At 45.2% G+C, this 275,305-nt stretch overlaps 3 protein-coding genes and 1 long non-coding RNA gene across 4 annotated transcripts; 1 reads left to right on the top strand and 3 right to left on the bottom strand.

Annotated features, from left to right (window-relative positions):
* Positions 1-40,036: 40,036 nt before the first annotated feature.
* LOC116979884 lies at positions 40,037-58,969 on the bottom strand. Its single transcript, XR_004413797.1, has 3 exons — positions 58,836-58,969; positions 57,526-57,528; positions 40,037-40,056 (listed from the first exon to the last, which is right to left on the bottom strand). It is a non-coding gene; the product is annotated as an uncharacterized LOC116979884 (long non-coding RNA).
* A 249-nt stretch (positions 58,970-59,218) lies between these two features.
* arhgef26 (Rho guanine nucleotide exchange factor 26) lies at positions 59,219-135,760 on the top strand. Its single transcript, XM_033031802.1, has 15 exons — positions 59,219-59,657; positions 62,619-63,436; positions 68,616-68,664; positions 74,719-74,885; positions 83,257-83,313; positions 85,816-85,976; positions 106,352-106,504; positions 108,615-108,744; positions 109,506-109,580; positions 110,693-110,782; positions 115,391-115,545; positions 124,015-124,224; positions 130,767-130,837; positions 131,507-131,611; positions 134,349-135,760. The coding sequence occupies exons 2-15, from the start codon at positions 62,744-62,746 to the stop codon at positions 134,489-134,491; spliced, it is 2,259 nt and encodes a 752-aa protein (XP_032887693.1). The 5' UTR covers positions 59,219-59,657; positions 62,619-62,743; the 3' UTR covers positions 134,492-135,760.
* A 14,449-nt stretch (positions 135,761-150,209) lies between these two features.
* dhx36 (DEAH-box helicase 36) lies at positions 150,210-211,074 on the bottom strand. Its single transcript, XM_033031801.1, has 25 exons — positions 210,892-211,074; positions 205,360-205,487; positions 202,335-202,533; positions 199,654-199,692; positions 196,675-196,845; positions 194,736-194,815; positions 188,733-188,807; positions 188,408-188,574; positions 185,034-185,115; positions 183,929-184,072; positions 183,311-183,416; positions 180,658-180,745; positions 173,741-173,796; positions 171,321-171,385; positions 163,755-163,898; positions 161,883-162,000; positions 161,224-161,322; positions 160,041-160,214; positions 158,473-158,559; positions 157,415-157,498; positions 156,579-156,678; positions 155,676-155,766; positions 154,726-154,846; positions 153,972-154,124; positions 150,210-150,971 (listed from the first exon to the last, which is right to left on the bottom strand). The coding sequence occupies exons 2-25, from the start codon at positions 205,470-205,472 to the stop codon at positions 150,798-150,800; spliced, it is 2,730 nt and encodes a 909-aa protein (XP_032887692.1). The 5' UTR covers positions 205,473-205,487; positions 210,892-211,074; the 3' UTR covers positions 150,210-150,797.
* A 5,957-nt stretch (positions 211,075-217,031) lies between these two features.
* Positions 217,032-240,948, bottom strand: gpr149 (G protein-coupled receptor 149). Its single transcript, XM_033031800.1, has 4 exons — positions 240,064-240,948; positions 237,283-237,475; positions 220,414-220,802; positions 217,032-217,658 (listed from the first exon to the last, which is right to left on the bottom strand). Exons 1-4 carry the CDS (start codon positions 240,925-240,927, stop codon positions 217,086-217,088), a joined length of 2,019 nt encoding a protein of 672 aa, XP_032887691.1. The 5' UTR covers positions 240,928-240,948; the 3' UTR covers positions 217,032-217,085.
* Positions 240,949-275,305: the final 34,357 nt, after the last annotated feature.

Raw genomic sequence — 275,305 nt, 5'->3', positions numbered from 1 at the left:
CCCCCCCTCTCTCTCACCCTCCAGTGATTAGCTCAAAAGAAGGCAGTTTAATCACCAGTGCAGAATCTCATTGAATGGAGCATGTACGCAGCCCACTTTCTGAGAAGCTCGTACGTCAGAAATAAGAACAGAAATAGCTGGCTCTAACATTCCTTATGAAGACTGATCTGATCACTCTGAACCTCTGAAGAAGGGTCCCGACCCCGAAACATCACCTATCCACGTTCTCCAGAGATGCTGCCTGAGCCGCTACATTACTCCAGCACTTTGTGTCTTCTTTTGTAAACCAGCATCTGCAGTTCCTTCTTTCCACTTTCCAAAATTCTTGCCTGACAACCAATACTCTTCCACCAATTGACATCCATTCCCGATCTCACCAAATTATTTAGATTTTGTTGTAACTTTGATTGAAAGATGAAACTTGGAAACAGGCCCTTCGGCCCATCTTGTTAAGTCAATTAAAATGCTGGAAACAGCCAGCAGCAAGTGTAGGGGGAAAAAAACACAGTTAAGGTGGATTACCTAACATCAGAACTATTAACTGGGGTTAAGGGGAGAAGGCAGGAGAATGGGGTTAGGCGGCAGATGGAGAGAGATCAGCTATGAATGAATGGCAGAGTAGACTTGATGGGTCAAATGGCTTAAATTCTACTTCCATCACTTATGACCTAATAAATAAAGCAGGAAAGGCCAATGATGATATCTGCTGGTCTCAACATGCCTTTAGTTTAGTTTAATGTAGTTTAGTTTAGTTTAGTTTATTGTCACATGTACCAAGGTGCAGTGAAAAGCCATTTGTTGTGTGCTATCCAGTCAGTGGAAAGACAAAACATGATTAGAATCGAGCCATCCACAGTATACAGATACAGGATAAAGGGAATAACGTTTAATGCAAGATAAAGACCAGTAAAGTGCGATTAAAGATAGTCTGAGGGTCCGAGGCAGATAATAGGTCTGTACCATTCACTAGTTGTTAATAGGATGGTGGAGTTGCCTGATAACAGCTGGGAAGAAACTGTACCTGAATCTGGCGGTGTGTGCTTTCACACTTCTGTACCTCTTGCCTGATGGGAGAGGGGAGAAGAGGGAGTGACCGGGGGTGAGACTCAATCTTGGTTATGCTGGTGGCCTTGCCGAGACAGCGTGAGTCAGTGGAAGGGAGGTTGGGTTATGTGTAGGTCTGGGCTGCATCCACAATTCTCTGCAATTTCATGTTGTCTCCGATGGAGTTGTTCCTGGACTCAATTATGTATTTACTGACGTATTTCAGTAAAGTGTCAACCAGAACAAGTGAGCTGATTTGAGATGTTTAAAATTCTCTGACTCATTGTTCAATGCATGGGATGAGTCACAGAGACAGCGTGCCTGAGAGAGAGGTGCAGAAAATAATCCGAGCAGTACACCTAACACATGACTGGAAAAGCAAATACTCTATCTGTTCCAGGGAATGAACCATTATGACACAAAGTGCTACAGTAACTCAACGGGTCAGGCAGCATATCTGGGGAACATACCACACAAAGAAGCCTTTCACACAAAGGGTGGAGGATGTATGGAATGAGCTGCCAGAGGAGGTAGTTGAAACAGGAACAATCCCAATGCTTAAGGAACAGTTAGGCCGGTACATGGATTGGAGGTATATGGGCCAAATGCAGGCAGGTGGGACTAGTGTAGCAAGGACATGTTGGCCGATGTGGGCAAGTTGGGCCGAAGGGTCTGTTTCCACACTGTATGGCTCTATGATTCTATAACCTGGTTAGGTAACTACATAATCCTCCCCCTCACCCTGCTTCCCCCATATAACCCCCCACACATACCTTTCCCCCCTCTTTCCCCAGTGCCTCACCTGGACTTGCGCCTATTTGTGTCCTCCCCTCCTCCCTCCTCCCCCCTCCCCCCTCCCCCCTCCCCTCCTAGTTACATCCCTTTCTCTAGCTTTACAATTCACAACTTGTTTTCTCCTTTTGTCTCATCTTTGCCTATCTTTTCAACTCTGGCCTTTGTCTAACCATCTCCTAATCAAATCACCTTCCTCATCTGTGTCAGCCTATTACCTGGCAGGTTTTGCCATGCCCCTAAAGCACACAGAGTGCTGGAGTAACTCTGCGGGTCAGGCAGCATCTCTGGAGCACATGGATAGGGTTGGGTGTTTGTAGGATTGAGAGAAAGCTGGAAAAGGGGATAGGGGGGGGGGTCATAGGCAAATGATTAGAACAATGGCCAGAGATAAGAGCAGAAGGTATGTAACAGGTTTGCTGCAGATTGTGAAGCCAGAGAAAGTAACGGGAAAAGGGGGGGAGAGGAATGGAGAGAAGAAATAGGTGGGAGTCCAGATGGGTGTAGGTGGGAGGGGGGGGAGAAGTAAGATGGGATGCGGGCGAAATGGGGGCATTAGTTAGAGGTCAGTTTTTACATTTTTAAATAATCGCTAGTGTGTAGGGAGTGGATGAGAAAGTGGGATAACATAGAACGAGTGTGAATGGGTTGACTCAGTGGGCCAAAGGGCCTGTTGCCATGCTGCATCTCTGAGTACTAGGTGGGTACGCATGGTGCTGGAGTAAGTCAGCGGGTCGGGCAGCATCGCTGGAGAGATATGAGGGATATTTATCAGTTTAGTTCAGTTTAGAGATACAGCTTGGAAACAGACCCTTCGGCCCGCCGAATCCATGCCGACCAACGATCACCTGGACATTAGTTCTATTTTACGCACAAGGGGGAATTTTCCGAACCCAATTAACCGATAAACCTGCACGTCTTTGGGGTGTGGGAGGAAAGCAGAGCACCTGGAGAAAACCTACACGGTCACGGGGAGAACGTACAAACTCAGTACATGCAGCACCCGTGGTCAGGGTTGAACACAGGTAGGTATCTGGTGCTGTGAGGCAGCAACTCTACCGCTGCGCCACTGTGCCGCCTGTATTCATATACATCCCATTGCTATCCATAGGACCTCCTGTGCACAAATTGGCTGTCCTCGAACAACTGCATATCATTGACTGTGAACCGTTTCTAAAGTGGCGACAGCATTTTGAGGCAGCACAGTGGGACGGCGGTGGAGTTGTGGCATTACAGCACCAGAGACCTGGGTTCAATCCTGACAATGGGTACTGTCTGTACTGAGTTTTTACCTTCTTCCTGTGACGGCGTGGGTTTTCTCCAGGTTCTCCGGTTTCCTCCCATATTCCGAAGACGTACAGGTTTGTGCATTAATTGGTTTCGGTAAAATCGTCGCAAGTGTGTGTAGGATAGTACTAGTGTATGGGGTGATCACTGGTCAGCACGGCCTTGGTGGGCCGAAGGGCCTGTCTCCATGCTGTGTCTCTTAAGTCTAAAGTCAAAAGCGCAATTTTTTCCATTCCAAATTTCATCATTCACAATAAATATATCTCTTGCTGATAGCTACACTTGCAGCGTGAGTAAATGCCTTTAAACATATTTTAAGACTTTGTTGGAGGTCGCAGTAACACAAATCTGGCTGCTGAACAGAAGATTTGTCAGCCGAGTACTTTCTAATATTAGCATGCATTCAGAACAGGATCAGTCCCTTACTGGGAAAAAATATTTCAATCACTTACACTGAAGGAAGAAACAGCCTCGACTTCAGATAATCACGTGTATTAAAATCTACCCATGGGTGACAGATATATCATTTGCATAACAATTGGAAAGAAATTTGGATGCAATTTCACCTTGGCAACAGACATGTCTATTGCAAAAATAAAGTGTAAGTTTGGAAGCTTTGCTAATTGAGGGTTTGCAGTGGAAAAGGGGGTTGGCTTATAAATGAATTATTGGCACTGCAGAAATAAAGCACTGCAGATGTTGGTTAACAGACAAATGGACACAAAGTGCTGGAGTAACTCAGAGCATCTCTGGAAAACATCAATGGGTGACGTTTCGGGCTTTGACCCTTCTTCATACAGTTTAGTTTGGTTTGGTTTGGTTTGGTTTAGTTTAGTTTAGAGATACAGCAGGGAAACAGGCCTTTTGGCCCACCGAGTCTATCCCAACCAGCGATCTCCCGTACACTAGTTTTATCCTAAGCACAATTTGCAGAAGCCAATAAACCTGCACGTCTTTGGAGTATGGGAGGAAACCGGAGCACCTGGAGGAAACCCACGTGGTCACAGGGAGAACTAACAAACTCCGTACAGACAACACCCATAGTCAGGATCGAACCTGGGACTCTGGCACTGTGAGGCAGCAACTGCGTCACTGTGCTGTCCTGCTACTGATTGCATGGGGGGAGAAGAGAACTAGAACAAGGGAGGGGTAGGACAAAGCGTACTAGGTAATAGGTCGACACAGGTGAGAGGAGGGAGGGGGTTGACAGTCAGATGGTTGGAACAAAGCTCAGAGATAAGAACAACAGGTGTGACCCAGTTTGAAGAGTTGCGATTGTGAAGTTAGGGGGAGGAAAGTAGAAGGGTGGGGGGAGGGGGGTAGAGGTGAGAAATAGCTGGGAGTCCAGGTGGGGCACAGGAGAGGGAGCAGGGGGATGAGGGGTTGGGTGTGGGAAGAAAGGGGAGAGTGCTGCCTGACCCGCCGAGTTACCCCAGCACTCATGTCCTCATGTAGACACGCTTCATGGTTAGCATGGGCGAGTTGGGCTGAAGGGCCTGTTTCTCTGTCATACGAGTCAGACTATGACTATATTTCCCAGAGTGCACTTAGGTCTCAGAATTATTTTGGCTGGTTATCCAGTCAAAGTTGATTTGGGGACTATTTAGGAAAGTAAATAGGTGGTAGCAAATCCAATTTAATGGTTGACTATCGATCAGAATGCCTGCGGCAGCTAAATGTGACATGAGTATAAAGATTGAAAACACAAACAGGGAATGGATGAAAAATGGCTGCGTTTATTGGGCATTGATTTTTTTTTTAGTGTGCATATTAAAGTGAGGATGGAAATGAAAGGGCAAAGCATGAAGGGTGTGGATTGATGGAACACCATGCCAGAATGTGAGTAAACATTCTCTCAGTGCACACTTAATGTGTGCATTGTTTACCGACTCATAGAGCCATAAAGTCACACAGCATGGAAACAGATTCTTCGGCCCAACTTGCCTATGCGGACCAATATGCCCCATCTACAAGACTCCTACCTGCCTGCATTAGGCCCATGTTCCATATTATCCATGTACCTGTGTAAATGTTTCTAAAATGTCACGATAGTACCTGCCTCAACTACCTCTTCCGGCAGCTCATTCCACACACCCATCACATTTTGTGTAAAAAAGTTACCCCTCAGGTTCTTATTAAATCTTTTCCCCTTCACATTAAACCAAAGTCCTCTTGGTCCTCAATTCATCTACTCTGGGCAAAAGACACTGTGTATTTACCCGATCGTTTGTTCCTCTCATGATTTTATACACGTCTCTGTGATCACCACTCATCCTCCTGCGCTTCAAGGACTAGAGTCCTAGCCTGCTCCCGGCATATAGGTCAGGCCCTCGAGTCCGGGCAGCATCCTTGTAAATCTTTGCTGCACCCTTTTCCAGCTTGACCACATCTCTCCAATAAACATGGTGACCAAACCCGAACACAATACCCTAAATGTGGTCTCATCAACATCTTACATAACTGCAAAAATGACCTCCCAATGTCTCTACACAATATTCCGACTAATTAATGTGAATGGAGAAACCTGCAGATGCTTTTGTTTACCAAAAACAGACACAAGTGTTGGAGTAACTGAGCGGGTCAGGCAGCATCTCTGGAGAACATGGATAGGTGACTTTTCGGGGCTGAAGAATGGTCCCAACCTGGATGCACCGGATTTGTAAGTTAATTGGCTTCTGTAAATTGCCCCTAGTGTAGAGGGAGTGGATGAGAAAGTGGGATAACATTGAGCCAGTGTGAATAGGTGATTTATGCTCAGTGTGGACTCGATGGGCCGAAGGGCCTGCTCCCAAGCTGTGTCTCTAGGCTAAACCAAACTAACCTATCTATGGGTATGGGGATTGTATTTCTTACCTATCCCTGGGTCCCCTAGGAAGTTGTAGTGGTGAACCACCTTCTCCAACCACTTTTGTTGGAATGAAACTCTATGACATAGACCCCATGTCATTGAGAGGACAGCGATATATTTCCAACATGGGAACAGTGATCAACTTGGGAGGAGAACTGCGGTGTGGTGTTCATATGCGCCTTCTTCCCTTGTCCTTCTAGATTGTAGAGGTCAAGTAATTGGGAGATCCTACAGAACTTGCTCTGGTGTAAGAATGTTTTATACTTATGGCCCTGTCCCACGGTACGAGTTCATTCCAAGAGCTCTCCCGAGTTAAAAAAAAATCAAACTCGTGGTAAGCACGGAGAATGAACGTAGCGGGTATGTCAGAGCTCGGGGACGTCTCTTAGCGGCTCGTAACGCTAACGGCAGGTACTCGGGAAGACTCGCTAATGGCAGGTAAGCACGGGAAGACTCGTGAAGATTTTTCAACATGTTGGAAAATGTCCACGAGAGCCCCGAGTGCCGACGAGCGGCCATTACCGTAAATCTCCGAGTTCGAATCAGGGCAAACTCGGGAGAACTCTTGGAATGAACTCGTACCGTGGGACAGGGCCATTGGGCTTTTTTTTGTGTACATCAAAGGCAGATTCCCCCACATCTTCCCATATTGAGTTCCACTGGTTTATCCCAGTCATTTGGTCATGAGGTCTTAAGCCAAAGGAGCAGTATTTGGCTATTACACCCATCGAGTCTGCTGCACCATTCAATCATGGCTGATCTATGTTTCCCTCTCAACGCCATTCTCCTGCCTTCTCCCCGTAATCTTTGACACCCTCAATGCTCATACTGTTCGTTTGTAAACTACCCAAGCAGAATATGAGCTGCTGTTCCTCCAGTTTATGTAATCTTTGATACCCTTATTAATCAAGAACCTTTCAATTTCCCCTTTAAAAAATACCCAATAACTTGGCCTCCACTGCCATCTGTGGCAATGGATTCCACAGATTCACCACCCTCTGGCTACTTCCTAATCTCCATTCTAAAGGTACGTCCTTTTATTCTGAAGCTGTGGCCTCTGGTGCTACACTCTCCCATCACTGGAAATACCCTTTCCACATCCACTCTATACGGGCCTTTCATAATTTGGCCAGTCTCAATGAGATCCCCCTCATGAAAGCACTGGATGATGATGATGATGATGATACTTTATTATCACATGGTCCTAGGTACAGTGAGATGATTTGTTTTTGCATGGTGATGGCCAGTCACTAACGACGATGGCAGGTGGCAAGTCTCAATTCTGGTGAGTTCTGACCTGGCACACGGGTCCAATTCGTGGACCGCACACCCGAGGGCAGTGGGGGCAGATGAAGGTCATCGCTGACGGGTTCTGGGAAGCAGCTTTCCTCCTCTCCCTGGCTTTGGTAAGTTGCTCTAGGCGGCGCTCCTCAAAGCTGCTGGCTGCTGTTCGCACGGCTGCGCGCCAGTGTGTTCTGTGGCTGGCGCAGGCTTCCAGTTGCTTGGGGCGCAAGATCACAAGAGTGGAGATGGTCCTTGGTGCAATCTTTGTACCTCTTCCTGGGAGGCCCACGGTTCCTTTGTCCCTAGGGCAGCATGCGGTACAAGACCTGTAGAGGCAGGCGGGTTTCATTCATCCTGATGACGTGCCCAGTCCATCGGTGCAGAATGTACTTTTGTATACAAAGTACACGAAAGGGTCGCCACAAAGGCGCCCACAAAGTTACAAAAAGCACCCACGTAAGGCCACTCCACCCATCACACCTGTACTAACGCATTGTAAAAGTAATTCATTTATTCCGTTCATACTTAAACCATTGTAATATTAGTCAGAACAGTTCTCTCTTCCCTTGACCTCCAGGATGCTGTAGCTGGTTTAATGGGTTCCCCATCACTGACTGCGCAAGGAAAGGTCGATGAAGCTGAAAGGAAACATTTTGGTCCATTGAAACTCTGGCAGAGATTGTTCGAACTCAACAAACAGCTAAGGATAGATCTGCGCCGTCGAAAATCTGGACACACCAGCAGAGATAGCATCTGCTGCAGTGCAAATATGCACAGCAGCCAAACCTCATCAATGACAGGTTGACTGAGGCAGAACCAGTACATGCCCAGATTCGTGAGAGCAGGGTGTTTAATTTCAATCTGGGCTGCCTGCATCAGAGCTGGGATGACTCACAGTGCGACAGTCTGTGTGCGTCGGTGTTTGTGCTTTAAGGAGCAGTACAGCATAGGAACAGGCCCTTCGGCCCACAATGTCGGTGCCAAACATGATGCGAAGATAAACTAATCTCCTCTGCCTGCACGTGATCCATAATGCCCCTGTCCCACTTAGGAAACCTGAACGGAAACCTCTGGAGACTTTGCTCCCCACCCAAGGTTTCCGTGCGGTTCCCGGAGGTTGCAGGTGGTTGCCGGAGGTTGCAGGTAGTGGAAGTAGGTAGGGAGGCTGACAAAAACCTCCGGGAACCGCACGGAAACCTGGGGTGGGGAGCAAAGTCTCCAGAGGCTTCCGTTTCGGTTTCCTAAGTGGGACAGGGGCATTAACCCTCCAATCCCTCCATATCCAAAAACCTCTCAAACGCCACTATGGTGTCCCTGAAGAACTGGGAACTCACCCGAAGGTCCTGAAGATTTGTCAGACCGCTGTAGAGGAGGAAGCGGCTGGAGACATCAAATGCAAGGAGTAGACCAGTAGGAGGGTGATCTGGGCTAATATCTCCAGCGCCTTCAAGGTCAGTTGCAGGAGGCTCCCCCGGGACACTAAGGTGGACGGGTGAGGAGAGGAGAGGGACGTCGGTTCGTTGGCCAATCTGACCAAGTGCAGCGGAGGGTTGAGCTGCAGGAGCCTGGGGCTCTCCTGGATCTAGAACTGCTCCAGTGGGCCGAGCGTGGGGGCGGACCGGACTTTAGACTTTGGGAAATGGCGCCACAACATGGAGGTGTCTGCATGCGTAAATGTGCAAAAAGAATTTCACTCTGCAGTTGCAGATGTGATAAATAAAACACCATTGAACCATTGAGGATCTGCCTCCGTCACTTGTCTTGACACATGTTCCAGGCACCCACCACACTCTGAATAACTTGCCCCGCACATCTACTTTAAACATTGCCCCTCTCATCTTAAAGCTTTGCCCTCTACGATTTGACAATTCAGCCCTGGAAAGAAAATGGTTTAGGTTGTCTACCCTTTCTAAGCCCCTCATCATTTTATATATACAGTGGCTTGCAAAAGTATTCGGCCCCCCTGAGTCAATACTTTGTAGAACCACCTTTTCCTTCTCAACCTCTAATACTCCAGAGAAAACAATCCAGATCTGTCTAACCACTCCTTATAGGTAATTCCCTCCAATCGAGGCAACTTTCTAATAAACCTCTTCAGCACTCTTTCCAAAGCTTCCATATCCTTCCTATATTGCGATCAGAACTACACACAATACTCCAAATGCGCCTGACCAAAGTCTGATAGAGCTGCATCATGTCTTCCTGGCTCTTATATTCAATGCCCTAGCAATGAAGGCAAGCATATCAAACACGTTTTTTACCACCCTAACTACCTGTGCTGCCACCTTCAGTGAGCTATGGACTCCAAGATCCCTCTGCACATCAATGCTGCTAAGGGTCTTGTCATTAGCTGTATACTCTCCACTTATGTCCAAGAGTGCAGTGTTGTGCAGTGATTTCTACCACGTCACAATGGCGCATTCATACAGCGCCAGAGACCCATATTCGATACTGACCTCAGGTGCTGTCTGTGGAGCAGAGTCAGGGGATATGGAGAGAAGGCAGGAACGGGGTACTGATTGTGGATGATCAGCCATGATCATATTGAATGACGGTGCTGGCTCGAAGGGCCGAATGGCCAACTCCTGCACCTATTGTCTATTGTCTATTGTTTGTACGTTCTCCCTGACCACGCGGGTTTTCTCTGGGTGCTCTAGTTTCTTCCCCCGTTCAAAAGATGTGCAGGTTTGTAGGTTAATTAGCTTTAGTAATTTGCCCCTGGTGTGTAGGATGTGAAATTGGCATAGCATAGAACTAGTGTATGGGTGATCTATAGTCACCACGGACCCAGTGGGCTACTGTTTCCATGCTGTATCTCTAGTTTGACAACATCTCCCTCTTCATTGTCAGCTGTTAAGAGTCGACGTTGTTTAATTGTCATATGTACCTAGCATAATAGAATTCTTACTTGTAGGAGGGTGGCATAGTGACGCAGTGGTAGAGCTGCTGCCTTACAGTGCCAGAGACCCAGGTTCAATCCTGACTATGGGAACTGTCTGTACAGAGTTTATATATTGTCCCTGTGACTGCGTGAGTACATTAATTGATTTCTGATAATAGCCCCTGGTGTGTAGGATGTAAAAGTGGGATAACATAGAACTAGCATAGTTGATCAATGGTCGGTGTGGACTCGGTGGGCCAAAGGGCCTGTTTCCACGCCACATCTCCAAAATAAACTAAAACACTCCATATCCCTCCTCACTGTCAGCTGTTAAGTGTCAAGGGTATTAAATGGCTGTATGTACGGACAATAGAACAATGACATTCTTGCTTGCAGCAGCATAACAGGCCTGAATGGATACAAGTTATGTTTAAAACTTTCAATCATATCATCCCTCGACCTTCTCAATCCCAGGAGTCACAAACCTGCAGATGAAGCATCTGCTACAGTGTGGACATGCACAGCAGCAAACGCATCTCAGCAGTGCATAAACTGGGCATGTTGGATTCTGAGGCAGACCTTATGGAGCATGAGTTTTATTTTAAGTTTGTTGTGGGCTGGCCTGAAGGTCATTCTGCTCTGTGACTGACACACATCTAGGCATCCGTCTTCCAGGAGAGATGGTGCAAGCAGATACGATCACAATGTTTTTGAGGCATTTAGACAGACACATAAGCAAGGGTGCTGCCCGATTCACCTCTACCACATTGTGGATATTGAACTTTGTCTCTGGAACTGGTTCATTGTAAATGAGAACTATACATTACTATGCTGAGAACTATATTCTGCACTCTGTATCTTCCCCTTTGCTCTAACTATTGTACTTCAGTTTGACTTGATTGTATTTACGTATGGCATATTTGACTTGTTTGGACCCAGGATAAAAGGAGATTACAAACAGTGGTGGACTCCATCACGAGTACTGATCTCCCCACCATCGAAGTGATCTATAGGAGACGCTGACTCAGAAAAGGTGGCCAATATCATCTAAGAACCACACCACACTGGCCGCGCTCTCATTTTACTCCTATCATTTGCAAATAGGTACAGGAGTCTGAAAAACCTGAACATCAGTTTCAAGACTAGTTTCATCCCAACAACCATCAGATTCTTGAACACTACACAACACTAATCTCAATGATGAACTATGGACTTATTTCTTCTTCTTCTTGTGTAATAGAATCATAAAGTCATGGAGTGAAACAGCATGGAAACAGGATCTTCAGCCTAATTTGCCTACACCGGCCAACATGTCCCAGCTATACTAGTCCCACCTGCCCGCATTTGGTCCATATCCCACCATGTGTGTATTGTGTTTGCAGGCCTGTTATGCTTTTACAAGTAAGAATTTCATTGTTCCATTGATGGTACATATGATAATTAAACACTTGACTCTAGACTTTTGAAATGAGAGACTTGGATTTAGCTCAGAAGGGACTGAACTCTTGTGAATAAAAATAATATTTGTGTAAATGGGTGCGCTATGGTCAGCATGGACTTGATAAGTGGAAGAAGGACACAAAGTGCTGGAGTACCTCACCAGGGGTTATGGGGCGAAGGGAGAAGAGTGGGGTTAAGAGGGAACTTGATGGGTTAATGGTCCAATTCTGTTCCTATAATTTAAGAACATGAGCAGATCAAGCAGCATCTCTGGCGAACATGGATAGGCGACATTTCGGATTGGGACCCATCTTCAGACTTAAGAAGGGTCTCGACCTGAAACATCACCTACTCATTTTCTCCAGATGCTGCCTGACCTACTGAGTTACTCCAGCACTTTGTTCCTTTTGTCTATTCACCATCATCTGCAGTTCTTTGTTTCTACTACATGATGGGTCGAAGGGTTGTTTTTGTGCTGTGTGGCACTAATACCACAACAGTAAAAGCTGCCCTCAGCACTGCAGTTCTCAGAGATGGGCATCGGGCCAATATCCTTCTGGCACGGAGATACTTATTGTGCTCCAGAGAAAGAAACGGTAAGCGTTTCTTTAAGGGAGAGTGGCCAGCAGACTTTGAACACTTGTGCATGCATTTGTGCTATTGATCGAAACACAAAGAAAGTTTTCTGGTGAGTTTTGTCGAGATGGTAGGAGTCATCGAGTCAGATTGCACAGAAACATGCCTTCCCGCCCAATGTTCATGCCAACATGCCCCATCTACACTCGTCCCGCCTGCCAGTATTTGGCCCATGTCCCTCTAAACCTGTCCTATCCATGAGCCTGTCGAAATGTTTCTTAAACAATATGATAGTACATGCCTCAACTACCTCCGTTGTCAGCTTGTTTCATTTACCTGCCACTCTGTGAAAAAGTTGCCCCTCAGGTTCCTATTAAACCGTTCCCCTATCACCTTAAACCTATGTCCTCCGGTTCCTGATTCCCCTACTCTGGGTATAAGACACTGTACATTCACCCTATCTATTCCCCTAATGGCATACACCTCTGTAAGATCACCCCTCAATCACCTGCGCTCCAAGGAGTTAAGTCCTAGCCTGCCCAACCTCTCCCTAGAGCTCAGGCCCTCGAGTTCTGGCAACATCCAGCAGGCAAAACCTCTCTGCACTCTTTCCAGCTTAACAACATCCTTCCTACGGCAAGGTGACTTGTAGGGAATACTCCAAATGCGGCCTCCCCATCATCTTGTACAACTGTAACATAACATCTTAGCATGGTGGAGCTTCAAGCTGAACAACTGTGAAGTCTGTGAGTCTCGTCATCGACAGTGTAAGTCCTGCCAACATGTGTTACTTCCTGTGTATCCTCTCCCTATGCCAGACTGTCCACTAACAGGGAATTTGATTTGATAGCTTCCCCATTCATTCAATTCAATTAAACCTTAAAATTAGATAGCATTAACAACAGGGGGAATCCCGTCTGAAACAAACAGTAATGGATGAAGCTAGGTAATGGGATTGCCTCTGAACAGCCTCTGTAAATGCCACAAAAAGGTCATAAGACTTCACCGTCACATTCCTTGTAGATTGTAAAGTTTGTGTCGGTCTACCTTCTGTTTCTTGTCTTCTGTCTTTAGTTTAGCTTATTATCGTCTTGTGTACCGGGAAAAGCGTTTTGTTGCGTGCTATCCAGTCAGCGGAAAGGCGATACCTAGTTACAATCAAGCCGCCCACTGTGTATAGATACAGGCTGAAGGGAATAACATTTATTGCAAGATAATGTCCAATAAAGTCCGATTAATGATAGTTCTTGGGAACATCATGGGCATCTGTGACCACCCTGTCTAGCTGCGACACCCCTTTCAGGGAATTATGTACCTGCAGAATGTCGCAGCGGTAGAGCTGCTGCTACATATATTTCCTCTGGGTGCTCTGGTTCCTCCCACACTTCAAAGACGTGCAGGTTTGTAGATTAATTACCCTCTGTAAAATGACCCTAGTGTGTAGGATAGAACCAGTATACGGGTGATCGATGGTCAGCGTGGACTCGATGGGCCTAAGGGCCTACTTCAGCGCTGGTCTCCACTCAACGGCCAATCAAACCCACCTCAATACTTTTTGTCTCCTGTTTGCCTTTGTCCATCCATCTGCCAAACAACCCCCCTCACCTGTATCCACCTATCACTTGCCTGGGTTTGCCCCACACCCACCTCTCTTTTCCATCTTTCCTTCCACTACAATCAATTGTGGTTTAGTTTAGTTTTGAGTTACAGTATGGAAACAGGCCCTTCGACCCACCGAGTCCATGCCAACCAGCAAGCACCCCGTGCACTACTTCTATCCTCCACTAGGGACAATTCACAGAAGACATGGTTTAGTTTGGTTTCATGCCTATGGCATGTAGGGCAGCAACGAAGGTCCTCCACTCCTGTCTGTTCTGGGCTAGCTTCTGGACACTACCCCAGGTCAGGTCCATTGTTTTCATTTCCTCCTCTACAGTTCGACGCCAGGTGGTTTTGGGTCTCCCTCTTTTCCTTTTCCCTTCCGGTGTCCAATGCAGGGCTATTCTTGGGATGCTGTCTGGTTCTCTTCTCAGTATATGGACAATCCAGTTCCAGCACCTTTTCATGATGATGGCTTATGTTTGGCATTTAGAACTTCCACCTTCCTGCCAGTGGCTTCCTATCGGCTTTCACCATTGACATTCATCCTAGCATCATGAGATAGCCCTGGAAGTCCATCACGCCCAGTAGTGTTGATTCCTTCAGCTGCTGTTTCCGTAACATATTTGTTTCACGAGACAGGTTTGTTAGCCCTGTGCTCAACCTCCAAACTGGAGGACCAGTGGATCGCTCTTCGTCTCGCCTCTACCCTTCCACCTGCCCAGCATGGGTGACCCTAACAGGAGACGAATCTCCACACAGGCAGCACCCACAGTCAGGATCAAAGCCGGATCTCTGGCACTGTGAGGCAACAGCAACTCTACCATTGTGCCACTGTGCCGCCCTGGAATCTGAAGAAGGGTCCCAATTGGAAATGTCATCTGCCCATTTCCCACAACAGATGCTGGCTGACCCGCTGAGTTGCTCCAGCACTTTGCGTTTTGCTCAAGATTCCAGCATCTGCAGTTCCTTGTGTCTGCAATCATCTCCATTTGGGCTGGGGCTTTTGAGGTTACAGCCCAACACACTAAAGTGTTTACTGATCAAGGTTCACAGGTTGTTGATATTTTATAGATTAGCATTAGCAGAGAACAGTGTTACAGAATCCAGCCAGGGATCATTCCACAAAGCATGCTGCTGTTATACAGATGCGCGCTTGTTTGCGGGAGAGTAATTATGGAATCCCAGTAAGTGCATGTATTATACATAAATATAGATTCTTTTTAAATTAAATTTTACCCTTGGGTTTGACGAAGAAGTTTTGCGTTTAAAAGATATACTTTGAATTAGTAAGGAGAGGCTTTTGAAAGGGTTGACAGAAGCTCAATGACTCTCTGAATATTTAACGGCCTGTTAAATCTCCTTAATCTTTCAGATGTGAGACTACATGGGTAGGGATTAGATAAGTTTAATTTTAAGGTCCAGCCTAATTAATAACTATCTGCAGAAAAATGAATTTCAGCATCTAGTGTTGATTGCCTCGGGCTGATTGTCATTTTTCTTACAGTGGGGAATAATTTGTCCGGATTCTTGTTCCAACGGTAGGGAATATGTTGTTCCATGTCTGAACCAGAGGGCAGTATTGACTGGGCAACACCAATACTTCTATACCAAGCATACAGATATACTACAGTGCGGCATCGAAGAGGGGAAGACAACAACAAGGCTGAGATTAACGATGGCAGGCAACACAGTGGCGCAGCGGTAGAGTTGCTGCCTTAACAGCGCCAGAGACCCAAGTTCGATCCTGACTACAGGTGCTGTCTGCGCGGAGTGTTAAGGCTGAAGACGGACTTTTACGAAGAAAACATTCCTTGTATCCCTCTTGTTATCACACCTTCCCCAGCCAACAATGGGCCATAATGGACTTCACCCTTCCTGAGCTCATCTGTTGCCGGCCAAGATTTGTTCTGGCCATTTCTCCCCTCGAGTTTCTTCCCTCACCTTTACTTTCAGTCTGAAGAAGGGTTCCAACCGGAAACGTCACCTACTACTTTTCTCCTGAGATGCTGCCTGACCAGCTGTGTTACTCCAGCATTTTGTGTCTATCTTTGGAAGGCAGATTCGTCTTGGTGGCAAAAAAGTCTAGACTCACCCATGCTGTGCAGTGCTGAGGGCCCACTTAAATGTCAATTGCACTCTTCCACACAAGACATTATACACTCTGGCCATCTACCCTCATAGGTGGAATGAGTCTCATGACAGTCTTTCAATAAAACAATTACATCCGAGCACAAGGAGGTTGGAGTTTAATCATCAGCCATATTCAGTTTAGTTTACTGTCATGTATACCTAGATGATATGAAATTCTTTCTTCACCTGAATCTCACAGAGTAAACTGTATACATACAGTAATGAGAAATACAGCTATAAATACAATGATGAATTCAAAACAGCAGAATGGCTTTGATTGAAAGATACAGCATGGAAACAGTCCATTCTGCCCACCGAGTCTGCATCATACATCGATCACCCGTTCACACTAATTCTACATTATCCCCCTTTCTCATCCACTCCCTACACATTAGGGGTTAATTACAGCGACCAATTAACCAACAAACCCGCACGTCTTTAGGAAACCAGAGCACCCGGAGAAAAACTTAAGCAGTCGCAGGAAGAACATGTAAATTCCACACAGAAAGCACCTGAGGTCGGGATTGACACTGGGTCTCTGGCGCTGTGAGGCAGCGGTTCTAGCAATGCAAAGGTTGTGGTGTAGTCTAAGCTATCGAAGTACAATAATGACATAACTGAATGGGAATGAATGGGCTGAGCCAGGACTTGAGGGGCCTGAGCAAAAGGAAGAAGTTGGGCAAGGAAATGGAGGTATGAAAATGCTGAAACAATGATCGAAGGTAGACAAAAGTGCTGGAGAAACTCAGCGGGTGCGGCAGTATCTATGAAGTGAAGAAAATAGGCAACGTTTCGGGCCGAAACCCTTCTTCAGACTGATGTAGGGTGGGGAAAAAAAAGGAGAAAGGAAGAGGAGGAGCCCGAGGGCTGAGGAAGAGCTGAGAAGGGGAGGAGACAGCAAGGGCTACCGGAAATTGGAGAAGTCAATGTTTATGCCGCTAGGGTGCAAACTGCCCAAGCGGAATATGAGGTGCTGCTCCTCCAATTTCCAGTGGTACTCGTTCTGGCCATGGAAGAGGCCCAGGACAGAAAGGTCGGATTCGGAATGGGAGGGGGAATTGAAGTGCTGAGCCACCGGGAGGTCAGGTTGGTTAATGCGGAGCGAGCGGAGATGTTCAGCGAAACGATCGCCAAGCCTACGCTTGGTCTCACCGATGTAGATCAGCTGACATCTAGAGCAGCATATGCAATAGGTGAGGTTGGAGGAGATGCAGGTGAACCTCTGTCGCACCTGAAACGACTGCTTGGGTCCTTGAAATTGCCTCCACTGATAGTTTTCCTATCTCCAGATCTCGCCCACTCCCTCGACTTTCAGTCTGAAGAAGGATCCCGACCTGAAATGTCACCCATCTTTTTTCTCCAGAGATGCTGCCTGACTCATTGAGTTACTTCAGCACTTTGTGTCTATCTATAGTCTTTCTGCTGACCGGATAGCTTGCAACCAAAAAGCCTTTTGCTGTACCTCGGTAAACGTGGCAATAATAAACTAAACCAAACTAAACCTGCAGAGTAGGGTCTGAGACCACCACCCCAACACCTAAATCCCACTCGCATCTCCATGCTCAACCCCTAGATGTATTTTTTCAGCTCTCTGGAAGTAATGAGTCAGGTTTCTAAATAGCAACGAGACTAAATTAAAATAACTCTCTGACGTAGAAACAAGTCCCAGTTCCATCCTTTTACATTTCCGCAGTCGGTACTGGTGGGCGCTTCTGACACAAGAAGTAGAGCCAAGCATTTATTCCACAGCAGTGTACCATGCTCAGGGTAGGATAATTTAAAAGGCGTTACACAATGTTGTTTGCATATATTATCAAAGCAACAGAATGTAGATTGTGGGTTGATCACCCACACTGTATTGCTCATCACTAACACCATCTTTCTGATCCATCACTCAACAGAATCTAAAGAAGGGTCCCGACCCGAAACATCACCTATCCGCATGATCCCCTTTCCCACTACTACTCCCCACTCCCCACCCCCTGCCTCCCCTGTGTCCTGCCTCTCCTCTCTACCTGCTTTCATAAGTTTGTAAGTTATAGGTGCAGAATTAGGCCATTCGGCCCATCTGGTCTACTCTGCCATTCAACCATGGGTGATCTATCTTTACATCTCAGCCCCATCCTCCTGCCTTCTCCCTATAACCCTTAACACCCTTACTAATGAAGAATCTGTCACTCTCCGCTATCTTCCCCACCGCCCCACCCCCCCCCCCCCTACAATCAACCTGAAGAAGGGTCACGATTTGAAATGCCATCTATCCATGTTCTCCCCTTATTCCCCCCCCCCCCCCCTCACCTGTGCCCCACCTGGACGCACACCTATTTCTCCCCCCCACATCCCTTCCTTTGGCTTCACAAATCGCAACTCTTCGATCTGTCTATCTCACATCCTCTGGTTTTAACACTGGCCTTTGTTCCAATTATGTGTCTGTCAAAAATTCCCCTTGCCTGTGCCCACCTATTACCTGCCACGATTTGTCCTGCCTCTCCTCACCTCTCCCCCAGCTTTCTTACTCCTCCCCCCTACAATCAGTCTGATGAAGGGTCCCGACCTGAAACGTCACTTGTCCATGTTCTCCAGAGATGCTGCCTGACCCACTGAGTCGCTCCAGCACATTGTGTCCATTCTCCAGCGAGAGATGGCGGTAGAGTTGCTGCCTTGCAGCGCCAGAGACACGGTTCTATCCTGACTACTGCCGCTCTCTGTACAGGGTTTGTACGTTCTCCCCATGACCTGCGTTGGTTTTCTCCAGGAGCTCCGGTTTCCTCCTACACGCTGAAGACATACAGGTTTGTAGGCTAATTGGCTTGATAAAATTGTAACTTGTCCCTAGTATGTGTAGGTTAGTGTTAGTGTGCAGGGGTCGTTGGTCGGCACGGACTTGGTCGGCCGAAGGGCCTGTTTCCACGCTGTATCACTAAACTAAACTAAAAAGCTGCTGCCTGACACGTTGAGTTACTCCGACACTTTGCGTATTTCTATTCAATTGAGCCATCAGGTTGAAAGTCGGTGGCCCCGGAATCAACTCTTGCACTAGTCAACTGGCAGCTCCAGTCGGGTAGGAGGGACACTCAGTGAGTGTGGTGTTCACCCCTTTCTCAGAGTGACCTTTTTTCACCAGGGGTGCCTGGTGCAGAGAGTGAGAGAGACAATCAGAATTTACATCGAACTTGACCTAGGTGATCTCCCAGTTAACAAACATTTTAACTCGCCTCCCCATTCCCACAGTGACCTTTCTGTCCTGGGCCTCCTCCACTGTGAGAGTGAGGCCAAACGCAAATTTGGGGAACAGAACCTCATATTTCGCTTGGGCAGCTTACAACCCAGCTCGAATTTCTCAAATTTCAAGTAACCCTAGCATTCCCTCTCTCTCCATCCCTCCCTCACCCAAGTCGTCTTGTTAGTTTCACTGTTCATATCCCTTCGTTATCACCCCCTCTACAGCCAGCAATGGACCATTATGTACTCCATCTTTCCTTGGTCATCTAGCTTCCCTCTCCCCCGACTCGCAGTCTGAAGAAGGATCTCGACCTGAAACATTACCTATTCCTTTCCTCCAGAGATGCTGCCTGACCCACTGAGTTACTCCGGAACTTTGTCTCTATCTTCAGAGTAAACCTGCATCAGCTGTTCCTTCCAACACATTTACGCTGCCAATTGGGATAAAAGAATTTGTACATTCGCAAACTCATCACTGAGTTTCTGGAGAGGCATAATAATTGAGTTTCGCCTTCATATTTTGACAGTAATGGATTTCGTGATTAATGGATAAAAAAATCCTACACTAATCTGTTTGTATTATTAGCTAGCAGCATAACAGAGCCAATCAGAAACTGATTTTAACAAATAGTACTCAGCAGAGGCACAGAGTGAATCATTGGCAAAGAGATGCAGTTTGAACGTATTTAGAAGTCATAAACATGAAGTGGTTTATCCTTCCATAAAACCAGATAAATGCTCACTGTACAACTTAATCTAAACCATTGGAAGTTTGCATTGTATAAACAAGGAATTATAGATGCTGGTTAATACACAAAAGGACACAAAATCATAGCATGGTTTGGGAATAGCTTCATCTAAGACCACAAGAAATTGCAGAGAGTTGTGGACGTAGCCCAGATCGTCACGCAAACCATCCTCCCTTCCATGGACTGAATCAACACTTCATGCTCCTCGGCAAGGCCGCCAGTACAATCAAGGACCGATCTCACCCCGGTCACTCCCTCTTCCCCCCTCTCCCTTGGGTGGCACAGTGGAAGAGTAGCTGCCTTACAGCGCCAGAGACCCGGGTTCGATCCTGCCTACGGGTGCTGTCTGTATGGAGTTTATACATTCTCCCTGTGACCTGCGTGGTTTTTCTCCAAGATCTTCAGTTTCTGTAAATTAGCTCTAGTGTGTCGGATAGAACTAGTTTATCGACTGAAGGGTCTGGTTCCACATTGTATCTCTTTTTTTGTTGTTGTTTATTTTATTAGAAGCTAGTACAATACAAAACAATACAGTGGGACCTAATTTTAGGTGCCAACTATGTCATAACGTAATTATACATTCTATGTACAACCTCTAGTTTTATGTTTTTGAAAATGAAATAAGAAAGACAAGAAGAAGGGGGGGAAAAAAAAAAAAAAAATTGGAGAAGAGAAAAAGAGGAAAACTAGATAGTAGAAAATAGAAAAATGTGAAGTGTGTGTATAAGAAAAGAAAAAGTGGAAAGTAGAAATAGGAGAAAAAGACCCTTAAAAGAGAAATTTTCAGATCTTTATTCGGAGATGTAGATCTATCCACGACCTGACCTGAAATCAGTAATCTTTACAGTACCGCTGCATCACATGATTCCAAAAAGTCGATAAAAGGGGACCAACTCCTTAAGAATTGGTCATATTTATCTATTAGTCGGAGTCTCATTTCTTCAAGGCGTGCTATGTCCATCATATTCCTAATCCACATTTTAACAGTTGGAATAGCTGTATTTTTCCAAAATTTAAGTATCAATTTCTTTCCAATTATTAACCCATAATTGTATCTCTAAAGCAAGAGGAGCAGAAATTTGAAAATGCATAACTTCAGATTCAGAAACAGTTTTGTGCCAGCTGTTATCAGAGAGAGAGAGAGAAGTCCTGACCTCCCATCTACTCATGGGAGACCGTTAAACTATCTTTAATAGGACTTTACGAGCACAAAATGTAGTACCCTTTATCAATACATTGTGGACGGGTTGATTATAATCATGTATAGTCCTTTCTTTGACTACATGGCATGCAACAAAAGCTTACCACTGTACCTCAGTACATATAACGTAATAATAAATGAACCTAATCTCAGCAGGTCCTGCAGTATTTCTGGAGAACATGGATAGGTGACGTTTCAAGTCAAGACCCTTCTTCAGACAGTTCATAGGGCTTTTTATCCAGTGTATGAAGGTATGGTGGGATAAATGATTAACTCTGTTTTATTCCTGCAGCAATATATCTCCTTTAATGTAGCTTCATCTTGGTGCAGTTTGCACAGAGCTGTTTCCCCAGCCCACAGATCAGCTGGTGTGTGTTAGCAGTCATGTAGAAACGTACTTCCAACATCAAATGACTCACAGATTTGACATCAGCTAACTTCAGGGATTCATTTTATCACGCACGTTGTCCACGTGTTAAAATGCTCAACTGGAGTAAGATCAACTTTGGAGGTATGAGAGAAGGTCGCACTCAAGTTGACTGGAGCAGGTTATTTGAGGGGAATGGAACATCGGCCAAGTGGGATGTTTTTAAAAGTGTACTGAAGAAAGCTCAAGGTGTGTACGTTCCCATTAGAGTGAAGGGCAAAGCAGGCAAACCTAAGGAAGCTTGTCTGATGAGGGAAATTGAGACGTTAGTCAAAAATAAGAAAGATGCATGGGACAGGTATAGGCAGCTGGGATCAAGTGCATCCCTGGAGGAGTTTTGGGAATAAGGAGTAAACTAAAAAAGGAAAGTAAATTAAAGAAGGGCAAAAAGGGGCCAGGAGATAGCTCTGGCAGGTAGCATTAAGGACAATCCCAAAATATTTTATAAATACATAAGGGGGAAAAGGGTAATGAGAGAGAGCATGGGACCTCTCAGGAATCAAAGCAGTCACCTCTGTGTGGAACCACAGGAGATGGGCAATGTACTAAATGAGAATTCCTCCTCTGTATTGACCGAGGAGAAAGACAGTAGGACAGAAGAAATTGGAGCAGTTACTAGAATTGACTTGAGAACAGACAGGGTTACCGTCGAAGAAGTACTGAAGGTGCTGTTGTGTTTGAAGGTAGACAAATCTCCAGGACCGGATCAGATATATCCAAGGACATTGCGGGAAACAAGAGTGGAAATTGCTGGAGGCCTGGTTGAAATTTACGAGTGGTCCTTAAATACAGGAGAGGTATCGGAAGACTGGAGGGTGGCAAATGTTGTGCCTCTTTTCAAGAAGGGCTGCAGGGAAAATGCTGGCAACTGTAGGTTTAAAATCTGTGGATGGTATGTTACTGGAGAGTATTCTGAGGGATAGGTTATACATGCATTTGGATGGGCAAGGGCCGACCAAAAAGGTTAATGAGGGCAGAGCTGTAGATGTTGTATACATGGACTTTAGTAAGGTGTTCGACAAGGTACCGCATGGTAGGCTGTTCTGGAAGATTAGATTGCATGGGATCCAAGTAGAGATAGCTGAATGGATGGCAAATTAGCTCCATGGAAAGAAGCAGAGGGTGATGGTGGGAGGTTGCTTCTCGGATTGAAGGCCTGTGACTAGTGGTGTGCCTCAGGGTTCGGTTCTGGGCCCGTTACTGTTTGTCATCTACATCAATGATTTGGATGAGAACATACAGGGCAAGATTAGCAAGTTTGCTGATGATACAAAAGTGAGTGGTTTTGAAGATAATGAAGATGGTTGTGAAAGATTGTAGCAGGATCTGGATCGATTAGCCAGATGGGCGGAGGAATGGTTGATGGAATTTAATACTGAGAAGTGTGAGGTGTTGGATTTTGGGACATCGAACAAGGGCAGGACCTACACAGTAAATATTAGGCCTCTGGGTAGTGTTGTAGAGCAGAGGGATCTAAGAGTACGGGTGCATGGTTCCTTGATGGTCGAGTCATAGGTCGTCATCAGGATTAAATTCCATCTGCTATTGACTCATCCAATTTACCAGTTGGCCTATATCATTCTATAGACAAAGGCTAAGGGGCAGCACATTGGCGCAGTGGTAGAGTTGTTGCCTTACAGCGCCAGAGACCCGGGTTCAATCCTGACTATGGGTGCTCATCTGTACGGCAATGGGACTAATTTAGTTGGGACATCTTGGTCGGCATGGAGGGGTTGGGATGAAGGGCCTCTTTCCATGCAGTATGACTATAATTAATGTTCTCCTTCCATTACATATGCTTTTAAATTGAGATTGGGAGTGTAGTGGGACATATTAGCATTGTTGCTGTTTATTAATGGCATATTAACTCTCAAAACTCCTGCGAGACCTTAATATCCTATAATGAGTAGTTATTACGAATGAGATTGTTTTCAGGGACAGTTGCACATGTATCTTCTTTCATCTTTCTAAAATTAGGAGAGCCAATATAAATCAAATGGTTAAAAATTAAAATTTAGCAGTTTTCAATAATTTAGACTTTCTGATATTGAGACGCATAGTTATTTTATAATATTTGCGGTATATAGTGGTGGCAGAGTTGCTATCTTACAGCGCCAGAGACACGGGTTTGATCCTGACTCTGGGTGCTGTCTGTACAGAGTTTGTACGTTCTCCCGGTGACCGCTTGGGTTTACCCTGGGTGCTCCGGTTTCCTCCCACACTCCACAAAGACATGTAGGTTTGTAGGCTAATTGGCTCCTGTAAAAATAGTAAATTATCCCCAGTGTGTAGGATAGTGCTAGTGTACTATTGTTGGTCGGTGCGGATTTGTGGGCCGAAGGGCCAGTTTTCCCGCTGTATCTCTAAACTAAACCAAACCAAACTAAAATGATCCTTATTATTATTCAAAACTGTCCTAATTTGCATGGGGAATCTCCTCCAAAGGATAGCAGTACAAGGCTAATGCAGTACTTCCCAAACCAATGATTTGGAAAATCATCCTTTTCAATAACACATGCATTTCCATCCAGTCTTTTTTTAGTTTTTTAACCATATGGCGAATATATCAGTTGCCTTTGGTTTTGTCATCGCCCCTGTTGCTTGCTCTCATTAGTGTGAACAGCAGGAAGTGAATGACACAGTCTACCAGCTGAGCACTGTACGTTAACCCTCTCACTGACTCCACCTGTAACATCCGACATTGTGGATCAAATCAGTCAGTGAACCGGGCAGACCTTGTGAACACTTGCCGCACCTTTCCCTGCTGTCTGCCTCAGACACAACGCCATCTATTTCCACCTTCACATTTTCAATTAACCCCCAGCATTCAGTCTATTCGATTCACATGGCATGGAAACAGTCCCTTCGGCCCAACTCGTCCATGCTTGCCAAGGTGCCCCTCTAAGCTAGCCCCGAGTCATAGTGTCATCAGGAGTAGTACTGCTTAAAGAGTGCTCAGCATTTTGAAACCGGATGTACACAGTGAGAAAGCTGACAGTCAAGTTTGCTTCTGCTTGGTGTTGAGAGCCTGTCAAGATGGACAGTAAATTAGGTCACGCATGAGTATACTCTAGGTATAGAGAGTCAGAGTCATACAGCACGGAAACAGGTCCTTCGGCCCAACCCATCCATGCTAACCAAGATTGAAGCTAGTCCCTTTTCCCCACATTAGTCATAGTCATGGAGTCATACAGCACAAAACAGGCCCTTCGGCCCAATATATCCATGCCGACCAAGAGGCCCCATCTAAGCTAGTCCCATTTGCCCGCATTTGGCCCATATCCCTCTAAACCTCTGAAGAAGGGTTTCGGCCCGAAACGTTGCCTATCTCCTTCGCTCCATAGATGCTGCTGCACCCGCTGAGTTTCTCCAGCATTTTTGTGTACCTTCGATTTTTCAGCATCTGCAGTTCCCTCTTTAACACTCCCTCTAAACCTTTCTATCAATGTACCTGTCCAACTGTCTTTTAAATGGTGTTATAGAACCTGTCTCAACTACCTCCTCTGTCAGCTCATTCCACAAACCTATCACCCTCTGAGTGAAAAGGATGCCGCTCAGGTTCCTTACGGAGTCATCGAGTCACAGTGTCATATAGCATTGAAGCAGGCCCTTCAGCCCAACTTGCCCATGCAAACCAAGATGCCCCCTCTACACTTGTCCCACTTGCCCACATTTGATCCATATCCCTCTAACTCTATCTTATCCATGAACCTGTCCAACCGTCTCTTAAATGTTGTTATCTTGGCATCTAGGTATAGAGTCTCTTAAATATTGTATCTGCCACAACTACCTCCTCTGGCAGCCCAGCCCGTTCCATATACTCAACATCCTCTGTGTGAAAAAGTTGCCCCTCAAGTTCCTATTAAATCTTTCCCTTTCCACATTAAATTGCTGTGCCTTCATCCCATCTATTCCCCTCATGATTTTATACACCTCTATAAGACCACCCCTCAGTTTTCTGCGCTCTAAGGAATAAAGTCCTCGCCTGCCCAATCTCTCCCTATAGTTTATGCCCCTCGAGTCCGGGCAACATCCTCGTATTTCTTCTTTGCACTCTTTCCAGCTTAACGACATTAATGAAGAGAACTCCAGAGTTAATAACTTACTGCAGATGGCTGGGAGAATTTATTGTTCATCCCTTGAGAAAGCCATGATGAGCCACTTTCTTAAACAATTGCAACCTTTCTGGTGGCAGGGGTTGGGGTGGGGGGGGAAACTGCGCTCACTAAAATTTCTTGAAGTCTACAGAATCAACAGTCAACACCTGTGCCAAATACATAGAGTCATACAGTATGAAAACAGGCCCCTCAGCCCACCAAGCCCACACCGATCTGCACTGTTGGTGTGACAGGGTAGATAGGCAAGCGTAGTTACAAGTGTAGTTAAGCGCCTTGAGTATTAGAAAGGCGCTATATAAATCCCATCCATTATTATTATTATAGTCAGGACCTTTTTCCAAAAGTGGAAATGTCAAAGACTAGAGGAAGTAGATTCAAGATAAGAGGGAAAACTTTTAATGGAGATCTGTGGGGTCTTTTTTTTTTACACAGAGAGTGGTGGGTGCCTGCACCAGAATTCATCTCAACACCAACTAGACAGCGGTCTTGACCTACTATCTACCTCATTGGAGATCTTTAATCGGGCATTACCTGATTTTACCTCCGACTAAACCGTATTCCCTTTACCACAATGCCAGGGGTGGTAGTGCAAGCAGATATGATGTTTTTTTTAGTTTTCTTTATTATTGTCACATGTACCAAGGCACAGTGTACCTTGTAGCTGATCCCCTCTAATTCAGGCAGCATTCTGGGAAAGAACATAGAACAGTAAAGCCCAGAAAAAGGCTCTTCGGCCCACAATGTTCCTGCCGAACAAGATGCCAAGATAAACTAATCTCAACAGGCTGCCACCTAATACATATCCCTGCATTGCCATATATTTTATTCAAGATACCAGCATCCGCAGTTTCTTATTTCTCTCTTAGAATGGCATATTGGAATTTATTTGTAACTTGTAACTTATTTTTAGAAGGGAACTCAGTTTAATTGTCCGAATTGAACTGGAACTGACCTTGGGTGACGGAGAGATTCCACATCGCCAGATGACTTAATGGCACAGTGGCGCAATGGTGGAGTTGCTGCTTTACAATGCCTGAGACCCGGGTTCGACCCTGACTACAGGTGCTGTCTGTATGGAGTTTGTACATTCTCCCCGTGACCGCGTGGATGTTCCCCAGGTGCTCCAGATCCTCCCCACAATCCAAAGACATACAGGTTTGTAGGTTAATTTGGCCTTGGTAATAATTGTAAATTGTCCCTAGTGTGTAGGATAGTGCTCGTGTACGGGGATCACTGGTCAGCATGGACTCGGTGGGCCGAAGACCTGTTTCCGCACTGCATCTCTAAACTAAACTTCAGATATCATATCCATGGTCCTAAACCCAGGACACATCCTTCAAGGTTTTCCAACTATTATGTTGACTCTTGTTAAACACTCTTGACCCTTGTAACTTCACTATCCATCGGACAGATGTTAAACTGTTCGGCAAAAGATAAAATTCAAGTAAAACTGTTCAAGTAGATTTAAATAATTACAAATAAAAATTATTTTTAAAAACTAAATATAAATAAATGTAAACAAAACACCTCAAACTGTTAGGAAATAATTAGAGCACAATCTGTCTCATTGCCACATTAAAAATAATTGGCCACTATAAATTGCCGACAAACTGGAGGTGACTGGTAGACATAGTTGCATATGAGGTTTAGGTTTATTATTATCACATGTACTGAGGTACAGTGAAAAACTTTGTTTTGCATCCAAATCCAATCATGTTCATCATTTCATAAGTCGTAGGAGCAGAATTGGGCCCTTCAGCCCATCAAGTATACTGCACCATTAATCATATCTTTTCCTCTCAACCACATTCACTTGCCTTCCCCTCGTAACCTTTAGCACCCTTACTAATCAAGGGCCTTTTATTCCTCACTTTAAAAATATCCATTGACTTGGCCTCCACAGCGGTCTATGGCAATGAATTCCTCAGATTTACCACCCTCTGACTAAAGAAATTCCCCTTTGTCTCTTTTCTAAAGGTACGTTCTTTTATTCCGAGGCTTTGCCCTCTGGTCCGAGACTCTTCCACGAATGGAAAAATCCTCTACACACCCACACATCAAATCAGATAATACATAAATATAATCAAGCCAAACTCAAATGCAATAGGTAGAGCAAAGGGGGAGATACAGAGTGTAGAATATAGTTCTCAGCATTGTAGCGCAACAGTTTAGTTTAGAGATACAGCGCGGAAACATGCCCTTCAGCCCACCGATTCCGCACCGACCAGCAATCCCCCACGTTAACGCTGCCCTCCACACACCAGGGACAATTTTACATGTTACGTTTATACCAAGCCAACTAACCTACAAACCTGTACGTCTTTGGGGTTTGGGAGGAAACCGAAGATCTCGGAGAAAACCCACGCAGGTGGGTCAGTCCGCTACAACCAAAAGCCCTTATATACAGGTCTGTTAAAACGAGGGTTTACTGTAAAGACTTTATTTCAAGTGTGTCTTGACTTATAAACATAAACAGGGTTCATAATGCTGAAGATACATTATTATTGAGCTTAATTTTAATGACTTCATTATTAGTTTAATTGGATATGTTTCACATGGGCAGTAATATTAATAGCTGCAATTAACTTTGTGAGAAAATACAATTTAGCAATAATAACAGACAATTTGTGCTTCAGCAACAACAACCTACCTCCATAAAGTCCCTTCACTGTAACAAATTGTCCCAAGGCACTTTGCAAGTGTTATCGAACAATATTTTACACCAAACTACATTAAGAATTGTCAGGTTTAATGACCGAGTCTTTGGTCGGAGGCGTAGATCTGGAAAGCAGAAGAAAAGGGATATTTTTGGGAAAGGAAACCCTGAGCTAAGGATTTAGGCAGCAGTAGATGATGGCGGCACGGTGGCGGAGGGGGTAGAGCCGCTAGTTCGATCCTTAGTATGGGTGCTGTCTGTGTGGAGTTTGCACGTTCTGCTGTGGCTGCATCGGCTTCCTCTGGGTGCTCCGGTTTCCTTCCACATCCAAAAGAAGTGCAAGTTTGTTGGTAAAAGTGCCCCTAATATATAGGAAGTGGATAAAAAAATTGGGATAGCATAGAACCAGTGTGAGCAGATGATCAATGGTTGACGTGAACTCAATGGGCTGAAGGATGTATCGCTAAAATAAATCAGGAAGAATGGAAGAGGCCAGGAGGAATTCTAATTTCCAGTCTTATAGCTGGAATAAATCCTGCAGCGCCCGTTACTGATAGTTTGGGCTCAGTGGGTTCAGTGTGGAGCTGGTAGAGCTGCTGCCTCAGAGCGCCAGTGTCCTGGGTACAATCCTGACCTCGGGTACTGTCTCAGTGGAGTTTGCACGGTCTCTCAGTGACCGCGTGGGTTTACTGTGGGCGTTCCAGCTTCCTGGCACATTCCAAAGATGCACTGGTCATTGTAAATTGTAGGTGAGTAGTGAGTAGGTGGGAGGTAGAAGCTGGGAAGAGTTGATCGGAATGTGGAGACTATAAAATGAGATTAAATTCAGATTAGTGTGTGTAAATGCTTAATGTTCTTTGATTTAGTAGGAAGAAGCCCATGTGAGATTATAACTTAATCGTCTATAAAACTCCAGCATTTTCTTTGGTCTATGGAACAATTTGTGTTTAGTTTAGTTTAGCTTAGTTTAGTTTAGAGATACAGATGGGATCCAGGCCCTTCGGCCCACTGAATCCACGCCGACCAGTAATCCCCGTACACTAGCACTATCCTACACTAGGGAAAATGTTCAATATTACCAAGCCAATTAACTTACGTCTTTGGAGTATGGGAGGAAACCGGAGCACCCGGGGAAAACACACACAGGTCATGGGGAGAACGTACAAACTCCATACATGCAGTACCCGTAATCCGAATCGAACCCGGGTCCCTGGCGCTGTAAGGCAGCAACTCTACCGCTGCGCCACCGTGCTGCCCTTATCCTAATCCTAACATCCATCTTCAACATCTGCAAGGAATTAGTGCAATCCTTGTCGAACTGGAGGCTTTGGCCTTTACAAGATCACTGTGGTGATTCAAGGGTTCTGTATCAGATATCTCATTAATGGAGATTACCTTTCATGTAATGAATTTTAAATTTGCCTCAGTCAGGATGAGCTGCCTGATTAAAATACATTAATACATCTCATTCCTACAGTGCTTCTGTAAAATTGTAAATTGTCCTTAGTGTGTAGGGCAGTGCTACAAAGCGCCAGCTCTCAGCAGAATCTCATCAAAACGAAAGCCATGTGGGAATCTGACATGGAAAAAATGAAGAGTTGACTCCATTCAATAAAGTTCAATGATGCGGGAGAAATTAATAATTTTCTTCCTGTGGATGGCACAGCGGCAAGGCAGGTAGTACAACTGTCTCAAAGCACCAGAGATCCTGGTTCAATCCTGACCTCCGATGCTGTCATGGAACATAGAACATCAAATATAGTACAGTACAGAGAAAACTATCCAACTCCTTAGACTTTTAGACTTTTAGAGTTACAGCACGATAACAGGCCCTTCGGCACACTGAGTCGGCTCCAATCAGCGATCGCCCCAAAAACTAGCACTGCCCAACACACTAGGGACAATTTACAATTTTACTGAAGCCAATTATCCTGCAAACCTATACTTTTTTGGAGTGTGGGAGGAAACCGGAACACCCAGAGAAAACCCTTGTAGCCACAGGGAGAACGTACCAACTCTGTACAGACAGCACCCATAGACAGGATCCAACCCGGGTCTCTGGTGCCGTGAGGCAGCAACTCTACCGCTGCACCACTGTGCTTTATCTATGCGCCACTGTGCTTTATCTCAAAAGTCCAAAGTCTAAAGATGCTACCTGACCCGCTGAGTCACTCCAGCACTTTGTGGCTTGTATAATAATAATAATAATAATAATAATAATAATAATAATAATAATAATAATAATAATAATGATAATAATAATAATAATAATAAACTTTATTATGGACTCAAGGTCCAGACAAGGGGCAACATTACAAAAAAATGCATTGCATATCAAATATCATAAATATATATAAAATCATGGTATATCACATAAAAACATCATAATTTATATTTAACAAAAACCCACAATACTTAAGTTAAAAATCCAGATTAAAAGATGATCAATGTCCTACAACGAGACAACGATACCAGTGTCTCCACAGCTGGGATTCGTAGCGTGTAGTGCTAACCCTTATGTTTGTCAAGGCCACAATAAGCACATTTTTAGAGTCATTTATCCTGCAAATGAATTTATACATGTGGTGTCTTAGGATAGCTTCTAAAGTACTGACTCCTGCAGCCACAAACATATTACTGGCACTACACCATCTAGGTTTCCTTTGCAGTGTTCTCATGGCATCGTTATATGCCACCTTTAGTCTCTGCATACTTGCCTTTAAATAGTTCGACCACAGGTGCGCAGTGTAGAGGGGTGTGCAGTATGCTCTAAATAGCGACATCTTCACCACATCTGCACACGCACCAAATTTACGCAAGAGGATATTTGCCTGTACATACAGCATGCGCCGTTGCCTATAAATATCCTCATCATCTGTCATTTGTTCTGTAATAATATGCCCTAGATATTTTACCTTATTACAGACACTAAGATTGTTGTCAGACAATTTAAAAACAGGATATTTTAGGCATTTATCCTCTTTGGTTCTACAGACCATAACAGCACTCTTACTAGCATTATATTTAATGTCATGTTGCACACCATACACGGAACGTATAGTAAACCAGCATCTGCAGTTCCTTGTAGCCTCTGTGTAACAGCAGCATTGCAGTGATGACCAGATAATCTGTTTAAGAATAACTATTAGCAAGGACATTAAGCCCTGCTCTTCCTCAGAATGGTCCCACGACCATCTGGAATTGCGGGCAAGGAGCTCAATGGGAAAGATGTGGCTTCCGAGAGTGCTGCGCTCCCTAGGTAATGCACCACAGGGTCAGCCGGGAGTCCATGAAATGGTTTATCCTGCAGTTACCGAGAGAAAAGATGAGTGGGAGGCAACGGGGGAGGAGGGTCCCGATAAAAGAACGAGGGATGACAATGGAGGACAAACAAAACAACTTGTTCTTCTATTCAGCGTGCAAGCAGCAGGGCTCTGGGGCATAGCACAACAAAACCCCAATGTGATATTAATATCAGGTCGGAGGTCCCACATGTGTTTGGGATATTTAATGGCTGTCTGGGCTGCTTAATTGATTTGACAGATTGTCAAGCCAAGCTCACGTTACACCAGGGACCTTGGGGTTAGTCCAGCTCCAGCCTCGCTCTGTTAGCCCTGCACTGTGCATTGTTTGCATTGTACATTGTAAAGAATGGAATGTCAAGGATTCGCTACAGTTGGAGCACGTGCCTGGTACCCATAGACACTGGAGACTTTAGAGACACAGTGCAGAAACAGGCCCTTCAGCCCACCGTGCGATCACCCCATACACTAGCATTATCCTACACACTAGGTGCAATCTAAACGCCACTAAAACATCTAAACGCCACTCAGACATTGCCATTGTATCTGCTTCCACCACTTCTCATGGCAGCACGTTCCAAGCGCCCACCATCCTCTGAGTAAAAGACTTGCCTCGCAAACATCCTTTAAACATTCCCCCTCTCACCTTTCAAATATATGTCCTTAGGTCTTTCGAGATACAGAGCAGTAACACGACCTTTGGGTCACCAAGTCCGCGCGGACCAGCAATCCCCATACACTAGCACTATCCTACACATTAGGGACGATTTGCAATATTTACCAAAGCCAATTTACTTGCAAATCCGCACGTTTTGAGTGAAAACCGGAGTAACCGGAGAAAACCCACCCGGTCACAGGGAGAACGTACAAACCTTGTACAGACAGCACCTGTAGTCAGGATCGAACCCGGGTCTCTGGAGCTATGAGGCAGCAACTCTACCATTGTGCCACTGTGCTGCCCTTATCCTAATCCTAACATCAAACTCGAACATCACCAAGGGATTAGTGCAAACCTCCAGATAGGAGGCAGATAGGATTGTGGCATTTAAGAGGCATACAGGTATGCAGGGAATGGAGGGATATGGATTGTGCAGCAGGGATTAGTTTATCTTGGCTTCACGTTTGGCACAGACGTTGTGGGTGCTGACACCTTTGTAAACCTTCTCTGAACTCTCTCCATCTTATTGACATTCTTCCTATAGAAGGGTGACCATAATTGATCCCAGTCATCCAAATATAGCCTCACCAACATCTTGTACAACTGTAACATAATGCCCAGCTTCTATACTCAATACCCTGACCGATGAAAGCCAATGTACTAAAGTCTTCTTGACCACCCTATCAAGTTGTGAAGCCACTTTTAAGGAATAATGTACCTGCACTCCTAGATCCCTCTGCTTTACAACACTTCCCAGGATTCTGCCATTCACTGTGAAGGTCCTGCCCTGGTTTGGCTTCCCAAAAGTGCAACTCCTCGCACATATCTGCACCATGGCCATTCCTGAGCCGAGGAGTTGTCGTCACAGCCTGGTTTGAGAACAGCTCCATCTAAGACCGCAAAAGATTGCAGCGAGTTGTGGCTGCAGCCCTGACCATCACGCAAACCAAGCATCCTTCCGTTGACTCCATCTACACTTAATGCTGCCTCGGCAAGGCCACCAGAATAATCAGGAACCAGTCTTACCCCGGTTACTTTAGTTTAGTTTAGTTTGAACTTGGAAGTTTGAAAATACATATCTCCAGATTCAGGGACAGTTTCTTCCCAGCAGTTATCAGGCAACTGACCCATTCTTTCCCCAGCTAGAGAGGGGTCCTGACTTCACATCTACCTCAATGGACTATCTGCAATTGGACTTTATCATGCACTGAACGTTATTGCCTTGATCCTGTATCTGTACACTGTGGACCGCTTGATTATAATCACCTATAGTCTTTTCACTGACTGGATAGCACACAACAAGAAGCTTTTCATTGTACCTCGGTACACGTGACAACAATAATAATAAACTAAACTGGAGATAGACACAAAATGCTGGAGTAACTCAGTGGGTCAGGCAGCATCTCTGGAGAAAAGGAAGAGGTGATGTTTCAGATCAGAACCCTTCTTCAGACTCTGAGTCTGAAGAAGGGCTCCGACACGAAAAGTCACCTATTCCTTTTCTCCAAAGATGCCACCGGACCTTCTGAGTTACTCCAGTACTTTGTGTCTATCTTCGGTATAATCAGCATCTGCAGTTCCTTCCTATACAGTTTGTAAACTAAACCGGAGAAGGGTGCCAGGTGTGTTTAAAGGGAACGTGGGTGCGGGATGTGGGACAGGGGTGCAGTTTGTTTTAAGGGAGTGAGGGGTCAGATAGGTGTGTGTTTTAAGGGAGACTGTGGGCAAGTATTGCAGGTAGGTGTGTGTGTTTAAGGGAGAGTGTGGGCAGGTAGGTGTGTGTTTTAAGGGAGAGTGTGGGGATGGGGTACCAGTGAGATTAGTAATCGATAAGAATGTGGAGTAAACAAGTGGGTTGGGATAGGACCGGTGAGAACATGTGCGGCTGATGGTGATGGTGGTGATCTCAGCGCGCCGGGGGGGGGAGGGGGGGAGGGCTATTTCCACGTCGTGCCTCCTTCTGACTCGGCGGCTGTGGAAGATCGGCAGCTGCAGTCTGACTGAGAGTCTGCAAGCTGCTCGAAACCTTGCCCTCGGGTCAAAAAATCATAGATCACGGCCGGCTGGATTCAGTCTGTCACAGCTCACGTTACCAGAGAGTGTGGTACAGGGCATTCCCTCAGCCACGGAGTTACACCCAGGGAAGGAGCCTCATCGGATGGCATCCCAATGTGCTTTAATACAAGAGTGTAACTTTACTCGATCCCGGTGCAGAGTTGTTGGCCAAGAATTCAAAGGAATCTAAAGACACTTAGCAATTATTTTGAGAGGACTAGAACATAAAACACAGGACTGTAATGCTGAGGCCCTGGTCAGACTGCATTTGGAGTATTACGACCCATTTGGGGATTTATACTCGAGGAGGGATGAGCTGGCGTTGGAGAGAGTCCGGAGGAGGTTTGCGGGAATAATCCCGCCAATGATTGGGTTAATGTACGTTGAGCGTTTGACAGCTCTGGACAGGAGTTTAGAAGGATGAGGGGAGGACTTAATTGATACTTACCGAATAGTGTAAGGCCTGGATAGAGTGGACGTGGAGAGGACATTTCCACTAGTGGGAGAGTCTAGAATCACAGGGCACAGCCTCAGAATAAAAGGACGCACCTTTAGATAGATGAGGAGGAACTTCTTCAGTCAGAGGGTGGTGAATCTGTGGAATTCATTGCCGCAGACGGCTGTGGATGCCAAGTCATTGGGTTTTTTTAAAGCAGAGATTGACAGGTTCTTGATTAGTAAGCCTGTCGAAGATTACGGGGAGACGGCAGGAGAACGGGGTTGAGAGGATGAGATAAATGAGCCATGAATGAATGATAGAGTAGATGGGCCGAATGGCCCAATTCTGCTCATATGTCTTATGAACATATGGCACTCCCTGACTTACGCAATAGGCAATTTACATAAACTCAAACTTACATAAACATTTCTGTACCAAGTCCCCAGTGCAATCACAGCCAGTTTGCAATTTCTACAATATTTTTTGATCAGTTAAGTTTACATTGAATACAAGCCGTCAATGCCGGTGGTGTTGACCCAGAAGTCTGTGCACCACAGAAAGTGCCCCAACGGAGAAAGACAGTAATTCTGACACTTAAAATCTGTCTTACGCAAGGGTTCATGGAACATGACCATTACGTAAGTCTGTATAGGAGGGGCTGACTCAAAAAGGCAGCCAGCATTTTCAAGGCCCCACACCACCCTGGCCACACTCTCATTTCATTCCTACCTTCGGGAAGAAGCAACAGGAGTCTGAAAACTGTGACCTCCAGATTCAAGATTTGTCACTGATAGCTTCTTCCCAACAGCTATCAGTCCTTTGAACGCTACAAACGCTGGCACAGTGACCCAGCTGGTAGAGCCGCTGCCTCACAGCGCCAGAGTCCTGGGTTCGATCCTCACCCCGGGTGCTGTGTGTGTGGAGTTTGCACGTTCTCCCTGTACCATGTCAGTTTCCTCTGGGTGCTCTGGTTTCCTCCCACATTCCAAAGGGTTTGTAGGTTACTTGATCCATGTAAATTGCCCCCAGTGTGTAGGGAATGGATGAGAAAGTGGGATCACGTGGAACTAGTGAGAAAGGATGATCGATGGTCGGCATGGACTCAGAGGGCCGAAGGGCCTATTTAGCAAATATTTAGCAAAAATATTGTTTTCTTTGATTTAATGAAATGCTTTTTAATTATGATATCTATTATTGTGTTTACAGACCTGTTAAGCTACTGCAAGTAATACTTTTATTGTTCCCTTTTCACTACGTATGACAATTAGACACTGTTGACGACTCTCTCTTGAAGAAGGTCAGAATGGGAATCTGCAAGAAACTGACAGAATGGAAGTAGTCACCACTCTTTGTTAAGTGGAGGCACAAGGAACAGCAGATGCTGGAATCCTAAGGAAAATACAGAGTGCTGGAGGAACTCAGCGGGTCAGGCAGCATCTGTGGGGGGGAATGGATAGACGTTGATGCGGTTTGGGACCCTCCTTCAGTCTGTGTGTGGAGTAGCTGGAGAAAGTTGGACAAGATAGATGGGAACAGGACCAAGCCTGCAAGTGCTAGGTGGATACAGGGTGGGGGGAGAGTAATTGGCAACAATTTAGGTTGGCGGATTCCTATTCTCTCCTTATCTGACGCAATGCCTCTTCCCTTTTCCAGCTTTCTTTTCCAGCCCTACAATCAGTCTGAAGAAGGGTCCCGACCCAAAACATCACCCATCCACGCTCTCCAGAGATACTGCCTGACCCCCTGAGTCACTCCAGCACTTTGTGTTCTTTTCTGCTTTTTTGGCAATTTTGTTTGTGAAAGTTTCTTGCAAACAAATGGATTTCTGTGTTTATAATGCAATGGGTGTAAAATGCAAAGCACGTACTTACCCAGGCCACTCCAACATCACCTCCCAAACCCCTACTAAATCTACCACCAGGAAGGGCAATGGGAAACTGGTGTGAGCGAACAAAGATAGCAAAAGACAAACTGCTGGAAGAACTCAGCGGGCCAGGCAGCATCTGTGGAAGGAAATGAACAGATGGTGTTTTGTGTCGGGACCCATCTTAAGGTGCATGGTGGCTTAACTGGTAGAGTATAGTTTAGCTCAAAGATACAGCATATAGGCCCTTCAGCCCATCGAGTCCGTCCTTTAAAGACTTTCAGTCTGAAGAAGGATTCCGACCCGAAACATCACCTATTATTTTTCTCCAGAGATGCTGCCTGACCCGCTGAGTTACTCTAGCATTTTGTGTCAATCTTCAGCTTAAACCAGCATCTGCAGTTCCTTCCTACACATATTTGAAGATTTGATTGATTGGTTGATCGATTGATCAAACGGAATAGGCACCACAATCGACCTGGATAAGTGGGACTGAAATGACCCGTTTCTGTACTGAAAAATTCTAAGATTCTGCGATTCAAAATGATGTGTTGGATACTTTTTATGCAAGAAATTAAGGAATTATTCCCTCTAAGTGTCTTAGAATCATACAGCATAGAAAGAGGCCCTTCATCACAACATGCCGACTATCTTATTGATGCTTCTACCGTATAAATCAAACCAAGTGCAATTATTTCCCTGATGTTGTTACCATGGAAAATCTGACGACAAAGTGGAGGAAGGTGAGAGGGGAAGGGAGAGAAAATCAGCCTAGCGCCTTTGACAGCCTGGAATCTTAGTCACACTAATTTATTTTTAATTCTTGGAGGTTTCATAACAGGTCTCTTCTGGCAGAGCACTTCCCACTAGAAGTGTGGTACCACCAGGGGCGTCGCACAATTGGCAGCCCTGCCAACAGTCTGTCTGCATTTTTGTTTGTCTTTTTTTTCTATTTTTAGTGCGTGGTAAAAGTTTGTGTAAATGTTCTCCGGTTTGTTTCATGTGGGGGTAGAGGGAGGGGGTCGGGAGAAACTTGTTTTTTTCAGTTTCTTACCTTGCCAGCGATGTTTTCCGGGTCGCATCTCCGGCCGATCTGCGGCCTACCATCGATGGAGCTAGAGGCCTCCTCGGACTGACTTGAGCCCCCCCCCCCCCCGGGGCATGGACTAGTCGGGAGCTCCAACGATGCAGCGGCTCGACTAGCCCCAACACGGGGTCCGATCGCCAGAGCAGGGGAGCTGACATCCCCCTGATGCAGGAGCTGATCGCCCCGATGCGGAGGGCCCAAATGCTGCCGGCTACGAGAGTCAAGATCGTTCCGTCAACGGAGGGCTCGAGGCCCCGACCGCAGGAGAGCATAGAAGTGAAGAGATTTGAACTTTTTTTCGCCTTACATCATAGTGAGGAATGTAGAGGAGTCACTGTGGTGGATGTTTATGTTAAAATGTATTTCTACTTGTATGACTGACTTGGCAAATGAAATTCCTCGTATGTTCCAAAACATCGCTAATATTATTGTGATATTGTGATTGTATAGGCTTTATGTTTATGTTTAGTTTAGAGATACAAATTAGAAACAGGCCCTTCGCCCCACCAAGTCCATGCTAACAATTGTTCGCCCGTTCACACAAGTTCTATGTTATCCCACTTTCTCATCCGCTCCCTGCACACTTGGGGACATTTATCGAGGGCCAATTAACTTACAAATCCACACACCTTTGGGATGTGGGTGGAAACCGGAGGACATCCACGCTATCACAGGGAGAAGGTGCAAACTCGAGGGGAGGATTGAACCCAGGTCTTTGGAGCTATAAGGCAGCAACTCTACCAGCTGCCCCACCATGCCACCTACAAATCTGGGTCTGGAAGTCAACAAGAAATGTGTAGGAAAGAACTTGCACATTCTCCAGCCTCATCTACTGCATCCGTTGTCTTCGGTGTAGATGCCTATAAAATCAGCGAGACCAAGCGCAGACTGGGCGATCGTTTCACTAAACACCTTCACTCAGACAGCCTTGGCCTTCGCAATCTCCTGGTTGCCAAATATTTTAATTCCCCTTCCCATTCCCATACTGACCTTTCTGTCCTGGGCCTCCTCCACTGTCACAGTGAGGCCACATGCAAATTGGAGGAACAGCACTTCATATAGTATTTTGCTTGGGCGGCTTACAACCCAGCGGTATGAATATTGATTTATCTCATTTTAAATAATCCTTGCATTCCCACTCTCCATCCCTCCCCCACCCTAGTTGTCCCACTAGTCTCACTGTTCATACCCCCTCATTATCACCTCTTCCACAACCAACAATAGACCATTGTGGGCTCCATCTTTCCTTGATCATCCTTGCTGGCCTTGATTTTTTCTTTCCATACATTCCATTCTTTTTTCCTTTGCACATCCTCATATCTCCAGTTTCCCTCTCCCTTGACTCTCAGTCTGAAGAAGGGTCTTGACCCAAAACGACACCTATTCCTTTTCTTCAGAGATGCTGCCTGACCCGTTGGGTTACTCCAGCTTATTGTGGCTTTCTTTGTGTCTTTCTTGTGTCTAACAAGAAATGTTCTGCCATCAGATTGACTGCCCTTCCGTCTAAAGGCGATAACACTGAGGGAGAGAATGGGAGGAAAGGGGCAAAATAGATAACAAAGCTATAAATAAACATTCAATTTATAGTGCTGTGTAAGTATGGAAAATATCCGTCTCTCAACAGCCCCATTGAATTTGAGAGGCTGAAATTGGAAAGGAAGCTGGAATCTGACAACTCAATAATAATAACTTCCTCCATATTGTTCTGATTGTTTTCAATTCCACAGGAATGATGTGTGTAATCTGGCCCACAAACTGTAGACACAGGATAAGTTCATAGGTTCTAGGAGTAGAATTAGGCCATTCAGCCCATTGGGTCTATTCCGCCATTCAATCATGTCTGATCTATCTTTCCCTCTCAACCCCACTTTCCTGCCATCTCCCCGTATCCGTTGACACCCTAACTCATCAAGAGCCTTGCACTAATTGTTATTCCCGTTATTCCCTCTATCATGCATCTATACACAGTGGATGGCTTAATTGTCATCATGTATTGTCTTTCCGCTGACTGGTTAGCACGCAACGAAAGCTTTTCATTGTACCTGGGTACATGTGACAATAAACTAAACTAACTAACTAAATTCACCCGTAATAGAAGAAGAATTAGGCCATTTGGTCCATCAAGTCTACTCTGCCATTCAATCATGGTTGATCTATATTTCCCTCTTAAACCCATTCTCCTGCCTTCTCCCCATTAACCCTGACACTCTTACTGATCTAGAATCTGTCAATCTCCGCTTTAAAAATATCCATTGACTTGGCCTCCACAGCCTTCTGTGGCAATGGATTCCACAGATTCGCTACCCTCTGGCTCAAGAAATTCCTCCTCATCTCCTTTCTAAAAGGTACATCCTTATATTCTGAAGCTGTGCTTTCTGGTCCTAGACTCTCCCACTTGAGGAAACATCCCCTGCACATCCATTCTTACCAGGCCTTTCACTATTCGGTAAGTTTCTTGAGGTCCTGTCCCTCATCCTTCTAAACTCCAGCGAGTACAGGCCCAGGGCCATCATACGGAGACAATAGGGTGTCGGAATGTGGAGAGAAAGGCAGACAAAGCCAACTCTGCCATCTAGAGGTGATACTGAGTAGTGGTCATCGCCAAGCCTGACACTGAAGGAATCATAAACACAAGGAAATGCAGATACTACAAAACAAAAGGCACAAAATACTGGAGTAGCTCAGCTGGTTTAGCAGCATCTCAGGAGGCTACACTTTGGGATCCAAACATATACTGGCACCATCCCTTAACCTTTAACTCTTTCTCCGCTACATCAATACCACCAAATCGATCAAAAAGGCGCAGCAGCGCCTTTACTTTCTGAGGAGGCTTAAGAAAGCTCACCTGTCCCCCCAGATCCTGTCCAACTTCTACCGCTGTACCATCGAAAGCATCCTGACCACCTGCTTCACGGTATGGTACAGCAGCTTCACCGCAGCTGACAGGAAGGCACTGCAACGGGTGGTGAAAACCGCTCAGCACATCATCGGTGCCCCGCTCCCTGCCATGGATGCCCTCCACCGCACACAGTGTCTGAGACGGGCCGGGAAAATCATTAAGGACCCCTCCCACCCTAACCATGGACTGTTTGCCCTCCTCCCATCAGGGAGGCGAGGCAGTACAGGAGCCTCAGGTCTCGCACAAGCAGGCTGAGGAACAGCTTTTTCAACAACACCATTACACTGCTGAATTCAGAGTCCCATCGCTAGCTATCTTTAGACTCTCCCAATTGTATACAGTTATTTGCCTATGTACCAGTTTTAATTCATCCACAATCCACACATTGTTAACCAGTATTTTTAATTTTTATTGTATGCTTATTTTGTATTTTTATTTTTACTTCTACTATCTTGCACTATGACTATGACCAGACGCTAAACTGCATTTCGTTGTACCTATACTCGTATTTGTGCAATGACAATAAAGTTGAATTGAATTGAATCGATAACTGCATCAGGGCTACCTCCTTACAGAACTCGTTGATTTTATTAAATTTGCCACTAACTTCCACCCTGCCCTCAAATTCACTTGTCCTATCACTAACACTTGTCTTTCCCCTTTCTTGATCTCTCTGGCCCCGTCACAGGAGAAAGACAATCGACTGGATCAAGGGGTATGGGGAGAAAGCATAAACGAGGTACTGATTTTCGATGATCAGCCATGTTCATATTGAATGGTGGTGTTGGCTTGAAGGGCCAAATGGCTTACTCCTGCATCTATTTTTTACTAGACTAAGTGGGACCCGTTGGGTCCCAGCATCACACAGGAGGGCTGGTCATCCAACACAATATTCCACCTCTCCACCAATTCTAATTTTGGTGGCCAGTTAGGGGGGGGGGCTTTCTGGAGCGCTAGTATGGGTGTTGTGGGCTGAAGGGACTGGTTTCCAGAGAGCTAGTATGCAAATTGTGCGCCAAATGGATTCTTGGGCTGGCGTCTCAGTCAATCAAGCCTGTTGTGCTGGCAACTCACTCACTCACAGCTGGTGGGCTGGTAGTTGACTCACGGCTAATCCTTGAAATTCTATTTCAAGCAGGGTATAAGGCCACCAAATTCAAGTGCAGTTTCTTACCACTTCTAGCAGGGTGCAAGGCCACCAAATTCAAGTGCAGTTTCATACCTGGGGAGGGGGAAACTGCCTTTCAGGGTCCCTACCTGGTCGGAGAGGCAGCTTTTCTCCGGGCTGCAGCTTCGACCCGTCCTCGCGGCCTACCAGCGGGCCTGGAGCGGCGGTTCCTGTCGCGGACCGCCCAGAACCTCGGCTTCGGCGGCGGCACAGCGCTGGAGCGCTATCGTGGAGCGGGCGATGCCTTGCCTGGGTCGCCGCGCTGGAGCTCCGGTGAGCTGAGACCACCGGGTAAAACATCGTGGAGCTGCGGGACTGTGGAGCGGCCAGCTGCGGGCGGCGGCACCGAACTTTGCACCGGGAGCCTGGGATCTCGCGACGAGATCGCCAGTTGTGGAGCTCCAACCGGTGCGGCCTTGTCGGCTTCGGAAGCCGCGGCCTCCAGTACGGAGGCGGCCGTTCCAGGGTTCCCATGCCGCTGTGAGGACTCTCCCGACGCCGGTGCACCACCACCGGCGAGAACGGCCAGGAACATCGGGCCTCCGTAGAGGCAACTGTGGAGGCCTCAATATGCCCGACTATGGGTGAACTGGGGTTGGGGACTGGACTTTGTGCCTTCCCTCATGGTGGGAGCCATTATGGGGGGATGTTCTTTGTGTTTAAGACTCTCATTGGTGTTATGCCTGTATTCTTTCTTTTTTTGTGTGCTGCAAAATGGCAAAAAGCATTTCACTTCATTACACCTCGGTGTATGTGAATGTGACCAATAAAATACCTTTGATACCTTTGATACCTTTGATACCATTGGAAGTAGGGTGCAAAGCCACTAAAGACAGCGAGTCGTGACCTCTCCCTCCTCCATCTTGCAGAGACTGAGCCACACCCACATTTCCGGGTTTTATAACCCCTCCCCCCCCCCACCGGAAAAGGTTTGGCTTTCATGGAGTGATTCACAGGAGAGAGATTCTCAACATTTAAAAAAAAACTAATAACACTTTTATTTTTCATTGATGGGAAGAATTCCCTGCATCAGCGGAGGGGGACTGAGGGGGACTGAGTAAGATGGCCAAAAATCACAGCCGTAAGTGGCAGCGTTTTATCTAAAATCAATATACAGTGCAAACAGGAAGTAAGTGCATTTACAGTAGTGCCTTTTAACTTCGCCAAAGCACCTAAGCCACCATTTGCAGTAAGTAGTGCATTTCAACTTCATGCCACAATTTGCAGTAAGTGGTGCCTTTCAACTTCAAGCCAATGCACCCAAGCCACCATTTGCAGTAAGTAGTGCCTTTCAACTTCAAAGCTCCCAAGCCACCATTTGCAGTAAGTGGCGCCTTTCAACTTCAAGCCAATGCACCCACGCCCCCATTTGCAGTAAGTAATGCATTTTAACTTCAAGCCATTGCACCCAAGCCACCATCTGCAGTAAGAAGTGCCTTTCAACTTCAAGCCACACCCAAGCCATCATTTGCAGTAAGTAGTGCCTTTCAACTTCAAGCCAAAGCAACCAAGCCACCATTTGCAGTAAGTAGTGCCTTTCAACTTCATGCCACCATTTGCAGTAAATGGTGTCTTTCAACTTCAAGCCACACCCAAGCTACCATTTGCAGTAAGTAGTGCCTTTCAACTTCAAGCCACACCCAAGCCACACCCAAGCTACCATTTGCAGTAAGTGGTGTCTATCAACTTCAAGCCACACCCAAGCTACCATTTGCAGTAAGTAGTGCCTTTCAACTTCAAGCCAAAGCAACCAAGCCACCATTTGCAGTAATAGTGCCTTTCAACTTCAAGCCAAAGCTCCCAAGCCACCATTTGCAGTAAGCAGTGCTTTCAACTTCAAGCCAAAGCACCCAAGCCTCCATTTGCAGTAAGTAGTGCCTTTCAACTTCATGCCACCATTTGCAGTTAGTGCTTTCAACTTCAAGCCAATGCACCCACGCCCCCCATTTGTAGTAAGTAGTGTCTTTCAACTTCAAGCCAAAGCAACCAAGCCACCATTTGCAGTAAGTGGTGTCTTTCAACTTCAAGCCACACCCAAGCCACACCCAAGCCACCATTTGCAGTAAGTAGTGCCTTTCAACTTCATGCCACCATTTGCAGTAAGTGGTGTCTTTCAACTTCAAGCCACACCCAAGCCACACCCAAGCCATCATTTGCAGTAAGTAGTGCCTTTCAACTTCACGCCACACCCAAGCCACCATTAGCAGTAAGAGGTGCCTTTCAACTTCAAGTCAAAGCTCCAAAGCCACCATTTGCAGTAAGTAGTGCCTTTCAACTTCATACCATCATTTGCAGTGCCTTTCAACTTAATGCCAAAGCACCCAAGCTACAATTTGCAGTAAGTAATGCCTTTCAACTTAATGCCAAAGCACCCAAGCCACCATTTGCAGTAAGTAGTGCCTTTCAACTTAATGCCAAAGCACCCGCCACAATTTGCAGTAAGTAGTGCCTTTCAACTTCAAGCCAATGCACCCACGCCCCCATTTGCAGTAAGTAATGTATTTTAACTTCAAGCCATTGCACCCAAGCCACCATTTGCAGTAAGTAGTGCCTTTCAACTTCAAGCCACACCCAAGCCATCATTTGCAGTAAGTAGTGCCTTTCAACTTCAAGTCAAAGCTCCCAAGCCACCATTTGCAGTAAGTAGTGCCTTTCAACTTCAAGCCAAAGCAACCAAGCCACCATTTGCTGTAATAGTGTATTTCAACTTCAAGCCAAAGCAACCAAGCCACCATTTGCAGTAATAGTGCCTTTCAACTTCAAGCCAAAGCTCCCAAGCCACCATTTGCAGTAAGTAGTGCCTTTCAACTTCATGCTACCATTTGCAGTAAGTAGTGCCTTTCAATTTCAAGACACACCCAAGCCAAGCCAACCAGGGGGGGGGGGGCTTTCTGGAGCGCTAGTATGAACCATTTTAGAACCAATAGATATTTTTTTGCAAGCTTTAGAACCAATAGACTTTTTTGCAAGCTTTAGAACCAATAGACTTTTTTTGCAAGCTTTAGAACCAATAGAGACACATTTTGCAAGCTTTAGAACCAATAGACATTTTTTGCAAGCTTTAGAACCAATAGACACTTTTTTTGCAAGATTTAGAACCAATAGACACTTTTTTTGCAAGATTTAGAACTAATAGAGACACATTTTGCAAGCTTTAGAACCAATAGAGACACATTTTGCAAGCTTTAGAACCAATAGACACATTTTGCAAGCTTTAGAACCAATAGACATTTGCAAGCTTTAGAACCAATAGACATTTTTTTGCAAGCTTTAGAACCAATAGACATTTTTTTGCAGGCTTTAGAACCAATAGACATTTTTTTGCAAGCTTTAGAACTAATAGACATTTTTTGCAAGCTTTAGAACCAATAGACATTTTTTGCAAGCTTTAGAACCAATAGACATTTTTTGCAAGCTTTAGAACCAATAGACATTTTTTGCAAGCTTTAGAACCAATAGAGACACTTTTTGCAAGCTTTAGAACCAATAGACATTTTTTTGCAAGCTTTAGAACCAATAGACACATTCTGCAAGCATTTTAGAACCACTAAGGGCATTTACATTTGAGTAGACATGTGTTCAGTGTTATTCACAGCTCAGAGAAACGTGACCCTCTGCCTTCCTCCAGCTTGCAGACACTGATTGAGGCACACCACTTCCTGGTTTTATAGTCCCTCCCCCCTGCCGCCAGCGGGGGCAGCAGAGAGAATGGGGAATTTTGTAAAAACATTAGTATCTCTGTCATTTTTAATCGACGGTAAAAATCCTCGGCACACATGTGGAGGAGGGGGGGATCTGAGCAAGGTGGCCAAAAATGACGGCCGTAGGTGGCGGCATTCTCTCGGAAATCGCAGCACAGATCGCCAAAACCGGTCAAGAACAGAGTTTTAGTAATATAGATGTTTCTATGTTACTGATGTGGGTCTGAAATAAGGTCCCAACCTGAAACATCGCCTATCCATGTCCTCCAGAGATGCTGCTTGACCTGCTGAGTTACTCCATGACTCTATTTTTTTTTCTGATGGGACTATATTCTCCAGTAAAACACAAAGTGCTGGAGGAACCCAGTGGGTCAGGCAGCATCTGTGGTGGGAATGGACAGGTGACGTTTCGGGTCGGGACCCTTCTTCAGACTAACTGTAATTAGAATGAAAGGTAGACTCATAAGGAGGAATAATGGTAAAAAAGAGAGGTGGGGGTGGGACAAAGCCTGGCAAGTTATAATTGGATGCAGGTGAAGGGGACACAAAATGCTGGAGTAACTCTCTGATGAAAAAGAACGGGTTACATTTCGAGTTAGGACCCTTTTTCAGACTGAAGATGGAGTCCGAAGAAAGGTCCAGACCCGGAACGTCACCCATCCTTTCTCACCAGAGATGATGCCTGTTACTCCAGCACTTTTTGTCTATCTTTGGTATAAATCAGCATCTGCAGTTCGTTGTTTCTTCAGGTGAGGGGGGAAGGTTCATTGGCAGATGGGTGGAGTAAGTGAGAAGGAGACAAGGGGGCATCGGATAAGAAGATAAGAGGATTGAATCTGACACCTTTTTTTCCCTCTTGTGGTAGAACACAAAGTGCTGGATTAAGTGCATTACACATCATCTCCGGAAAACATGGATCGGCAACATTTAAAGTTGGGACAATTTTTAAGTTGGCCACCCTTTTGTCTCCTTTTGTGATGGGAGAAAAAAAACTTTGGATCAATAAAGTCACGACGTTAATTGTCATATGAACTAACAATGGAACGATATTTTTTGGTATGTAAACGCACCTATATACACAGAGATAATATATAATACACAAAATTCAACAAATTAATAGATTAATATAGGAATAGTGAAAATGAGTGTTTGTTGTTTGGGGTGGAATCGTAGGGATAGAAACATAGAGAATTGGTGCAGGAATAGGCCATTCAGCCCTTCGAGCCAGAACCGCCATTCAATATGATCATGGCTGATCATCCAAAATCCCGTTCCTGCTTTTTCCCCATATCCCTTGATTCCAATGAAGAGCTCGCTTCCATGTTGCACCTTTCTATGACCAGAGGGTGGTGGGGATATGGCACGAGCTGGAAAGGAGATGAGGAGGTATTTCTTTGGTCAGAGGGTGATGATGAATGTGTGGAATTCATTGCTACAGACGGCTGTGGGGGCCAAGTCATTGCTAAAACAGAGATTGCTAGGTTCTGGATTAGTAAGGGCATCAAAGGTTATGGGGAGAAGGCAAGAGAATGGGGTTAAGAGGGAAAGATAGATCACCACAATTGAATGGCAGAGTAGACCAGATCGGCCGAATGACTTAATTCTGCTCCTATGACTTATGAGCTGCCAGAAGAGGTAGTTGAGGCAAGTAGTATAACAACAGTTAAAAGACATCTGGGCAGGTACATGGATAGAGGGATGTGAGCCAACCGCAGGCAGGTGGTCAAGTGTAGCTGTGTGCAAGTAGTTTGTACTTTCTCCCTGTGAGTTTTCTCTGGGTGCTCCTGTTCCGCTACTCAAAGACGTACAGGTTTGTAGAATAATTGTATTGTAAATTGTCCCTAGTGTGCAGGATAGTGTTAGTGCTAGTCGGCGTGGACTCGGTGCACCGAAGGGCCCGTTTCCATGCCGTATCTCTAAAGTAAAAGTAAACGAAAGTACATTTATTTGGTTTCTTTTGCATTCTCATTACTCAAGTGTGTATCAACTCCCAACATTTGTTTTGATTAACACTGGTGCATTTCATGATAATCTGTTTAAAATGTTTTCATTCATTCAATTAATGTCCTGGGTAGATTAATGGCTAGATTCACATAGATTCACACTATCAATACAAACTAGGGGCAATTTTTTTGTTACATTTTCCAAGCCAATTTTCCTACATACCTGTACGTCTTTGGAGTGTGGGAGGAAACTAAAGATCTCGGAGAAAACCCATGCGGTCATGGAGAGAACGTGCAAACTCTGTACAGACTTTTGTCCTCCATCACAGTGAGGAGGTGCCTGGTGAACTCACTGTGGTGGATGTTAAATTTGTGTTTATTGTGTGTTTTTGTTATTTTTATTATATGTATGACTGCAAGGCATGAAAGGTCTGAATGACAATAAAGGATACTTTGACTTTGACTTGACAGCACCCGTAGTCAGGATCGAACCTAGGTCTCCGGCGTTGCAAGCGCTGTTAGGCAGCAACTCGACCGCTGCACCACCGTGTCGCCCGAAGGTCCTTCGGCATAAAAGCTTTTCATTGTACCTCGGCACACGTGACAATAAACTAAATAAATCTAAATTAATAGGCCAGAGATGAAAAGACCGAAGGTGTCAGGCAAAAGTATTGAAGAATTGTAAATTGTGAAGCTATAGGAAGGGATGTAGGTGGAGTGGAGGGGAGAAATAGGTGAGAGTCCAGGTGGGACACAGGGGCGGGGGGAAGGGGCGCGTGGGGGAGAAAGGGAAGGGGGGAAGCAGCAACCCAATGTGGATCACACATGCAGGCAGAATGGATTAGTTTAATTTAGTATTTTGTCTGGCATATGCATCGTGGGCTGAAGGGCCTGTTCCAGTGCTGTACTGTTCCATAATAATAATAATAATAACTTTATTTATAAAGCACTTTAAACAACTGCAGTTGCCACAAAGTGCTGTACATGAGAACTCATGAACAAAAAGCTATTACAAACAATTAAAAACCATTAAAAACCGTAAAACGAAGGACTATAAAAAACACACTAAAAATTAAAAGACATTAAAAGCACTAAAAACAGGAGCAATGCCTCAGCCAGTGTCGAAAGCCAAAGAATAAAAATGTGTTTTTAGGGAGGATTTGAAGATGGACAGTGAGGGGGCCTGTCTGATGTGCAGCGGCAAGGTGTTCCAGAGTGCCGGAGCAGCAACAGAAAAGGCTCTATCCCCTCTGAGCTTCCGCTTAGACCTTGGTACCTCAAGGAGCAGCTGATCAGCTGACCTGAGGCACCGGGCAGGAGCATATAGGTGGAGCAGCTCAGAGAGGTAAGGCGGGTAAGGCGGGTACTTCGCTAACACTGTGGCTGTGCCTTCACCAGCCGCTCAAGAGGATGGTTTACCACCACTTTCCCAAAGCCGATTAATTCCTTCTTTTCTCTTGGGAAATAAGTTCTGACCGTCTCCTCTATCTATGCCTCTCATAATCTTAGAAACATAGAAACATAGAAAATATGTGCAGGAGAAGACCATTTGGGAGCCAGCACCACCATTCAATATGATCATGGCTGATCATCCAGAATCAGTACCCCGTTCCTACTTTCTCCACATATCCCTTGATTCCTTTAGCCCTAAGAGCTATATCTAACTCTTGAAAACATCCAGTGAATTGGCCTCCACAGTCTACTGTGGCAGAGAATTCAGTGGAGACCAATTCATTGGATGTATTCAAGAGAGAGTTACATATACACGTAGCTCTTATATACTTCTATCAGCTCTCTCCGCAACCTCCAGCATTCCAGAGAAAACGATCCACGTCTGTCCAACCTCTCCCTGGGAGAGGTTGGACAGACGTGGACCGTTTTCTCTGGAATGCCGGAGGTTGCGGAGAGAGCTGATAGAGGTATATAAGAGAACTTATATACTTATCATGAACTACAGGAACTTGTCAGGAACTGCAGTGCTCACTGTTGAGATAATCAAAGGATATTCTTTATTTTGTTCATATATCTGTGCCAGTAGCACTCATATAGCATATAGCAGTTGGGAACTTGCACTGATTAATAAACACCCTTGGCAGGGTGTACATTGAGATTCCAGTTGTCAAATTCCTTGCACTCCTTCAACCACTGGAGTAACTCAGTGGGTCAGGCAGCATCTCTGGAGAACATGGATAGGTGATATTTTGGGTCTAGATGCTTCACCAGCAGTTGATTGTACTCACCGTGACGGAAGGTCACAATTTGTCATGCTTTGTTTTGTTCTTGACTAAGTAACTTTTAAATCTTGGCATTGTCAAGTAATGAGCTCCTGACAAATGGTTTTGTGTTAATTTTAAATGTGACCCATGAGGCTTTCAGAGATAAATTCCTCCGCACATCCCAGACCTGGATCAAAGTGAAGCTTCCCTGAAGTGTCGGGAAGGTAATAAAATTGGCATCAACACCTTCCATATTTGGAGAGGAGATTAAAAACAGCTTCAAGAGTCAACAGTGTTTAATTGTGTAGGAAGGAACTGCAGATGTGACCTTATAGATAGGCACACAAATCTGGAGTAACTCAGCAGGTCAGGCAGCATCTCTGGTGAAAAGGAATAGATTACATTTCAGTCTGAAGAAAGGCCTCAACCTGAAACGTCACCTATTCCTTTTCTCCAGAGATGCTGCCTGACCCACTGAGCTACTCCTGATGTTTTTGTTAACTCAGTGTTTAATTCTTCTTCCCAAGCTCTTTCTTCCCAATAACCCTTTCTGGCTTAAGTCCTCCCTCCACCACCTCCAGTTTAAATTCCATTTGGAATATTTTGGAGGACCAAGAAACCAAGAACCAAGAACCAAGAATTATCATGTCTAGTATAATTGTGGATGCAGCCCAGCCCAACATGCAACCCAGCCTCACTACCGTTGACTCCATCTACACCACACTACCTCAGTGGGCCACCGGCATAATCACAGAGGAATCTCCCGCTTCAGGGCCTGTCGCACTTTGTGATTTTTTCGGCGACTGCGAGCATCCGTAGTGGCCCTAAAAACCGTCAAGCTGTACAACATACACGCTGACGTATGCAGTCCTGCGGGTGAAGTCCGGTTAGGGTTAGGGTCAGGGTCAGGGTCAGGGTCAGGGTTAGGTCAGGGTCAGGGTTAGTCTCTTCCCAACTGTTTCTTCCCAACTGTTATCGGGCAACTGAACCATCCTCTCACCAACTAGAGAGCAGTCATGACCTTCCTCATTAGAGACCCTCAGACTATCTTTAATCAGACTTTAACGCACTAAATATTAATCTTTTTATCCTGTATCTGTACACTGTGGAAGGCTTAATTATAATCATGTATAGTCTTTCCGCTGACTGGATGGCATTACAGAAAAGATTTTCACTGTACCTCGGTACACGTGATAATAAACTAAAATAAAATAAACTCATATGTATCGTCAATAGAACAATAACATTATTAGCAGTGACACAACAAGCCTGTAAACATGGTACACATAGACAACATAGTAAACAAACACAAAATTAATTGGTTTAGTTTATTGTAGCAAGGTACAGTGAAAACCTTTTACTGCGTGCTAAACAGTCAGTGGAAAGACAATACGTGATTACAATCGAGCCATTCATGTGTACTGATACATGATAAGGGAGTAACGTTTAGTGCAAGATAAAGTCGGTAAAGTCCGATCAAAGATAGACCGAGTGTCCCCATTGAAGTAGATAGTAGTTCAGGAAATACCTCAATATTAGTGCCGAAAGCCTGAAACCCTTAGTGCAACCAAGATAGTTTGGGGTTCTTGCTTCTGAAAGAGCCCTGCATTTAGGTCAAGAGCCCTTATCAACAAATCAATGTAGCATTAAGCATTTAACAATATAATTGAAGGTTGGAAAAGTTATGCTGAAGAGGAGCAACAGTCAAGAAGGCACACCAATACCACACCAATACCAAGCCATTTAGCCCTCAAACCTGTATGCCTTTGGAGTGTGGGAGGAAACCTGAGGCCCAGGAGGAAACCCACACAAGTCACGGGGAGAACGTACAAACTCCTTACAGACAGCACCCGTATTCAGATTCAAACCGGATCTCTGGCGCTGTGAGGCAAGAACTCTACCGCTGCGCAACCATGCCGCCCTCTGATTGACTGCGGAAAGATACAGTGATGAAACAAGCCCTCTGGGAGGTCCAATATCCACTATATGCACAGTAAGCTCCCACACTTAGTAATTTAGTATAGAGACGCAGCACGGAAACAGGCCCATCGGCCCACCAAGTCCATGCCGACCAGCGACCACCCGTTCACATTAATTCTATGTTATCCCACTTTCTTATCCACTCCCGACACAATTTACAGTGGGCCAATTAACCCACAAACCTGCACCTCTTTGGGATGTGGGGGGGAAACAGGAGCACCCGGGGGAAACCCACACGGTCACAGGGAGAACGTGCAAACTCCACACAGACAGCACCCAAGGTCACGATTGAACATAAGAAAGTCACCAAGAAATCCATTGTGGAATTAGGGCAGCCAGTGACGCGAGTTCGATCCTGACTATGGGTGCTGTATGTAATGAGTTTGTACATTCTCCCTGTGACCACATGGGGTTTTCCCCCCGAGTGCTCTGGTATCCTCCCACACTCCAAAAAGACATGCAGCTTTTTAGGTTAATTAGCTTCGGTAAAATTGTAAATTGTTCCTAGTGTGTAGGATAGTGTTTGTACACAGAGTCGGCGCGGACTCAGTGGGTGGAAGAGCCTGTTTCTGCATGGTATCTCGAACATCTAAAGAATTCAGAGGTAGCCTCTTTTCCCAAAACTATTAGGAATATTGAACCCGACCCCTCAGGGAGTGGTTGAGACGAAGAAAGAGGATGCTTGTTTCTCTAAAATGATCTAATCTTGCTTCTCACTGTGGAGGTTGCAATTAATCTCCAGTCCACAAGATGGCGCCTTGGTTGATTCTGCCCATTGAGCAATTAACTGGTGTTTACAATGTTTTGGCCAGATGAAAACCAAACATGTAACTGCCGCCAAGTTCATTAAATGCCAAACATTTCAAACATATACAATGGAATTGGGCCCACTTAACATAAGTTTAAAGTGAGGTACAGAAGTGTTAAAATGCACACCTCCAGATTCAGGGACAGTTTCTTCCCATCTGTTATATCAGACAACTGAACCACCCTCTCACCAACTGGAGAGCTGTCCTGTCCTCCCATCTACCTCATTGGAGACCAAAGTACTATCTTTAACCAGACTTTACTGGACTTTATCTAGCACTAAAGAATATTCCTTTAATCATGAATTATTTTAAAAGGATATTGGGATGAGGATAGGTGATTGTCAGTGGGATATTTGTTATACTGATTGTATTGGGAAGGGTGATTATAGGGTGATGGGTTGTATATATGACTAAGATACTGTATAGTATATGAGGGTTTTTTCTTTTCTTTTTTCTATTTTCTCTCTTTCTTGTATGGCTTTGTAAATATTTGATTAGTGTATAAATGTAAATAATTTGTTGTACATATAGCTGCTGGTGTACATATGGTGTACATATAGCTGCTAAATTTGTATAAGATAATTATAAGCAGTTGAATAAGGGGTGGGAATTAATAAGCTTTGGCTTCTTCCTGCTCCTTTTTGGACACATACGATTTCATTTATTTATGGATATTGTTTATGACACTTTATGGGTATTCTTGTTTTGTTTTTTGTGTTCTGTTTCACACTTGCTTTTTATTCTTTTGTTCTGTTCGAAATAAACTTCAGTTAATTGAAAAAATAAATAAAAAATCTATCTGTACACTGTTGACGGCTTTATTATAATCATGTACAGTCTTTTTGCTGTCTGGATAGCACGCAGCAAACAATCTTGTCACTGTACCTCGGTACACGTAACAATAAACTAAACTAAACCTGAGGGCAAGGTCTTAGGGTGAGAGGGGAAAAGATGTAATAGGAACCTAAAAGTATTCCAGAAGAACTGCTGGAGGAGGTAGTTGAGGCAGGTACAACATTTGAAAGACATTTGGACAGGAACATGGATATAAAGGTTTAGAGGGATATTAACCAAATGCAGGCAAGTGGGACTGGTATAGATGGAGCATCTTGCTTAGTATGGGCAAAGTTGGACCGGTGGGTTGGTGCTGTATGACTATGGTTCCTTGCAGTGAATGGTGGGCAGATTACTGGGAGCAAGAGAAATACTTGTAGTCTATTGGCATCTTTGGAGTGCCCAGAATGACTCCCCGCCAATGAAATACAGTTGTGGTTGTCATGTAGGAGACATGACAGCCAATTAGAATGCAGGAAGCTTCTACAAAATGACAATGTGATTGAATTGATTGATTGAAGGATACAGCTTGGAAACAGGCCCTTCGGCCCACAGAGCCCATGCTGACCAGCGATCACCCGTTCACACTAGTTCTATGTTATCCCACTTTCTCATCCACTCCCTACACACTAGGGGCAATTTACAGAGGCCAATTAACCTACAAACCCAAATGGACTTGGGATGTGTGAAAAAGCTGGAACACCCAGTGGAAACCCACTGAGATAAAGTTCAAACTCCTTACATAGAGCACTAATTGTGCAGTTTGCACGTTCTCCCTATTAGCACAGGGCCAATTTGCCTCCTGTGCCTGGTACACAATAAACGCCTGACTATCTCCCTGCAACATGGAGCAAGACCATTCAGCCCATCAAGTCTATGTTGCCCCTCAGTGCAATGCCATTCTTCCATCTACTTCCTTGCTATAGGGTCCCTTGCATGTCCATATCTCAGACAACCAGAGCAGCCAATCGCTGGGAAAAGGACACAAAGCGCTGGAGTAACTCAGCGGTCAGGAAGCATCTCTATGGGACATGGTTAGGTGACATTGCAGGTCTTTATTTTAGGTTCAGTTAAGAGATACAACACAGAAGAAATCCCTTTGGCCCACCGAGTCCACACCGACCAGCAATCCCCGTACACTAACACTACCCTGACCCTCTGAGTTACTCCAGCACTTTGTGTCCATTGTGTAAACCGGCATCTTCAGTTCCTTGCTTCTACAATGGGTTAAGAAGTTGCCATGACACAGATAGCACGATTGGTCGGGATTTAATTTGGGACATGGGGGGTATAAGGCAGCAGCTGAATCTGTTGTACCAACATGCCTAGTGCCACAGTGGTAGAGTTGCTCCCTTACAGCGTCAGAGACCCGGGTTCGATCCTCACTACGGGTGCTGACTGATTCCTGGGATGTCAGGACTTTCATATGAAGAAAGACTGGATAGACTCGGTTTGTACTCGCTAGAATTTAGAAGATTGAGGGGGGATCTTATAGAAACTTACAAAATTCTTAAGTGGTTGGACAGGCTAGATGCAGGAAGATTGTTCCCGATGTTGGGGAAGTCCAGAACAAGGGGTCACAGTTTAAGGATAAGGGGGAAATCTTTTAGGACCGAGATGAGGAAAACATTTTTCACACAGAGAGTGGTGAATCTCTGGAACTATCTGCCACAGAAGGTAGTTGAGGCCAGTTCATTGGCTATATTTAAGAGGGAGTTAGATGTGGCCCTTGTGGCTAAAGGGATCAGGGGGTATGGAGAGAAGGCAGGTACAGGATACTGAGTTGGATGATCAGCCATGATCATATTGAATGGCGGTGCAGGCTCGAAGGGCCGAATGGCCTACTCCTGCACCTATTTTCTATGTTTCTATGTTTTTGTACGTTCTCCCAGTGCCTGCGTGGGTTTCCTCCAAGTGTTCCAGTTTCCTGCTACATCCCAAAGACGTGCAGGTATGTAGGTTACTTTGCCACCATAAATTGCTCCTCGTGTGTAGGATAGAACTAATGTATGGTTATTGTTTCGGAAACAATATGGTTATTGTTGGTTGGTGTTGACTCGGTGGGCTGAAGGGCTGTCTTTCTAAATGAAACTAAACTAAACCAGGTCTCTGACACTGTAGGGCAGCAACTCTACTGCTGCGCCAGTGTGCTGGGACATGTTGGGATTGTGAAAGGTGTACACAGCATTGCTCTTTTCACTCTTCCTTGTATCTCCCTCTGTAGATGTCCCTGTGATTGTTGCTTCTCTGTTGGATTTAGAGCCTATTTACTCACGGCTCATTGCAAACTTGGAGGGCGGAGGGAGTTTGTACGTTTTGGCAGAAGTCGGCCTCATCTCCCAACCAATGCAGCAACTGCAATCTTCCAGTGTGCAGGAATCTTTGTCAAATTCCAGGGATTCCGGAGGGATGGGAGTGGGGGTATTTGCCAGCAACTCTCAGGAGGCATGTTACAGACTCCAGCTGTTGTTGACTTCGACTTCCAAAGAATTACGTAGAACTCTCGAATCCCAGCACAATTTCCAATTCCAATCCCACACTCCTATTTTCCAGAAGAACATTCCTTACAACATAATTAACGGGAAAGGAAATTGTGGACTGGAGGATTTGTTCCTGTGATGTACTAATTCTATATTCTATGTTAAAACAGAATATTCCAGATTTCAACACCCCCCAGGTATAAAACTATTTCTCAAACCCCCTCTAAAGGTCATTCTCACTACCTTAAACTTAACTTATGCCTTTGGGGTGGGAGATTGCAACCTTCACGTGGTCCACCCTGTTTCAACGAATGCAATCATCCTGGCGTGCACAAACAGAAGATCAAACAGAACCAGTTGTCTTACAACTTTAGGCTGTGCACGCCATACGCAAGAAGAAGAAGAAGAAGAAGAAGAAGAAGAACTTATGCCCTCCAGTTTTAAATATCTCCCTTAATCTCTGTGTCCTATCTATGCCCCTCATCATTTTACATGTCATAACCAGTTCTTCCCAACCCAGGCTGTCTAGTATTTAGGGGCGGCACAGTAGCGCAGCGGTAGAGTTGCTACCTTACAGTGCCAGAGACTCGGATTCCATCTTGTATTCACGGAGTTAGTACATTCTTTCTGTGACCACGTGGGTTTTCTCCTGGTGCTCCGGTTCCCTCCCACGTTCCAAAGATGTGCAGGTTTGTAGGTTAATTGGTGTCTGTAAGTTGTCCCTAGTGTGTAGGCTAGAATTAGTGCCAGGGTGATCGCTAGTGGGTGCGGACTCAGTGGGCTGAAGACCCTGTTTTCGCATTGTATCTCTAAATAAAAACAGTACAGAACAAGACCTTTAGCCCACAATGTCAGTGCCGAACATGATGCCAAAGTAATCTAATCCCATTTGCCATTTGCCTCCAGATGGTCCATATCGTCTATCCGCTGTATGTTGATGTGTTGTCTTAATGCCTCTAAATGCCTCCACCACCATCCCTGGCAGCATGTTCCAGACACCCTTCTTCAGACTGAAAGTAGAGGGGAGGGAACTAGAGGTAAGATAAGCTCAGAACAAAGCAGGGCCGGCAACAGATGACCAAGGAAGGGTGGAGTCCATAATGGCCCACTGTTGGCTGGGGAAGAGGTGATAATGAGGGGATACAGGGATGCGAACAGTGGAGCCAGTAAGATGACCTGGGTGCAGGGGGAGAAAGGCAATGCAGGGGTTAGGAAATTAGAGAAATCGTTACTCATGCTGCTGGGTTGTAAGCTGCCCAAGCGAAATAGGATGTGCTGTTCCTCCAATTTGCGTGTGGCCTCACTCTGACAGCGGAGAAGGCCCAGGACAGAAAGCTATGGGAATGGGAAGGGGAGTTAAAATGTTTAGCAACTGTAGATCATGTAGGCCTTGGCGTAGGACAAGGTAAAACGTCACCCATCCTTTTCCTCCAGAGATGCTGCCTGACCCGCTGAGTTACTCCAGCACTTGTGTCCATCTTCAGTATAAACCAGTGTCTGCAGTTCCTTTCCACAGATTCAAGAATGTGCTGGAAGCCTCTTTAAAAACAAATCCCCACTGACTCCTGTGAACCTCTGGTTCAAAGTCCGCTCAAAGTGGAGAAGGGGGAGGTATGGAGAATCTCAGAGATACAGAAGGAAACAATTAGCAGGGAACGGAGAGGGTCATGGATAGGAAAGGTTTAGAGGGAAATGGGTCAAATTGTTCCAGCTGAGGAGGCCCCTGAGCCATCATGGGCAAGTTGGGCCAAAGGGCCTGTTTCCATGCTGGATAACTCTCCATGAATGAGAGAGAGCACATCACTGACTATACCAATTAAGTACATCTTGCACCAACTGTGGAAGAGTCTACAGTTCCCCTAAGACACCCTGTGCGTAGGGGAGAGGGTCGGGCTCAAGGTGTCCTGGTTGGGTTGCTCCAGTCCTGGCCAAGCTGGCCATCCGCGAGTCACGGCACCAGGCGGAAGAGGGCTCTGCCTAAACTGGCTGCCTGCCCCTTTTCCGGGGTTACGTCTGCACCCGGGTGGTTATAGAGAGGGACCATGCGCTGTCCATGGCGTCCTGGGGGATTTCTGGAAACCCCTGGGCACCGCAGGGGGTGGAATGCGTCCTTAATAAGGATGGGGAAATAGTTGTTTAATGGTATATTTGATATTGACGGATATTTATTATGGGGGTGGGTTTTGTTTTGAATTATTTCGTATTGTACATATTATTGTAAATAATTTAATACATTATTTTTGGTAATGAAATAAATAAATAAATAGATAAATTAAAATAAAATAATGGCACTGCAGATACAGCCACTGCCTCACAACGTTAGAGACATGGGTTCAATCCTGACTGAGGGTGCTGTCTGTGTGAAGTTGGCATGTTCATTCTGTGCCTCTGTGGGTTTTCGCTGGGTGTTCCGGTTTCCTCCCACATCTCAAAGAACATGCAGGGTTTGAAGGCTAATTAGCCCTTTGTAAAATTGCCCCTAGTGTGTGGGAAATGGGATAACACAGAACTAATGCAAACGGGAGTTTGATGCGTGGCAGGGACTCGATGGGTCAAAGGGCCGTTTCCATGCTGTCTCTAAACTAAACTAGTCAGTCTCCAGAGTATTAATTGTTTGACATCCATAGGTTATAAGTCATAGGGGCTGAAGTAGACCATTTGCTCCATCAAGTCTATTCTGCCATTCAATCATGGCTGATCCATCTTTCCCTCTTAACCCCATTCTCCTGCCTTCTAGTGGAATCAAGGGATATGGGGTGAAGGCAGGCACGGGTCATTGATTGGGGACAATCAGCCATGATCGAAGGGCCGAATGGCCCCCTCCTGCACCTATGTTTCTATGTTTCTCCTCACAACCCCTGACACCCTTACTAATCAAGAATCTCCGCCTTAAAAATACCCAATGGCCGTCTGTGGCAATGAATTCCACAGATTCCCCACCCTCGGACTAAAGAAATTCCTCCCATCACCTTTCTAAAGGTATGTCATTTTATTCTGAGGCTATGGACTCTGGTACCTACTCTCCCATGAGTGGAAACATCCTCTCCACATCCACTCTATCCAGGCCTTTCACTATTCGGTAAGTTTCAATAAGGCCCACCCCTCATCCTTCTAGACTCCAGCCCGTCAAACGTTCATCATACATTAACCCATTCATCCTCTGGATCATTTTCGTAAATGTCCTCTGGACCCTCTCCAACGCCGGCACATCCTTCCTCAGATATGAGGTCCAAATTGCTCACAATACTCCAAATGCCATCTGACCAGTGCCTTGTAAAGCCTCAGCCTTATACCCCTGCCTTTACACTCTAGTCCTCTTGAAATAAATGCTAGCATTGAATTTGCCTTACTTACTACCGATTCAACTTGCAAATGGACCTTCTGGAAATCCTGCACCAGCACTCCCAAGTCAGGGAGCCTGAACCGGTGTCTTTTATAAATCCCAGCCCAGAGAACCAATTTCAAGACAAGTCCACGGTGGGGCGCCACGCCTCAGCTAAAGTTGTTTTTTGTTTGGACTTTGCTTTAGTAAAGAGAGACTTCCAAAGTTCACAAACTGACAAGAATAGTCGGTCGGGCAGTTGCGGTGGAGAGAGAGAAAGAGAGTGAAACGGGCGTTTCTTGCCTGTGCCCGGGAGGTGAAGGTGATTTAAAAAAAAAATTTTTGCAAAGGCATCACGTTGAACTTGGATTACCAATTCATTCTCCCCTCCAAAACCCTGACGCCCCGGTACATTCACCCGGCGTGGGACGCGTGGGACGCGCCGGACTTTCCCATCTGTGGCGCAAGGGAACACAGTTGGAGCTGGTACGAGAAAAAGAGAGGACGATAGTGTTTTGGACGAAGAAAGGACTGCCTTCTTCCAAATCAAGCACCCCGCCGCCAAAGCAAGGGATTATTACAATGGGAAGCGGCGCCAGTGTTCTTCAGAGCTGACCTGAATCGTTCCAAAGCAGATTTAAAGGTAATTTTCTATTTTACTCTGACTGCAAAGGGCAAAACAACATTAAGCTTCTTTCTTTCTTTCTTAGTTTCTGTCTCAAAACCCAGATTACTGATTCCCCTCGTTCCAAAATTCCTCAAATGCTCAGATGTGAAGTTAGTGGGAGAAAGTTTCTTTGGTAACAGCTAACTTTTGCTGCCGCGTTTTCGCGTCTGTTTCCACGCTGTTAATTCCAAACTCTAATTTGTCCCTTTTTCCCCCTCTCTCCTGCAAGTTCTGTGTTTTGACACTGGTTACAGAATGTGCCAGTGCCCAATGTTTGTTCGGTTGGTCTGACACCCACTCGTTTGTCTGACAGATGTTATCTGAAACATTTGTGGCGCTTCTAATGGAGTGGAGCGAAGGGACGAATTTAACCCGTCGGCGCCTGCCACAAACCCCCCCCCATCCTCCTCTCACATTGTGAGGGAGATTAGGCTGCGTAGACGAAACTATGCACGGTTTCCAAGCTCCCAGTTATCGGAAGTTCAAGGATACAGCAAACAGCGGAAAACAGAATGTCCTATTTCGTGGAAGTTGGGGAAAGTTGTCTGATAGTGGAAGTGAACTTAACCTCAAGTCTTGCCAAGAAGCGGCTCATAGCACCATCTAAGCACGTCCCATTTATAGCCATAGTCACACGGCGTGGTAAAACAGGCCATTCGGCCCGACTTACTCACGCTGGCCAACATGTTCCATCAACACTAGTCACACCTGCCAGCGATTGGCCCATATCCTTCCAAACCTGTCCTATTTATGTACCTGTCTAAATATTTCTTAAACATTGCGATAGTATGTGCCTCGACTACCTCCACCGGTTGCCCCCTGAGAGCAGCACAGTGGCACAGCGGTAGTGTTGGTGCCTTACAGTGCCCGAGACCCAGGTTCGATCCTGACTACCGGTGCAGTACAGAGATTGGATGTTCTTCCCGTTACCATGTGGATTTCCTCCAGGTGCTCCAGTTACCTCCCACATCCCAAATATGTGTGCGTTTGTAGGTTGATTGGCTTTGGGAAAAATTGTAAATTGTGTTTGCGGGCAAACTAAATAGTTTGTGGGCAAACTAAACAAAAATAAAGGTTCATTTTCGCCATAAATCTATGCCCACTAGTTCTTGATTCCCCTACTCTGTGTAAAAGACTGGGCATTCACCCTATACATCCGCTTCATGATTTTATACACCTCTATAAGATCACTGTTCAGCCTTCTATGCTCCAAGAAATAAAGTCCTAGCCAGCCAAATATCTCCCTACATCTCAGGCTCCGAAGTCTTCGCAACATATATTGTAAATCATCTCTGTACCCTTTCCAGCTTCATGGTATCTTTGCAATGAGGTGATTTTACCAATTTTACCAATTTTACCAATAAACCTGCATGTATGTGTGATGTGGGAGGAAACCGGAGCACCTGGAGGAAACCCACATGATCACGAAAAGAACGTGCAAACTCCACAAAGACCGAGGTCAGGATCGAACCCGGATCTCTGTCGTCGTGAGGCAGCAGCTCTACCATCTGCGCCACTGTGCCACTCCAGTGGCACTGCGAGATTGCCATTCTTTAGTTTTAGGCTTAAACCAGGCATACTGGTTCAACTACCAGGCATACTGGTTTAAACTGGGAGGCACAGTGGCGCAGCAGTAGAGCTGCTGCCTTACAGTGTCAGAGGCTTGGGTTCAATCCTGGCTACAGGTGCTGTCTGTACGGAGTTTGTACGTTCTCCCTGTGATTGCGTGGGTTTTCCCTGTGTTCCGACTTCCACCCAGATTCCAAAGACGTGTAGGTTTGGAGATTAATTGGCTTCAGTAGAGATTGTAAATTGTCCCTAGTACGTAGGATAGTGCTGGTGTACGGGGTCATCGCAGGTCGGCGCGGACTCGAAGGGTCTGTTTCCGTGCTGTATCTCTAAAATCTAACGTACTCTGTGCAGATTGAATTTGAAAGAAACTCATCAACTAATTTAATAAGCCAAACACTTAAACTCCCCCTCCCATGCTGACCTTTCTGTCCTGAGCCTCCCCCGCTGTCAGAGTGAGGCCAAGCGCAGAATTGTTGTCGTACTAGTTTTGCTGTCATCCTGTAGAGTTTCACTGCCTGTATAACTCGTTATCACCTCCTCCACAGCCAACAATGGACATTGTGGGCTCCACCTTTCCTAGATCATCGTTGCTTTTTGCACATCTTTCATTAATTTGTTTTGTGTACCGTCTATATCTCACAGTTCCCGTTCCCCCGACTCTCAATCTGTAGAAGGGTCTCAACCCGAAATGTCATCTATTCCTTTTCTCCGGAGGTGCCTGACCCACTGAGTTACTCCAGCTTGTTGTGTTTATCTTCTATTTTGTTTGTTCTGCTGAATGACCTACTGGCTGCAAGAATAGATTCTAGTTGGGAGTAATTAGCATTCATTTAAAGAATATGTTGTTAGGCTGGAGAGAGTGCAGAGAAGATTTACGAGGATGTTGCCATGACTCGAGGCCTGAGCGAGAGGGAGAGGTTGAGCAGGCTAGGACTTTATTCCTTGGGGTGCAGGAGGATGAGAGGTGATCTTATAGAGGTGTACAAAATCATGCGAGGAATAGATCTGGTAAATGCAGTCTTTTACCAAGAGTAGGGTAATCAAGAACCAGAGGCCATCGGTTTACGGTGAGAGGGATAAATATTAAATAGAAACCTGAGGGGCAACTTTTTTACACAAATGATTATGGGTGTATGGAACGAGCAACCGGAGGAGGTAGTTGAGGCAGGTACTATCATAATATTTAAGAGACATTTGGACAGGTGGATGGATAGGACAGATTTAGAGGGATATGAGCCAAATACAGGCAGGTGGAAGTCGTGTAGATGGGGCACCTTGGTTGGTATGGGCAAATTGGTCAAAAGGTCCTGATTCCACACTGTATAACCCTATGACTCAATGACTCATTCTTCTGTTGTTGGACAGGACATCCCCTCTTGGTCCACACCAGACTCCGGACTCCCCTCCATGACGCCGGCAATGAGTTATTGTTGACGGAGCTTTGTGAACCAGGCTGTATACCACCTCTGTCAAACCGATGTGTAACCTCGATGGCCCCGATGGATCAGGAGAGTGAGGTTGATTTGTCCAATCTTGCCATAACTCCGCTGTGGAGGAAGAGACGGACGACCTCCAAATCGCCCAACACCGGCTCCTTCAATCAACGGACCAGGGTAAGGCCGGCTTCCTCCCAGATTGATGGAGTGCTAGTGACGGACTTCCCTGTGGAAGGTAGCATGACTGCTCCAAACCCCAGTAACGGGATCGTGGTGTCTTCTCCCAAGGGTCGGGTCCTGTTGCAGAGGCAACCCTCCACCCAGTCTCTTCCTGCCCCCGACAAGCCACATTATCTCCTCAGCACCAACAGTGCCGTGTCGCTGAAGAATGGTACCCAGCAGATCATCCCCAAAGACTTGGCGTCGGGAATCAGGGTGAAGAACCTTCACCAGAACAGCCAGTTGCGGCCGTTTGGTGGCAGGAACCGGAGAGTGCAGAGTATGCTGGAGACGCCCAGCGCCCCTCTCGTGCCCAGAGCGCATGCGGACGGGGATATGGACCCAGAGCCGGACAGCCCCGGGCAGCTCCGACGAGGGCTGAGGTCCACTTCGTACCGAAGGGCGGTGGTCAGCGGCGTTCAATTCGACAACACAACCAACGTGAAGCCAAGTAGCCGGAGGTCCCAACCCAACCTCAAAACCGTGGTTGAAGACAAGGAGAAATTCTCCACCCTGGCCAGAGTAAAGGTAATTTTTAATTGATCACTCATTTTAATTAATCTACTCCGCTATTCAATCATGAATAATCTATCTTTCCCTCTCAACCCCATTCTCCTGCCTTCTCCCCATAACCTTTGACACCCTTACTAATCAAGAACATGTCGATCTCCGCTTTAAAAATACCCAATGACTTGGCCTCCACCGCTGTCTGTGGCAATGAATTCCATAGATTCACCACCCTCTGGCTAAAGAAATTCCTCCTCGTCTCCATTCTGAAGGTACGTCCTTTTATTCTGAGGCTGTGCCCTCTTGTCCTAGACTCTCCCACTAGTGGAAACATCCTCGCCACATCCGCTCTATCTCAGCTTTTCATTATTCGGTTTCAATGAGATAGCCCCTCATCCTTCTAAACTCCAGCGATTACAAGCCCAGAACTGTCAAACACTCCTAGATAGTGAAATATAATAACAAGGAACTGCAGATGCTGCTTTATACCAAAGAAAGACACAAAATGCTGGAGTAACTCACTAGGCCTGGAGAACATGGATAGGTAACATTTCGGGTCGAAACCCTTCAGACTATTTGTGGTGGGGCTGGAAACAAATCTGGAAGAGGGGAGGAACAGAACAGAGCATGGCCAGTGACAGGTGAACACAACCTAAATAGTGACTGCTTTAAAAAAAAGACAAAGTGCTGGAGTAACTCGGCGAGTCGGGCAGCATCCTTGGAGAACATGTGTGGATGACGTTCCATATCGGGACCTTTCTTCAGACTGATAGTTTGTGGGGGGTGGTGGAACTGGAAGAGAAGTGGGGGCAGGACAAAGTCTGACAAGTGATGTGGATAAACGTTACAACAAAAGATGCAAAGTGCTGAAGTAACTCGGCGGGTCGGGCAGCATCTCTGGAGAACATAGCGAGGTGATGTTCTGAGTCGGGTCCCTTCTTCAGACAGATGGAGGAGGACAGAGCAAGGTCGGTAATATGTGAACGCAGGCCAGGAGGTTTTCCAATAGGCAGATTTGTTTCCTCCCACACTCCAAAGACGTGCAGGTTTGTAAATTAATTGTAAAAGTTGTGCCTAGTGTGTAGGATAGTGCTAGTGTACGGGGTGATCGCCAATGGTGCAGACCCGGTGGGCTGGTTTCCACACTGTATCTCTAAAGTCTAAAGTCGACAATCCTTTGTGAAGCCAGCATCCCCCAAACTCCTAGACATAGACAATTTATGGTGTAGTTGGAATTGTAACAGGCAGTATGAGCATATTCAAGCCTCATCCCGTCTCTCTGACCTCTCCAATGAGGTCCCTACTCAATCAGTGATATTGAGATTGGTGCCAGTTTTCTTACTAATGAGATTCATTGCCATGAACCTGCTGGCCGATGTAGTTCTCTGCCTCAGGGCGCCAGAGAACTGGGTTTGTTCCTGATCTCGGGTGCTGTCTGTGTTGAGTTTGCATGTTCTCCCTGCGACCACGAGGATTTCCTCCGGGTGCTCTGGTTTCCACCCACATCCCAAAGACGTGATGATTTCTCAGTTAATTGGGCCTCTGTAAATTGCCCCTAGTGTGTAAGGAGTTGATGTTAAAGTGGGATAACATCGAACTTGTGTGAATAGATGATCGATGGTTGGCGTGGGCTAAAGGGCCTGTTCCCATGCTGTATCTTTCAATCAATGAATTAAGAATAGAGTATGTACTTGAAATTATAGGATGCAGCGAGGTGTATCTGTATTCACCGAGAGGAGGACATTGAGGACAGTGACATTGATATGGGGTAAACTAAGATGCTGGGACACATTGAGATCAAAAGGGAAGTGAGTTTAGTTTAGTTTATTGTCACTTGTACTGAGTCCAGTCAGCGGAAAGACAATATATGATTACAATCGAGCCATTTACAGAGTACAGATACTGGATAAAGGAAATAATGTTTAGTGCAAGGTTAAGTCCGATTAAAGATAGTCCGAGGGTCTCCAATGATGTAGATGTTAGGTCAAGATCGCTCTCTAGTTGTTGACGGGATGGTTCAGTTGGCTGATGACAGCTAGGAAGAAACTGTTACTGTTTCCACTCAAACCCTTTCAGCAAATGGATATTCTGGAACTGGGAGATCAGGCAACATAACATTTAACATAAAAAAGTCAGTTCAGTCAATAATTCCTTTTGTGGGAATCTGCTATGTACAAGAAAAAACAGAAAATGCGGTAAACACTCAGCAGGTCGGCAGCATCTGCGGAAACAAAAACAGTTACCATTTCAGGACTGGAACGCTCTGTTTGATCTACTGGTCTGAATCAGCATCCCAAACCTGAAGCTGCTATTTCTCTTCCCACAGACACTGCCTGACCTGCTGAGAGTTTTTAGTTTTAGAGAAAAGTTCATCAATTCATGTTATAGGAGCAGAATTACATCTTTCAATCCATCAAGTCAACTTTTCCATTCAATCATTGCTGATCTATCTTTCCCTCCCAACCCCATTCTCAACAACATGGAAACAGGCCATTCACCCCACCTACTCCACACCTACCATCGATCACTCGTTCACACTGATACTGTGTCATCCCACTTTCTCATCCACTCCTTACACACCAGGGGCAATTTACAGAGGGCCAATTAACCTACAAACTCACACGCCTTTGAGATGTGGGAGGAAACTGGAGCACCCGTAGAAAGCACACGCGATCATTGTGAGAACGTGCAAACTCCATATACACAGCAGCTGAGGTCAGGGTTGAACCTGGGTCTCTGGCTCAGCAGCTGTACCAACTGTGCCTCTGGCCACCATGACATTTTCTGCTTTTATTTCAGATTTTCAACACCTGCATGTTCTTTTTTCATTTTCATTTACTGTGCAGAAATTAGCTTCCATATTTTAGAACCTGGTTAGCAATGTGTTCACTTGAAAAATGATTTTGTTTGCCGTAAAGCTCTGTAACTTATCCTGCAAGCACAGGGTATTTAGTGTCTCTGTCGTACTCTACACAATGACTGCATTTTCTGCCTTGGCTGCATATCCCTTGACTGCCCAAGCAATGAAGAATACATCACACTCCACCTGACCTGCAAGCTTGTCATTGTGCATTGAGAATTGAAGTAAAAATGTGTTTCCACGCTAACCCTATTACTCAACGCATCTTAAAAGAAGCCGATTTCTTTCAGAATGTCTTTTTTTTTTTTTGCAAGTATATTGTTTCTTTAATGTGCTCCTGGGTACCAGTTAAATGGGAAGCCTGCTGTATTTATTACAAGTTTAAGGCTCCCAGTAAACTGGCACTGTCCCCATCACCCACAAACCTACTTCTCTGGCACTTCGCCCAGCTGAGTCTTTAAACCCTGCTGGGTTGAATGAAGGCACTCTGTGAGACAACGCAGCTTTGCAGAATCCTCCCCGACTCCCCACTCACTGCCAAGACTATCCCTTGCCTTTTGCGTGGGAACCCCTCGATTTTTGACATGTTTTCGGCGTGGTCCCTTGCAGTGGCGCATCGCTTGGGGCAACCTATTGCAGTCAAAGGGAATAGAATTGATCTTTCTCGATTCCCGATAGGAGTTTAGTTTAGTGGTGTTTAGGTTAGTGGCATCTAGGTTAGTGGAGTTTAGGTTAGTGGCCAAACGTTTAAGAAGGAACTGCAGATGCTGAAAAATCTAAGGTAGACAAAAATGCTGGAGAAACTCAGCGGGTGAGGCAGCATCTATGTAGCGAAGGAAATAGGCAACGTTTCGCATTTAGTTTAGTGGTGGTTAGGTTAGTGGCGTTTAGGTTAATGGTTACAACGCCAGAGATCTGGATTTGATCCTGACTACGGGTGCTGTCTGTACGGACTTTGTACGGTTTCCCGGTGACCGCGTGGGTTTTCCCCGGGTGCCCCGGTTTCCTCCCACATTCCAAAGACGTACAGGTTAGTAGGTTAATTGGCTTTGGTAAAAATGTTGAATTGTCCCTGGTGTTACATAGTGCTAGTGTACGGGGTGATTGCTGGTTGTCGCAGACTCGGTGGGCCGAAGGGCCTGTTTCTGCACTGTATCTCTAAAATCTAAAGTCTAGTTTGGTTTAGTTTAGTCGTGTATACTGAGGTACAGTGAAAAGCTTTTTGTTGCGTGCAATGCAGTCAGACGGAAAGACTATACATGATTACAATCGAGCCGTCCACAGTGTACAGATACAGGATAAAGGGAATAATGTATAGTGCAGGGTAAAGTCCCATAAAAGACCAATTAAATGCAACAGCAACAACAATAAATATAAAAGGACACAAAGTGCCGGAGTAACTCAGCGGGTCAGGCAGCATCTCAAGGGAACATGGATAGGTGACGTTTTGGGTCGGGACCTTTCTTCAGAACAGTCGGTCTGTGTAAACCAGCATCCGCAGTTCCTGTTTTGACTAATAAATATAAAACAAATTATCAGTTATTCTAAGTAAACTAGACCACAATAGTGCAAAAATTAAAGTTACCAAAGTGGTGCATTGTATAACACTGTCGTTTTGTACTGATGGGGTCAGGTCTGTCACTGTATATCACTGGGGTTTAGTACTGGGGACACAGATCTATCATGTACGAAGGTCGTGTAGATCTGGCAAGTGGAACAGTGAAGGGCGCAGCCTAAACTATGGTATTTTGTCTCTTTAAAACAAAGCGCATGTTCTCTGAGTGGCCCTGGAAGGAGCCTGGATCGTAAAACGTTTGAGTGTTTGACAGCAGTGGGCCTGTACTCGCTGGAGTTTAGAAGGATGAGAGGGAACACCATTTAAACTGATCAAATAGTGAAAGGCCTGGATAGAGTGGATGTGGAGAAGATGTTTCCCATCGTGGGAGAGTCTCAGACCAGAGGGCACAGGCACAGAATAAAAGGATGTACCTTTCGAAAGGAGAAGATGAGGAATTTCTTCAGTCAGAGGGTGGTGAATCTGTGGAATTCATTGCCACAGATGGGGGCCATGTCGATTGATATTTTTAAGGTGGAGATTGATAGATTCTTGATCAGTAACGGTGTCAGAAGTTATGGGGAGAAGGCAGGAGAATGGGGTTGAGAGGGAAAGGTAGCGGTCTCTGGCACTGTAAGGCAGCCATTCTACCGATGCACCATATCCTCTTTACTCATTTCCTGATCACTCCTTTGGTTCCTCTGCAGGAGAGGCTCACATCGGTATATCTGCGATCCCGAAAACTAACCATCCTTTATCTATCTCTCTTTTTTCCCTGTGGATAGGAACAGGAGAAGAAGCAGATGCCGACACAGGGACCGTTTGATGGAGAAGGTAATCTCTCTCTTTGTGTGTCTGACTATCGGGTCATGTTGCATTACGGTAGGGATGGAGGCAAGCTTAGTTTATGGCTGAGAACAGAGTGAATGCTGACTGCTCACACTGGTACTATACCTACTAGGCTGACGCACAACTGGGGGAGGGCCGCACTGTCAGCACAGTGACGCAGAGGTAGAGTTGCCTTACAGAGACCCCGGTTCGATCCTCACTACAGGTGCTGTTTGTGTGGAGTTTTACGTTCTCCCCGTGACCACAAGGGTTTTCTCCGGGTGCTTCTGTTTCCACACTCCAAAGACGTACTGGTTTGTAGGTTAATTGGCTTCGGTAACTCTGGCCTTGCCCTTGATGCCCACGTGGCGAAAAAATAAATAGAACATGCTTCAAATTTAAGCCTGGCAGAAAATGTTGTTAAGCAACAGGATGAAGGTTTATAGTGTCAAGGTACAATGGAGGTGTACATTGTCTACAGACACTGAATGGCATGAAAGACATGAGTTCTATGTTACCTGAGCACCTTTGTGCTTGCAGGGAGGGTGTTTCTATGGGATTAACACTGGCTTCCAAAGGATGACAAAGGAATTTTATTTGGACAAAAGGCTACTAAAAGAGGCACAGTTTCAAAATGTAATGGCATTATCATCTATTGTAAGCAAAGTGGAAAATCAGGCTCTTGTTTATTTTGGCGGAAGTGACCTCTTTAAAGGAGGCATCTTTAGTCTCCCTGTTACATTTGATAACCATGTCACTGTAACCTGTGTCCCATCCAAGAATCAGGTCCACTATGTAGCAAAATCTCCTCGAGGTATGCCTACTTTGAAGAAGTTCTCTTCCTCTCATCGCTAGGAGCTCTGCAAGACTCTCTCTCCCTGCTCTCCCGCTGCGATTCCTACTGCTCCACGACCATGTTTTAACCCAGAGTTTAACCACAGCCATAGAGAACAGAATCATACAGCATGGAAACAGGACCTTCAGCCCAGATTGCCAAAACCGACCAACATCTTCCATCTAGATTTGTCGCACCTGCCTGCGTTTGGACCACATTCCTCTAAACCTGTCCTATCCATGCACCTGTCCAAATGTTTCTTAAACATTGCGATGGTACTGCCTCAACTACCTCCTCCGGCAGCTCGTTCCAGACACTCCCCACCTTTTGTGTAAAAAAAACAAAGTAACTCCTCGGATTGGTGTTAAATCTTTCTCCCCTCACCGTAAACCTACGTACTCTGGTTCACAATTCAGTTTATTTAGTTTAGAGATAGAGGGCAGAAACGGGCCCTTCAATGGGCCCACCAAGTCCGCACCGACTAGCGATCCCCGCACATTAACACAACCCTACACACATTCGGGACAATTATATTACATTTTATACCAAGCCAATTAACCTACAAACCTGTACGTCTTTGGAGTGTGGGAGGAAACCGAAGATCTCGGAGAAAACACACACAGGTCACGGGGAGAACGTACAAACTCCGTACAGACAAGCACCTGTAGTCAGGATCGAACCCTGGTCTCTGGCGCTGTAAGACAACAACTCTACCACTGAGCTACTATACTGCCTGGGCAAGAGACTCTGTGCATTTACCCTATCTATTCCTCTCATGATGTTGTACACTTCTATAAGATCGCTCCTCACCCTCGTGCACAGTGCTAGCCTGCTCAACCACTCCCTATAGCTCAGGCCCTTGAAAAACACAACCACGTGTGTTTTCTCAGCGCTTGCCTCCACCGCCATCTTGCGATGAATGTTGAATTCTCTCATTTCAAATATCTTCTCTTACATTCCCCTCCCCCGCCTTGCCCCCTTCCTCCACCCTAGTTGTTTAACCAGTTCAGCAGTTCTCCACATTGCATCTACACCTTCCCAAGGCAACAATGGTGCCTACCAAGGCTCCACCCTGGCCAAGGTCATTTGGTGCCGGCCCTAATTTGGTCTTGGTCTTGCTCTGGTCTTGCCTCCAGATCCGTCTTCACCCACACCCCCTACATTGTCTGCAGAAGGATCCCAACCCGAAACGTCACCTATCCATGTTCTCCAGAGATTCTGCCTGAACCGTTGTGTTACTCCAGCACTTTGTGTCTACCAGGTACACAATGTTCCCTTCTGTAAAAGTACACAAGAGAATGGTTAACCAGTGATGGTTAGGTGATATGTGGGCACTGGGCACGCCTCCAGTATTGGCAGCAAACATCAATTCATTTGTTATCGGTTTATCAGTGCTAGTTTTATAGCTTCCTCTTACAGTGACATCCTTTGTTACCAGATGACGTTTTCAATTCATTTAATCATAAAACCTAGATCAGTGCAGCCTAAGAAACTTAATGGGTTTCTGCCCATGATGTCTGTGCTGCACATGATGCCAAGTTAAAGTCATCTCCTCTGACTACAGGTGATCCATATCCTTCCATTCCTTGCATATCCACGTACCTATCTCAACGCCATTATTGTATCTGCCTCCACCACCACCCCTGGCAGTGAGTTCCAGGCACCCACCACCCTCTGTGCGTAGTAATAAATGAAAATAGATACATATATGGATAAATAAATAGGCAAATAGATGCATAAGTAAATCGATGAATAAATGAGTGAATGGATAGATGAATGAATCGATACAAGCAATTGCCCCGCACATCATAGAGTCATCCAGCACAGAAACAAACCCAACGCCCAACCTGCCCATGCCAAACAAATTGCCCCATCTACACTAGTCCCACCTTGGCCCATATCCCTTTAAACTTTTCTTATCAATGTACCCGCCCAAATGTTTTTTTAAAGTTGTTGTAGTACCTCCAACAACTACCTCCTCTGGCAGCTCGTGGCATATACCGACCACCCTCTGTATGAAAAAATTACGCCTCAGATTTCCCTCTCATTCACTCTATCTATTTCCCTTGTGATTTTCTACACCTCTATCAGATCACTCCTCATCCTCTTGTGCTCCCAGGAATAAAGTCTTAGGCTGCCCGATCTCTCCCTACAGTTCAGACCCTCAAAACCTGGCAATATTCTCGTAAAATCTTCTCTATACTCTTCCGGCTTACGCTAAGGCTCAAGACAAGTCAAGTTTATTGCCATCTGTACAGGTATGGTGAGGTACAGGTACAATGAATATCGTGCTTGCAGCAGCATCACAGGCACACAGACTCAGACCACATACCACAACATAAATTGTACATATATTCTACCAGACAGTGAAAAGAAAAGCACCCTCCAAGAAACAAGACATCAGTGCCGAAACATAATTGGAAAACAATCCCACGTAGTGCAAGAGGTGGTACATTGTGTTCCGTTGCCGATGTAGGATTAGGGTTGTGCAGGTTGGTTCAAGAACTTGATGGTTTTAGCAACGTAGGAACAATGCTGATTTATTCCAAAGATAGACACAAATTGCTGGAGTAACTCAGCGGGTCAGACAGCATCTCTGGAGGAAATGCATGGATGACGTTTCAGGTCGGAACCCTTCTCGAGAAGGGTTGTATTTTATATATAGTATTATCTGATCTGGATAGCATGCTTTTTGCTGCAGCTTTGTACATGTGCTGGAATAACTCAGCTGGTCAGGCAGAATCTCTGAAGAAAAAGGATGGGTGGCGAGTTGGGCCGGGACCCTTCCTCAGACTGTCTGGCTCTGCGCATTGCAACTGAACCAAGAAAACAAATCTCTGGAGTGTCAAATAAATGATGTCTTGCAGAATTTCCTGGGAACTTCTTTGCTAATTAGCTGCAAATGGATTGGAAATAGGGAGGGGTAGCGATGTGGAAGAAAGAAAACCTGCTACAACAGCGAAAATCTGGTTGATGAAGTCTTTTTCCATCGCTAAATAGAAATGGAAAGATTGGCATTAACCAAGTAAGGGAAGAGTGGTGGGGGTGTGGGAGATTGTGTGAAGTGCTGACGTGATGAATATATTCAGTTAAAGCTGGCAGCTTTGACCAGAGAAATTTCTGAAGTGTTGCCATGGTGCTAAACAGGGATGTAATGCTGAGGCTTTATACAGCATTTGGAGTATTGTGCGCCGTTTTGGGCCCCATATGTGAGGAAGGATGTGTTGCCGTTGGATAGGATCCAGAGGAGGTTTACGAGAATGATCTCAGGAATGATTGGGTTAACATATGATGAGCATTTGACGGCACTGGGCCTGTACTCGCTGGAGTTGCGAAGGATGAGGGGGGCTCCTCATTGAAACTCACCGAATAGTGAAAGGCCTTGATAGAGTGGATGTGGAGAGGGCGTTTCCACCAGTGGGAGAGTCTAGGACCAGAGGCCACAGCCTCAGAATAAAGGAGATGAGGAGGAATAGGCCAAAGTCAGCATGGCTTTGTGAAGGGGAGGTCTTGCTTGACAAATTTGCTGGAATTCTTTTAAGAAGTAAATAGCAGGTCAGACAAAGAAGAGTCAGTAGATGTTTACTTAGATTTTCAGAAAGCCTTTGATAAGGTGCCACACATTAGGCTGCTTAGGAAGATGAGAGCCCATCGCATCAAAGGGCAGATACTAGCATGGATAGCAAGTTGGCTGGATGGCAGAAGACAAAGAGATGGCAATAAAGGGAGCTTTTTCTGGTAGGCTGTCAGTGACTAGTGGCGTTCCGCAAGTGTTGGTGCTGGGGCCGCTACGCTTCATGTTGTAAATTAATGATTTGGATGAGGGGATTGAAGGCTTTGTGGCAAAGTTTGCGGATGATATGAAAAAAGATGGTGGGGAGGTAGTGTAGAGAAAGCAGGGTCTCTGCAGAAGAACTTGGGCAGGTTCGGAGAGTGGGCAGAGAAGTGGCAGATGGAATATAGTGTAGCAAAGTGTGGAGTCGTGAGTTTTCGCAATAGGAATAAAGGCATAAACTATTTTCTAAATGGGGTGTGAATCCAGAAAACGGGACTTTGGAGTGCTGGTGCAGGATTCCCATAAAGTTAATCTGCAAGTGGAATCGGTAGTAAAGAAAGCAAACTTAATGATAGCATTTATTTCAAGAGGGCTTGTATACGAAAACAGGGATGTAATGTTGAGGCCCTATAAGGTGCTGCTAAGGCTGCATTTGGAATATTGTGGGCAATTTTGGGCACCATATCTGAGGAAGGATGTGCTGGCTCTGGAGAGGGTCCAGAGGAGGTTTACAAAAATGTATATTAAGTTAACCTATGATGAGAATTTGTCGGCAATGCATTCCAGGAACCCACCTCTCTGTGTGAAAAAACCTGCCCCGCACATCTCCACTAAATTTCCCCCTCTCGCCTTATAGCTATGCACTCTAGTGTTGGACATTTCTAACCTGTGAGAAAGGTTCTGTCTATGTCTCTCATCCTTTCTTTACTCTATCATGTCTCCTCTCCACCTCTGACATTCCAGAGAAAACAATCCATCTTTATAAAACCTCTTCATGTAGCTGAAACACTCTAACACAAGCAGCATTCTGGTAAATGTTGTTTGGGTCAGAATGCCTGTATTTGGCTCATTTCCCTCTAAATCTTTCCTATCCATGTAGCTATCTACGTGTATTTTAAATGCTATTGCAGTACCTGCCTTAACTACCGCCACTGGCAGCTCGTTCCGTATACCCATCACCCTCTTGTTCTCATCAAATCCTGATGTTGGAGCATCTCAAAGAGAGAGTGAGGCAGATTGGGACCAAAGATGGGAGAGGCATCATTATCAGAACTTCCAGTTTATCTGATTTATGGAATCAACTCTGCCGGGTGCGTGCTGTGCAGCGATCACCCCGTACACTAACACTATCCTACACACTAGGGACAATTTACAGAAGCCAATGAATGTACAAACCTGTATGTCTTTTGAGTGTGGGAGGAATCCAGAGCACCTGGAAGAAAAACCACACAGTCACTGGGAGAATGTACAACTTACAGCACCCGTGGTCGGGATTGAACCCGGGTCTCTGGCCCTGTAAGTCAGCTACTCTAGTGCTGCGCCACTGTGGCCCCCAATTGGTCTATTGGGGGGTGTTTGCTGCAATGTATATCTATGAATTCCTGCGCTTGTTAAATGTGCAGTAGAAATGCATGCCTTTGTGTTCTAAATGCTGTTGATTTAATTGCAGGAAATGCAGTTCTTTATCAAAACTATAAGGAGAAGGCGCTGACTCTGAATAATGGGGATTCGGATGAAGACTCGGATCAAAGTGGACAGTCGGAGGAGCAGAGGTCGGAGGAGAAGATTGTGGTGCAGTTCAGACCTATTCGCTGCTCCTGGAGCCAACTATCTGTGGTAGGTGAACTAACCTAGCTCGACAGTTACGCATGTTTGGGTGTTTGTGTCGCTGTGCTTGGAATAGAGTCATTGAGCAATGCAGTGCGGAAACAGGCCCTTCGGCCCACCGAGTCCATGCTGACCACTGATCACCCCTTACACTAGCACTATCCTACATACGAGGAACAATTTACAATTTTACAGATGTCAATTAGCCTCCAAACCTGCACGTCTTTGAAGTATGGCATGAAACCAGAGCACCCAGAGAAAACCCACACGGTCAAAGGGAGAATATACAAACTTCACACAGACAGCACCCGCGGTCAGGATTGAACCCGGGTCTCTGGCACTGTGAGGCAGCAGTGTGCCACTCTGCCTACAAAGAGTGACAGCACGGAAACAGGCCCTTTGGCTCACTGAGTGTATGCTTGCACTAATCCAACACAAGGATATCTGAAGAAGAGTCCCCGCCTGAAACGTCACCTGTCCATGTTTTCCAGAGATGCTGCCTGGCCTGTTAAGTTACTCCAGCACTTTATGCCTACTTTTGTAACTATTGTAAAACAACATCTACACTTCCTTGTGTCTACATGGGTACCCTGGTACCGAAGGCAAATGGCATGCTCACTTTCATCGATTGGGGCATTGCATATAAGAATCAGGAGGTCATTACGCAGTTCTCTAAAATGTTGGTTAGGCTGCATTTGTAGTTTTGCGTGCAGTTCTAGAAACATTTGGAGGCTTTGGAGAGGCTGCAGCGGAGGTCTGCTTGAATCCTGCCTGGATTAGGGGTATTATTAGGTTTGGACAAACTCTCATCGTTTTCTCTGGAACGTCAGGAGATTGAGAGGAGACGTACAAAATGGTGTGAGACATAGATGGCTTTGAGAGTACAAAGCTTTCTCTGGGTTGAAATGTCAGAGACTAGAGGGCACAGCTTTAAGGTGAGAGGGGCAAATTTGAAGATTGTTCGAGGCAATGTTTTTAGACGGAAAGGTTGATGGTGAAGGTAGATATGATAGTGAATTTAAGGCTTTTAAATACGCACTGGCAGCTCGTTCCGTATACCCATCACCCTCTTGTTCTCATCAAATCCTGATATTGGAGCACAAGGATACACAGGGAATGGTGCGATATGAGTCACATACATGCAAGCAGATGAGATTAGTTTAACCTAACATTATGTTCAACACAGACACTGTAGGCTGTAGTGCCTGTTCTTGTTCTATGCTCTACCACAAATTCCATTGTTATTCTCCCCACATCCACATCCTCTACTCCTTGCCCACATTCTAGAAGCAATTTACAGAAGCCAATTAATCTACCGATATGCACATCTTGGGGATGTGGGAGGAAACCAGAACACCCAGAGGAAATCCAAGTGGATGTTTTTTGACCCTCTGAGTTACTCCAGCACTGTGTCCTTTTCTTTATCCGGATAACATGTTCTCCAGAGATGCTGCCTGACCTGCTGAGCTACTCCAGCAATTGGCGTCTTTTTTTTGTTTGTAAACTGGCATCTGCAGTTCCTTGCGTCTGGACTGTAACAATACTCCAGTTGTCATCGCTGTTACTGACTCTGGCTTGTTAACGAAGTTTAATTACTTGAATCTAAATGTTCCCAGCTGCAATTTGAACTTGTGTCTCTACGTCATTGATCCAGATCTCTAGCTGTTAACTAAACCACCACGCTGGTGTAACCCATTACGCCAGGACGCATATCAATTGAAGGAACTTGATTTAAAAGACAAAACCGTTTCTGTGTCCCGTCTCCCCCCCCCTCCCCGGTTCTTGGCTGGGAATTGGCAGCCGTATGTTAGAGGGCTTTGTGGTCGTTGTGAAAACGGGGAGGAGGTGAGCTGTGTGGAATCGCAGAGTGATCCGTCACATAGGATACACGACAGAGATCGAGCAAGGACTGAACCGAAACAAAGGTCCTAAGGTCCTTCAAGACATTTTCTAGCTTGTTAAACCAGTAGCCTGCGTGACTGTATGGATATATTCATGCAGTGCACAAATCAGCAGTGGAATGCTAATGGAATGAAGTAACAGGCAGCCACTCTCTCTCTCTCCATGTTAAATACGCTTGGAAGAGACCAGAGAATTCTTGGCGAGCGTACAGGCTGGTCGGCAGGGAGAGTCCGGGGCAATCGTTTATATTGTATTTAATCCGGCCAGCCCTGGATTTTCTGAAGGGCCGCGTGGAGGTCAGAGGTTAGGCCTCTTTTCATCCGTCTCTGCGAACAGGAGACTGGGAGGCCGATAAAACAGTGGTGCGGTCGAGTCTCCCGTGCGTTTGTGTGTGGACCAGAGTTTGCCGAGGGAGAGGCAGCGACGGAGGCAGTATCACTCGCCCCTCTGTCCCCATGCGTCTTCTGAGTGTGACTTGCCCCTGTTAGACAAGCTGCCTGTCAGTTCCACCGCAGTTCAGAATGAGGGCCGCAAGGAAGGTAAGGACTTTTTAAAGATCATCTTGATATTTCTGTTGGGAGTCACATTTCTGCTTGCAAGTTGAATCAGCAGTAAAGGGGCTGTCCCACTGCGGCGACCTAATCTGCGAGTTTAGAAGAGTTTGCCCTCGACTTAAACTCGCAGCATGGTCGACACGTGGTCCTAGGAGGTCCTATGAGGTCACTGGAACTCTCCTTCATACTCGAGGGAAGTTCCCGCCTACTCGCTGCCTCAGCTAGGTTGCAGAAAATCTTTCAGCATGTTGAAAATTTTTCCGCGAGTAAAAATTGGTCGGCATGGTTCTTTTGAACTCGTAGTGCAGTGGAGTGGGGTCGCTATTTAGCTACAGGCAGTCGAGGGCAGCCGAAGGCAATCTCCTTCGCTGACCGGGCATTTTAATTGGCTCATTGGAGTTTTCAGGACCAAGGAAAACCAACCGGTCGGTAAAATGCCTGCTAAACTTTATTCTGGCTTCTTAAAAGTGTCTCCACCCCTTCTCCCCCCTTCTCTCCCCTTCTTTCCCCTTCTCTCCCCTTCTCTCCCCTTCTCTCCCCTTCTCTCCCCCCCCCGTGCTCTCTAAAGGACTTATACTGTGCAGCCGTCGTTTACCTTTCTGTTCATCGCGGGTGTGAATTTCAGACAACGCTCCCCCGCTTTCCCTGGCCCCTGCCTTTGCGATGTGTGTGTGTGTGTGTGTGTGTGTCTGTGTGTGTCTGTGTGTGTGTGTGTGTGTGCGCGGTCGGTCGATCCAGCTCGGGGTTTCATCGCTGACGGTCGATCCAGTTCGAGGTTTTTCAGGCGAGTGCCCTCGAGCTTGAAGGTCGCAGACAGTTGCTGAAAGGTCACGTCGGTGGGACAGGCCCTTAAGGAAGGCAAATACAATGCATTTTTTCGAGAGGAATAGAATATGAAAACAGGGATGTAATGCTGAGGCTTAATAAAGCACTGGCCAGTCCACATTTAGAGTATTGTGAGCAGTTTTGTGCCCCATATCTGAGGAAGGATGTGTTGGCATCGGAGTGGGCCCAGAGGAGGTTTAACAAGAATGATCGCAGAAATGATGAGTGTTTGATGACACTGGGCCTGGACTCGCTGGAGTTTAGAAGGATGAGGGGGCACCTCATTGAAACTTGCAGAATAGTGAAAGGCCTGGATAGAGTGGATGTGGGGAGGATGTTTCCACTAGTGCGAGAGTGTCTAGTACCGAAAGCCATAGCCTCAAAATAAAAGGACGTACCTTCAGAAAGGAGATGAGGAGGAATTTATTTAGGCAGAGGGTGGTGAATCTGTGGAATTCATTGCCACAGACGGCTGTGCATGACGTCAATGGATATTTTTCCAGGCAGAGATCGACAGATTCTTGATTAGTAAGGTTGTCAGGGGTGATGCGGAGAAGGAAAGAGAATGGGGTTGAGAGGGAAAGATAGATCAGCCATGTTGAATGGCGGAGTAGACTAGATGGGCCGACTGGCCTAATTCTGCTCCTTTAACTTATTAGTACACGGATAATATTAGTAGGCAAGTGAATTAACTTTGGGGGCAGGATGGGAAAGGGTCAGTCAGTCCTTCCGCGATTCAGTAGAAATAAAAGTCACCTCATTAATCACCTTCACAAACTGCCGTGATGGGCTGTGTGGGACTCTGAATGGGAGACAGCACAAAGAGATTCAGGCAGGTTAAAGCTGACCCAACAACCTTCTTTGCAAAAAGAAAAATGACAACATCTCTGGAGGAGAGGGATGGGTGATGTTTCAGGTCGGGACCCTTCTTCAGACCCTTCCTTTCCCCCCCTCTCTTCCCTGTGCCCCACCTGGATTCACACCCATTTCTCTCTTTCCCCTTCCCTAAGCTAACCTGTAAACGGAAAGACAACACGTGATTGCAATTGAGCCATCCACCGTGTATAAATACACGATAAAGGGAATAACGTGAATAATGTTTCGTTGTTTTGTTTAGTTTACCGCTGACTCCCCGCCCCCCTGCCCCACTTCCCAGTGCCTCATCAGAATACGCACCCCTTTCTCCCCTTCCCCCTCCTCGCATCCCTTTCCACCTATATTCCTTCCTCTGGCTTCACATTTCACGCCTCAGACTGATACGAAATTGGCGTGTAAGAGAAGTGTTGACTACCGGTGCAGTCTGTATTGTGTTTGTACGTTCTCCCCGTGACCACGTGGGTTTTCTCCAGGCGCTCTGATTTCCTCCCACACCCTAATGATGTACGGATTTATAGGTTAATTGGCTTTGGTACATACAAGAGGCTTTTAGAAAGGTGCATGGATGTGCTGGGAGTGGAGGGGTATTGATCATGTGACCAAGGTTCCTTGTGCCCCCTCTATTTGCACACCCCATTTCTCCCACAATCCCACTCTGCCTTTCCCCCCTCCCCCCACCTACCCCCACCCCCACCCCCACCCGTCTCCTTCCACCTCCACCCCTTCCTTCATCTTCACATCTTTTCTCTCCTGATCTCTATCTCACTGCCCTTTGCCTCTACATCTCTGGCCTCTGTTCAACCCTCAGCCAATGAAAACTCCTCTCATCTGTATCCGCTGAGCGCTTGCCAGGCTTTGCCCCACCCCTCTTCCAGCTGCCTCCACCCCACCCCCACCACAATCAGTCTGATGAAGGGTTCATTCATTCATCATTGGTGAAAACATTAGCGACGCAGTGGTGCTGGTTTCCAATGGGAACGGTGACGGACGCACCACACATCTCTGTCCTCCAGTTCCTGCGGACTTCCGCCGCTGGAAGTATAGGATTTTGGTGTGTGTGTGCTTTATCATCATTCCTTACAATGCTATGTACGACAGTGATCGCAACTTCTACTGAAGTGTGGATGGCCGTTGGCTCGCTAGAAGTTCATACGCCCTTTGAAGGGTCCCAACCTAATACGTCACCTATCCATGTTCTCCTGAGATCCTGAGTTACTGCAACACTTTGTGTAGCTTTGTTTCCCGTTGAGACCCTTCTTTAGAGTCAAAAGAAGGGTCTCGACCCGAAATGTCACCTATCCATGTTCTTTAGGGATGCTGCCTCACCTGCTGAGTTGCTCCAACACTTTGCATCCTTAAGGTTTAGCGGGAACTGGACCGAGCACGGGCAGGTGGGACTAGCGTTGATGGGGCATCTTGGTTGGCATGGGCAAGTTGGGCCGAAGGGCCTGTTTCCGTGCTGTGTGACTCTAAACCATTTTCTGCCGGTATCGAGACGCTTGGCCGGCTCCTGAGGAGATTTTCCACGGTCCAGGAGTTGCATCTGCCCCAGAGAATCAACAACAGTGCCGTGGGTTTGATTGGGAAGAATGCCTGGAATGCTGATAATATGTCGCACACTGCAACCGTAAACAGCAGAGCGGCAGTCAGTCTGTGCACTCCCAAACGTATCTGCACTTCATCAATGATAGTTTATTGAATGATTCAATTATCATGGAGGCAGAGTGGTAGAGTTGCTGACACGATGACTCTATTTCTGGGGCTTCGTCTGAGTTGAGTGCCAGAGACCCGGGTTTGATCCTGACTACTGGGTGCTGCCCGTACGGACTTTGAACGTTCTCCCCGTGACCGTATTATTTTTCTCCGGGTGCTCCGGTTTCCTCCCACACTCCTCAAACTAACACGTTGGTTGGTTAATTGGCTTTGGTAAAGATTGTAAATTGTCCCTAGTGTGTAGATAGTGCTAATGTATGGGGATAGCTGATCAGCGTGGACTCAATGGGCCAAAAGGCACTGTGTCTCTAAATTCTAAAAAAAAGATAAATGATATCTTATTGTCATATGTACCTAGGTAGTGTAAAATTCTTTGCTTTGCATACAATCTGGTAAAATCATACTATAGATAAGCACAATCACAGATAAGTATAAAAGTGTAACTTGTGTAGTGTAATAGTAAACTTCACCGAGGCAGAACACAAAGAGTCGTCGCATTTCTGGCCCCCACAAAATTATTAAGGGAACAGAGTCCGATATTGGCATTAAATGCCCGTAGTCCTGGCGGCACCGATCCCCTTCTCTGTCCACCGCCATCTTGAAAACAGCCCTTTGACAAACATCCGCTGCCATCGCCGACTCCCTCCACAACCGTTCCCGGTCTTCGGGGTCGATCGGGAGAATCCAGGAGGGTCTCTGGTGCTGCGAGCCGGCACCTCCACTGAGCCACCCTGCATTGGGATCTTGCTGAAAACAGATTAGATGGAATGCGGATTATATTCTCCATTCAACCAACCTCTACGAATCAAAAATGCCTCAGCAGATTTTTCTTCTCCAAGTTTGACGACACCTCATACATTGATGACACGAAAACCTGTGGAGATGAAGGTTTCGATATAAATATAAATTGTTGCTTAATTTGGTCATCTCAGCACTGCCCTCACTTTAATGTTGCTGCTCCATGTAATCCCTGCAAATTCCAGAACATTGTGAAACAGCAGGAGCAAAGTTCCAGGATTTTTCCCATTCATAGCCGTGCAAGGTTGCCCCCAACTGCAGATGCTACCAAAGATAGACACAAAGTGCTGGAATAACTCAGCGGGTCAGGCAGCATCTCTGGGGAAAAAGGATGGGTGACATGTCGGGTCAGGACCCTTCTTCAGACTGGGATTCCGGGCATAGCAACTGAATCGATGCGGGACCTTTGACCCCTGATCTGTAACCTAAGGAACCGAATATTAAGAATGGAACCCATGCACCTCTCTGCTCACTGAGTATCTATTAGGAATGAGCTTTGGCCGGTGTCAAACCAATGTCCAACTGTGTCATAGTAAAAAAAAGACGAAGCTCCAGAAATAGAGTCATCATGTCATACAGCACAGAATCAGGCCCTTCAGCCCTACTTGTTCATGCCGGCCAAGATGCCTCATCTATGCTAGTCCTTCCTTTAGTTTAGACTTTAGAGAATCAGGCGCTTCGGCCCACCGAGTTCGTGCCAACCTGCGATCATCCTGTACACTAGCACTATCCATAGCTAGGGACAATTTACAATCTTACAGAGACCAAGTAACCTACAACCTGTACGCTATTGGAGTGTGTGAGCAAACCGCAGCACCCAGAGAAAACCCACGCGGTCACAGGGAGAGCGTAAAACTTCATACAGACAGCACCCGTAGTCAGGATCGAACCCTGTCTTAGTCACTATAAGGCAGTAGCTCTACCACTGAGTCAGTGTGCTGCCCTTTAGTTTAATTTATTGTCATGTACACCAAGGTACAGTGAAAAGTTGTTTTTTATTGCGCAGTCAGCGGAAAGATTGTACACGATTACAATCAAGCCGTCCACAGTGTACTGATACAGATAAAGGGTATAACGTTTAGTGTAAGATCAAGTCCGATAAAGAGGTACAGAAGTGTGAAAACGCACACCTCCAGATTTAGGGACAGTTTCTTCCCAGCTGTTATCAGGCAACTGAGCCATCCTATCACCAACTAGAGAGCAGTCCTGACCTACCTGATTGGAGACCTTCAGACTATCTTTCGTCAAACTTTACTGGACTTTATCTTGCACTAAACATTATTCCCTTTATCCTGTATCTGAACTCTGTGGACTCTTTGATTGTAATCATGTTTAGTCTTTCCACAGACTGGATAGCATGCAACAAAAAAGCTTTTCAGGGTACTTCGGTACATGCGACAGTCCTAAACAAAACTAAATTAACCCTCATCTGCACAGATTAACCCTCATCTGCACAGTGTACCAACTATGATCCATGTTATAGATTAATGTAGAAAATTTAAGAAAAGCTACTTTTGTAACTTTGTTGGTGCCAAAATATGGCATCTCTCATGTACTGCCTAGGTAAGATTTGCTGTATGATTTTACCGGGTTGTGTGCAAAACAAAGCATTTCATTACCTAGGTACAGGGAACAATAAAGAATCATTGAATTGAATTTTGTTCACAAGGATGTAATGTTTGGAAATAATCTATGTGTCATTTTTCTTTCAGGTGAGGAAGAGTGGGATTTTACAGTCAATCAGCCAAGAGGAGAGGAAGAGACAGGAGGTACGAATCAGTCTTTGTTCAATAGTTGACTTCCAGATGGAGCATTGTGTCAATAGTGAGCACAATATAATACATTTTAAGGAGATAATGGTGGAGGTGGCATGGTGGTGCAGTGCTAGAGATGCTGCCTCATAGTGTTAGAGACCCGGGTTCGATCCTGACCTGGTCTGTGTGGAGTTGGTACATTCTCCCCGTGACCACGAGGGTTTTCTCCGGGTGCTCCAGTTTCCTCCCACACTCCAAAGAAGTACAGGTTTGTAGGTTAATTGGCTTCTGTGAATTGCCCCTGGTGTGCAGGATGCGCAAGTGGGATAACATCGAACTAGTGTGAATGTGACTCGGTAGGCCAAAGGCCTCTTTCCACGCTGTATCACAAAACTAACTAAACTAAAGGGTCATGAAAAAAAACCAGATTTTAAGGATTTGGGATTAAAACGGGAAGATAAAATGGCAATAATAACAATTTAAAGCAGCAATTTTAAATGGTAGAAACAAGGAACTGCAGATGCTGGATTACCAAGGAAAGACACAAAGTGCTTGAGTAATTCAACAGATCAGGCAGTCTCGCCCAAAACGTCACCTATCCATGTTCTCCAGAGATTATGCGTGACCTGCTGAATTATTCCAGCACTTTGCGTCTATCCAATTTTAAATTGTGTTCAACAAAGTGCAGGAATACTTTAAGAAGGAAAGAACCAATGTAATGGTCTTGAAGCCCCAAGGAGGTATACAAGAAATAAGGATAGGAAGAAACTCCATATGCCGGTTTCGACAAAAGATACACACAAAGTGCTGGAGTAACTCAGTAGGTCAGGCAGCATCTCTGGAGAAATGGAACAGGGGACGTTTCGGGTCAGAATGAGCCTGAAGAAGGGTTCTGACCTGGAATGTCACCTATTCCTTTTCTCCAGAGATGTTGACTGACCTGCTGAGTTCTTCTAGCACTTCAATTAAGTTTGGAGACACAGCGCGGAAACAAGCCCTTCAGCCCACCTAGTCTGCGCCAACCAGCGATCACCCTGCACTATTCTACACAGGAGAGACAATTTATAATTTTTACCAAAGCCAATTAACCTACAAACCTGTGCGTCTTGGGAGCGTGGGAGGAAACCAGATAAGAATGTTGAATAAATATCTGCATTTCGAGCTATTGCCATCTATGGATAATAAGGATCACTTTAATTCATATTGGAGTTTTATTACCATTTTTATGATACGAACCATTTATTAAACCAGAATCCTCTCCCTGCTGGCTACAGTTTTCTGTGGCTATAATGGTTTATGGTCTGAGCCAGCATTATGTAGGCTACAGTTATAAAGGGAAAAATCTTTCAATTGAAGATTCACTGTCTCCACAAGCTCTCTTTCCTCTCCACCCTTGTGAACAAGTAAATCAATTATTCTTTTTTTAGTTTAGTTTAGAGATACAGCGCAGAAACAGACCCTTCGGCCCACCAAGTCTGCACTGACCAGCGATCCCCGCACATTAACACTATCCGACACATACTAGGGACAATAAACCAAGCCAATTTACCTACATACCTGTATGTCTTTGGAGTGTGGGAGGAAACCGAAGATACTCGGAAAAAACCCAAGGGGATAATGTACAAACTCTGTACAAACAGCACTCGTAGTGGGAATGGAACCCGGGTCTCTAGCGATGCAAGCGCTGTAAGGCAACAACTCTACCGCTGCGCCACCGTGCTTTAAATTTTTTTATCTGAATTTAGTATTCATTATTCATTAATGGGCAGCACAGAGGTACAGCGGTAGAGTTGATGCCCTACAGCGCCAAAGACCAGGATAGATCCTGATTACAGGTGTTGTTCTCTGGATCCCTCCCACGCTCCAGACGTGCAGCTTTGTGGATTAATTGGCGTTGGTATAAAGGCATTGTAAAATTGTTCCTAGTGTGTAAGGATAGTGCTTGTGTGCGGTGGTCGCTGGTCGGCGCGGACTCGGTGGGCCGAAGAGCCTGTTGCCGCGCTGTTTCTCGAAACTAAACTAACCCGAAACGTCGCCTATTCCTTCGCTCCATAGATGCTGTCTCACCCGCTGAGTCTCTCCAGCATTTTTGTCTACCTTAAATAAGTCATGTCCTTACTCCTCTCCCCCACTCCTGTCAGGCAGACGATACAGAAGCTTGAAAGCGCGCACCAACATACTCAGGAACAGCTTCTTCCCCTCTGTTATCAGGTTTGAGTGGTCCTTCCATGTGCTAGGGTACTGTCTGATTTGCCTCTACCCCATTGTGGATATTGGACTTTGTCCATGGAACTGCTGTGCTACAATGCTGAGAACTATATTCTGCATTCTGTATCTTCCCCTTTAATCTACATATCGTACTTGATTGTATTTATGTTTGACATTATCTGATCTGATTGGATTGCATGCAAAACAAAGCTTCACACTGTACCTTGGTACATGCGGCAATAATAAACCTGAACCAATCCTGTTCCTACCTTCCTCTCTCTGAGCAGTCAACGCGTTCTGTATCCACAGGCCATTTTTGAGGTGATATCGTCCGAACACTCTTACATGCTGAGCCTGGAGATCCTCATTCGAATGTTTAAGAATTCCGAAGCCTTGAACATGACCATGACCAAAACCGAGAGGCACCATCTGTTCTCCAACATCATTGACGTGCACAGATCCAGCAGCCAGTGAGTCACCCGATCCAAGGTCCCCTTTGCTCATTGTCTTTTCTTTGGTTCCTACCTGACCCACGTGGAACGAGTCTCTGTGGATCTTCCATGGTGTTGGGATCGTTGGTGAAATGCAATGGCAATATTTATAGGAAAACCGAGACTGGGTCAGTATGGAATACGCACAAAAACAAATTGAGGTAAAAGTGGACAGGAGGTTAAAAAAAAAAGACTGGAGCTAACAACAGTTCAACGTCATTTTATTTTTACATCAGAAGTATAGGGATGTAATGCTAAGGTTTTATAAGGCACTGGTCAGAACGCATTTAGGATGTTGTGAGTAGTGATAGGCCCTATAACTGAGGAGGGATGTGCTGACGTTGGAGAGGTTCCAGAGGAGGTTTACGAGAATGATCCCAGGAATGATTGGGTTAACATATGATGAGCGTTTGACGCCACTGGGCCTGTACTCGCTGGAAGTTTAGAAGAATGAGGGGCGACCTCTTGAATCTTACAGATAGTGAAAAGCCTGAATATAGTGGATGCAGGGAGAAAGTTTCCACTGGTGAGAGAGTATATGAACAGAGGACACAGCCTCAGAATAAAAGGACGTACCTTTAAAATGGATATGAAGGGAAATGTCTTTAGCCAAAGGGTGGTGAATCTGTGGAATTAATTGCCACAGACGGCTGTGGAGGCCAAGTCATTGGGTATTTTTAAAGAGGAGATTGACAGGCTCTTGATTAGTAAAGGTGTCAGGGGTTATGGGAAAAAGGCAGGTGAATGGGGTTGGGAAGGAAAGATGGATCAGCCATGATTGAATGGCGGAGTAGACGTGATGGGCTGAATAGCCTAATTCTGCTCCTATGACTTATGTACTTATTAATTTGTACATCTGTACTTTAGTACTCTGAACATTCCTTAATGCTGTGATGTGTGGTGGTCATTACAATTGCTGTGCAGAGCTGTCTGCTTCTGACAATGGTTGGTTGCATTTACATTCATATGACATTTCTGTTACACTAAATGTCCCGTATTACAATTATGAAAGGCAAAGCGAGGGTTGCCAGCCAAACCCTTTCTCTTAGATTAGATTAGATTAGATTAGATAGCCTTTATTGTCATTCAGACCGAAGTCTGAACGAAATTGCAGCAGTCAAACATACAATACAATACAATAAAAAACAACAATAAACACATATTAACATCCACCACAGTGAGTCCACCCAACATCTCCTCACTGTGATGGAGGCAAAAGTCTTAGGGCTGCAGTCTCTTCCCTCCTCTTCTCCCTCTGCGCTGAGGCGATACCCCACAAGGCGATGTTAAAAACTGTCCCGCGGCTCAATCACCGCGCCCCGGGGGTGGTCGAAGCTGCCGCCCACCAGTCCTGCTGACGCAGCCGCTGGCCTGGACTCAGGCCACCACCGCCAGAACACCATAGGATATTAGGATGGAAACATCAAATATGAGGAACCATAGGTTTAAGGTGAGAGGGACAAAGTTTAAAAGGGACGTGCAAGGCACGTGGGAGAGTCTAGGACCAGAGGCCTCAGAATAAAAGGACATACCTTTAGAAAAGGGATGAGGAATTTCTTTAGCCAGAGGGTGGTGAATCTGTGGGAATCATTGCCTACTTCCATGCTGTACCTCTAAAATCATTAACAATTAGAGAAATGTGTGGGAAGGAACTGCAGATGCTGGTTTAAACCAAAGATCAACAAGAAAAGCTGGAGTAAGTCAGCAGTACAGCATTGCTGGAGAGAAGGAATGGGTGGTGTTTCGGGTCGAGACCCTCCTTCAGAATCTTTCGGGTGAAACCTTTCTTGATCTCTCAAAGGGTTGTAGAGATGGTGTAGGTCACAGGAATAGTTTTAATATTCCTGAATGCTGCCTGTTGATTATTTTGTGTGTTGTTTGATTGACTGATTAGTTAAAAGAAACAAATAAACAGATTCTTCAGCCAACCGAGTCCACAATCACAAAGATGTACAGGTGTGTAAGGATGTTCCACCCTGTATCTCTAAACTAAAGTGGGATAACATAGAACTAGTGTGAACGGGTGATCGGTGGTCAGCATGGATTCGATGGGCCGAAGGGCTTGTTTCCATGTTGTACTTCTAAACTAGACAAAACCCTCGATAGAAGATACAATGAACTGCAGATGCTAGTTCAAGAAAAAGGACACAAAATGCTGGAGTAACTCAGTGGGTCAGGCAGCAACTTAGGAGAATGTGAAGAGATGACGTTTCCGGTCGGGACCCTTCAAACCTCAGCTTATTTTTGCCAGGAGATACAGCTTTTTTTGCCAGGAGATTTGCCCTTTTTCTTTTGTTAAATAGTTTCTGACTTCATAGTTGAACTGGCCAATTCCAGTTTTGTTCCTCTACCCACTCCCTCAACAGAAGCAATAACTTCTCTATAACGACTTTATTGCGTTCCATGGTAATCTGGCTCTGAATGGACTTTATCACCTCCTGCAGTAATTTGTAGACATTCCCATTACAAAGCATTCTATTATTCTCAATCGTGTGATTTAAATTCATTGACAATCGTGCCCCTCTGTAGCAGAGTCGACAAACACCCTTTTCTAATCATTAACATGATGTAGCCTTCACTCTGTACCTTTTGCCCATTTATCTTGGCAACCATCTGAAATTCAACCTGAATCCTTGTAGTTTTAGAATCACACAGCCTGGGAAAAAGGCCCTTCAGCCCAACTTGCCTCTACTGACCAAAATGCCCCATCTACATTAGTCCCACCTGTCTGCGTTTGGTCCATATCCCTCTTTTGCTGGAGGAACTCTGTGGGTCAGGCAGTATCTTAGAGTTATAGAGTCATATACTGTAGCGTGATCTTCAGCCCAACTTGTCCATGCTGACTGACATGCACTAGTCTCACCTGCCAGCATTTGGCCCATATTCCTCTAGTCAAGTCAAGAGTGTTTTATTATAGACAATAGACAATAGGTGCAGGAGTAGGCCATTTGGCCCTTCGAGCCAGCACCGCCATTCAATGGCTGATCATCCCCAATCAGTACCCCGTTCCTGCCTTCTCCCCATATCCCCTGACTCCGCTATTATTAAGAATTATATTATAATATAAGCTATTATAATATGTCCCAGATAGAACAATGAAATTCTTACTTGCTGCAACACAACAGAATATGTAATCATAATAAATAATATAACAAAAAACTCAGGAAAAAAAAGAACAAACAATAACAGTGCAATAATAATAATAATAAGTCTATTGTAGTTCATAGCTTATGAGGTTGTAGTGTTTAATAGCCTGATGGCTGTAGGGAAGAAGCTGTCCCTGAACCTGGACGTTACAGTTCTCAGGCTCCTGTACCTTCTTCCCGATGGCAGTGGTGTGATGAATGTGTGGCCAGGATGGTGTGGGTCTTTGATGATGTTGACTGCCTTTTTGAGTTTGCCTTTACAATAAATCTCTTCGATGGTGGGGAGGTCAGAACCGGTGATGGACTGGGCAGTGTTTACAACTTTTTGCAGTCTTTTCCACTCCTGGGTGTTCAAGTTGCCGAACCAGGCCACGATGCAACCAGTCAATATGCTCTCTACCGTGCACCTGTAGAAGTTTAAGAGAATCCTCTATGACACACCGAATCTCCGTAATCTTCTCAGGAAGTAGAGGTGCGGATGTGCTTTCTTTATGATTGCATCAGTGTGCTGGGTCCAGGAAAGATCGTCGGAAATATGCTTGCCTAGGAATTTGAGGTTTTTGACTCTCTCCACCATCGTCCCATTGATGTAAATGGACCTATCCTATCCATGTTCCTGTCTAAATGTCTCTTAAACTTTGCGATAGTATTTGACAGAACAACCTCCTCCAGCACCCCGTTCCATATACCCACCACCCTTTGTGTAAAATAAGTTGCCCCTCTTGTTCCCCCCTCACCTTATACCAATGTCCTCTTGTTCTCGATTTACTCTGGGTAAAAGACTGGTGAGAAAGGAATTGTCGAGGTTTCAAGTCAAGACCGTGCATCTGGATAGAGAAGAGAGGAAATTTACATTCGTCACATTTTTTTTGTGTCCCCCATCATCAACTGTTCTCATCAAGATTCTACCCCTCAGCTGAGTACTAGAAGCAATTAGTTTAAAGACTCTGGAATTTCATCCCCTATCTATCTGCCTCTCCATCAATCTGTCCTCCTAAATAATCTTCATAGAGTCGAACAACACGGAACCAACTTGTCCATGCTGACCAAGGTGCCCCAATTAAACTAGTTCCATTTGGCCCATATCCCTCTGAACATTTTCTGCTCGTGTCCCTGTCCAAATATCTGTTAAATGTTGTGCCTGTACCATCGTTAACTGTCCTCTCCAGCCAGAGCCGTCAACAAGCTTTTGAACAACTGCCCAAATGTGTCTTGTTAGTTTACTATGTTAAAGGTACAACACAAATTGTTGTTGTGTTTGATTTAACAGTTTGTTCTATAATCAGGGCAGCCTGACCCAATTATCAAAACAGCGGGGGTTACTGTAGAGCAGTGTGACTCTAACAATAGTAGCTAATGACTGGTCTCACCCAGGGCAGAGGACAGATCCTTCTCTATTCTTGCTATCATAGAAACATAGAAAATAGGTGCAGGAGTAGGCCATTCGGCCCTTCGAGCCTGCACCGCCATTCAATATGATCATGGCTGATCATCCAACTCAGTATCCTGTACCTGCCCAGTATCCATACCCCCTGATCCCTTTAGCCACAAGGGCCACATCTAACTCCCTCTTAAATATAGCCAATTAACTGGCCTCAACTACCTTCTGTGGCAGAGAGTTCCAGAGATTCACCACTCTCTGTGTGAAAAATGTTTTTCTCATCTCGGTCCTAAAGGATTTTCCCTTTATCCTTAAACTGTGACCCCTTGTCCTGGACTTCCCCAACATCGGGAACAATCTTCCTGCATCTAGCCTGTCCAACCCCTAACTATCGATTCTCACTATTGAGGGGGTACAGCATAGGTTCACCAGGTTAATTCCCTGGATGGTGGACTGACATATGATGAAAGAATGGACCGACTGGGCTCAAATTCACTGGAATTTCGAAGGATGAGAGGGAATTTTATCGAAACATGTAAAATTGTGAAGGGATTGGATGCAGGAAACATGTTCCTGATGTTGGGGGAGATCAGGCCCAGGTGTCACAGTTTAAGAATAAGGAGTAGGCCATTTAGGACTGAGATGAGGAAAAACATTTTCACCCAAAGAGTTGTGAATCTGGAATTCTCTGCCACAGAATGCAGTTTAAGCCAATTCACTGGATATATTCAAGAGATAGTTAGATATAGCTCTTAGGGCTAAAGGAATCAAGGGATATAGGGTGAAAGCAGGAACGGGGTACTGATTTTGAAAGATCAGCCAATGGCAGTGTTGGCTCGAAGGGCTGAATGGCCTACTCCTGCACCTACTTTCTATGCTTCGATCCCATTTAAAGAGCCTGCTCATAAAGACATACAGCACGGAAACAACTCATCCATGCCGAACAAGATGCCCCATCTACACTAGTCCCACCTGCCCGCATCTAACCCACCTACCTCTTAGCTTTCTCATCCATGTACCTGTCCAAATGTCTTTTAAATGTTGTTATTTGTATTTGCCTCAACTACTTGGGTGGCACAGTGGCACAGCGGTACAGCTGCTGCCTTATAGCACCAGAGACACAGGTTCCATCCTGACTACGGGCACTGTCCGTACGGATTTGTACATTCTCCCTGTGATCACGTGGGTTTTCTCCAGATGCTCGGGTTCCCTCCCACATTCCAAGTGCAGGATGTAGGTTAATTGGTTTCGGTAAATTCCCCCTAGTGTAGGATGTGAAATTGTGGTAACATGAAACTAGTATATCGGTGATACTTGGTGGTGGGTGTGAGCTCGGCGGGCCAGAGGGCCTGTTTCCTAAACTAAACTACTTCCTCTGGCAGTTGTCCCCGTAAACCCACCAGCCTCTATGTGAAAGTAAAACAGACACAAAATGCTGGAGTAACTCAACGAGTCGGGCAGCATCTCTGGAGAACAGGGATAGGTCACGTTTTGGATCCGGAAAAAACCCACGCAGGTCACAGGGAGAACGTACAAACTCCGTACAGACAGCACCCTTGGCCGGGATTGAACCTGGGTACCGGGCGCTGTACGCCAGCAGCTCTACTGCTGCCACACTGTGCAGCCCAAAATAAACTATGTGCATGTCAAAAAATTTTTGAAAACTCACCAAACCGACCAGTGAGTTGCTCCAGCACTCTCCTTGCTGGTGCCAATCCTGCCCCATAAATAGAAATAAACATGAGAAGCAACGTGTATCTCAATGCTGAATTACGTGATGCCCCTGATTGTCCTTTAATTCTGTTTGCTGAGATACCTCAGTGCACAGTGCTCAAAGTAGGCACAGTAAGGGACGACAGATGGCACAATGGGCTAAGTGTTCGGCTGGCAACCGGAAGGTAGCCGGTTCGAATCCCGCTTGGAGTGCATACTGTCGTTGTGTCCTTGGGCAAGACACTTCACCCACCTTTGCCTGTGTGTGAATGTGTGTGAGTGATTGGTGGTGGTCAGAGGGGCCGTAGGCGCAGATTGGCAGCCACGCTTCCGTCAGTCTGACCCAGGGCAGCTGTGGCTACAGAAGTAGCTTACCACCACCGAGTGTGACTGAGGAGTGAATGAATAATGCGATGTAAAGCGCCTTGAGTATTAGAAAGGCGCTATATAAATCCCATCCATTATTATTATTAAGTAGCGCAGCGGTAGAGCTGCTGCATTACAGCACCAGAGACCATGGTTCGATCCTGACTATGGGTGTTGTCTGTACGGAGTTTGTACGTTCTCCCTGTGACCATGTAGGTTTTCCCCAGGTGTTCTGGCTTCCTCCCACACTCCAAAGACATACAGGTTTGCAGGTTAATTGGCAACAGTAAAAATTGTAAATTATCCTGTGTGTGTGTGTGTGTGTAGGATAGTGTTAGTTTATAGGGATCGCTGGTCTGCTCAGACTCGGTGGGTTGAAGGGCTTGTCTCTGCGCAGTATCTCTAAACTAAACTAAACACAGTTGACGAGTGAGAAGGAAGTCCTGGGGTTGCGAGATAGAGAGAGCATGTCACAATACTAGTTGGACATGGCAGGAAACAGCTGGAGGTTGTCATTAGTAATGCTGCCTCGACAGCTGTGACCAGCTGTGCATTCTTGCCTTCTCTGGTCTTCCCATTCCCTTCCCCTCCCCCCCCTCCCAACTCCCCCCCATCACACAGCTCTGCCCTAACACACTGTTGATAACTACATAGTATGTTGTACACCGCAAATGTGGCCACTTTACCCCATTGATCAATATTAGTTCCATAGAAGGGCGGCATGATGGCACAGCGGTAGAGTTGCTGCCTCACAGAGCCAGAGACCCGAGTACAGGTGCTGTCTTGTACGTTCTCCCCGTGACCTGCGTGAGTTTTCTCCGGATGCTCTGGTTTCCACCCACATTCCAAAGACTTGCAGGTTTCATGGTTAATTGGCTTTGTTAAAAATTGTAAATTGTCCCTATTGTGTAGGATAGTGCTCGTGTACGGGGTGAAGACTGGTTGGCTCAGACTCAGTGGGCCGAAGGGCCTGTTTTCATGTTGCATCTCATATCTGTATCTAAGTTTCTTCATCCCACAACTGTCCATCTGAGTCCATGAGCTAAATAGAACTGTTGAGGGTGTTAATCAGTTTAGAGATTGAGCATGCAACTGCAACGCCCATGAACAAGGACACATTACAAAAAGTGCTAGGCCCATCTACCTGGCCCATCACAGGCACTGCCCGCCCCGCCCCGCCATCAAAGTGATCTATAAGAGGTGCTGTCTCAAAATGGCAGCCAGCATCATCAAGGACCCATAACAAAAAAATGGCACAAAGTGCTGCAGTAACTCAACGGGTCGGGCAGCATTTTTGGAGAACAAAGTCAAAGTCAAACTTATTCGTCACATGCACCCGAAGGTGCAGTGAAATGAATTTGCCAGCAGCGATACACTTAAAAAGAGAACACACAACACACAATAGAATTTAACACAAACATCCACCACAGCATTCTTCACTGTGGTGGAAGGCAACAAAGTTCAGTCAGTTCTCCTCCTTTGTTCATCCGTGATCAGGGTCATTAACCCTCCGTAGTCACCACTACGGACGGCCAAATGTACAGGCCCTCTCGTGGGGATGATGCAAACTCGGGAAGGTCAAACACACTCCGAGGCTTGAAGCGCCCAAATCGGCACTTTCCTACCGGAGACCGCGGCTTCAGGATGTTATAGGCCGTAGGCCGGCGGTCGGAGCTCTTCTCGGGCGATCCCCGACAAGGGATCCCAAACTCTGGATGGTAAGTCCATTCCACGCCCGCGGCTGGAAGCTCCGCAGACCACAGTCCCATAATGCCAAAGTCATGGAAAAAGTCTCCTTTCCGTCAAGGAGGCGACCAAAAGCGGTTTCCCCCTTTTCCCCCCCACACAAGACATACCAAGAGACACCGACATTGACAGGGTTTAGGTCGAGACCCTTCTTCAGAAAGATACGAAAGATTTAGATGGTATGGGTCAAACGTGGGCAGTTGGGACTAATTGAAGTATATGCAAGACAACATTTCAAAAACATCGGGACAGGTACATGGTTTAGTTTAGTTTAGTTTAGCACGTGTACCAAGGTACAGTGAAATGTTTTTTGATGCGTGCTAACAAAATAAACTAGCTTGGATGAGCCATCTTGGTTGGCATGGACAGTTTGGGCCAAAGGGCCTGTTTCCTTGCTCTGACTATGACTCTTTTCCATCGACTGCTGTGAATACCATGACATTAATTCAGTTCTGGGTTATGTCTGCGATTGTAATTGTTCGGTATGTTTGTTTGTTTGTGGAGAAGGTATGGATTCATTATCTGAGGGTGTGACAGTAGTATAAGTGGAACTATTATCTATAAAGTTGGCAAGGACCTACTTCTTGGTTTCATAGATTGGAAGCTGTGGAGAGCGCAGGACTTTAACTTGAGTGGATTCATCCATTCAGGGCGGCATAGTGGTGCAGCGGTAGATTTTCTGCCTTACAGCGCCAGACACCTGGGTTCAAACGTGACTACAGGTGCCATCTGTATGGATTTTTTTAACGTTCTCCCTGGGACCGCGTGAGTTTTCAGCTAGATGCTCCGGTTTCCTCCCACACTTCTAAACATGTACAGGTTTGTAGCTTAATTGGCTTTGATAAAAAATTATAAATTGTCCCTAGTGTGTAGGATAGTGTTAAGGGCTTGTCCCTCTTTCACGACCTAACTCAAGACCGTTTTTACTCGTGGACATTTTTCATTAGGCTAGAAAAATGCCCGACGTACTTAATGCCACGAGTACCTACGACTAGCAGCATGACCTACCGATAACCTACCTATGACCTCGTGACAACCATGATGCGAGTATGTCAAGGGCAAACTTGGCAGAGGTCGTGAATTAGGTCGTGAAAGTGGGACAGGCCCTTTAGTGTACAGGGTGATCGCTGGTTGGCGCAGACTCGGTGGGTCGAAGGGCCCTCTTCCGCTCTATATATCTAAAGGCCCAAAGTCTAAACATAACTATTTTTCCCAACTGCAGTTGCATAAATTCCTCGATCTATAACACAGCTCAAAGCGGCACTACAGCCTTCGTCGACCGATCCCATCATTCCAGATCCCCGTCATTCACGAGGATGTTGACAAGACATGAGGGTCTGAGCTATAGGGAGAGGCTATGACTTTATTCCTCAGAGTGCAGGAGGATGAGGGATGATCTTATAGAGGTAAGATCATGAGGGGGTTAGGTTGGGTGAATGCACAGTCTTTTACCCAGAGTAAGGGAATCAACAACCAGAGGACAAAGGTTTAAGGGGAGGGGAGATTTAATAGGAACCCAAGGGGCAACCTTTTAACACAGAGGGTGGTGGGTATATGGAATGAGCTGCCAGAGGAGATATTTAAGGGAGGTACTATCACCATGTTTAAAAGACATTTGGACGATTAAATTGATAGGAAAGGTTTAGAAGGATACGAGCCAAACGCAGGCAGGTGGGACTAGTGTAGAAACATAGAAAATATGTGCAGGAGTAGGCCATTTGGCCATTCGAGCCAGTAACGCCATTCAATATGATCATCCAAAATCAGTACCCCGTTCCTGCTTTCTCCCCCTATCCCTTGGTTCCAATAGCCCTAAGGGCTATATCTAACTCCAGATGGGGCATGTTGGTTGGTGTGGGGAAGTGGGGCAGAACAGTATGACTCTATGTCACTATCACTCTGCAATCCACCTTCACCAACCCACTCTAATGTCCAAATCCTTCACTCGTTTTATTTATTGTTGATGTAATTGAAGGCCTTGTGAAATATATGCATCTTGGCCTTTTCCTCTACATCTTGTAATCCTAATTCTAATGCAGTATCTTTATTGAGCAGTGACAGTGCTGATGGTATGTGGGGTGGCTCAGGTATTTGTATTGAATTACTTACATTTTTCGCATGTAAACAGACCACTTGGCCGAATTCTTCTGTGCTGGTGATAGACACAAAATGCTGGATGACTCAGCAGGTCAGGCAGCATCTCTAGAGAGGAGTAGGTGATGTTTCGAGTAGGAACCCTTCTTCAGATTGAAGAAGTCTGAAGAAGTGTTCCGACCCTAAACATCCCCTATTCGTTTTCTCCAGAGATGCTGCCTGGCCCGCTGAGTTACACCACCATTTTGTGTCTATCTTCGGTATAAATCAGCATCTGCAGTTACTTTTTACACATCTACTGCACTGGTGTTTGTACACAACACAGACTCCCTCCCATTTCATCTATCACTTGATATCTAACCATATTAGGTATATTATTGTCACATGTACTGAGGTACAGAGAAGAGCTTGGTTTTGCATGTGTTCCAAACAGATCAACTATTGCCATACATACATACATACATACAATCAGTTCAAACTCTAGTACAATAGGTAGAGCAAAGGGGAAGATATAGAGTCCAGAATATAGTTCTCAGCATTGTAGTGCACCAGTTCCAGTGTTCCAAAGTCCAATGTCCTCAATGAGGTAGAGGTGAATCGCACAGAATCCTACAGAGTACCCTGGGGAGCAACAGTGGAGCAGCGGTAGATTGCTGCCTTACAGCGCGAGAGACACGGTTCAATCCTGATTACTCCTCTGTCTGTACGGAGTTTGAACATTCTCCCCGTGACCGCGTGGGTTTTCTCAGGATGATCCGGTTTCCTTTCACACTCCAAAGACTTGCAGATCTGTAGGTTAATTGGCTTCGGCAATATTGTAAAATTGTCCCTCATGTGTAGGATAGTGCTGGTGTATGGGGCGATCGCTGGTTGGCGCGGCTTTGGTGGGCTGAAGAGCCTGTTTCTGCGCTATATCTAAAGTCTTTTTGTATCCCAGAGGCAATGCTCTCTCTATCTGCAGTTTTAGGATTCGGTGATGAGTTCATTTGTTTAGCAAGAGGACAAACGTCCCCCCAGAGCTCAGATGCAGCCTCCCTGAAAGAACTTAGGCCATTAATGCAGATTCTTACAATGCACCCACTGTCTTCTGTAGAATCCAGGCAAACACATTCCAGTGGAGTATTGATACCACAGTAGAATGTGTGTCTTGTCCCCCTACTCGAGAGATCTGAATAATGCATTCTCCGCCTTGCTCCGTAACTGAGGACCAGTCTGTATTGTCCAATCTCAGGGAAAGAGTAGCAGACATTCATGAGAAGCACTGGCTTTAAACCAAACAGTGGCAGCATTAATATTGTAATTTAAGTGCTTGAACATCACAGGGTTAATCCCTCAACTGCCTCTCCCGTTGCAAAGCCCGGGGGATTTATTTTTCAATTTCAAAAATAAACTTTATTCCTAATTAACAATATATACAAACCATTCAAAACAAAACTCTTCACACATTCTTTGGTCTATACATTTAATTGTGTTGTACTCAGTAGGTAGTGTTAGGGCATAGAACATGGAACACTAGAGACACAAAGTACTGGAGTAACTCAGCGGATGGGGAAGCTTCTCTGGAGAGCTTGGATAGGTAACGTTTTGGGTCGGGACTCTTCAGACTGATCGCAATGGGTAGGGGAGAAAGTTGGGAGAAATTGTCTGCCTTCACGTGATTCATATCCTTCCATTCTATTCAAAGGCGGCACAGTGGGCAGTGGTAAAACTGCTGCCTTTCAACGCTAGATACATGGGATAGTGGGTGCTGCCTGTGTGGAGTTTGCACCTGTGACCGCGTGGGTTTTTCCGGGTGCACTGGTTTCATCCCACATTCCAAAGACGTGCAGGTTTGTAGGTTAATTGGCTTCTGTAAATTGTCCCTAGTGTGTAGTATAGGGCTAGTGTATGGGTGATCGCTGTTCGGTGTGGACTCGTGGCTGAAGGGCCTGTTTCCATGCTGTATCAACAAACTAAACTAAACATTCCCTGCACATCCATGTGCTGTGGTGTTCCATGTTCTATATTTTGTCTGACTCAATTTGCATGGTCAGACACTGAAATGGTCCCTCAGGGTCTTTGGACGTTAGAGATACAGAGCGGACACAGGCCCTTCAGTCCACCGAGCCCATGCTGACCAGCGATCACCCTGTATACTAGCACTATCCTACACACTAGGAACAATATACAGAAGCCAAATAACCTATTGTTAATTAGGAATAAAGTTTATTTTTGAAATTAAAAAATAAATCGTTCTGGCTCTGTAACGGAAGAGGCGGCTGAGGGATTTACCCCGTGCACTAAATTGACAATATTAATGCTGCCACTGTCTGGTTCAAAGCCAGTGCTTCTCATGAATGTCTGTTACACTTTCCCTGAGCTTGGACAATACAGACAATTTTACAGATCTGCACATCTTTTGAGTGTGGGAGGAAACTGAAACACCCAGAGATAGCCCACGGGGTCACAGGGAGAACGTGCAAACTCTGTACAGGCAACACTCGTAGTCGGGATCGAACCTGAGTCTTTGGCGCTGTAAAGCAGCAACTCTACCACTGTGCTGCCAAATGAGATATCACACAATGGAGATTCTGAGCCAGAAAGAGTTAACAGTGTGACCAGGGCTGCCTGTGAGCTGTCTTGGCCCTTTGCCAAGCTTACATCTTAAGTGCTCAACTCTAATAACTCAGCAAGTAACAGGTGCCTTGTGCAGTGTAGATTCCAGCAAAGACTTAACCTGCATTTAGCATTGAAAATCAGTCCGCTGCATCGTAAACGACTGTGAACTGAAAGAACCCGCCATGGGAAAGGGACAAGTCACATCTTACTCTGAAAACAGACTAAAGGAACACAGGCATGGTGGAGATAGATATATGACTCCTCACACTGACACCTTTGAATCGCAAGGCATCACACCCTCCTTCAGAATAAAGTTCCTCTCCACACACAGTAATCACAGCGTTATTAAACCTGTGCCAGCAGCCTCTGCTCAAAGGAGAATAGTCCCAGCATTTCCAGCCTCCATATTAACAAAGCCACTCATTGCTAAACCTAATGATGTTAGCTATACTTTCATTCATTAACCATAATGAATTAGCTTATACTTTTGCAATTCAAAATTTCCCTTGTAGTAGGTTTGAGTTCCCACCCTAAACCGAAAGCATTCTTTGTGACTTACTTCTGTACTTGCTTCACAATGAGTAGAAGGACTGCAGAGGCTGGTTAATACACAAAAGGACATAATGTGCTGCAGTAACTCAGCAGGTCAGGCAGCATCTCTGGAGACCAGGGATAGTTGACATTTCAGCTGGATTCCAGGAACTGCAGGTGGTAGTTTACAGGAAAAAGACACAAAGTGCTGAAGTAACTGCAGGTCAGGCAACATTTCTGGAGAACATGGATAGGTGACGGTTTGGGTTGGCACCCTTCTTCAGACTGACTCCAGGTCAGATGGTGTTAGATCAGGAGAGCAGCAGGAATCACAGAGGGGGAACAGTGAGAGAGGGTCTCACAGGACTCCTGTCGGAGAGAGGAGGAGAACGTCTTCAACGTGGGCCTACTTCGAGGAGAATTCACAGTGAGGCCGTAAAAGGTAGATGCAAGGAACCGCAGATGGTGGTTTACAGAAAGGACAAAGTGCTGGAGTAACTCACCATATCAGGCAGCATCTCTGGAGAAGATGGATAGGTGATGTTTTGGGTCGGGAGCCTTCTTCAGATTGATTGGGGGGGTGGTTCGAAAGCTGGGAGAGCAGAGAGGTAGGACAAAGCCTGGCAGGTAATAGGTAGATAGAGAAAGGGATATAAGAGGGGGAGGGGAGAAATAGGTGGGAGTCCAGTTTACACCAGTCTTTTAGTTTTAGTTTAGGGATACAGCATAGATACAGGCCATTCAGCCCACCGAGGCCTCACCGACTAGCAATCACCCATACATACACTTATTCTAAGTTATCCCAGTTTGCATCCTACACACTAGGGGGCAATTTACAAAGGCTAATTTCCCCGACAAACCCACACATGTTAGAATGTGGGAGGAAACCAGGGCACCCGGAGAAATCCCAGGCGGTCACAGGGAGAACATGCAAACTCCACACAGACGGCACCCAAGGTCAGGATTTAATCCGGATCTCTGACACTGTGAGGCAGCAGCTCTGCCAGCTGCACCACTGTGCCACCCCAGATCTACATAGAGATCTATGGTTGATAGGTGAATGTCACTGTATGCTGGGCTATAGGGTAAGGAATGGAAGGGGTTAATTAGTGAACGTCATTGTATGCTGGGCTATAGGGTAAGGAATGGAAGGGGTTAATTAGTGAATGTCACTGTATGCTGGGCTATAGTGAAGTGCAAAGAGCGCCATTTCCTTTGAATGAAACATCTGTCCAACCTAGCCGCTGAAGACTGATGGCCTTTGGAACATTCCCTCACAATGAGAGACAAGGGCCTTTTTGTGCTCACACATTGTCAGTGATTCTCGCTATGACAACCTGCAATGAAACATGCGCTGGCACCGGGCCAAGATGCTGGAGTGCGGGAGGAGACTAGCTTGCCAGCATCCACTTCACTGCACTTTGGCTTTGATACCCGCTGGCCGAGGTCACCCCTGCTCACCCGAGCCTGCATCTCACTCCCCACCACCAAGGACTCAAGGTACAGGCAGTTCCAACAAGGGCCATTTGTTACCTCCGTCCCTGGCCTCACTGAGAACAATCTGCAGGTGACTCATTGAAAAGCACCAAGTATGAAGGTTTAGTTTAGAGGTAGTTTAGTTTGAGATTCTGCCTTACCCGCTGAGTTACTCCAGTATTTTGTGTCTCTCTTTAGTTTGAAGAGGTAGTTTAGGGGTCTAAATTAAGGGCTCGACCAGAAACATCAACTATTCTTTTTCTTCAGAGATGCTGCCTGACACGCTGAGTTACTCCAGCATTTTGTATCTATCTTTCGTTTAGTTTAGTTATTGTCAGGTTTACCAAGGTACAGTGAAAAGCTGTGGGAAGGTATTACAGATGCTGATTTATACCGAAGACAGACACAAAATGCTGGAATAATTCAATGGGTCAGGCAGCATCTGGGGTGAAAAAGGTTGGGTGATATTATGGGTCAGAACCCTTCCTCAGGTAGCTGAAAAAGGTCAGAATAAACCAGCGCTGGTAATAGATGACCAAGGAAAGGTGGAGCCAATAATTGTCTATTGTTGGCTGGGGAGGTGATAATGAAAAGAATGCAGTGATGTGAACAGTGGAATGGGTAGGACGACTAGGGTGGGGAGGGGTGGGGTGGGGTAGCTGAAATGCAAATGCAGGAGTTACTTGACATTAAAGAAATCAACATTCATAACGCTGGGTTGTAAGCTATCTGAGAGTAGTTTAGAGGTAATTTAGTTTAGTTTATGGTCACTTGTACCAAGAGACAATGCAAAGCTTTTTTCTTGTGTGCTATCCAGACAGTGGAAAGACAATTCAAGATTACAATCAAACCATCCACAGTGTATAGGGAGGTTTCACGGCAGTCGGGTCACGACCCATGACCCGTACTGTTGCTACGCTACTCCAAATGGATTACACGCGATGAACTGCAGGTAAGCACTTACCATTGTTTCCAGCGTAGCGGGCCCGTTAAAATCCGCTGAAATTGTCAATTTTTGCGCTGTAAATAATTATGGAAATCGGGATAAGCCTGTGAGACATTTAGCCTACTTCAGAATTCCAAAAGTGAGGAGAAATGACGGCAGATAGAAGCGAGAGCTGAAGGGACAACAACAGTCAGAGTGCTTAGCGAATATCGGTCGTTTGCTCACTGCATTTCATCAACTAAGGTGTTTTTTCTTGATTCCTTTGGCATCTAAAAAGTTTCAGAAGTGATAAATCTGGCTGTAATTTTTTTTAATCGCCCATGGTTCCCGTGGGTTTTTACATACAAAATGAAAACGCATCTGAAGAAACATTTACAGCCAGATTTATCACTTCTGAGAATTTTTAGATACCAAAGGAATCAAGAAAAAACACAAATAATGCCTTACTTGATGAAATGCAGTGAGCAAACGCGATAATTCCCAGTATTTCCAATTCCGATATCTGCACGGCCAATGTTTACCAAGCACTTTAGCTGCTGTTGTCCCTTCAGTTCTCGCTTCTCTTTCCCTTCATTTCACTTCACTTTTGGAATTCTAAAGGTGGGTACATGTCTCTCACACTTACCCCGACTCCCACAATTTATTTCAGCACAAAAATTCAACATTTTGGCAGTTTTTAACAGGTAGGAAAGTACGCGTTTTTAGCATTAATAACATATACCGGAAGTGACGGATGTCCTCCAGATGGATTGAGCGGCTCCGTGCGTCGAGCCCTCTGACCCAGTGACCTTACGCGCAACCCCCCTATAGATACAGGATAAAGAGAATGAAGTTTAGTGCAAGGTAAAATCCAATTAATGATAGTGCAAGGGCCTCCAATGAGGTAGATAATAGGTCAGGACCGCTCTCTAGTTGGTGAAAGCATGATTAGGTGGGACGACAGATGGCACAATGGGCTAAGTGTTCGGCTGGCAACCGGAAAGTAGCCGGTTCGAATCCCGCTTGGAGTGCATACTGTCGTTGTGTCCTTGGGCAAGACACTTCACCCACCTTTGCCTGTGTGTGAATGTGTGTGAGTGATTGGTGGTGTTCGGAGGGGCCGTAGGCGCAGATTGGCAGCCACGCTTCCGTCAGTCTGCCCCAGGGCAGCTGTGGCTACAGAAGTAGCTTACCACCACCGAGTGTGACTGAGGAGTGAATGAATAATGCGATGTAAAGCGCCTTGAGTATTAGAAAGGCGCTATATAAATCCCATCCATTATTATTATTATTATGATTCAGTTGCCTGTTTACAGTTGGGAAGACACTGTCCCTGAATCTGGAGGTTTGCATTTTCAAACTTCTGTACCTCTTGTCTGTTGGGAGAGGAGTGAAGAGGGAGTGACCAGGTGAGGCTCGTCCATGATCAGGCTGGTGGCCTTGACGAGGCAGCATGGTGTAGATGGTCGATGGTGGTGTAATTCCGGTCCTATACTTACCCCCTTAGTCTGCTTCAGTCAAACACCGAATACAAGCACTGGTAATCAACTCTCTTTATCATCCAACAGCAATACAATACCTAGTCCAACGCCGCGGGTCTGATCCTTGTCTCTACTCGTTCAAGCCCTTCAGCCTCGTGCGAATAGAACAACTCCAGCAGATCAGCACAGTCCCATGCGCTATCCCAGAAGATCAGCACAGTCCCATGCGCTATCCCAGAAGATCAGCACACCCTCATGTGCTCTCCTCTCTTTTATATCTTCACGGACCCTTGGCGTGAAATACATGGGGGGGCAACCCCCACAAGCCGATCATCAATAAAGGTTACAAAATATATTAATTGACAGTTCCCTAACCCAATCACAGAACATCTCATAATATTGTTTCGATAGAAAGCACTTGGTGGGAAACAATTCCATTAAGCAAAGAAACATTCTACCAGGTAAAGTAAACAATTTGGCCAAGGCCCCTCTCCTTGACCAATCACGAGTAACAGCGCGAAGACCATGCAACACAGTTAGCAACATTATTATAACCCATCATCTCCCAACCAATCTTGAGCATGCATGTGCAGCAGGACCTAGCTCTCTCATGCAAAACCCTCATACATATTATCGATTAAAGGCCATCTGTACATCAACCTTTATTCAACCTCTTCCCAGGTCACACACACTCTGGAGCCATGATGCTCATGGTCTTTGCAGCTTTTGCAAAAGATGTCAAGCAGGCTTTGTAAAGTAGAAATCCACCATTTTGTCAGGTACCCAAAATTATATCAGTGTCAATATTATCAGTGTCAATGGAAAAGGTGGTTGGTTTGTTTGATGGTGCCAACTTAAACTAATCTCCTCTGCCTTCACATGATCCATATCCCTCCATTCCCTGCATATCCATAAACCTATCTAAAAGTCTCTTAAAAGCCACTCTCATATCTGCCTCCACCACCATCTCTGCCAATAACATTCCAGGCACCCTGCTATGTTGAAAAAAAAAACACACATCTCCTTTAAACTTTGGCAATTTGCTGGCAGTCCGAAGAATAATCCTGACCTGAAACTGTACCTATCCATGTTCTCCAGGAAAACTGCCTGACCTGGTGAGTTACTCCCAGTACTTTGTGTCTTTTTTAAATGTAAATCAGCATCGGCAGTTCCTTGTATCTACCTCTCCTTTAAACATTACCCCTCTCACAGTCTTTAAGAACTGGCCAAAGAAAATCAAACAAAATAGAAGCTTAACACTCGCAAAGAGATATATCGGGGGAGTAAGGTTTCATTGAGTGGAATAGACAGATTAAAATAATCGTGTATTTGCAAAGCTGTGCCTTTTGTTTCAGAGGTGTGAACATTTCTATGAATGGCAAGGGGCTGCTCACAGTTTCAGTTTCACAAGTAAACTTTGGAAGGTTAGCTTGGTTAACATCACAATAAAAAAACCTCCTTGGAAGCTACTGGTGGTGTTTGGCTAAGGGTGGGGGAGGTGTGAGGTTGGGGAAAGGATGGTCATCACTAATCAATGGTTTGTTTATTATCTCGTGTACCAAGGTACAGTGAACTACTGTCTCAGTGTAGATTATTGTCACGTGTACCCAGGTACAGTGAAAAGCTTTTGTTGTGTGCTAACCAGCAAGCTCAGCTCAGCAAGACGATCACCATACAAAATAAACACAATCCCACGGTTAGTACAGAATGTACGGAACAGCCCACTGTGTCCACATGCAGGAGACGCCACTTTGGCACCATTTTGCAGTCCCAGATGCAGCCCATCGTGGTCGTCCTACGAACCCTGGTCCCTCTTCTTGCACGGCCCTCTTCAACCCTTGTTCCGTGGGGGGGGGGGGGCCCACCCACAGCCAACCTCAAGGGTGCGGAAGGTAAGACCCCCCCCCCGGTTCTTCTTACCGGCTCTTTATCCAGCGTCCATCACCATATCCTTCAACCTCTCCTACTCCTGGTCCACGGGATGAATGACAAGCAACTTTATGACCTGGAAAAGATATTCTAGGTTTAGATGGACACATAATGCTGGAGCAGGCAACATCTCTGCAAAGGTGCAAGAAGAGGTCCGAAGAAGGGTCTCGACCCGTAACGTCACCCATTGCTTCTATCCAGAGATGCTGCCTGTCCTGCTGAATTACTCCAGCATTTTGCGGTCTTTGGTGTAAACCAGCACCTGCAGTTCCTTCCTAACATATTTTAGATTTAGGTTTGTTATTGTCATGTGTACTGATGTACAGTGAAAGGTTTTGGTTTGCATGCTGTCCAAACAGTACATAAATTTAATTGTAAAACTCAAAAGATACAGAGTGCAGAATATAGTTCTCAGCATTGTAGCGCATCAGTCCCAGAGACAAAGTCCAATGTCCGCAATGGGGTAGAGGTGAATCGGACAGTATGCTAGGTTATGGAAGGACCGTTCAAAATCCTGGTGATATAGGAGAAGAAGGTGTTCCTGAGCCTGGTGGTGTGCGCTTACAAGCTTCTGTATCTTCTGCCTGATGGGAGCGGGGAAAAGAAGGAATGACTGGAGTGGGGCATTTTTCACGAAGTTGAGGCTTTTCTGAGGCAGGGGTTCGAGACCTGGGTTCGATTCTGACTAGAGGTGCTATCTGTACAGAGTTTGTACATTCTCCCTGTGACTGCGTGAGTTTTCTCCGGGTGCTCCGGTTTCCTCCCACATTCCAATTGGCAAGTTGGAAAATTGTCCCTAGTGTGTAAGAAAGCGCTATTGTACAGGGTGATCATTGGTCGGCGCGGTGGGCCGTAGAGTCTGTTGTTGCGCTGTGTCTCTAAAGTGTAAATGTTGTTGCAGTACATGCACCAACTCCGGCAGCTCATTGCCAGTGAATCTGAGGCTTACTGTGCTGCCCCTTTGACAGGTTCTTCAAGGAGCTTGAAGCCAGGCATCAGCAAGATGCAGTGATTGAGGACATCAGCGACATCGTGGAGAAGCATGCCGCCTCCACCTTCGAACCCTACGTGACGTACTGCTCCAACGAGGTCTACCAGCAACGCACTCTCCAGAAGCTCCTGTGAGTGTGTCTCCTAGCCCATTGTGATCCCTCCCTTCCTGTTGTTAAGGAAGGAACTGCAGATGCTGGTTTACACCAAAGGTAGACACAAAATGCTGGAGTAACTCAGCAGGTCATGCAGCATCTCTGGAGAAAAAGGAATAGGTGACAATTCGGGTTATAGTCATAGAGTCTTACAGCAAGGAAACGAACCCTTCTGCCTAACTTGCCCACACCGGCCAACTTGTCCCATCTACACTAGTTCCACCTGCCAGTGTTTGACCCATATCCCTCTAAACCTATCCTATTCATGTACCTGTCTAAATGTCTCTTAAATGTTTTGATAGTACCTGCTTCAACCACCTCCTATGGCAGCTCGTTCCATATACCCACCACCGTTTGCGAGAAAAAGTTCTCCCTGAGGTTTTTATTAAATCTCTCCCCTCTCATCCTAAACCTAAATCCTATGGTTCTTGATTCCCCTACTCTGGGCAAGAGACTATGTGTGTCTACCCGACCTTATCCTCTCAAGATTTTGTACTGGATTTTAGTTTCGGGTCAGATGTTTCAGTGTGACGAAGGGCTCCACCCGAAACATCACCTGTCCATGTTCTCCAGAGATGCTGCCTGACCCGTTGAGTTACTCCAGAACTTTGTATCGCACTGTTGATATTTGTTAAAGAGGAAACAATAAGCAAATGTTAAGTGAGGCCTTAATGGTATTGGGGTGGAGAACAGAAGTAGTGAATATCTATACAGATATACAGTCATGTTGCAGTTGTATAAGATGTTGGTGTGGCCACACTTAAGAGTATTGTGTTCCGTTTTCGACACCAACTTATAGGAAATATGTTGTCAAGCTGGAAAGGGTGCGGAGAAGATTTACGAGGATGTAATTCCTTGGAGGGCAGAAGGATGAGAGGTGATCTTATAGAGGTGTACAAAACCATGAGAGGAATAGATCAACCTAAAATGTAAAGCTCAGTAGATGTTGTCTGATGCCAATGAGCTGAGACATACAGCGTTTCAGAACAATATCTGGGCCAAGCATGATGCCAAGCTAAACTAATCTCTTCTGCTTGCACATGATCCACATCCACCCATTCCCTATACATCCATCCACCTTTCTTAAAGCCTCTTAAATGCCATTATTGTATCTGCCTCTGGCAGTGTGTTCCATGCACTGTGTAAAAAATTTGCCCCGCATGTTTCCTTTAAACCTTGTCCCTCTCTCCTTATAGTTATCAACTCTAGTATTTGATATCACATTGAATAGTGATGCTGGCTCGAAGGGCCGAATGGCCTACTCCTGCGCACCTATTGTCTATATGTCGGTCCTGGGGAAAAAAGGTTTTGACTGTCTACACTTTCAATGTCTACTCTAACATAATTTTATATACGTCTGTCAGGTATCCCCTCAATTCCTAGCATTCCAGAGAAAACAATCCAAGTCTGTCCAACCTCCCCTTATTGCTAATCCCCTCTAATCCAGGCATCATTCTGGTAAATCTCTTCTGCACCCTCTCTCCAAAGCCTCCACATCCCTTAAGTAATGGGGGCGCCCAAAACCGCACGCAATACTCCAAATGCGGCCTCATGACTTCCCCAGGAAAACCTCCACCCTTCCCGTCTTTTCTCACCTCTGCGCACCCCCACCTCTACTATCAGTCTGAAGAAGAGTTCCGACCCGAAACATCAGCTGTTCTTATTTTCCGGAGATGCTGCCTGACCCGCTGAGTTACACCAGCATTTTGTGTCTATCTTCATGGGTTCCTGACTCTTATACTCAATACTCTGACCAATGAAGGCAAGCATACAATACTTGGATCACTATAACAACATTTAAAATACATTTGGATAGGGACATGGATAGGCAAGGTTTAGAGGGATATGGGCCAAAAATGGGCAGGTGGGTCTAACATAGATGGGGCTTCTTGGTCAGCATGGGCGAGTTGGGCCAAAGTGCCTGTTTCTATGCTGTATGACTCCATTACTCATACGCCTTCTTAACCACTCTAGCCATGCTGCAATTCGTGCTGGAGTTCTAAGATGCGATCTGTTTTCTTGCTGTTGCCGTGATGGGTCTTCTGTTCTCCTCTCAGTTGTGACTTTTCTTACTTTTCACCGACAGAAATACAAATCCGAGCTTCAAGGAGATCCTGATGAAGATCGAAGCCCACCCTGACTGCAGGAACCTGCCCATGATCTCGTTCCTCATTCTGCCCATGCAGAGAGTCACTCGCTTGCCTCTACTGATGGATGTAAGGAGTAGCTGAAGTATTCAACGTCAAAAGTCAAAGTCAATTTTATTCGTCACATGCACCCGAAGGTGCAGTGAAATGAATTTGCCAGCAGCGATACACTTAAAAAGAACACACAATATTCTCCCCTCAAGTCCATGTGAAAAAACTCGATTCCCATTTAAAATCTGGTGTCAGTCAATCAACTAGATTGTTGTGGAATCAGCGAAGAGTGGGTAACGGGGCGGCACAGTGGCGCAGCGGTAGAGTTGCTGCCTCACACCACCATAGACCTGGGTTCGATCCTGAATACGGCGCTGTCTGTATGGAGTTTGCACGTTCTCCCTGTGACCGCATAAGTTTTCTCCGGGTGCTCCAGTTTTCTCCCACGCTCCAAAGACGTGCGGGTTTGTAGGTTTAATTGGTTTCTGTAAATTGTAAACTGTTCCTAGTGTGTAGGATAGTGCTAGTTTACGGGGTGATTGCTGGTCGGCGCGAACTCGGTGGGCCGAATGGCCCGTTCCCACAGTGTGTCTCTTAACAAGTCAAAAATATTAACATTCCAGAAGTATGGTTCTGGGATTTGAACTCAGATCTTCAGATTACTAGAGTAGTACTGGAGCAGTATCTCTGGGCCCATAATTGTTGGTCTCTGTTGGACTCTCTGGGCCCATAATTGTTGGTCTATGTTTCTATGACTCCTGTATTAAAACAAAATGATTTCTGATTTGCAGTAATTATCATTGCTCAGATGGTTTCATACCTTGATCTTTTCTTCTCAGACTATTTGCCAGAAAACTCCCAAGGACGCGCCCGAGTGTGACTGTGCAAAGAAAGCATTGCAGTCAGTTAGTAAGGTGAGGGTGATGAATCAGTGGAATTCATTGTTACAGTCGGCTGTGGAGGCTACGTCAGTGGGTTTTTTTAAGGTTGAGTTTGACAGATATTTAAATAGTGATGATGTCTAAGGTTACGGGGGGAAGGCAGGAGAATGGGGTTGAGAGGGAAAGATAGATCTGCCAAGATTGAATGGTGGAGTAGATGCGATGGGCTGAATGACCTAATTCAGCGTGTTCTCTGTAAAGGGCTGTATATTTACTACTAAAACTAAAATGATGTTGCTGCACTCTCTGTTGACTATATAGAACTAGTTTGAATGGAGAATAGAGGGTCGGCGTGGACTTGGTGGACAAAGAGCCTGTTTCCATGCTGTATCTCTAAACTAAACTAAACTAAATTAAATTACATCACCAGGACAGAGTGATGGAAGGGCCTGTTTCTATGCTGTGTCTTTGAACTAAAATAAAATTTGCTTTCCTCTTACGCAGCGCATCTGGTAGTGTTGCTTCCTCACAGCACCAGAGACCCCGCCCGGTTCACGGGTGTCACTGTGTGGAGTTTGTGGAGCGATTTCAAGAGTATCGAGTAGTGTAAATAGAACATGGCGTGCATGCTTTTCATAACATTGTGATGATGTCATTGCTCTTAAATACCTTTGTATGGAAAGGAAGTTTAGTGTCATCTTTCACACAGCGGTTCCTAAATTAACCTGCAATGTGGTGGGACAGGTGCAGCAACATTCAGTGGGGTGTGCCACTGTAATCTGGCTGGGACACGGAAGGTGGATGAACCCGCGTGAAAAACAACAAATGCTGGAAATACTCAGCAGGTCAGGCAGCATTTGTACAGAGAGGGAGTGAGAAAGGTAGAGAGAGAGAGAGAGAGAGAGAGAGAGAAAAGTAGAGAGAGAGAGAAAGGGAGAGAGAGAGTAAGGGAGAGAGAAAGTGAAAGATTATTGGAGGAAAGCAGGAGAATGGGATTGAGAGGGAAATAGATCAGCCATGATTGAATGGTGGGGTAGACTCGATGGGCCGAATGGCGTAATTCTGCTCCTATGCTTATGAACATGAACTTCAGCATTAAAGTTGTACCAGCACAAAGTAACCTTGTGCCCTCTGCTCCCTGTTAGCTGGTACGTCAGTGCAATGAAGGGGCTCGGCGGATGGAAAGGACAGAGATGATGTACACCATCAACACTCAGCTGGAGTTCAGAATAAAGGTACCTGCCTTACATTGTCCCTGAGTGAAGTTGCTGGAGCAGCAATGGTTCATTCCATTATGGAGACACGAGGAACTGCAGATGCAGTTTACAAAAGAAGACACAAAGTGCTGGTGTAACTCAGTGAGTCAGGCAGCTTTCTGGAGAACATGGATGGGTGATGTTTTGGGTTGGGACATTTGATCAGACTGATTACAGTGGGGGGGGGAGGGGGGGGGGAGAAAGCTGGAAGAGAGGAGTAAAGCAGGATAAAGTCTGGTGAGTGATAGGTGGATACAGATGTGAGGGGTTGATTGGCAGATGGGTGGACAAAGGCCAGAGATGAATTGTCACCTAAAATAGATTAAAAATGCTGGAGTAACTCAGCTGGTCAGGCAGTATCTCTGGAGAAAAGGAAGAGAGGTCTGAAGAAGGGTTCCGACCAAAATGTCATTACTCATCTACTCCTAGACATGGGAGTAGAATTAGACACTCGGCCCATTGAGTCTATTCCACCATTCAATCATGGCTGATCTATCTGTCCCTCTAACCCCATTCACCTGTAATCTTTGACGTCCTTCCTAATCAAGAACCGGCCAATCTCCACTTTAAAAATATCCACTGCCGTCTTTGACTATGAATTCCATAGATTCACCATCCTTTGACCAAAGAAATTCCACCTCATCTCCTTTCTAAAGGCACGTCCTTTTATTCTGAGGTTGTGCCCTCTGGTCCAAGACGCTCCCCCTAGTGGAAACATCCACCCTCTACAGGCCTTTCACTATCCGGTAAGTTTCAATGAAACTCCCCCCTCATTCTTCTAATGGAAGTTCGCACTATATTCTATCTCACAGGCAAGCGTGCCCACATCTGAGCTGCACTGACTCACACAGCACGCAGTCTCTTAATTGATGATTAATCTTCGTCTTCATTCCCACTGCTGCGTTGTCCTTCTAATCCTGGCTCTCTCAGCAGCCTCCCACTTTGCAACAGCTTGCCGAAGTTTTGTGAATGTTGCAAACTCCACCAATGCCAGATTGCTATTACTGAAGCCAGTACTCACAAACTGGCTCGTGTGAGAAAATATGATTCATTATTTGGAGAGGGTGCGGAGGAGGTTTACCAGAATGCTGCCTGGATTAGGAGACATCGGCCATAGGGACAGGACGGACGGATTGTTTTCTCTTGCACGCCAGAGGTTGCAGATAGAGCTGAGAGAAGTATGTGAAATGATGAGAGAGATAGACGGTGCAGACAGTCAGATCCCTTTTCCAAGGGTAAAATATCAAAGATTGAAGGGCATAGCTTTAACATGAGAGGGGCAAAGTTGAAAGGAGTTGTGCGGGGCAGCTTCTTTTTACACAGAAGGTGGTGAGTGCCTGGAATACACTGCCAGGCTTAAGGGTTGAGGCAGGTACAATATGATGTTTATGCCCCTGTCTCACTTAGGAAACCTGAACGGAAACCTCTGGAGACTTTGCGCCCCACCCAAGGTTTCCGTGCGGTTCCCGGAGGTTGCAGGTGGTTGCCGGAGGTTGCAGATAGTGGAAGCAGGTAGGGAGACTGACAAAAACCTCCGGGAACCGCACGGAAACCTTGGGTGGGACGCAAAGTCTCCAGAGGTTTGCGTTCAGGTTTCCTAAGTGGCACACGGGCATTAAGAGGCTTTCAGATAGGCAGGTGGATATTGCAGGGAATGGAGGGATCTGTACCAAATGCAGGCAGAAGAGATTAGTTTAACGGCATCATGTTCGGCATGGCAATTGTGGGCCGAAAGACCTGTTCTTATGCTGTACTCTTAAGTTTAGAGATACAGTATGGAAACAGGCTCTTCGGCCCACCAAGACCACACAGACCTGTACACTAGTTCTGTGACATCACACTTTCACATCCTACACACTATGGGGCAATTTGCAGAGGCCAATTGACCTACAAACCTTCACGTCTTTAGAATGTGGGAGGAAACCAGAGAACCCGAAGAAAACCCACGTGATCACAGGGAGAACGTACAAACCCTGCACAGGTACCATTGTGTGCCGCCTTTCTGCCAATCTTTTTTTTTTTTTAAACCATTAATGATTTAAGGAGGAAGGAAAATAAACGAGGTCAATGAGCTCGGATCCTTCTAGGCCACGTTGACAGAGTACAGACTGCCATTGATCTTCTTGGTGCTACAATGGGGCCCTTCTCTGGACCTCGAGATGTCAGGGGGTCAGAAGCTCGCTGTGCATCCACACTGTTGCTTTCTGGCAGTCCAGAAAAGGAAAAGAGCGCTGAGTTCAAGTTGCATGCTGGTGTAAACAGCTCCCATTGAAATGGCTGCATTCTTGCCATCGTATCAAAGAGTGATTGAAGACTCCCATTCAAAGAGTGCCTCGTTACCCACTATTACTTCATGTGATGAGCCCCGACTTAAAAGGTGGAGCCAAAGGTTTTGCAGAAGGAGAATTTATCCTGGAAGTGTCATTTTTCTGCAGCTTTAAGTTCTATGTCGAAAATGATGACAACACAAGTGACTACAGATGCTGAAATTTAGTTTAGTTTAGAAATATAACGCCAGAACAGGCCCTTCGGCACAATGAGTCTGCGCCGACCAGCGATCACCCCGTATACTAGCACTATCAAACACACACCAGGGACAATTCAGAATTTTACTAGAGCCAATTAGCATATAAATCACAACTATGGCTGGGCTGCCGTGCTGCCCTAATCTTGAGCAAAAACACAAAATGCTGGAGGAACTCAGTGGGTTAAGCACTGTGTAGCTGTGGAGGGAAATGGCCGCCAATGGTCATCAATGAGTGACGTTTTGGGTCGAGACCATACTTCAGTCTAAGGAAAGGCCCAAACTGTAAAGGCCGTCTGTCAACTTCCCTCCTCAGATGCTCCTGACCCTCTGAACCTGTCATAGAGTCATACAGTATGGAAACAGACCCTGCGGCCCAACCCATCAACGACGACCAAGAGGCCCCATCTAAACTAGTCCAATTTGCCCATGTTTGGCCAATATCCTTCTGTAGTCTTCTGGCTTGGAAGTAATGGGTGTTAGATGATGCGCATGGAGTTGATGGGCCAAATGGCCTGTTTCTCTGCTGTATCTCTCTATGACTCCATATACAGGTCCACCACCGATTTTCTGGCACCCTTGGTTCTAGAGCTTTGCCATATTGTCCGTTTTGCCAGATCGGCAGAGGTGAAGGCCTAGATACCGGCCTGCAAAATCGGCCTCGGAAGTCAGCTATAGGAATGGATCCGCCGGCTCTGGTTGGGCCAGAGTTCCATAGTTCCAGCCGCAAGGTGCAAATTCGACCCGCCGATCGGCGTGGAAGTCCCTATGAGGTAAAGATCGGCCACCTCACCCACCTTAGACGCCACATTTTCAGGGGGACCTCTTTGCTCCTATACTCCTCTTGTTATGAAGGCCAACATGTAATTCGCTTTCTTCACTGCCTGCTGTCCCTGTCTCCTTACCTTCTGTGACTGATGAACAAGGATCCCGTTGTACTTGCCTATTTCCCAACTTGACACCATTTAGGTAATAATATGCCTTCCTGTTTTTGCCACCAAAGTGGATAACCTCACATTTATCCACATTAAACTGCATCTGCCATGCATCCGCCCACTCACCCAAGCTGCCCAAGTCACCCTGCATCCTCATAGCATTCTCCTCACAGTTCTCCTCACAGGCGGTGCAGGCTCGAAGGGCCGAATGGCCTACTCCTGCACCTAATTTCTATGTTTCACACTGCCACCTAGCTTTGTGTCATCTGCAAATTTGCTAATGTTACTTTTAATCCCTTCATCCAATTCATTAATATATATTGTAAATAGTTGCAGTCCCAGCACCGAGCCTTGCGGTACCCCACTAGTCACTGCCTGTCATTCTGAAAGGGACCCGTTAATTCTTACCCTTTGTTTTCTGTCTGCCAACCAATTTTCTATCCATGTCAGCACCCTACACCCAATACCATGTGCTCTAATTTTGCCCACTAATCTCCTATGTTGGACCTTATCAAATGCTTTTGTAAAGTCCAGGTACACTACATCCACTGGCTCTCCCTTGTCCATTATCCTGGTTACATCCTCAAAAAATTCCAGAAGATTAGTCAAGCATGATTTCCCCTTCATAAATCCATGCTGACTTGCATAGATCCTGCTACTGCTCTCGAGATGTGCCACAATTTCATCATATATTATTGACTCCAGCATCTTCCCCACCACCGATGTCAGGCTAACGTCTATAATTCCCTGTTTTCTTTCTTCCGCCCTTCTTAAAGAGTGGGATAACATTAGTTACCCTACAGGAACTGATCGCGAATCTATAGAACATTGGAAAATGTCCCTTGAATGTTGGGATAGTACCTGCATCAACTACCTCCTCCGGCAGCTCATTCCATACACCCACCACCCTCTGTCTGAAAAGGTTAGCCCTCAGGTTCCTATTTAATCATTCCCCACTCATTTAAACCTATGTCCTCTGGTATCTCAATTCTCCTGCTCTGGGCAAGAGTGCGTGTTTACTACAGATCTATTCCTCTCATGATTTTGTGCACTTCTATAAGGTCATACGTTTCCATAAGATACATTTTTATCCTTTGCCTCCTGATGCCTGACCTTTTCTCTCCCCAGCCCTTTCCCCTGGTCTCCTCTTCGCGCTGGCTGTCCAAGAGGGGTGAGCTGATCGGCTTTGTCGAGGACACGGGGATTTTTTCCAAGCGGACATCCCGGCAGCAAGTCTACTTCTTCCTGTTCAACGATGTCCTCATTGTGACAAAGAAGAAAAGGTGAGTCCCACCTCTCTCCCTTTCTCACACGTTCATGAGAGGAATAGATCAGGTGGACGCACAGAGTATCTTGCTCAGAGTAGTGGAATCGAGAACCAAAGGACATAGTTTTAAGGTGAGGTGGGGGACATTTATTAGGAACCTGAGGGGTAATGTTTTCACACTCAGGGTGGGAGGTGTATGGAACGAGCTGCCGGAGGGGGTAATTGAGGCAGGTATTATCGCAATGTTTAAGAAGCATTTAGATGGGTGCATGGATAGGATAGGCTTAGTGGGATATGGGCCAAACACAAGTAAGTGGGACTAGTGTAGATTGGGCATGGACAAGTTGGGCCAAAGGGACTGTTTCCATACTGTACGACTCTATGACTCCGGAGATGCTGCCTGTGTTACTCCAGCATTTTGTGTCCTTTTCTGTAAACCAGCATCTGCAGTTCCTTGTTACATCAATCTGGTAAACGTCCTCTGCACCTTCCCCCAAGCCTCTACGTCCTTCCTGTAATGCGGCGACCATAACTGAACACGATATTCCAAAGCGGCCTGGCCAAAGTCCCATAGAGCTGGAAAAACGACTTCCTAGCTCCTGTACGCAAAGCCCCGATCAATGAAGGCAAGCACGCCATAGGCCCTCTTTACAACTCAAATCATGTGAAGAGGAGTGACATGGTGGCACAGCAGTAGAGTTGCTGCCTTACAGCACAAGAGACCCAGGTTCCATCCTGACTATAGTGCTATCTGTATGGAGTTTGTACGTTCTTCCCATGACCTGCGTGGGTTTTCTCTGGGAGCTCCGGTTTCCTCCCACGCTTCGAAGACTTACGGGTTTGTAGGTTAATTGTCCGGTAAAAATTGTAAATTGTCCCAAGTGTGTAGGATAATCTTAGTGTATGGGGTGATCGCCAGTCAGCACGGATTTGGTTCCATGCTGTATCTCTAAAGTAAAGACTAAAGAGGTGGGTAGAAAATGCAGGGAGTGTGTAAGTGTTTCTGACTTGTTAAGCCCCTAATAGCCAAGCTGATGGAGGGGAATTCTGCTCTGCTGCCTGGACTGTTTACAGTGGTTGCGGCTGCAGTAAATGACCAGCATTGATCAGAACCAGATGGTTTCCAGGACTCTGACAGCAGCCTGATGTTTGTGCTCTTGTTTGTTGCTCTTAATTACAGACTAGTGGTGCCTAAAACTGTAACAAATACTCTTGCACAGTACGTGGGAGACAGACGTACTCTTCCACACAGAGCAGTGGGAATGTTTTAAAGGCAGAGGTAGATGGATTTTCAATGAGCATGGAAGTGAAGGGTGAAGCATATGATTTCCTCCCACATCCCGAAGACGTGCGGTGTGGTAGGTTTATTAGCCGCTGTGATTTACCCCAAATGTGTCAGTGAGTGGCGGGGTGGCGCAGCGGGTGGAGCCGCTGCCTCACGGCGCCAGAGAACCGGGTTTGATCCTGACCTCAGGTTCTGCCATCCACAGTAAGTAATGCTGCTCTTGGATTAGAGGTTTAAAAGAGTGAAGCGATTGTAATGCGTGATTGCAGATCCACTTCTGGGACCAGCACGCCAGAGTCGCCTGGCATGGGCGCCATCTTGGGTGAGCCCTTCAGCACCACGAGTCGTTGGGGAGCACTCCGTTGACTTAATGATCACCCGCACACTGGTTCTATCCCACACACGGCAGACAATCCACAGGGGGCCAATTTACCGACAAACCTGTACATCTCTGGGATGCGGAGGAAACCGGAGCACCCGTGGAAAACCCACGTGATCACAGGGAGAACGTACAAACTCCGTACAGACAGCACCCGTAGTTTGGTCTAGTTTACAGGTACAGAATGGAAACAGTTCCTTCAGCCCACTGAGTCCGCGCCGACCAGCGATCTCCCGTACACTAGTTCTATCCTGTACACTAGGGACACTTTACAGAAGCCAATTGACCCGCACATTTCTGGGGTTGGAGAGGAAATCTGAGCACCCGGTGAAAATCTACGAGGTCACTGGGAGAACGTGCAAACTCCATACAAATAGCATCCTCTGCTGCTGCGTCGCTGTACCTCCGATAAATCCACACTCACAACATATTTCAGTGGAAGGTTCACAATATACGGCTGAATATCAATGTCCAAAATGAAAATGTAAAATTCTCTGATTGGGGACGTTAATACTCCCAGCAAGTCAAGTCAACAACAGCCCCAGTCCTTGGCTGGGACTCTGTTGACTCACACTCTTAGCTCTGAGCCAGACAGTTATGAGTTCAAGACCCTGTCCAGAGCTTAGAATTATTCAGTGCTAAGGGAATACTTCACAGTTCGAAGGACTGCTTTTCTAATATAACAAGTTAAACTGAAATCCTGACATGGGTATAAAGAGCAGTGAGTTCTATTGCCTCACTTACTCCCTACATTACTGAAGTAGAAAGTAGAAACAAGGAACTGCAGATGCTGGTGTACACAAAAAGACACAAAGTGCTGGAGTAACTCAGTGGGCCAAGAGTGTTTTATTGTCATATGTCCTGAAATGGAATAATGAAATTCCTACTTGCAGTAGCACAACATATATATAAACACAATACGCAGTAAGAACCATAATAAACACAAAAAAAGTTTAGTATATTTTAAAAAAACAGATAAATAAATAGACAATAGTAGTGCAAAGTCAAAAATAATGTCCCCAAGTCTATGTAGTTCGGAGCTTATTTGGAGGTTGTAGTGTTTAATAGCCTGATGGCTATAGGGAAGAAGCTGCTCCTGAACCTGGACGTTACAGTTTTCACGCTCCTGTACCTTCTTCCAAATGGCAGGAGTGAAATGAGAGTGTGGCCAGGGTGGTGTGGGTCTCTCACGATGCTGGCTGCCTTTTTGAGGCAGCCACTCCTGTAGATCCCTTCGATGGTGGGGAGGTCAGTGCAGTGTCCACCACTTTTTTTGCAATCTTCTTCGTTCCGAGTTGCCAAACCAGGCTACGATGCTACCAGTCAATATGCTCAGGCAGCATCTTTGGAAGGGAACATGGATAGGTGACGTATCGGGTCGGGACCCTTCTTCAGAGATGCTGCCTGACACGCTGAGTTACTCCAGAACTTTGTGTCCTTTTCTATTACTAACATATACACATGCATTAACTCAATGGGTCAAGCAGCATCTCTGGAAAACATGGACAGGTGACGTTTCATGTCAGGACCCTCCATCAGACTGATTGTAGTGGGGGGGGGGGGGGGGGGGGGGAGGGAGGCTGGAGGAGAGGTAGAGGCAGGATCAAGTCAGGCAAGTGATAGGTGGGTATTGTTGAGGGGGATTGATTGACAGATGGGTAGACAGAGGCAAAAGATGGAAAGGAGACAAGAGGGTGTGAGATAAGGAGAGAAGAGGTGTGAAATGTGAGGCCAGTGGAAGGTTGTAGTTGGAAGGGGAAGGGGAAAAGGGGTACTGGGAGAATGGGAAATATGGGTGCACGTCCAGGTGGGGCCCAGGGAAGAGAGGGGGGGAGAACAAAGAGGGAGTCTGAAGAAGGGTTTCGGCCCGAAACGTCGCCTATTTCCTTCGCTCCATAGATGCTGCTGCACCCGCTGAGTTTCCCCAGCAATTTTGTGTACCTTCGATATTCCAGCATCTGCAGTTCCCTTTTGAACAGGGAGGGTGGTTGTTAGTTTGTTACTAAAATAGATGTTTATACATTCAAACCGATGCACCATAGAAAGCATATGTTTGGTTGGGAAAGCTCTAATACCAAAAGAAATTGCAGAGAGCTGTGGATGTAACCCAGACCATCACACAGACCAGACTCCCACCCACTGACTTGTCTACACTTCACGCTGTCTTGGAAAAGACTTGTCATTTTGCCACCCCGGTCATTCCTCCTTCTTCCTGCTCCCATCTGGCAGAGGATACTGAATCTTGAAAGCGCGCACCACCAGACTTGGGAACAGCTTCTTCCCCACTGTTATCAGACTTCTGAACGGTTCTTCCATGAGCTAGCGTCCAGTCCCGATTCTCCTACCTACCTCATTACACTGGAATTTTCCCTGGAATTGATAAGGGCGGCACGGTGGCGCAGCAGTAGAGTTGCTGCCTTACAGCACCAGAGACACGGGTTCAATCCTGACTGTGGGTGCTGTCTGTGTGGAGTTTGTACATTCTCCCTGTGACCGCGTGGGTTTTCTCCGGGTGCTCCAGTTCCCCCCGCACTGCTGTGCCATCCCATGGTCATCTATCCGTGTTCTCCAGATTTGCAGCCTGACCACTGAGTTACTGCAGCATTGTCTTTTTTTATGTTCTATGTATTCTGAGGCTTTATAGTAGCTCCATTTAGGACATTCCAAGTTCTTTACAATGAACATGATACTTTTAAAATGCGGTTGGAAGTATAATGCAGAGAATTGGGGATGAAGCCCAGACCATCGCACGGAAAAACCTCCCTTCCATTGATTCCATCTACACTTCACGCTGCCTCGGAAAGTCCACCAGCATAATCAAAGACCAGTCTCACCCCCATCCTCCCCTCTGCCATCAGGCAAGATGTATAGAAGTACATGCCTCCAGATTCAGGGACAGTTTCTTCCCAGCTGTTATCAGGCAACTGAACCATCTTATCAACATGTACAGAGCGCTCCTGAGCAACTATCTACCTCATTGGAGACCCTCGGACTATCTTTAATCAGTCTTTACTGGACTACTTTGCACTAAACGTTATTCCCTTCATCATGGATCTGTACACTGCGGACGGCTTGACCATAATCATGTATAGTCTTTCCGCTGACTGGAAAACACGCGACAACAAGCTTTTCACTGCACCTTAGTATGCGTGACAATAAACTAAACTAAAGTATAATGCGGGGCTGTACATTGGCAGCAGTTATTCTGGACGTAGAAAGATGCCATATCCTCTCATGCAGAGCAGAGCAGAGCAGAGCAGAGCAACATCCAAGGCACATTGATGGTGCAATGGCAATGGAATGAAGAGGTCACCGAGACAATCAGAAGAATTTAACAGCAGGGAAAAGACACTAGGGATAGCACTGAATTAAGTCGAAAACAAGGCTGTGTTTTGTTAAACTGGAAAACCACACTAAACAATTCCAGAGCAAGGGTGATGAAAGATTGTGTAGATTTTTTTTTTTTTGGTTGCTTATTAAAACAACACTGCGGCATTTAATGGTTTCCAGCTACACTTTAAAAGCCATATACACTCCGCAATAGAGAACCAAAGAATTGCAGATGCTGATCAGAAGAAGGGTCCCAACTTGAAATGTCACCTATCCATGTTCACCAGTGATGCTGCCTGACCCGCTGAGTTTTGCTTTTGGATTAGGAATACAGCATGGAAATGGGCCCTTCGGCCCACCAAGCCGGCCATCGGTCACCCATTCACACTAGTTCTATGTCATCCACTCCCTGCACACCAGGGCTAATTTACAGAGGGCCAATTAACCTACAAACCTGCGCATCTTTGGGATGTGGGAGGAAACTAGAGCACCCGGAAGAAACCCATGCAGTCACAGGGAGAACGTGCAAACTCTACATAGTCAGCAGCCAAGGTCAGGATTGAACCAGGGTCTCGTGCTGTTCTGTGAGGCAGTGGCTCTACCAGGGGCGCACTGTGCTGCCCTTACTCCAGCACTTTGTTGAAACTTAGTTGAAACTTCTCGATAGTTTGTTACGGGGTGTGGAACAGGGTGAGTGCGTTTCTGGTGCAGCAACTCAGGCAGGGGTGTGGAGAGAACGTAGTGGGATTAGTGGCCACACGGTGGCGCAACGGTGGAGTTGCTGCCTTACAGCGCCAGAGACCCGGGTTCGATCCTGACCACGGGTGCTGCCTGTCCGGAGTTTGTACGTTCTCCCTGTGAGCGCGTGGGTTTTCTCCGGGTGCTCCGGTTTCCACGCACACTCCAAAAGACACACAGGTTTGTAGGTTAATTGGCTTTGGTAAAATTGTAGATTGTCCCTAGTGTATAGGATAGTGCTAGTTTACGGGGTGATTGCTGGTTGGCGCGGATTCAATGGGCCGAAGAGCCTGTTTCCACGCTGTATCGCTGAACGACTGTAAAAGTAAAGGATTTGCCCAGATTTCACATCTTCCTCTTGTGAGCTTTCCAAGATCTAGAAGAGATTTAATGAAACGATAAGCTCATGTCCGCTTATATCCGGTGACCTTAGACAAGAAGCCACAGTGCCACAATGGTTAAACATAAAGAAAGCAGCTTTTCTCAAACAAGATATGTTCTATTACAAGAGTTTCCCAATCTGTTGCTTGTGGAGTATGTTGAATGTGAGACTTCTGTTACAACAGTATCATTGTCCATACTCCTACTAAAGAAAAGCTAACTTTCCCAGTACTAAACCAAGGGACCACCGCAAGGATAGTCTTTTGGGTAACTCGTTAGCCCTGGTTTCGTCTTGTTAAATATTGAGGTGCACAGCTACATAGGAGCAACATTTGTGCACCTTAAGTATCAGAGGCCAGTGATGTGGAAGCACACATGGCTGTAGTAGTGAGCCAAGATCAGCTGCACGAGATGTCGATATGAAAACAAAATGCTGGAGTGACTCAACGGGGCGGGCAGCATCTCTGGATAGAAGGAATGGGTGACATTTCGGGTCCAGATTGTTCTTCAGACTGAGCCAAGGAAGAGGGAGACATGGAGATATGGAAGGGTAAGGTGTGAAAACGAGAGATCAAAGGGGACAATGTTCCAGTCCTCACAAGGTGGGATGACACTCCTGTTCCTTGGAGGCATCCTCTTCACCAACTGCAGGTCCCGATGCCACTGAAAGGATTCCTGAGAAACAAGTTAGTTGAGTTTGCAGTTATGTGAGGAATTACTGCAAAGGTCAATACTGTTTATCAATGGGCAATTGTTTCTTTACTTGAGCAATAAACAACTCAGTGGGTCAGGCAGCATCTGTGGAGGGAATGGATCAACAACGTTTCAGGTCAGGACATTTCTTCAAACTGAAGAACTGTTTTTGCTCAGTTTTCCAGCTTTTGTAGTCTCTTGTGTCTCTTATTTTTTTATGACAAATTTTATTATTGTATCTCCAAAACTAAAACCAAATTAGTTGAAGGATTAGCCAAGATGTTTAGTTTAGTTTTGTTATATTCGCCGAGGTACAGCGAAGAGCTATTTTGTTGTGTGCTATCCAGTCAGCAAAAAGCCTATACATGTTACAATTCAGCCGTCCTCAGTTTACAGATGCAAGATAATCGCTGACCCGCTGAGTTACTCCAGCACTTTGTCCTTTTGTGTAAACAAGCATCTGCAGTTCCTTGTTTCTACAACTTGTATTGCCCCTCCTTAAGTCCATCTATGAAATTAGTAGATGCATTGATGGGTAGTTGCAGAGGCAATGTCCACCTACAGTGGAAACAGACCCTTCGGCTCACCGGGTCCATACTGACCTATGATCGTCCGTACACTGGTTCTATCCTACACACTAGGAGAAAACCCAAGCGGTCACAGGGAGAACGTACAAAGTCCGAATAGACAGCACCTGAGGTCAGGGTTGAACTTGGGTCTCTGGGACTCTATCAAAATCCTGACTTAGGGTGCTGTCTGTGTGGAGTTTACATGTTCTCCCTGTGACCACGTGGGCTTTCTCCGGTTGCTCCGGTTTTCTCCCACGTCCCAAAGACGTGCAGGTTTGTAGATGAATTGGACTTTGTAAATTGCCCCCATAGTGTGTAGGGAGTAGATGAGAATGTGGGATAACCTGGAACTAGTGTGAACGAGTGATCGATGGTCGGCGTGGACTCAGTGAGCTGAAAGGCCTGTTTCTTGTTGTATCTCTAAACAAAAACAAAATGTCATTTCAGTTTGAATGGCCTCTGGCTATAGGCCTGATCTCTTGCCAACTGGCTGGATGGCTCTTCAGCCCATTAAGACTGATTTAAGAGTTCGGAAGCATAAACAGATGGGCTTTGATTGAAAGCAGCTTGCGATGGTGAGGGGGTGTTAGAGGATCTTGAGCTATGACATGTTCTGCATTTCTCAGGGATGTTGCTGCAGTGACTCAGGGCACCAGGGGTGGAGAGCAGATGTAATGGTGTCAAGAAAGTTTTCAAGATACTGCATGGAAACAGGCCCTTTGGCCCACTGAGTCCATGCGGATTAGTAATCACCCGTACACGCATTCTATCCTATACAATTTACAGAAGCTAATTAAGCATTTACTCGATCTATTCCTCTCATGATTTTCTACACCTCTACGAGATCACCCCTCATCTACCTGCGCTCCAAGGAATAAGAGTCCCAGCCTGCCCAAACTCTCCCTGCAGGAACCTCAGGCCCTCGAGTCCTGGCAACATCCTTGCATTATTCTCTGAAACTTTTCCAGCTTGACGACATCCTTCCTGTAACACGGGGACCATGGCTGAACATACTACTCTTAAGTGTGGCCACATCAATGTCTTGTACAACTGTGACATGACCTCCCAGTTTCAGTATTCAGACTGATGTTGTTATGCCGTTCCCCACAGCGAGGAGAGTTACAGCGTGACGGACTACGCCATGAGGTGCCAGCTCCAGGCGGAGACCTGCGAGGCCGAGGAGCTGAACCTGTCGCCCATGAAGACGGCGTCAGGCATGTTGTACTCCCGCCAGTGTTCCGCCAACTACCTCTTCCGCCTCACCATGGTCAGCAACCACGCCGGCGAGAAGGTGGAGATGGTCTTCGGAGCCGATTCTCCGTGAGTACTTCACCTTTGTGAATCCTTCCATTATACCAGCTTAGTTTAGTTTATTGTCACGTGTACCAAGGTGCAGTGAAACGCTTGTTGTTGCATGCTTATCCAGTCAGTGGAAAGACAATTCATGATTACAATATACAGATGCAGGATAAATGGAATAATTTTTGATCGGACTTTGTGGACTTTATTTTGCACTAAATGCTATTCAGGTTATTTATTTTATCCTGCATCTGTACACTGTGGATGGCTCAATTGCAATGATGGATTGTTTTTCTGCTGTGGTTAGCACACAACACAAGCTTTTCACTGTACTACGGTACATGTGCCAATAAACTAACCAAAACGTTTGGTCCAATAATGTCCGATTATAGATAATCCGAGGGACTCATTTGAGTTAGATGGGAGGTCAGGACTGCTCTCTAGTTGGTGATAGGATGGTTCAGTTGCCTGATAACAGCTGGGATGAAATTGTCCCTGAATCTGGAGGTGTGCATTTTCACACTTTTGTGCCTCTTGCCTGATGGGAGGGTGGGGGGGGGGGGGGGGGAGAGAGAGAGGGAGTAACCAGGGTGAGACTCATCCTTGATTATGCTGGCAGCCTTGCTGAGGCAGTGAAGTGTAGATGGAGGCAATGGAAGGGGAGGTTGGTTTGTGTGACGATCTGGGCTGCGTCCACAATTCTCAGCAATTACTTGTGGTTTAGGATGGAGCTGTTCCCAATGTAGTCTTTTAATTGACCAGATAGCACATAATCAAAAGTCTTTCACTGTACCTCGGTAAACATGACAATAATAAACTAAACTAAACTGAATTCCCCCCTCCCCCTCCCCCCCCCCAACCCGGCAGAAGATGCCTGTAGCCCCGTAGCAGCCAGCAAATCCCTCCTCTGATCACACAAACACTCGCTGGTTAGATTGCTCGAGCTGTGCTCCTCTCTCCTATCTCCCTGCTACTTTACAGTTCAGCAGTTTCATGTACTCTCGTGGTCTGGCTTGGTTTCAATGGTTGAGGGCGAATAGTCCTAGCGGGCAGTTAAAACTGCTTCCCCTGCACGGACACAGATGTGACCCGCACAGGAATGACCACTGCTTCTAAATGAGGTCATGCAAGGCATCAGCTGCCTCAGAACAGTGGGGCAGCGGTAGAGTTGCTGCCTTACAGCGCTTGCCACCTGGGTTCGATCCTGACTACAGGTGGTGTCTGTACGGAGTTTGCACGTTCGCCCCGTGACCTGCGTGGGTTTTCTCCAGGTGCTCCGGTTTCCGCCCACACTCGAAAGACGTGCAGGTTTGTAGGTCGATTGGCTTTGATAAAATTGTAAATTGTCCCTAGAGTGTAGAATACTGCTAGTGTACAGGGGTCAGCGCAAACTCAGTTGGCCGAAGGGCCTGTTTGTGTGCTGGGTGATTCACTCTAAGGAATCAAGTTTAGTTTAGAGATACAGCGGGACCAGGCCCTTCAGCCCGACGTCCATTCGGACAGACGCCCCTTCTAAGTTAGTCCCATTTGCCCAGGTTTGGCTTGTAGCCCTTTAAATCTTTCCTATCCATGTACCTGTCCTAAGTGCCTTTTAAATGCTGTTATAGTACCTTCCTTTGGCAGCTTGTTCCATGAGTGAAAAGGTTCCCCTTCGGTTTCTTTCAAATCCTTCCCGCCTCAAATTAAACCTCTGTCCACTGGTTCTTGATTCTCGTGCTCTCGGTAAAAGACTGTGCATTCACCTTATCAATTGCTCTCATGATTTCACACACCTCTGTAAGATCACCCCTGAATAGAATCTTAGCCTCTCCAACCTCTCCCTATAGCTCAGGCCATCGAGTTCTGGCAACATCCACCTAAATCTTCTCTGCACTCATTCCAGTTTAATGATATGTCTATATCGGTGTGGTATATGATGGACCCCTTGATGGATTTGTCTACATAAATGAAGCGAGTGATAGTGTTTCAATGGATGTGTCTATATAAATATGGTGTGTGATATGTTTCAATGTGTCTCAGTGGATATATCAATATAAACAGGTTCAGTTTAGTTTTGTTTAGAGATACAATGTGAAAACAGGCTCTTCGGCCCACTGAGTCCGTGCTGACCAGCGATCACCCTGTACACTAGCAGTATCTTAGGGGCAATTTATACCAAAATCAATTAACCTACGAACCTGTATTCCTTTGGAGTGTAAGAGAAAACCTGGAGAAAACCCACATGGTGACAAGGAGAATGTACAATCTCGGCACGGACAAGACCCATAGTCAGGATTGAACATTGGTCTCTGGTTCTGTTAGGAGACAACTCTACCACTGCGCTATTGTGCTGCTGTGTGTGTGTGTGTGTGTGTGTGTGTGTGTGTGTGTGTGTGTGCACAGGCAAGAGAGTCTCAAAGGGTATGCCTACATAAACACGTCTAAGCACATGTGTTCACCTACATCCATCCGTGTGTGTGGGTGATTTGTAGCTGAATACGTTGCGTGTGTGCATGTGCGTATTGTGTAGGCCAGGTCTCGGCGTGTGAGCCAACTGCTCTGCCTTCCCTGTTTATCGCAGACGCAGTCTCCCATAAACTGACTGCAGACTGTCGAGGTTTGACATTCCATTCCTGCTGACAGTGGAATTTTGATCACTGTGTTTGTTTGTGGTGCAGAGAGACAGGACACTGATGTGAAGTATCCAGGCATTTTCTCCTTGCATGTGGAGCTATTATGATGAATCTACACAACTCTTTAATAAGACCACAAGAGTCAGCCTTGTGCGCTTTTAGCCACTTTTGCAACCCTTGATGTGACACAGCAGTTCATAAGCAATGATCGGCTAAAGTGGATGGTGGACTTGCTTTCATTAGACTTTAGTGATACAGCACAGAAACTGGCCCTTCGGCCCACCAAGTCCGCGCTGACCAGTGGTCACTATCCCACACACTAGGGACAATTTTTACTGGAGCCAATTAACCTACAAACCTGTACGCCTTTGGAGTGTGGGAGGAAACCAGAGCACTCGCAGAAAGCCCATGCAGTCACGGGGAGAACGTACAAAGTCCGTACAGACAACACCGTAGTCAGGATTGAACCCAGGTCTCTGGCGCTGTAAGCCAGCAACTCTACCGCTGCACCACTGTGCCGCCAGCATTGATCAGGTCATTGAATATAAAGAGTCAGGAGGTCATGTTGAGCTTTATAAAATGTAAGTTGTTCCGATATTTAGAGTTATGCGTGCAGTTCAGGTCGCCCCATTACAGGAAGGCTGTGCAGGTTTTGGGGAAGGTGCAGAAGTGAATAAAATCCTGGAAAGCATAAATAGGATAGACAGTCAGAATCATTGTCCCGTTGATGAAAATGTCAAACACTAGAGGGCATGGGTTTTAGGCAAGAGGGGCAACATTTAAGGAGATATGTGGTGCAGGTTTGTTACGCAGGCCCAACCCGACACGTCACCTACCTATGTTCTCCCAGGATGCTGCCTGACTTGTTGAGTTCCTCCAGCACGTTGTGTCTTTTTCTGTAAAACAGCATCTGCAGTTCCTTGTGTCAACACAGTAGCAGATATGCATTCAGCAAACTATAGTTCGCCGGAGATAGATACAAAATGCTGGAGTAACTCAGGTGGTCAGGCAGCATGTATGGAGAAGAGGAATAGGTGACGTTTCGAATCAAGACCTCTCTTCAGACTGAGGCAGGGGAGAGGGAAATTAAAGGTATTAAGGGGGAGCAGCAGGAGAGGGTGTTGCAGAAATCCCATCGGAGAGAGGAGGAGAACTTCACAATAGGCACATCTTGAGGAGATTTCGCAGTGGAGCAGACAAAATGTGTAGGAAGAAAATGCAAATGCTATGAAGGTAGACACAAAATGCTGGAGTATCTCAGCGGGTCATGCAGCATCTCTGGAGAGATGGACGCCCACTCTCTGCTCGTCACCAACAGCCCAGCAAATATGTTTTACCTTTTTACCCAAGCATTTGTCCAGTTTCCTTTTAGTTGCCACTTCGGCCCCGCACTTCATTTCCTGACAACTCATGCTGTTTGCTGCATTGCTCCCATTGTCTAGGTTGGACCATCAATAACAGCCCATCCACGGTAATTAGACCTGTTCAAAGGACTGGCCCAGCATGGAGCAGGGAGGGGACAGGAAGGATTAACAGGGGAAACATTGCTCGCTTTATAAGAGTGTTACATACGGTGTGAACTTCAGCGCTGGCAAAGTTAACAGTGCAACAGTGTTTAATTTAGAGATACAACGCGAGAACCAGGCTCTTCGCCCCACCGAGTCCACGCCGACTGGCGATCCCCACACTCTAACACTATCCCACACACACTAGGGACAATTTACAATTTTACCAAGCCAATTAGCCAACAAACCTGTACGTCTTTGGAGTGCGAGTGGAAACCGGAGCACATGGAGAAAATCCACGCAGGTCACATGGAGAACGTACAAACTCTGTATAGATAGCAGCTGTAGTCAGGATCGAGCCTGGGTCCCTGGCACTGCAAGGCAGCAACTCTACCACTGTGTCACCATGCCGCCTGGTATTATTTTTAGAGGTTTGAGGCGATTTAGTATATAGGTCCACCACTGAATTTCCGACAACTGGTGGTCCGGCACTTCCTTTAACGTAGACAAAATTACGAGCGTGCTCTTGACACCCCCCACCCCCCCGGGAAGTCCCCCCCAAAAATGTGCCGCCTATGCTGGGTGAGGCGGCTATGTCGACCTCATTGGAACTTACGCAGCTGACCCGCCGGTATAATTTGAGCCCTGCAGCCAGGGCTCTAGAACTCTGACACAGCCGGGGCCAGCAGATCCATTCACGTATCCGACTTCTGCAGCCTATTTTGCGGGCCGATATGTCGCACCCCCCCCCCCCCGAAGCCATGATTTCTGTTGTACAGCAAAACGGATAATATGACGAGGCTCCAGAACCGGATGCTGATCTCACCGAATATCCAGAACTTGGTTTCACCTGCTGAGTTACTCCAGCACCTTGTGTCTTTTTTGTTGTTGTAAACCAGCATCTGCAGTTCCTTGTCACCATTTTACTGCCCCATTGTGAAATCCCTTCAAGGTATGCCAACACTGAAGTTCTCCTCCTCTCTCCAGCAGAGTTCTGTGAGACCCACTCTCACTGCTCCCCTTCCTTGATTCCTGGCAGCTCCCTCCTCACCTCCCCCTACCAACCCCCACCACAATCAGTCTGCTGAAGGGTCCCGACCTGAAACGTCACCTATCCATGTTCTCCAGAGATGCTGCCTGACCCACTGAGGTATAGAGTTATAGTGTCATACAGCATGGAAACAGGCCCTTTGGCCCAACTTGCCCACACCGACCAACATGGCCCATCTATACTGGTCCCACCTACTTGCATTTGGCCAATTTCCCTTCAAACCTATCATAACCATGTACCTGTCTAAATATTTTTTAAACGTTATGATAATACCAGCTTCAGTTATCTCCTTGGGCAGCTTGCTCCATATGCCTAACACTTTTGTGTAAAAATGTTGCCCCTCAGATTCCTATTAAATCGTTCCCCCTCAACTTAAGCCTATATCCTCAGGTTCTTGATTCCCCTAGTCTGAGTAAAAGACTCTGTCCATTTACCCTATCTATTCCCCTCATGATCTTATACAACTTCATAAAATCACCCCATATCTTCCAGTACTCTAAGGAATAAAGTCCTAGCCTGCCCAACCTCACCCTACAGCTCAGGCCCTCAAGCCCTGGCTATATCCTTGTAAATATTTACCCTGAAGAAGGGTTTCGGCCTGAAACGTTGCCTATTTCCTTTGCTCCATAGATGCTGCTGCATCCACTGAGCTTCTCCAGCATTTTTGTGTACCTTAAATATTTACCCTTTCCTGCTTAACATCTTTCATATAACAGGAAAAGTAGAATAGGCATAGGTTGGGGATGCTCTTTGCATTTTGGCTTTTGCACCACCATGGTCTAGTTTGCTAGAATAAATGATAAGAACTAACTAATAACTAAGACTGATAACTACAAATAAATAATAACTAACTGTTGAGCCTTCCTGAGGTGTTGTGGGCTTAACTCAATGAAACGCCAGTGAAGGCAGGTGCCCACTTGATAACCCCAATGATATACTGGCATCTACTGACTGGCCTAGTTGTTATGTGCTTATTAACATGTAGGTAGCTTACTATTGAATATGGAGTTAGTTATTGCAGAAGTGAGTATAAGCAGTTTAGATACTACTTTGGCTTTGGGCTTGTTTTTCTTGGTTGAGCGCTTATCCTGGTGTTATAGCACGTACTTTGTGTTTTAATAGTAATTTACATTTAGAGTTGCTGTCGTGTTTAATGTCCCAGTCAAGCTGCAGCAAGTAAGGATGTCATTGTTCCAGCTCGTGTCTGGTGCAAATGACAATCAAACACCGTGTTTAAGATCCTTGATTCTTCACCTCTCTCGCGAGTCAACGTAGATTCATTTAACTCTGGGAACTACGAGCCAGTTCCCGGGAAAAGAGCGTGGGCAGCGGATAATGAGAGTCATTGGGGAAGGAATGCAACTTAATTCCTTTTGGCTGCTTCTCTCTCTGCAGGAGTGACCGAGCGCGCTGGTTGACGGCCTTAGGGCAGAACGGTGCTGAGAGACAACACCCAGACAGGACAAGTGAGTGACCGGCCGGCCGGGGCTGGGGCTGGGGCTGGGGGCTGGGGGGAGGGATGGAGGGAGGGGAGTCAGCCGCCCATTGATGCTCACACACTGCCACCAAGTGGGCTCCAGAGAGGACTGCAGCCCTGTGTCAGATGTGTGCCCCGTGTACACATGCACACATACATATAAATACATCGACACACACACACGCACATATAAATACATAGACATATGCACACATATAAATACATAGACATATACACACGCCACACAAATACGTAGACATACATGCACGCACATGCACACACATAAAAATGCAGACACACTAATAAATCCATAGACATACAAACAGACATGCCCACACATACACACGTGTGCACCTGCATATACACACATGTGCACACACACATACACATATAGCTGACTGAAGCTCGGGTGACAGATGCTGATCTCCCTGATAAACCACGTTATGAGCTTCTCCGGAGCTTCAGTAATTAAATCAAGACCTTGCACCGTTCCCCAGGCGATGCTCATTCAATGGTCAGGATAGGTTGAGCGCTGGCACTGGTCCAGACTACCATTTATTAAGGCCGGGCGCGCGTGCATTGTGGTTTAGTGTGCTAAGGAGGTATCTCCTCTCTCTCTCTCTCTCTCTCTCCCCCCCCCCCCCCCTGTTCCTGGCAGCCCTGACCCAGGTGGAGATCACCAGAACGTGCCTGGCCAAACAGCCAGACGAGCTCTCCCTCCAGGTGGCTGATGTGGTTCTCCTTTACCAGAGCGTGGAGGATGGTGAGTGGTTACTTTAGACTCAGTGTCATACAACACGGAAACAGGCCCTTCGGTCCAACCGGCCCATACCATCCACGATGCTCCATCTATGCTAGTCCCACAGGACTGCATTTGGCCCATATCCCTCTAAACCTTCCCTATCCATGTACCTGTCGAAATGCCTTTTAAATACTGTTACAGTCATACAGTGTAGAAATAGACCCTTCGGCCCAACTCGCCCATGTCAACCAAGATGCTCCATCTACGCTAGTCCCACCAACCTGCATTTGGCCTCTCAACCTTTCGTATCCATTTACCTGTCCAAATGTATTTTAAATGATGTTATACTACCCTACCTCAACTACTCCCTCAAGCAGTTTGTTCCATATAGCCACTTCCCTCTGTGTGAAAATGTTTCCCCTCCATGGATGTGGGATGATCTTATGGAGGTGTATAAGATCACGAGGGGATTAGATAGGAGAAATGCACAAAGACTTGTACCCACAGTAGGGGAATCAAGAGCCGGGGGCATAGGGTTAAGGTGAGAAGGGAAAGATTTAATAGGAACCCGAGTCATACAGCACAAGTCCTTTGGCCCAACTCGTCCACGCCGACCAAGATGCCCTCCCCCTCCCCCATCCATACTAGCCCCACTGCCCGTGTTTGGCCCATATTCCTCTACACCTGTCCTATCCATGTACCTGTTCAAGTGTCTTTTGAATGTTGTTATATTGCCTGCTTCAAGAGCCTCTCAAAGTTTGTTTGTTACCAACAGCCATCAATTAATTTTCTGCAGTTGTCGGTTCCTGCTAAATGCAGTTTAAAAAACACTACGACAGTCCAGTGCTCTCAGCTGCTTGATGGTACTGTACTGCAGATTACCTGGACAAGTGGATGTTGCTCCTACTAATAGTGGTGCAGCTGGTAGAGCCGCTACCTCACAGCACCAGAGAACCGGGTTCGATCCTGATCTCGGGTGCTGCACATGTGGAGTTTGCATGTTCACCCTGTAACCACGTTTCCTCCGGGTGTTCCGGTTTCATCCCAAAGACGTGCGGTTTTGTAAATGAATTGGCCCTCTGTAAATTGCCCCCAGTGTTACCACAAGTTATCTGCATGTGTTGCCACTTACAGGGAGGTATGGACTTGGACCACACGGAACATCAATGCTGTTTAGGGTTTTGCCATTAACTGGATACTTTCCCTTACATTCAACCTCACAAAATACAACACTTCCCACTTGCTCAGATTAAACTCCGTCTGCTATTTCTCTGCTCCTATCTTTAGACTTTAGAGATACAATGCGGAAACAGGCCTTTCGGTACAGAGTCCGTACCAGCCGGCGATCATACACTAGCGCTATCCTACACACTAAGGACAATTGACAATTGTTATTACCAATTAAGCCAATTAACCTACAAACCTGTAGAAAACCAACACGTTCCCATGTGTGTGTGTCTCCCTGTGTGTGTGTGTGTCTCCCTGTGTGTGTGTCTCCCTGTGTGTGTGTGTGTCTCCCTGTGTGTGTGTGTGTGTCTCCCTGTGTGTGTGTCTCCCTGTGTGTGTGTCTCCCTGTGTGTGTGTGTGTGTCTCCCTGTGTGTATGTCTCCCTGTGTGTGTGTGTGTCTCCCTGTGTGTGTGTGTGTGTCTCCCTGTGTGTGTGTGTGTGTCTCCCTGTGTGTGTGTGTGTCTTCCTGTGTGTGTGTGTCTCCGTGTGTGTGTGTCTCCCTGTGTCTGTCTCCCTGTGTGTGTGTCTCCCTGTGTGTGTGTCTCCCTGTGTGTGTCTCCCTGTGTGTGTGTGTCTCCCTGTGTGTGTGTGTGTCTCCCTGTGTGTGTGTGTGTCTCCCTGTGTGTGTGTGTGTGTGTCTCCCTGTGTGTGTGTGTGTGTGTGTGTCTCCCTGTGTGTGTGTGTGTCTCCCTGTGTGTGTGTGTCTCCCTGTGTGTGTGTGTGTGTGTCTCCCTGTGTGTGTGTGTGTCTCTCCATGTGTGTGTGTGTGTTTCCCTGTGTGTATGTGTGTGTCTCCCTGTGTGTGTGTGTCTCCCTGTGTGTGTGTGTGTGTGTGTCTCCCTGTGTGTGTGTGTGTGTGTCTTCTTTTGTGTATGTGTCTCCCTGTGCGTCTGTTGTCACATCCTGGCCTTAGACAAGGCTGCCAACTCTCACGCTTTGCGCTTTGAGCGCTTTGAGCGTGAGAGTCACGCATTTCAGCTAATTCTCACGCTGATGACAGAATTCTCACGCTGTCTTCAGTCCCTGCACAGTTTGTCTTTTTGCGCCACATCACAACGATCTGTGCAGTCTGTGGAAGCGTGTCAGTTGGCGGCTGTGAGTGACGTCGCATCTCTTCTCTTCTCTTCTCTTCTTTCTTGGTTGGATGTGCAGCCGCCGACAACATGAAGCAGCCGGTGATAAAACTAACCAGGTGAATCGGTTGTAAAACATGGGAGGACCACAATGAGGCCAAACATCTAGGACAGGGTTCGGCAACCTACAGCACATGGCGCCAAAAAGCATGTTTCCACGCTGAATCTCCAAACTAAACTAAACTAAGCTTTCAAGGAGCTATGGATCTTATAGATTTAAATAGATTATACCTTTAATAATCCTTTTCAGGAAATTACAGTGCCACGACAGCTTCAAGACAAACATAACACCACACATAACTCTGCCTTCTAGTCTTTGACATTTCCACCCTGGGAAAAAGGTTCTGACGGTCTATGTAACATATAATGGGCACTAAAATACATCATCTGGTTGCAGGTTGGTGCGAAGGCGAGCGGCTGCGAGACAGTGAGGTAGGATGGTTTCCGATGGAGTGCGCCAAGGTCATCACCTGTCCAGCTACAATCAGCCAGAACATGCAACGGATGGGCCGGCTGCTGGGACTGGAGACGCACGTCTAGAGCGGGAGAGAGCCGGAGAGAACGGGCCTGGATGAGGAGAGGGTGTCCATTCTGCCGTCAGCTAGGAGCGACGCACCCTTGGTCTTGCGGATCGTTGAGGCGTGCATTGGGGACTAAATCACCTGAAGGAACCCTCAGCGGCCACAGCACAAAAGGGACGAGCTCGGGGCAGGGACAGTGTACATAAACCACAGCGGAGGAAGTCCCTGCTTGAGTTTCTCGCCCAATGTTGCCCTCAAGACCCTGGTGAATCATCTCCGTTACTTCCTTGTGAGGAACTGCAAGGAGTTGGGACGTAAAGTGCTGGAGTAGTTCAGTGGGTCAGGCAGCATCTCTGGTGAACATAGATAGAGGTGGCATTTCGCCTCAGGACCCTTCTTCAGACATTAATTGGGATGGTCGATGAGTGAGCAGGTGGCTGTGCGTTCAGAGGGGGGTGAGATTGACATTGGTGAGGGGAGTGGAAGGTCAAGATTGTTGATGTCACGCCGGCAGTTGGAAATAAAATGGTCCAGAGAGGGTAGAAGGCCGGCAGGGGGTGTCCATGAGGTGGAGGAATGTTAGAGAATGGGAGAAAGAGTCATCACTGGGAGGAGAGGACTCACTACCAGAGCTCAGCTCAAAAGCCCGGCTTGAGTCTCTGTAAATTGCCCTTAGTGTGTGGGGAGTGAATGCGAAAGTGATATAACATGGAACTAGTGCGCATGGACTCGGTGGGCCAAAAGGCCTGTTTCCTGGTGCTGTATCTCTAAACTATAGACTCTAAAGAAAAGCTAACCAAGAGAGGTAATGGAAAGAGATTGCAGGGAGTGGTGGAGACATCGCGGTCTATCAAGGGTCCCGACCCGAAACCTCACCGATACATGTCCTCCAGAGATGCTGTCTGACCCACTGAGTTACTCCAGCACTGTCTTTTTTTGTAAACCGGCACCTCCTGTGTCCACAAGGAGCAGGGTTTGGGTTTGTGGAACGACTTTGTTCTGTGCTGGAGAACACTGTTGAAAGCATGGCAGACCCCCTCAGACAATACGTGAAGTCGCAAATCCAGAACTGAGCAACTTTTATTTAAGTGCAACAACAGATAATTGGGAACATTTTGGAATTTGCTTCATGCAAATAACACGTGTCCTTTAAGTTAAGGTTCTTCTGCTGGATCCTTTATTAAATATACAGAGTCTTGGAACCACTGAGAGGGGTGACCTCTATGAGTCGCTCTGTGGGATTGTTAATGAGATGGTATTGCACTGAATAAAGACCCAGTTTATTATAGAACAGTACCACAAGTGGCAAAGTGGTGTCACAAAAACAACCGTAATTTCCTCTGCACACCAATTTATAGAGGTGCATAAAATCATGAGGGGAATGGATAGTGTAATAGGCACAGTCTTTTACCCAGGGCATTCAAGAACAAGAGGACATAGGGTTAAGATGAGAGGGACAAGATTTATAGCCCTGTCCCACGGTACGAATTTATTCCAAGTGCTCTCCCGAGTTTAAAAAAAATCAAACTCGTGGTAAGCATGGAGAATGAACGTAGCGGGTATGTTGGGGCTCGGGGACGTCTCTTAGCTCGTAACGCTAACGGCAGGTACTCAGGAAGACTCGCTAACGGCAGGTATGCACGGGAAACTCGTGAAGATTTTTCAACATGTTGAAAACTGTCCACGAGAGCCCCGAGTACCGACGAGTGGCCATTACCGTAAATCTCCGAGTTCGAATCAGGGCAAACTCGGGAGAGCTCTTGGAATGAACTCGTACCATGGGACAGGGCTATTAATTGGCAACATTTTTATTCAGAGGTAGTTGAGACAAGTACTATAACAGCATTTAAAAGACACGGACAGGGACATGGGTAGGAAGAGGTTGGAAAACGCAGACAAATGGGATTAGCTTCAATGGGGCATTTTGGTCAACATGGGCGAGTTGAAGGATCTGTTTCCACACCATATTTATCCCACCTACTTTAGTATCATCTGCAAATGTACTAATCATGTCTTCTACATTCTCATCCAAGTTTAAAGATGTGCAAGGAAAGTTTTTTTTTTTAAACAGAGGCGGTGTGTGCCTGGTACACGCTGCCTGGGGTGGTGGTGGTGGAGGCAGATACAAGAGTGGTGCTTCTGAGGCTTGTGGATAGGCACATAGATGTGTGGGGAATGGAGGGATATGGATTATGTGCAGGCAGAAAGATGTGGTCTTGGCATCATATTGGGCATGGACATTATGGCCCGATGGGCCTGTTCCTGTGTTGTACTTTTCTAAAGATAGACACAAAATGCTGGAGTAACTCAGCGGGTCAGACAGCATCTCTGGAGAGAAGGGATAGATGATGTTACAGGTCTGGACCCTTCTACAGGCGTCACCTCTCCATGTTCTCCAGAGATACTGCCTGACCCGCTGAGTTACTCCAGTACTGTCTGTTTGTCTTTGGTATAAACCAGCATATGTAGTTGATTTTCATTACAACTGTTCTGTGTGGTATAACCATTTCACCTTCCACAGGCGTGCAACAGTAGTGTTTAGTTTAGTTTAGAGATACAGGGTGGAAACAGGCCCTTCGGCCCACCGAGTCCATCCCGACCATCAAGCACCTGTACACTCGTTCTATCCTACACATTAGGGACAATTTACAGAAGCCCAATTAGCTGCAAACTTGCACGTCTTTGGTATGTGGGAGGAAACCGACGCAGCCACAGGAAGAATGAACAAACTCCATACAGACAGCACCCAAGGAAGTTAGTTGAGGTTTGTAATGTTTAATAGCCTGATGGTTGTTGGGAAGAAGTTGCTCCTGAACCTGGACATTACAGTCTTCAGACTCCTGTACCCATTCTGAGCCAATGTAGTTCACTGCACAATGAGTTTCAACAAATTTAAGCAACATTATTTGTCCACTTGAAGAGTAAATAATTAGGGTTCTTAAATGCAGAGTTCAGAGAAGATGTACAAGGAAGTTGTTGGGACTCGAGGGCCCGAGCTATAGGGTGAGATTTGTCAGGCTGGGACTTTATTCCTTGGAGGATGAGGGGTGGTCTTACAGAGGTGTATACAATCACGAGAGAAATAGATAGGATGAAGGCACAGTGTATTTTACCCAAGGTAGAGGAATCAAAAACATATGTTTAAGGTGAAAGGGGCAAGATTTAATACCAACCTGGGGGGCAAACTTTTCCAATCAGAGGGTGGTGGGTATATGGAACAAGCTACCAGAGGGGGGTAGATGAGGCAGGTACTCCATTGAACAGTACAGCATAGGACGGGCCCTTCAGCCCACCGTGTTTGTGCTCTATCTCAAGTGAATTCTGCTCCTCTGAAGTGGAGTGCATGACTCTGCCTCACACCTTTTGCAGAAATAGCTAAAGGCATTTTGCTCTTTTAATAGTTGTGTATTTTACCATCAAGGATTAATCTGAGCCAGCGATCTGATGCAAGTAAAGATTCATGGCTTCTCTAAAGAATAGCCAAACAGTAAATTACAAAGAAAAGGCCATGAGTAACTTTATATTGGTTGATTCAATAGACCTTTTCAGCACCTCAGTGAGAGGGAGTTGAGGATTGTACTTGTTGGTGGACAAACACATTGGTTAAGGTGAATTTAGTTAAATATTCATTTGGAAGGATATTCTTCAAGATAGAAAGACACCAGTGAGTTCACTAGAGAATAGAATATTCACTCAACTGACACAAGCAAGGTAATATTCTGGTTTTCTCACGAGAATTCTGGCATTTCAGCCACATGTCCCTGAAATATTTTGTCCTCTCAGAATCCTCGCACTTAGGACTGAGTTAGTAAAATTCTAAGCTGCTCCAAACTCATAATTAATGCAACAGCCAAGAAGTGCAGGAGTAACTCAGCGGATCAGGTGGTTTTGCTGGAGAACGTGGATAGGTGACATTTTGGGTTAGGACCCTTCTTCAGACTGATTGTGCGGGGCGGGGGGGGGGGGGGGAGAGAGAGGGGGAAAATGCTGGAAGAGAGGTGCAGTGGGCCAAAGTGTGGGCAAGTGATAGGTGAAGATGGGTGAGGGGAGTTGATTAGTAGATAGGTGAACAAAGGCTATAAGTGGGAAGCAGACAAAAGGTTGAGATAACACGAGAAGTGAAATGTGAATCCGGAGGAAAGAATATAGATATTGGCTCTAATTAATAAGATCGATAATATTATTGTACAGGGATAATAAAGTTTAGTTTAATTCAGAGATACAACATGGAAACAGGCAAATGGAACTGCATCGTGGTCGGCATAGATGAGTTGGTCTGAAGGGCCTGTTTCTGTGCTGTATGACTCTATGAACCCGCCAGCCCACCGAGTCCATACCGAACATCGATCGTTTAAATGGTAGGCCTCTGGGTAGTGATGTAGAACAGAGGGATCTAGGAGTACAAGTGCATGGTTCCTTGAAGGTCGAGTCGCAGGTAGATAAGGTGGTCTAATAGGCTGTTGGCACTTTGGTCTTCATCAGTCAGAGTATTGAGTATAGAAGTTGGGAGGTCATGTTGCAGTTGTACAAGACGTTGGTGAGACCGCATTTAGAATATTGTGTTCAGTTCTGGGCACCATGTCATAGGAAATATATTGTCAAGCTTGAAAGGGTTCAGAAGAGATTTATGAGGATGTTTCCAGGACTAGAGGGTGTTTGCTATAGAGAGAGGTTAAGTAGGCTGGGTCTCTATTCCATGGAGCGTAGGAGGATGAGGGGAGATCTTAGAGGTACACAAAATCATGAGAGGAATAGATTGGGTAGATGAACAGAGTCTTTTACCCAGAGTATGGGAATTGGGGACCAGAGGACATAGGTTCAAGGTGAAGGGGAAAAGATTTAATAGGAATCCGAAGGGTGACATTTTCACAGAGGGTGGTGGGTGTATGGAGCAAGCTGCCAGAGGAGGTAGTTGAGGCTGGGACTATCCCATTGTTTAAGAAACGGTTGGACAGGTACATGGATAGGACAGGTTTGGAGGAGTATGGACCAAACGCAGGCAAGTGGGACTAGGGTAGCTGGGACATTGTTGGCCGGTGTCGGCGAGTTGGGCCAAAGGGCCTGTTTCCACATTGTATCACTCTGTGACCCGTTCACATTCGTTCTATGTTATCCCACTTTTCTATCCACTCCCTACACACTAGAGGGCAATTTACAGAGGCCAATTAGCCTACAAACCTACACGTCTTTGGGATGTGTGAGGAAACCACAGCTCCTGGTGGATACCCACGCGGTCACAGGGAGAACATGGAAACTCCGCACAGCCAGCACTTGAGGTCAGGATCGAACCTACGCCTCTAGTGCTCTGAGTACCCCTCTCATCCTTCTAAATTCCAGAGTGTACAAGCCCAGCCACTCCATTCTCTCAGCATATGACAGTCCCGCCATCCTGGGAATTAACCTCGTGAACCTACGCTGCACTCCCTCAATAGCAAGAATGTCCTTCCTCAAATTAGGGGACCAAAACTGCACACAATACTCCAGGTGTGGACTCACTAGGGCCCTGTACAACTGCAGAAGGACCTCTTTGCTCCTATACTCAACTCCTCTTATTATGAAGGCCAGCATACCATTTGCTTTCCTCACTGTCTGATGTACCTGCATGCTTACTTTCATTAACTGATGAACAAGGACCCCCAGATCCCATTGTACTTCCCCTTTGCCCAACTTGACACCATTTAGATAATAATCTCCTTCCTGTTTTTGCTACCAAAGTGGATAACCTCACATATATCCACATTAAACTGCATCTGCCATGCATCTGCCCACTCACCCAACCTGTCCAAGTCACCCTGCATCCTCATAGCATCCTCCTCACAGTTCACACTGCCACCCAGCTTTGTGTCATCTGCAAATTTGCTAATGTTACTTTGAATCCCTTCATCTAAATCATTGATGTATATTGTAAATAGCTGCGGTCCCAGCACCGAGCCTTGCGGTACCCCACTAGTCACTGGGGTCAGGCAGCATCTCTGGAGGACATGGTTAGGTGACGCCCTGGCCTGAAGATTCCGGACCTGAAACATTACCTCTCCATATTCTAGAGATACAGAAGGGTGAAAAAGTCTACTGTAGACTGTTGAATACAGCACAGAAACAGGCCCTTCAGCCCACTGAGTCTGCGCCGACCATCAATCACCAAGTACACTAGCACTGTCTACACACCAGGGACAATTTGTATTTTACCAAAGCCAATTAACCTATATATCTACCTATTTGGAGTGCGGAAGTAACCCGGAGCACCCGGAGCAAACCTACACGGTCACAGGGAGAATGTACAAACTACGTCCATACGGCACCCATAGTCAGGATCGAACCCGGGTCCCTGGCGCTGTAAGGCAGCAACTATACTGCTGCACCACTCTGCCATCCTGGTATACCTGATCCGTTAGGATAGTATGGAGAACAAAGCTTTTCACTGTACCTCAGTAAATGTGGTAATAATAAATCTTAACCTAAAGTTGAGCACACAATATTGTTGCCAGGGTAGAGGATTCTAAGACTAGAGGCATAATCCTATGGTGAGGGGAGAAATTTAAAATTGTTTTTAAAGCCAATTTTTTCACTCAGAGAGTAGTCTGTATCTGGAATGAGCTGCCAGAGGAAGCTATAAAAACAGATGCAATATTACAACGGTTAAAATACTTTTGGAAAGATATATGGCTAGGAAATGTTCAGGGGAATACAGGCCAAAGGCAGGCAAATGGGCCTAGCCCAGTATGCCAACATGGTCAGCATGGACAAGATGGGCCGAAGGGCCTGCTTCAAGCAGAATAGCTCTACGACTATGACACATGCTGCAAGTATTGAATGTACAGTCACACATCTGCTATCTCATTCACAAATCCCTTTAAAATATGGACATAATCCATTAAACCCTGACCACTTATCGTTCGTTTCCTACTTTAAATGCACATATTTCAGTACACACTATCTAATGTCATGTCCACCTGCTTCGACTAAAGCCAAATAATGTTATTTTTCTATTGTCACCCATGGATTACGCTAAACTCGCCTTAATGTTCTATCTCAATCTCGTAGATGATGTGCCTTCAAAATATTTTACATCCCATATTTCAGCAAAATAGAGAGAGTACAGAGGAGATTTACTAGAATGTTGCCTGGGTTTCAACAACTAAGTTACAGAGAAAGGTTGAATAAGTTAGGTCTTTATTCTCTGGAGCGCAGAAGGTTAAGGGGGGGACTTGATAGAGGTCTTTAAAATGATGAGAGGGATAGACAGAGTTGATGTGGACAAGCTTTTCCCTTTGAGAATAGGGAAGATTCAAACAAGAGGACATGACTTCAGAATTAAGGGACAAGTTTAGGGGTAACATGAGGGGGAACTTCTTTACTCAGAGAGTGGTAGCGGTGTGGAATGAGCTTCCAGTGGAAGTGGTGGAGGCAGGTTCGTTGGTATCATTTAAAAATAAATTGGATAGGCATATGGATGAGAAGGGAATGGAGGGTTATGGTATGAGTGCAGGCAGGTGGGACTAAGGGAAAATAATTGTTCGGCACGGACTTGTAGGGCCGAGATGGCCTGTTTCCGTGCTGTAATTGTTATATGGTTATATTAATTTAGAAGAAGTTTGCGTTCCAATTTGTTATTTCATGTTCATAAGTTATAGGAGCAGAGTTAGGCCATTTGGTCCATTAATTCTACGCTATTTAATCACAGCTGATCTATCTTTCCCGCTCAACCCCATTTGCCTTCTCCCCATAATCCGACACCTGTACCCATCCAGAATCTGTCAATCTCTGCCTTAAAAATATCTATTGATGGCCTCCACAGCCTTCCGTGACAAATGAATCCCACAGATTCACCACCCTCTGACTAATAAATTCCTTCCTACCTCTTTTCTGAAGGTACATCTTTTTATTCTGTGGCTGTGGCCTCTGGTCCTAGACTCTCCCACTAGACTAGTTGTTACTTCCCCCTGCAGTCTGTGGAGTGAATGCATCTTCCTTCTTAATAGAGCTACGCAGCACGGAAACAGGCCCTTCAGCCCAACCAACGAACCCACCTGTGCTAGTCCCATCTGCCATCATGTGGCCCACATCCATTTAAACTTTCCCTATCTTTGTACCTGAATAAATGTATTTTAAACATTGTAATAGTATCTGCCTCAGTCACTCCCTCTGGCAGCTCATTCATACACCCACATTCCTTGCATGAAAAACCTGCCTCTCAGGTCCCCTTTAAATTTTCTCCACTCACCATAAAGCCGATGCCCTATAATTTTAGACTCCCCTGCACCGGGGAAAAAGGTGTGATCATCCACTTTATCTATATAGTCAGAGTCATACAGTGTGGAAACAGATCCTTTGGCCCAACTTGCCCACACCGACCAACATGTCCCATCTACACAGTCCCCGTCTGGTTACGTTTGGCCCATACCCCTCTACACCTGGCCTATCCATGTACCCGTCTAATTGTTTCTTAATCATTGCAATAGTCCATGCCTCAACTACCTCCTCCGGCAGCTCGTTCCATACACCCACCACCCTTTATGTGAAAAGGTTACTACTCAGATTCCCATTCAATCTTTCCCCCTTCACCTTAAACCTGTGTCCTCTGGTTCTCGATTCCCCAACACTGGGCAAGAGACTGTGGGTCTACCCGATCTATTCCTCTCATGATTTTATACATCTCTCTAAGATCACGCCTCATCTTTTTCTGCTCCAGGATAAACAGTCCCAGTATATCCAGTTACTTCTTATAACTCAAGCCCACCAGTCCAGGCCACATCCTTGTGTATAAAATATATTTAATATCAAATACCGTCAATTATATCTACTTTTTAACCAGGGTGTTATCCTCAGATTACACGGTACATGAATAATATTTGTTTTTTACGGCTCTCTTGATCATTATATAAAATGGGCCACGAGTGAACAGGGAGATTGTCCTCATAGGTGCAGTGCTCCTGCCACCTAGTGGCAGGTTTTATTCTTATACTAAATTATGAAGATAGTAAATTTATTAAAAAGGTTTTTTAAAGTTATGGTTCAAGAAACAAGTTGGTCTTATTCTGTTCCAATTTATTCCATATTCAGATAGAGACTTAATAATTGCCAGAGTGAGACCCCAGAAGGTGGCGCAGCGGTAGAGATGTTGCGTTAGTGCGCCAGAGACCCAGATTCAATCCTGATTACATGTGCTGTCTGTAAGGAGTTTGTACGTTCTCCCTGTGACAACATGGGTTTTTTCCGGGTGCTCCGGTTCCCTCCCACATTCGAAAGAAGTGCAGGTTTGTAGGTTAATTGGCTTCAGTAAAAATTGTAAATTGTCCCTAGTGTGAATAGAACTAGTGATCACCCACGAGGTGAGCGCTGGTTAGCATGGACTCAGTGGGCTGAAGGGCCTGTTTCTGCGCTGTCTTTCTAAACTAAAGATGGATTTAAGCTGCAGGTTAGCCCTGATCTATTTGAACGATGAAACAATTTAGAATGGTTTGACTTTCCCCTTCCCAACAACCTTTGAGAGCTAGCGACATGAATCAGATTATGGATGATTATTTATTCTCCACTATTGTGCTTTAATTTTATAATTAAATACATACAAGATGCTTTTAGCACATGGATTTAAAAAAAGGACACAAAGTACTGGAGTAACTCAGCGGATCAGCAGCATTGATGGTGAACATGGATAGGTGACATTTCAGGCCAAGACACTTCTTCAGACCTTAAGCATAACCCTAACGCATATGGATATGCAGTGAATGGAGGGATATGGATCACTTGTAGGCAGAAGAGATTAGTTTAAGTTGGCACGATGGCCGGCACAGTCATTGTGGGCCAAATGGCCTGTTCCTGAACTGTTCCATGTGCTATGTTTACCTGAGAAAAAACAATTATCTCTCTATTGTGGCAACAACCACCTTGATGCTTTAAGCAAGGAAATCCTGGTGTCCAGTATATCTGGAATGAGAAACAATACAATAATGTGGGGCTAAGACCTTTAATAAAGTTAATGTAAGTTGGTACATTTCAAGATTCATTGAACACCTTTCCACGGAAAAGATGTATAATTGGCTTTCATGAACATGGAGTATTTTAAATTAACACAGGCCAATTTCTTTGCTTATTTGACCTGAACTGTGAAGCAGTAAAATGAAGGCATGCATTTCTATAACACCATTCACAACCACAAAATGTCCTGAAGTGATTTACAGCTAGAAGTGTAATCACTGTTGTAAAGTTTTATTTAAACATGAGAACCAATTGACATAGAACAAGCTGCTACACATACATATGAATTAATGGCCTGGAAAGTTGACTTGTGTGGCCTTAGTTGAGGGATGAATGTACACCAAACTCCTCTGCTCTTTGTCCACAACCGTAACATAGGATGTAATACTTCAGAAACTGTTCAAGTTCAAATTCCACCTCAGAGATTAAAAATTCTGGTTCTTTTTGAGTTAGTAAAACAGTCTCAGCAAAGGCCTAGGCAGAGAGGATGTTTCTAGTCATGAGAGAGTCTTGAAACAGAGGGCACAGCCTCAGAATTAAATGAAGTGATTTTAAAATGGAGATGAGGAGGAATTTCTTTAACCAGAGGGTGTTGAAGTTGTGGGAATTCTTTGCCCAGAGGGCTGTGGAGGCTATGTAATTGGGTATTTTTAAAGCAGAGATTGATAGGTCCTTGATTAATAAGAGCACCAAAGGTTATGGGTAAAAGGCAGGAGAATGGGGTTGAGGGGGAAAATGAGCTCAGCCAGGATCGATTGGCGGAGCAGACTCAATGTGCCAAATGGCCTAATTCTGCTATGGGATTGTGGCCAAATCCAGTGATGTAGAATCCAATTTCTTCATCCTGTCTAGACACTGCTTTAAAACAAACAAATGGCAGGTCTTAATCTCTGCTGAAATCACTTAAGAGTTTGTTTGAAGGGGCTGGGCTATTGCCAAACAAGGGTGCATTGGCGAGACCAAAAGTAGATTCGGCAACTGTTTCACCAAACACTTGCGCTCGGTCCGCCAAGGCCTGCTAGATCTCCTGGGCCTCCTTCATTGACATTGTGAGGCCACATGCAAACTGGAGGAAAAGAACCTCATATTCTGCTTGGGTAGCTTACAACCCAATGTAATCAACAATAAATTCTCCAATTTTAGGTAATTAACCTACAAACCCCTTCCTCTCCCTCCTCTCTCCCCCCCCACCCCCCCCACATCTTTCTTTCCTGTGCCCCAACTGGACTCGCACCAGTTCTCCACTTCCCTCTACCCATATAACTTCCTCTGGTTTCACAAATTGCTCCTCTTCTATCCTTATATCACACATTTTGTCTTTTCATCTCTGGCCTTTGTCCACCCATCTGCCTATCAAAACCCTTCCCTTCCCTACTCGTCAGGCATTGGCCTGGCACCACCTCTTCCCCTCTTCCCACACCACAATCAGTCTAAAGAAGGCTCATGACCCAAAATGTCACCTATCCATGTTCTCTAGAGATACTGCCTCAACTGCTTATAAACCAACATCTGCAGTTTATTGTGTCCACATGGTGAATAGTCATTCGCCTGGATAAATTACACACTTATCGACTGAGCAAGCAGCAGATCAGGCAGCCACTGTTGGAGAACAGAAGTCAGTCGATGTCTCAGATTGTTTGGAATCTGACTAAAGTTCTAGAGTTTGAAACAAGTTGATTTGATTTTCTGCTCCATAGATGCAACCTGATGCATGGTATGTCAGCGCAGCTAGTAGAGCCTCTGCCTCACAGTGCCAGAGACCGGGTTCAACCCTGACATTATCTGTGTGGAGTTTGCACGTTCACCCTGTGACCAAGAGTGTTCCTCCCACATTCCAAACACACATGGGTCGGTAGGTTAACTGAACGCCACAAATTTCCCCCAGCATGTAGGAGTGTGGTAGAATTTCGAGGGAGTTTAGTTTTGTTTTCAGTTTAGAGGTACAGCGTGAAAACAGGCCCTTCGGCCCACTGAATCCACGCCGACCAGCGATCCCTGCTCACTAACACTATCCTGGGTTACACAAAACTGGCTTGGTAGTCCACAGGTCCTGTTTCCGTGCTGCATCTCTCGATTACTGATCTGTTGATTTACAACTGGCTATAGATTTATCTTTGGTGCTCTAACTTGTGAACTTTCGCTTTTGTTGTACCACAACAGAATCCAGCAACAAAATGCTTCCCTTACACATCGGGCTTTCTGTTTACCAGCTAAGGAAGAAGAAAAAGGGGAAATAATTTCTCGATTAGTAAAAGGTGTCAACTGGTCCGAGGAGAAGGCAGGAGAATGAGATTGAGAAGGAAAAATAGATCAGTCATGATCGAATGGTGGAATAGATCGATGGGCCAAATGGCCCAACTCTGCTCCTATGTCTTATGGTCTGAAGAATTATTTGGGCATTTGGTTATATGAATGCAGGAAAACAAAAGTCAGGACTGACATTTCACTACTCAAGACACCCAACAATTCCTTAAACATTTGAGATATAACAGTAAATTGTTGGCAGACAAAGATCAAAAGAAAATTTGGGTACAGCAAGGATTTTAATGAAAGGGAAAAGTACATATGCACGCATTACGTTAAAAAAAACCCAGCTCTTGCATCTTATAAACTTATCACAGAAATAAATACTATTTGTAAAACAGAGGAACATTCAAGCCAGAACTTCTACGAAACTACAAAAAAAATTATCCACTTACCAGGAATGGTCATGGTGACAGTACAAGAAGGTATTGGACATTTTGACAACACCAGCAGTCGTTTGCATTTCATTTATCCCGATATCTCAGGTTGACAGATTAACCATTACAAGCAGTAACCTCAAATTTCCCACTTAGTCACCCTGCGCTTCACCAATGCTGCTTCCTTTCCTTGCTTGTCCTCATACAAGGTGACAAGGGTGGTCTTGAACCTTTCTACTCAATATCCAGCATTTCTCTTCAAGTTCAACCACCGACTCTCTGCCAGAACAACCACTATGCTGCCGCTGTTTCACCATTCATCGATGGGCCACGACTAGCTGGTGACTGAAGTGTTCTAAATGTCTGGATAACATCCCAAAGGAAAACCTTTGGTTATCAGTCCAGATCTTGGTACTTTGAAAGATGGGCTTCCAACATCACCCAATGATTTGGACGAGGAGATGATTCCAAAGCTCGGTGTATCGATTCAAGCTCCTGCTTGGAGTAGATAATTAACTGACATTCCTTATACTTTGACTAACCATTTGCTCAGGGGTTGATAGTGTGACCGATTTGGTCATTTTTCATTTACAGCAGCCGGCTTTTGAGCTGCACATTTGTGTCAACATTTGTTACTTTCGTTTAGTTTAGAGGTACAGCGCAGAATCAGGCCACCGATTCAACCAGTGATCACCCCGTACACTAGCACTATCCTATACATTAGGGATAATTTATTATTTTACCAAAGCCAATTAACCTTACAAACCTGTACGTCTTTGGAATGTGGGAGGAAACCAGAGCACCGGGAGAAAAACCACGCGGCCACGGGGAAAACTTGCAAACTCCGTACAGACAGCACCCGTAGTTGGTATTGAACCCAGGTCACTGTAAGGGAGCAACTCCACCACTGCCCTGCCCAAGTTACGCCCAAAGGTGCCGCACTTCGTAGACTGCCTACATGGTTTGGTGATGCTGGGTGAAAACAGGTAATACAGAGATGCAATTGCATCCTAAACAGGATCCTTATCAGCCCTTAATCAGGCTTGAGAAACCACCACAGAGCAACCAATCGATCTAGCTCAACATATCCACTTAGAGGAAGTTCTTAAATGACAGTTCATTTATAAGAATCATCTAATTTTCCAGAAACAATCCCAAATACTTGAATCGCTTTATCTTGTAAAGGTTATCAGCATTAGGGATTGTACGACAGCCAATTTGTACATAGAGGTTCCGCCAAAGTGCACTGAGTTGTTCGGAAATTTTGTGGATGCAAGAAACGGCAGATGCTGGTTGACACAAAAAAAAACACAAGTGCTGCAGTAACTTGGCAGGTTGGGCAGCATCTCTGGAGGACATGGATAGGCAATACTTCAGGTCTGAAGAAGTGTGCGACCCGAATCATTGCTGATCCACATTCTCCCGAGGTGCTGCCTGACCCGCTGATGTACTTTCCAGCACTTTGTAAAATGACTTATGTTCTTGGTTCACTGCTGCTGGGGTTGTTGTTGTGCCAGAGCACCAGCACTCTGCTCGCCTTTGGTTTCCAAAATGGCCGCAAGCGAGGGAACATGTCTTCTCGAACACATCTACTGGCAACTCCAATCCCTAACCCTCACATTATACAGCAGGCTAAGACCTCAAGCCTCAATATCGTGACAATGTCTGTGCGTTAGGCCCCAAGAGGGCTGATCGTCAAGCCCAGGGTCTATACCATACCAACCGCAGCAACTGGTCTGCTCAAATGCCACAAGACAAAGTGCTAATGGGTAGTAGAGGCATACTCGTGCAATATTGGCACACTGACACACTAGGTACAGTCACGATCTTGACTGGACAGTATGTCTGCAGTCAATGGCAACAGAAGGCAATTTTAAGACACAAAACTAACCTCTCCACATCCCAATCCAAGCAACAACAAAAAAATGGACTTAAAATTCAAGTTAAATTGCAAAATTACACAAGACTGTGTCATGCCCACTACGATTAGAATTTAATCATATTTTACGATATCAAGGAAACAGTCAGGGACGAGAGATGTAAACTGTCATCGGTGAGGGGGGGGGGGGAATACAAGGAACTGCAGATGCAAGAATTTTAAACAAAAACACTGTTGGAGGAACTCAGTGGACCGATTTGAAGATGGATCTTGACCTGAAACAGCGTCTTTCCATTCCCTCTACAGATGCTGCCTGACCCACTGAGTGCCTCCAGCACTGTGTTTTACATCAGAAGGGAATGTGGGGCAAAGGCAGTCTCAGAATCAGAGGCTGGTCTTTCAAGAGGGAAATATGCAGTGTTTGGAACCCTTCTCTACAGACTTGCACTGATCCTACAATTGGTATTCAGTGGATTATGAACAACCAAATGTATGAGGGATAAGGGACAAGGGTGGGTAGATGTGGATCACAGATCAGCCATTATATGGTGAATGGTAAAACAAATTTGAGGGGTTAAATAGGCTACGTCTAATTCCAACAATTGAGGGTCACCAGTTTGAAATGGAGCCCATTCGTACTAGGTAGGTTAATGTGATAAAGCATGGAGGAAGGTCGTTTGGGCCTTCGATGACCATCAAATATGTAATTAAAAGATACCCTACACCGATCCCATATTTCTTTCTTTACTTGCACCACATGTCCATCAACTCCCCCCAGATTTAGGTGGCAACTTTAACCTTTGCTCACCAGGCAGCTGATGAGACCGAACAAATGTTGGCTTAAATTAACCCTTGCCGCACACAGATCATACTAAAGTCAAACATGATGGAGTGTAAAACCATCCATCCACTCCCTTCAGGTTAACCAGCTAAATAGGTTAAAAAATACCCCATCACCGCAGTGTCTGCCATTGGTGGAGTACAGATATTATAGAAGAGAGAGATCCCACAGAGGACTTTCCCCAATAGTACACGGGTGGTTGCTGTAGACAATGGAGGCAATCCTTGCATGTGAGATATTGCACTGGAAGCATCATGCCCAATGCATTACAGTGTCTATTAAGGGTGGGGAGGAAAAAAGTACCGGCCGCCATGTTTTTCATGCAATAACTTGCTGTGATAAATAAACCAGAGGAATCAAGTCTGCTGAACCATTTCTGTATTATCTAATCACACAAAAATGTATGTGGAGATGAAAGAACAATGGAGATACAGATGGTCCAACATTAACTAACCTGCCGACATCTGTACAAATGGGTTAATGTCCTGGGTTTATGATTTTTGGTCGGGGCCCCTACATGAGCCCACACACTACTAAGCCTTGCCTTGGTTTCGATGTTGTTAGAGCCGCTAGTTTTATTCTAAAGGTGAAGACTAACCGGTGGGATGGGGAATGCTTTCAGACTCTGATTGGAATGGAAAAGCTCTGCACCTTCTCTACATATTCAGACACAATTAGTGAAGAGATCTACCGCTCTACCTTCTCACCTAACCTCCCGAATCTCAAAATGCCCTAACCTCTACTCGAAGGCAATTACACTTCTTAACACACCAGGCATTTTATTCTATGCATTCTGGCCGTCGCAGTCTCCAGGGGATATTTTTCCAAACATCTTTTCAAGATAGCCAAAAAAAAGGGGTTAACGACACAAAACATCTCAGCACTTGCGAGATATGAAACACTGTTTCAGGATCAGCCTCTCCAGAATCCATTCGCAGGGATCACAGCTTCAGTAACTCTGGAATCGAGGCGTGTAGTTCTTTGCGCTTGCGCTATCTTGCGTGGTTATCAAGTCTATGATCGCTGACAGGACAGCACAGTCTTTCGAGCGGTTGTTCCAATCCACAGGACGGGGCTTCTTTATCTTCTCTTGTAGAAGGGCATCAAGTTCCTTTTTCAAGTCCTATAACGAGAGGCAGACTTCACTGCGAGTACAGAGCACGGGTCTCACAACCCAAGGCTACAACAGCCCAGTCACTTAATCAAGGACCAGTCTCATCCCGGTCCTTCCCTCCTCTCCCCACTCCCATCAAGCAAGAGGTGTGAAAATGCAAACCTCCAGATCCAGGAACAAGTTCTACCCAGCTGTTATCAGGCAACCAGGCCGTCCGTTCACCAACTAGAGGGCAGTCCTGACCCTACAATCTACCTCATTGGAGACCCTCGGACTATCTTTAATCGGACTTTACTGGGCATTATCTTGCACTAAACGTTATTCCCTTCATCGTGTATCTGTACACTGTGGATGGCTTGATTGTAATCATGTGTAGTCTTTCCGCTGACTGGATAGCACGCAACAAAAAAGCTTTTCGCTGTACCTTGGTACACGTGACTATAACAAATTAAATTAACATCTTGGTTAATCCTTCAATTAATTTAGGTTAAACAAATTAGAACTTGTATTGAGGTGCAGGAAATGATCTCTGGAACCCCAACAGTAAATTATAAATATGAACTATGTTACTTAGAAACATAGAAACTTAGAAAATAGGTGCAGGAGTAGGCCATTCGGCCCTTTGAGCCGTATCGCCATTCAATATGATCATGGCTGATCATCTAAAATCAGTACCCCGTTCCTGCTTTTTCCCCATATCCCTTGATTCCGTTAGCCCTAAGAGCTAAATCTAACTCTCTCTTGAAAACATCCAGTGATTGGCCTCCACTGCCTTCTGTGGCAGAGAATTCCACGGATTCACAACACTCTGGGAGAAAAGGTTTTCCTCATTTCAGTCCTAAATGGCCTACCCCTTATTCTTAAACTGTGACCCCTGGGTCTGGACTTCCCCAACATGGGGAACATTTTTCCTGCATCTAGCCTGTCCAATCCCTTAAGAATTTTATATGTTAATCGTTAATATATATATTGTAAATATCTGGGGTCCTAGCACTGAGCCTTGTGGCACCCCACTAGTCACTGCCTGCCATTCTGAAAATGACCTGTTAATTCCTACTCTTTGCTTCCTGTCGGTCAAACAGTTGTCTATCCATGTCAATACCCTACCCTCAATACCATGTGCTCTAATGTTGCACACTAATCTCGTGTGGGACCTTGTCAAAGGCTTTTAGAAAGTCCAGATACACCACATCCACTGTCTCTCCTTTGTCCATTCTATTTGCTACATCCTCAAAAAATTCCAGAAGATTAGTCAAGCATGATTTCCCCTTCATAAATCCATGCTGACTTAAAAAGTGGAGTTACATTGGCTACCCTCCAGTCCACAGGAACTGACCCAGAGTCTATAGAACATTGGAAAATGATCACCAATGCATCCACGATTTCAAGGGCCACCTTCTTAAGTACTCTGGGATGAAGACCATCAGGCCCTGGTGATCTGCCTTCAGTCCTAACAGTTTGCCTAATACCATTTCCTGACTAATGTGGATGCCCTTCAGTTCCTCCCTCCCACTAGATCCTCAGTCCCCTAGTATTTCTGGGAGATTGCTTGTGTCTTCCTTAGTGAAGACAGAACTAAAGTACTTGTTTAACTGGTCTGTCATTTCTTTGTTTCCCATTATAAATTCACCTGTTTCTGACTGTAAGGGACCTACATTTGTCCACTAACTTTTTCCTCTTCACATATACAAAGAAGCTTTTACAATTAGTTTTTATATTCCCCGCAAGCTTTCCTTCATGCTCCTTTTTCCGCCTCTTAATTAAACCCTTTGTCCTCCTCTGTTGAATTCTAAATTTCTCCCAGTCCACTGGTTTGCTGCTTCCTCTGGCCAATTTATATGCCTCTTCCTTGGAATTAACACGATCCTTCGTTTTCCTTGTTAGCAACGGTTGAGCCGCCTTCGCCGTTTTATTTTTTCGCCAGACAGGGATGAACAATTTTTGTAGTTTGTCCATGCGATCCTTAAATCTTTGCCATTGCATATTCACCATCAACCCTTTAAGTGGCATTTACCAGTCTATCCTAGCCATTTCCCGTCTCATACCATCAAAGTCTCCTTTCTTTTTCAGGACTAATTTCAGGACATTAGTCTCTGAATTAACCATGACACTCTTCATCCTAATGCTGAATTCCACCATATTATGGTCACAGTTGCCCAAGGGGCTTTACACAACAGGATCACTAACTAATCCTTCCTCTTCACACAATACCCAGTCTAAGATAGCCTGCCCTCCAGTTGGTTCCTCTACATATTGGCTTAGAAAACAATCCCGTATACATTCCAGGAAAACATCCTCTTCAGCGTTGTTACCAATTTGGTTGGCCCAATCTATATGTAGATTAAAATCACCCATAATAACTGCTGTACCTTTTCCCCCTAATTTCCTGTTAATGCTATCCCCAACCTCCCTACTGCCATTTGGTGGTCTGTATACAATTCCAACAAGCGTTTTCTGCTCTTGGCTATTTTGCAGTTCTCCTCCCCGTACAGATTCTACAGCATTCAAGCTCATGTCTCTCCTTACTATTGCATGAATCTACTCTTTAACCAGCAATGCGAACCCACCTCATCTTCCTTTCTGCCTATGCTTCCTGAATATTGAGTCCCCCTGCATATTGAGCTCCCAGACTTGGTCACCCTGGAATCATGTCTCCGTAATCCCAACTATATCATATCCACTAACTACTAACTGCACATTCAATTCATCCACCTTTTTACAAATGCTCCTCTCATTAAGTCACAAAGCTTTCAGGTTTGTTTTTCTTTTCTCCCTTCTACTTCTGTCCTCCATTTACGACCCTCTGTCTCCTTGCATTGGTTCCCATCCCCCAAACATGACCTTTCCTCCACTCTCTTTCCCGTTAACTGCACGCATACACTTCCACGTTGTTGACCCCCCCCCCCCTCCCCCACATGAGCACAATTCTTTACACTTCAAGACCTACAACATTAATGAACAATCTACCTTGGTTTGAACTACAATCCATTGGCAATAGTTTTGTTTTACCTTTACTAAATGGGCTATTCGGGATGGCGACTGGAATACAATCCACTCATCGACAGCAATGGTTTCTTGGTCCTGCTCTTTCTTTATCGAGATATCACCTCCAAAGAAGAGGAGAGAGTACGGGGACACCTCAGTGCAATCATACAGGTAGATCTGTAAGGCAATCAAAACACCAAGCAAGTCAGCAATAACTCATGGAACTCCATCGAATGGGTGCCTGGAATGTGCCGCCAGGTGTGGTGGGCGAAGGCGGATACGAAAGTGGCGTTCAAGAGCCTTTTAGATAGACACCTGGATGTTCTGGGAATGGAGCGTTATGGATCACATGCAGGCAGGGATTAGTTTAATTTGGCATCATGGTTGGGCAAAGACATTGTGGGCTGAAGGGCCTGATCATGTGCTGCAGTGCTCTAGAACACAGAACAGTACAGCACAGGAAGGTCCATGCTGAACATGATGCCAAGATAAACTAATCTCCCTGATCTGGTCCTGTGCTGTACTGTTCTATGTGACCAAGGGGAGCAGAAACATCGGCGGCTACAGGTAGCAAGCTGGGCAGGTAACAATACTTATACGCATCTTACACACCAGTGACTCTCACACACACACACACACACACATTCACACTGCCTGTACGCATCGTATACACCAATGATCCTCACACGGCTTGTACGCATCTTACACAACAATGACTATCACACCAATACTCACACTGTATGCATCTTACACACAGATGCCTCACACCAGTACTCACACTGCTTGTACGCATCTTCAGGTGGTAGATGAGCCAGCTGTGCTGGAAATCCCCTTCCTCTGCATTCACCGACTTTGGATGAATGTTCACTCGGCCATCAGACTTGGTGAAGACCTTTGCCCTGTAAGCGACCACGACAAGACCATGAGAGTGCAGCCGTGGAGACAGCGAGATCCCACCAGAAACAAGGACACAGAGACCTCTGCCATTGAGGAAATCTCTACTGAAGTATCGTGAGCCATATTGTTCTCATTGCAATCTCTATTTAAACCCCAGACCAAGGTTACACGGGCAAGAGGCTATCCATTGAAAATCAGCACCTGTATCTTTCTTTCCTTCAATTTAGTTTAGAGGTACACAATGAACACACTGACCATTAATCTGCCGCTCATATTAAATTCTGTAATTTGCCTCCATGGATGCTGTTTGTCCCACTGAGTTCCTCCAATGGATTGTTTTTTGTTTATTAATAACCAAACTGGCCTGGGAGAGAAATCTGGAGTGTGTGTGTGTGTGTGTGTACACGCATTTGTTTGTCTGTTTAATGGAAAGAAGCCCATGAAAATAATCTCAAGGACAGTAGACAAACATGCGCAAATCAAAAAGGCCACAGTGGGCAGCACAGTGGCGCAGTGGTGTTGCTGCCCTACAATGCCAGAGACCGGGTTCGATTCTTACTGTGGATGCTGTATGTACGGAGTTGGTACGTTCTCCCTATGAGAATACGTTTTTCCTGGGTGCTCCGGTTTCCTCCCACAAACCCAAAGACGCGCTGGTTTGTAGGTTAAATGACCGCTGTAAATTGCAAATTGTCCCTAGTGTGTAGGATAGATGTAACGCGTACGGGCGATCACTGATCGGCACGAACACAGTGGACCAAAGGGCCTGTTTCCACGCTGTATCGCTAAAACTAAACTAAGCCAAATTAATAGAAAATAAAATTCTCTCACATTTTCCGCTTCTTGCTGAAACTCGGCCGGATTTTTGCCACCTTGGGATACAAGCCGGCACAGACCACAGCTTTAATCAGCTTCTCGTTCTCTGTCAAAATAAAACATATATTAATATGAAAGGAGGAGAGGGCAGAGAGACAGGAGAGGAGAATCACAGGCAATAGGCAACAACCCCCCTCCCCCTATCGCACCACTCCTCCCCTGTGGCCCACCTGGACTCACACCCACGTCTCTCCTCCACCTACATTTCTTCAACTGGCCTCACAGCTACTCAATCCTGTTGTCTCGCAACTTCTGTCCTTTCATCTCTGTCCTCTGTACAACCATCTGCCGACCAACCACCCTCCCCCTTGCCTGTGTTCGCTCAAGACAGACAAAATGCTGGAGTAACTACAGGTCAGCTAGCATCTGGGGAAAAGGAATAGGTGGCATTTTGGGACGAGACCCTTCATCAGACGAAACATCTCGGCTCGAAACGTCACCTATTCCTTTTCTCCAGAGATGCTGCCTGATCCGGAGTTACTTCAGCAGTTTGTGTCTATCTTTGGTGTAAACCAGCATCTGCAGTTACTTCCTACACACATAACCTATCACTCGACTGGCTTTGTCCTGTCTCTCTTCTCTTCCGGCTTTCTCCCTCCAACCCCCTGTAAAATCAGTCTAAAGAGGGGTCCCAACCCGAAACGCCACCTATACATGCCCTCCAGAGATACTGCCTGACTCGCTGAGTTACTTTAGCACTCTGTGTCTTTGTTTGTAAGCCAGCATCTGCAGTTCCTTGCATCCTTGTTGCAGACATAGTGTGGAAACAGGCCCTTCGGCCCACCTTGCCCACACCGACCTGATTCAACATCCTTTGATCCCTGCTGACATTTGACGGAGGCTTCTGCCGATCGTTACCTGAGTTTATGTTGGCCTTGGGATCTTTGGGATTCCTGCTGCTTACAAAGCCAGCTACCAGCAGGTGTTCAGCAAACTGCCCTTTCATGTTGTGAAGCATCTATGTGGATGCAATAAACAACAGGTTAAGGTCAATCACCACTTCAATTCATTTCAGAATACTTTTCAATTCATTTCAGAATCACAATTTTCCAATGGTGAACTCGCCCACAATACTGACAACCTACAATCTTCATTTTGTCTCTTTTGCCTTACAGCGCCAGAGACCCAGGTTCGATCCTGACTGCGGGTGCAGTCTGTAAAGATGACAAACTTTGACATCTTTACTGCCACTATCATTGATAATTAGGCTGCAGAAAAGATTAACAAGGATGTTGCTAGAACTGATGGGTTGCATTGTAAGGAGAGACTGAACAGGCTGGGGGCTATTTTCTTTGGATTAAAAGAGGCTGAAGGGTTACCTTTAAGAGGTTCATCAAATCATGAGGTGCTTTGTGCAAAGTAGATGATCACAGTCTTTTTCCCCAGAGTAGAAGAGTCTAAAACTAGAGTGACACGGTGGCGCAGTGGTAGAGTTGCTGCCTTACAGGCCCTGAAATGAAGCAGGGTAGCGGCAATATAATATGCTTCTCTCTCCCCCCACCACAATCAGTCTGAGGAAAGGTGTTGACCCACATCAGCTACCCTTGTTATCCAGACGTGCTGCCTGACCTGCTGAGTTACTCCAGCACCTGTACTGACCTGCATTTAATCTAGGTGTTCAATTTCTGTACCTCAACTCCGTTAACCAGCATCTGCAGTTCCTTATTTCTACATTATTTCAGGAATCCATTTACCTGAAGATTGTTTGGTGAAAGGAAATTCTCCCAGCAGTAATCCCGCTCCGATCTGAATCCTCGTCTTTTAGCTTCTTCCCAGCCCTGGAAATGAAGGCACACATCAAACAAGGCATCACAAGCATTGACTGCATCATCATCAGAAAACTCCTTAAAGAGGAGGAGTGCTTCAACAGAAACTCGGCTCACCAAGTTTAAATAAGCATACAAAAAGTTAAACTCAAACAGGGATTCAACCCTATGCAGGGGGTCAGAGGAAGAGAAAACTAGAAAACAAGGGGGAGCCACATACATAGAAATAGAAAACAGAAAAAAAATACCCCGGGTAAAATAATGCTAAAGAATTGTAAAAATCCTAAAAACTGCTCAAGCAACATCAGTGGAGGGAATGGACAGGGAGGGGAAGAATCGTCTTCAGATTCCCTCCACAGATGCTGCTTGGTCCGCTGAGTTCCTCCAGCTGATTTTTTTCCAGGTTTCCAGCTTCTTGTATCTTCAATCCTAACTGCTGTACGTCTCAAAGCTTGTCTTCATGGAGTTTACACGTTCTCCCCGTGACTTGCGTGTGTTTTCTCCGAGACCTTCGGTTTCCTCCCACACTCCAAAGATCAAGTTCAAGTTCAAGTTCAAGTGAGTTTATTGTCATTGTCAAAGATGTACAAGGTTGTAAGTTAATTAGGCTTGGTATTAATGTAAATTGTCCCTAGTGTGTGTAGGATAGTGTTAATGTGCGGGGATCGCTGGTCAGTGGTGGACTCGGTAGGCCGAAGGGCTTGTTTCCACACTGTATCTCTAAACTAAACTAAACATTCATAATAAAAAGTGAATAAATTAAGTGCACAAACAGATGTAAACTCCTCGTGATCTAATTTGGATTATGGAGATGTGACACTGGATGGGAACTGAAGATTGACGATCGCTGGTTGGCTCGGACGTAGTGGACCAAAAGGCCTGTTTCTGTGCTGTATCTCTTAAGTCTAAGTCTAAAGATACTGAATGACCTGCTGCTCCTAGAGCCTTTAGTGTTCCTGCTGCAGCTTATCTGAAGTCATACATACCTTAAACGCGTTAACGACAGTAAGATGGTCGCTGCGGGTTTGCTTGGACAACTCTCGACGTTTTGCATCTGCCACTTTCTCTTTACCCTGCCACCGACACCGAAACAGGAAGGTTAGACAAAAGCCATTTACTTGTCATACAAACAACTTCAAGCCTCCTGTCCCAACCAATCTCATTTAAGGAAAGAAGGATCATCCTCAATAAAAAGCAAACTACAAGATCCTATGAAAATAGCTTACGTGACCTTCCCCACTCCAGTTCAATTATATGAACCACACCACACTGCACAAGTAATTTAGTGTCTCAAGTGATAAGATATTTGGTCAACAGTTCTTTCTGTTTAATTTCCTGAGAGTAGTATATGAATAAACCCTAGGGAACGAGTAGCTGATCTGAAGGAAACCAAGACAAAATATTCAGAGGTACGAATGCCTTAGTATGGTTACGTGTTTCAGAAACATGTTAGCTCTCCTAGCTTTCTTTCCCCAACCCCAGCAATCAGACAGAAGCAAGGATCCCACCCAAAATGTCACCTATCCATCTTCTCCAGGAATCCTGCCTGAGCCACTGAATTCCTCCAGCACTTTGCATCTTTCCTCTGTAAACCAGCATCTGAGTTCCTTGTTTCTACATGGTAGCCCCATGTCTGCTTCAAGTAGCTTCATAGAAATTCAACGTCCATCCAAGAGCAGGAAGCCATTTGCCTCCTTGAGCCTGTTCCATAACTCATCTACAACATGGTTGGCAGGACCAGTATTCAATGTGCCTGTCTTAGCTTATTTACTCTAACTGATTTGGCTAAGGATGAAATTTAAGCAGCATTGGAATTTTCAAATAAGCCCTATTGTCGATAGCTTTTTGAGACAATTCGACTTCAACTTCTATTATCTTTTGTGTGAAGGACCATTTCACCCATAAAGTGCCCATTTACCAAGGTTATATCTCTGAAGAAAGAAGATTAGGAAATAAGAGCAGGAGCAGGAGTAGGCCATTCAAGCCTGCCCCACCATTCAATATGGTCATCGCAGACAGTGGCGCAGTGATAGAGTTGCCTGTCAAAAGTATGTGTGCGCGCATGCACACACACTCATGTCATAAGAGCAGATTTAGGCCATTCAGCCCATCAAATCTACGCCATTGAATCATGGATCTATCTTTCCCTCTCAACCCCATTCTCCTGCCTTCTCCCCATAACCTTTGACCCCTTATCAATCAAGAACATGTCAATCTTCGCTTTAAAAATACCCAAAGACGGTCCCCACCGCAGTCTGTGGCAATACATTCCACAGATTCACCACCCCCAGTTTAAATAAATCCTTCATCTCCTTTTTAAAGGTATGTCCTTTTAATCTGAGAATGAATTCAAGCAGTTCATTCGTTCTTGATACGACAACCTTTGTTCTGGACTTCTCCTCCTCCCCTCTAAAAGTACTTTCTATCTTTCTATCTAATCATTTAATTAAGCTTAAACACTACAGTGTGATCACTCCTTGGTCTTTAACACGTAAGAGCAAGCCAGTCCTGTTTCAGTCTGGCTATCATTCCTGTAATAACTTTGATACTTTACCAATGGGATTACAAATGGATCCTTGAAGCTGAGACTGGCGGCGATGGTGAGGACGGGATCCAAGCAGCACAACAACGCCCCAAACAGGATCATTTTCCCAATGTGGGGCTCAACTGGCAGACGGGCTAAATGGACACCGAGTGCTGTCAGCTCTTCATCCCTGTCCAAGGCGTTCTGAAAAAATTGAAAATAAAATTAACATTTTACAACTTTAAATAAGCCCCACATGATACTGGACAAAGGAGGGGGAGGGTGAGGGAGAAAGTTAATAAAAGCAATCTTTGCTCTACATATCCATAGACTTGCCCATTGGGATCATAATCACCTGCAAATGGGCACAAGAGAGACGGCATAACTATAAGGTGAGAGGGACAAAGTTTAAAGATGATGTGGGTGGTAAGATTTTTTTTAACACAGAGGGCCTGGAACGCAGATACGATAGTGGCGTATAATAGACTTTAGGATGGGCATATAGATATGCAGGGAATAGAGGGATGTGGATTATGTGCAGCCAGATAATAGTTGCTCTTGATTTCATGGTGGGCAAAGATATTGTGGGTCGAAGTGCCTGTTCTTGTCCTAAAATCTTCCATGTTAAAGTTCCAGGTGGATGACTCTACAACTGAAAGGCAAGGGTGTGACTATCGACACTGCTCCATGTCCTCCAGAGATGCTACCTGTCCGGCTGAGTTACTCCAGCACTTTGTGTTTTACTCTCAAACCCAGCATCTGCAGTTCCTTGTGCCACCACTACACTGCTTAATTTCAGTTTTCGAGATACAGCGTGGAAACAGGCCTTTCAGTCCATGGAATCCGTGCCTGCCAGCGATCACCCGTACACTGGTTCCACACCAGAAACAATTTACAGAAACCGATGAACCTACAAACCTGCACGGCTTTGAAATGTGGGAAGAAATTGGAGCACACGGAGAGAACCCATGGTCACAGGGAGAACCTGCAAACTACGTACAGACAGCACCCATAATGAGATTGAACCTGGGTCTCTAGCACTGTAAGGCAGCAACTCTACCACAGCACCACTATGGTTCCACTGCACTACTTCTGTGCTGTAGCAAGAAACTTCAAAAGGGGGTAAAAAATATTTGTTACAGATCTATACGTGTGCAGTTAGCTGTAGGAGGGGTTGCCAGGTGTGATTCATCCTGTCCATTTAATTACTTACCAACTCTTTAAGGTGGGTCACGGACAGATTAATGGCTTCCTTTGATGGAGGCTGCATTGCCTTTCCCAGGAATTCGGCAATTTGACCAAGGTGCAAAATCTACAATGAAAGGAAAAGAGCATTTAACGAATCGTAAACAAAAATGAATGAAAAAAACATATGTTGGTGATTTGAAATAAAAACAGAAAATGCCAGACACTCAGCAGGACAGTCAGCATCTGTGGAAAGAGATACATATATTTCAGGTACAGGATCCCGTTAAACAACTGGGAAAGAGAGGAAACAGGTAACTTGCATTCCCAAGAAACACAAAGAGCTGAAGTAACGCAGCGGGTCAGCAGCATCTATCTCATCTACTACATCCACTGTTCTCTGTGGGGACTCCTATATATCGTTAGGAAGGTGGGAAGTGAGAAAAGACCAGGACAAATCAGGGTTGGCAACAGATGACTTCAGTCAGGGTGGTTCCCTGCTAGGCCAATTGTTGTCCAGGGAATGTGTGATCTCGCTTGGTGTTCTGAGGGGGGTGAGATTAGAGTAGGTAAGGGGGGGGGGGGGGGGGGTAGAAAAGTGGTGATGTTAGAGTGAATTATATTTTCATTTTGCTGAAAATTAAAAATGAGAAGGTTAATGGTGAAGAAACAGCAATTATCTTTAACCTTGATTTGCAGGCAAAGTTCTTCAAGTGGTGTCCTCATGATTTCAGGTAACTGATAGTCATCTAGAAGGCTCTCTCGCAATCCATTGTACAAGTGGTAACAGGCGCCCGGTTGTACCCTGAAAGACGACAGAGTGATTTTTGTTGTAGTACCAACAAGATGAATGAACATGCAGCATCAGACGCACCTTCGCCACTATATAAGGCAAAGTGTATGACACAATGTTTATTGAACTGCCTGGAATAGTAATCAAAAGCCATTTTATGCGCTGTCTGCAACAGCAGCACACTCTACTCAAGGCCATCGAGATGGGATTCAATGCACAGCACGATAAAGCACTGAGATACAAAAATAGCGTCTCCATTCATTCACATTCCTGTTTAGTTTTCACTGAAGACATTCCTCAATAAAAGACCACAATAGTTCAGCGCAAGGCGCCAGACAGCTTTCAATTTTACGAGTTCCAAGAACGGGAAGTGATCGCAGGGATAATAAAGAAGATGAGCTTTTAAAAAAAATACATAAACTAAGTTGCTGTGGCCTTGAGCACGTTAGCTGAAAAGGTTGAAGCAGATTCAATAGCAATTTTCAAAGGGGGAAATGGAAATTACTTGGGAGAAAAATAAATGGAATTAGGCAAGAAAAGGTCAACGGTGTGGAATTGATTGTAAAGCACACTTAGTGACATTTTTAATTGCATATGGTGGGGTATATATGGCATGTCTTATTTTCTTCCATTTCATTATTGATTATATAAAACAAATGACATCATCCAATGAACCCAAAACATAGCTGTTTTAGTATATCGTCGCGGTCTCCAATCATTTTTCTTTCAACCGTTAGCTTTCACAAGCTGATTTAATCTACCGTGATCGTAACGACACAGCCTGTTTTATTATGGGCTCACACACCATTGACATATAAATCGACAAACCAGTTAGTCGAAATGCACATTAAATGTATTGAATTACTTTCCAATTTAGTTGTCTTTAATACACATATTCATCACTTGGGATTACACATATAAGTATCCAGTGTTTAGTGTAGAGATATAGTATGGAAACAGGCCCTTCGGTCCATTGAATCCATGCCAACCTGAGAACTCCCTTGACTGTTTTCCTCTGTAACATCTAGCTCAGCTATTCACACAGTAACCCCTTAGTTTAGAGACATAGTATGGAAACAGGCCCTTTGGCCCACCGAGTCTACACTGTCCATCGATCACCCGTTCACACTTTCTCATCCACTCCCTATACACTAAGGGGAATTTACAGAAGCCAATTAACCTACAAAAAATGTCATTACACTGGAAAGAATGCAGTGCAGAGACGATTTACGAGGATGTTGCTAGGACTTGAGGGGCTGAGTTATAGGGGGAGGTTGGGAAGGGTAGGACTTTATTCCTTGGAGCGCAGGACGCTGAGGGGTGATGTTATTCTGGTGTGTAAAATCATGAGGGGAATGGGTGGGGGGAATGCAGTGTCTTGCACCCAGGGTAGAGGAATAAAAAACAAGAGGACATTTGTTAAGGTGAGAGGGGAAAGAATCAACATGAGCCCGAGGAACAACCTTTTCACTGAGGGGAGTGGGCATATGGAATGAGCTGCCAGAGGAGGTAATTGAGCCATGTCCGAAAGATACTTGGACAGGTACCCGATTAGGAAAAGGTGAGAGGGAAAGGGAAAAACGGGGGCAAATGGAATAGCTTAGATGGGGCATCTTGATTGGCACTGAGTTGGGCCGAATGGCCATTTCCCGTGCTGTATGACTCTATGACTCAAAATGGGATTTAGTTCCACATGTATGCACTGAAAGAGTGCATTGATGCAGTAATTTATTTAACACAAGCTGACTTGGAGAAGTCTACTTTACCTTCCAGCTCGACCCTTCCTTTGCTTGGCATTAGCTTTGCTGACCCACTCTGCTGCCATTGTGCTGATGTTGTTTTGGGTGTCGAAGTGAGTCTCTTTTATCTTTCCTCCATCTATCACGTGGACCACATCATCTATGGTGATACTGGAAGACAAAAGTTTTTGACCAATTTTTTACAGTGGGTTTAAAAAAAAAATCTTGTCGCACCAGTGCTTACATGAAAGATCATAGTGTCACCTACTGTATTCAGTGCTCCCGATATGGCCTCCTGTACATCAGAGAGACCAAGAGTAAACCAGGCAACTGTTTGGCCGAACACTTGCGCTTGGCCCACCAAGGCCTGCTGCATCTCCCGGTTGCTAACCATTTTAATTCCTCTTCCCATACTCACCTTTTTGCCTTGGGCATCCTCCATTGCCAGCGTGAAGCTACACACAAACTGGAGAAACAGCACCTCATATTCCACTTAGATATCTTACAACCCAAAGGCATGAACATTTCCTACCTCTAGTTTCTTCACCTCTACTTTCAGTCTGAAGGGTTCTGACCTGAAACATCACCAATTCTTTTTCTCCAGAGATGCTGCCTGACCCCTGAGTTACTCCAGTACATTGTGTCTGTCTTCGGTATGAACATTGAAATCTCCAATTTTAAATAACCAACTAACAAACACCCCATCCCTTTTTTCCCCCCTCTCTTCCCTGTGCCTCACCTGGATGCACACCCATTTCTCTTTCAAAAAAAGACACAAAATGCTAGAGTAACTCAGCGAGACAGGCAGCATCTCTTGAGAACTTGGATAGGTGATGCTTTGGGTGGGACCCTTCCTCAGGACGAAGGGTTCCAACTCGAAACATAACCGTATTCATGTTCTCCAGAGATGGTGTCTGACCTGTTGTTACTCCAACACTTTGTGTCTATTTGTGAGCCAGCATCCACAGTACCTGCGTCAACATTTCTCTGATAACCCTGCAGATATACAGGTTTGTTGAAGGTTAAAAGGGAATCCATTTGTGTTTTAGGACTAGAAAATACCCTTTATCTGACACAATTGCATTCCTTCAAACCGTGATGTGGTTGTGTGTGTCCTCCTAAACACAAGTGCAATTATAGGGTAGATGGATAGGCAATCGGGGAGAAAGGAATTGATCAGATTTGGATGTGTTGTTCCATTCTTGATTAACTTGATTTGTTACACAATCACTTTACAATCCATGAGAGGTTTCGTCATAGCGATTCCAACCTATCAATGTTCATATAAAATATAAAACACTTTCCACATGCCTGTAAATGAGATTCATTTACCAATCTCGATTCTTCCCTGTATCTGGGCAGGCAACACATGGGAACGATTCACCAAAATCACAGTGATAATATTTTATACTGACACAGCCTCAATGGGTTTTGGGAGCCAGATTTCCAGGTTTAGAGCACCCTTTGATCAAAGGGATTTCTGTCATCACTGAATGCCCAAATTGAAATGGTCACACTGCCCTGCAGCAAAGGTAAACGTCAATCAGAACAACAATCTAGGCATACAAAATTTAGGTTGAGATTTGTTATTGTTACGTGTATCGAGGTACGGTGAAAAGTTTTGTTTTGCATGCTATCAAATCAGATAATACTACACATAAATGCAATCGTCAAACTCAAGTACATTAGATTGATCAATAGGGATACCTCGAGATACAGAGTACAGAATATGGTTCTCAACATTGTAGCGCAACAGTTCCATAGACACAGTCCAATGTCCACAATGGGGTAGAGGTGAATTGGACACCACTCTAGCTGATGGAAGAACCATTCAGATGGTTGAAACAGAGGGGAAGAAGCTGTTCCCGAGTCTGGTAGGATCCAGCAATGGAGTGTTACCTTATAGGTGGTTGCTGGCAGGTCTGTTACCCTGAAAGAATCTGTACCCCGAGATACAGTGAAAAGCTTTGTTTTATGTGCTAACTAAACAGATCAGATATACTATACATAAATACAATAGTCAAACTCAATTACAATAGGTAGAGCAAAGGGAAAGATAGTGCAGAATATACACTCCATAATGTTTGGGACAAAGACCCATCATTTATTTATTTGCATCTGTACTCCACTGTTTTGGAAAAGAAAAAAAATCACATGTGGTTAAAGTGCACAGTCAGATTTTATAAAAGGGTATTTTTATACATTTTGGTTTCACCATGTAGAAATGATATCTGTGTTTATACATAGTCCCCCCATTTCAGGGCAAGGAAGACCTCCACAGCTGATGACAGAAGAATTCTCTCTGTAATAAAGAAAAAACACCAAACCTGTCCGACACTCTTCAGGAGTCAGGCGTGGATTTGTCAATGACCACTGTCCACAGAAGACTTCATGAACAGAAATACAGAGGCTACACTGCAAGATGCAAACCACTGGTTAGCCACATAAATAGGATGGCAAGGTTACAGTTTACCAAGAAGTACTTAAGAGCATCCACAGTTCTGGAAAAAAGGACGTGGATAGAAGACAAGAAGATTAACATATCAGAGTGATGGCAAGAGCAAAGTATGAAGGAGAGAAGGAACTGCCCAAGATCCAAAGCAAACCACGTCATCTGTGTACTGGCTCACTTAGCTTCATTGATGATACAACTGCTGATGTTAGTAGCATAATGAATTCTGAAGTGTATAGACACATACTATCTGCTCATACTACCGGCGGTTCATTCTACAGCAAGACAATGATCCCAAACATATTGCTAAAGCAACAAAGGAGCTTGTCAAAGCTAAAAAATGGTAAATTCTTGAGTGGCCATGTCAATTGCCCGATCTGAACCCAATTGAGCATGCCTTTTATATGCTGAAGAGAAAACTGAAGGTGACTAGCCCCCAAAACAAGAATAAGCTAAAGATGGCTCCAATACGGGCCTGGCAGAGCGTCACCAGAGAAGACACCCAGCAACCTGTGATGTCCATGAATCGCAGACTTCAAGCAGTCATTGCATGCAAAATATATGCAACAAAATACTAAACATGACTGCTTTCCTTTACATGACATTGCTGTGTACCAAACATTATGGTGCCCTGAAATGGGGGGGGGGGGGGGGGGGACTATGTATAAACACTGCTATAATTTCTACATGGTGAAACCAAAATGTATAAAAATACCCTTTAATAAAATCTGACATGGTGCACTTTAACCACATGTATTTTTTCTATTACAAATCTCAATTTGTGGAGCACAGAGGCAAATAAATACAGGATGGGTCTTTGTCCCAAACATTATGGAGGGCACTGTAGCTCACGAACAAAGGGGAAGACAGAATACAGTCAGTTCTCAAGCATTTGCTTTAAATGACCATGAAACTACATAGCTATTAAGAGAATTGAAATACCACCGATGGCTTGTTTATAATGACATTATAAAGCTACAAAGGCTTAAATATGAGGAGATGCAGTTTTTATGCTGTCTTATTTACAGATTTTAAGAGTCTGCTGGCTCATGTTATAAGCAGCTGTCGAATAGCAATCAATAAACGACAGTTCTACTCACATCCTAGGATGGCAGTTACCTGCGAATGAAATGATTTATTGCATCTGGTTTTAAATTTTAAACATCCCAATGGTGATATTTTAAACACGCTGAGTTATGATGGTTTTTGAATGCACTGTGAGTGTTGAAAAGCAGATTCAACACTAAAAGAAGCAAAAACAGGGAAAAACTTGGAAAAAGAAAGTCATTTATGGAAATGAAAAGTATTTTGATTATTATTATTATTAGGTGGATTTTCATATTCAGCAGCTCAAAATCTGCATCCGACCAAACTTTACATTCTGATCAGTGGTAAGTGTGGCAGTATCGAGCTGTTTTTAAAAGTAGCATAAAAAACATAGGACCCAATAGTATTCTGTTGCACAGCATGGTTGGTAAATTTGCAGATGACACCAAAATTGGTGTGTAGTGAACAGTGAAGATTACTTAAGATTACAACAGGAACAAGAATTGGGAAAGTGGGTATCCTCCGGGTGCTCCGGTTTTCTCCCACATTCCAAAGATGTGCAGGTTTGTAGGTTAACTGGTTTCTGTAACATTGTACCAAATCTGTAGAATAGAACTTGTGTGAATGGGTGGGCGTTGGTTAGTGATGGCTGGGTCGGCATTGTATTTCTAAACTAAAGTACAAAATGCTACATTTTGGTTTGTAAAACAAGGGTGTTGTTGGGAATACTAGTGAGGCCACAGTTCTGGGAATACCGGGCGCAGTTCTGGTTATCAAGGTATAGAAAGGATGCCATGCAGATGGAAAGAATGCAGAAGAGATATAAAAGGAAGAGATATAAAAGGATGTTACTAGGACTGGAAAGTTTGAATTATAAGGAGACACCAGATATGTTGTGGCCTTTTTCCCTGGACCATAAGAGATTAAGAGATGACTTTATGGCAGTTTATAAAATCACAAGGAGCATAGATACGGTGGGAATGGTCATGGCATTTTCCCCAGGTTAGAGGAGTACAAAAATAGAGTGCATAGATTTAAGATGAGAAGGGAAAGATTTAAAGGAGACCCGAAGGGCAACTTTTTCCATGCAGAGGTCGGTAACATAGAAAATAGGTGCAGGAGGAGGCCATTTGGCCCTTCGAGCCAGCACCACCATTCATTGTGATCATGGCTGATCATCCCCAATCAATAACCCTTGCCTGCCTTCTCTCCATATCCCTTGATTCCACCTGCCCCTAGAGCTGTATCTAACTATTTCTTAAATCCATCCAGTGATTTGGCCTCCACTGCCTTCTGTGGCAGGGAATTCCACAAATTCACAACTCTCTGGGTGAAAAAGTTTTAAATGGCCTCCCCTTTATTCTAAGACCGTGGCCCCGGGTTCTGGACTCGCCCAACATTGGGGAACATTTTTCCTGCATCTAGCTTGTCCAGTCCTTTTATAATTGTATATGTTTCTATAAGATCCCCCCTCATCATCATGTGGAAGAAGTTGCCAGAGGAAGCAGTAGAAGTGGATACATGATGTTTAAAAAGGCATTTACACATGTACATGTATCTGGAAGTTTAGAGGAATACAGGCCAAACAAAGGTAAATGGGACTCACTCAGATAGACACCTTGGTCGGCAAGTATGTGAAGGCCAAAGAGCCTGTTGCCACACTGTGTAACTTTGACTCAAATAATCATCGTCCCTACCAAAGGAAATCTGGTAATGATCTGTGCATTCATACTCTAGCGACACTCTGCCAGCACACAGGTATACACCAATCATTTCTAAAGATTTTAGTAGACCTGAACAAGCTAATGGGCGCAGATTTAAATGGAAAAAAAAGTATTTGAATGTTCGTGGAGTCCGGGATTGGTGCCAGATTTTAGACAAAGCAAAAACAAAAAGTTATTCTCCAAGAGTTCCTGGACAGGTCACACTCTCAGGCTGAAGATAGACTGGTGGAGACCAAAAACTAGAGTTGTTTTAACAATGAAATTGAAATTTATACCATGCGAATTCTGGGTTGAACTGTCCTCTCACCAGTTTGAGAGGAGTCTTGAACTCCCATCTATCTCAATGGAGAACTTTGAACCATTATTAATCAAACTTTATTGGACTTTATCTTGCACAAAACATTATACCCTTCATCGTGTGTATTGCGTATCCTTTATATTGTGGATGGCTTTATTGTAATCATATATAGTCTTTTCACTCACTGGATAGCAAGCAACAGATAGCTTTTCACTGTACATCAGTACATGTGACAATAATAAACAAAACTATAAATGATTTTTGATTAGTACAGATGTCATGGGTTATGGGGTGAAGGCAGGAGAATGGGGTTATGAGGGAGAGATAGATCAGCCATGATTGAATGGCGGAGTAGACTTGATGGGCCGAATGGCCTAATTCTGCTCCTATCACATGAACATAGAACTAGTGTGAACGGATGATTATTGGCCGGTTGGCCAAAGGGCCCGTTTCCACGCGGTATCTTTCAATCAATCAATATAATGTCTGGAATTTACTGAGGGTCGAAAGTGAACCTCTAAACAGTTTATTGATTAGTAATGCCTGACAGCACCGTTGAGAACACTTTATATTTAACTGATGACTGAGAATTCACTGATGAAAGTAATTAGTCTGATTGGATTAGTGAAGTTTATTGAGGATCTGGGCAGATTTCCCATGTTTATGGGCGACCACTAATATTTGGCTGTGCTGCAGGAACTTGATTGGAGGTACAGGTACTTCTGGAATGCAAGTTTACAGGGCAATGTCCAGAACATTTCTTGTCCAAGCTAATCTCAGATGTTTCTCAGCCTCTCAGAGTAAAAAGGGGAGAAGTGGAAAATAAAGAGGGGAAAGATTAAATAGGAACCTGAGGGGTGATTTTTTTTTTTTTTTTACTGTGGTGGGTATATGGAATGAGCTGCCAGAGGAGGCAGGATGCAACAAAGGTCCAGGGTGGTTGATGGGCTGTTTGTCAAGTGAGTCACTTAGTCCTCAATGGCATTGCGTTTCCCTGAGAGTTGCTGGAGCTCCAATTATCCAAGCAAGTACAAACCATTCCATTGTGTTCTCAAGTGGTGCCTTGTAAATTATGGAAAGTCTCTGGCGATTCAGAAGATGATATCAAGGGATAATTCAAGGGATATGGGGAGAAGGCAGGCACGGGTTATGGATTGGGGACGATCAGCCATGATCACAATGAATGGCGGTGTTGGCTCGAAGGGCCGAATGGCCTCCTCCTGCACCTATTTTCTATGTTTCTATGACGTTGCTGAAGCCATGGTATTTATCTGGCTGGTTCATATTTGTCAATAGTGACCCAAAGACATCACTGTTGGGGAATTCACAGATGGGTAATCCCTTTGGATGTGATGGGTAGGTGTTTTGACTCTCTGATGAATCAGATGGTGGCACCTTGCCATTTTTATGAATGAAGATTATTTGACTGCAAAATGGCACCTCGTTACAGGAGCAGAATTAGGCCATTCGGCCCATCAAGTCCGCCATACAATCATTCTCAACCCTGTTTTCCTGCTTTCTCCCCATAACCCCTGGCACCTTTTAAAATAGACAACCTTATTTTAAATAGTCATCCCCAGTTCTGGATTCTCCCACAAGATGAAATATGGTCTTTAGATCTTGTGTTTGACTTAAACTAGGATATAACTCGAATCCAACCTACCCAAAAGCAAGTGTTGGGCTTTGTCTCTGGAACAGTTATGCTGAGAACTAATTCTGCATTCTATCTTTCCCTTTGCTCTACATATTGTACTTTGACTTTGACTTGATTGTACATATATAATATTATTGTGCAAAATAAAGCTTTTCACTGTACATAGGAGCACCAGGCAATAATAATACACCTAAACGTAAGGAGTAGTTCTCAAATGCATTTATTAAAAAAAGTCAGGAGGGAAATCAAGATATTTCACTAGATGAAAATCTTTGAGGAATAAACAAAATGATGGGAGGCCGCACAAAGGAGGAAATTTTTAGACTTGTTGAGGACTTAAATAAGTCCTAGCAAAAGCATTTTGTACAGAGTTATTTGAAGAACATTTCTCCCACTATAAGAGTGATGTGTCCATTACCTTGTCTCTGCAATGTTAGTGGCAATTACAATTTTACGAACTCCTGGAGGTGGCCTCTTGAAAACCTGCAAATATAACCAATCTAAATTATACCAATCCTACATCTCTAATAGATAAATCATTATCCTCTGACAGCATGTCATTTAAGTGTAACGTAAATTGAATCAGAAATAGGATTCACGGCTTCCATCACTTTCCCTGTAAAAGCTTGAAATCAGAAGATGTCAATCTAATCATATTTGTGGCAAATGTTATAGTTACCCAAATATCTCATTAATGTCCGATAAATATGCCTTTTAAGGTGTCCCAGTTTATACAGAGTCTAGCAAAACAACAATCTGCAAACTTTGTCACTTACAGAGCTATGCTTCAATTATAAATGCAAACATTAATGCATATTTCTGGACGCTTATCCCGCTGTTTATAGATAAGGTTACCACATTGTTTTTCTTTTGCATTTCCCTTCGATATACTGAAAATAATCCTTTTCTTAAGCACTACACAAAATGCTGGGGGAATTCACCAGGTCAAGCAGCATCTGGGGAGGGAATGAACAGGTGTCGTTTCGGGTCGAGACTCTTTTTTAGAATGACTTACCAGGTTTTGTCCAAACCCCAGCTTTCTCCCCCATCCCTACTCCTAACATTCTGAAGAAGGTACCTGATCCGAAACGTTCATCTGTCCATTTCCCTCCCCAGCTGCTGCCTGACCCGCTGAGTTCCTCCAGCACTTTGTGTTTTTGCTCAAGATTCAAGTGTCTCTTAGGGTTGCTTGTTGATTGACAGAATGAGCACACAATGATTTTTGCTATAATTTGAGAGATAAAGCATGGAAACAGACCTTTCGGGCCACCAAGACCTTACCGACCAACGATCACCACACTAATACACTAGTTCTATCCTACACACTAGGGACAAATTAATTATTTTTTTAACCAAAGCCAATTAACCTACAAACCTGTACGTCTTTGAACTGTGGGAGGAAACCACAGTCCAAAGTCCACAATAATAATACCCGGTTGCTGGACTTTTCTTTCCCATTCCTACACAGACCTTTCTGTCCTCGGTCTCCTCCATTGTCAGTGAGGCTAAATGCAAATTGGAGGAACAGCATCTCATATTTCTCTCACTTCAGATAACCCTGACATTCCTTCTCTCTCTATCTCTCCCCCACACAATTTTATACTAGCATCTAATTTTCACCCTACAAACAGCTTGCAGTGGCCTGTTTCCTTTATAATTGTCACTTTTTTGCATATCTTTCATTCATTGTTCTTTATCTCTCCGCATCACCGTCCACATATCGCATTTCCCTTATCCGTAACCAGTCTGAAGAAGGGTCTTGACCCAAAACATCACTCATTCTTTCTCTCCAGACATGCTGCCTGTCCCGCTGAGTTACTCCAGCTTTTTGTGTCTATCTTTGGTTTAAACCAGCATCTGCAGTTTCTTCTTACACATAAAAACAGGCATGGTTTATTCTGCCCCTCACATTTCCACAAGTCCACAGTAAGATATCACAGCTAACGTACCCACAAAGCAGAGCAAAAATTGCAGTCTATTTGTATGAAACACTCAAAGCACCACTATTCTCTCATTAATATTAATGCCAATGATTCCAGACAATAGTGTCAAGAGTACTTTATTGTCATACATCCTGACAATTCTTAAGGCCCTGTCCCACGATGAGAGTTTACCCAAGAGCTCTCCCGAGTTAAAAAAAAATAATCAAACTCATGGCAAGTAAGTAGAATGTACGTAGCAGGTACGTCGGAGCTCGTGGATGTCTCGTAGCGGCTCGTAATGCTAACGGCAGGTACTCGGGAAACGTGGAAACTCACAAAGTTTTTCAACAGTGTGAAAAATTTCCAAGAGTAAAAAAAATATTTGATTTTTTTTAAACTCGGGAGAGCTCTTGGGTAAACTCGCATCGTGGGACAGGGGCTTTATTTGCAGCAGCTCAACAGAATATGTAAACATAGTACCAAAGATAGACAAAATATGCTGGAGTAACTTAGATGATCAGGCAGCATCTCTGGAGCAAAAGGATTGGTGAGGTTTCAGGTTGGGACCCTTCTTCAGACTGAAAGTAGAGGTGGGGGGTGGTGGGGTGTTGTGAAGAACTGGAGGCGAGAAAAGACCAAGATAAATCAGGGCCAGCAACAGATGACCTCAGATGTCAAGCGTCACCCATCCATTTTCTCCAGAGATGCTGCTTGACCTGCTGAGTTACTCCAGCATTTTCTGTCTACCTTTGGTATAAACCAGCATTGAGAGTCTACTTTTAAGTGGGGACAACTTCGAATGATTACTTTAACTGAGAAATTGAGAACTAATAGCTGAAGACAAAGTAATCATTACTAAAACCTCAAAACAAGTGTTTAGGTATAACAAAGTTATGTAATAATAAATTTACCCTACCTCTGTCTGATTCACCGAAGGCATGAGAGAGTGTAGAGGAATGATCACAAAACGATCTGCAGGATAATAAAGTACAAATTAAAAACCAATTCTTATTGAAAATCCTGGTGTTTTGGGCTAAAACCGTAGCACTATGACAACCGCAAGAATCAGAATGCCACTCATTAGGATACTGCTGAGATGTACTGTACTAGAAAACCATAAAATATAGGAACAGAATTAGGCCATTCAGCCCATCAAATCTGCTCCACTATTCGATCATGGCTGATCTATTTTTCAATCTCAACCCCATTCTCCTGCCTTCTCCCCATAACCCTTGTCACAACCTTACTAATCAAGAATCTGTCAATCTCGGCTTTAAAAGTACCCAATGGCCTACACAGCCATCTGTGTAAATGAATTCCACAGATTCACCATCCTCTGGCTGAAGAAATTCCTCATCTCCATTCTACAGGTACGTCCATTTATTCTGACTGTTCTATTGGCACCCTGGAGGGGGCCCACGAGAGGAAGATGAGAAAGTACGAAGAGCTGGTCATAGACTGCCGTAAGCAGGACTGGAAGGCGAGGTGTATGCCCATCGAGGTTGACTGCAGAGGTTTTGCAGGGCAATCGCTCCACAAAGTCTTGAGTGTGCTGGGAACACCCGGAAGGGAGAGGAGAAGAGCCATCAAGAACACCACATAGGCAGCGGAGATGGCCTCGAGATGGCTCTGGATCAGGAGAGGAGGTCCATGGGGAGGAGCGGATGCCACCTGAACACGTCATAGTCTGATCAACCACGGCTGGGTCGCCTGGGTGAGGGTGTCTGATGTTTAAAGACCCGAAACACCCAATGACCACAGGTTACATCACTGATGTGTTCAGGAGCATCATTAGATGTATTTTTTTATCAATTAACCATATTACCAGAATAATTTTCGGAAAATGGGAGACCAGGCAATGAAGTTGTTGAACAGCAGAAATTATCCCATTACGAGATGCATCTAATTCATAAACCACACACAGAACCAGACAGATGGAGAGCAAAATTTGCCAGGTGCATTTTAATGAAACATTGAGACCTTCACATGTCTGATTAGTGCACGTTCACCCACTGCGGAGTCAGGAGTAGGAAACTGCCGAGCCCTGCCCCTCCTCGCCCTCAACCAGAGACGAGGTGAAGGGAGTCTGTGATAGTGGCGGATGCCGGACAAGGGGCGATAGGAAGAACCGGTGGTCCTACCTGCCTCGCCCTCAAGGTCAGCTGCGGGAGGCGCCCCCTGGGGTTCGAAGGCTTAAGGTGGCCGGGTGAGGAGAGGGATGACGGTTTACGGAAGGACTGGATGGAGGCGACGGCTGCAACGGGCCTTTATGGCCAGCGGGGACTTGGAAAATGGCGCCAACACCTGCCGACTCTTGCATTTGGACTTAGTGGGCTGTTTCTTTGCATTATGTGCTTAACTGGGGATTATGGCAATAAACTGTAATTTAGCAAAAGCTCACTCTACCTTGGTACACGCAATAATAAAGGAACCATATGTCAGGGAATGCAAACCATGCACCTTGAACCACCCTGCAGCACCAGAATATATTTCATCGGATCTGCCACACAGGAGCCTCTTAATAAAAACTGGCCTCAGGCAACTGGAAACTGGAAGTTGGAGATATAATGCAGGTCCTTGCATGTGAAATAGGAATTTTAGTCTAATTCCACATGACCTCCAACATCTACGCAAATTTTCTGGAAGCAAATCACAATTCCAAGATGATATGGAAAATGTGGTCTGTAATAATTTCTCCTCAGTTATCAATCATTACAGTCGCGGTGTTAATCCTGGCCAAATTGGAGAGGCTAGGACACGAAAATTGAGTAAAGGCTTCGGGGCTGCTAGGCCGTTTGGTCAATTTAAAAGTGCTTTCTGTGGAAAGGGGACAAGCTGCAGAATGGTGCCAGTTTGTCTAGAGCCTAGATCAGAGCTGCAGGAAGAGAATGGGAACATCTGCAGACCCTGACAATTAGGTGCAAAATGCATAGAATGGATTGGATGAATGCAAACCAGACATACACATTGTAAATAATGTTGCAAAGCTTTACATTGCTGGATGTTGATTGGATTAAGTATTGAGCCTTATCTGGTTTTCTTGCATATTAGGGCACATGTTGCAATGTTCGTTTCCTCTGACAAACACTGTTTAAATACAATGCCTTAGCCACTGTATTATTAGGTGTTGGAAATGTCTGTCATATATGGGGTTAATCGATATCTGTAATTGGATTGTAAAGAGACCACCCCTATTTGGTTCGACCCCATGGCGTCCGGTGACCTATAAAAGTCCGCTGCCACGAGGTCCTGCATCGATCTTCTGGGAGAGCGCTTGGGACTGCGTGACCTTCTGGAGTGTCTCTGTTTGAGCGAGGCCTAGAGGGCTTGATCAGGCAGATACGAGGATCGAACCCGCGGTGGTTAGGTACAGTAGTTGGAACTGTAATTGTGTTTTGTCAAAATAAAGTTTAGATGCGCAAGTACTTAATTCAGTGATTTTTGACTGAAACTAGACTGGGGGAGGGGGGGGGAGGAAGCATAGAACGAGCTATTTACATTGGGGGCTCGTCTGGGATCTCAACGGACTCCCAAACACAAGTTTCGGATCAAGGGTGTTGAGCTGTTTCGATCGCAAGTGCTGAAATTGGGCCCACTATGCGGTTTTCGCATTGAATTTCGGCACTTTGCTAGTAGGGGCGGATCGATCATTCGCGGGCTTGGCAAAGGGTCCAATCGAGATAATTAGAAGAGAGTCTAGCAAGCACGGGGGGTGGTTAGCACTCCTTTGGGTTGGGGGCCCATAAAACAGGGCGTAGAGCGGCCCATAAACTTGGTCGTAGTTGGCAGCTGCTTTAACGAGAGCCTGACGCGCTTCATTGGGCGAGGGGTGGCCCACTGTCCAGATTTGGTATCCAATTGGTGGGGTGTTGAAACACAGGTCTGGTCTACGTATTGATTCATCTTTGCCTGGAGCGCTGATTGGAAAGGTGCGTTCTGAAAATCGGCAACGACTGCCAGCATGAAGGGGCTAGGTGCTGAACCCTCAGTGCCCAACAGAGGGGTGTCTGCGTGAAGGTATCTAAGTCCCTCCCTGGAGTGACACATTGTAAATAATGTTGCAAAGCTTTACTTTGCTGGATGTTGATTGGATTAAGTATTGAGCCTTGTCAGGTTTTCTTGCATATCAGGGCATATGTTGCTATATTTGTTTCCTCCGAGAAACACTGTTTGAATACAATGTATTAGCCACTGTATTATTGGGTTAGGAAAATGTCTGTCATGTATGGGGTTAATCGATATCTGTAATTGGATTGTAAAGAGACCACCCCAATGTGGTTCGACCCCTCGAAGTTCGGGGACCTATAAAAGTCTGCTGCCACGAGGTCCTGCGTTGATCTTCTGGGAGAGCTCTTGGGACTGCGTGACCTTCTGGAGTGTCTCTGTTTGAGCGAGGCCGAGAGGGCTTGATCAGGCAGATACGAGGATCGAACCTGCGGTGGTCAGGTACAGTAGTTGAAACTGTAATTGCGTTTTGTCAAAATAAAGTTTAGATGCGCAAGTGCTTGATTCAGTGATTTTTGACTGAAACTAGACTGGGGGGGGGGGGGGGGGAGCTTAGAACAAGCTATTTACAGTGGCACAGCTGGTAGAGCCGCTGCCTCACAGCACCAGAGGCCGGGGTTCAATCCTGACCTTGGGTGGTGTTTCTGTGGAAATTTCACATTCTCCCTGCGACTACGTGCGATTCCTCTGGGTACTCCAGTTCCCACCCACCCCCTCCCCACATCCCAAAGGCATGCAAGTTGGCAGGTTAATTGGCTGCTGTAAATTTTCCCCATATGTGTAGGCAAGGGGTAGAATCTGGGGGAAAGTGATAACAATACAGATTAGCGTAAATGAGTGGTTGATGGTCAGTGTGGATTTCATTGGGGGTAGACAAAAGTGCTGGAGAAACTCAGTGGGTGAGGCAGCATCTATGGAGCGAAGGAAATACACAATATTTCGGGCCGAAACCCTTCTTCAGACTCCATTGGGTCTGTTTCCATGCTATTTCTCTCTATTGCCAGCATCTGCAATTATTTAAATATTCACTTTACACAATGTTACTGAGAAGCAAAGCAAACTGAAGGGCCAGAAAGCATCCTCCTGGTATTTGTTGCTTTTTAATGTTCATTGGTAAAGGAATGCTATTACTTCTCATAACTTACTATCCTTAACACACCATTATTAATTAATAGTGTGGCACAGTGAAAGAATGGTCGCACCAGAGATCAGAGTTCAATCCTGACGATGGGTGCTGTCTGTACGGAGTTTGCAAGTTCTCCCTGTGACCAGGTGGGTTTTTTTCGGGTGCTCCGGTTTCCTCCCAAGCTACAAAGACGTGCAGGTTTTGTAGGTTAATTATCACCAGTAGGTTGTAAAGTTGTACCTAGTATGTGTAGGGGTGATCGCTGGTTGGCGCGAACTCGGTGGGCCAAAGGGCCCGTTTCCACACTGTACCTCCAAAGTTTAAAAGTCTAACTTGGTTGCATCATCCATTGTTGACTTGCGACTGAAGTCCACCCACACATTTTGGCTCCGTATAACTTCACACCACTTGTTAAGTGAGATTTATCCAATGTGTCTGCTCTGTATGCAAAGCTAGTCTTAGGTCCCAAATTTCAGTAAAAACCTACATAACTGAGTGTGGAAATGCACCACCTCACCAGAAATAATGGAAGACTAATCTTGTTCCAATAATGAAACTGATAGTTCTTTGAAAATAGATGCACTCTGCAATATTACATTTCATTCAACCATGTGGAGAGCAATTTTATTCTGTGAAAGCACCAGGGCAGCTTTAGTGTTGTTAAGATTTATAGCACCAGTCTAAAAATCTGGGTGGCATTTCATCCAGAACTAGAATAATAACATTATTTTCTAATGCTCAAAAACTTTGCTGTCAAAGAATCATGAATTTGTAAGTTCACAAGTCATAAGAGCAGAATTAAGCCATTTGGCCCCTCGTCTACTCCGCCATTAAATCATGGCTAATCTATCTTTCCTTCACAACCCCATTCTCCTGTCTTTGCCCTATAACCCTTGCCACCGTAATAATCAAGAATCTGTCAATCTCCACCTTTAACATAGCCACTGACTTGGCTTCCACATTCCTGTGTAAAGAAAGATGCCATTTGTTTTCTCGCATCAACAACTGGAAAAATAGCACTGTTGTCGAAGCAAGGAATTGCAGATTCTGGTTTATTTAAAGAAAACACAAATTGCTGGAGTAACTCAGCGGCTGAGGCAGCATCTCTGAAGAACAGGGTTCTCCTTTGGACTTAAAAAAAGTTTCTCAATCCAGCTCTCAACATGCCATATGGGTTAAAGTTTATTGTCAGGTGTACCAAGGTACAGTGAAAATAAGACCCAAATGAAAACGGTAAATGTTATATATCTAAAGCATGAAAACCACCCGTCAAACCCACTCCTGCCATCAACCCATTTTCAAAAATCCTACATCAATCCCATTTTTGATTCTCGCCACATTACCGTTCATACCTCCTAGATTCTACTGCTGACGACCCACTAAGGGCATTTTACAGCAATCAGTTAATTAACCCACCAAACCACACATCTTTATGACATGGGACGAGACCGGCGCACCCGAAAGAAGCCCACATGATCACAGAGAGAACATGCAAACTCCTCACACACACAGCACCCATCGTCAGGATTGATCTGAGGAATCTGACGTCGCGGAGTTCTACTAGCTGCGCCATCGAGTGTTTACTTCTCCATAAATCAATTCAAGGAATGAGTTCCAGACCCTCCAGGAGGTGGCACAGTGATAGAGTTGTTGCCATACACTGCCAGAGACCCGGGTTCAATCCGACTACAGGTGCTGTCTGTACAGAGTCTGTATATTCTCCCTGTGACTTGGTCAGGTTTTCTCCAGGTGTTCCGGTTTCCTCCCACACTCCAAAGGGGTACAGGATTGTAGGTTAATTGGTTTGGTAATATTGGAAATTGTCCCAAGTGTGTAGGATAGTGCTCGTGTGCAGGGATCGCTGGTCTGCATGGTGGGCCTGTTTCCGAGCCATATTTCTAAACAAAACTAAACCCTCATGACATACTGTATAGAATGAAAACATTTTTCCTGAAATACCCTCCAATTTGTTGACCAAACCCTTAAATTTAAAATAAAGCAAGAAAGTGTTGACACCACACAGCAAGTCAGGCAGCATCTGTAAAGAAAGAAATAGTTTGTTTCAAGTCAACGGCAGTTCTGGTACAGATGCTGGTTGACTTGCTGAGAATCTCTGACATATTGTGCTTTTATTTATTCTGAACAAAACCTCTCCAATGTGACAATGCCCTTGTAAAATGTTCTCTGCTTCCTCTCTAGTGTTATGTCCTTCCTGCATTGTTGGGAACAGAAGTAAAAGCCATGTTTCAAGTATTCAGATTCAGATTCTTGATTAGTAAGGGAGTAAGTGTTGTGGGAAGAAGGCAGGAGAATGAGATTGTATTGTCTTTCTGCCGACTGGATAGCACGCAACAAAAGTTTTTCACTGTACCTCAGTACACGTGACAATAACCTAAACGCAAACCCAACTCAGAGGGAAAGATTTTACAATTTTACCATTATACCAAGCCAATTAGCCTACAAACCTGCACATCATTGGAGTGTGGGAAGAAAAAGGAGCTCCTAGAGAAAACCCAAACAGGTCACGGGAGAATGTACAAAATCTGTACAGACAGCACCCACTGGTTTGAACACAGATCTCTGGCACTGTAAAGCAGCAAGTCTACCGGTGTGCCACCATGCTGCCCTTAGGTAATATCCATATCATCAAGATCATGCTGTCACCAAAACCCCACCGCAAAGAATGCTATAATCACTGTTACCTGATTTAAACATGGTTTGTGCAGTTAGAAGGTCGTTCAAGGTGCTGATATTGTCCCAGCCAGGAAGGAACACCAAAATGGCTCCATCCTGCAAAATAGGTTATAATCCAAACGTCACTGCAGTCAGTACCATTGGTGATACACAAATAAAAGCAGATGTTAAATAGGTTCCTTGACCAATTTGCTTTGTAAACATAGTAATTTTATTACATTAAAATATGAGGAGTACCCATTTTGCATCAGAGACAGAATAAATCAATAGCTAGACTAGTTCCCTGGTGTGCATTGTCATCATAAAACTGCTGAATCCTACTGTTTGGAACACACTCAATAAATGCTCCACGATTAAGACAAGATTTGTAGCCTTTACATCCAGAATATTTATGGAATAAATAAAACATTCACCCATTCCATTAGAAACGCTGCGCTAATTAGCTTTGATACATTCTTAAATTGCACCAATACAAACTTGCATAATGACTTACTGGCATCTGGCAAAACATTAAAAACTAATGTGAAATAGATTAGAACAGAAGAAAGTTGGGATTTAATAGGTGAATATATATTTTTTCCTACACCAGCATTACCTTAATGATGTCCTACCACCTGATCTCTAATTCTTTGTTCAATGTCCATCGTAGCAACCAAGGGGCGGCACTGTGGGGCAGTGGTAGAGTTGCTGCATTAAAGTGCCAGAGATCCAGGTTCGATCCTGACTACGGGTGCTGACTGTACAGAGTGCGTACGTACTCCCCATGACCTGGGTGCTCTGCTTTCCTCCCACACTCCAAAGACTTGCAGATTTGTAGGTTAATTGGCTTTGGTAAAAATTGTAAATTGTCCCTAATGTAATACTGCTAGTGTACAGCAATCAATGGTCAGCGTGGACTCGGTTGATCGAAGGGCTTGTTTCCACGTAGTATCTCTAAACTAAACTAACATTTTGAGTAGAAAAAGGGACATGATTCACAAAGAGAACATCATAATTCTTTAGCATTTTGCTTAGCTTCCTCCACTGAAACACCATAAGATGATTAATATGGTATGACTTTGCTGTCTGAGGGCATTTGGCTGGACCTCAATTGCTCTTTAATCACTAACAGACCTTGAAGCCCCATATATAACTAATGCTGCAGAGTTAAAGAGATCACCCTTGTAACAGGTATAAATTGCTCAAGCATCTTATTAAATGGCATAGATGGGTTATTAAGCTAACTGCTGCGTGATTATTTTACGGAAGATATGGGTAGAAATCAAAGTGCACCCGTTTCCCCATTCCAAAAGCCTTTTGGTGTAAACGCAGGATTATTTAAATAACTGCAGGAAAGGTTCATTTCAAGAAAACACGATTAGATTATTGAATTTTGCTGAAGATTGACATAAAGCGCTGGAGTAACTCAGCAGGTCAGGCAGCATCTCTGGAGAAAAAGAATGGGTGACGTTTTGGGTCAGGACCTAAAATTGAACTTTCAATTAATATAGAGATAAAGCATGGAAACAGGCCCTTCGGCCCACGCTGACGAGCAATCACCCCATATACCAACACTATCCGACACACTAGGGACCCACACACACAAATTTATAATTTACAGAAGCCAATTAACCTACAAACCTGTACATCTGGAGTTTGGGAGGAAACCGAAGCACCCAGAGAAAACCCACATTGTGTCGCCCTCTATTGCCTTGAGAATAGACAAGGCAAATAAGACTATCAGACCCGAATTAGGCCATTCGGCCCAATTTAGTCTACTCCACCATCAATCATGGCTAATCTATTTTTCCCTCTCAACCCGTTTGCCAAGAGCACAAAAATTAAACATTATTGAAATAGATCGTGGATATTAAAAACTTGTGTTGCAACTCTGCGACTGAAATAAATGTGAACACCGCCATAGTCTCCAAATGTTCTGAGATCTTAAAGAATTGAATGTAACTAAACCCACCTAATTATACAGGCCGAGTAATTGGCTGAAGATCCTTGGTACTGGGGAACTATCCATGGCAGTGGTGCAGCTGGTTGAGCTGCTGCCTCACAGCGTCAGAGACCCGGGTGAAATCCTGACCTCACGTGCTGTCTGCACATTCTGCACAGTTTGTGACTGAGGTGGCTTGCACCAGTTTCCACCCACATCTCAGTTGTGTCAATTGTCATCCGTAAATTGCCCCCAGAGTGTAAGGAGTGCATGAGAAATTGGGATAACGTAGAACTAGTGAGAACATGTGATCGATGGCCAGCGTGAACTCGCTGGGCCGAAGGGCCTGTTTGCATGCCGCATCTCTAAACTTAACTAAACAAACAAGCAAGCACGTTAGATTGGGAATCAAAGCAAAGATAACCATAAGGTTTGTAGATCTCTTAAAATGCCTTGAGAGAGAGAAAACGACATCAAATAAAAACTCAAGAACATCTTAAAGAACAGCTGGTTTGCAAGGCACTTAAAAGTAATGATCCCTTCTCGGTAGTTGATGTATGTGCCAAAAATAAAACTAGGAATTGGAGTGATTTGACGCTGAAGAGAGTTTAAAAATACCCAATTATACAACATTTCAAGACAAATTGTCGATCAATACTTTACTCTGACGCATCGTGCACTTTTAAACTGAATACGTTTCAAAAATTTTACACATATGTTAATTAAAATAAACACCTTACCTGATCAGAGAGAACAATGTGCCTTATAAGAGCTACAATCAGATTAAGATCTATTTTATCATCATCATGCAGAACTTCCAAGGTCTCGATTGTACTGTCAGAATACCTAGAGGAATGGAAAGATGAAAGGAAGTCAGTTTAATTGTCACATCATGCTCAATAAATGTACTTCTGGAATTGATTGAACGATACAGCATGGAAACATGCCCATCGGCCCACCGAGTCCACGTTGAACATCGATCACCCATTCATACTAGGTCTATGTTATCCCACTTTCTCATCCACTCCCTACACACGAGGGGCTCAATTAACCAACAAACCTGAACAACATTGGAATGAAGAAGGAAACCGGAGCACCTGGAAGAAACCCATGTGGCCGCAGGGAGGATATGCAAACTCCACACTGACAGCATCCAAGGTCAAGATCGAACCCGGGTCTCTGGAGCTGTGAGCCAGCTGCGCCAATGTATGGCCAGTTCTGATGAAAAGTCACCAACTTGCAAAGTTAACTGTTTCTCTCTCTCCATAGCTGCTTCTGGGTCTGAGTGCTTCGAGCTTCCACTGGTTTGTTTTAAAATTCAATTGAATCCTGCAAATGTCACTGGTACTATAACACACCTTCCTTGCAACTCTCTCACGTATGCAGGCCACTGCTCCTGATATTCCTCTTCCACCCGTTCTTTCTCCGGTCGAATCATGCAGCCTTGCATGAACCTTCTCTTGGAGGACGGTCTTCGAATTTCTTGGTTTTGCGGACTATAGCTGATGAGAAATGCAAATACACAAATATTAATACGAGCCGAGACTGTCATTCAATTTTAATCATAATCTCCCCATACTGATTTTCAGCAGAATTTAAAAACAACTGCTCAATGTATCTTAGGTTGAGGGGAGACTTGTTAGAAGTATATAAATGATAAGAATAGATTGGGTAAATGCAGAGTCTCTTGCCCAGAGTAGGGGAATCAAGAATCAGAGGACATAGGATTAAAGTGAGAGGGGAATAGATTTAATAGGAACCTGAGGGGTAACTGTTTTTTTTTATATAGGTAAGGTGTATGGAATGAGCTGCCAGAGGAGGTTGTTGCGGCAGGTACTAACGTAAAATTTTAGAAACATTTAGACAGGTGCATGGATAGGAAAGGATTAGAGGGATGTGGGCCAAACGCGGGCAGGTGGGACTAGTGCAAATAGGGCATTTTGTCGGAGTGGGCAAGTTGGGCCGAAGGGCCTGTTTTCACGCTGTATGATCCTACAATTATGAGAAGCATGGATATGGCAGACAGTCAGAACCCTTATCCCAGGGTGCAAATGTTTAACACTGGAAGGCATAGCTACAAGCTGAAGGGGGGGGAGTTTAATGGGGATGTGAGGGGCAAGTTTTTTCTATAGTGTGGTGGGGACTTTGAACGCATTGCCAGGGGTAGGGGCAGAGGCAGATATGATGGTGGTGTTTAAGAGAGGCTATTAGATAGGCACTTGGAAGTGCAGGGAATAGAGAGATGTGGACATGTACAAGCAGCTGAGATCAGATGAACTCGGCATCAGGGTCAGCACAAATATCGTGGGCCGAAGGGCCCATGCCAAAACTGTGCTCTTCTATAAATTCCATTCTTTTCGATGAATATAAATGTCTATGCTTGGCAAAGGGTACAAAACATTCTGTGCACATCTCATTACAATTACTTCAAAAATCTAACAGACCATTGACAAAGTGACTTACTGAAGCAATTCAATTACATCCTCCAAAATGTATTCTTTCACTGGGAAGGTAAATCCTGGGATGTGCTGCATGGGACAGCTGCCTGCAGGAAAACATAGCAAATAATAATTATGAACAAAATATTTACCCACTGTAACAATTAGTTACAAAGGTACACTGCCAATAAAAAGACATAAACTGCCGGAGTAAATCAGCTAGTCAGGCAGCAACTCAGAAGAGCATTAATAGGTAACATTTCTGGTCTTTAGACTGACCAATCTTGTTCTCTAGAGATGCTACCTGACCCACGGAGTTTCTCCAGTACTGCGTATCCTTTCTCTGTAAGCCAGCACCTGCAGTTCCTTGTATCTCAATTCCATTGCCTCTAATGTTACCGAGAACTGTTCATGTTGGAGTATATTCCTCAAAACTGTCACCGTTGAATATGTTTCTGAATGATACTCTGATGCTTAAATGATTTGGGTCAGGTTACATGAGAACAGCAATAAAGGCTAGCGAATGTTAAACTCAAGTGAGCCGTGTCTATAACTACAGTGGAATATCCATGATCTTTTATGCCAAGATCTCAAAGTCAACAACTACCCATTACAACGATGGCCAGGATTCCAAGTGCAAAAGTTGAATTACCATTGACTATTCTCTTTTGTAAATTTAATTGTACCCAGACATTAACACAGGCAGTTCCCATGTTATGCAAGGGGTTCACGCCTAGGAACTGTCATTTTTTCCATGTCAGAAACATAAGTCTGAGAATGCTGATGCATGCAGTGAATCCCATACCAGTGGCAGGGGGTTCCTAAACAGAAGGTCTTGCACACGGCAAGAAGGTATCCAGAATGGAGATGACTGGGTCATTTCAATGCCGCGACGTCAACCGCCTCAACTTCTCCACTCCCCTGTCTCACTCCAATCTTTCCCCCTCTGAACGCACTGCCATCGAATCTCTCCGCAAAAACCCAGACTGGGTCATCAAACCAGCCGACAAGGGAGGTGCCGTGGTAGTCTGGCGCGTCGATCTCTACAAAGCTGAGGCCACGCGCCAACTCTCGGACACCTCCTCCTACTTACCCTTGGACCATGACCCCACTGACGAGCACCAGGCCACCATTTCTAGCACCATCACCGACTTCATCAATTCCCACGCCCTACCTGACCAAGCCTCCAAACTCATCGTTCCCCAGCCCCGCACGGCCCGTTTTTACCTTCTCCCTAAAATCCACAAACCCGGCTCTCCCGGCAGACCCATTGTCTCTGCGTGTTCGTGCCCCACCGAACTCATCTCCACATACCTTGACACCATCCTATCCCCCTTGGTCAAATCCCTCCCCACCTATGTTCTAGACACCTCAGACACTCTCCGCCGCCTCCACGCATTCCACTCTCTGGGCCCTCACCCCCTCATCTTCACCATGGATGTCCGGTCACTCTACACCTCCATCCCCCACCAGGATGGCCTCAAAGCCCTCCGGTTCTTCCTCGACCAGAGGAGCAACCTTTACCCAGCCACTGACACTCTCCTCCGCTTAGCGGAGTTGGTCCTCACCCTCAATAACTTTACATTTGACTCCTCCCATTTCCTCCAAACACAAGGCGTAGCTATGGGCACACGCATGGGCCCCAGCTACGCCTGCCTCTTTGTCGGGTACGTTGAACAATCCTTGTTCAATGCGTACCAGGGCCCCATCCCCGACCTCTACCTCCGCTACATTGACGACTGCTTTGGTGCCACCTCCTGCACCCACACACAACTGACTGACTTCATCCACTTCACCACCAACTTCCATCCGGCACTCCAATACACCTGGACGATTTCCGACACTTCCCTACCATTCCTTGACCTCACCATCTCCATCGCAGGGGACAGACTCCTGACCGACATACATTATAAACCCATTGACTCACATGGCTATCTGGACTACACGTCTTCCCACCCTGCCCCCTGTAAAGACTCCATCCCTTACTCCCAATTCCTCCGCCTACGCCGCATCTGTTCCCAGGATGAGACATTTCATACCAGGGCATCGGAAATGTCCTCGTTCTTCAGGGAACGGGGATTCCCCTCCGCCACCATAGATGAGGCTCACACCAGGGTCTCATCCATACCCCGCAACACTGCTCTCTCTCCCCATCCCCGCACACGCAACAAGGGCAGAGTCCCTCTGGTCCTCACCTTTCACCCCACCAGCCGGCAAATACAACACATAATCCTCCGCCATTTCCGCCACCTCCAACGTGACCCCACCACTCGCCACATCTTCCCATCTCCCCCCATGTCTGCCTTCCGCAAAGACCGCTCCCTCCGCAACTCCCTCGTCAATTCTTCCCTTCCCTCCCGCACCACCCCCTCCCCGGGCACTTTCCGTTGCAACCGCAAGAAATGCAACACCTGTCCCTTCACCTCCCCCCTCGACTCCATTCAAGGTCCCAAGCAGTCGTTCCAGGTGCGACAAAGGTTCACCTGTATCTCCTCCAACCTCATCTACTGCATCCGCTGCTCTAGATGTCAGCTAATTTACATCGGTGAGACCAAGCGTAGGTTGGGCGACCGTTTCGCCGAACACCTCCGCTCGGTCCGCCTTAACCTACATGACCTCCCGGTGGCTCAGCACTTCAACTCCCCCTCCCATTCCCAATCCGACCTCTCTGTCCTGGGTCTCCTCCATTGCCAGAGTGAGCAACAGCGGAAATTGGAGGAACAGCACCTCATATTCCGTCTGGGGTCCTTGCGCCCCTATGGCATCAACATTGAATTCCCCCAATTTGGCTAGCCTGTGCTGTCCCCTCCCCTTCCTTCACCCTCTAGCTGTCTCCTCCCACCCTCCCATCCGCCCGCCCTCGGGCTCCTCCTCTTCCCCTTTTTCCTTCTTTCTTTCCCCACCCCCCATCAGTCTGAAGAAGGGTTTCGGCCCGAAACGTCGCCTATTTCCTTCGCTCCATAGATGCTGCTGCACCCGCTGAGTTCCTCCAGCAATTTTGTGTACCCTGGGTCATTTCAATGTTAGTCAAACTAGATGGCTACGCTGTCCTAGTCTGGAAAAGGGTCCCGACCTAAAACATCACCTATCCATGTTCTCCAGAGATGCTGCTTGGCCCGCTGAGTAACTCTAGCACATTTGTGTCCTTTTGTTCAGGACCATTCTTCAAACTGAAGAAGGCTTCCAACCTAAAATGTCACATATCCATCCTATCCAGCACAGATGCTGCCAGACCCATTGAGTTAAACCATCACTTTGATATATTTGGCTTTGCTGGGTGTTCGCTGGACTGCTGCCTGCCATACACCCACCACACTGCGACTAATTGGGTGACAGTGCTAGCAGTAGACAGCAATCCAACAGGCTGAGGTTCCACTGGAGTTTTTCTATTCCACTCACCGAAGTACTCTGAAAATTGGTCAGCATTTAGAGTTGCGCTCATTAGTATCACTTTTAAATCCGATCTGAAGGACAGAATGTCCTTCACAATGGTCATCAGTATGTCCGACTGTAAGCTCCTCTCGTGAACCTCATCCAGAACAAGGTGACTGATGGTAGACAAAAGACTGGAAAGAGATTTTAAAATCTGTTAACAAGACCAGAGTTTGGGGGAAAAAATTGAAACTTGACAAGTTGAGAGCATTTGCGACTTTATTTTCTTGCAATGGAATTCAATTGAATATACGAAAATGTGCAGCAATTTACCAATTAAATGTGTACTTACGTGTCCGATTGGAGCCACTGGAGAATAATTCCGGTGGTGCAATACAAAATGGAGCCTTGTTTGCGTGGGATGCGACTGTAAAGCATGAAGAGTATCAAAATTAGCAGAACAGCAAAATATTATGCTCCAGCCCGCCAATTATAAACCATGTTGCTCAGAATTGGGCATTGAATAACACTCTAGGCATGTATATATTCCCTTTAATGTTATTTCAAATTCCCCAAAACACTACACAAATGGGAGTAAACTAGGAATGCCAATGCATAATTATTTAATGCCTTTAAGGAATAAGATTTCCCAGAATACTTCAGAGGCTTCAAGACGGGAAAGATGTTCAAAATCCAAAGACGTACAGGCATGTATAGTAGTAAATTGGTTTGGTATAAGTGTAAATTGTCCCGTGTGTGTGTAGGATAGTGTTACTATGCGGAGATCGCTGGTCGGTGCGGACTCGGTGGGCCGCAATGTCTGATTCCGCACGGTATCTCTACACTAAACTAAAGTCAAAGGGGGAGATATTACGACAAGCTTCCCAATTAAGGAAAGTCGCAAGCAGAATTTTAAAGGGGAACAGCGTTCGGCAGGGAACTCAAGGCTTAATCAATTGAAGTCATGGTTACCAATAGCAGAGTGAAGCAAATGAGGGATGATGGAACACTGTCAATTTGGAGGATTATGGGGCAGGGAAATAAATTAAGGCTAGTTTAATAGCAAAGAACGGTTGACAGATTTAAAGAAGTTTCATATATCATTTTTATACAAACCAATCAATTGGCAGCAGTCAGAGTCATAGAGTCACAGTGTAACACTGTGGAAACAGGCCCTAAGGGCCCACTTGCCCACGCTAGCCTACATGCCCCAGCTACACTAGTCCCACCTGCCAGCATTTGGTCCATATCCTTCCAAACCTGCCCTATCCATACACCTGTCTGTTTCTTAAATGTTGGGATAAACGCTGCCTCCATACATCCACCATCCTTTGTGTGAAAAAGTCACCCCTCAGATTCCTATTAAATCTTTTCCCCTTCACCTTAAACCTATGTTCTCTGGTCCTCGATTCACCTACTCTGGGCAAGAGACTGTGCATTCCCAATCCATTCCTCTCATGATCTTATACACCTCTATAAGATCACCCTTCATCCTCCTGCGCTCTAAGGAATAGAGTCCCAGCCTACTCAACCCTCTGCCGACAACTCAGACCTTCTAGTTCTGGCAACATCCTCGGAAATCTTCTCTGTACCCTTTCCAGCTTGACAACATCTTTCCTATAACACGATGCCCAGAACTGAACACAATACTCTAAATGTGGCCTCACCAAGTCTTATACAACTGCAACATGACCTCCCAACTTCTATACTCATTACTCTGGCTGATGAAGGCCAATGGGCCAAAAGCTTTTTTGACCACTCGATCTACCTGCTGCTCTACCTTCAGGGAACAATGCACCTGCACTTCTAGATCCCTCTGCTCGACAACACTACCCAGAGTCCTACCATTCACTGTGTAAGTCCTGTCCATGTTAGACTTCCCAAAATAGAACACCTCACATTTTTCTGCATTAACTTCCATCAACGGTTCATCAGCCCACATGCCCAATAGAACAAGATGCTGCTGCAATTTTTCACAACCATCTTCACTATCTGCAAAACCACCCACTTTTATCATCACTAATATGTAGCTGTAGTTAAGATGAACACATTTTGTTTGGTTTATTATTGTAAAGTGTACCAAGGTACAATGAAAAACGTTTTGCTACATGGTATCCAGTCAAAGACTATACATGATTACAATCAAGTCATCCACAGGGTAAAGAGTAAAACATTTAGTGCAAGTTAAAGTCCAATAAAGTCCAATGATAGTTCGAAGGTCTCCCATGAGGTAGATGGGAGGCCAGGACCGCTCTCAAGCTGGTGAGAAGACAGTTCAGTTGCCTGATAACAGCTGTGAAGAAATTCCCTGAATCTGGAGGTATGCGTTTTCATACTTCTGTACCTCTTGCCTGATGGGAGAGAGGAGAAGAGGGAGTGGCTGGGCTGAGACGGGTCATTGGTTATGCTGGTGGCCTTGCCGAGGCAGCATGACGTGTAGGTGGAGTCAATGGAAGGGAGGCTGATTTGTGTGATGAACTGGGTTGCACAATTGCTTGAACTTCTATGGGTGAGGACTTGGATCAAGGGAAGGCCTGAACTAGTAACTGCAGTGCAGCTCACCAACCTCTCCAATTATAATAGTTGCCAAGTGGATAGCACGAGTGATAAAAGTGCTTTGTTTAAAGACAGATGCGAACACTACTGAGTACAACACTATAGAATGTATAGATACTGAGATTGTGTGAAATGTTTTTTGCACTGTTTTTCGTTTTGTATATATTATTTTATCATGAGTAAAACCATGAAGCTGCCATTAAGTTAAAAAGAGATGTCATTAAGCTGGAAAGAGTGCAGAGAAGATTTATGAGGATCTTACCAGGACTTAAGGCCTGAGCTAGGAGTAGTTAAGCAAGCTAGGACTTTATTCCTTGGAGTTAAGCAGTGATCTTTAAGAGGTGTATAAAATCATGAGGGGAATAATTATTATTTCACGGTATATGGGAATTTATAATCAGAGGACATAGTTTTAAGATAAGACAGGAAAGATTTAATAGGAACCCAAGGGGCAAGTTTTTCATTCAGCAAATGGTTGGTATCTGGAACGAGCTGCCAGAAGAGACATAGGATTAGAATGGTTTGGAGGGATGTGAGCCAAATACAGGCAAATGGGACTAGAGTCGTATAGCGTGGAAACAGGCTGACCAACATGCCCCATCTAAACCAGTCCCACCTGCCTGCATTTGCCCCATATCCCTCTAAATCTCCCCTATCCTAGCCATGCACCTGACTAAATGTTTTTTTAAACATTGCAATTGTACCTGCTTCAACTGCCTCCTCTGTAAACTTGTGTAAAAAAGTTGCCCCTCAGTTTCCTGTTAAATTTTTCCTGCCTCACCTTAAAATGATATCCTCTGGTTCTTGATTCACCGACGCTGGGTAAAATACAGCACAGAAATAGGCCCTTCAGCCCACTGAGTCAACTGACCATTGATCATCCGATCACATTAGTTCTATGTAATCCCACATTCTCATCCACTTCCTACACACTAGTTGAAATTTACAGAAGCCGATTAACCTAGAAACCTGCACATCTTTGGGATTTGGGAGGAAACCAGAGCACCCGGAGGAAACCCACGTGGTCACATGGAGAACATGCAAACTCCGGACAGGAAGCATTCGAGGTCAGGATTGCACCGTCTCTAGCGCTGTGAGGCAGCGGCTCTACCAGCTGCGCCATTATACCGCACCGTCTGTGACATTTCCAATAATTATAACAGCAACCTGTATATGTATAGTGGTTTTAACAAAGTAGATTTCGCCGAGGCATTATCAAACAAAATTACCAGTCACTACACTTAAAAAAAGGCTACTTCATTTGTTGCAAAGCATGCGTAAAGTCCTAAAAAAGACGGCCTAAAAATCTTATTTAAACTGTTCAAAATTCACTGAAGTGATGCACACTATTAGCTATTTATCACATTGTTTGCAATATATACAGTTTTGTTTTCTGGGTAAATTAATTGCTACAGATGGCGGTGGAGGCCAAGACATTGGGTATTTTTAAGGCAGAGATCACAGATACTTGATTAACAAGGGTGTCAAGGATTATGGAGAGAAGGCAGGAAAATAAGGTTGAGACGGAAAGATAGATCAGCCATGATTGAATAGCGGAGTACACTTGATGGGCCGAATGGCCTATATCTGCTCCTATGACTTAGGAATTTATGGATATTTATGTATGCATGCCCAGAGCCCAGTTAGCTAACTCAAGATCAATAAACCAAATATGAGGAAGGGACTCGACCCGAAACGTCACCAATTCCTTTTCTCCAGAGATGCTGCCTGGCCCGCTGAGTTACTTCAGCATTATGTGCCTATCTATGGTACTGGCAGAAGCAGCTGAAGAAACAAGACAAATATAACATGCCTTCACAACATGAAGCCAATGCAATGAATCTTATTTAAACTGTTCAAAATTCACTGAAGTGATGCACATTATTAGCTATTTAGTGCGTGGAACAAGCATTTTTAACTCCAATTTATACAATTGAATTGAGAAGGTGTTAGTGACAGCTTGGAGGACTAAAAAGGATCAAATATAGCTCTGTAAAAAGGTGTGATATGGCACAGGAAGAAGAGTGAAAGGCAAATATGTGCTGCTCACGAGAAGCAAGCATTCAGAATCAAAGAATCTCTACATTTAAATTGATACAAGGTGCAAGGTTGAACAGAAATTATTTTAAAACATTTTCATTACGATTCCTGGTTTATGATAATATCTATCATACAAGCAGCGTGCGGTTTATCTGGCAACAATTAGATTGCATTTTGAGCGTTCACTGTATTTTAAGCTTCTTACATTACTACCCTGTCTTTGTCCCAAGGTGATAAGTGTTTCGGGACCTCCGAGGTTGTGAAAAGCTTGATGCAAATATCCTGAGGACACAAAGGACTGTGTAAAACAAAAGGTACTGGAGAACTCATTGGGTCAGGCAGCACCTTTGGAGGACATGGATCGGCAAAATTTCTGGGAGACTTCTTCGGAGTCTGAAGACCAAAATGTTGTCAATCCGTGTCCTCATGTTTCACCCTCCGTAGTTGCTCTCTGACTCACTGAGTTCCTCCAGTAGTATGTTTTACTCAAGATGCAAGCATCTGCAATTCCTCATGTCTCCGTCTATGGAGGGAATGGACAGACCACCAGACGAAAGGACCCCGAGCCTGAAACATATTCTGTACATTAGCTCCCACAAATGCTACATGACCTGCTAAGTTCTTCCAGCACTTTGTGTTTTACTCAAACATTCTTGGCGGGGGAGGGGGGCTCACTAAAACATTAAACACTGCTGCAATCACCAAAATGGGTGCAAGGGAATTTTGTACAGGTCCAATCCATCCCATTTGTCATTTTTCTTTGAACATATCAAACAGTTCATAAAACATCAAAGGAACCAGATGAATCAAAATTGTAAGACATTCAAGGCACGGTAAACAGTTACTGATTTCACTTCAGACATGACAGAAACACTTGTAGCAGGCCCCCTCGGTCATGACTGACCATGAGTGATGCACCCTATTTTGCAGGTGCGGATGCAAGCCTGGGCTATGACATATGGAGGACCGGCTGTTGCCCATGCAGCTCGTCCCCCCTTCTCCACATCACTGATCGATCCAAAGGAGCAGTAGGGCCGTTACAGTTTGGCACCAGCACCGTCGCAGCAGCTGCTAGAGCGAGGTTGGCGACAACGAACGAACTGCCTTCGGGGCTCCGACTCCAGAATTTCTTAAGGTTTACTCCTGGAGGCTTTTCCATGACTGGATATGGCCACAAGGCAGTGGAGGTTATAAATCAGAGTTTTCCCTCTCCTAGATGGACTGCCTCCCCAGGCTAACGAGCCCCATCTGCCCGAGACTCATGCGGAGTGTCTACCTTCCCCTGAAGGTCTATAGCACCTGCCCATCAGAAACTCTGCTCATCAGCTAACTTCTTCAGATATTCCTTCCTTCTCTCCATTCCTTCTCTCCAGAGATGCAGCCTGTCCCGCTGAGTTACTCCAGCATTTTAAGTGAAGAAGGGTCTCAACCCGAAACGTCGTCTATTTCCTTCGCTCCATAGAAGCTGCCTCACCCGCTGAGTTTCTCCAAAAATTTTGTCTACCAGCATTTTAAGTCTATCTTTGATTTAAACCAGCATCTGCAGTTCCTTCACACACACTCTTTTGATAGAGAATGGATAGGCGCCCTTTTGGGTCGGGACCTTTCTTCAATCCCGACCTAAAACACTGCCCGTCCATTCCCTCCACAGATATTGCCTGATCCGCAGTTACTCCAGCACTTTGTGTTTTGCTCAAGATTTCAGCACATGCAGTTCCTTGTGTCTCTCTGCAAAAGACTAGAAGCAGCTGATACTGACCTCTGTAACCGAATCTGGTAGCCAGTACTGTTTCCATCGCCACAGGCCTCTGCTCTTTCTGACGCCACTCTCTCAGCGATCTGAAGGTGCAACAATGATCAACATTAGTAGCAGGCCATTCAGTGCGACACTGGGCCATCTGTACATCAAATCTATTAGACTTTAGAGATACAGTGCGGAAACAGGCCCTTCTAACCACCGAGACTGCGCCAATCAGCGATCACACTAACACTATCCAACACACCAAAATCAATTAACCTACAAACCTGTACGTCTTTGGAATGTGGGAGGAAACAGGAGCACCCGGAAAAAATCCACGCAGTCACAGAAAGAACGTACAAACAGCACCCGTTGTCAGGATCAATCCCGGGTCTTTGGCGCTGTAAAGCAGCAACGCTACCATTGCGGCGCTGAGCTACCTGACACCCTCCTGTTCACCAACATTTGTTCCCATGTCCTTTGACCAACAAGTTTTTGTTCTCTAGGATGCAATTAACTCCCAACATCTGCTGCCTATCAGGGGAATGGGGTTGAGAGGGAAAGATACATCAGCCATGATTGAACGGCGGAGTAGCCTTGATGGACCGAACGGCCGAATTCTACTCCTAGAACGTATGCGTTTTCATACTTCTGCAGCTCTTGCCTGATGAGAAGTGGGAGAAAGCGGAGTGCCCGCGGTGGGACTTGTCCTTGATTATGCTGGCGGCCAGCGTGAAGTGAAGCTGGTGATGAGAGTACAGAATGTTAGATATTTGAAAGCTCACCATCTCTTTCATCCGTAAATGATTAAAGATGTTACAGAACATACTGCACTCTAGGATAGCCAAGCTGGTTTTCTCTCTCCCGCTCCCCCAGTTTAGATACTTGTTCCAGAACCCACATGAATAATTAAAAGCACAAAAACATTGAACTGAAGCATTACTACTTCATAAAACAGATTAACTTAAAAAAAATGTTGGCAAGTCTTTTAAAAATCTACTTGCTGCTGCATGTTTTCATTATCCTGCAGCATTTCCTCAATAATCTGTTTAGGAAGGAACTGCAGATGCTGGTTTATATCATAGACACAAAATTCTGGAGTAACTCAGCGGGTCAAGCAGCATCTCTGGAGAAAATAGATAGGTGACATTTCAGGTTGGGACTCTTTTTCAGACTGATTCTCAGAGGTGAAGAACTCCGAAGAATCAACCTCAGAAGTAATTCTTCTTTACCCCATCTTTCTTTATTCTGAAACAATGCCTGATAATTCTCATACTCCACCAAAACTATTTCAACATCTCCTGTCAAGTTCCTTAGAACCTTGTACATATCAAGAAGAATGAGTCCGAAGAAGGTCCCCAACCCAAAACGCCACCTATCCATGTTCTCCAGAAATGTTCCCTGACCCACTAAGTTACTCCAGCATTTTGTGCTTTTTTTTGTAAACCAACATGACCAATTCCCCCCCCCCCCTCCCCTCCCCCAGGGCAAGAATGTTGAAGGTGGCCGGCCGAGGGGAGGGACGACATTTCGGGGGTCGACCAGATGGAGCCGACGGCTGCAAATGGCATTTATCCTTGATTCTTCAGAGTTCTTCACCTGAGAATTATTACACTTGCTTTGTGTCACAATATTTTACCCAGTGGCATTTTTAATTTTAGAGATACAGTGCGGAAACAGGCCCTTCGGTCCATCGAGTTCACCCTGACGAGGAATCCCCGAACACCAGCACTATCCTATACACACTTTGGGCAATTTACAATTTTACCAAAGCCAATTAACCTACAAACCTGTACGTCTTCAGAGCGTGGGAGGAGCACCAAGAGAAAACCTACGCAGATCACGGGGAGAATGTGCAAACTCCGTACAGACAGCCCTCGTAGTCACGATCGAAACCGGCTCTCTGGCACTGTAAGGCAGCAACCGCTGCACCAAGGAATCGCAAGGTAAAGGGACTTACAGAGATGGCGCTGATCCGACGAGGCTGGGTGCATATAACCCTGCACAGAGAGCCCACTCCTCTCTCGATGTAGTCGTCCAGAATGAACTGGGTCACCTGCGTGGTTTTCCCACAACCCGTTTCTCCACTGATGACAACCACCTGGTTCGCTTTGATCAGGTCGACCAGTTCCTGCAATGCAGTTTTGCAAAAAAGGTCAGTAAAAGTTTACACCTGAGATATTATCGTGCTGAGATGTCAATGTTCCTATCACAATATGGGGAAAAATGTTGCATCATATTGGCCACTGACCTTTGCTTTCTACTTCATTTAATTCCCACTTTGTATATAAAATTCTGAGGGGCATAGATAGGGTAGATAGTCAGTCTTTTTCCTCATGGTGGAAATGTCCAACACTAGAGGGCATAGCTATAAGATGAAAGGAGGAAAGTTTAATGGAGATGCGTGGGGCAAGGTTTTTTATTACATAGAGATTTAGCTGTTTCATTCCTATCTCTCGACTCAGCTGTAGCTCAATATTACTGCTACTATACATAGAATACAGGTCAATTCAGCACAAGAATGGGCCGTTTAGCCCACAATGTTTGTGCCAAATCTGATGCAAAGTTAAACTGATCTTATCTGTGTGTACATGATCCATATTCCTCTATTCTCTGCATTTCCGTGGGCCTGTATTAAAGACAAACACCATTATCGTATCTGCCTCCACCACCACCCCTGGCAGATTGTTCCAGGCCCCCACCACACTGTAAAAAAACTTCCCCACGCATCACCATTAAAACTTTACCCCTCTGACCGAGTAGCTATGCTCTCTAGTGTTGGACATTTCCACCCTGGGAAAGTCTCTGACTGTCTACCTCATCTATGCCTCTCCTGATTTTTTGTACAAAAACATTGTCAGAAGAACTGCAGCATCAGATGCCACTCCAAAGATCCCAGTCAGGCTGATTGGCACAGACTGAACTAATGGAGGTGCTGTTGTCAATTTAAAAAAAACAATAGATGAAGATAAAATATCCAGGCACCCCAGGATGTCCCAGCTAATATTCATCCCTCACCTAGCTCTTCTGGGAGCAACAGCTCTGGCTACTGACATTTGTGCAAGCCATCACCCACCCATTCACACCAGTTTTATGTTAACCCACTTGTTATCCACCCCTTAGTTTAGTTTATTATTACATGTACCAAAGTACAGAAAAAGTTATTTTGCAGCGTGCTCTCCATTCAGCTGAAAGACAATAAATGATTATAATCGAGCCGTCCACAAGGTACAGATAGATACAGGATGAAGGGATTAACGTTTAGTGCAAGATAAAGTCCAGTGAAGGCCGATTAAAGATAGGGGCAATTTTACGGAGGCCAATTAACCTACAAGCCAGCTGTCTATGGGATGTGGGAAGAAACCGGAGTACCTGGCGGATACCCATGCCGGCACAGGGAAAACGTGCAAACTCCATACAGACAGCACCCGAGGTCAGGATCAAACCCGGGGTTCTATCCCTCAATATAATTATAACGTGGTCCTTTGTTCAATTATGAAATCCAGCCCTTGGAACAACAGATTAAATGTAAAAAGAGAACTTAACAAGCAAAATCAGTTGTTCTAACTGGAAGAGTTAGTGGCCGATGCAAAGATATTATTAATTCACCCATTTATCCATGCACAGTCAAATCCAGAAAGCCTGCTGATACTGCAGCCTCTTTAGAACGACCTGCTGAGTGACATTTTCATTAATGTGGTCACAGCTCTGCACTGATCGATGGGACATGGACAATTTGTTATCGCTGCGATCAGCAGAAATCTGCTAATAGCTAAATTCCATTGAGAAATTAAGTTTGTAGTTATTCGAGCAACTGGTCTTAGTTTTGGCAGCAGCCACCATCAAATACCTATCCCATGAGCAAGAGTCAAGGGTCAGGAGCGTTTAACTGTCGTATGTACCAACAACAGAACAATGACATCCTTACTTGCAGCAGCATATTTACACGGTACACTGAACACCATACACAGTAATGCAGAGTTCTCGGGCCGATCCGATCGAAGGTGACGGAGAGTGGCCCTGCAGGACCTGGGGCTTACCGGGATCGGGCGCCGCTCCCGTGGGACTTTGGAAACGGTGCCTAAACAGGGGGGCACCCGCATATGTAAATATGCAAATTGATTTTCATGGTGCGGTTGCAGATGTGACAAATAAAGCAGCATTGAACCATTAATGTATTCACACGGGGCAGGGAGCTTCCCTCAGCACTGTCACTAAATGCACATTACAAACTGGAAACAAGCTCCAGCTAAACGTGGAGTGAAGTTTGAGCAAACACAAAGAACTGAGAACTCAGCGGGTCAGACAGCATCAGTGCAGATAAACGAACAGACGATGTTTTGGATTGGGATCCTTCTTTAGACTCGTGTCTCCATGCAGTGCAACCTATTCCTTTGCAACACCCATCTCATCTTGTGTTTCTTCAGATTTTGGTTGAATACAGATTTTTAAACAGTCTCATTATTTTTAAATCCAAAATTTACCACATGGATAAAAAGTTATCAACATCCTCCATTGTACTTCCAGAAATAATCCAGCTTGTATATCTCAGCAGAGAGAAGAAACTGCAGGTGCAAAAACAAAGTGCTGGAGGAACTCAACGAATCAATCAGAATCTGTGGGGGGGGGGGGGGGGGGGGGGAATTGATTTGGGTCTTCAGACTGAGGAATGGTCCCGACCGAAACGTTGTTTGTCCATTCCCTCCACAGATGCAGCCTGACCAGCTGAGTTCCTTCAGTACTTTGCGTTTTGTATATCTCTGCATTGTTTTACAATTACAGCAAAATCATCCTTTACTGTCCCTGGAATATTAGGATAGGGCTTCTGGCCATTGTTTTAAAAATCATTGATACATAGTTCCCACTCTCCAAACATTGAAGGCAGTTTAACTTTTCTATATGGTATAATTTCATTATTTGTTTTTAAAAAGCCACTTACACGCTTCATGGAGTAGGAGGGGAGTTTTTCACGAAATTTCTGAGAAAATAAAAAGAGAATAAAAAAGATTAATACAACATTATTGTTAATGTTTAAAATACATTCCATTGGTTTAAGTAAAAATTGAGACTAATTTTATGCATTTAGTTATATCAATAAGACATTGATGTTTGAATAGAAGCATTGTAAAAATAAGCAAATTCAAAAAACCGCTAATGCTGAAACAGACAAAATGTTCAGGAAACACACAGTAGGTTCGGAGGAGGAGCCATCTTGGGGAACGGCTGCTAACCAGCAACCGTCCGTTTAATTCGCTTTTTTAAAAAAAGTTTTGAGTAAGTCCTGTGTTTCGTCCGTTGGAGAAATGAACTTTTTAATGTGGGGGGTAGGGGGCAATTCTACTTCTAGGTCCCTACCTGGTCGGTGAGGCAGCTTTTTCTCCGGGCTGCCCGCCGACCCGTCCTCGTGGCCTACCAGCGGGCTTAGAGCGCCGTTTCCTGGCGGGGACCGCCCAGCACCTCGGCTTCGGTGGCGGCACAGCGCTGGAGCGCTTTCGTGGAGCGGGCGATGCCTTGTCTGGGTCGCCGCGCTGGAGCTCCGGTGAGCTGTGACCACCGAGTTCAACACCTCCGGGCTGCGGGTCTGCGGAGCGGAGCGGGCGGCGCCGACTTTAACATCGGGAGCCTGGGTGCTCCAAACCGGCGTGGCCTTGTCGGCTTCGGAAGCCGCGGTCCCCAGTCAGGAAGCGGCCGTTCCAGGTGGTCCAGGCGCTGAGAGGACTCTCCCGACGCCGGTGAGAACGGCCAGGAACATCGGGCCTCTGTAGAGGCAATTGCGGTGGCCTCAATAGGCCTGACTTTGGGTGAACTGGGGATGGGGACTGGACATTGTGCCTTCCCTCACAGTGGTAATCCATTGTGGGGGGACGATTTTTTTGTCTGTAAGTAAACCTGTTAGTCTTTGTCCAAGATGGCTGTCGGAAGGGAGAGTGGACGCTGGCGCGCTTTAGCTGCCGCTGCTCTCTCTTCACACTGTGTTTTTGATTTTTTTGTTTTTGGACTGAATTCTGTTTTTAATTTGTGTCTCTGTGATGTCTTTATTATTTATTTTATTCTGATTATATGTTTTATTATTCTTGTTAATCTCTGTAAGGTGTCCTTGAGATTTCTGAAAGGCGCCCAGAAATAAAATGTATTATTATTATCATTATTAGGTCAGGCAACGTCCATGGAAAGCAACACTGTTAACACTCAGGTCAAAGACAGAGATTCAAATCAACATTGAACTCAGAACAGTGCAGCACAAGAACAGGCCGTTTGGCCCACAACGCACATAATCCATATCCCTCCACCCACTGCATATCCATGGGTCTATCCAAAAGTCTCTTAAATGCCACTATCGTATCTGCCTCCCCCACCACCCCTGGCAGCATTTTCCAGGCACCCACTGCCTTCTATGTAAAGAAACTTGCCCTGCACATCTCCTTCAAACTCTGCCCCACATCATAAAGCTATGCATTCTAGTATTTGATATTTTCATCCTAGAGAAAACATTTCTGACTGTCTACCCTATCCATGCCTCTCAATTTTATATACTTCTATTGGATCTCCCCTAACCGTCTGGCATTTCAGAGAAAACAATCAGGATGCCTGGATATTAGCTACAGGGAGAGGTTGGACAGACTTTGGTCTGTCCAACCTCTCCCTGTAGCTAATATCCAGGCATCATTCTGGTAAACCCCTGCTGCACTCTCTCCAGACCCTTCCTGCAATGCGGCGACCAGAACTGTAAGCAATACTTCAAATGCGGCCTAACCAAAGCCCTATAAAGCTACATCATGACTTCCTGCCTCCTGTGGGGCAACAAATGAAATTTGTTTGAGATATAAATGCAACTAATTCTCTACTACACATTTCTTGTGCATCAATGATTACTTTCTGCAATCAATGGTAACCATTCCTTCAGGTACCTCAACACTTAGTTCTACAACTGTCATCTTTATCTCTGGTTCCTCCTTTAAAATATTCATGTTTATCAGTTATAGGAGCAGATTAGGCCATTCAACCCATCACGTCTACTTTCCCATTCAATCATGGCTGATATCTTTCCCTCAACCCCATTCTCCTGCCTTCTCCCCATAACCCTTGACACCAGTACTGATCAAGAATTTGACAATCTCCACCATAAAAATATCCATTGACCGCCTCCACAGCCATCTGTGGCAATGAATTCCACAGATTGACTAAAGAAATTCTCCTCTCTTCCTTTCTAAAGGTGCGTCCTTTTATGCTGAGGCTATGACCTCTGTTGCTAGACTCTCCCAATAGTGGAAACCTCCTTTCCACATCTATTCTATCCAGGCCTTTCACTAATCGGTAAGTTTCAATGAGGTGCCCCCTCATCCTTCTAAACTCCAGTGAGTACAAGCTAAGTATCATCAAACGCTCGTCACATGTTAACCCAATCATTCCTGAGATAATTTGCATAAACCTCCTCTGGACCCCCTCCAAAGCCAGCCTGTTCTTCCTCAGATATGGGGCCTATTCCCTGATAATTCCCCGAACTACGTACAAACTCCGTACAGACAGCACCCGTAGTCGACCCCTGGTCTCTGGCAACTCTAATGCTGTGCCACTCTCTATTCATTCTTGACATCTTGGCACAAGTCTCAAGAGCAATACCTTCATCTCCAGGTATCTTGAACTGGTTGACTTCTTCACAAGGTCTTCCTTCAGCTCCTCATCCAAGAAGACATCCTGAGCAATGGCTTCAAAGAGGTATTCCAGGTTAGCGTTTGTCTCCGGTTTAACTTCTTTGTTGATGGAAGTGGAACTGGAAGTGGAAGTGGAAGTGGAAGTGGAAGTGGAAGAACTTGAACTTCTATGAATGGGAATGGACAATTATGTCCAGAAAAGAATGAAATAACCATTAATAACAATAGAATCTGGCTGCAGAGAGCAGCAATACAGATAATCAGTTAATCTACTTTATTTACACTAGAACCAAAACAAAGGAAGAAAACTAGCAGATTCAACGACCCGAATTAAGAGTCACAGAAACAGTCCCAACTCATCCAGGTCAACCAAGGTTTTCTTCAGCTAGTCCCATTTAGGCCTGGATAGAGAGGATGTGGATAGGATGTTTCCATTAGTGGGAGAGTCGAGAACCAAAGGACATAGCTTCAGAATAAAAGGACTTACCTTTAGAAAGATAAGGAGGAATTTCATGTCAGAGCGTTGTGAAGCTGTGGAATGGGTTAAGTCTTAGGTCTCGAGTGATATGAATTTAGATTTTAGTTTAGTTTATTGTAATGTGTAGCCAGATACAGTGAAAAGCTTTTTGTTGCATGCTATCCAGACAGCTGTAAGACTATACACAATTACAATTGAATCGCCCACAATGTAGATATAGATAAAGGGAAGAACAAGATAAAGTCCAGTAAAGTCATAAGTGAAAGGAGTTTCATTCATGATAGGAGCATCACTCATTCAATAGACAATAGGTGCAGGAGTAGGCCACTTGGCCCTTCGAGCCAGCAGCACCATTCAATGTGATCATCCCCAATCAGTACCCTGTTCCTGCCTTCTCCCCATATCCCCTGACTCCGCTATTTTTAAGAGCCCTATCTAGCTCTCTCTTGAAAGCATCCAGGGAACCTGCATCCACCGCCCTCTGAGGCAGAAAATTCCACAGACTCACCACTCTCTGTGAGAAAAAGTGTTTCCTCATCTCCGTTCTAAATGGCTTACTCCTTATTCTTAAACTGTGGCCCCTGGTTCCTGGGATCATTCTTGTAAACCTCCTCTGGACCCTCAACCCTGAAGTGTAGATGACGTCAATAGAAATGCATTTCGTTGTCTCTGTACTGTACACTGACAATGACAATTAAAATTAAAATTGAATCTGAATCTGAAATAAGACTAGCTTTCAAGGGACATCTTGGTCGATGTGGATGATTTGGCCTGAAGGGCCTGTTTCCATGCTGTATGACTCTCGACTCTACTTGCTATGGTGGGACACTCTTGCAGATCTCAAGTGTTTATATGCAAGGCCTGCAACCAACTTACTTCCCATTCACTGCATGCAACCATTTCTACTTTGAAAATATTTATGTTCGCCAACAGCAATGCAAATCAATATTCAGTCATACTTCATTTCTACATTGAAATGCCTTCCAAGCATACTAAAAAAAACAGGATCCTTGGATTGCTCACGTAAATCTGGATTGACACTCATTTTAGAATGACAATTTTGTTTATTACCTAAAAGTTATTTACCTAGAATGTAGAAACAAGCACCTGTAGATGCTGGTTTACAAAAAAAAAGTGCTGGAGTAACTCAGAGGGCCAGGCAACATCTGTGGGAGGAATGGATAGGCAATGTTTCGAGCCGGGACCCTTCTTCAGTCTGAATGTAGAAGAAAGCTTGAAAAGTGGGACAAAGCCCAGCTATTGATAAGTTTTCCGGGGGGGGGGGGGGGGGTTTGGTCGGCAGATGGATGGAATAAGTAACAAAAGTTAGAGTTGAAAAGGACTGGCATCGGTACAAAGATGAGTCTGAAGAAGGATCCCAACACAAAACGTCACCTTTACATGTCCTCCACAGTTGCTGCCTAATCCCTTGAGTTGCTGCAGCACTTGGTGTTTTGGTCAAGATTCCACAACTGCTGGAGTAACTCAGCGGGTCACACAGCATCTCTGGAGAACATGGATAGGTGGCGTTTTGAGTCACAACCCTTCTTCAGACTGATTGTGAGGGTGTGGGGTAAGAAAGCTAAAAGAGAGGAGGGGTAGAAAAAAGCTTGGCAGGTTAAAAGGTGAACACAGGCACAGGGGTGAGGTTGATAGGCAAATAATTTCTTTTTATAATGGGTGCAAGACAAAAGGATTGAAGAGTTGCAAATTGTGAAGCCAAAATGTAGATGGAATTGGGAGAGCAGGGGGAAATTGGATGGGAGCGCAGGTGGGGCACAACGGGGGGGGGGGGGGGGGGGGGCGTTTGTAAGAAGTTACCTAAAATAGGACACTACAATGTTAACCTACTCTGTAGCTCCATTCTAACAATCTGTAGGGATGTGGGGATAGGTGACTTTTACTACTTTAAATAAACATGGCACTTGGTCCACAACAGTGTGCTGCCTGGGCCACAGGTTGAGAAATATTAGTTCAGATAAACATTGCTCAAGAGAAAAGCTGCCAAAATTATCTCAGTCCTTCACAAACTGCGGGAGGAAGTCAGCAGGTCAGGCAACATCAGTGGAGGAAATTGTCAGACTAAACAAGGGTTTAGAGTTGCAACATTGAACCAGCCCCCTCGGCCCATAGAGTCCACGCTGACCCGTTCACATTTGTTCTATATTATCCCACTTTCACGTTCACTCCCTACACACCACGGGCAATTTACAGAAGCCAATTAATCTACAAACCCCCACGTCTTTGGGATGTGGGAGGAAACCAGAACACCTAGAGAAAACACACACGGTCACAGGGAGAACGTGCAAACTCAACACAGACAGCACCTGAGGGCAGGATCAGACTCAAGGTCAGAATCAAACCCAGGTCTCTGGTGCTGTGAGGCAGCAGCTCTATCAGCTGCGGAACTATGTCACACAAGGGTCCCGAAACGAAACTTCCATCACAGATATTGCCTGACCCGCTAAGTTCCTCCAGCAGTTTGTGTTTTGCTCCAGATTCCTGGCGTCCCTACCTCCAGTTTCTGCTTGAGTCGGCTGACACGGGGGAGCGTTGTTCTTTGTAGTCGCTCCGTGTCTGGACAGAGTTGAGTAATCGGGTGATATGTTCCTCTCGAGCTTCATCCATCTGCACAACTGCCCTCTGATGAAAAATAAATCATGAATATATTCATTCTTTTAGAAATCATTGCTTAAATATCAGTAAAAAAAACAAGCATTAATTAAAAATAAACACAGATGGTGCACCAGCTCTAGTGGATGGTCTTCAGTTGGCATATAGGACTAGTGTAGATGGAACATGTTGGTCGGTGTGGGCATGTTGGGTTGAAGGGACTGTTTCCGTGCTGGTCAGAGCTCCAACACTGGCGATCTCGGCAAAAGATCCCAGGCTCCGCGGTGTATAAAGTCAGCGCCGCCACGGCTGCACGCTCTGCAGACCCCACAGCTCCACGATGCTGAAGTCGCAAGTCACAGCACTCCACACGGCGACCCGGGTAAGGCATCGCCCGCTCCGCTGCAGCTTGAAGCTCTGGGCGGTCTCCAGAAGGAAAGGCGGCGCCAATCCAGGTGGTAGGCCTCGAGGAGAGGGCGAAGATGCGGCTTGGAGGAAGGACGCATCCACGCCCAGGTAGGGACTTGAAAAAACGGTTTCCCCCTTTCCCCATCCCCCTCATAAAAAAGACTAAAAGGCCTCCAAAACAAAACTTTCAACAAATTAACTTTTTTTTTAAGGAATGAAAAAACTAACAGCTGCAGGCGAGGCTGCCACACTCTATGGCGCCACCGCTCGTTACTAGGTGTTTAACGGTTGTGTTAGGAATTTCTTCATGCAGATGGGAGTTAGCCTCTGGAATTCCCTACCCCAGTTGATTGTAGAGACTAGATCCCTAGAGGCATTTCAAGATATAGACAAATTATTTACAGGTCACGGCATTGGGACTGTGGAAAACATGACACAGAAGAGTGGTTGAGCCCTGGAGCAAATCAGCCAGGATCAAAACACAAAGTGTAGAAACAAGGAACTGCAGAAGCTGGTGTATACAAAAGGAAATCAGTGGGTCAGGCAGCATCTCTGAAGGACATGGATTTCTTTCACACAAAGAGTGGTGGGTGTATGAAACGGTGCCAGAGGAGGTAGTTGAGGCACGTACCATCGCCACGTTTTAAGAAACATTTAGACAGGTACATGGACAGGACAGGTTTAGAGGGATGTAAGCCTAACGCGGGCAGGTGGGACAAGTGTAGATGGGACATGTTGGTCGGTGTGGGCAAGTTGGGGCAAGTTGGGCCAAGGGGCCTGTTTCCACACAGTAAGACTCTATAACTATGGGTAGGTGATGTTTTGGGTCGGGACAGTGCTGGAGTAAATCAACGGGCTAGGCAACATCTGTGGGAGGAATGGATAGGCAATGTTTCGGGCCGGGACCCTTATTCAGACAAGGTCGGCAGATGGATGGAATAAGTGACAAAAGCTAGAGTTGAAAAGGACTGGCATTGGTACAAAAATGAGTCTGAAGAAGGATTCCAACACAAAACGTCACCTATCCATGTCCTCCACAGATGCTGCCTAACCCCTTGAGTTGCTGCAGCACTTGGTGTTTTGGTCAAGATTCCACAACTATAGTTCCTTTTATCTCAGCCAAGATCATACTGAATGATGGGGAAGACCCAAAGAGCTAATTAGCAGAAGTGTCACTCTGGGGATTGCATAGAAAATGTATAACTCTGTAAATGAAAAATTGAAGGTTTTGGTTTGCTGCAGTTAATGGCAAAAATCTTCCCTCTTTCAATTATGTCATGAATCATTCAATTGAGGAAAACAAACAATTTTAGTTTAAAATTGGCCTTTGTAAAATAAGAAATGGTTTGTTTTAATTTAAAATTGGGTGAGAAAAGAGAGGGTCTTAAGAGATCAGAAAAAATCAGAATGTATCCATTGTTCATCATTAAAAAATAGCTTCCAAATCTCAATTGCGTAACTACTTAAACCTCGATTGTTACTCTGAATGCTGCCATTTGAACATCATGAATTTCTGGATCCAATTTAAAAATCTACTGTCTCAAGCATTTAAAATGTTACATTTGCCTTTTCACAGAACCACAGTCCAATTACAGAATTGACATTTTCTAATTCTTGTTCCAGACAATATTTTCAACGGCAGGACTCTCTTAACTTACAATTAATTTCAATGTTATTTAAAAGTGAACTTTTTTTTAAAAAGCAATCATCACATTTTTAGGGAACCGTATAGTTTCAGTTTAGTTTATTATTGTCATGTGTACCGAGGTACAGTGAAAAGTGAAAGATCGATCGGCCATGATTGAATTGCGGAGTACACTTGATGGGCCGAATGGCCTAATTCTACTATAGCTAATGAAAAGCTATTTTGTTGCATGCTATCCAGTCAGCGAAAAGACTATACATGATCACAATCAGGACGTCCACAGTGTACAGATATAGGATAAATGAAATGAGGTTTAGTGCAAGATAAAGTTCAGTAAAGTCCAATTAAAGATAGTCCGTTGATAGGTCAGGACCGCTCTCTAGTTGGTTATAGTTACGTGGTACAGTTTGTAAATTTGCCATTTCTTTATCTTCTGTCATGCCTCCAATCAACATGCAACCGATTTCATCTCCTCTTTAAAGATTACAAGATCACAGGGAGAACGTACAAACTCCGTGCAGACAGCTCCTGGAGTCACGATAAAAATTGGATCTCTGGTGCTGTAAGGCAGCAGCTCTACCCCTGCATCACTGTGTCTCCTTGGAGTGAAGCATTTATGGTCTGATATTGATACTGGCGGCAAGAAAAAGCCAGAACCTCCAGTTCCCTCCCCTCTACTTGCTGCCTGAAGAAGGGTCCCGACCCAAACAGTCATTCATTCTTTTCCTCCAAAGATGCTGCCTGACCCACTGTGTTACTTCAGAACTCTATGTCTATCTTCGGTATAAACCAGCATCTGCAGTTCCTTTCTACTCCCGATTCTAGCACCTGAAGAAAAGTCCTGACCCGAAACACCACCTGTCTATTTTCTCTAAGAGATGCTGCCTGAACCGCTGAGTTACCCCAGCATTTTGTGTCATCTTCAGTGCAAACCAGCATCTGCAGATCATTTCTGTTACTCTTGATTCTTGTTAAGCTTCTGTACAATTCCATCGTATTGTTGTACTGCCTGTACCAAGGTCTGTGTCGGCAGAGTCTGATAATCACAGACAATTGAGACAAGAGACCAGAGACATCTCCCCCACCAGTGTTCAATCCCCAAAGGTCACAACTGCTTTCATTCTATCCACAGAGATTTCCTGGCCTGCTGATTCTGCAACCTTTTTGTCCCTTCATCTGCCCTGCTGCCATTTACTTTTATATTAATCCTCCTTCTCTTTCAGAGGGGGAGGCCCAGCTTTGAAGGCAAAATAGACAACAAATGGTGGAATCTTCAGAAAACAAAAAAAGCTGCCGGAAAAACTTAGTGGGACAAGCAGCATCTGTTGAAGGAAATGGGCAGACGATGTTTCGGGCTGGGATCCTTCTTCAGGCAGAGTCCCGACCTGAAACACCACCAACATTCCCTCCAACAGCTTAAACCTGCAAGCTAAAACTCACCAGGGTTTCTTTCCCTAGCTCCTTTGAAACTCACCAGATTCACCGTATATCTTATGCCACCAAGTAGCATGGAAGAATAAAGTCCATACAGAACATATAGCACAGGAACAGGACCTTCAACCCACAATGTCCATGCCAAACATGATGACAAGATTAATCTGCCTGCACATAATCCATATCCCTCCATTCCTTGAATATCTATGTACCTATCCAAAAGTCTCTTGCATGATTCTATCGCACCTACCTCCACCACCATGCCTGGCAGCACGTTCCAGGCACTCACCACCCTCTTTGTATAAAAAAACTTGCCCCGCACATCTCCTTTAAACTTTGCTTCTGATGCCTTCTAGTATTAGATTTTTCCTTCCTGGGAAAAAGGTTTTGACCGTCTATCCTATCGATGCCTCTCATAATTTTATATACTTCGATCAAGTCTCCCTGCAACCTCCGACGTTCTAGAGAAAACAACCTGAGTTAATCCAACTTCTACCTGTAGCTAAAACCCCCTAATCCTGGCATCTTTCTGGCAAACCTCCTCTGCACCGTTTCAAAAGCCTCTGCGTCCTTCCTGTAATGGGGCGACCAGAACGGCATGCAATACTTCAAATGCGGCCTCACCAAAGTCGTATGAACTTACATGATGACTTATTGACTCTTATATTCAATGCCGCAACCATTGAGGGCAAGTATATCGTATGCCTACTTTACCACTCCATCTACTTGTGTTGCCACTTTGAAGGAGTTATGGATGTGGTCCTCACGGTCCCTCTGTACGTCAATGCTTTTGAGAGTGTTGCGTGTAACATTCCACAGTCCAAATAATCTGCTTGTGGGGTCTGTGGAGCTATATCCCCAGCATACCATTGAAGACAAGGTCGGAAGTTACTGATGAGGTGCTACATGATGGAGAACATACCCTACCCTCGCCCACTCCCACCCGCCCTCACAGCCTTCAAATCCTCCCCCAGCATCCCAACCACACACACACCCCACCCCCATCTCATAATGTTCCTTGGAACCACATCCTCCTCATCACCCCACCCCACCCCAACATCCTACCCACTCACTCACCACCCCTCCAAAATTCTCCATAGCTCCGTAGTAACCCCTAGCTCTCACTCATTCCCTCCCCACAACAACAAATAAAGCCCCCAGCATGCCTTCTCCCTCACCCCTCCAAATTCTTCCATGGTACCCCAAATTTACCACCACCCCTCAAAGCCCCACCCTCCCTCAGTCCCACCTGTCTGCATGAACCCCAACAGACCCTACCCCTCCTGCCCCTTGCCAACCCACACCCAGCCTCCTGATTACCATCACTCACTCCTCTTCCCACTACCCTCTCACTCTCCAAACTCCATCCCCAGTTTCCTAACCATACCATCCATACTCAACCCCTCCCTCTCACCTCCTTGCCCCACTCGCCCCTATTTCCCCTGCTCTCCCTTGCCTTCCATCCCGTTTTCCTCCTCACCTCTATTCCGCCACCCTCCTCCCAGCCCCTTTCCACCCCTGACCTCATTTAAGCTCCTCCTCCTTGCCCATTTCCCAGTCACCCCCACACCTCTTTGCCCCACACCCTCCACTCTCCTCACCCCGACCACTTTGCAGTTCTGCTCTTTGCCACCCCATCCACTGCCCTCCCCACCTCCTCATGCCATTGCACCTCGCCCAACACCCCCCTCCCCCCCATGCCCCAACTCTATCTCCATCACACTCATCCCGCCATCTCACCTTCTTTCTTCCCCTCTCCTCATCTTCTTGTACTCCTGCTCCATGCCCCCATCCTCTCCGCCCCAACCCCTTCCCACTCACTTCCTTCACCCTATCCCTCGTCCTCTCCATCCCCCCACCCCTCCTCCTCACCTCCTTGCCCCCCAGCTCCTCTCCCGCTTGAGCCTCAGCTCCTGGCCCCACATCCTCTCCCCACCCCCCGCTCACCTCATTGCGCTCCAGATCCTTGCTCCTGTTGCCCTGCCGCTTGGCGTACCACAGGCCGATGTCCTTGCCCTTCAGGTGCCCAGGGTGCCGGCCCCGACCCGCGCCCCCGCCCCCGCCAGGCCCGGCCCCGGGACTCGAGCTGTCCCAGCCGCCGGCGGCCGCTGACGAGGAGCCGCCGCCTCCTCCTCCTCCTCCTCCACCTCCGCCACCGCCACCGCCGCCGCGCCAGTCCCTGCGGTAACTAGAACTCATCGTCGCCTCCTCCGGCCCGGAGCCGCCGTCGCCTCCACTCGCCGTCCGTCCGCCCGCCCGTTGCACCCGGCGCCGCCCGATGGCGTCACAACCGGCCGGCGCGGCTCAATGGCGTCACAGACAGTTCTGCCTGACGTCACCATCCAGTCAGGAAGCACTGGATCAATGTCTCTGCAGGAATAATCCCAGTAGAAACCAGCAGAGAGCACTAGATCAGCCTCTCGTGAATAATTACATTAGAAACCAGCAGGGAGCACTGGATGGATCCTTCAGCAGGAATAATTCCAGTAGAAACCAAGGAAGACTGGATCAGTCTCGCTGCAGGAATAATCCCAGTACAAACCAGCAGGGGCCACTGGATCAGTCTCTCTGCAGGAACAATCCCACGGGCACCAATCTCTGCAGGAATAATTCCAGCACAGACCAGCAGGGAGCCATGGGTCAGTCTCTCCAGAGGAATAATCCCAGTAGAAACTAGCAGAGACATTGCACCAAACCTTTTGCAGGAATTCTCCCAGCAGGAAGATGTGGATAGATATCACTACAAGAATAATGCCAGCAGGGAGCATTGGATGGATCCTGCAGCAAAAATGATCCCAGTTGGGACTAACAGGCATAGGATGGAGTCTACAGCAAGAATAATCCCAGTACATACCAGCAAGGAGCCAGGGATGGATGTTACAGCAAGAATAATCTCAGCACAGACCAATAGAGACATTGCACCAATCTCTCTGTGAGAATAATCACAGCACAGATCAATATAGTGCTGACTGTGTAGAGTTTGCATGTTCTCCCTGTGAGCTCATGGGTTTCCTCTTGATGCTCCAGTTTCCTTCCACATCCCAAAGACGTGCAGGTTTGTAGGTTAATTGTCCTCTGTAAATAAACCTACAGAGGTTTGCGGGTCAAGCCGGTCCCGGGCGATAGAGGGAGGCCCTGCAAAAGCCTAGGGAATGCCTGGATCGAGAGCTGCTCCAGTAGACCAGGTGCGCAGGCGGACTGAAATTTGGATTTAGGAAATGGCGGAAAAACAGCGCAGCGCTCACATGCGCAAATATGCAAAAATAATTTCACTATGCAATTCCTCATGTTCAGCAATTCCACTGTTGAACCATTGAACATTTAAATTCCAGTTCCCCTTATTAGAGTCATGGAGTCATACAGCGTGGAAACAGATCCATCGGCCCAACCTGCCCATGCCGACCAACGTCTCATCTACACTAGTCCCACCTGCCTGCATTTGGTCCATAGCCCTCTAAAGCTATTCTATCCATGTTAATCTTTCTTAAATGTTCTTTTATACGTATGGCTGTATGGTGACCCAAAATTTCACTGTACCAATTGGTGCATGTGACAATAAATGTCTCTTAAATCTCTTGAATCTCTCTCTTGATAGTACCTGCCTCAACTACCTCCTCTGGCTGCTTGTTCCACCCTTTGTGTAAAAAAGTTACCCCTCAGGTTCCTATTAAATCTTACCCCCTTCACCTTAAACCTATGTCTCTGGTTCACGATTCCCCACTCTGCTTTTACCCAATCTATTCCTTTCACGATTTTGTACACTTCTATAAGATCACCCCTCATCCCCTACGCTCCAAGGAATAGTCTTATAGCCTGCTCAACCACTCTCTTTAGCTCAGGCCCTTGAGTCCTGGCACCATCCTCGTAAAATCTTTCCTGTACCCTTTCCAGCTGGACAACATCTTTCCGATAACATGGTGCTCAAAGCTGAACACAATACCCTAAACGTGGCCTCACCAACGTCTTGTTTGACTGCAATATCACCCACCCAAAATCTGACTGATGAAGGCCAATGTGCCAAAGGCCTTTTGTCCACCCTATCTGCATGAAGTTGTGAAAATAACAAGTTGTTTAACTTCAAATTCAGTTTTAATAACCACGAGGTAACCAAGCTGCAGATCAAGCCCCTGCCTCCAGACCCTGTGCCGCCCGCCAGCACCTGCTCCAGGAACGGTCTCCACGAACTCCCGACATGGACTAAGAATACAATGACTGATCTACAGTCTCTATGGACACCCGACGGAGTAAGAATACAATGGTTGATCTACACTATCTACCTGCGACGCTATTTTCAAGGAACTATGTACCAGCACTCTTAGATCCCTCTGCTCTACAACACTCCCCGCAGCCCCACCATTCACTGCATAGGTTCTGCCCATGTTAGGGATCCCAAAATGTAACACCTCTCATTTCTTCGTATTAAATTCCATCAACCATTCCTCAGTCCACCTGCCCAACCGATATTGTGCTGAATTAGTTTCCACTCAATTCCTCCTTTGGGAGCTTGTTTGGTTTACCTTAACCCATTGTGTTTTGTCTGTTTTTAAGAAGCGAGCTTTATCAGAATTCCATGGTGAGCAACATTGATAGTGATATATAAAAACAAATTACAAAGGAGAAAACTCAAATGTTTTATTTTATTTTGTACATTTTAAGTCATCAAAACAGCAGCAGGCCAACCGAGCTTACAAGTGAATGACACAAAGTGTAAAATACAGGCCTGTACAAATTTTAAATGAACACCAAGCTAAATCAAATGGTAACTCACAACACAACAACCAGAGATTCACTGAATGGCAAGGACTGTACCCATAGATTTTCTTTTAATGCAGCTTAAATTATGGAAAGAATATGTACAACTTGGACAGTATAATTGGTATCAAAGATTGAAGCAAGGTTATTTATCAAATGTCAATTTAGTAGTTCTCAGTGCCCCCCCTTAGCAAAGATGTCAAAAGTTACAAAGAGAAGGCAGGAGAATGTGGTTGAGAGAAAAAAAGATCAGCCATGGTTGAATGCTAGAGCAGACTTGATGGGTCGAATGGTCTAATTCTGCTCCGATGTCTTCTATCCTATGATCTTCCAAATTATCATTGATTCCATTAAAGTCAGTCAGAAGTCGAGATAGCCAGAACCCCTTTTTCCCCATGGTGGGAACTTGGTTTGTTTTCTCTGCAATATCAGAGGTTGAGGGGAGATCCTGAGAGGTATAGATAGGGTAGATAGTCAGAACCTTTTATCCAGGGTGGGTAAAGTTGAGAGGGGGAAGGTTTTTTTACACAAGAGAGTGACGGGGTCCTGGAATATATTGCCAAGAGTGGTGGTGGAGGCAGAAACGATGGTGGCGTTTAAGAGGCTTTTAGATAGGCACATGGAAGTGCGAAGAATAGAGGGATATGGATCATGTACAGGCAGATGAGATCAGTTTAACTGGGCATCATGTTCGGCACAAACATTATGGGCTGAAAGGCCCATTCCTACGCTGGACTGTTCTATGTTAGTCATTGATTAATGAGAAAAAACAAACTTTGTTAGCGATTTCTCACCGCACTCGGGAAGGGATTCCAACCGATGATTCTTTGGCTGTTCTTTTGTGATTGCTTCCCCTCCATTTTTCTAACACTAACACTATCCTACACACTAGGTACAATTTACAATTTTAACTGAAGCCAATTAATCTAAAAACGTCTTTGGAGTGTGGGAGGAAACCGGAACACCCGGAGAAAACCCACATGGTCTTAGGAAGAATGTACACACTGCTTACAGACAGCACCCTTGGCCAGGATTGAACCTGCGTCCCTGGCACTACAAGGCAGCAGCTATATCGCTACGCATTGTGCCGCCCCATTAATGATGTTTTCAGTAATGGAGTGTATTGTATTTGCAAGCTGCGAAAGCTATTAAACATTAAAAATTATCTTGTTAAGAAAGTGAGCCTGCAGAAAATGAGACCAATGAAGTGGTCATTTTTACTCCTTTTCCATTATTTAAGATAAAAGTGACTGCAGGCAATAATCATCGATACCATAGAGTCTTTCAGAATGGAAACAGGCTAAGTACCCTTTTACTCTAATCCGACACTAACCCCATTTTATTCAACCCATATTCCAATCATCTCTTTTCCAGATTCAAGAGGGACAATTTGCAGCAACCTACCAAGCCACACGTTTTGGAGATATGGAAGGAAACTGGAGCACCCAGTGGAAACCCACGTGGTCACAGGGAGACCATGCAAACTTCACACAGACAGCACCAGAGAGGAGGATCGAATTCTGGTGCTGCAAGACAGCTGTGATCTGATTTTACGGTGAAGCTATTTTCAGGAATTATCAGGTGACACCACTCTCAAACAGACTAAGGAACAGATTTAATGTAACATTGAAGTTTTCAAAATACAAATCTGTTTGAGCAAAAAAATATTAAACCAAAATGAAATTTCTATTGAAAAAACAGGCATGTTTGAACATGATTGCAGACTCTTCCCAAATTGGAAGCCCTGAACTCTGTATATAATGTGAGTACTAAATAAAATGCATTAGCTTAGTTTTATTTATCTTGAGAGAAAATCAATAATTTGATAACTGAGAATTATTAGATTCATAGAATTGTACAGCGTTGAAACAGGCCATTCAGCCCAACTCTTCCATGCCGAAAGCACCTCTCCAACTCTCATGTTTGAATGAGGACCCCGCTAATTCCTCTAAACCCAAGAATACCAGTTGGTGGATAACCCAAAGGTTGAATGGCAAGTTGGCCTTTAAAGTTTGAATAATTAATTTCATCAGATGGAAACACTATGTCAAGCCCTGTTTACACCTGGAGCAGTTCCAGGCAGGGATATGGATTATGTGCAGGTCTACGTAGAATATATTGGCTTTGGAAGGTATGGCAGTGACAATTTAATGCTTTTGTGCCTAGTCTGTTTCATTTTGCCACTGGTTTGTGTGATCTATCATTAATTAACTCTTGCAGGTCTGGTGTCTGATACAGTAAATTGTCACATTTCCTAGAATCTGGATGGTGAAGCCGAAATTGAGTGCTGAGAGAAAATGTTTTCCATTGATTAGGAAGAGTATACTAAGGGGCCAGGTTTAATGGAACCAAAGTGTCAGGAAACACTTCTATTTGCAGAGGGGGTATCAGAACATACAGTTCAGTTTAGTTCACAGATACAGTTGAGGGAGGTAGTATCATTAGGTTTAAGAGACATTTGCACAGGTACATGGACAGGATAATTTTAGAGGAGGGGTGTCAAACTCATTTTAGGTCACGGGCCGGATTGGGCAAAATGTGACTTCATGCGGGCCGAATCAGTTGTGCACGCGCGAACGTCAGTCAGCCAGTCCGAGGCCAACGGAAGCTCAGCGCCGCCATCTTGTCCGTTTGACAGCGGGCCGGTTGCCAGCCACGGGCCGGTAGTTTGATACCCCTGTTATGGCTAAGTGCGGGCAGGTGGGACCAGTGTAGATGAGGCATGTTGGTCAGCCTGGGCCAGTTGGGCTGAAGGGCCGGTTTCCATGCTGTATGATCTATGACTCAATGACAATATGTAGGATAGAACTAGTGTAGGGATGATCACTGATTAGTGTGGACTCAGTGGGCCAAATGGCCTGTTTCCACGCTGTACTCTAAATTAAACTCAGCAACTCAACTAAGGGGTGATCGCTGGTCGGCATGGACTCGGTGGGCCGAAGGGCCTGTTTCCACGCAGCATCTCTAACCTAAACTAAACTCAACTAAATTCATTTTTTTTTGTTGTTTAGTTTGGTTTAGAGATGCAGCGCAGAAACAGGCCCTTCAGCCCATCGAGACCGCGCCGACCAGCGATCCCCGCATACTAACACTAGCCTACACACACCGAAGACAATTTACAATTTTACCAAGCTAATTAGCCCACAAACCTGTACATCTTTGGAGTGTGGGAGGAAACTGGAGCACCCGGAGAAAACTCATGTGGTCACAGGGAGAACTTAAAACTCCGTATAGACAGCACTCGTAGTCAGGATTGAACCCGCTGTAAGGCAGCAACTCTATTGCTGCACCTGGGTGATCGCTGGTCAGCATGGGCTTGGTGGCTGTAGGGCCTGTTTCCACACTGTATCTCCAAAACTAAACTAAACTAATACTGGTCCCTGCATGGGTCAGCAGTTTTTCGATGCTTCCTCCTGCCTCCTGTAAGCCTCGTTGAGGAGCTGGATCTCTTCCTGGTAGCCGGACCTGTCCTGGTGTTGCTTGTGGCTGTTCCGCCGGTGAGCTTCCACCGTGTCGGGGATGGAGATGCTTATGTCGCTGCCGGAGCGGTCGGTGGGGATGAGCAGGGAGTAGGAGGCCGACTCCGTCAGGTCCACGGAGACGAAGCGGTTCTCGCGGCGGGAGTAGCGCAGGGAAGGCGAGCGGGCCTGGGCAGAGGACTGGCTGATGTTGCTGACGATGGAGACCGTATCCAACACCTCCTCATTATCGCAGATCTCCAGCACCTCCAGGTGGATCTTGACGTTGGTGTCGGCCAAGCTGCCTGGTGAGTCCTCGCTGCTCGGCTCGTGGCCCACGCTCTTGGAGCGGTAAACCTCCACCCTCTTGGCCAGCGGAGCGATCTTCCGCCCATCGCCGCTGATCTCGTACGTGGACAGCGAGAGGGTCTTGCCGGTTGAGGGCGCGTGCAGAGACACCATCCCTTGGAAGGCGCACACGGGGATCGACAGCGCACTGGGTTTCTGGAGGCAAGAACAGGAACACGAGCATCAGAAATAGGAGCAGAATTATGAACATTCAGGCCCTTGAAACATCCTGGCTATTCTGCCACCCATGTCGCCATTTTGTTTCAACATGGATGAGATGTTTCAAGGATTATTTAAATTTCCCAGTATTTTTGTTGCTGACCTTACAAACACATGGCCATGAATCAGTGGAAAAATTAATTAAGAACTTGACCAGCAATCTACGGACCGCAAGTGACATTGCCTACGTTCTCCTCTGACTGCGTGGGTTTTCGCCGGGTCCTCTGGTTTCCTCACAAATCCAAAAGACATGCAGATTTTCAAGCCAATTGGTCTCTGATCGGGTAAATGCACAGAGTTTCTTGCCCAGAGTAGGGGAATCAAGAATCAGAGGATATAGGTTTAAGGTAATGGGGGGAAAGATTTAATAAGAACCAGAGGGGTAATTTTTTTCACACAAAGGGTGGTGGGTATATGGAACGAGCTGCCGGAGAAGGTAGTCGACTCAGTATCGCGATGTTTATCTGTGGAGGAAAAACACAATCAATCTCTGAAGAAGGGTTCCAACTCAAGACAGTGTTTGTCCCTTACCTTCCACAGATGCTGCCTGACATGCTGAGTCCCTCCAGTCGTTTGTTTTTGTACTGAGGGTGTGGATTCTGGATTATACAGGTTGTAAATTCCTTCAGGAAATCTTTAAATCTTCTAGAACTGTTCTTTTTTTCCTTCCCTCGATATCTCTTGCTTTTCTCTCTGTCTTCCTTTGAATCCATCAGCTCTTTCCTTATCTTTATTTCTTTTTCTGGATCTGATTGGCACCAATCACACACACACACACACACACACACACACACACACACACACACACACACACACACACACACACACACACACACACACACACACACACACACACACACACACACACACACACACACACACACACACACACACACACACACACACACCCTGCTTGAGTAGCTTGTCGGGTCAAGCAGAATCTCTGGGGAGGCAATGTTTTGGTTCAGGACTACTCTTTGTATCCTAACCGTTCCCTCCATAGATGCTCCCTGACCCACTGCGTTACCACTGCACTTTGTATTTTGCTCAAGATTCCAACATCTGCAGTTCATTGGGTCTCACTTTTAATAGTCTTGAAAATTACCCCTCTGATGCATTACTGCACTTCCACAGAAGGAGCCATTCATCCCACTGACTCCATAGTAACCCCTAGTAGAGCAGTGCCGTCTGTTTCAATTTTTCCGCTCTTTCTCCATTGCCACATGCCCATCAAATACTTTTTTTGAAGACACCCTTACAGCCCATGAACTCCAGATCCAAACTGCTCTCTGAGTGAAAAATAAATGCCTGACATTTCCCTTGTTCCTTTGCAGGGAATGCATTCTCTCAATCAACTAAGTCTGACATCTTGTGCATCTCTAACAAATCTCTCTGTACTCTTAGCTCCAATGTTACAACAATGAGAACATTTCAAAAGCAATTGTCTTAGATGTGAAGCGCTTTGAAGACAGTCACGAAAAGCATCATTCAAATTCAAACTATTGTCTATTTCTTGAAATATAAATAAGCTAGAATTTGATTGTGTTATCGCATTGTCATTTGACAGGCACAATCAATGTCTAATTTCAGTCATTCAGCCCTTGAAACTCACTCATGGCCAATGTTCTACCTCATCAGCATTTCCCTGCACTCTTTTTCTCCTATCCATTCCCTCCACAGATGCTGCCTGACCCGCTGGGATACCCAGCACTTTGTGATTTGCTCAAGATTCCAGCATCCACAATTCATTATGACTTTCATATGAAGAAAGACTGGATATACTCGGCTTGTACTCGCTAGAATTTAGAAGATTGAGGGGGGATCTTATAGAAACTTACAAAATTCTTAAGGGGTTGGACAGGCTAGATGCAGGAAGATTGTTCCCGATGTTGGGGAAGTCCAGGACAAGGGGTCACAGTTTAAGGATAAAGGGGAAATCCTTTAGGACCGAGATGAAAAAATAATTTTTCACACAGAGTGGTGAAGCTCTGGAGCTCCCTGCCACATGCCGCCTGGGATTGGGACTAGTTTAGTTGAGGCCAGTTCATTGGCTATATTTAAGAGGGAGTTAGATGTGGCCCTTGTGGCTAAAGGGATCGGGGTATGGAGAGAAGGAAGGTACAGGATACTGAGTTGGATGATCAGCCATGATCATATTGAATGGCGGTGCAGGCTCGAAGGGCCGAATGGCCTACTCCTTCACCTATTTTCTATGCATTATGTCTGGCCAATTGGGCCAGACATTTGGATAAACCATTATGCTCCCTGGAGCCTTCCTGCACTTTCACAGAGGAGCCATTCATCCCATTGACACCATACTAACCCCTAGTGGATCAATTTCAATCTCCCGTTCTTTCCCCATTGCCATATGTTCACCAAGCTGTTCCATGCTGTATATAACTCTATAACTTTATGGGGGGGAAAACCCGGTCACACAATTTTGGAACAATTACTTGAACGTTTGGGTAAATCATAAATTGATTGATTGATTGGGACTAGTTTAGGTGGAGGATCCTGGTCCGCATGGACAAGTTGGGCCGAGTGGCATGTGTCCATGCTGTGTGATTCTATGACAAAGTTAACAAGGATTTTTCCAAATCTTTCGGCTCCACTTTTGCCAACTCTTGGGAATTGTATTTCACTGCACGGAGATTACTGGTCTGCATTTATATTTGTTTCCCAATACACTCACCTGTCTTGGAGTCCTTTCAGATTTACTACGATACCACTCCCAGTCCACAACTTCTGGTTTATGCCCTTCCTCCTGCGTTAGTTTGTCTTCTACACCGTCCGGGGAGCCAGAAAGCGATTGTCCCGTGTTCTTGTCCTGGCTTGTGTTATCTTTGTGTGGATTCGCCCGTGGGGAACTGTCCAGCGTGGTGCTGATCTCCGCTGGTGCTTCGCAAACCATCTCCTGGTTCCGACCAGGAAGAAACTTACAGCAGCCGGATGGATGTTCGACAAGGTTGTGGTGGGACAGAGATTTACTTTCCTGACCAGTTCTGTTACATTCTTGTGAGATCTTGTAAATCCCATAGCTTTGTTGCAATGACAGGTTGAATTCAAAGTCCTTACGTTTACCTGGAAAACAAGACAATACCCAGGTGACATTCAAGAGACTTTTAGATAGGCTCATGGATATGCAAGTAATGGTGGGAAGTGGATCACGTATAGACAGGGGAGATTAGTTTAACTTGGCACCATGGAGAGACACAAAATGCTGTAGTAACTCAGAGGGTCAGGCAGCATCTCTGGAGAACATGTACAGGCAACATTACAGATCCACACCCTTCTTCAGGAATTTTGCTGTTTTTTAATTCTACATTTCAATGACATCATGTTCGGCACTGATATTGAGGGTCGAAGTGTCTGTTCCTGTGTTATACTGTTCTCTGTACTAATTATTTATACGGGTATATGGATAGAGAGATTTAGAGGGATTTGAACCAAAGGCAGACAAATGGAGCTGATTCAAATAGACATCTTGGTTGGCATTGAAAAATAGGGCTGAAGGAACTGTTTCCATGCTGTATAACTCTGTCGTTTTTGAAAAAAAATTGTATGTTTGGGTTGATCATTAATAATAATAATAATAATAATAAATACTTTATTGATCCCCTCAGGGAAATTCAGATGTCCAGAAGCTCCCAATCAACAAATCCACAGATTCAAAACGAACGCAGACAGAAAATACATAAAATACAACGTGGACACTACCTGAGAGCAATAAATACTTAAAAAGACCAATAATTAACAGTTAAAAATTAATAATTGCAAAATGCATCCCCCTACAGCCTAGCGGTCCGAATTATAAAATCTAATGGCTGCAGGGGTGAAGGATCTCCTGAACCGCTCCGTTCTACAGGGCAGGGAGAGGAGCCGGTTGTTGTTCCGAGTGCTCTTTTGACTCTCCAGAATTATATGGAGGGGATGCCCGGGGTTTTTCAGGATGACCTGCACCTTGTGCCTCATACGCCTCTCAAGCACCTCCATCCCAGAGTCTACTCTCCCCTCCAGCACTGAGCCAGCTCGATTAACCAGTTTGACCAGCTTCCTATTGTTTTTTGCACTAATGCTGTTGCCCCAGCAGACAACAGTTGCATTAATCGATTGATTGATTGATTGATTGATTGATTGATTGGTTGGTTGATTGATTGATTGGATTATTGATTGATTGATTGATTTGTTGAATGATAGATTGAATTATTGATTGATTGATTGACCATGGAAACAGGCCGTTCGGCCCACTGAGTCCATGCCAACCATCGATATCTATTCATGCTAGTTCTACAGTATCCCACTTTCTCATTTACTCCTGACACTTTACAGAGGGTCAATTAACCTACAAACTCGCAATCTTTGGGATGTGGGAGGAAAACCAGAGAACCTGGAGGAAATCCACATTATCAAAGGGAGAACATCCACACTCTACACAGACACCACCTGAGATCAGGATCGAACCCGGATCCTTGGCACTATGAGGCAGCAGCTCTACCAGCTGTGCCCACTGTACCACCATACACGTATTAATTCCTATAAGATGAAAGCAAGGAGAAATTATTTAGCTCCTGTAGCCAGTTTTGTTATTATATGAGATCCTGTCAGATCTTATTTCTAGCCAACAAAATAAAACCTTTAGAAAATTGTTAAACTTTACAGTTGAGCAAGGATCAATTACTGTTGGCAATTGAGTTCCAAATTATACCTTCAAATTCTTGGGGAAAAGTTTAACAACCTCAATCTTGACAAGAAATGCAGGAAATATCCAATGAGTCACATTGCTTCAGTCAAAGAAGAAATTACCTTCATCTGATGAAAGGTGGCACTTTTCATGCTGTGATATCCAATCAATGTTTTTATTTCATGACTCCAGCACCCGCATGGTTGAGATTTTCTGCTCCTCTAACTTATGAACTTATATTAGTGAGGGTGTCAGGGGTTATGGGGAGAAGGCAGGAGAATGGGGTTGAGAGGGAAAGACCGATCAACCATGATCGAATGGTGGACTAAACCTGATGGACCGAATGGCCTAACTCTGCTCTTGTAACTAATGAACATGAAAAACATGGCATATCATTTCCCTTTAATATCTTGAGATACTTTAATTACACCACCCTTTTCAACCACAATGCTGCCTGGATTAGACGTTATTAACTATGAGGAGAGATTGGACCGACTTGAATTGTTTTCTCTGGAACTTCAGAATTTAAGGGGAGATGACGTAACCTTGATAGAAGTATATAAAATGATGAGAGGCATAGAGAGGATAGACAGTCAGAAACGTTTTGTGAGGATGGAAAGTCAAAGACAAGAGGGTGTTCCGTTAAGGTGAAAGTGTGGCAAGATAAATGGTTCAATGGTTCTTTGTTTCACAGAAGTATTTTTACACAGCATGTTCCAGGCATACAAATATGCCTGGAACATGCTGCCAGGGATGGTGATGGAGGCAGATAGGGCAGTGGTGTCAAGAGGCTTTTTGGATCGGCATTTGGGAATGGACGGGGTATGGATGATGTGCAGGCAGAAGACTTGTCAAACTTGGATTGCTTTCTCTAGAAGAGGAGAGACCTGACAGAACTAAATACAATTATAAGAAGCATAGATAGCGTAGACACTCAGTACCTTTTTCAAAGACTAGAGGGCATAGCTTTAAGATGAAAGTAGAGGGAGATACGATAAGAGTGTTTAAGAGGCTTTTAAATAGGCACATGGATATGTAGGGAACAGAGGGACATGGATCGCATGCAGGCAGGGATGATTAGTTTATATTGGCATCATGTTCAGCACATACATTGTGGGCCAAAGGGCCTGTTCTCTGCATTGTACTATTCTATGTTCTATATTTTACCTATTTATATTCTAGAGTGCAAACCAGCTTTGTGCAATATCTCTTTATAATCAAAATTCAGATTCAGTTAATATCGGGGTTTGGATTCTTCTTTCCTTCTGAATAAATGTAAATGAAGATGAGTCCTTGCACTCCAATACACCCTGCATCTGGGATGCTGCACAGAAATCCAATGGTAGAACTGAGCTAGTCATGCTACATACATAACACATTTACAAAGCCGGCAATGTTAATCTGATGGTCGGAGCACAAAATCAGAAGGTCATTATCAGCCCCAGCACAATGGCAACAACAGATTAAGAAACATTTGCTATGTAATGCACTACATCAAGCTGACAGCTGCAGCTCAATTTGGAGTGTCCTTGCCTCTAGCAAAAAGACTGAAGTCCTCGGAATGTTCTCTTGGGATGGAAGTTTAACCAGGATAACATGTTGCCAGTGTGCATGTTGCCAGGAATCGAGGGTCTGAGCTAGAGGAAGAGGTTGCGCAGGCTGGGACTTTATTCCTTGGAGCGCAGGAGGGTGAGGGGTGACCAGACAAAGGTGTATAAATTCATGAAAGAAATAGATCAGGTAGATGCAGGTAGAGTCTCTTCCCCAGAGAAGTGGAATCAAGAACCAGAGGACATAGGTTTAAGGTGAATGGGTAAAGATTTAACAGGAATCTGAGGAGTAACTTTTTCACACAAAGGGTGATGGGTGTATGGGAAAGAGCCATCGGAGGTGGAAATTGAGGCAAGAACTATTGCTATATTTAAGAAACAATTAGAGAGGTACATGGATAGGATAGGTTGAGAGGGATATGGGCCAAACACTGGCAGGTGGGACAAGTGCAGATGGAGCATGTTGGTGGGTGTGGGCAAGTTGGGGCAAAGGGCCTGTTTCCACACTATGACTCTAAGACACTCAGATATGTATTGTGGTTTGACTGCAGTGTTATAAGAGCCAATGTCCACAAGGATATGGAAATGATGCAGAAGAGGTTAACCTGAATGCTGGCTTGATTAGTGGGTATTTGCTGCAGGGAGAGGTTGGAGCAACTTGGATTGTTTTCTCAAGAAGACGGGAGACCTGACATGGAGCATATAAAATTCTGAAAAGCATAAATATGGTGGACAGTCAGAACCTTTATCCTAGGATGGAAATGTCTAGAGACTAGAGGGCATAACTTTAAGGTGAGAGGAGCAATGTTTAAAGATAGACACAAAATGCTGGAATAACTCAGCAGGTCAGATAAAATTCTGAAAGGTATAAATGGGGTGGACAGTCAGAACCTTTTTCCCAGGATGGAAATGTCATTGCGTGCAGGGCATAGTTTTAAATGAGAGGGACGAAGTTTAACAAATGACACAAAATGCTGGAGTAACTCAGCGGGTCAGGCAGCATCTGTGGAGAAAATGGATAGGCGATGTTTCGGGTTGGGACCCTTCTTCAGTCTGATAGGGTAAAATATATGGAAAAATGATTTATGGCAAAGTTTAAAACCATTCAGGGCATGTTTTTTTACACAGAGTGGAGTGGGCGCCCGGAACATGTTGCCAAATGGTGATGGAGGCAGATAGTGGTGTTTAATGGTCTTTTAGATAGGCATATGGATATGCAGGGAATGAGTGGGGATATGGATCATGTGCCGGCAAAGGAAATGTTTATCTTGGCATCGTGTTTAGCACGGACATTATGGGCCAAAGAGCCTGTTCCTGTGCTGCACTGCTCGATTTCTGTGATTGCTGCCACACAGTTCCAGCTACCCAGTCGATCCTGACCACGAGTGCTGTCTCTGTGGAGTTTGTATTTTCTTCCTGTAACCATGTGGGTTTCCTCCGAGTGTTCTGGTTTCCTCCCACACCCCAAAAACGTGTGGGTTGTAGGTTAATTATTTATTGTCAATTGCCCCTCGTGTTGGGATGAGCGATGGGAGAATAAGTAGGAAGCATGTGACAGATAGTAGGTTAAGTGAGGAGGAAATAGATGGGGTTGAAGGAACTGGCACAGACTCATGGCCATATTCTACGCTGTAAGGAAATGTAATAAAATAAACATGATTAAAGCATACAAGTAAGGATTGAAACCTGTTGGAAAGTTTATACCATTACAAGATGAATCGAATGACACAGGCAGAAGAGATTAGTTTGAATTGGCAAACTTGGATTGTTTTCTCTAGAAGAGGGGAGGCCTGATGGTATTATATAAAATGATGAGAAGCATAGATAGGGTAGACAGTTTGAACCTTATTACCAGAGTGGACATTTCAAATACTAGAGGGTCAAGCATAGTTTCAAGCTGAAATGGGCAAAGTTTAAATGTGTCTGTGACAAGTGTTTTTACACAAAGAGTGGTGAGTGCCTGGAATATGCTGACAGAGGCGGTGGTCAAGGCAGCTACAATTGTGGTATTTAAGAGCCTTTTATATAGCCACATGGATATGCAGGAAATGGAAAGATATGGATCAGATGTCGAGGCAGATGAGATAGGTTTATCTTGGCATCATGTTTGGGACATTGTGGGCAGCAGGACATTGTCCAGTGCTGTACTGTTCGATGTTCTATGGGACATTCAAACAAAGCTCTTTCTGCTTTCTGAGACAGATGCTAAATATTATATGGGAACAAGTTAAAGATAAGTACTCATTATCACAGTGCTGTTTACTGAACTTGTTTCTAATTTGGTAGGCATATTCCAGAAATTGTAGTGGTGACTTCCTGTAAGAAGCACATTAATTGTTAGTACCTTTGATTTTGTTGAGGTTATGAATGGGTTACTATAAATGCTATAAGTTTTTTTTTTTTTTTGCACTTTTGTTATTTTAATAAGCAGTTCCTGCTTTTAACACTACTGGAAATAATTTTCACTTGGCTTCCTTATGAAAACCTCTCAGATGCACAATATTAAACACAGCGGCAAATTATTAAAATAATAATGAATATCTATGAGTGATCGCAGGGAAGAACATCTCAAGGGAATATAACATGATAGTTATAAAACTCATCATTATTCAATGATAAGTGGAATTTTCTTGCAGGGAATTAATGCCTGGGATAGTTGCAGGTTTTATTAAACTAGCGTAGAAAATGTTGCAAATCCAGTGGGTATCGAGAGCAGAAAGATTATTAGTGCTAATGTTTTGGGTGTAAGGCTCTATAAGAGTGAACAAAGCAGCACATTTTACTTTAGTTTTACTTTACTCCAGAGATATAGCCTGGAAACAGGCCCTTCGGCCCACCAAGCCCACACTGACCATTGATCACCCTTAGACCAGTTTAATCCTACATACTAGGGACAATTCTTAAGATAGACACAAAATGCTGAAGTAACACAGTGGGGCAGATAGCAACTTTGGAGAGAAGGAATGAGTGACATTTCGGATTCAGACCCTTCATCAGACCCTAACCGAAATGTCATCCATTCCTTATCTCCAGAGATGCTGCCCGTCCCTCTGAGTTACTCCAGCATTTTGTGTCTGTCTTCGGTTTAAACCAGCATCTGCAGTTCCTTCTGGTACATTTTCTTAGTCAATTTGTTGCTCTTGAAACATATAAGATTATTGGTCACGTTAGAGGCAGGAAACATGTTTCCAATGTTGAGACAGTCCAGAACCAGGGGTCACAGTTTAAGATTAAGGGGTAGGCCATTTAGAACAGAGATGAGGAAAAACGTTTTCACCCAGAGAGTTGTGAATCTGTGGTATTCTCTGCTTGAGAAGGTAGTGGAGGCCAATTATCTGGATGCTTTGAAGAGAGAGTTAGATAGAGCTCTTAAAGATAACTGAGTCAAGGGATATGGGGAGAAGGCAGGAATGGGGTACTGATTGTGGATGATCAGCCATGATCACAATGAATGGCTCAAAGGGCCGAATGGCCTACTCCTGCACCTATTGTCTATTGTCTATTTCCAAATGTTTCTGCTTTCATTTCACATTTCCTGTATCACCTCTTCTCTCAATATTTAAAAAATTCCATCGCATATGAAACCATGCGTTAATGCATGACTATTCAAAACTAAGGAGGAAAAGGGCAGAATTTACAATCCTATGAAAGCTTTCAGTCCATGACGAGTTGCTCTCTACCCCATGAATCATTTTTGGAAAGTGTAATCACTAAATTATGAATGACTGATGATTTTTTTAAGCTAATCCAATAAGGGCAACCAGCTCCTAGGGAATAAAACATAAGCTGTGTGTTCATGGTAATTTTCAGGACGGGCCGAGGTAACAATTATTTAAGCAACTTTAAATTTTGTTTTCAATGAAAGCATTTTCTCAGTTTTTTCTGATAGAGATCTCAAAATAACATGAATTAGCCTTCTTGGGGTTTTCAAGCATTGACAGAGGGAGTGTTATGGGGTTTCATTTTGGAAACCAATTTATTAATGGCATTTCTTGACTTTTTTTTAAATGCATGAGGTCCATACATATTCTGTTGATAGGAGATTAAGGGACAGCACAGTGGCACAATAGTAGAGTTGCTGCCTTACAGCGCCAGAAACCCGGGTTTAATCCTGTCTATGGGTGCTGTCTGTATGGAGTTTGAATATCTTCCTGTGACTGCAAGGGTTTCCCTCGGGTGCTCTAGTTTCCTCCTACATCCTAAAGACGTGCAGGTTTGTATGTTCATTGGCTTCTGTAAATTATCCCTAGTGTGTAGGCTATAACCAGTTTACAGGTGATTGTTGGCCAGTGTGCACTCTGTTGGCTGAAGAGCATGGTTGACCCCTCTGACCCCTCTGACCCTGGCCACAAACTCTTTGAATCACTTCCGTCTGGAAGGCAACTCCGGACTGTCAAAGCTGCCACAGCCAGACATAAAAACCACGAGTAGTAGCTCTACTCAATAACCAACAATCTGTAGCCTCCTTTTGCTCTGGTATTTTTAATCGATAATGTTTAATTGATAATGTTTTATTATTAATGTTTAATGTTTTATGTGTCATTCCTAACTGTTACTGTATGTCATGTTGTCACTTGTAGGCGGAGCACCAAGGCAAATTCCTTGTATGTGAATATACTTGACCAAGAAACCTATTCATTCATGTTTACCCACAGTATCTCTAAACTAAACCAAACAGATCCTTTCAATTTTTGAAGGTAAGAAATTATAAATTATAAATATGAATTTCATTGTTTCATTAACAGTAAATGTGATAATTAAACACTGTCAACTCTTGAGAAAAACACAAATTGCTAGTGTAACTCAGCAGGTCAAGCAGCATCTATGGAGGAAATGGACAGGTGATGTTTCAGGTTGGGATCCTTCTTCAGACTGATCCATTCTGACCCGAAACAGAGTCTATCCATTCAATCATGGCTGATCTCTGCCTGCTAATTTCATTTTCCTGCCTCTCCCCATAACCTTTGACACCCATTCTAATCAAGAATTTGTCTATCTCTGCCTTAAAAATATCCACTGACGGCCTCCACAGCCTTCTGTGACAATGAGTTCCACAGATTAATTACCCTCTGACTAAAGAAGTACCTCCTCACCTTTCAAAAAGAGCGCCCTTTAATTCTGAGGCTCGTCATGACCTCTGGTCCTAGACTCTCCCACCAGTGAAAACATCCTTTCGACATCCACTCTATCTATGCCTTTCATTATTCTGAAAGATTCAATGAGGTCCTCCCTCAACCTTCTAAACTTGAGCGAGTAGAGGCCCAGGGTTGTCAAACGCTCATCATATTTAACCCACTCATTCCTGGAATCATTCTTGTAAACCTCCTCTGAACCCTCTCTAGAGCCAGCACATCCTTCCTTAAATATTGGGCCCAAATTTTCTCACAGTACTCCAAATGTGGCCTGGCCAGCGCCTTATAGAGCCTCAGCATTATATCTCTCTTTTTGGATTCCAGTCTTCTTGATATAAATGCTAGCATTGAATTTTCCCTTACTACCGATTCAACTTGCAAATTAACTTTTTGGGAGTCCTGCACCAGCACTCCCAAGTTCCTTTGCACCTCCGATTTCTGGATTTTCTCTCCATTTAGAAAATAATCTACGCCTTTATTCTTATTACCAAAATGCACTTTGCTATATTGAATTTCATCTGCCACTTCTCTGCCCACTCTCCTAACCTGTCCAAATCCTTCTGCTTCCTCTACACTGCCTACCCCATCACCTATCTTAACATCATCTGCAAACTTGGCCACAAAGCCTTCAATCCCCTTATCCAAATCATTAATATACATCGTGACGAGTGGCGGCCCCAACACCGACCCTTGTAGAATTCAATGAGTCACTGGCAGCCAACCAGAAAAAGTGCTTTTATTGCAACTCTTTCCCTTCTGCCATCCAGCCAACCCGCTGTCCATGCCAGTATCTTCACATTAATACCATGGGCCCTCATCTTCCCCAGCAGCCTGACGTGCGGCACCTTATCGAAGGCCTGAAAATCTAGATAAACAATATCCACAGCCACCTCTGTTCTGCTATTAACTTCCTCAAAGAACTCCAACAGATTTGTCAGGCAAGATCTTCCCTTCACTAAACCATGCTGACTTTGGCTTGTTTTATCGTGATCTTCCAAGTACTGCATAACCTCATCGTTTATAATTGACTCTAACCAACCACCGAAGTCAGGCTAACTGGCCTAAAGACCGACCTGTCTTCGGGATTTGAGGGGAAACCAGAGCACCCAAAGGAAACCCATGTGGTCCACAGGGAGAATGTGCAAACTGCACACCGACAGCACCTGAGGTCTGGATTGAACCTGGGTCTCTGGCGCTGTGAGACAGCAGCTCTACCATCTGTGTCACTGCGATAAACTGAGAGGACAATAACAAATTGTAGTCTTACATGAGGGAATTGCGTGAGGTTCAATGATGCTCCTGCACCACGTGGCATAAACTGATATTGATATTGGAATGAACATCAATACACATTGCAAGGGGGTAACATGTTCCATGTCTTAACAATAAAGATTCCATACTTCTTTGACACAGAAATGTGCCACATTCATATTTAATAACTCTAAACTAGGTCACGGTGTTCATCAAATCTATGACCCAGATTTTGCTCATATCAGACAGTTGGTGGTGAGGACCAGGAGATGTTTATCTTCTGTGCAGTTGGGCACGTTAGCACCATAGGGGGGAAGAGCATACTGGGACCTTTGTTAAGGTCAAAGCAAAAAACCACATCACTGCCCAATGAAGATGTTGAGAAAAGAAACTGTAATTTCTGAAATAATTACAAATCCAAGCCAAATCAAATATCAAACCCAAATTAGAGTGAAACAAAAGGAGAGAGAATGTTTGATTACCAGAATGGGGGGACAAAAATAAGCACAGAGAGGTAAAGTAAGATGTATTTTAATTTTTTCAGTTCTAAAAGTAATTAACAAATAGTTGAAAAAATTCAAGACTCGGATGGGGTTTGACAGGATTGACGTAGAGTTGATGTAGGGGGCAGCACAGTGGTGTTTGGGGAAAGTAGCGCCTGAGAACCGAGTTCGATCATGACCTTGGTTGCTGCCTGTACGGAGTTCACATTTACTGTGACCATGTGGGTTTTTTCCGGGAGTTCCAGTTTCCACCCACATTCCAAAGATGTGCAGGTTTGTAGGTTAATTGGCTTGTGTAAATCGTCCCTAGTGTTTAGGATAGAACTAGTGTATGGGTGACCATTGGTTGGCGTGGACTCGGTGGGCCGAATGGTTTGTTTTCATGCTGTATCTTGAAACCAAATTAAACAAAACTTGATGTCTCTCCCAGCGAACATGCTGGCTCGAAGGGGCAAATGGCCTACTCCTGCACCTATTGTCTATTGTCTAACCACTGAATATAGAATATAGAACAATAAGGTGCAGGAACAAGCCCTTCGACCCACAATGTCTATGTGAACATGATGCAAAGTTCAAATCCCCTCTGCCTGCACATGATCCATATCCCTCCAATCTCTGCATATCCATGTGCTTATCGAAAAGCTTCTTAAACGGCACTATATCTGCCTCCACCGCCACCCCTGGCAGCACGTTCAAGGCACTCACCACCCTCTGTGTAAAAGACTTGCATCGCAAATCTCCTTTCAATTTTGCCCCTTTCACTTTAATGCTATGTCCTTTAGTCTTTGACATTTCCACCATGAAAAAAGGTCAATGCTTTTCACTGTACCTCGCTACACGTGGCAGTAATAAACCTAACCCTAGCTACACATTTTGAGCCAATAAGAAAAACAAAATTGCAGAGTTAAGACAAAAACCAGAGCGAACCTCTGTACATGCTTCATAGGTCACTAGTTCACTGGCCGGCCTATGCTGAATGTAATTATTGATTGCTAGGAAGAAGACCGAGGTTGTGTGTTGCACTCGATAGTTAATCTGCCTGTCAAAATTCATCCATATTCTAGCAAGGAAGCAGCTGGGCAAATTTGCAGTGTAAAGCCAGTCTCCCAACCTGGCCAATCAGCAATTATGTTAAAGTTGTTCTCCTGCCTCCAACCATCTTCCTTAAGCTGCACAACCCCGATTACCTTCCCCATCATGTGCTTTTAACGCATTCTATTCTTCGAATGAATATCAATATTCCAACAGTTTTCTATCCTCGTTTGTGATTTTTAATCCCGTTTATTTTATTAAATTTCCTTACAGCGTAGAAGGAGGTTAAGAGTCCATGCCGGTTCCTTCTGCTACCCTATCTATTCCCTCCTCACTTACCCTACTCTATGTCACGTGCCTATCAGCTTCTCACTGATTCCTCCCATTGCTCACCCCAACACTTGGGGCAATTGACAGGAAACAAGTTAGCTACCAACCTGCACAGCTCTGGGATGTGGGAGGAAACCAGAGCACCCAGAGGAAAACCCACGTGGTCAAAGAAATGAACATGGCAAACTCCACACAGACAGCACCCAAGCTCAGGATTAAACTGGGCTGTTGGAGCTGTATGGCAGCAGTAACAGAAATAGAACAGTACAGCACAGGGACAGGCTCTTTGGCCAACAAAGTCTGTGCTGAACATGATGACGAGATAAACTAATCTCATCTGCCTGCAGGTGATCTAAAAACCTCTTAAATGACACTATCCTATCAGCCTCCGCCACCACCCCGGCAGCTTGTTCCAATCACCCACCACCCTCTACGTAGAGACTTGCCCTGCACATCCCCACTCACTTTAAAACCATGCCCTTATAATCAGAGAGACATTTCTCTCCAAGTGCTTTTGAATCATGCAGGGGTCTTCTAGCTGTGGCACTATGCCGGTTTCATATTTCCACTGATGCTTTGTTCTAGTCAGAATTGTATGAGATTGCATCTCTACATTTTTTGGGGGTAAAAAACAAGCTTTTATGATTTTTTTGGGTTCAATTTGAAATAATCAAAAGCAGAAAAAGGATTTGCTCTCAAGTGATGGATATTTCATTTGCCAGTGATGAGTTTGATGTTTGCTCGTTACCTCGTCAGCCCCACAGCTGTGAATATAATATTTCTTGTCAAAGCAATTCTCTGCTGATAATGTGCCCACTTCAAAGCAAATTGTATGTAACTGTGCAGCTTTTAGGTAAATGGATTTATATGGGATGGCCTTTACATCTCACAGATACGATTATTATCTGTTTAATCTATTCAGAAACTGCATTGATGGAATCTGTGCACATACCATAAAGGGGTGGGCTCCTCCAGTATTCTTCCATCCAAGACGTGAAAACAAGAATAGGCAAGATCTTAAGATTGCTAATCCCACCGAAGGTTAGAACACAAAGTGCTGGAATAACTCAACCTACTGAATAGTGAAAAGCCTGGATAGAGTGAATGTGGAGAGGATGTTTCCACTACTGGGATGGTCTAAGACCCGAGGCCACAGCCTCAGAATTAAAGGACGTACCTTTAGAAAGGAGCTGAGGAGGAATTTCTTTAGTCAGAGGGTGGTGAATTTGTGGAATTCATTGCCACAGATGACTGTGGAGGCCAAGTCAATGGATATTTTTAAGGCGGATTCTTGATTAGTAAGGGTGTCAGGGGTTATGGGGAGAAGGCAGGAGAATGGGGTTGAGAGGGAAAGATAGATCAACCTTAAATGAGTGACGGAGTAGACTCAATGGGCTGAATGGCCTAATTCTGCTCCTAGAACTGATGAACTTATGAATGAGTCAGGCAACATCCGTGGAGTGAATGGACAGCCGATGTTTCAGGTCAGGAACCTTCTGCAGACTGAAGAAGGGTTCTGATCCAAAACATCAACTACCCTTATCCTCCAGAGATGTGTCTAATCCGTTGAGTTATGGAGTCATAAAGTCATACACCATGAAAACAAGCCCTTCAGCCCAACTTGTCCACACCGACCAACATGTCCCATCTACTCTAGTCCCACCTGCCTGCATTTGGCCCATATCCCTCAAAACCTATCCTATCCATGTACCTGTCTAAATGGTTTTTTTTTAATGTTGCGATAGTACTTGCCAGAACTACCTCCTCTGGCAGCTTGTTCCATACACTGACCACCCATCGTGTGGAAAATGTTACCCCTCAGGTTACTATTAATTCTTTTCCGCCTCACCTTAAACCTATGGAGTTACTCCAGCACTTTGTGTCTTTTATGTAAACCAGCATCAGCAGTTGCTTGTTTCTTTACAGGTTAGGATGGCAGCTCAAGGTGTGTGATGTACGCAAATAGATGGAGATAGAACATGCTTGCACAGAGCAGTGAAATTATCCCTCTGTTTGCTAGCATGCTCAGCCACACAGCTCAACTACTTTAGCATTAGCCTTCCATTCGGAGATCTGCCTTTAACCTTCCATTAGCCATAAATATCAAAAGGTTTAACATCGTGAAAAACTGGAGAAAAGCTAATTATCTACAATTGCAGAGAACATATATCACAAAAATGTGCCACTTAGTCCTGTTGGTTCATTGTGTTCATAGGTTCATAAGTTCAAGAAGCAGAATTAGGCTATTCAGCCGATCAAGTCTACTCCATCATTCAATCATGGCTGATCTATCTTTCCGTCTCAACCCCATTCCCCTGCCTTCTCCCCATAAACCCTGCCACCATTACATCAAAAATGTATCAATCTCCGCCTTAAAAATATCCATTGAACCTTCTGAACCTTCTGAATGTTGTAGTCGGCAGGACAGTACTCTGCATATCGTCAACTTGGACAATTTTACATTTTTATCAAGCCAATTAATCAAGCTATTTAACCTACGTTTTTGGAGTGTGGGAGAAAACCCACGCAGATCACGGGGAGAACGTGAAAACTCCATACAGACAGCACCCGTAGTCGGGATCGAACCCGGGTCTCTGGCACTGCATTTTGCTGTAAGGCAGCAACTCTACCGCTGTGCCACCGTGACTGCCATTGACTTGGCCTCCACAGCAGCCTGTGGCAATGAATTCCACAAATTCACCACCTTCTGGCTAAAGAAGTTCCTCCTCATCTCCTCATTCTAATGGAATGTCCTTTAGTGTAGATCCCACATTGTACTGTTATCCCCTTTTCCCTCTGAGATGACAGATTCTCCCTTAGAGCCACTCCGCTCTACACCAGAGGAAGCCTACAATCAGCACCACAAACAATGCCTGGCTGCTTGAGAACGCCAGCACTCTGGGGTAGACAGAGACAACAGGCAAACAAGCCACAGCTCGGTCCGATTAATGGTGATTGGGTCATCTGATCCTTGGCACGGGGGGAGGGTGGAAGGTGAAGGGAATTGGAAGGGGAGGGGCAGGGAGGGAGGGAAGGAGGGAAGAGGGGAAAGGGAGGAAAGGAAAGGGGGGTCAAGGGAAGGGGTGAAGGGAGGAGGGAAAGGGAAGGGGGAGGGAAGGGAGGGAGGGAAAGGTAGAGGAAGGATGGGATGGGTAAGGAAGGGGAAAGGAAGGGAAAGGGGGTCTTTAGTCAGAGTGTAGTTAATCTGACGAACATTGCCATAGAGGGCTGTGGAGGCCAAGTCAGTGGATATTTTTAAGGCAGAGATAGACACATTCTTGATTGAAACAGGTGTCAATGGTTATGAGGAAAAAAATGGGATTAGGATGCAGAGAGCAGCCGTGGTTGAATGACGGAGTAGACCCGATGGGCCGAATGGCCTAATTATACTTCTATAATTTATGAACATGAAAGGGAGGGGGGAAGGGGAGGGGGATGATGGGAAAGGGGAGGTGGGGTGGAATGGGAGAGGGGGGTAAGAAGGGGGGGGAGAGAGTGAGGAAAAGAGTGAGAGAAAGACCCAGTTATTAATTGTGTCTCGGCAGTGATGGCGGAGGACTACTCCCCTGTACGGACCTGGACCTTCACTGTTGGTCAATGGTGGATATAAAGTTGACCGTGTGAGTTCACCTTACTGCAAGCGCCAGTGTAGTCATCATCTCTGATCTGGCATCATAACTGTCGCCACACCTTGTATTCTCTGGGTTCCTCTAAACTGCACCCATACTGTTCATCTCAAACTGATTCCTTGGCAGTGATTTCCACAGTCAATTAATTCTCCGGGTAAACAAGTTTCACCCAGATTCACAACTGCACTGTTTAGTCGTGTTCAAGGGAGTGCAGAGCGGTGTATGAGCTTGTAAACAGGCCATTCGGCCCACCAAACTCACATCGACAGGTGCTCTATGTTATATGTTCTATGTTATTCCATTCTGTACTCGCTATCACCCGTACACTAGTTCAATCCTACACACCAGGGACAATTTACAGAAGCCAATTAACTTACAAAGCCTTTGGACTGTGGGAGGAAACCGAGGCACCTGGAGGAAACCCCACGCGGTCACAGGGAGAATGTATAATCTTCATACAAACACCATCCGAGGTCAGGATTGAACGCGGGTCTCTGGCGCTGTGAGGCAAGCAGCTCTAGCACTGTGCATTTCAGTTAGATTATTTGGACGTTGGCTTGGGTCATAAATTTCCAAAGAGATCATTACTATTTAACGTTAAGTACCAATTTCATAAGTTGAATTTGTATCAATCTAATTAATAAATATTATTGATCTGATGACTCTCCAGTTTGAAAGCCTGCATTAAATTAAAAGGGTAAAGGTTGCCATTATTTGCTATGTACCATCAGATACATTCAACCAGACTCTTTTAAAATAGTCCTCTTTGGGGGGAAACGGTCCTTTGTTAAGAGTATTTTGTAGATGAATCAGTTAAGGGGCTGTCCCACTGTGGCGACCTAATCTGCGGGTTCAGAAGAGTTTGCCCTCGACTCAAACTCGCTGCATGGTCGACACGAGGTCCTAGGAAGTCCTATGAGGTCACTGGAACTCTCCTTCATGCTCGAGGGAAGTTCCCGCACACTCGCGGACTCAGCTAGGCCACGGAAAAATTATCAGGTTAAATAATTTTCCGCAAGTAAAATTTGGTCAGCATGGTTCTTTATAACTTGTAGTGCAGTGGAGTGGGGTCGCTATGTAGTTACAGGCAGTCGAGGGCAGCCGTAGGCAATCTCCTTCACTGACCAGGCATTTTGATTGGCTCATTGGAGTTTTCAGGACCAGGGAACACCAACCGGTAGGTTAAATAGCCGCTAAACTTTATTATACTTCTTAAAAATTTCTACCCCCCTTCTCCACCCCTCCACCCCCCTCCCCCCCTCTTCTCTCCCCCCCTTCTCTCCCCCCCCCCTCCTTCCCCCCTCCTTCCCCCCCCTTCTCCCCCCCCCCCCTCCCCCCCCCCCCCTTCTCCCCCCCCCCATCTCTCCCCCCCCCCCATTCTTCTCCCCCCCCCTTCACTTTCTGTACTGCATGATAGATGGTTTTATTAATTTGTTCTCTTTGTGTTTCTCACCTTTAGCCGGCTTTGCAGCAACCGAGTACACATTCTTGCTGCAGTTGATGAAGCAACCACACGGCAGATGTATCCACCGTTCCGACAGCACAAACAGCGGAGTTATAGCGGCTGCCAGTAAGGTCAGGAAGTACCCAAGAATCTCGAAGGACTCGTCCTCGTGTTCGGTGATATGATTGACGAGCAGTCGTATCTGTGGAGCACAGGGGGACAGTGAAGTGAGAATTTAAACACACTACTGGCGGCGGGCCCATCAATCCTTGAAACTAGAGCACATGTCAAACCCAGCAGGGATACGTACCTTGTGTAGGGAGGAACTGCAGATGCTGCTTTATACAGAAGATAGACAAAATGCTGGAGTAACTCAGCGGATCAGGCAGCATCACTGGAGAAAAAAGATGGGTGAGACCCTTCTTCAGACTGGAGATGGCTTCACCTCTCTTCCAGCATTCTCTTTCCATCACAATCAGTCTGAAGAAGGGTCCCGATCCGAATAGTCACCCATCCTTTTTCTCCAGAGATGCTGCCTGAACTGCTGAGTTACTCCAGCACTTTGTATCTATCTTTGGTATAAAGCAGCATCTGCAGTTCCTTGCAGTCCCTTGTCGTGGTAAATCAAAAACAGTTTTCTATCCTAGAAGACATTTTCCACAATGAAAGAAAGAAGATAGTATATGAAAGGTAAATATAATGGTTTCATGGTGCTGGTTTCCCCCCAAAACAATACAAAGTGCTGGATTAATTCATACGTTAGAAGGACCCTGCCCAGAAACATCACATATCCATGTTCTTCAGAGATGCTGCCTGACCCACAGAGTTACTCCAGCATTTTGTGTTTTATTATGGTCTAAGTTTTAAAGGGTTGGTGGGACAGAGAGACTTGGAGATCCACATTGGTAAGGTTGCTAATGAAGACCAAAGGTGTTGTAAAGAATGCCAAGTAAGTCGTGCCAATTCCCTACAATTCACCAGGTAGACGTCTGTTGTAGTTGAGTTCATTATTGGACAGAGGTAGTTAGGGGAAAGTCAACCCTTTGGTGAAGGTAGACCAGTATCAGCAGTTCCTCATATCTCAAGATCAACAAGAGATTTGATATTGGTGGTTACACAGGTTTAAATAAAGAGCTATTTTTTTCAATGGGAGAAGGGTTGTGTCAAGAAAGGAGTCCGTTTAAGAAAATTGGCAAAAAGAATGAATACTTTAAAATGATTTAATTTTAAGTTAATTCTACCAACTTCCCCCCTTGCCCCCTTCCTCCACACTGGTCATCCCACAGTTTACAACAAAGTATCTCTTGAGATCACACCTTCCCTAGCCAACAATATGCCTATCAGAGAACCACCATGCCTGAGGGCAGGTGTTGCGGGCCCTGGTCGTTGCAGAAGAAGGGTCCCAAACCGAAACATCACCTACACATGTTGTCCAGAGATGCTGCCAGCCAGGCCTGCTGAGTTTCTCCAACACTTTGTGTCTATCTTGGGCGTAAACCAGCATCTGCAGTTCTTCGTTTCTAAAATATTTTTAATGCAACCGGTTGTTGGTTGCTCGAGAGAGTGTGATAGATTAATACAGGCATAGAATCAAACAGCGGGGAAACAGGCCCTTCGCCCATCTTGCCCACAGCGACTAACATGCCCCCATCTACATGTCCCACTTTCCTGCGTTTAGCCTCCACACCTTAAACCTATGTCCTCCGGTTCTCGATTCCCCCACTCTGGGCAAGAGTCTCTGTGCGTCCACCCGATCTATTCCTTTCATGAATAGAAGGAAATACTGTCATGACTTTCAAAGGGGAATTGGATGAAAGGGAGCAATTGCCAGGGATGCGAGGGAGGCGCCGAGGCAGAGGGAAATCAATGACAAGCTCATTAATAGAATCAGCTCAGACACAATGGTGCGAATGACGACTTTCGGAGCTTTCTCTACGTTCTCGCAAAACCTTGAATTTTTACAAACTTGGAGATGTTTATTGGTCTCTGAGTGTCTTTATGTAACAGGTTACTTTCCATGTGCAGTGCAGAAACAAAGCGGCTCTGAATCAATGCATTGCACCGAAATTGCGTTTTAACACTGCTGAGAAACGGCGCCTTAATAATCCTCAGCTCGCCCAGAACGGTATATGTCTCATCATAAAAAAAGTACTGCAGATGCTGGCTGTCAAAATGTATATGTCTCACCAGCTTTGGGCAGCAAGTTAATAAATGCATAACTTAAACAATCCGTGGCTGGAGGTTGAGGGGTGATCTCATGGAGGTGTATAACATCATGAGGAGAATAGATAATGTGTCTGTAAAATATAATAGATACAGCCTAGTGGCGGGGGGGGGGGGGGGGGGGAGAGGGGGGGGGGGGGGGGTTATGGTTCAGTTACTGTGCAAGTTGTTGAATTCGCCCTATTGCAGATATAGATCTCCAGACTTAGCGGGCGGTGGCCATCGATATATTCTGGGGGGCAACACTGTGGCGCAGAAGTTAGAGCTGCTGCCTAACAGCGCCAGAGACCCGGGTTCGATCCCAATCTCGGGTGCTGTCTGTCCGCGTGGGTTCTCTCTGGGTGCTCCTGTTTCCTTCCACACTCCAAAGTCGTACGGGTTTGTAGGCTAATTAGCTTCGGTGAAATGTTAGTGAACGGGGTGATCGCTGTTCGACGCGTTGTATCTCTAAACTAAACTAAGATGTGAATCCGCATGATAGAATTGGGATTACAGAAACAAGGCTCTGGGGCACCATGGATGGGAACTGAAGACACGATAAAGTCTAGAGAGATATCAGATACATACCATCAGAGGCAGCCACAGTACAATCTTACTCATGGCTAAAATCAAGGCAAAACGTTTCTGAGCAACAATTACGGCTTGGTTCGTGGACCCAAAGCTCTCGCTGAGGCAGGGCGGTGAATGGGAGGCCTCGGAGCGACTATGGACACCATTGCCCCAGTTCCCACCGGTCGTTAAAGTCCTGTCCGCCGCGTCCTCCGAGAAGGAGACTTTGCTGGCCGTAGCCACCTCGTGGTAATTGGGAGAAAAGGGTCCCTGATGTTGCCAGTCGGAACAGAGCAGTTTGTAGACGAGAGGGACGGAAAAGCCAATGAGGACAACGAAGCACATGGAGTATAAACCGAAGAGAAAGGCCACATAGGAGCTCCTGTGGTCGGGAAGGCATCCCCAGGGCGTCGGGATGTAGGAGCCCCATCCGAATACTGGCAACAGGCACGTTAACAGGCTGAAGGTCCAGATAGTCGCCAGGATCCAGGGGATGGGGACATGTGCCCGCCCCCCTTTGCAAAGACCGGTGAGCCTGGTGGTGAAATAGTTATAGATGACAATCAGTGAAGACTTGAGAGCGATGGAGACCCCGTGTAGGAAGTAGAGGACGGCCGCGGCGGGGCAAACGGAGTTGGCCACCGACTCGCTCGTCCACTGGACGGCTGCGAACACAGTCAAAGCCACCACGTAGAGGAGATCGTCCGCGGAGAGCGAGGCCACGATCATCACCAGGGGAGTCTTGTTCCTCGTCCTGTACAGGCAAACCAGTGAGTAGACGCTGCCCAGGAGAATCAGGAGGGTGGAGATGAGGGTGAGGCAGAAGGCGAAGAGATTCGGCGGTCTACCTGCGGCTGGAGAGCCCGCTGTGGGGCCGCTCATTCCAGGGTCACTGCCGACCCAGTGGGTTGTGTTCATGAGCCACGTTACAGGGCTGCCAGACATGGTCTCTCCCCTCCTCTCTCCCCTCCCTCCTCCCGGATCCGGAGAGTTATATCTGAATTGAAAGCAGTCCCTCCACACCTCAACCGCTTCTCATGTCCCCCCTCAACCTGCTCTGGATGAAGGATGAAGGCCCCGCTGAGTAGCAGTCCCGAGGCGTTGAATCGCAGGTCGCTGTACTCCACTCGTGGTGCTGAAACGCCGCACGCTGTCCTCCACCCGCGGTGCTGAATCGCGATGCTGCTCTTACTTGCTTTGTCCTGCGATTGAGTTTGGAGTGAACGCGTTTATCCCCTGTGAACAGTTCTCTCTACTGCTCCCCGTCTCTCGGCTGATGAATTAGATATCCACCAGCATAACACTTCTTATTATTTAAAATAAAAGCTAAAGTCGCCGAGACCGAGAAAGAGATAGATAGATAGATAGATAGATAGATAGATAGATAGATAGATAGATAGATAGATAGATAGATAGATAGATAGATAGATAGATAGATAGATAGATAGATAGATAGATAGATAGATAGATAGAGGGAGGAGAGAGAGGGGGGGGGGGAGAGAGAGGGAGAGAGAGGAGGGGGAGAGAGGGGGGAGATAGGGGGGAGAGAGAGAGAGGGAGAGGGGGGAGAGAGAGAGGGAGAGAGAGAGGGAGAGAGAGAGAGAGAGAATGTACAGTATGTGCCCGATTAATAACGGCTCCACATAAAGCACGTTTGCATTGACTGGGAGTGGGTCTGGCAGAGATCTGACGCGCCAAAGTTGCGTCATTGCCTGCTCTACATACAATCTATAACTAGGAAATCAAAATCCCTCGTTGACCATTGCACGTGTCTGTACAAAGTTACTACCAATCTGCATCTTCTTCGTGCCGACTGTCCCCGCGACCGCTCGGCAGTGGGAGGCGGGGATGCTACAGTTACATTCACATCAGTCTTGATTTTCAAAGAACTGTAGTGATCAAAGGGACAGCTTCGAGAACCCAGGTGCAAATTGCCCATTCATTTATGCAGCGCAGACTACCATGTGGTAATGGCTTCTGGGGCGATGCATGCTCGCGTTATTAAATGGTAGTATTGTGAGCTGAAAGCCTCTGGAAAAGAAAGGAAAAAATACAGCGTCCTTCATAAGCATATAGCACAGAGAAATAGGCATACAGGCGGCACACTCTGGCGCTGTATACAGCCATCAAGTCCGCGCCCAAGCACGCCGACCCCACACTAATCCCATTGAATTCTCCCCACCTTCCTACCACATTCTACGACTCACTTGAGTACCAGGTGCATTTTGTAGTGCACCGCCAACCTAATGTTTTGTGGACGTGGGAGAAAACTGGAGCGCCAGAAGAAAACCCACAGGGTCACACGGAGAACGTGCAAACTCCACATAGACAGCACCCGAGGTCAGGATTGAATCTCGAGCTTAGAGGCAGTGTGGATCAGGTCAACTAGCCCGAAAGGGTAGGATGGGCCTGAAGCCCAGTGTTTAGACGTTGGAATGTTTTCTTTATCATTCTAATAGAATGATTTTCCAACCCCAGTGGTAATTAAACTTTTATTTTCACTCCTAGTTTACTTCACAGATTTTTAGGATGTTCAAAAAGTTAACACTTAAGAAATGAGTCAATTTATGTTTTTTGTTCATGTGACGAAATAAATTATATATAAATTATACACAAGGGAGAATATGATGAAAATTACCAAAAACAACCATAAGAAAATTTAGTCGAGGGTGAATAAAATTTTGTGATAAAGACTCAATAATGTGATAAAGAATGACACTGAAATAGTTTAAGAAGCACTGCTTTGGACTATACTTTAGGCTTTAGAGATTGTGCGCAGAAACAATCCCTTTGGCCACTGGTCCTTGCTGACTGGCCAGCAATCGCCGTACACTAACACCAGTGGCGGACTGGGTCTAAAAATATTAGTTGCCAGGAGACAAAGGGGGCCCACCCACAACTACAATGCTATCATTTAACAGGTGCCCACTTGCCATCACTTGCTATCACTTCATCAGGAGCCCACTTGCCATCGGGCAAGCTGACACCCTGGCCAGTCCGCCACTGATTAACACTATCCTGCACTCTAGGGACAATTTGCAATTTTACTGAAGCCAATTAACCTACAAGCCTGCACATCTTTGGAGTGAGGGATGAAAACCGGAGAAAACCCACGCGGTCACGCGGAGAACATACAAACACCGAACAGACTGCAGCCGTGGTCAGGTTCGAACCCATGTCCCTGGCGCTGTGCCACCGTGCTGCTGTATCTCTAAACTTAATAAAGTCACATAAAGCAAGATGACAATGACAAGGTGGATCTGTTTTAGTGATGATGATTGGTGAAATTATATTGGGGCGGATACTACAGGACATTTCAGTGCATAGTACATAAAGAGGTTTCATGTACATTAGAGAACTCACTTTGACTGTGCAAAGGTAGGGTCACCATTCCTAATCCTGATATCTTTCTTTTCCAGGACCCAACTGCTCCTTCTACGTGAAGCAATAATTCACTTGTAGCTCTTCCAAATTGCCCTGCATACCATGCCCAGGATGCAGTGTTCTCTAGCTTGGACACACCAAACTCAGATTGTGGATTTTACAATCATTCTGTTTACAGCAAAGATATGAATCTTAAACCTCCATTTGCATGTCACTGGAAAACCCTCCCGCCTTAACTTCTGTGTTTGACAGAGCTCCACTGATGCCCAACCTAAGCTTAAACGAGGAACTGCATGTGAAGGAAGGAACTGCGGATGCTGGTTTACACCGAAGATAGACACCAAAAGTTGGAGTAACTCAGGGGGTCATGCAGCATCTCTGGAAAAAGGAATAGGTGATGTATTGGGTCGAGACCCTTCTTCAGACTAGAGTCTGAAGAAGGGTCTCAACCTGAAATATCCAGCATTTTGTGTTTATTCACAGGAAACTACAGATAGACACAAAGATGGATTGTCCTGGGGAGGAAAGAGAAAGCTGGAACAGAGGTGGGGGCAGGAAGTGATGGGGCCATGAAGGTGGGGCCTGGCAAGTGATGGATGATATAGGTGAAGGGGGGGGGGGGGGGGGATATAGTTTGGCACATGGTTGGACAAAGGCCAGTGTTGAAAACACAAAAGTTAATGAGATAAGAAGACAATGAGAAAAGAGCCATCAAATGTGAAGCCTGAGGAAAGAATAGAAGAGGAAGAGAGTGGGGAAGGGGAAAGGGAGAAATGGGTGTGCAACCAGGTGGGGCACATGAAGAGAGGGAGTGGGGAATTAAAAACTGGATGGGACTTTGTTTGTATGTTAGTTATCTAAGTTTGGAGCTTTCTAAGCTGATTTATTTTTGTGGCAGTTTATGCTGCTCTTTTATGAAGGCATTAAAGTATTCAAAAGTTAAAGCTATAGGCGCATTTAATCATGATTTGAAATGTGTTTTGTTTTGGTGATATTACATTAAAATGATTACTGCAGTGAAAAGAAACAAGCATTTCTCAAAAATAAAAGCAAGTGAAAAGATGTATACTGTTTTCATTGAAATTCTCATCCTTTTATTTTATTGCCAGGTCTTTTATTATTGGTAATATAAGTCGTTACTAGATTGACATTAATTGATTGTTGTTTTATTCAGAGCCAATCAGCAAGGCATGGCAGAACTAGAATTACTAACAATACACAACAGAAATTTGCATCTCATTTGAGGAAAATGTTATATATATTGTGCCTTTGATATATTATATGTTTATTCATTAAGTGTAATGGTTATTATTCCCAAAGCATTTGTGACTTTGGATGCTGCTTTTTATTATCGAGTCATGGAAAGAGGTCTCTTGACCAATGAAGTCCATTCCAATCCATGGGTCACCAGTTCCACTATTTGCGCTAAAATATGGCAACTTGTGCCTGTGTAGGCGACACAAAAAGAATTTCACTGTGCAATGCATACGTGAAAATAAAGAGCCATTGAACCATTCTCCCCAGTTTTGTGCCAACTCCTCCTCCAGATGTTATAATTCTCCCACACACTAGGGGCAAATTAACCTGCCAATCTGTCTGCACTTGTGTTGTGGGAGGAAACCTGAGTACCAGGAGGAAGTTCACAGTGAGCCTGGCTGGAGGTGTAGAAGCTCTACAGCCTGTGCCACTGAGCAGACCTAAGCACGGGGTAGAATGTAAAGAGATATGAGGAAGAAAGAATCGGAGAGGGATATGTTCGGAAGTAGAGAGGCAATGATGCCAATATCTGCCCATGAACACTGCCATGGGATTGTGTGATTAACTACAAGGTCACAACAAGTGCAGCCAAACAGTGTGAAATAGGAGGCCAACATGCTTTGAAAATGTATGTTAAAACTAAAATCTGTGTCACGTTTTCTTTGCTGGTAATCCAAGCTTAACAATATGTTTTTTGGGGTTTTCTTTTTAGAGATACAGCGTGGAAACATGCCTTTTAGGCCACCGAGTCCATGCCAAACACCGATCACCCGTACACTATCTCTATTCTACACATTGGTGAAAATTTACAGAAGTTAATCAACCTACCAACTTGTACATCTTTGCAGTGTGGGAGGAAACCGGAGCACCTGGAGAAATCCCAAGCAGTCACAGGGAGAACGTATAAATGTCGTACAGAAAGCACCCGTACTCAGGATCGAACCCGGGTCTCTGGTGCTGTAAGGTAGACAATCTACTGGTGCACCACCATGCCGACCTATTTTTACATGAAAAATAAAATCAGTCCTTCGACTTTGGAAGAATTGCTTGTACTTTTGCCATGGAATCAGGAAGACATCGATTCATGATCCATAGATTGGAGCACCAAATCCAGACAGATAGTTTAACGCAGCGCCCAGTTTGAGTTACTTTCACTGCATGGTTTAGGAACAGCTCCAGCCAAGACTGCAAGAAGTTGGAAAGAGTTGTGGACGTAGCCCAGAACATCACACAAGCCAACCTTCTTTCCATTGACTCCATCTACATTTCACGCTGCCTCGGCAAGGCCACCAGCATGATCAAGGACCTGGATTTCTGCCTCAGAGGGCGGTGGAGGCCAGTTCTCTGGATACTTTCAAGAGAGAGCTAGATAGGGCTCTTAATGATAGCGGAGTCAGGGGATATGGGGAGAAGGCAGGAACGGGTACTGATTGGGGATGATCAGCCATGATCACATTGAGTGGCGGTGCAGGCTCGAAGGGCCGAATGGCCTACTCCTGCACCTATAGTCTATTGTCTATTGTCACAGGGACAACGTGCAAACTCCACACACAGCACATGAGGTCATGATTGAACCCGGGTCTCTGGCACTGGGAAGTAGCATCTTTACCAGCAGAGCCATTGTGTCACCCGTCACACTGGTTATAAATACTCTGGAAGCCATGATCATATTGAATGGCGGTGCAGGCTCGAAGGGCCGAATGGCCTACTCCTGCACCTATTTTCTATGTTTCTATGTTTCTATGAATGTTTGTAAAGTTGTGAAAGAACTAGCCATCTCTTCTCACCACCAGTAATCATAAACCACATTAAGGCCATGTTGGGTTTAGAGATACAGCATGGAAACAGGCCCTTCAACCCACTGAGTCCACACTGATCAATAATCACCAATGTACACAAGTTCTCTCCTACACACTGGGAACAATTTACAGAAGCCAATTAACCTAAGTTCATGCTGTGATCACCCACCCACTACATCAGCACTATCCTACACACTAGGGACAATTTACAATTTTTACCAAAGCCAAATACAAACCTGCTCATTTTTCAAATGTAGATGAAAACTGGAGCACCCAGAGAAAACCCACGCTGTCACAGAGAAAACATACAAACTCCACAAAGGCAGCCCCCTTAATCAGTATTGAACCCGGGTGTCTGGTGCTGTAAAGCAGCAACTCAACCCAAGTTGCCTCATCTACACTAGTCCTATCGCCCCTCTTTGGACTACAGGCGCTAAACCTTTCCTTATCTTGTACTTATCTGTATACTCTGTTTCAATCCATGCATACATTTAGATAAGCCTCATCTCATCACTGAGAACCTGGCACAAATGTGGCAATGCTCAGTGTCATTCTGAAGGCAGCTAGAGTCATAGAGACATACAGCATGGAAACAGGCCTTTAAGCCCAACTTGCCAACAACAACCAATATGTTCCATCTGCAGTACTCCCACCTGTCTGCATTTGGCCCATATCCCGCTAAACCTGTCCTATCCATGTATCTGTCTAATTGCTTCTTAAACAATGTGATAGTACCTGCTCCATCAGCTCGTTCCATTCACCCAGCACCCTTTGCATGAAAATTATGCCTATCAGATTCTTATAAAATCTTTCCCCCTTCACATTAAATATATTTACAATTATTACATTTTTAATTATTTAATCTCACTGTGGAGGGCATCGTCATGGAAGTACAATTTTACTGCAAAATACACACCATGTGAGCACTGAACATTAGTGACATGGCAGCCAATTCCCTTTCCCTCTGCATTTGTTTGGAAATATTTCTGCAGATCTTATTGTGTTTTGACAATAATTGCAAGCTGAGAGCAACCTTGATATCTCGAAAGAAAGGAATGAACTTTCAATATAAAAACCCTTGCATCAAAGCCATCTGACGCGCTGAAAATCAGAGATACATGTCTATCATCACAGTGGGAAGACGGCTTTGACCGTGCAAGCCTGTCACATGCACAGCTGTGTATTGGAAGCTTGGAGTCTGATCAGAGATAACACAGACAATAAGTATGGATATCAGCAATCTGCCTTTATAATTCCTACTCCATTAATTTGTTCTTGCATTTTAGAATGTGGAACCTGCAAGCAGTGAAGATTAGTTTAGTTAAGTTTAGTTTAGTTTAGTTTAGTTTAGTTTCATTTAATACTGTCACATGTACTGTCATATGGTGAAAACCTTTTTGTAGCATAGTGCTAGTGTACGGGGTGATCTAGGTTCGGCGGGCACAGACTTGGTGAACTGAAGGGACTGTTTCCACACTGTATCTCTAAAGTCATTAAAGTCTAAAGACTCTTTCAGTCTGATGACGGAACCCGACCCAAAACGTCATCTGTCCATTCCCCCTACTGAACCTTATTCCCTTTATCTTTAAATGTATACTGTGGATGGCTTGATTGTTAAAATGAATAATCTTTCCGCCCACTGCATAGCATGAAAGAAAAATAGCTTTCACCGTACCTCTGTACACATGACAATAATAAACCAAACTAAACTAATTTCCTCTGCCTGCATGTGATCTATATCCCTCCACTCCCTGCATATACAGTACATGTGCCTGTCCATTTAACCCCCTAATTTTATTCTTATTGCTAGGTTCTGGTTATTTTACTTTAACTTTCATGAATATTGCATGCACACTAAAGTGCCTATGTTTTAATTGTTCATCTTGGCAGAGGCTTCTTGGAATGATTTAGTGTTTAGATGTTGGCCCTGTGAGAGTGGCTGTAGCAGTTTGCAGATTCTAGCTGTATTTAAATATCATCATGCAGTGTCTGGGAGTGTGTTAATGTTTGTGTGAAGCCTTTGGATGTGTGTTAATGTTTGTGTGCTGTCCCTGGGAGTGTGTTAATGTTAGACTTGAGATTTTACTTTAGAGATACAGCATGGAAACAGGCCCTTCGGCCCACCGGGTCCACGCCGAACAGCAATTACCCCGTACATTAGCACTACCCTACACGCTAGGGATTATTTACAGAAGTCAATTAATCTACACACCCGCACGTCTTTGGTATGTGGGAGGAAACCAGAGCACCCGGAGAAAAGCCACACGGTCACAAGGAGAATGTACAAACTCCGTACAGACAGCACTCATAGACAGGTTTGAACCGGGGTCTCTGGCACTGTAAGGCAGCAACTATTGTGCTGCCCAACTGCACCACTATGCCACCCATATCTGTATCCACCTATTATTTGCACAATGTTGGCACAAAGAAACCGGGCAAGTGTTAATGATTGCATAAAATCTCTTAGAGTGTGTTAAAATTACCAGATGGACACTAGTAACATACTTCAATTAACTTATAGATATTCACTGCTGAGAGAGTGTGATCCACATTGTAGCTCTAATTGATGGCCTGTACTTGCTCGAGTTTAGAAGGGAGGATCTGATTATAAAGTGCCAGAAAATGAAAGGCCTGGATCTAGACGATGTGCATAGGATGTTTCCAGTAGTGGGAGAGTCTAGGACCAGAGGCCACGGCCTCAAAACAAAAGGTCATACCTATAGAATGGACATGACAAGGGATTTCTTTAGCCAGAGGGTGGTGAATCTGTGGAATTCATTGCCACAGACGTCCGTGGAGGTCAAGTCATTGGGCATTTTTAAAGCGGTTCTTGATTAGTAAGAGTGTCAAAGGTTACTGGAGAAGGCAAGAGAATGGGGCTGAGAGGGAAAAATAGATCAGCCATGATTGAATGGTGAAGTAAACTCGATGGGCTGTAAGACTTAATTCTTCTTCTATGTCTTATGGTTTACCTTGTTTCGGTGGATGGCACTAACATTGAGGACTGAATCTCTGGGTGTGGTATAACATCCAAACAGATGCTCCTCTGTGGTCCTGAGGGACGACTGCACTGGTGGGGTTGCACTGGTGCCGTTGCATTGGTGGAACTGCTAGCTCTTGGTCAACAATCTGTCGTGGACCAACCACATTGATGCAACTGCCATAGAGGCACACCAACACCTCTACGTCCATCGGACACTGAGCAAATTGTCATGTCCACAATAACTCTTACAAACTAATACAAACAAAGGAGCTGATCATGGACTTTAGGAGGGCACATCATCCGAGGACATACACTCCATTGAGGGTAAATGGGGATCCTGTGGATAGGGTGAACTGTTTTAAATATCTGGGAGTCCACATCTCCGAGGATATGACATGGGCATCACACGCCTCAGCACTCGTGAGTAAGGCAAGGCAGCGCCTTTACCACCTCAGGCAATTGAGGAAATTCAGAGTGTCTACGAGGATCCTCCAGTGCTTCTACGCAGCGGCGGTGGAAAGCATCTTGTCCGGGAACATTACCATCTGGTTTGGGAATTGCTCTGCCAAGGACAAGAAGGCTCTGCAGAGAGTAGTGCGTTCGGCTGAACGCACTATGGGAACATCACTTGCCCCCCTGCAGGAACTATACATCAGGAGGTGCAACTCCAGAGCCAACAATATCATGAGAGACCCCTTCCACCCCTGCAGTGGACTGTTCCAGCTGCTACGGTCAGGCAAACGCCTCCGTTGCCATGCGGTGAGAACGGAGAGGTTGAGAAGGAGTTTCTTCCCAGAGGCCATTCGGACTGTAAACGCCTATCTCACCAGGGACTAACTCTACTGAACGTTTTTCCTTCCATTGTTTATTATGTAAAAGAATATGTGTGTTATGATTGTGTTTATAGTTTGTTTGGTTGTTTGTTTGTTTGTCTTTTGCACAAAAGTCAGCGAGCATTGCCACTTTCATTTCACTGCACATCTCGTATGTGTATGTGACAAATAAACTTGACTTGACTTGACTTGACAGATGCACCATGGAAAGCAAACTGTTGGGTTGCATCACAGCTTAGTTTGGGAACAACTCGGTCCAAGACCTCAAGAAATCGCAGAGAGCTGTAGATGTAGCCCAGTCCATCACACAGAACAGACTCCCCACAATTGATTCCATCTACATTTCATGCTGCCTCAGATAAGCAGCCAACATAAACATAAATATGGCATGCATCCTTATACAGGCAAGAAATCCTTGGTCATCTGAGATGAAAAGAGAAGCATAGAGATCGATAAATCAGACTTCTGTGGAGAACGATGCCTCTTTGAAGGCCCACTACAAAGGTCTCCCCTACACATTTCCCAGAACCTGGCAATCGACCTTTCTTCAATCATTTATCCAATTCCCTCTTGAAGATCACAACTGAATCCACTTCTACCATCCTTTCAGGCAGGAGGTAGAGATTGTAACACACTCTCCTTTGCCAAATTTCCTTCAATTTGTGACCTCTTGCTTCATACATATCCCATCAAAATGCTTCCTCATTTTGATCACCTCTATTAAATGCCTTTTCAACTTTCTCAGCTCTGAGGAGAATAATTAATTTCCACCAACCATCTCGTGATTAAATTTCCAACAAACCTTCTCTGCATCCTTTTGGTTTTCTTTTAGATGCCAGGCATAGAAGTCCATTGATACATTATTGCAATAACACAAATGGTGACCATTTGACTCATCGGATCCATGCTATTTCATCACAATGTGTTCACCTAGAAACTATGAGGTTGACAGAGCATTAATAAGGTGAACCAGAGGCTATATAGATACAAATCAATCACAGTCCACTGGATACTAACCTGACTGTTTGTTAATAAACCTAGTGCTTAATTGGTCTCCTGTGTGGTGACATGCACAAAGTTTGCAAAGAGATTAATCAGAAGCAGGGTACATGAAATAAGATGATGGAGAAATATTAATTAATTAAACCATTAAATAACGTGAAATGTTATGCAGTGGCAATTCGGGAAAGAAAAGTGAAGGCGCAGTTTCTAAGGAACAGACGAAATGTTTGACAGAGCGTGAAATAAACTTTGCAATGTAAATGTAGGATTAAGAGAGAAGCTGAAACAAAACTGGTACAAACTTATTTAAAGTGAATCAAGAGGGTTTAATTGCACATGGCAATAATAAACTGAAATCTACCAACTGTTAACGTTCAGTTAATGATTCATTTGCTTCAGTATGCTGGAGCCTTCAAGTAAGTGGCAACACAGTGGGGTAGTGGTGGAGCCACTGTCTCACAGCTCCAGAGACTTGGGTTTGATCCGAACCTCGGTCATTGTGTTTGTGGAGATTGCACGTTCTCACTGTGACCGTTTAGTTTCCTCCGGGTGCTCCGGTTTCTTCCCACATTCCAAAGACGTACCGGTTTATAGATTCATTGACCTTCTGTAAAATTGGCCCGGGTATGTAGGGAGTGGATGAGAAAGTGGAATAGCATAGAACGCGTGTGAACTAGTGGGAACTGGTGACCATTGGTCACCCGTCCATACTAATTCTCTGTTATCCCACTTTTGCATCTACTCCCTACACACTAATGGCAATTTCGCAGAGAGACAATTAACCTACTAACCCGCACATCTTTGGGAAGTCCAGGACAAGGGGTCACAGTTTAAGGATAAGGGGGAAATATTTTAGTACCGAGATGAGAAAAACATTTTTCACACAGAGAGTGGTGAATCTCTGGAATTCTCTGCCACAGAAGGTAGTTGAGGCCAGTTCATTGGCTATATTTAAGAGGGAGTTAGATGTGGCCCTTGTGGCTAAATGGATCAGGGGGTATGGAGAGAAGGCAGGTACAGGATACTGAGTTGGATGATCAGCCATGATCATATTGAATGGCGGTGCAGGCTCGAAGGGCCAAATGGCCTACTCCTGCACCTATTTTCTATGTCTCTATGTTTCTATGCGGGAGGAAACCCACGAGGCCATAGGGAAAACGTGCAAACTCCACATCCTAGGTCTAATCGAACCAGGGGCTCTGGCGTTCTGAGGCAGCAGCTCTACCAGCTGTGCCACCGTACTGCCCTTGCTCAGAAGACAGTACCAGAGAAAATGTTATCTTTACTTATGGATTAGGATAATGCTTTCCTTGATACTCCCTTGCGAGTGTAAATGTTTTAATCAAACAAGTTTGGTGCAGAAGTGTTGCTTCATCACAGTGCCATCAATATATCACTTGTGTACGTTGTCACTGTGATGGAAATGATGCAAGAGTGGGGTTTATTTAAATTCATTGCAACTCTCTCTTTGTATGACGTAAACCAGGAAATAATATTAATAGTTTACGTGTTTTTGAACGATAACATCCATCAGCTCACACCTGCCTAAAGTAGGTTCCAGCAGCATCTCAGCTGAAAGGGAAGATGAATCATTTGGGCCAGTCAGTTACTTACTGCGTATCGCATATAAACCAGACAAGGGAAGGAAAGCAAATTTGATTCATGAAACAGCATTAACAAACAAGGTTTTTTACAACAATGCAATAAGGTTCATGGTCATTACTTTTTACAATATTTTTATTTAATTAAGTTAAGCACAGTAGCGCAGCAGTAGAGTTGCTACTTCCAGCGCCTGTGTCCGGGTTTGATCCTGACTACGGATCTTGTCTGTACGGAGTTTGTACATTCTCACTGTGACGGCGTGGGTTTTCTTCAGGTGGTCCGGTTTGCTTCCACATTTCAACGTTCAGGTTTGTAGCTTAATAGGCACCTGTAAATTGCCCCTAGTGTGTAGGACGTAAAACTGGGATAATATAGAAAGAAGTGTGAATGGGTGATCGATGGACACTGTGGACTCGGTGGGCCGAAGGGCTTGTTTCCACGCAGTATCTCTAAACTAAAGTAAAAAAAAAAACAATTTCTATAACTATCTTGGTGGGATTGGAACTTGTTCAATAGTTACTTTCTTGTCACATGCAGCTAGATGTAGTGAAATATGTTGTTTTGCATTCAAAATCATACTATACATAGGCACAATCTTACTTAGTAAAAGAGGTAAATGATTGTAATGTTAAAAACAGAAAAACATTTCTGAGACAGTAGACAAAGAGTTGCCACTTTTCTGGTGCCAATTTGGTGCTTTCAAGTATAAAGTTCATAAAAACATGGCGGCTTGCCTTGGCATTGTTCTGGCGGCAGCACTGGGTCAGTGATGCAGGGATCAGCCTGGCCTGGCAATGCCGTTGATGCCCTCTACTGCCGCTCCGTGCCACTGCAGGTTGCGTCTGATCCACGCGCTCATACAACCTCTGTGGGACCTCCAGTGGCATTTGATCTACCCGTTCCTCTGGCTGTTGCACGAGCCTCCAGTGGCCCACTCTGCCGACACCTCAACCTGCAGGGTGGATGTAACATAACCACAATAATAGTCATGCAGGATGGAAACAGACCCTTCGGCCCAACTTGCCCACACCGGCCAACATGCCCCATCTACACTAGTTCCACCTCTTTGCCCATATCCCTCTAAATCTGTCCTATCCATGTACCTGTCTAAATGTCTCTTGAATGTTATGAACGTGCCTACCTCAACTACCCCTTCTGGCAGTTTGTTCCATATACCCACCGTCCTTTGTGTAAAAAAGTTACCCCTCAGGTTCTTATTAAATCTTTCCCTGCTCTCCTTAAACCTATGTCCTTTGGTTCTTGATTCCCTACCCCAGGCAAAAGACTCTGTGCATCGATCCCATCTATTCCTCATGTGTTCTTGTACACCTCTATAAGATCACCCCTCATCCTCCTGCCTTCCAAGGAATAAAGTCCTAGCCTGTTCAACCCCAGGCTCTCGAGTCCTGGCAACATCCTCGTAGATCTCCTCTGCACCCTTTCCAGCATGACATCTCTCCTATAACGGCCTCGCCAAGATTTAATACAACTGTAGTATCATTCCTAATTCTGGTAGCTATTAAATATCGCATCAAAATGGAAAATGGTAGAAATATTCAGCAGGTCAGGCAGCAACTGTGAAGCGAGAAAGAGAGCTGGCATTTCCAGTTTAGCCTGACAAATATTTCCAGCACTTACTGCTTTTCTTTCAGATTTTCAACATCTGCAATATCATATTGTTTGACTATTTAGTATTTGTGTCGCTTGGTTTGGATCTCATCCAAACAATGCCTAGCAATATGGCGAATGTATGCTAACAAATAAATTAGCTTCTCAAGTGTGTTTTGATTGTTACCCTCATGATTGATCTGAAATATTACTCTGAAATTTATTGTCTTCCTGTAAGTCAACCAACTGAATACTAAACAGATGAACCAAAGCCACCAAAGCACAAGCTTCGCAAACAAGAACATAGAGCACAGAACGTTAAACGCGGAACATGGAATATGGAATAGCACAGCACTGGGACAGGCCTTTCGGCCCACAATGTCAGTGTTGGATGTAATGGCAAGTTGAACTAATCTCTTCTGCCCACACGTGATCCATATACCTCCATTCCCTGCATAGCCATGTGCTTTTCTAACAGCTTCTTAAACATCACTATCGCATCTGCCTCCAACACCAGTGTATTCCAGGCACGCATCACCCTCTATGTGCCCCGCACATCTTCTTCAAACTTTGTTCCTCCCAAGTTAAAGCTGTGCCCTCATGGTCTTTGCCATTTCCCCCCCTGGAAAAAACGTCCAGAGATTTCAACTGGCAGTGGCTGGACAATATGACTTGAGTGCTGTGTAGATCTAATCAGAGTCATCCAAAGAATCCACTGGGATGTTGAAGGAAAGTACTTGGATCAGTTTCATCTGGAATTCCCAGCTCTAGGTTGGATGGAGATGGAATCAATCATTGGAAAAGGACTTGAGATAGGATGTGTAGAAAGGAAATGCAGATGCTGGTATGTACCGAAGATAGTTACAAAGTGCTGGAGTAACTCAGTGGGTCAGGCAGCATCTCAAGAGAAAAAGGATGGTTGATGTTTCGGGTCGTATCTGAAGAAAGGTCCCGAACCAAAAACGTCACCCATCCTTTTTCTCCAGAGATGCTGCCTGACCTGCTGAGTTACTCCAGCATTTTGTGTCTATCTTTGAGAGAATTGTATGGTTATGGAAAAGAGAGGAGGAATGGGAACGAGTTGCTCTGCTGAGGGCTGGCAGAGACACGATGGGCTAAATGGCCTCCTTCTGTGCCGTAACAACTCGGCACAGTGGCACAGCAGTAGAGTTGCTGCCTTACAGTGCCAGAGACCCGGGTTCAATCACGACTAAGGGTGCTGACTGTGCGGAGTTTGCACGTTCTCCCTGTGAACGTGTGGAGTTTCACCGGGTGCTCCTGTTTCCTCCCATATCCCAAAGGTATGCAGGTTTGTATTAGCTTTTGTAAATTGTCCCTATTGTGCAGAACTAGTGTATGGGGTGATCGCTGGTCAGTGCGGTCTTGGTGGGCTGAAGGGCCTGTTTCCATGCTGTATATATCTAAACTAAATTAAACTAGCTGTGAAGCACTATGCTGGACTCAAGTCTTGGATTCTCCCCGTCTAACTCTGGCGGGGGGGGGGGGGGGGGGGGGGGGGGGGGAGGAGGAGTTGTGGGCAGTGCTTCAAGATTGCAGCTGACACCACACAGCCGGTAGAGCTGCTACCCCACAGCGCTGGAACCCGGGTTCAATCCTGACCTCGGGTGCTGTCAGTGTAGATCCTGCACGTTCCCCCCGTGACTGTGTGGGGTTTTCTGGGTGTTCCGGTTTCCTTCCATATCCCAAAGATGCGGGTTTGTAGGTTAATTGGCCCTCTGCAAATTGCCCCAATGAGAAAGTGGGATAACATGGGAACTAGTGTAACCGACTACCGTTGGTTGACATGGACTCAGTGGGCTGAAGGGCCTGTTTCCATGCTGTATCTCTTAACTAAACGAAACACCCATTTCTACTAATCCTACAATAATCCTTATAAAGGTCTCGCTGGGCCGTAGGGCCTGTTTCCATGCTGTATTTTAATTTTTTAAAACTCACCCACTGAAGGCCAATTATGAATGGGAAATATAAGATAACCTTGGCTGCAACCTTATATCCTGTCTCTGAATAAAGGTTGTGCTGTGGATAAACATTTATCTCTTGTCGAGGCCACATTTTTAGTGTGCTGAGAGCCTGCCGGGTGATTTGATCAGAGAAGATATTAAGAGGTCTCTGTGGAATTGCTCAGTGTGATTAGCAGCAGAAATGAATCTAAATGATGTGGCAGATCATTGCAATGAACTATTCCCATGAATATTGCAATGAACAATATCGCTCGGTCCGCAATAACCAAGCTGACCCGGTGGCTCAGCACTTCAACTCTCCTTGAAGTGGAGAGTTGAAGTTGAGAGACTGTGATAAATGTCTGTGTCAAGAAGCTACCATAGCGCACTCTTTTGTTTTTTGTACAAAAATCCAAAAATTCTGGCATGGAATATTTGATATTTTTTCAAAATTAATTAAAATAAAACTGGTACCAAAACCAGAATGGATCATTTTTGGGATATCGGAAGGTATCCCTGAATTAAACGTGTATCAGAAGAATTTACTCAATTACGGGCTAATAATGGGAAAAAAGCTCATACTTAAATTCTGGAAAAATGCGCCCACACCAACAATAAAAATGTGGATATCAAATATGTTTGAAACATTACATCTGGAAGAGATGAGATTCCTCTTAGCAGATAAAGCAAACCAATTCCAAAAGACGTGGTCTACGTTTATGGACCTATTACAAGCATGAGGTGCAATAGTAATTTTAAAAATAAATAAATAAATAAATGGTATCAGGACCTGGCATTGGGAGATAAAACAACAAAAACAGACTTGGTTGGTAGTCTTTCTGCGGAGTTTAATGTTATAATAGAGCGATTGTCCTTACTTTCTTTTTCTTTCTTTTCTAGGGTCTACTTTCTTACTTTACTTCCTTCTCTAACTTCTTTTCTAAGGGGCTTTCTTTTCCCAACACTCTCCTGCACTTCACAACTCTTGCGCACCTTCTTTACTTTCCTTACTTCTATCTTTTTCTTAAAGCTTTAAAAAAAAAAAAAAATGAAGCGGTACAAAAAATGTATTAAGATATATGTGTTGTGTGTTATTGTAATTTACCGTACTTCTAATTTAAAAAAAAAAACAAAAAAAACTCTCCTTCCCACTCCGTCTCCGACCTCTCTGTCCTGGGTCTCCTCCATGGCCACAGCGAGCAGCACCGGAAATTGGAGGAACAGCACCTCATATTCCGTTTGGGGAGTCTGCATCCTGGGGGCATGAACATCGAATTCTCCCAATTTTGTTAGTCCTTGCTATCTCCTCCCCTTCCTCAGTCCCCCTGCTGTCTCCTCCCATCCCCCAGCCTTCGGGCTCCTCCTCCTTTTTCCTTTCTTGTCCCCGCCCCTCCCACCCCCGATCAGTCTGAAGAAGGGTTTTGGCCCGAAACTTTGCCTATTTCCTTCGCTCCATAGATGCTGCTGCACCCGCTGAGTTTCTCCAGCTTTTTTGTATTCCCATTAGTGGCTTCGCAAATGGATACAATGTTCATCAGATGTACAATGTGGTTTGGCTGTGGTGGAAAATGTTAAATTGTGAGGAGAAGTTGATTGAGTTTAGACTTTAGAGAGATGCAGCGTGGGAACACACTGTGATGGTGTGGGTTCGCTCCGGGTGCTCCGGTTCCCTCCCACACTACAAAGACGTACATGTTTGAATGTTAAACGGTTTTGGTAAAGCTGTAAATGGACCCTAGTGTGTAGGATAGTGCACGGGGTCACCGCTGGTCAGTGCTAACTCAGTGGGCCGAGTGGTCACACCATACACAATTTGCAAAAGCCAGACAACTTACAAACTCGCACGTCTTTGGAGTGTGGGAGGAAACCGGAGCACCCGGAGAAAACCCAAGGAGTTGCAGGGGAAACATACAAACCCTGTACAGACAGCACCCGCAATCAGGATTGAACCCAGGTCTCTGGCGCTATAAGGCAGCAACTCTACTGCTGTGCCACTGTGCCGCCCTTGGAGTTTGATTAAGCTGCAGCTATTTGATGCTATTTTCACTTCGAGCAGAGGAGAGTATGTAGGGATGTTTCGTAGAAGTACGTTGAAGGGCGGCACAGAGGCGCTGCTAGTAGAGCTGCTGCCTCACAGCGACAGAGACCCGGGTTCGATCCTGACCTCGGGTGGCTATTTGTGTGGAGTTTGCCCTTTCTCCCTGTGACCGCGTGGGTTTCCCCTGGGAATCTGATCTGATTGGACCGCATGCAAAGCAAAGCTGTTCACCGTACCACAGTGCAAGTGACAACAATAATATTAAACCAAACTAAAACCTAAACCTGCTGCTGTGTCGGAGAGGGTCAGGCGGGTTGGGGAAAACACTCAAATATTAATCAGTGTTGTGGTGGATTCATGAAAGCCCTTGTGCGTCAGAGTGATGTCTGTGCAGCAGTGATGTAGAGCTCTGAAGCCGCACTGCTCTCTTCACACAAGCTGCCTGAGGACTCTGCTTTCAATTGAAGTTTTATCTCGATTCTAGCCAGATTACATGACTTGCCTCGGCAAGACCACAAGCGTGATCAAGGACCAGCCTCCATCCCCTCTTCTCCCCTCTCTCATCAGGCAAGATGTACAGAAGTGTGTAAACGCACACGTCCAGATTCAGGGACAGTTTCTTCCCAGCTGTTATCAGGCAACTGAACCGTCCTCTCACCAACTAGAGCGCGGTTCTGACCCACCATCTACCTCACTGGTGACCCTCAAACTATCTTTATTCGGACTTTATCTTGCATTAAACGTTATGCCTTTTATCCTGTTGTTGTACACTGTGGACAGCTTGATTGTAATCATGTAAGGCTGATCGGAGAGCATGCAGTAAAAATCTTTTGACTGTACCTCAGCATAAGTGGCACTAAGTGACAATAATAATCTAATGTAAACTAAACTAAACGAAACACCTGCCATTTCTCCACTTCTCTCCCACCCCACCTTACACCATCCTATCTCACTGCCCCCAAATTTACTCAGAGTGAGCGAGGCTGCAGAAGAGGTTTACAAAGTATTGCTGATGTTGGCATACAAATAATGCACCAAGTGCCGAAGTAACTCGGCAGTTCAGGCAGCATCACTAGAGAACATGGGAAAGCGTTCTTTCAAGTCAGGACCCTTCTTCTATGGAGGGTATTAGTTACAATGAGAGGTTGGACAAATGTTTCGATAGTTTTCTCTGTAATGCCGGAGGTTGAGAGGAGACCAGAGAGAAGTAGTAAAATTATGAGGCACGGATAGAGTAGGCGGTCAAAACCTTTTGCCCAGGGTGGAAATGTCAAGGACGGCACAGCTGGTAGCACCTGTGATCCGGGTTTCATCCTGACTTTGTGTGCTGCCAGTGTAAGGGTTTCCACGTTCTCCTTGCGATGGCATGGGTTTCCTCCGGGTGCTCTGGTTTCCTCCCACATCCCAAAAATGTGCTTATAGGTTGTCTCTAATGCCTAAGAGTGGATGAAAAAGTGGGATAACACAGTGTGAACAGGTGATCGTTGGTCAGCGTGGACTCACTGTTTCCATGCTGAATCCCTCAACGGAACTAGAGTGCTTAGCTTTAATGTGAGAGTGGAAAGGTTTAAAGATGTGCGGGGGTAAGTTTTTTATGCAGAGGGTGATGGGTGCCCGGAACACGCTGCCTGCGGTGGTTGTGGAGGCAGATATGATAGTTGATAGATATGATAGGCTTTTAGATAGGCACATGGATATGCAGGAAATGGAGGGACACGCAGACAGAGGAGATCAGTTTATCTTGGCATCATGTTTGGTACAGATATTGTGGGCCAAAGTGCCTGTTCCTGTGCTGTACTGTTCTATGTTCTAACCTCACACTTGACACAACAATTGGAATTACACTTGTTCTCCCCATATTCTGTCATTCCTATCATATGATCCTAACCCTGACACTAACCTCCTCCCCACCTTCCTGCACAGGTCCACCTCACCTACCCCCAAAGTCATCCTCAATTCTTCACTCACTCCACAACAGCCCTCCGCACTCTCCGCTTAGTTTTAGTTTTGTTTATTATTGTCACTTGTACCAAGGTACAGTTCACAGTGTACAGTTGCAGGAGAAAGGTTATGACATTTAGTGCAAGATAAAGTCAAATAAAGGTCCCCAAAGAAGTAGATGGGATATCAGGGCCGATCTCTAGCTGGTGAGAGGACTGTTCAGTTGCCTAATGACAGTCGGGAAGAAACTGTCCCTAAACCTGGAGGTATGCATTCTCACACTTCTGTACCTCTTGCGTGATGGGGGAGGAGTAAAGGGGTGAGTCTGGTCATTGATCACACTGATGGACTTGCCGAGGCAGCTTGAAGTCTAGATGGGTCAATGGAAGGAAGGTTGGTTTGCGTGATGGTCTGGGCTGTGTAAGACCACTATCATCCTGGTTCCAAAGTTAAACAAGATAATGTGCCTGAAGAAATACAGTCCAGTGGGTCTGACATCCACCCATCACGAAGTGGTTTGGGAGGTTGGAGATGGTATACATTAACTCCGGCCTCTCAGCCAGCCATGATCCACTGCAATCTGCCTACCACCACGACAGGTCCATCCCTTTGGGCCTACACTCATTGCTAGAATGAATAGATAACTAGGAAACCAACGGCAGACTCCTATTCATTGACAACAACTCCACCATCAACATTATCATTACAACCAAACTATTTTCCAAGCTGCAGAAGGGACCCATGTTCTCCAAAGATCCTGCCTGACCCGCCAAGTTCCTCCAGCACTCTGTGTTTTGCTCAAGATTTCAACATCTGCAGTTTTTTGGCATACTGACAGCTTGAAATGATACAAAATAAAGAGTTGGATATTCAGGACTGAGATCAGGAGACTTTTCTCTGCGTGGTTATGGGGAAATAACCAGCATTAGTGTACGGTTCTCATAGAAAGCTAGCATAAGCTTAATGGATCGTGGCTACGTTCTGACCAAAGTATAAAGCAACAAGAGAAGAGGGCTTAGCTGTAACACTTGCACCAAGCAGTTAAACCAAATGATTTGTCCCTGATGTAATGATCCATGCAATTGTATATCCTGGTAAAGTGCTCTGGCAGACTCTGCCTGTCTTTATTGAAGAAACCTGATACTTGGAAACAAGGCTTTATCTGCATTAATTGGCCATTAGAGGATAGAGAAACAAGGCAGCAACTATAGATCAGACTTTTTAGACTTTAGAGGTACAGCGTGGAAACCGATCCAACTAGTGTTCGCCGGTACACTTGCACTATCACACACTAGGAACAATTCACAATTTTACTGAAGCCAAATTATCTGCAAACCTGTACGTCATTGGAGTGTGGGAGGAAACAGGAGCACCCGGAGAGAACACACACGGTCACAGGGAGAACATATGAACTCCTTACAGATAGCACCCGTAGTCAGGATCGAACAAGGGTCTCTGGTCTACTGCTGCACCATTGTGCCGCCCTAACTACCCGTGGGTAATAGTGTGGGAGGTCTGCAGATACTGAAGAATACCGTGTGATATAATGGTTGTGACTGAAGACGTGTTAAGTTTACTTTATTTCATTCAAGGGGTGTGGGCTTTGAAGGCTGTGCCAGCATTTAATTGCCTATTCCTGATTGCCCGTTATAATGTGATGGTGGACTGTCTTCTTGAACCATTGCAGTTCTTGAGTCATACAGTGTCTCAGCTTCCTCCTCTGGCAGGCCATTCCCTACACCCACCACACTTCGTATAAAAACGTTGCCCTCAGGTTCCTATTAAATCTTGCAATGGTTCATTGGTGCTTTATTTGTCACTTGTGCAACTGAGCAGTGAAATTATTTTTGCATATTTGTACATGCGGGCACCGCCATATTTTGTTGCCATTTCCAAAGTCCGGTCCGTCCGCTAGCTCGGTCTAGCGCGATTCCCAATCCCGATATACGCCCCAGTCTCCCGCAGGGCCTTCCGCCATTGCCTTTGTTGGGATCGGTCCGTGAATCGACGTCTCTCTCCTCGCCCGGCAATGTTGGTGTCCCGGGGGCAACTCCTGTAGCTGATCTTGAAGGTGCCAGAGGCATGACCCTGATTCACCCTCCTTCTAGCCCTTGCTCCTCGTGTCCAACATCTCCCAGTACCACGGTCCGCTGACCCTTCCAGTTCCATGGCCGCGGCAACCTTTCACCTTAAACCCATGTCCTCTGGTTCTTGGGAGAACAAAAGTAGAATCAGTGTAGGATACACGGACGACTGATGGTCAGCACAGACATGATGGGCCGAAGGGGCTATTTCCATGCTGTGTGATTCTATGCTCAGTGACAATGGAATTCACCAAATTCAGCAAATGTTGGAGTCTTTCTACCGCTGTTCGGTAGAAAGCATACTGACTTACTGCATAACTGCCTGGTTTGGGAACTGTTCAGCAGCTGACAGAGCAGCTCTCCAGAGGGTGATAAAAACTGCCCAGGGTATCATTGGACTCCCCCTGCCCCCTCTGGAGGACATTTACCACTCCAGATGCCGCAGCAGGACCTGTAATATCGTGAAAGACATTACACATCCTTGTCACCACCTTTTCACACTGCTGCCCTCAGGAAAAAGGTACAGGTCGCTAAAGTCACGCACTGCCAGACTCAAGAACAGCTTTTACCCATCAGCAATCTTGGAACTGAACTCTGTCTCGGGAACGGGTTATGGGGAGGAGGGGGGGGTGGGAGACAGTGTTAATGTATGTAAATGTGAATCCATGGGTGGGTTTGGGGAGGGAGGGAGTGTAAAAAGTATGAGTATGTGAATGTTTGAAGTTCTTTTAAATGGAGAGACACAGTAATCTCGTTGTATGTGACACATGCAATGACAATAAAGCATTCTGATTCTGATTCTGATTCTGATTCTGATGTTCAACATGTTGAAAATCTAGCAGCGACCAGAGAAATGCTACGATTCATTGTGTGCCTGAGAAGACTACTCACGACCATACAGGCAACACCACGGTGACCATGTGGCGACAGCCTAGTCGCCTGTAGTTGCCTAAAAAAATCGCCTAAGTGGGACAGGCCCTTTAGGCTCGTCCCTGTATATTAAAAATACACTGAGAATATCAAACTAGGATAATTTCGGAAACGTGTTGGTTGTGACTGGGTTAAAAATCAGAAGCGACTCAAATTGATGTGAATTTTACAGATTAGGAGAATTTCAACTTCACGTTCACCCAGGTTCAGTAGAATTAACATCCCTCGGTGACTAATGCTCTCGATCTAAAGCCGATAGTCTTACAATAGGTCATCATTTACCATGGCATCTTTTCCTCCTATCCAATTTAAAGATAGCAGACATTGGCTTCATTTCCCACTGCCTGCTATTTCTCAAGCAGAGGGGGATTATTGACCATCATTCCACTCAAAGCAGGCTAATGAAACTGGGTATCAATTTTCATAAAATTAATCGGGATAAATAGACACCGGCCATTACATAAATGGGCAATATTCATTACAAATTCAGGCCGCAAAATCAGGCAAAGAGTATTACAGTAAATAACAAATTATATTACGGTCACTGTTTGGTGAGTTTATGATAATTTGACAACGTCTAACAAAAGCTTGTTGGTTTAATTGGGCAATTTTTATTGTTAAGCAAATTGTGATAACTGTGGTAATTGGAGTCCGTGCAGACCAGCGGTCACCCCCATTCACAAGAACTATCCTACACACTAGGGACAGCTTACAATTTACACATGCCAATTAACAAACGAACCACTGTGGGAGGAAACCGGAGCACCTGTAAAAAACCCACGCAGTCACAGGGAGAACATACAAACTCCAAACACACAGCATCTGTAGTCAGGATCAAACGTGTATTTCGTTTCAAACAGGATCACACAGAGTATTTAGAGGCCACATTTAGAGTATTGTGTTCAATCCTGGTCACTGCGTTATAGGAAAGATGTTGTCAAACTGAAAAGGGCGCAAAGAAAATTTACAAGGACATAGCCAGAACTTGATGGCCTGAGCTGTAGGGATTGATTGAGTAGGCTGAGACTCTATTCCTTGGAATGCAGGAGAATGACGAGTGATCTTGTAGAGGTGTACAAAATCAATAGTTCTGGTAAACGCATAGTCTTTTGCCCAGAAGAGGAGAATCGAGAATCAGAGGACATAGGTTTAAGGTGAGGGGGGAAAGATTTAATAGGAACCTGAAGGGTAACCTTATTTACACAAAGGGTGGTGAGGGTATGGAACGAGCTGCCAGAGGAGGTAGTTAGAAACATAGAAACATAGAAATTAGGTGCAGGAGTAGGCCATTCGGCCCTTTGAGCCTGCACCGCCATTCAATATGATCATGGCTGATCATCCAACTCAGTATCCCGTACCTGCCTTCTCTCCATACCCTCTGATCCTCTTAGCCGCAAGGGCCACATCTAACTCCCTCTTAAATATAGCCAATGAACTGGCCTCAACTACCCTCTGTGGCAGAGAGTTCCAGAGATTCACCACTCTCTGTGTGAAAAAAGTTTTTCTCATCTCGGTTTTAAAGGATTTCCCCCTTATCCTTAAACTGTGGCCCCTTGTTCTGGACTTCCCCAACATCGGGAACAATCTTCCTGCATCTAGCCTGTCCAACCCCTTAAGAATTTTGTAAGTTTCTACAAGATCCCCTTTCAATCTCCTAAAGTCTAGAGGGTATAAACCAAGTCTATCCAGTCTTTCTTCATAAGACAGTCCTGACATCCCAGGAATCAGTCTGGTGAACCTTCTCTGCACTCCCTCTACGGCAATAATGTCCTTCCTCAGATTTGGAGACCAAAACTGTACGCAATACTCCAGGTGTGGTCTCACCAAGACCCTGTACAACTGCAGTAGAACCTCCCTGCTCCTATACTCAGTTGAGGCAGGTGGTACTATAACATTTTAGAAACATTTGGACAGATACATGGATAGGACAGGTTTAGAGGGATATGGGCCAAACGTAGGTTTTGGGACTAGTGTTGATGGGGCATGTTGGTCGCTATAGTGCCAAAGAGCATTTTTCAATGCTGTATGGTTCTATGGTGTGTGTATTGGAGGGGAACCCTGTCTGTTCAAATGTATCCGTTATTCCTGCCCTTCTTGCCAGTTGAGATGATGAGGAGAGGGGGTAGGTATTTCACACAGACGGCAGAGGGTATATGGAACAAACTGCCAGAGGAAGTAGTTGAGGCAGGTATAATAACAACAGTTCAAAAACATTAGGTCAGGCAGCATCTCTTGTTAACATGGAAAAGTGTTGTTTTGGATCAGGACCTTTCCTCAGATTAATTGTAGTATGGGGGAAGAAAGCTGGAAGGGAGGTGGGGACGGAACAAAGCTTGGCAAGTGAGAGGTGGAGAAACAAGGTGTGATTGCTGGCTTTAAAAACCCCCCACAAATAGCTGGAGTAACACAGCTGATCAGGTAGCATCACTGGAGAACATGGATAGGTGACGTTTAGCATCGGAAAGAAGAGGGGTCCCAACCCAAAACCTCACCTATCCATATTCTCCAGAGATGCTGCCTGACCTGCTGAGTTATTCCAGCACTTCAAATCTTTATTTAAGTGATAGGTGGATACAGGTGAGGGGGGTTGATTGTCAGATGGGTAGACAAAGATTTAAAAAAAAAACAAAAGGCTGTGAGATAAGAAGAGGAGCAAAGAGGAGTGGTGTAAATCCAGAGGAAGGGATATGGGTGGAAGGGAAGGGGTAAAGGAGCACGAGGTTTCTACTACAAAGCAGATTTGATGTTTTTGCCAAGATATTTTTACACCATCCACTGTATTTGCAAAGCAAATGATAAACACCACTCTTGTTTCAGCTGTTAATGCTGGATGCCATTCTGTGCAAAATACATTATATAATGCCACTCAATCACTAGAGAGCAGTGATAACAGGATTGTCACATGTTTCTGCAGGGCCCTAGAGTCCCCGACTGCTTCAGCAGCCAAAGAAGTGCAATGTTAGTAACAAGAATGTCAAACTGACACTTTCCTACGAATAGATTCAATCTGAATGGTAATTTTCAAAACAAGGAACCGCAGATGCTGGTTTACATAACAGGACGCAAAGTGCTGCAGTGACTCAGCAGGTCAGGCAGCATTTCTGGAGAACATGGATAGGTGACGTTTTGGGTCGGGACTCTTCCTCAGACTGGTAGCCCAGTGTGAACTGTGGCATTGGGGATCCCTCTGATCCCCTTAGCCACAAGGGCCACATCTAACTCCCTCTTAAATATAGCCAATGAACTGGCCTTGACTACCCTCTGTGGCAGGGAGTTCCAGAGATTCACCACTCTCTGTGTGAAAAAAGTTCTTCTCATCTCGGTTTTAAAGGATTTCCCCCTTATCCTTAAGCTGTGACCCCTTGTCCTGGACTTCCCCAACATCGGGAGCAATCTTCCTGCATCTAGCCTGTCCAACCCCTTAAGAATTTTGTAAGTTTCTATAAGATCCCCTCTCAATCTCCTAAATTCTAGAGAGTATAAACCAAGTCTATCCAGTCTTTCTTCATAAGACAGTCCTGACATCCCAGGAATCAGTCTGGTGAACCTTCTCTGCACTCCCTCTATGGCAATAATGTTCTTCCTCAGATTTGGAGACCAAAACTGTACGCAATACTCCAGGTGTGGTCTCACCAAGACCCTGTACAACTGCAGTAGAACCTCCCTGCTCCTATACTCAAATCCTTTTGCTATGAAAGCTAACATACCATTCGCTTTCTTCACTGCCTGCTGCACCTGCATGCCCACTTTCAATGACTGTGTACCATGACACCCAGGTCTCGCTGCATCTCCCCTTTTCCTAGTCGGCCACCATTTAGATAATAGTCTGTTTTCCTGTTTTTGCCACCAAAATGGATAACCTCACACTTATCCACATTATACTGCATCTGCCAAACATTTGCCCACTCACCCAGCCTATCCAAATCACCTTGCAGTCTCCTAGCATCCTCCTCACAGCTAACACTGCCCCCCAGCTTAGTGTCATCCGCAAACTTGGAGATATTGCCTTCAATTCCCTCATCCAGATCATTAATATATATTGTAAATAGCTGAGGTCCCAGCACTGAGCCTTGCGGTACCCCACTAGTCACTGCCTGCCATTGTGAAAAGGACCCGTTTACTCCTACTCTTTGCTTCCTGTTTGCCAGCCAGTTCTCTATCCACATCAATACTGAACCCCCAATGCCGTGTGCTTTAAGTTTGTATACTAATCTCTTATGTGGGACCTTGTCGAAAGCCTTCTGGAAGTCCAGATACACCACATCCACTGGTTCTCCCCTATCCACGCTACTAGTTACATCCTCGAAAAATTCTATAAGATTCGTCAGACATGATTTACCTTTTGTAAATCCATGCTGACTTTGTCCAATGATTTCACCACTTTCCAAATGTGCTGCTATCCCATCTTTAATAACTGACTCTAGCAGTTTCCCCACTACCGATGTTAGACTAACTGATCTGTAATTCCCCGTTTTCTCTCTCCCTCCCTTCTTAAAAAGTGGGGTTACATTTGCTACCCGCCAATCCTCCAGAATCTAAAGAGTTTTGAAAGATTATTACTAATGCATCCACTATTTCTGGAGCTACTTCCTTAAGTACTCTGGGATGCAGCCTATCTGGCCCTGGGGATTTATCGGCCTTTAATCCATTCAATTTACCCAACACCACTTCCCGGCTAACCTGGATTTCACTCAATTCCTCCAACTCCTTTGACCCGCGGTCCCCCTGCTATTTCCGGCAGATTATTTATGTCTTCCTTAGTGAAGACGGAACCAAAGTAGTTATTCAATTGGTCCGCCATATCCTTGTTCCCCATGATCAACTCACCTGTTTCTGACTGCAAGGGACCTACATTTGTTTTAACTAATCTCTTTCTTTTCACATATCTATAAAAACTTTTGCAGTCAGTTTTTATGTTCCCTGCCAGTTTTCTTTCATAATCTATTTTTCCTTTCCTAATTAAGCCCTTTGTCCTCCTCTGCTGGTCTCTGAATTTCTCCCGGCCAGGTTGAGATGTGGTCAGGTTGAGAATGACCACACTGGCACTTGCTGTAGGGTGAACGTACGTGACGCGGTTTATTTATCATGAAGGACACTAGTGGCGGGAAGGTCCGGGTCCACAAGGGGGCGCAGTCTCTCGTCGACCCAGCAACTGACTCTGGCATAAGAGGAGGTGCTGGCGGGTTCAGGCTGCTTCCGAGCCCGTGAAAAGAGTCACAGTCAATAGAGGGTCTTCCACTTTCTCTTCCTTTTTCTCCCTTTAAAAAGAAATCCCTTTCATTCTCTTCCCTCCCTCCTTTCTCCCTTCCTCTATCCCTTTCTATCCCCCTTTTTCTCCTATCCCTCTTTTTCTCCTTTCCCTCTTTGCCCCCTCTCTCTCCCCCCTCGCCGCTGTAGCCTTGGTTTATAAGTAGTCGGGCTGATGAGGCGCAGATGCATTGAATAGCTAATTGGACACAACTGTTACCCCTTCCACTGTGGCCTCAGCATGTACGATTCCTGGCATTTCTTTGATTGCCAGCCCTAGTTTAAGTGAAAGGGGCCGCAGCGAATGTGGCAGCAGTGGTTTGGGGTAAAGATGAGGACCCGTGTGTGGTGGGACAGTGCCCCCGGGACAGAACAACCCAATGCTGCCCCCAGCCATGGACCCTGAGTGCAGGGATGGAATGAGCGGTGGGGATCTGATCTCCAACGCCTGCTGTACCACTGCACGGGAACGGGGAAGGGGGCAGGAGTCACGAGCTACGGCAACCAGACAACCAAAGATTCCTTCCCAAATGACAGCATAAGATAAGTCTTCTTATGATATTGTTTGGAATTATTAAGAAGAACATGTCTTCTTATGATATCAAGTTCAGAATTATTAAGAAGAAAATGCTTTAGAGGACACAAAGTGCTGAAGTAACTCAGCGGGCCAGGCAGCATCTTTGGAGAAGACAAAATGTGTAGGAAGGTACCGCAGATGCTGGTTCACACCGAAGATGGACACAAAATGCTGCAGTAACTCAGCAGGTCAGGCAGCATCCCTGGAGAACATGGATAGGTAACATTTTGGGTTGGCACCCTTCTTCAGACAGAGAAAAGAATCTGAAGAAGGGTTCCAACCCAAAACAACACCTATCCATGCTCTCCAGCATTTTGTGTTCTTTTGTGTATTAACCAGTATCAGCAATTGCTTGTTTCGACAAGAGGATGCATTATCAAGGATTGATGCTATAATACCATTTTGAGTGATAAAAATTAGTCTCACAGCAAATTCAACACTTCCTTGCAATTTGCCCTATTTCTTCAATGTTGAAGATATAAATTGAATTGAGTTTTCTCCTGGCAAACAGAAAACTAGTATTCCTACCACCTTTTCAATCTCCCAACACCAGGTCCACTGAAGAAACTGGGTTGATCAAGTTAAATAAGTTCAGAAGTTCTAGGAGCAGAATTAGGCTATTTGGCCCATCAAGTCTACTATCAAATCCAATCATGGTTGATCTATCCCTCTCAACCCCATTCTCCTGCCTTCACCCCATAACTACTGGCACCCTTACTAATCAAGAATCTGTCAATCTCCATCTTAAAAATATCCATTGCCTTGGCCTTCACAGCTGTTTGTGGCAATGAATTCCACAGATTCACCACCCTCTGACTAAAGAAATTCCTCCTCATCTCCTTTCGAAAGGTACATCCTTTAATTCTGAGGCTATGGCCTCTGGTCTTAGACCATCCCACTAGTGGAAACATCCTCTCCACATTCACTCTATCCAGGCTTTTCACTATTCAGATATGTCCTTTTATTTTGAGGCTAAATGCTCACAAAACTCCAAAGTCAAAGTCATCACATTATTCATCACAAATGTGGTCAGACCAGTGCCTTATAAAGCCTCAGTATTACATCCCTTTTTAAAAATATTATAGTCCTCTCAAAATGAATACGCTCATTGCATTTGCCTTCCTTACTACTGATTCGACTTGCAAGTTAACATTTTGGGAATCCTGCACCAAGAGTCCTGCACCTGTGTTTTATTGTGTATTGTAGAGTGAGTAAAGCAGGGGGCTGAGCACGCAGCCTTGAGGTGCTCCTGTACTAATTGTTACTGAATGAAGTGGTTCCTCCAATTTGAACAGGCTGTGATGCGAGGTACAGTGAAATGATTTTGTTGCGTGCTAACAGTCAGTGGAAAGACAATGCATGATTACACTCGAGCCATCCACAGTGTACAGATACATGGTAAAGGGAATAACGTGAATAACAACTAATGGTTTCCAATAGTCATTAGACCAATGGGCTGGAATGAGATAGATAGTAGTTTCGGTCTGCTCTCTACCAACTGAACTGTCAGTAGGATGGTTCAGTTGCCTGATACCAGCTGGGAAGAAACTATCCCTGAATCTGGAGGTGTGCCTTTTCACACTTCTATACCTTTAGCCTGATGGGAGTGTGCAGAAGAGGGAGTGGCCAAGGTACAACTCGTCCTTGATTATGCTGCTGGCCTTGCCGAGGCAGAGTGAGGTGTAAATGGAGTCAATGGAAGGGAGATTGGTTTGTGTGATGGTCTGGGCTGCGTTGACAATTGGCTGCAATTTCTTGCTGTCTTGGATGGAGCTGTTTCCAAACCATGCATGTGTGAATGAAGTGTGGAACCATGAAGTGTGGAACCGTGGAAGAGCTGTCGTTCAGGCAGGCTGCTGTGTGATGAATATTGTTCAAGCCTCTCTCATCCATGCTAGTGGTTGATTAGATATCAATTTCAAGTGGAAGATAATGTGAACAAAATCCATTAAAACCTTTGGATGCATTAGTTGGACATGAGCCAATAATGCAACATTGTGATAATCGGATATTTACCGTTAGGAGGTTGGTTGAACTTATTGTGATTTCATAAAACATTAAAAGATAATTCTTGTCTGGCGGAAGCCTACATATCTTTCTTTTAGAGACATAATGAATTGCAGATGATATAATCATAAGCAAAACAAAGTGTTGGAGGAACTTAGCGATCAGGCAGAATCTATTGCGAAGACTGAGGGCCTGAGCTATAGGGAGAGACTAGGCAGGTTAGGACTTTATTCCTTGGATTGCAGGAGGATGAGGGATGATCTTAAAGATCATGAGAGGAGTAGATAGGGTAATGACACAGAAGAGTCTGTCAGGAATCTTATCTAATAATTGTAGCCACTGCATAGACACAGAAACTTGCACACCCACGCATGCACACCCACGCATGCACACCCACGCATGCACACCCACGCATGCACACACGCACATTCACACATGTACACAGACACACACGTAGGCACACACACATGCGCACATAAACATTCACATAATAATAATAATAATAATATATCTTTTATTGTCATTGCACGTCAGTGCAACGAGATTTAGTGTGCAGCTCCACTGATGTACAAGAAAGGTAAATAAATACAATACATAAATACATAAATAAGCAAGCTCTTTTAATTACCTTGTTTTTCCAGCCGCGTTCGGTACCGGGCTGCTCCGAGTAAACTCGGGCTTGGGAGCGCAAAGCCGCTGCGTCTGGACGCGCCGCCATCTTCACAAAATACGCACACGCATACGTACATGTACTCATGTACACGCATTCACACACGTACACATATACACACACAAACACATGTCCACACACACGCACATGCACACACATACACACGCATGCACTCGCATACGTACCCACATGCGCTCATACTCACATGCATACACACGCACATGTGCACACGTACACACAAACACGCACACTCACATACGTACTTGCACACGTACGCACATCACTCCGCTGCCCTTCCTTTTTATATGTCTTCCTTTTTCCCCAAATTAAGCTGAGGATTGTTGGAGAGTGAATGAGACAATTAAAGAGTGGGGTCAGTGGGTGGAAAGGCCTGTGGGGTGGAGTAAAACCATGTGAGGGATCTGGGAATATGATTGATGGGCAGCTATGGAGAAACATATTAATTAGAAAATTGGTTTTCCCTTTCTCCCTTTCTCCATTTCTCTCTCTTTTTTCTCTCTTTCTCTCATTCTCTCTCTTATTCCCTCCTATTCTCTCCTATTATTCTCTGTCTCTCTCTCTCTTTCTCTCTGTCCCTGCTCTCTCTCTCTCTCTCTCTCTCTCTCTTTCCCTGCTCTCCCTCTACCCCCCCCCCCCCCCCCCCCCCCCCGCTGAGTCGGTCAACCCACAAATGGAAACATCCTCCCCACATCCACACCCCAAGTTCCTGGCGAGCACGGGAAGCCTGGCAAGAGCGGCCAAGGAGCGCCGCGGAGAGGAGAGGAAGGGCCGCTCTGCTGAGAACAAAGTGGGACCCGGCGGGGCTGAGTGATGGGGGATGAAGGAACCAACGTGACTCTAATCAGTACTTTGTAACTTTGTCGGCTCCAAATACATAGTGACTCTTTGTGTGCAAAAACAAAGAATGTCACGGTATCCAGGTATCTGTGACAATCAATAGTCAACATCAATAGTGCTGTATTTGCCGCGCATTTCAATTATTTGTGCATATATTATTAAGGTTGCCACCTTTCTCGCTCCCAGATAAGAGACAAAAGGTCAAAATAAGGGACAGATTCCCGACGGCAATTTGTTGACCGACTCGGCCATGGCTGGCTGAATGATGAGTTGGCCCGGGTGCTGGACTGCAGACAAAGCCCAGCCGGCGGGTCAGCTGAGGAGTTTTGGCCCAGACGCCGGACTTTGTGCAGAACGTCGTGTGCAAAGTCCGCCACTCCATCCAGTTCATGAACCGATGATCGGTCATGAGAAGGAGGGGTGGTGGGTGTCGGCGGTGAGTGAAGGTCCAAAGGTCGGACAAACAACTGCCGACCGATGGGGCCACGGGCAAGCAGAGCTCTCACTTCACTTTTTTTCTCTGTTTCCAGCCGGGCAACCTAGGCAGCTTTTTAAGTTGCCAAATGACAGTTTAGGTGATCATTTAAGACGGCTTGCATGACGCGTGTGATAATGTGCTCGGACGAAGTGCGTAGTTACCAGTCGGAATTATGCTCAATGAAGCATTCACATATTATTACTGCTTCAAATAAAGTCACAAACCAAACATATTCACCAATCAAGACATGATATATACCACAATGACATGTAGCAAAATTATAATAGTATCTCTACTCTTTTTACACATTGCAACGAGCATTCGGGCGGGTTCCCATTCCCGCCGACCAACGGTCTTCAGGCGGGCCCAGTCAAGTCTTCAGGAAGTATAATTTAATCATGTAATTGAACTATATGTAGGCATAACAAACTCTACCTGGCTGTGGGAGATAGCATGCAGACTGCAGGGCTGTGGTCCTGTGGTGCAAGTCCCATTGGGAAGGATCCCTTTAATGCTGTGTACCAGTCTGCTGTCTAAACAGTGTCGCTGCTTGCTGCACTTGAAGCTACATCATTTGTGATAAATGTACCTGTCTCCCTAGCAACACCCAGTGATTTACAGGACTTGTAAATAGAATAACGCTGCTTCAGTTTACCTGGATGTAAATGGGACTGACTGTGGCCGATGCAATGAATTTAATTTTTTTTTTAAACACAGGGCCTAACATGAAGCAGGGACACAAGGTCCACACGATTACAGCCCATTCATCCTGAGATGAACATGTGGCAGGGAATTCAAGGCGCAGTGGTAGAGTTGCCACCTTACAGCACCAGAGACCTGGGTTTGACCGTGACTACAGGTGTTGTATGTACGGATATTGTGTGTTATCCCCATGATCGTGTGGGTTTTCCCTGGGTGCTCCGCTTTCCTTCAAAGAGGTACAGGTTTGTAGGTTGTGTAGGAAAGAACTGCAGATGCTGGTTTAAATTGAAGGCAGACACAAAATGCTGGAGTAACTCAGCGGGACAGGCAGCATCTCTGGAGAGAAGGAATGGGTGACGTTTCGGGTTGAGACCCTTCTTCAGACTGAAGAAACGTCTCGAACCAAAACGTCACCCATTCCTACTCTCCAGAGATGCTGCCTGTCCTGCTGAGTTACTCCAGCATTTTGTGTCTATCCTAGGTTTGCAGGTTAATTAGCTTCGGTAAAACTGTAAATTGCCCCTTGTCTGTACGTTCGTTCCAGTTTATGGGGTGATCACTGGTCAGCATGGACTTGGTGAGCCGAAAAGGCATAATTCTGTCCCTAGAACCTATGAACTTATTTCTGCACTGTATCTCTAAAGTCTTGATACAGGCCTTTCTCTCATGCCACATCCTGATGAATGGTTTGGATCTGAATCGTTTCTTTTTCCACAGGTGCTGCCTGACCTACAGAGTGTTTCCATTACTTTTTGCTTTAATTACTTGCAAAGCTGGCACTTAATGCCCACCTCCATTTACCCATCAGCTGGGTAACTTGTAGAGTCACTTCAAAGATTAGTTCAGGATTCAGTTCTTGATTAGTACGTGTGTCAGGGGTTATTGGAAGGTGACAGGAGAATGGGGTTGAGAGGGAAAGATAGAGCAGCCATGATTGAATGGCAGGGTGGGCCGAATGGGCCGAATGGCCTAACTCTGCTCCTAAAACTTATGAACTTTTGAACATATGAACTAGGACAAACCTGAATTTGCTGGCCACAATCCCTTGACTGTTCACCCAGGACAATATCAATTTTTAAAGGTGCCTCTTCACAACAATACTGAAGGCTGATGTTTCCCCAATACATTTGTGTTTTGCTAAATTAATTAAATTTAAACTCCCATAGTGGCCGTGGCGGGATTCGAACTCATGTTTTTGAGTTCCTCGCCAGGATTACTGGTTCAGCACCGCTAATCTGTTCATTTCTTCTCACAGAGGGCTGTTCGCACGGAATTAAAATATTTGCTTCAGCTTGCCTC

The sequence above is a fragment of the Amblyraja radiata genome, chromosome 13, assembly GCF_010909765.2.
Source record: "Amblyraja radiata isolate CabotCenter1 chromosome 13, sAmbRad1.1.pri, whole genome shotgun sequence".
NCBI classification, from domain to species: domain Eukaryota; kingdom Metazoa; phylum Chordata; class Chondrichthyes; order Rajiformes; family Rajidae; genus Amblyraja; species Amblyraja radiata.
Note: the sequence above shows the minus strand (reverse complement) of the source record. Positions and strands in the feature narration are given on the sequence as shown.

Bases quoted from the DNA above. Each gene is read 5' to 3' on its own strand.
- arhgef26 (XM_033031802.1), top strand. From the start codon at position 62,744: ATGGCCCCGATGGATCAGGAGAGTGAGGTTGATTTGTCCAATCTTGCC. The intron at 68,665-74,718 runs GTAATCTCTCTC...ATTTAATTGCAG, and splicing joins GGGACCGTTTGATGGAGAAG to GAAATGCAGTTCTTTATCAA. The intron at 115,546-124,014 runs GTGAGTCCCACC...CGTTCCCCACAG, and splicing joins ATTGTGACAAAGAAGAAAAG to CGAGGAGAGTTACAGCGTGA.
- dhx36 (XM_033031801.1), bottom strand. From the start codon at position 205,472: ATGGATGAAGCTCGAGAGGAACATATCACCCGATTACTCAACTCTGTC. The intron at 162,001-163,754 runs GTAAAGTAGACT...GTCGTCTTTCAG, and splicing joins AGGAAGGGTCGAGCTGGAAG to GGTACAACCGGGCGCCTGTT. The intron at 161,323-161,882 runs GTTAAAGATAAT...CTTTCATTGTAG, and splicing joins AACTTTGCCTGCAAATCAAG to ATTTTGCACCTTGGTCAAAT.
- gpr149 (XM_033031800.1), bottom strand. From the start codon at position 240,927: ATGAGCGGCCCCACAGCGGGCTCTCCAGCCGCAGGTAGACCGCCGAAT. The intron at 237,476-240,063 runs GTATGTATCTGA...TGTGCTCCACAG, and splicing joins TACTGTGGCTGCCTCTGATG to ATACGACTGCTCGTCAATCA. The intron at 217,659-220,413 runs GTGAGTGTATTG...TCTTGCCTCCAG, and splicing joins CTGAAAGGACTCCAAGACAG to AAACCCAGTGCGCTGTCGAT.